This window comes from Manis pentadactyla, chromosome 5, assembly GCF_030020395.1.
Source record: "Manis pentadactyla isolate mManPen7 chromosome 5, mManPen7.hap1, whole genome shotgun sequence".
NCBI classification, from domain to species: domain Eukaryota; kingdom Metazoa; phylum Chordata; class Mammalia; order Pholidota; family Manidae; genus Manis; species Manis pentadactyla.
In genome coordinates, this window is record NC_080023.1 from 171,149,003 (window position 1) to 171,437,360 (window position 288,358).

General features: G+C 41.5%; 1 protein-coding gene across 2 annotated transcripts; it reads left to right on the forward strand.

Moving 5' to 3' along the window:
• Positions 1–80,306: 80,306 nt before the first annotated feature.
• DOK5 (docking protein 5) lies at positions 80,307–217,827 on the forward strand. Of its 2 annotated transcripts, none has more exons than XM_036901922.2 (8): positions 80,307–80,588; positions 144,376–144,483; positions 168,424–168,538; positions 168,624–168,743; positions 171,497–171,686; positions 184,558–184,693; positions 210,564–210,684; positions 217,089–217,562. In XM_036901922.2, the coding sequence occupies exons 1-8, from the start codon at positions 80,523–80,525 to the stop codon at positions 217,151–217,153; spliced, it is 921 nt and encodes a 306-aa protein (XP_036757817.1). In that variant the 5' UTR covers positions 80,307–80,522; the 3' UTR covers positions 217,154–217,562. The 2 variants fall into 2 exon arrangements, with proteins under 2 accessions (XP_036757817.1, XP_057359080.1); XM_057503097.1 differs by lacking the exon at positions 80,307–80,588 and adding an exon at positions 119,936–120,097 and having other exon boundaries at positions 217,089–217,827.
• The last annotated feature ends 70,531 nt before the right edge of the window (positions 217,828–288,358 follow it).

Below are 288,358 nucleotides of genomic sequence, written 5' to 3' on the forward strand. Positions count from 1 at the left end.
GTGTTTGAGGGTTGGATCACATAGACAGTACTTAGGAGTGTGAACTGGATGCAACCCTTCTTGCTAAGAAACTGAGAGGGTTGATGATGAATTCTTGGGGCCACCACCACATTTAGAGATCAGAGAAGTACTAGAGAGACAGCATGAAAATAAGTGAAGAAAGGAGGGTGTCTTGGCAAGGATGGAGTGGGTCCACTGTGTCACCGCTGAGGGACAGAGAAGGGAACGCGGCTTAAGCAATGTGGAAATCAGTGAACTCGACAAGACAGTTTCTGTGAGTTGTTGGGGCAGGAGCCCAGATGGGCACCGTTTGAGGAGAAATGAGAAGTGAGGAAATTTGTTTAGAAATTAATGCTCTCTTTGGTCATCCATCAGTGCCCAGACTTCCTTATATCAGTGAACTCTGACACTTACACCTTTGAGACACTAAGGATCAAATCATTAAATAAGAAAGCACAAAATCAACCTTATGACTTTCTTTAAATTAATTTAAATTTTTTGTTCAGCTGATTTCCTACATACAGGAAACACACCAGTAAAAATCTTCTCTGTGTTCATTTATCCTTTAATTTTTTCATCAGAAAAAACCAGGACAGTGGCTACATAGGTCTCACAGTAGGTGCTTAGAGTTACAGAGATGAAAGACACACAGTTTCCCTACTTGCATGGCACCTGCTTTCTATTGGACAAGACAAAAAAATAAGTAAACAAACAACTTTGTAAGTTGTGTCTGCTCCGTGGAGACCAACACGATGCATGGACAGTGAATGGTGGGTGGGTGGCTTTTAGATGGGTTGGTTAAAGAAGGGCTCTTTGAGGAGGTGATGTTTAAGCTGAGACCTGAGTGATGGAAAGATTCCCCCAGCCGGTTGCAAAAAAGTATAGCCCAGCAGTGTCAAGAGCAGGCAAACACCTGAGCAGGCAGGAGCTACCATATTTGAGAAGCATAGTGTGCAGGGAGGCAGGCATAAGATTGGGCCAGAGACATAGGCTGGAGCTAGCTTATGTGAAGACTTGGACACTCATTTTGAAGATCTTTCCAAAGTTGCCTTCACAACCATTTCTTAAAAAATATTTTTTGGCAACAAAGGAACCAGAAGGAAATATTTCCTAGTACAGCTTTTCTAGACAGCATTTTAGCAATTTATATAAAAGAATCTTAGACACACGTGCACTTTAACCCACTGACTCCATTTCTAGGAACTTATGCTAAGGAAATAATCTTCTATATGCACAAATGTGTATATATAAGAATAATTGCTTATATTTCTAAAACCCCCTAAATTCAACACTTAAAATGAGTGGATTTTATATGACATTTAAGTTATACATTAGAAGAGCTGATAATTTTTAAAGAACAGAATGCCTTATATAGAAAAAAATATTTTTAAAAAAAGCTAATGTTCATCAATATGGAATTGGTTAATACATTCTGCTCCATCCATTCACTCCAATTATACAACCATAATGATCACTTATGTAGTTATTTTATTGATATGAAAAATATCCTTTGATGTTTAGTGTAAGTAAAAGTAAGTCAAGAAGAATAAAGTAGTTGTACTTTTTATTTACATGAGAAAGATAAGCATAAAGGTATATCTATAAAATACAATGTTACTTTTCTGAGTGTTGGGTTTCACGGGTAGTTTTTACTCATTTTTTTATCATTTCTCTGTTATTTGTTTTTTTAAATTATGAGCATGAAGTATTTGTGATTAGAAAAGCAGTAAAGTTATTAACATGCTTAAATGAAACAAACATAGCAGCAACAGAAAAAGATGTTTTCATGAGTTAAGTGCTGGACGTAAGGACATCTTTGGAGACCACTGGGGACAGTCCCCTTCCCACCCTCATTTCAGGAAGAATGAATGTTAGAATTAATTTATGTTCATTGCAATGACCAACTGTTTTGGAAAAGAGGCCAGATGGCGTTCATCTTCTCTCCCTGGTGTGCCCTAAGAGGGTATTATTGGACCTCTTAGAGCAGCAATCACAAAACCTCTTTGCAGCTGGATCATTTCAGTTACCTTCTAGAAAGATGCATGGTATTTTTTAAATTTCTCACTAGCCCACACCATGTCTTTGTGATACAGAATACATGTGTCCAAAGGAGTTCATGGTTAAATCTTTAAAATTTTTCTTGATTAGGATGCTTTCGATTTTGCAACTACGCGTCCTTCCTCGTCTGAGTAGCTGATCATGCAGGGGACCGAGCACAAGCCACCTGCAGTTTGCACAGGTGAATCTTGTGATCATATATGTCCTCAGGCAATTTAGTTACCTGGTGGATGGCACAACAAGGAGAGATTAGGAGAGAAAATCGCCTCACGAGGCAAATAGCCTTTCCAAAGTTTCCTAAGAAACCAGAGCAACGAAGCCATGTCACACGTACAGACATTTAAGTGGCCAAAGCTGAGGAATCACTTTTACTTTTCCAGCAAAAAAAGAAAGTCCCTAGTAAAGACCCCAGCCTAACACCTATTCCCTTCCATTTTTATTACAAATTTAAAAACAAAACCCAAGCCCTTGTAGACGATCCTTTTGTTGTTCCATGCTTCATCTTCCCTGCCTGCGTTATACTCATGGAGGATTTTCCACATTACAGATTTTCTCAATATTAGAGTCTTAGGTGAAGTGGCTGAAAGTAGATGTGGTTTTTGATTGGTAACAATTCAACAAGTATGTTTCAAGCACCTGTTACAGTGGTCTTCCATCATTCCAGTTCGGGGCACGCTTTCCAAATCCTGGCATTTGGTGTGGCATATATGCAAGGATTTTTTTAAATTCTAGTTCATCTTCAAAGGAAGTTTTGGGAAATTTTTAAATGTGCAGGTATCATCACACAGCGGATTCACATCTTATCTAGGGATGCTGTCCTCAAGTCCATGCCTAAGATGAAAATCATGTTTCCCAAGGCCCACGTTCTCTCTTCTCTAGATTTACCTATGGAACAGGGTGTGGAGCTGTCTCTCAGGGACCCCTGAAGTCCCCAAAACCACTTGTTTCTGCCTTAATCCCCTCTATCCTCCAGCTTAAAGAAGTATTTTCTACTCTCAGGGGTGGGGAAGCAGTGCATTTATCCACTATTTAAATCCCCAAGTCTCTGGCTCATCCTCTGAGTCATTTCTGTTCCTGCAAGAACTTTATTTTTGAAATTCCAAAACCAAGAAGAGATCCTCATTTTCTCCGCTGTGTGCAATCATGTCCTGTTCCCAAGCAATGACATAAAACCAGCCTGGTGCAGTGGTCTCCCCAGTGGGGGACATACATCCTGATGGGGGCCCAGGAGAGCCAGACAGGTGGGGAAGGAAATTTGTACAGCCTTGATTTGTACTTGTATGTATACAAGATAGAAAGGAAGTTGATCTGACCTATAATTATGATATAAATCAACTCTGCCATCTTTGCACAGTTCTCATGCTTAGCAGTCATTCCTCAATCACTGTGCACAGGGAAAAAGGGAGAAAGAGGGAGAGAAGGGTGGAATTCCTCAAGGCAGGGCATCCATAGCAGTTCCTGGACTCCTTAATGGAATGCAATGAATTACAGATTCCACGTGTGCCATGAAGTGGATTTACAGACAATGCTCCCTAGGTTTCATTGAACTTACTCTCAGAAAATTGTGAAAAGACTTAATACGATTCCTGCCGAGAAAATGCAGGTTGAAAATAGCAATAGTGATGTAAGCAGAGCCCTTAGCAAGAAAATGCCAGGGCAACGCCACCCCGATTTCTAGCATCAGCTCTTCCCCTGTCATATTTCAAAGTTAAAAGAAATGTGTCAGAAAAAAAAGGCGAGAAATGGCTTGTCTCATATGCTATTGTACCTATAAAAACCAATTGGTCAAACAAATATGGAACAGATCTAGGGAAATCAAGTCTTCTGCTTTCTGATAATAAATACACCCGCATTTTTGGACTATATATATATATATATATAAATTTTGTGGAATGTTTCCTCATTTTTCTTTCATGATGTTGAATCTGTAAGGTGCTTCACACTATAAACATACCATTGCTTTTGTCTTTTGGCCAAATTTTAGAAAAAGAAAATGAATCTGTCAGAGTATTTTCTAAGCCAGTGGTAAGTGTTTTAGGTGTCAGGGAAGCTTAAACTGTCCATTCAAGATAGTGGTGACATTCTGGCAGCAAGAAGAGACCTTGCCTTTCAAAAGAAACTTGTGACAGGAGTCCTTTAAAAGTAGATATTTGGGTGGGTGGGACTTAAAGATAAATAAAAATAAAGACATGGAAATGGAATTTCTATCTTCTGAAAAACTATTTAGAGGAAGAGAGAACTTGAGGCAGTGCTCGGTCCCCCACTGGCCTGCCTGGGCCGGCAGAGGGGCGCTGGCATGCCCGGCCCCACCCTCCCCTGTGTGCCCGCCGCCGTCCTTGCCTTGGCTCAGATGCGTCCGCCCACCTGCACGGTCTCCTTCATTCTTCTCTGCGTTGCCGTATTTCTCAAGACCCTCCCTTGTTACAATCACCTGCAAAGACCTCCTTGACCATTTGCGACAGCATGAGATTCTGCCTTTTCTGGAATTCCCAAGCAGTGGCTCATGGACTGGATCAAGTCTGGCTGCCTCACGGTGATCTGGTAGCTCTTAAAAAATAAGGATTTTGGGGTCTTTCCTCCAGGAAGCCTGATTCAGTAGATTTAGGGAAGGAGCAAACTGGGCATTGCTTGGGTGTTCCTAGAAGCTCTCCAGTTGATTCCAATCATCAGTCATGCTCAGAGCAACATGGTCAAGATCTTGTTGATTGGATATTTAGCACATGCCCCTTTTTGATGTCCATTATCTTTGAAGAAATGATCTCATCTTCCTACTTAGTTCTAAATAACTCAGAGTCGGAACTTATTATTGCTGTTTTACCATAGTAGGTAATCTAGAAATCATTTGTTATAAAATAAGGAACGATGGATGGGTTGCAGTGCACTGAAGTCTTTTTAGGAGGACTATGAGACATTGTAAAATACTAAGGAAATTAACAGAGTCCTAAGGAGAAAGGTAGTAGCAATAATTGAATCTTTGAATGCCAATAGGTAGGTTTTCATTTTCATTTTTGAATTTGTATTTTAAAATAACAGGATGTTCTGGAATGCCTCCATGTGTTTCTTCCAATCAAAGTAAATGATCTTTTAAAAACTTTAAAAAGCATTTATCTTTTTTTTTTTTTTGCTTGTTTTTCATTTTATTGTATTTTTAATCACCAAGACATCCTCATCATAGACATCGTAACCCTCCCCTGTCCCTGCCCCTCAGTCTCCCCCTTCAGCCTGGCTGGTGCTCAGGGATGCAGTGGGTGGTCTGGGGCTTTCATGACTTGATCTTTTTCCCCTAGCTACTTGCTTTTTTCTTACTAGGATATGCAAACACACAGTCCAAAATTCCACAGGTATAAAGGATATATCATGAGTAATAAGGCTCTTTTACTACCCTGTTCCCAGCCACGCCACTCACTCCCTAAAGCAACCTTTCAGAGATAGTCAGTGCATGTGCATATCCACATATATGCCTGGTATTTTTTTTTTTGAAAGGGCATCTCTCATATTTATTGATCATATGGTTGTTAACAACAATAAAATTCTGTATAGGGGACTCAATGCACAATCATTAATCAACCCCAAGCCTAATTCTCAACAGTCTCCAATCTTCTGAAGCATAACGAACAAGTTCTTACATAGTGAATAAGTTCTTACATGGTGAGCAGTGCAAGGGCAGTCATCACAGAAACTTTCGGTTTTGATCACACTTCATGAGCTATAAATAATCAGATCAATTATGATTATTCGTTTGATTTTTATACTTGATTTATATGTGAATCCCACATTTCTCCCTTATTATTATTATTATTATTTTTTTTAATCAAATGCTGAAGTGGTAGGTAGATGCAAGACAAAGGTAGAAAACATAGTTTAGTGCTGCATTTATCTTTTAAAAAGTTTTTCTACAAATTTCTCTCAAGTTGTCTCTAGCCAAATAACATTCAAGGGATTTTATTTTTAATGAGTAGAGCTGTGAATCAGAAAACAAATACACAGAAACGTATTAACAGGCCAGTAAATTAGAATAAAAAGAAAGAAAATTTCTACTACTAAGAGAGTCTTAATTTACATGCAAATGTGTGGAGGAAAAAAATGTATCCTGGGATTTATTTTTAATGGATAGCAGATCTAGATAGGAGACAGGAGGTACAGATGGATGGCCTTTTCAAACCCACTGCTTGTTAGAACTACAGAGTAATGGGCTAGTGCCTTTAAGGATGAACTATTTTAATAATCTTGCCACATGAAAAAATTAATTCACCTATTCAAGAGTATGTAAATTATTCATTAGCACAACTATCAGAATAAAATTAGAATTTCTAGGTTCATAAATTGTCCATTCTTCTGTCTTCCATAGTGTGAGAGATTCTGTATTTTGGAAGAATAGCAACTACTTTAATGAAATATAGTTACAGATGACACAAGGAAATAAGGTCATCAAATGTTATTATAAATTTGCTCTTAGTGAACAAATATGTATGTTGAGTTATTTTTGAATTTGTAGAGGACTAGCATATTGACTATTCATTTGTGATTTTAAAAATGTTTCCTAGTGCAGTGGTAATAAGCTGGTGGTTCTGATGTTTGTTAATTAGGGATTTTTTAATCTTATGAATGGCATTCTACTTGCCCTCTTTCCCCAAAAGGTTACAACCTAGTATTCATTATGGTGACGAAATAGTGTCCCAGGAATGGAGGCAAAGGATTTCTCATCTTTGTTCTTCCTCAGTTTGATATCACCCCTTCCTCTTTATCCATTATGTCAGTTGAGTAACAAGTGCCTTGACCAGCAGCATTTATTGAGCAGCAGGTTCCAATCCCGCTTTCAATTGGTTAAAAGACCCAGTTCATTTTCCAACCCGATTATCTCAAACTAACAAATCATCTTTTCTTTCTTGGAAAACAAAATACTTGTTTGGACAAAGGAAGCTTAAGAATTTTGTGTGTGTTTACACACACACACACACACACGTATATACAAATGCTCAAAAGATGCATTATGCTTTCTGCATGCATTATATATACATACATATGCACATTATATGTGCATTTCATATGTATTATATGCATTAAGATCTTTGTCTAGTATTTTCAGCCCATGCTGTTCTCCTATTCAAAACCCTTGATGGCATCTTATCCCTTTGAGAATTAAATCCAATGATCTCACATGGCCTATAAAGCCAGAAAAGAAGTTTGCCTCCTTATCACTCAAATCCAACTTTTATTTGCCTTACTCCAGCCACAGTGGCCTTTTTTTCTTTTCCTTGAACTCAACCAACTTGTTCCTGTCAGAAATTTGCATTATTTGGTTCATCTGTCTGGAACAGATGCTCTCCCTCCTGATCTTTCTATGGCTGTGTAACTCTGGGAGGAAAATATGTTCCCCCACCCCCACCCTGGGACAAATAACCTTTGAAGCCAAAAATCAGTCAAAGGGAGAAATAAAGTGTAAACCTGTTTATTGCTTACAAGTAGTCATCTACTTCTGCTCAAACATGTCTCGCACCACCCAGCTGTGTGCTTGCTCTCCAGCCCCTTTGTAGTCATCTATTGATATGGAGATGCACTAAGGCCAGGCAAGAGATTCTGGAAATGTTGCGGTTCTACCCATAGCCTGGCTTTTTTCTTTAAACCTAGGACTCCCCTGAAACATCACCTCCTAGAGAGATCTTCACTGGTCTGTAAAGGAGCTACTCTGGAGCTCACTTTCTCAGTGGTCCAGAAGCCTGAGCCCATGTCACCATCACCTGAAGGACTTACTGGAGATTGTCCTGTGCCCAGAGTTATGAATCAGCTGGTCTGGGATGAAAAACATGAATTAATATTTTTAAGGAAGTTCTCAGTAGCTGCTCCTGCTCATGTGGAGATTACTCTTTGAGAACCACTACTTGACCATGTTACCTGATTTTAATTCTCTTCATAATGCCTATCACTAACATACTATTTTCTTGTTCATTGAAATATTTGTCTATTTGTCATCAACACTAAAATGTAGGATCTATGAGTTCGTTACTATATCCCTAGCACCTAGAACAATGCCGAACACATAAAGGGTGCTGAATACATATTTAGTGACCCATTTATTCAACAAACCATTCTGTATACCCATTTTATGCCAGATGCTGGGTAAGGAGCCAGAGCCATCAAGATTACTAAGCATGGTCTTTTCTCTGAAGGGCTCATGACCTGTTGAGGAATACCACCCCCGACACACACACACACACACACACACACACACACACACACACAATCTCTAATATAATGTGACCGTTGCTATAACAAACCAGTTGTTACCTGACAACACAGAAGATTCTGTTTAAAGGATGATTTTTCAGCATTTGGATGGAAATGAATGAGTTTCTGGAAGCATATCCTGGATTGGTTGTTCCTTAAGGTTTTAAAATTATATGTGCCTCTGGGTATAAACTTGGCCTTGATAACCAGGAAATGCTAAAGGGTTATTTATTTGATTGGCCATCTCTAAACAGAGCTCATTAAGAACTTGCTATTTTAAAATGACTTTGAATGGAAAAATTGGTGAATTATTTTTCATTTTCATTTATGAAGTCCAGCAGAAATGGACTTAAGTGTCTCAGTGCTGGCAATGGAGGTTTCCAAATGAATTATTAAGAAGAAAAAAATCTCTGAAGCCAGATAGAAAAAAAGATTTGGAGTTGTAACATGTGACCAAGGAAAACAGAGATTTTTTTTAGACACAGCAAAGTTAGAATATCCAGTTAAGTTTCATCAGTTTCAAGATAGAAATATAAATACTGAGTCGAGTCCATCTTGCCTTTTTCCTTAAACATCAATTACCAATGAAACTTGGCTACCTGTCCATTAGAGATTACCCTTCTTTCAGCCCATGAACAAGGATTTTATTTGCTCAGGAAAGGAAAACAGATCATTTTGTAAATAAGCCAGAAGTGTGATTCTCCAGTTCCCAAATGAAGACTGTGTACCATTAATTTTCATAAGAATAAACAAGTTGTAATGTTTTGAGTGCATCAGAGGTAAATAAAACCAAACCATATTACAAAATAAATTGGTGGAAAGATGCCTTCATATTTCACAGCAATTAGCTGCATGATCGATTATTGTTTTGCCTTGAGTTTTACATTGGAAAATCAAATTTGAAAATTAGGTTGGGAATAATGCAAGGCATTTGCCGCATTTATGACCAATTACTTTTTGAAGGCTATACTTATGCATAAAAAAACTATTTGAATTTCAATGCTGTGAGCAAAACTCCTGATGTGGAAAGTTTCATTTAAAATTCTAACCTGAGGAAGAAATTCATTAGTTGACTATTATTACCTTATGACTTTGGACTGTTGTAATGAGAAAGTGGCTTTAAAAATTATTTGTTGAGCAATTACTTTTCAAGGCCTCTGGTGTTTACAAAGTGTAAAAGATGCATATGTTTATGAAAGATGGTTCGTTGGAGATCAATTTAGGCACTCATATTCATAGCCTCTGTGTTTTGAAAATTCTAATTGCCAACACCAAATTAAAGTCATCGATGTCTCAAAAAACATTCCTACATTTTATTATTGCAGTGTTCTGCACATTGGGTTATAAATATTTATACACCTAAGTGGAATTATGTCTCTTAGTGGCTCTGTAAAGTAGATATATAGAAAAGAAGAATGTTTTTCAGAAAAAAAAGAATAACACCAACTGAAAACTCCTACCAAGAATCAGTCCTGTGGACTCTGTTTTTGTCTTGTTTCTCTCACAGCTCCCTGATGTGACCCCCAGAAAGGAAAAGTGGACAGGGCACGTTTTAAGAAAACAGCAATATGAAAGTTTTCAACCACCGTGGTTTTGCTCAGCAGTAAATTGTGGATAGTGTTACGGAGATCTGATTGGTGAACCAACTTTCAGAAACATCAAAAGGCCTGCTATGCTTTCTATGTAATTCCTAGGGGCTAATAGTTCCACTCCTGTGACGATTATTGTGAATGTTGTGTGTTAATCATCTGAGTTGACTGACTCCTCTAATACTGGAGAAAGGCTGCCCGATTTCCTCTGGAGTTAGAGCCAGATGGATCCATCTGGGACAAATCTCGGTGATGTGTTTCTAGGAGTGAGGGTATGGGACCATCCACTGAAAGGCTGCTGTTCCAGTTCATCTGCGGAAATTCACCCCTGGGACTTGGAATAGTATCAGTAACAACAGTAATGATGGCTGCTGCCATTTATATGATGTTGGCAATGGGCTAACGTATGTTAGCGCATTTAATCGTGCCCTTATCCTGACATAAGTATTATGATGATACCCCCATTTTAAGAATGAGGACATGGAAGCTCAGAGAAGTTGTAAAACTTGCTTAGGTCTCCATATTTAATAAGTGGTGGTGCCAGCATTTAGACACAGGTTTTCACTTCAGAGCTTGGACTACACAGCCTGTTATCATGTCCTGTATAATCAAACAGGGATTTCAGTATAACCAGGAGATTTTGGTTGGGTGATTTTGAGTGGTTTTGTAACCATTTACACGGTTTGTCTCCAACTTTTATAAAGTTCAGGTGAAGTATTCTTGAAGACCCCCTGCGTTGGCTTAAATTACTTGTATCATAATGTTATTTAATAAACAAGCAAAACTATGACAATCTTATTTTTATTTCTCATATGTAACTATACAACCACAATAAATTTACAATTTCAAATAAAACTTTAAAACCAATAAAGCTAAAGCTGAAAACATCAACATAATAGATGTTACGTTGCTGAATCCAAATTTGTGCTCACAACCTGAAAATGTGCCAACAGCTAGAACCACAGGTTTTTTGAGTTTCTCATGATTCTCGTAGTTCATACCAAGTAATGGCTCCATTCTCCCCCATTTTTCTGTTTGAATTGCTCATTTTCTCAGTGCACTGTGGCATTTTATACCGTTCATTGGTATGCATGAATCATTTGCATTTTCTACTCTTCTTTTTGTAAAGGGGAGAATAAATTATGGTAGACATAACTTGACCTCCACTCAGTCGTACCTCGTACTTTTGTACTGACTGGGAATGATAGTACTCAGATACACAGTAACTATTCATAGACATTACTACTGACTTTTCAGTTCCTGCCCCCTTTCTGAAACATACAGGAAGATTACATGTTCCCAGCTGCATGGAGCCAGGTGTAGCAATGGACATGCCTTGGCCAGTGAAATATCTTTCCCAGCGGTAGTCACTGGGGGACACATTTTGGCAACAAGTCTATATGACCAAAGCAACCCCCATCACTGAGCCAACCTGTGGCCCTGCAATAAGAAGTAAACCTTACTTGTGTTAATCACAGAGGTTTAGAAGTTGTTATTGTGGCATTACTTAGTCTAACCTGACTAATATTGAAATCATCCACATGTTCCAGAATATCTTTATGTTAATTTGGAGGGGGTGTTATTATTAAATGAAAACATGAAATTATAAAGGTTACCTGTGGACATTCTCAGTATATTTCACAGGCTTCCATGGAGTCCTCAGTCTGCATTAATTTTTATAGAGAATTGCTCCTTCTCTTGAAATGACATTTTCTGATGTCACCTGGATATACTTGCCTTTTTATTTAAAATTCTCCAAGCAGTTATGTTCAGTCCCAAGAAATTTCTGGCTGGTCCTAAATTGATTGGGTCAAAGAAAATCCAGTTTCCCAGCTGACTGTATCAGCATACCTCATCTAGAAATCCTGTGCCTAGAACGTAAGAACAGGAAGAAGCAGATAACCACCAGGCACTGGGTGCTTACTCTGTTCCAGGCTTATGTTAAGTATTGTTTGTTGGATGCAGAACCTCTTTCCACCCACTCCTCTTTAGAGGCCAGGAAAACCAAGCTTCTGGTTGACCCTCTCTGTGACCCTGAGATGCAGTCTGGCCCATAAAACCTAATCTGGAGTCATTTGGGGTGGATTCTAGAACAGCTGTTGCTTTACTAATAAAAGGGATAGCTTAGTTTGTCTGTTTCCCACATCCTCTTGCTGTGAACAAAGGTGTAAGAGCTGGAACCCCAGCAGCTGTATTTTGACTCCAGGAGAGTCTACTTCCAGACTTCCTGTTACATGAACCTTCAAACTAGGCTGTCTGTTACTGATAGCTGAATACAATCCCCGCTAACATTTAAGGAACTTTCCTTACTGAAACCTCACCAGGTGCAGAAGTGGCAATAGTAAGATTATACCCATTCTAGAGGTCTAAAAAGAAAATCCAGGTAGGTAAGTTAATTTTCCTGTACCCTGACTTCCTAGCAAATACCACATTCTTTAGCTGATAGTTTAAACCTCACAAAAAGAGGGATTGCTCATCATGGTCTTGTCACAGTTCATCGTAATTCCTCGCCATTATACCTGGAGATATATCTAGAATATTCTCAAAAGATTTGTCAGATGGGTTAATATGGTTGTACCTCGAGCTAAGGAAGAATCCCATTTCAGTCTGATTCCACACTTAATCCCATCTTGCCGATGTGAATACCTGGTTCCCTATCAGAGGCCCAGTCCTAATTCCCTTTTTGCAGAAATGAGAGTTGTTGTGCAGATGTATACCATGGGATCACCCCTTTGGGGAAAAAAGAAAATCCTCTTTGGAAAAATCTGCTCTACAAAGGCGCTCTCAAGATTACAAAAGCCATCACCGAACACGACGGTATTCTAATTAGCAAAGTCTTCCTGGCATCATACAAACACCCAAAGGAAAGAGAAGAGCTAGAGATGTTTGGAAAATTTCCCTAGGGGAAGAGGGTGGGAAGGAGGCGGAATCTCAGTCTGCTAATTAAAAGAATGAACTTGAGCTCAAGAGCCACGTGGGACTGTCATTGTAGTAACATGATCCGAGCGAAAAGGCATTGCTTGGAGCTGCTCTTCAGGAAAAACCGCTGGGTCTGGAAAGTGTTGCTTGCGATGCAAAATGCCAAATTACAGGCCTAAACTTGGAAGATGTTGAAGCCCTTATGCCACGTCACTCACACCGATCCCCAGACGCAGACAAGATTGCTTATCATGTTATGCCAATAGCCAGCAGGGAGAAAAATACAGGATAAATTCCAAGCATCATTTGTTAATGTTATTAAATATCATTGAAAAGAAGTAATTGGAATGATTCATTCTAGGAGTCCTAGCTTCTTTTGAGCAGTTCAGAACTTTAGATTTAAGTAAATGTCATATTAAAATCATTTCATTAGAGTGCATCAAATATTATCAGTTATATTGCATATTCAGAACAGACTCATGGAAGCCCTGTGCAGATATCTAGAATTTTTTTGCATAGCTGCCTCTTTTCTGGAACTCTACCCTAAATCTTCCAGAAGCCTCAACCTCCTTGAACTCCAGTCTCTGTCTCCTCAATTCTGCCAGACCACTGTGCCATTTTTTCCATTCTTCCTTCTTGAATTCAGTCTAGTGTGTGTCTGGAAGCATCGAGTTGAGACAATGATGAGGCTCACTTTCTTTCTTTGTCTCTTTCAAGCATCACAGAACTTTATTGACTGTCATCAGTGCCCAAAACAGTTGCCTCATATATTTTATCTGGTTTTCTAGTTTATGGCTGACAGGTAACTCCGGTGCCCGTTATTCCATTATGACCAGAGTTAGATGTCATTTTGAACCAGAGACATCTGACCTAATGAATTACCTATACTAAGTATCTTCTCCTGGAATGTTTTTAACCGGACTTCTCTTCAGTGCCTCTCCCAAGCAACTAGCCAGACTGTAGGAGGAAAAGCATGCTCACTATAATATTTTATTAAGTATATTAAATAGCTAAAACATTATTACAAAAAAGAAATCTGATGGAAGTCCAACCTCTACCCAAATCATTACATTCTATTATCTTTTGAATCAAGTTATCTGTAGTGCTCTGTTGGTAGAGATGATTGAGCTGTGATTCTTTTCAGTAAATATCCTGAATCAGAATCACATCATCACTTACTTCTGCATCATTCAGAAACCATTCAAAGGCACAGCATGTTTTAAAGTCCAAGTTCACAGTAGTAGAAACAAACATGTAACTTAATTTTATTATGTTATTGTTCTTATTTTTGAAAGGAAAAGGGGATGCGAACTCAACAGTCCAAGCAGGTTTATTGCTAAACCTGAGAGGGCCCCCGTCTGTTCTGGCGAGCAGAACAAAGAAGGTGCCTCTTACAGGCTAAGAGGCTTTCTATGGCCAGGTTTTTCGGCGGGCTTTTTGTGGGGAGGGGTCAGGGGAAAGGTGGGCTTGTGGCTTGCTGACGTGTCTTCTGGAGAATGCTCGCAGCCCAAGAAAGATGAAACCTACGTCTCTCTGAGATGGTGGGTGGGCTTATTCCAAAGGCGGTCCTCCTGTCCAGATTCTATCCATTTTTATTATACTTTTCCAATAAGGAAACGATTCATGGAGTTTTATCTTCATGAATTTTCCTGCCTTTGGATTAGAAATGTTGTAAGTTTGACATCTCTTCTGGGGCAAACACATCCTTGCCAATTTATCCCCTGTTCTAGTTTCTACCATGGGGATTGTGCCTCTGACACATTCAATAACAGTGTGGTGAATCACAGTCCTTATAACTCCTACAAGAACACCACACACATGTACATTTAAGGGAGGGTGAGGAAGCCGCATCTGCTTTTTTTTTTTTTTTTTTAAATAATTATTTTTTATTGAAGGGTAGTTGACACACAGTATTACATTACATGAGTTTCAAGTGTACAACACAGTGGTAGAACATTTATATACATAATTCTAGGTTCCAGCTATCCCCCTACCAAGCTGTTACAATATCTTGACTATATTCCTTATGCTATACATTACATCCCGGTTACTAATTTATTTTACCATTGGAAGTCTGTCTTTCTTTTTTTTTTTTTTTTTTTTTTTGTGAGGGCATCTCTCATATTTATTGATCAAATGGTTGTTAACGACAATAAAATTCTGTATAGGTGAGTCAATGCTCAATGCACAATCATTAATCCACCCCAAGCCTAATTTTTGTCAGTCTCCAATCTTCTGAGGCATAACAAACAAGTTTTTACATGTAGAACAAATTCTTCCATAATGAATAAGTTACATAGTGAACAGTACAAGGGCAGCCATCACAGAAACTTTCGGTTTTGCTCATGCATTATGAACTCTAAACAGTCAGTTCAAATATGAATACTCATTTGGTTTTTATACTTGATTTATATGTGGATACCACATTTCTCTCTTTATTATTTTTAATAAGATGCTGAAGTGGTAGGTAGATACAACATAAAGGTAGAAAACATAGTTTAGTGTTGTAAGAGAGCAAATGTAGATGATCAGGTGTGTGCCTGTAGACTATGTGTTAATCCAAGCTAGACCAGGGCAATAAAACATCCACGTATGCAGAAGATTTCTCTCAGAATGGGGGGGTGAGGTTCTAAGCCTCACCTCTGTTGATCCCCAATTTCTCACCTGATGGCCCCCCTGCGACTGTGCCTGTCTTAGGTTGTTCCTCCCTTGAGGAATCTTACCCGTCTCTGGCTAACCAGTCATCTTCCGGGGCCATACAGGGAAATGTGAAGTTGGTAAGTGAGAGAGAAGCCTTATTGTTTGAAAAAGTTAGCTTTTTACTTCTTTGCATATTTATGCCCTGTGGCTTCTATGCCCAGCATTTGTGTTGAGGTATCTTTACCACTTGGAAGAATTATGATACTCGGTAAATTTGATATGAGGCACGAATTCTATTTAAGGGTTGTAATTAGGAAGGAAGAAGAAAAGCTATAGAAGTAGCAGGCGGAAGAAAACATGGGAAGATTGATTATTTCTTTGATATATCTTCTTGAAGAGTAACTTCAGCATGTATAGGTTTTAAGCTACTACTTAAATTGCGCACACACATTAACATAACAGGAGTATAGTTACATAACCAAAGCATATCTGTAATTACCAGCCATCTCCAGTGAAACCAAGAAAACCAGTTAGGCACCTTAGGCATTTGTGAAAACTTATCTATGATATGTTGGATATTGTCCAACTAAACTTGAACAGTCTGAGAGAAATCAGACAAATTAAAGCAACCCATTCCTGGGGACTGTTCACATGCCATATGTTCTTTAAACAGTAAATAGTCTGTAGTTGTAAGACTTTGGAGCGCTACAATTTGCACTTCTCCAAATTCTTGGTTGAGTTCCAATAGTATAGATCCAGTCCAATTTTGTTGTTTTACTGTATGCACAGGCCAGCTTAGATATCTCCTTCCTCATTCCCATGGCAAGTCCAGGAACTGGTGGGATGAGTGCATCTACAGCTGTAGCAGTGCGTGGATCTTTGTTGGGGTTTTTTGATGATCATCTTCTGGCATGAGTCTTCCAGAGAGTGCAGATGTTGGAAGTTCTTTTTCATATCGTATCTTAGTTCATTTTCGGGGTAGCCCAATTAGGCTTTGATCCTCTGTATAAACACAAACAGACCCTTTGCCTACACTTTTATATGCCCTTTATACCCTTGTGTAGAACTCGTTGGAGGTTACCACACAGGAACTGCCTTTTTTTTTTTTTTTTTTTTTTTTTTTGCTATCACTAATCTACACTTACATGATGAATATTATGTTTACTAGGCTCTCCCCTATACCAGGTCTCCCCTATAAACCCCTTTACAGTCACTGTCCATCAGCATAGCAAAATGTTGTAGAATCACTACTTGCCTTCTCTGTGTTGTACAGCCCTCCCTTTTCTTCTACCCCCCCATGCATGTTAATCTTAATACCCCCCTACTTCTCCCCCCCTTATCCCTCCCTACCCACCCATCCTCCCCAGTCCCTTTCCCTTTGGTACCTGTTAGTCCATTCTTGAGTTCTGTGATTCTGCTGCTGTTTTGTTCCTTCAGTTTTTCCTTTGTTCTTATATTCCACAGATAAGTGAAATCATTTGGTATTTCTCTTTCTCCGCTTGGCTTGTTTCACTGAGCATAATACCCTCCAGCTCCATCCATGTTGCTGCAAATGATTGGATTTGCCCTTTTCTTATGGCTGAGTAGTATTCCATTGTGTATATGTACCACATCTTCTTTATCCATTCATCTATTGATGGACAATTAGGTTGCTTCCAATTCTTGGCTATTGTAAATAGTGCTGCAATAAACATAGGGGTGCATCTGTCTTTCTCAAACTTGATTGCTGCATTCTTAGGGTAAATTCCTAGGAGTGCAATTCCTGGGTCAAATGGTAAGTCTGTTTTGAGCATTTTGATGTACCTCCATACTGCTTTCCACAATGGTTGAACTAACTTACATTCCCACCAGCAGTGTAGGACGGTTCCCCTTTCTCCACAGCCTTGCCAACATTTGTTGTTGTTTGTCTTTCAGATGGCAGCCATCCTTACTGGTGTGAGGTGATACCTCATTGTAGTTTTAATTTGCATTTCTCTGATAATTAGCGATGTGGAGCATCTTTTCATGTGTCTGTTGGCCATCTGTATTTCTTTTTTGGAGAACTGTCTGTTCAGTTCCTCTGCCCATTTTTTAATTGGGTTATTTGTTTTTTGTTTGTTGAGGCGTGAGAGCTCCTTATATATTCTGGACGTCAAGCCTTTATCGGATGTGTCATTTTCAAATATATTCTCCCATACTGTAGGGATCCTTCTTGTTCTATTGATGGTGTCTTTTGCTGTACAGAAGCTTTTCAGCTTCATATAGTCCCACTTACTCATTTTTACTGTTGTTTTCCTTGCCCGGGGAGATATGTTCAAGAAGAGGTCACTCATGTTTATGTCTAAGAGGTTTTTGCCTATGTTTTCTTCCAAGAGTTTAATGGTTTCATGGCTTACATTCAGGTCTTTGATCCATTTTGAGTTTACTTTTGTATATGGGGTTAGACAATGGTCCAGTTTCATTCTCCTACATGTAGCTGTCCAGTTTTGCCAGCACCATCTGTTGAAGAGACTGTCATTTCGCCATTGTATGTCCATGGCTCCTTTATCAAATATTAATTGACCATATATGTCTGGGTTAATGTCTGGATTCTCTAGTCTGTTCCATTGGTCTGTGGCTCTGCTCTTGTGCCAGTACCAAATTGTCTTGATTACTATGGCTTTATAGTAGAGCTTGAAGTTGGGGAGTGAGATCCCCCCTACTTTATTCTTCTTTCTCAGGATTGCTTTGGCTATTCGGGGTCTTTGGTGTTTCCATATGAATTTTTGAATTATTTGTTCCAGTTCATTGAAGAATGTTGCTGGTAGTTTCATAGGGATTGCATCAAATCTGTATATTGCTTTGGGCAGGATGGCCATTTTGACGATATTAATTCTTCCTAGCCACGAGCATGGGATGCGTTTCCATCTGTTAGTGTCCCCTTTAATTTCTTTTAAGAGTGACTTGTAGTTTTCAGAGTATAAGTCTTTCACTTCTTTGGTTAGGTTTATTCCTAGGTATTTTATTTTTTTTGATGCAATTGTGAATGGAGTTGTTTTCCTGATTTCTCTTTCTGTTGGTTCATTGTTAGTATATAGGAAAGCCACAGATTTCTGTGTGTTGATTTTGTATCCTGCAACTTTCCTGTATTCCGATATCAGTTCTAGTAGTTTTGGGGTGGAGTCTTTAGGGTTTTTTATGTACAGTATCATGTCATCTGCAAATAGTGACAGTTTAACTTCTTCTTTACCAATCTGGATTCCTTGTATTTCTTTATTTTGTCTGATTGCCGTGGCTAGGACCTCCAGTACTATGTTAAATAACAGTGGAGAGAGTGGGCATCCCTGTCTAGTTCCTGATCTCAGAGGAAATGCTTTCAGCTTCTCGCTGTTCAATATAATGTTGGCTGTGGGTTTATCATAGATGGCCTTTATTATGTTGAGGTACTTGCCCTCTATTCCCATTTTGCTGAGAGTTTTTAACATGAATGGATGTTGAACTTTGTCAAATGCTTTTTCAGCATCTATTGAGATGATCATGTGGTTTTTGTCTTTCTTTTTGTTGATGTGGTGGATGACGTTGATGGACTTTCGAATGTTGTGCCATCCTTGCATCCCTGGGATGAATCCCACTTGGTCATGGTGTATGATCCTTTTGATGTATTTTTGAATTCGGTTTGCTAATATTTTGTTGAGTATTTTTGCATCTACGTTCATCAGGGATATTGGTCTGTAGTTTTCTTTTTTGGTGGGGTCTTTGCCTGGTTTTGGTATTAGGGTGATGTTAGCTTCATAGAATGAGTTTGGGAGTATCCCCTCCTCCTCTATTTTTTGGAAAACTTTAAAGAGAATGGGTATTATGTCTTCCCTGTATGTCTGATAAAATTCCGAGGTAAATCCATCTGGCCCGGGGGTTTTGTTCTTTGGTAGTTTTTTGATTACCTCTTCAATTTCGTTGCTGGTAATTGGTCTGTTTAGATTTTCTGTTTCTTCCTGGGTCAATCTTGGAAGGTTATATTTTTCTAGGAAGTTGTCCATTTCTCCTAGGTTTCCCAGCTTGTTAGCATATAGGTTTTCATAGTATTCTCCAATAATTCTTTGCATTTCCGTGGGGTCCGTCGTGATTTTTCCTTTCTCGTTTCTGATACTGTTGATTTGTGTTGACTCTCTTTTCTTCTTAATAAGTCTGGCTAGAGGCTTATCTATTTTGTTTATTTTCTCGAAGAACCAGCTCTTGGTTTCATTGATTTTTGCTATTGTTTTATTCTTCTCAATTTTATTTATTTCTTCTCTGATCTTTATTATGTCCCTCCTTCTGCTGACCTTAGGCCTCATCTGTTCTTCTTTTTCCAATTTCGATAATTGTGACATTAGACCATTCATTTGGGATTGTTCTTCCTTTTTTAAATATGCTTGGATTGCTATATACTTTCCTCTTAAGACTGCTTTTGCTGTGTCCCACAGAAGTTGGGGCTTAGTGTTGTTGTTGTCATTTGTTTCCATATATTGCTGGATCTCCATTTTGATTTGGTCATTGATCCATTGATTATTTAGGAGCGTGTTGTTAAGCCTCCATGTGTTTGTGAGCCTCTTTGCTTTCTTTGTACAGTTTATTTCTAGTTTTATGCCTTTGTGGTCTGAAAAGTTGGTTGGTAGGATTTCAATCTTTTGGAATTTTCTGAGGCTCTTTTTGTGGCCTAGTATGTGGTCTATTCTGGAGAATGTTCCATGTGCACTTGAGAAGAATGTATATCCCGCTGCTTTTGGATGTAGAGTTCTATAGATGTCTATTAGGTCCATCTGCTCTACTGTGTTGTTCAGTGCTTCCGTGTCCTTACTTATTTTCTGCCCAGTTGATCTATCCTTTGGGGTGAGTGGTGTGTTGAAGTCTCCTAGAATGAATGCATTGCAGTCTATATCCCCCTTTAGTTCTGTTAGTATTTGTTTCACATATGCTGGTCCTCCTGTGTTGGGTGCATATATATTTAGAATGATTATATCCTCTTGTTTGACTGAGCCCTTTATCATTATGTAGTGTCCTTCTTTATCTCTTGTTACTTTCTTTGTTTTGAAGTCTATTTTGTCTGATATTAGTACTGCAACCCCTGCTTTCTTCTCACTGCTGTTTGCTTGAAATATGTTTTTCCATCCCTTGACTTTTAGTCTGTACATGTCTTTGGGTTTGAGGTGAGTTTCTTGTAAGCAGCATATAGATGGGTCTTGCTTTTTTATCCATTCTGTTACTCTGTGTCTTTTGATTGGTGCATTCAACCCATTAACATTTAGGGTGACTATTGAAAGATATGTACTTATTGCCATTGCAGGCTTTAAATTCGTGGTTACCAAAGGTTCAAGGTTAGCCTCTTTAGTATCTTACTGCCTAACTTAGCTCGCTTATTGAGCTGTTATATACACTGTCTGGAGATTCTTTTCTTCTCTCCCTTCTTGTTCCTCCTCCTCGATTCTTCATATGTTGGGTGTTTTGTGCTGTGCTCCTTCTAGGAGTGCTCCCATCTAGAGCAGTCCCTGTAAGATGTTCTGTAGAGGTGGTTTGTGGAAAGAAAATTCCCTCAGCTTTTGTTTGTCTGGGAATTGTTTAATCCCACCGTCATATATGAATGATAGTCGTGCTGGATACAGTATCCTTGGTTCAAGGCCGTTCTGTTTCATTGTATTAAATATATCATGCCATTCTCTTCTGGCCTGTAGGGTTTCTGTTGAGAAATCTGACGTTAGCCTGATGGGTTTCCCTTTATAGGTGACCTTTTTCTCTCTAGCTGCCTTTAACACTCTTTCCTTGTCCTTGATCTTTGCCATTTTAATTATTATGTGTCTTGGTGTTGCCCTTCTTGGATCCTTTCTGTTGGGGGTTCTGTGTATTTCCGTGGTCTGTTTGATTACTTCCTCCCCCAGTGTGGGGAAGTTTTCAGCAATTATTTCTTCTAAGATACTTTCCATCTCTTTGCCTCTCTCTTCTTCTTCTGGGACCCCTATAATACGGATATTGCTCCTTTTAGATTGGTCACACAGTTCTCTTAATATTGTTTCATTCCTGGAGATCCTTTTGTCTCTCTCTATGTCAGCTTCTATGCGTTCCTGTTCTCTGATTTCAATTCCATCAATGACCTCTTGCATTCTATCCATTCTGCTTATAAACCCTTCCAGAGTTTGTTTCATTTCTGCGATCTCCTTTCTGGCATCTGTGATCTCCTTCCGGACTTCATCCCATTTCTCTTGCGTATTTCTCTGCATCTCTGTCAGCATGTTTATGATTCTTATTTTGAATTCTTTTTCAGGAAGACTGGTTAGGTCTGTCTCCTTCTCTGGTGTTGTCTCTGTGATCTTTGTCTGCCTGTAGCTTTGCCTTTTCATGGTGATAGGAATAGTCTGCAGAACTGGGACGAGTGACGGCTGGCAGGACTTCCTTTCTTGTTGGTTAGTGGCCCTCCTCTCCTGGGAGAACAGCGACCTCTGGTGGCTTGTGCTGGGCAGCTGTGCGCAGACAGGGCTTTTGCTTCCTGCCAGGCTGCTATGGAGTTAATCTCCGCTGCTGCTGTGGGCGTGGCCTGGCTCGGGCAGCTGCTCCAAAGTGGTGGAGTCGCGTTGGAGCAGGAGCTGCTGGGAGGCTATTTATCTCCGTAAGGGGCCTCCCTGCTCCCTGCAGCCCAGGGGTTAGGGTGCCCAGAGATCCCGGATTCCCTACCTCTGGATTAAGTGACCCGCCCTGCCCCTTTAAGACTTCCAAAAAGCACCCGCCAAAACAAAACAACGACCACAAAAAAAAACAAGAAAAAAAAATTTTTTTAATTAAAAAAAAAAAAAAAAAAAATTTTTAATTAAAAAAAAAAAGGTGGTCGTTCGTTTTTCTTTATTCTCCGGTGCCATCCTCAGGCCTCTGCTCACCGGTCTTTCTGCCCTGTTTCCCTAGTATTGGGGTCCCTGTCCCTTTAAGACTTCCAAAAAGCGCTCGCCAAAACAAAGCAGCAAAAAAGCAAAAAAAAAAAAATGGTCGCGCGCTTTTCTTATGTCCTCTGTCGCCCAGCCTCCAGTGCCCGCTCACTGTTCTTGCTGCCCTGTTTTCCTAGTATCGAGGGCCCTGCACTCTGGCCCGGATGGCTGGGGCTGGGTGTTCGGCAGCCCTGGGCTCCGTCTCCCTCCCGCTCTGCCTGCTCTTCTCCCTCCGGGAGCTGGGGGCAGGGGCGCTCGGCTCCCGCGGGGCCGGGGCTTGTATCTTACCCCCTTCGCGAGGCGCTGGGTTCTCTCAGGTGCGGATGTGGTCTGGATATTGTCCTGTGTCCTCTGGTCTTTATTCTAGGAAGGGTTGTCTTTGTTATATTTTCATAGATATATGTTGTTTTGGGAGGAGATTTCCGCTGCTCTACTCACGCCGCCATCTTACGCCCCTCTCTCCCGCATCTGCTTTTTTTAATTTCATATTTGGATTAAGTCTTTAGTATAAGTCCTTAGTAATAAAGCTTAATGGGATAAACATAAATGTTTAGATAAACTGTTTGATTTTTTTTAACTCACTGTAGATTTAAAAGTAACGTTCATGACCCAAGGCTCGATTTTTATGAGCATTTTTCAGTTCTCAGTCTAATAGAACAGGAATATAAATTATTTACCACACCAGTACACTAACAATATTTTACATCAGTGAATTGCCCAGAAACAGGTCCATGCTCACACACAGAATAGTGCACACACACAGATAGACAGACACATGCACACCCATAACCTGCACACTAAGGCAGAACTCTAAGCCCAAATCGTATTCTGGTCATATTTCCCCTTTTAGAAGAAGAAATCTCTGTCCCTTTGGACAAAAAAAGAGAGTGACACTTAGGGGTGGTGGCAATTTCATATTAGTGGCCTCACTGAATACGAAGACTAAAATAAACGATAGCCGGTTAGAGTATTAATCATTTCTTGACAGCCTGCCCTAATAGTGCCATTTTTATAGCTCTGTGGTAAGTTCTGTTTTCTGACTGAAATCTTCCAGTTCTATATCACCCATGTTTGTAACAGCTCTCCTAATTTTCAATACAAAATCCAGAATCAAGAAGGCTTGCTCCGGAGGGGGGAGGTGGCTGGGGTGATGCATTTTCAATGAATCAGGAGCTTTCATGCCAGCTTTGATTTTGAGTGAAATACAAACACGATGATATTAAAAACATGACCAAAGAGCATTGCTTCTGAAGTCAGCGATAAAAAGCACATGCAAGAGAAGAGATAAGCTCCCTTTCTCCATGATCATTCCTTCTCAAGGCTGTGAAATATACATGTAAATGGGATTTTGCCTGTAGCTCCTTTGAGCTGTTGATACGTCTCTTGATAGCATGAGTTTCTTTTAAACACTGACATAATAGGTTGAAATCACGAGGGCTCACTGTCCATTAGTGAAATTGCAAACATACATTGGGAATTACAAATGGTAATTCCAACCACAGCCACCTTAATTAAAAATATAGTTAAAATTTTTTTGTGCCAGGTCTCTTAGTAAGTATCCAGGCTTCAGTTTCTTCTTTCTGCCCTTGTCTCCTTGTCACCTACTCTCAATGGCAAAGACAGAGCCGTTCCGCTCCAATCCACTTCCGGTCAAGCGCTCTTCTGTTCAAGCCTCTGTTCTTTCCTGTTTCAGACTTAAAGCCAAAGGTTTCTTCAAATCCACGAAGCCTAGTGAGAGGGACTGGCAAACTACCACCCCAGAGCCAAATCTAGTCCATTGCCTATTTTTGTACAGCCAGTGAGCTAAAATATGTTCTTATGAAACATTTTTAAATGGTTGGGAAAAAATAGTATTTTCTGGCATGGGAAAATTATATGAAGTTCAAATTGCAGCATCCATAAATAACGATTTCTTTGAATACAGTCACAGCCATCTGTTTGCAAATTTTCTGGGGTTGCCTTTGTCCTGCAGTAGCGGAGATGAATCGTGGTAATAGGGGCCGAATAGCCCACAAATCCAAAAATATTTACTAAGTGGCCCTTTACAGAAAAAAAAAATGTGCCACCCTGGGTCCTGCGCCACTCAGATGTCACCCTACCATCCTCCGCGCTGTTCTTGGAAGGCGGTGTGCGCTCTGCTCAGGGCCTTGGCATTGCTCTCCCTCTGGCTCAGAATGGCGTTTTCTCCTGCAAACATCTTCATGGCATTCCTCTTCACTGGCTTCATGCCTTTATTCTAATACTGCCTTCTCACGAAGCGCCTTCCCTATCATCGATCTAAAAATGCAACCCTGCCCTCTCCTCTCTCTCCTTTTGTGGTTAATTTGTCGCCAAAACATGTCTTGATCTGACATTTTCAGAAATGTTTTGCTCCATTATTTTGTTGTACTGTTTGTCTCACTCTCTAGAATGCAAGTTCCATGCCGTCAGAACATGTTTACGGTTTCCCTTTTTATTTTTTTACTGCTGAATTCTCAGGACCAAATCAGTGCCTGGTCCACAGTAGAAGCGCAATAAATATTTGTTGTGTCCGTGCCTGAATATTGCATTAAACACACAGGCACATAGTGTGATTCGGGTGTCTGCCTACTACCTGGAGAGAAAAGACTGTTAGGAGATATTTTCTCTACCAAGGAGTTAAATGACGAGGATAAAGTCTTTGGTTTACATTTGCCTCTGATTCTTAGAGATTCTCCCTGCGGTTCCCCTGCCATTGCAAGTCAGGACTGCGTTTTACCTCTCTTGGCAGCGTCTTTTCTGTCTGAGGTTTTGCCAAGCCTGGTGCCACCGAATTGACTGACAAGCACTGGGAGTCCCCTGGACACCCTCCTTTCTCTGGCTTCATAATTCCAGGTGCCATTTCTTAGATTCTGTTCACCTCTATGACCATAATTGTACAAGCCCATCTTGATGGGAGGCTTCCTTGTACTGGGCTCTCAGCACGACCACAGACTGACTCCCGAGGAAGCCATTGAACGCAAGCAGTTCCTTTAGGATTGATCCCAGAAAACCCCCAGGGAAGCAGAGACCACATCCCCCGGTCAGAGGCCCACCAGGCGGGAAACCTCAGCCATGGGTGTGCACGGCACTAGCCTCAGTGCTAACTTAATCTTCCCAGCAACTCTGTGGGGCCGGGCATATTGCCCCCACTTTACAGACAAGCAAAACTGAGGCCCTGAGACATTAGGTCATTTGCACAAGAGAGGGCGGAGCCATGACTCAAATTTAAGGCTGTGATCCAAAGTGCTGCTTATAACCACTAGGCTATACCACCTCTCCTAAGGCCACGTTGCCAATGGTCAGCCATCTAACCCCTACATCTTGCTGTTGGCACAGGCATACAAATGCAAACTTTTGCTTTGGGCCTCCCCGAGATCTATCCGAGACTTCCAGAATTCATCCTTACGGGTACCAACTGAGGACTTCTCTTCCTCCATTTCCTCCTCAAAATGCGTTTTTTTCTCCCAATATCTGTGGGGTCTTCTCTTCATTTGCTTCAGGTCTTTATACAGACAGCCCTTGTCTCCCTGTTCCCTGCTGAGGCCTGTTGCTCTGAGAACAGAGACCACATGTCATGACGTGGCCTCAGGGCCCTGCGTGCCCTGCCTTCCAACCACGCCACCTCCTGGGTCAGGTTCCAGGTTCACAGACTGCTCTTTTGTTCATGACATTTCTCTCACTTTGATGCCAAACTCTGATGCCTGTGGGTAATGGTTATTGTATGTGTTCTTCCTAAACTGCCCTCTATCATCGTCATCCCTGCCATCATGTCTGTTCCCCCTTCCATGCTGGCAGGTGCCCAGCCTGATACCCACTTCTCAGCCATCAGCGTCCCAGTGATGCTAACACTCTCCCCACCACTAGCACACCTACACACGGATTTTTCACTGCAGTCGAGGTCACCCCAGGAATATTCATCTTCAGCCCACATAGGATTTCTGGGGAAGTTTCTGTTTTGTTTTTTCGGCGAGATATTTCCTCTGTCGGCGGAGCTGAGCCCATGTGTTGGATCACGGCCTCGGCTGCAGCCATCACTAAGTATCTCCCAGCCTTGCATCTCTGGTTGTTTTCTGAATTCTTAGAGGGAGAAGGCATTTAAGGAAACAGCCAAATAAAAGTCACTCATCCGTCAAAGCTGAATTTCAAAGGGACTTTGAGCGAGCATCTGTGAGACTGCAGAGACCACTCCTGTACTTGAGGAGGTGTCGTGATTGGATTCACCCTCCCCTCCTCCGAGATTGTACACAAGGCATTTAACGCCTTACAGAACAAAATGTAAGTTGAAAAATAAACTCAGCTTTCCTTGTGGGACATGAGATACTGTCACAGGTGAGTATTATTTTCCTCAAGATTTTATATGACTTTATTAAAATAATAGCTGTATTTGTCAAGACAAGCTGTTCTGTTATGGTAACAAATACTCCCCATCCCAAATCTCAGTGACTGAACACAAGCTTATGGGTTACTCGTGTCCTAGTCTAACACCAGTCGGGCCGCCTTCCTCCCCCTGGACCTTGAGGTCCCCCAGGTTGCAGAGGCCGAGATGGCGGGAGACAGAGGGACACGCTGGCTCTGAACTGCGTTGGCCTGGAAACTGGGTACGTCACTTCCAATTTTGCTCCAACCCAGTTCCAGGAATCGGGTCTTAGGTTTTAACTGGATTGTGCACACTGCAGAGGGGGTCAAGGTTGAAAGCAGGGGGACTGATGAGGAAACTAATGTAATCGCTACTGCAGATCTGATGGTACCAGATATTCTTCTGCCAAGAAGGCTTGATCTGCAATCAGTGCCCCAGGCTTTCCCAGGTGTGTCGATATCCCTCACCAGGGACACCAGTCTCATTTTTTCCTGAGATAATACTAGTTGCTCTTGTCCTTGGCCCCGTTCCCTGCCTTTCCCCCACCACCCCACTCCCAACCTGTAACGTGGGCTGTGTATTCGGCCCTTAGCAAGAGCCTCCCAGACAGTCTCCAGAACAGGTCTTATTTTGTATCTGCAGAATGGACTGTAAATACTTAACATTTAAATTCAATGTCATGGCTACTCTTTGTTATGAGTCTGCCTTATACATGTGCATAATGGGACACGTTACACTGAACACGTAAGCTGACTGTAATTTGCAGAGCGGTGTGTTTGCATATCATGTCTGAAGTCAAGCTGTTTCCGCCTTTATTATAGCTCAAAATGATCTGGCGTTAAATTGGTCTTCCCATATGTTTCTGGTAATAAAACTTTCTTGGAATCATATAGTATTTTGGTCTCAGTCATGAAGAACTCCTGCTGTGGCCTGCTGGGCTCTGAGAATGAGAGATGGCTCTTGTTTATCTATACATATTCTGCCCCCAAGGCAGAAAGCATTGCCTTTCAGCCGCACGCCCGTTGAATGTCCAGCTTTTGTCTGTGTGGAGAGCCAAATCGATAGTCACAACGAGTGATTAAATGCAGCATGAAGATGCCAGTCATGGGTCCGTTCATTAAAGAGGGAGCCCTGGAGAAGGCAGACAGCGTTAGAGTCCTGTAAGGAAAACAGCAGCCTGAGAATAGAGAGCAGGGTTCTAGTTCCTGCTGTGCACTACGAGGTGACCCTGTGACTTATTCCCTTTGCTCCTCCATGTTTTCATCTGTATTATATGGAGATTGATCTGAAATGGGAAGGGCCTGCTCATTACTCAAATCCTGTTATTATATTACTATTTCAAAACATACTGGGAGATGAGCCAGCTCTTCTGAATGCACACTGAAATAAATAGATGGAATTACTTTTGATGAAATATTATGTAGCCACCCAAAGGGGTTTTTTAAAACAATAAGTAATGACATAGATCATAAAGAATTCCCTAAACAACACAATCCCAACTTAGAGAAAATGAAAATACATGTAGGAGGAAATGAGGGACAAACACATTAACAGTGCTTATTTCTGGGTGTTTAACTTATAGATGACTCTTATTCCTAATATTTTTCTGTATTTCTCAGATTTTCTAAAATCTGTCAAAAATCTTTTGATTCCTTCACATTGTCTCCCAGATTCAAATATTTGTCAAATGTCCAAACCTTGATCTTGCCTAGTAGTTTGCCACCGTGCAGACCCATCTCTCCCCGTGTTTTAATAACAAGTATTTGTAAAATCCCCTTAATTATCATGAGATTAAATTCACAAATAATATAACCTAACTATACATATAAGATAGATACAATACTGCAACTTGCAGCTATACTAAAAAAAAAAAAAAGTAACAGCAAAATAAATTATAATAAAATAATCTACATTTTTAAATACAAATGCTTGAACTTAACTGCACTAGATGTCACAGTGAAATCTCTCAAGGTCTGAACCATAGATGGGAGAATCGTGGATTTGGCAGTTCTCAGTATAGGCTGTTCCAGGTGTGCGGACACCAATTCAAATACCAGGATCTATGTTGTTTTGGGGGATACAACTTTGCAAAAGAGGAAAAGCTGGTCAAGTTCCAACACACTTATGGGCTTCTCTCCATTAACACTGTAGTTTTGCATTAGCAAAAGTCATTGAGTGTTAAGATCCTACAAAAATCCATTATTACGATGTAAATGGAGCTGAGGTTCTAATCTCAGTTAATTGTAAACAGACAGGTTTTTTTTTTACTTGTGAATGGCACTTGGAAGTTAGGCAGAAGGTGAGACAATTGTTCCTTGCGCAGGACCATCTTATGCATTAGAAGATACTTGCATCTCAAGCCACCCCCTGTCTTCACTAAATGCATACAAAAACCCCATTTGCAGGGCAACCAAGAAATGCCCCATATATTTTCACAATTTCCTTTGGGAAAACTCCAATGCTTGGTTCCTATTCCCTGAGTATAGCATTCCAACTCATGCCTCAGTACTTTCACACCCACGGGTCTGTCTATCTAGGGTGTCCCGCCTCCTTAGCTTCTTGCCCAAGTGTTGTCACACTTCATCAAATCTGAGGGGCCTTTGACATCTATTATGCACCATGATTTATGTGTCACACCAGGAAGGAAAAATGCTGCCAAGAAATCTGTCGCATGCTACTAAATGCAAAATGCATTCCAATTTCTGAGATACAAAATGTGAAGAAAAATATGCATTTAGAATCAGGGAAATCTGGTCTTCACTGTTCAAAGCCAGGCTGCCTTAGTAAATACGGGCCCAGGATCAGAGCCAGCAACCAAGCTCAAACACTGGCTCTAATGCTCAGAGTAGTGGTTCCTCCCTTTTTTTAAGTCTTAAAATGGGGATAATGATTAGGTTTTCAGAGAATTAAACAAGATAATTCACCTAAAGCATCAAGCTCAATGTCCATCACATAGTAATAAGCCTTCAGTGATTGTTTGATTTATTAACAATGCGCAATTGTAATGTCACCTGCACAGTGAGTTTGTCCCGGATTCTGTCCACAAGTACCTCTTCCTTTTTGGTGAGCTGTTCCTACATTTGCAGCTTCTGTCTTTGTTTCCTCATTTGGGTGTGAACACTCTGAGAACAAGGCTAAGGGCCAGCCACCTAGAAATATGCCTGCCTGCTGCAGAAGCTGGCACACAGTAGGTCTGCAATCAGTGAGCAGCATGGGCAAGCTGGGAGAAAATACAGACTTTTGATTTTCAAACTTCTAGCCTCTCCCCCATTTTAAACAGCAGAGCATCCCAGACATCTTCAGCCAAAGCCTTGGGTGTGTGAACTTGTAAAGGGGAGCTGTTTTAGTTGAAGGTTTTGGGAGCCTCACATCCCATCTACCATCCCCCAACCCAACTGTCCATTCAGAGGTTCAACGGGGTCACCAGTAGTCTTGAAGGCTTATTTGGAAAATAACATTAACATCGGCATGCACACACACAATATGCATGTGCGCGCGCACACACACACACACACACACACACACACTGTAGCCCTGAAAGAGGAAATAATGCTCAGTTTCTGAAATAGCAGCTAACATTTACTCATTGTTGACTCTAGGCCAGACACTGTGCTGTGCAAGCACTTTCCAGACATAATCTCTTTTAATCCTTGTGAAAAGCCTAAGAGGTGAGCACAGCATATTCCTAATTCCCTGAGGAGGAACTGCAGATTAGCTCACACAGCTGATGTGACAGAGTGGGGCAATTATCCCAGATCTTTGAACAGAAGATATGATAGAGCTTTGATTGATTAAATCAGTGTCAGAATCATGTGTATCTGGTTTGCATTCTTCTCCACAATAATCCTAAAATTTGTTTAATGATCTCTCACATTCACGGATTTGAGATACAATGTTAGATCAATTTTCAGCATCTTCTTAGTGCTGCATAAAGCTGTGTCTGAATGAAAAGAAGATTTTTCTATCTGTAATTTCAGTCCCAAATAGTCAGGTCGAGACGAGAGAGGGACAGGAGGTGAGATTTTTATGAATGCATCAAGCCAGGCTCTGTATTGGGATGCATTTCTGAAAAGAACAGTGAAATGCACTCTGATAATGCAAGCATCATTACAGTAGACATGTGGCTTCTCCAGATAAACAGCCTAGCTCTGATTTCTCTCCAAGGAGCAATACAATTGTGTAGTTTTACATTTGATGACCTGAAGTCAGAAAACCAAATGCTAGCTTTTTGTTGGGGCTTTGTGGATTCAGCCCTTAATTCTCTCCTCTCCCCAGTGATTCACAGTCCTGAAAAGAGAGCAAAGATGATGATGAAAATTGTAACCAACAGCTTAGTAAATACGCAAGTCATTTTTCCTTCTTATTGCCTTGGAGAGGATGGCATTGCAAAACTGCCAACTCATTTTTTTTTCGCTCAAGGCAGTGAAAGCCGAACTATCTGGTAAGAAATGTGTGGAGCTGCCAAAACCCCACTGAGCAGTCCCCAACATCTGGAATTCAAACTGTTGCAAATGTGGGGAGAAAAATGCTCATTAAGGCTTAGAGTGATGTCCAGGGATTCTATCTGTGACTGTTAGAATTCCTACAGTCTTGTAGAAGTCTTGCCTCGTGTTACTGAAATCTCAAAAGAGCACCAGATGCTGTCTAAAATAGTAGGAATGGTTCCCTCTGCATATACCTTCTCGACGAAAGGTACTTTCATTTGAACACACAGCCATTTGCTACACGAAGTATGTTTACTTACCCGGAACTCAACCAAAAAATGTTTAGTTGGTCCAACCCAGGATGTTCGTAATGATGAACCTCTTGTCTTACAGTATCTTTAAGTTTCTTTTCAGTCATCAAAGAAATACCAGAATTTGTTGAGTGTCTTTGTAGTATTTTGCACCTGTATTTGAATTATTTCATAAGTTTTGACTATGAAAGTGCAGGGCAGCAAACACTACCTCCAAACATGCGTGTTGGCCCTGGCCCTGCCCAGGCAGCCGTCCTTAATGGAACGTGGAGCTCTTGCCTCCAGACCCCTGCCCTTGCCTTATTTAGCATCTGAGCCACTACTGGAAACTGGGCAGCACGAATGCTAAAATCTGGATTAAAATTTATTTGCTAAGATATGGAATAACATTAACTAATAAGATTTTGTAAAAAGAATATGATTCAGTTAAGAGCTAGATTGCAGGATTCTGTTGATCTTAAAGAGAACTGTATTGTGTGGATTGCATTTCAATTGCCATTGATATGTCTTTTCTATGATGTAAGGTATTTTTTTTAGTGATGTAAAGCTGCACAAACCTCTGTAGGTTGGTGAACTCAGGCAATGTCAGGAATATAAAATAACAGTCCATATACTTTAAAGGGTTAAAATGTGATTAAATTGATGTGATATGTATATAGAATATGTAACAACATATCATACATTGTATTATGTTACAGACATGTTACTTATTACATATAATAGATGCTCTTTGTATCTATTATATATTAAAAAGAGCCTGTACCATAATAAATAGCAGTAGCCAACACTTAGGAAGTATATTTATGCAACTTCACATGCTATTTTTTACATACAGTTTGTTATTTATGTATATGTATTATAAAATGCACAGATCTTAAGTGTAAACTTCAATATACACATTCATCTAATCCATAAATTTATATGGTCTTTTTCTCTCACCCCCAAAACTCCCCTGTGCCTACCCACTTCATTCTGCTGAGAATACCTGGTATCTCGAGTTTTACCTGTTTTAGAACTTTTAACAATGCATTAACACAATATGTATTCTTTGTGTCTGACTTCTTTCATTCAGCAAGCAAAAATTATTTTTAGATTAATACCTCTGGTTTTATGTAACAATAACATGTTCCTTTTTTCATTGCTGCTTAATATTCTATTACTTGAATGGCTTTATCCATTTTCCTACTGATATATATTTGGATTGATTTCAGTTCAGGCTTATTATAGATAAGGCTGCTCTGTGAGCATTGGTATGTCTTTTGTGGGTATATATTTTCATTTCTCTTGGGGAGACATGTGGGAGTAGAATTACTAGGTCATCTGGTAGATGTATATATATATATTTGCATGAAATTTGCAGGTTTTCTAAGATATTGAATACTTTCCTATCTCACTACAGAAGTACGAGACTTCTAGATGCTCCACATCCTTGCTAATATTTGATAATGTCAGTCTTTTTAAAGTTGTAGCCATTCTACTGGCTACGTGGCAGTATCCCCTTGTATTTGTAACTTGTGTTTCTCTTGATAATGAGCAGTTTTTCGTGTGCTTATTGGCCATTCATGTACCTTTCTTTGTAAAAGGCTGATGAGATTCTTTTTCATCTTTTAATTGAGTTGATTATCTTTTTGTTATTGACTTGTAAGAAAACAACTGCATACTGGATAAAAACCCGTTGTTAGATATAACCTTTGCAAATATTTTCTCCCAGTCTCTGCCTCTATTTGTATTCTTTATAGTGTTTTTTAAAGAATGGAAGTCTGTCATTTTGATGAAGTCTGACTTGTGATTTTTATATCCTATCATAGAAATTTTTCCATACCTCCATTTTGCAAAGATTTTTAAAAATTTATTTTCTTAAGCCTTTATAGTTTTTTTTTTCAGATGTAGGTGTAAGATCCATCATTATTGTTTGGTTTAATTTCTGTCTGTGGCATGAGGTGAAGATTGAGGTCATCTAGATGTTTCAACCACCATTTAAAACTGAAAAAACTTTTTTTCCTTAATGAATTGCCTTGGTACCTTTGCAAAAATTAGTTGGCCATACATGTGTGGAACTATTTTTGGAATTTCTATTCCATTTCAATAATTTACTTGACTTTTCTTACGCACACTCTGATCTTGCTTCATAGGAAGTCTTAAGATCAGACAGTGCCCATCTTCCAGCTTGATTCCTGTTTTTCACAATTACATTTCTAATGCTAGTAATGGAGAATTGGGAAATGCAATTTAGAATAATAATACCATTTACAATAACCTACAAAAAATAAAATACCTAAGGATAAATTAAATGACAGATGTGCAAGACTAGTACATAAAATAATGCTGAGAGAAATTAAACAGCAACTGAATAAGGGACAGGTATGCCATGTTCATGGATAGAAAGATTAAATATAGCTAAGATGAACTTTCTCCAAAGTTATCTGCAAATTAAATGCCATCCCAAAATTCCAGCAGACTTTGTTTTTGGTAGAAATTGACAATTGATTTGGAAGTTTATTTGGAAATACAGAGAACCTAGGAAAGTCCAAACAATTGACTCCTCAGTCTCTCCTGATGGGGTGGGTGGGGTTCCGACTGGGTGTCCTTCCCAACCGGACAGTGCCGCTGACTGCACGTTCTTTCAGGGCTGCGGGCGGGGTTGCACAAGCAGCCCCTGGTTGTGATCTGCAGCTGGGGAAGTCGGCCGTGGACTCCAGCCATATCCCACAGGTAGGTGGCGCTGTAGACGGGGCTCTGCAGCTTGGTGGTACCACAGGCTGCGCTCTGAGGCTGCCCTGGGTCACTGTTCAGGCTCCCCGGCTATGTCGGGGCAGAGGCTGTGCTCAGCAGTTAGACAGGACTGCTGTTTTACCTGAGCGAGGCTGCAGGGAGGGCTCCATGGCTGCTGGGTTCTCTGGCCAGGCTTCCTGGAGGGGCAGGACTGGAGGGCCATCTCAACAGTTGAACTGGGCTGCAAATTAGTTCCCTGCCCAGCAGGCTCGTAGAACAGGCTTCATAGCCCTTATGGGGACTCGGATCAGGCAGAACAACTCTGCTCCCCCACCCCACCCCTCAGCCTCCCTGGCCAGGCAGGGCCACCTGCTCTGCTCTGCAGATGGGCGGAGCCACTTGCTGGGGTCTCTGCTCAGGTGCCCCTGCACAAAGGACTGAGGAGGACAGCAACTGAGCCACAGCTGCTATAAGCCCCAGCCCTTTCTCTGTCTGGTCCCCAGAGGACACTGCGGAGTCCTCCAGTGATCACTGTGTGGTGAAACTCTAGTGGGACCCCCACGAAGTGTTCTGCAGCACTGGGGGAGCTAGATGTCCACCTTGGGCTCTCTTATTCCACAGGAGAGTCGGTGCAAGGGGCCTTCTAGGTGCGAGCGGTGCCAGCCTCGGGGCAGGCAAGGCAGCTGCTCTTCCTGCCTGCGCACCCTGGTTCTTGCAGTCCCTGTGGTCTGGGGGGCTGCTCAGCCTCATCCCAGGCCCAGGGATTTCTCACAATGGTGTCTTGTCCATGGATAGTTGCTAGTCGTTCTTGTAATGGGGACTGAAGTCAGGAATAACCTATGTCATCATCTTACCAACATCACTTCAATAGCAACTTAATATTCCACAAAGGTCCCCTCCTTCCCATAGAACTAGTGTTTTGTTAATTTTATTAAGTGGAACTATATGTATTATTTGTTTTACTCACAAATGAGGAAGCTGAGACACAAAAAAATGACTTTAGCAAAATGACTTTCAGAATTGGTTATTAATATATGGCTTAACTTTTTAAGAAAGAACATCGATCACTCCCAGTTCATAATTTAGGCTTCATCTAAGGAAGATCAATTTTAAATATATCCACACTTACAATAGGACAAGAAAAGAAGAAGTACAGTTTATAAATATTAGGAGGTAGGAGACAAAATTATAGTCATTTTCATATTCTTTCTCTTCCTAAAAATCCAAGTGAAGAAAATTAACCTACAATAAGTAAGCTCTAAAAGATGGCCGGAGAAATAAACCTGCAAAAAATCAATAGCTTTTCTATGGGCTACAAATTGTCAGTCAGAAAAATATGACACGATCCAAGATCCTATTCACAGTAGTAACAGAAAAAGCATTAGAGATTAATCTCTAGGGAGAAACTTTACGAAACACAGGGCCAACTTTTTTTAAAAAAGCACAACTTGTCAGAGGGATACAAAATAAAACAGGAATAAAGGAGAGTTGTGGTATCCAAGGAAGCAAATTAAATTGAGAGAATGCTTATCTGGAAGAGGTGGCCCAAATCCTCCAATTTGCTTAGGTAATCAGTGGTAACTCACTTGACCAAGTCCTAGGTAATGAGACGGAGCACTAGCAAGCCTGTTAATAGGCATGATGGTAGAGAAGATCAGAAGTAGGGAGTATCAGAAAAGATACTAACCTTTATTGGAACTCTCTCTTAAAGGAATCACTTTCTTAATAGATGAAGACCTTATGTGTTGAGCAATTTTTCCATAGAAGCGCAAGAGGAAACTGAAAATTCTGCTATGATGTTTAAGATGTATTCTTTGTGCTCACAAATAGGAAATATCAACATTGCACTGAGGAGCTGCATGCGCTGTTGCTCTAGAATGAGTCAGTCTCATTACTGTCCCAGTTCATTAATCTTCGTCCTCACTGCATTGCTGGACGAAGCTTCAACAGCCACGGTAGGAAGGTATCTATGCACACAGTGGCCCTTCGACAGGAAGCGGCAGAGCGGCAGCCTCGCTTGTTATCTTGGCTTTGAACAGATGCAAATGATATTTTGCATCTGCACTGTTGATATTTCCTGTTTGTGAGCACAAAGAATAGATCTTAAACATCATCTACTGCCCAGAGTAGCAGGATTTTCAGTTTCCTCTTGGGCTTCATGGGATGTGCTGCCGTGGAATCACAAAAGCATCCATAGACAATAAGTGAATGAATGAGCTTTGAACAGATGCAAATGATATTTTTAAGACTCAAGTGAGAAAATGGCAACTCTAACCATGACTCAAACAATAGGTACCTACGGTTGTTACAATTGTTAGTCTAATAAAGACAAAAGACCGTGTCTTTGTAATCACCCTTGACATTGTACTTCACAACGTTCTGACTGTTGTAAGTGGTCTCCTCCACAGTTCAGATCAGGGCAGGGATCACCACACTTTCTGTAAAGAGCCAGAGACTGAGTGTTTTATGCACTGCTGGACGGATGGTCGCTATTGCAGCCCCTTACATCTGCCATGGAATCACAAAAGCAGCCATAGACAATAAGTGGATGAATGAGCAGGACTGTGTTCCAATAAAACTTTATTTCTGGTCACTGAAATTTCAATTCCATATAACTACATGTGTCATGTTCTTCTTTTGATTTCCCCAACTATTTAAAATGTAAAAAACATGCTCAGCTCCTGAGCTGTGTTCGATGGTGACTTGGACTTGGCCCACAGGCCATAGTTTGCCACTCCCAGGATTATGACATTCATTGATGTCCCTTTTGACAAAACAAGTCATTAGGGAAGCTGGGTGTTGTCTAGCCTAGTGGTTGGGAGCCAGGCACTGAAGTTAAAGCAGGCTTGCTCTGCTCCTTACTAGTTGTATAACCTTGGGCCAGTTACTTACCTACCTACCCTCAGTCTCCTCACCTGCAAAATGGGGATGCTAATAGTCCTAACTAATCTGTAAGATTGTTGTAAGGATGCAGGAATCATAATACATGTAAGAAACAGCACAGTGCCTGGTACACAGGGAATGTTATTAAATAGAAGCCACTAGTTACATGTTGAAATTGAGCTTGGGTGAGAAGGAAGCATAAAAGGCCTCTTTGGACCAGACCTAGACTACGATGTCCACTAGGACACATGGTTATGGGGATAAATCAGCCAGTTGTGTTCAGATTGTTTCATTAGAGCTGAGTGTGCCCCCTGTATCTGTTACCTGCACACCTAGCCTGGCTAGCTTTAGCTGGAGGACTGTTGACCTGAGGGGCTTGAAAACAGGATTCCACACTGTGCATGGGTGTTCTCTGCCTTGTTATGTTGATAAGCATCGTCTGGGCCTTACACATGGAAAAGGGGTACACAGAGGAGTGTGAAGGTCCCATCTAATGATCATGGATTCAAGGGCTTTCATCTGGCTGCTCAGTCACCTCCCAGAGTTGCTGCTCCACAGCTCTGGACTCACAGCCTTGAAGTTAGTTAGGCTGGCCACTTACTTAGAGCTGCAGAGAATGGGGGTTTAGTCATTTGCAAACACTCCAACAGACATGTGCATGGCCATACAGCTCTCAGCTCAAAAGTAGGATAAAATTGTCACCTTTAGCCCAAGATGGATGGACTTACTGAAGGAGCGCTCTCCAGTGGGGTTCCCCAAGGCATGCATTTCAAGGAGGAAGGTAAGTGGGAGAGTTATAAGCAGAGCAGCTAGGTACAGTGTCCAAGCTTTAGAAATTCAAGTTCTCGAGTCAGTCACTCTAGCAGAATCACTGGAATTCCTACCCCCAGCTGCTCACCGGGTCCCAGAGCATCACCGAGCCTCCCACCACTCCTCATGAATGGCCTTGGCTACTCTTCTTTCACAGCAGATCTCAGCTGCCAAATTTGTTTTTATTAGCAAGTGAAGTTTATGGCAACTTGTGTCACAGATGATGGTTTTAGCGGCTTTTTCATTTTTTTTTCCCTTCAAGTTTTATGTTGCACTTGATGGGTGTGCTGCAGGTTCTTCGCCATTGTGGGCGTGGGGTGCCCGTGTTTCGGCTGTGGGTGCCTCCTGCCATCATGTGCCTGCTCCCAGTGGCACTTCACATCAGCGCCCGGGAACACGAGGAGGCAGGCTCCTGGACTTCCCTCCCAGTGTCGCTGTGGTGGTGCCCACAGATAAGCCAGGAGACCAACAGGACTCTGCCTGAGAACAAGGACCCCGACTGTGAGCACTGACACCCTCCCACCGGGGAGGCAGGAGGCAGGGTGCCCCCTCCCCCAGGCTCTGGGTCAAAATAGCTGCATGAGTGCTACTAAGATAATTTTGTGATTTTATCTCCTAGTTAGGCACAGGCTGGTGACTCAGCAAATTGAATGTTTGGTGAATGGATTTTCAGTGTATTGACCTACAGTCATCCCCTTTCTCACTTCTGACATATCCTGTGTCCCCTGTCATTGCAGATGCTGCTCCTTCTGCTGAAACTCCTCTCTCCATGGTAGCATCCCTGGAGGTCTTCCTTCCACTCCACTGGTGACCACAGGGTTGGAGGGAGGAGTCCCCTTGCCAACTGTGGTGCCCTTGCATTAGCATCCTCATAGTTCCTTCCAGCCAGTGCTCTGTGCTTGCAACTACTGTGAAGTAGCCATGGTCCCTGGAAGCACACCCAGCCTGAGGCCAGTTCCGAATTGGCTTTTCTGGTCCACCCAGTTCTTCTGAGATGGGGCTTTTACTATTCTGGGAGTTTCGCATTACATGTGAAGAGTGCCTTTGGCCAATATGTCTTATTAGAGAAGCTCTCCAAACCCACAAGCCTTCTCCACTTATTTCTGTTTGAAGGTGTGCTTATTATTTTCCAGCCATCACTGTAAGGTGCTTCAACAGGCACTGGAACTAAAACAATCGACGTATCAATATATATGTAGGTAAGAAGACAGATTAACTATTGGTGACTAAACATGTGTACATGCTGTGTTAAAGGCAGCTTGCGGATGCAGGAAAAAGACTATTGTTTTAAATCAGGCCCGGAAACATTTCACAGAAGTTGAGGTTTGCAGCTATTAAAATTTTATTAAGCCAATAAGGGGAGGGCAAATTATCTAGCTTGGCAAACTTTTTCAGTAAAGGGCCAGTGAGTGAATATTTTAGGGTTTGCAGGCTACACAGTCTCTGTCCCAATTATTCTATCCTGCTGTTGTTACAGGAAAACAGCCATAGACAAAATGCCCAGGAAGGAGTCAGTGATGTCCCAATAAAACTTTATTTACAAAAACAGGTGCTAGGTCAGATTATACAGTCATACTTTGCTGATGTCTGATCTATTTGATTTCCTGTAAAACAGAATATGCTTTGTGATATTCCCAAATCTGAAGAATATGTGCCTCTAGACCTGCCTAGTCTTAAATTTGATCAGCAGCCTGTGCCATCATGGTGCCATTAAAGATCACTCTACTCTTGGCTGGCCCCGGCCAAGTTTTATTGAGAAATAATCGACATACATCACTGTGTAAGTTTAAAGCATACAGAATGATGGTTTGATCTGCATGTATAGCGAAATGAATACCAGAATCAGTTCAGCTAACATCCATCTTCTCATACAGATACAACAAAGGGAAAAGAAAGAAGAAAAGCAAAAAGGGGGGAAAATGTTCTCCTGTGATGAAAACTCAGGATTTGCTCTCTTAACGACTTTCCTATATGTCATACAACCATGTGAACTATAGTCATCACATTGCACATTCTATCCCTAGTACTTATTTATCTTATAACTGGAAGTGTGTGCCTTTTGACCATCTTTTTCCACTCCCCCCTCCCCCTTCCCTCTGTCTCTGGTAACCACAAGTCTGATCTCTTTTTCTCTGAGTTTTTATCTTTTTTAGATACCGCATATAAGTGAGATCATACAGTATTTGTCTGTGTCTGACTTATTTCACTTTGTATAATGTCTTCAAGTTTCATCCATGTTGTTGCAAACGGTAGGACCTCCTCACTTTTATAGCTGAATAATATTCCATTGTGGTGTGTATGAGTGTATATACTCTCATACACACCACAATTTCTTTATCTATTCATCCATCATTGGACATTTAGGTTGTTGCCATGTCATGGCTATTGTAAATAAGGCTGCTATGAACATAGGGGTGCAGATAACTTTTCAAGTTAAATGATTATCTTTCAAAGTGAATTCAACCAGTTGTATTAATTTGTAATTGTCAAGTGTGCTTTGATTTCCCTGGGCATGCAAATTCTTCCATATGTCCAAGAACTGCCAACATCCCAAAGAAGAATTCTTTAATTAAGACATCAATAATAAAAAAGTAAATTGCCACTTGGAAAAATACAGCAGTGACATTAAGAAACTAGCTGAGGCAGCAAATACTTTTCCTTTTGTTGTATCTATATGAGAAGATGGAAAGATGGAAACCTTAACTGCAGCAATGATAATGGTACCATTTTTTTAACACTCAGTCTGTGATTGAATCTGCTAAATCTTTGTACCTTAAAAGAAATGGATATCATTATCCCCATTGTAAATTTGAGGGAACTGAGTCTCTAAGGTTTTCAGTGATGTGCATGGAGTCCAGAAAGGTCTAAATTCACAGTCCGTGCTCTTAAAAGATAATGTTGGCTGAGGAGTTGGCTTTGGGTGTCCCTGAATAAGCAAATCAACAGCTCCCCACCTCACTTTCTAAATGGGTAAGTCAAGGGTTGATCTCATTGACTGTTAAGATCCTTTCAAATACTCTTGATTGAAATAATATTCAGTTATCCCCCCAAAAATAGGTCTTGAGCATGTTGTGCCTAGCATTGCTAGATTCTGGTGACACAGATGTTTTTTCTTGGAGTTTGCTTTCTAGGAATAAGAAACTATTATTTTGAATAGAACACAGGGTATATTTTACTGCTCTGAAGGAAAGAACAGTTGCTCTAAGTACAAAGATATTCTTACTGAAACATACTCTGGGCCACAAGATTTGAATATAAAACTTAACTCTTAGTAACAATGTAGCTAATGAAAATAAATCACCTAAAACTTGGGTGGGGGATTTCATTTAAAAGGAAAAAGGTATTGAAGAATTGAAAGTATTTTACTTAAATGTAAGAGTTGGAAACAAAGTTCCAACTAAAGACTAAAATGACTAGAAGGATTCGTGTGCAGGGAACAATAAAAATACTTACCATGCTAGAGCCAGTCTGCACAGGAGTTTTATGGGTGCAAGCAACAGAATTCAAATATGACAAATGTAAACCAAAGAGAATTTATTAGGACAGTATGGGGCCATAGTGTTGCAGGACTCACAGAATTAAAGGGAAACGGATACAGCAGGCCTGGAAATGACCCTGTACTAAGAATGCAAAGAAGTTATCAATCATGGAATATTCAAGATGCCAGCATCCTTTTATTCTCTCTATCAGTTCTCAAAATTAAAACCTGAGAAGGAGTGCCTACTAGTGGGGGTTTATTCACAAGCAAATCCCTGTCCTATTTCAGGAAAGAAAGTATTTTCCCCTCACTAGCTTCTCTAGGAAGAGGCAACTCTTTGGATTATCCTACTATCAAGACTACGTACAAATAGGAAAAGGATCCCCAAAAGGAAATGGGCTTAGAATGGGTAGGCAAAGAACAGTGTCGCTACTAAGAATATTACCTGAAAATGATGAATTTACAAATGAGTTCACGCCCAACTCTTGGATTTATTCAGACAAATGCCAGAGTTGATTGTCAAGTGATACCCACTTCATTCCATTTGGCCACAGCTGATCTTAGATAATTGGCTTTCAGGTTTCCAAATTGTTTCTAAATGTGACTTGGATTCCTAATTTTTCTATCCCAAACAGTAGTGAAATTCAATTATGTATATTAAGCACCTGCTAACTTAAAATGAGGTGGGTGGGGGAAAAAGCAATATGGAGTTGTTGAATGCTGCTGCAGTGAAACTGGTTTTCATCGTATGCTGTAAAGTCAGGTATTTCTCTTCTATCTGCTTGCATGTGCATCTCTAACTGAGCTCAGGAAGTTCAATAAATCTAAAGGCATTTCAAGTGATGTACTATTTGATAATGAATCAAGAACTTCCTCTACTGCTCTTACCTCTAGGGAGAAATCGTGCATTCACTCAGCATTTTACTTGTGCCCACTGTATATCAAAGGCTAGGCTAAACTTGGGGTGTTACTGGAATGAAAACATCATGGTTTCAATACTAGAGAAGAGTTCAGTCTGGTCGGGGACACAGTTTGCTAAATGCTATGATGGAAACAGAAGCTAAGCCTGGAATGGGGGTTATGGGAGCATAGAAGAGGCTTCTAACCCAGCTTGAGATTCCAGCACAGGGTTCCTGGGAGATGAAGCCTCATCTTTTCTCACCAAAATTATAGTGTAGTGTTTTCAATGTATAATCCCCTGATCAGCAGCACAAGTCTCACCTAGCAACTTGTTATAAATGCAAGTGTAGGTCCCTCTTCAGACCTACTGCATCAGAAACCCCGGGGGTGGGGCTCAGCAGTCTGTGCTCTAATAAGACCTTAAGTGAGTAATTCTGATACGCCTCAAGTTTAAGAGCCACTGAGACATCAAAATGGCTGAGAATAAAGACTTTCCTATTAGACCAGTGGTTCTCAATTCTGGCTGCCCATTAGAATTGCCTGGGGAAATTTTTAAGGTCTTGTTGCTAAGTCTAAATCAAATCAACTCTCAAGCATTGGGGCATAGGCCTCTCTCTCTCTCTTTCTCTAATTTACATATTATGTAAATATGTATTTACACAAACACATATTAAAATTTTTTCCCAAGTGGTTTGAATGGTAGGCCAAAATTTGCTAATGCACCCTTCAATTATTGATTGCTTTCTGAGTGATAAAGCAGTAGGTAGACAGCAGGCAATGTGAGCAAGGAAAAGAAAGAGAAATAACGTTTTTTGAATACTGCCTGCCAGACACTGAATAAGGGCTAAAGATACAGAAAAAGAATAAATGGAAATAATTAAAGAAAGGAAAGCGAAGGGAAGCAAGAGACACGAGGACTTGGTTAACTGTGAGCTAGATGCTCCACAAACGTTACTGCATTCAGTTCTCATGACAGCCCTTCCAGGAGGCTCATATTAGACACATTTTAAGAATGAGAAAACAGATTCAGAATTTCTTAGGGCTCTGAGACTGGTAAGCAGCAGAGTCAATAGTTGAGCCCAAGGCTGTCCACCTTCTAGTTCCCAGGCCTCCTCTTTGTTCACTGAGGATGGGCTCAAGCCAGACTCGGTGCTGTCAAGTCCTGGTTCTTTTACTTTGGAACTATGCGACCATCAGCAAGTAACTTAGCCTTTCTCTACATGAGTTTTCTTCTCTACAAACAGGGGACACTAACAGCACATGGATTGTCATAAGGTCAGATGAGTTGGTAAGATAAGAAGATTTTCAACAGCATCTTTGCCATCATCAAGTGCCAGTGCACTTGCTGGCATAATAACCCTAATAAAATCATAGGACTAAATCACTCAGCACAAGAGCTAGAAGATGAGCAAGTTGACTACAATGTGACTGTGTTAAAGTGCAAAATAAAACTGTAAAAGCAATGAAGACTTCGGATGAAGTACCAATTGTATATATTGACATCAAAACGTAAAGTATGCCTTTTGTTCTGGAAATCCCACTTTCACGAATCTTTTCTACAGGAATGAGAAACCTTCCGTGGAAACAAAAGTATGAAAGTTGTGTCTTGCAGTTTGCTTTGGGTGAGGTGGGACAGGGTGACCAAAATCAAGCAGAAGAAACTGATGAGTTAGAAGAGGAGGAGAACAAGGAGGTGGGGAGGAAGGAGAAAGAGGCAGAAAAATCAATGAAGGAAAACAAAAAACAAAAAATAATCTAAATGTCCACCGATTATGGGGTAGTTGAATAAAGCATGCAATGTCCATAAACAGAATATTATACAGTTGTTTTAAAAGTTAGATTTCTCCACACATTCTTAATGGGATGTCATTGTAGTAACCCCCCAAGAAAGCATGTTTATGTGGTATGAGGCCATTTAGAAAATAAACAAAAAAGCCTACATAGGTTTGTGTAAGTTGACACAAGCACAGGAAATTGTGGGGAGGGTCCTATACCAGTTTGGTTCACAGTATTGCTTCAGAGTTTAGGATTAGGTAAGTAGATGGGAGTTGCTGGCTTTTTATTTATTTGTTTCATTTTCTTTTTTTTTTTTTAATAAAGGAAGAAGAAATAGTGTTGGAGATAGTACCAACACTTTGGTATGTTAAACTCTGTCTCTCCCATCCAATTAAGAGGTTCCAGAAGACAGAAGTCCTGATGTATTCATTTTTCAACCTCCAGGGTAGTGCAGATAGAGGCACATGGATAAATGAGAAATCCTATGAGCTGTGCTGAGCTTCGTTGTTGAGCAATCTGAGCAAAGCATTGATCTGTGGCATGAAAGGAGAGGGTTTGCATGGTAATCACCACTACAACCAATAGGTTTAGCTTCATTGTCTACGTCAGGGCCTTTGAGACACAACTGAAAGAGAAAATCTTTATAGTCTTGATAATTTAGATTTTGTGTACGAAGACTCTGGGGCAAATTAACACCCCCTTTTCTTGTGTGCTGTGAGGTCTTCATTTGCAAACTGTGATGATCTGGGTCAGGTTTGCCATCAATCTTGTCTTTTCTATACTCAGGGAAATTATGGAGATAAGCAAGATTAAAAGGTGAATGTTCTTGGAATCCTTAGAAATAAGTTACATGCAAATTATACAGGTTACAAATGATGTGCTTTGATTGAACAAATCAAGTGCTGTTGTTTGACAGAAATCAGAGTTCAGGAACTTCCAACTGGGTATTTCCTTGAATCTTCCTGCTACAAAAACATTTTGTAGTACATAGGCTTTGGCAAAAATGTGCTTGCAGTCTCAGTCATGGCCATCTGATGATTTGATCAGTAATCCACTAGAGTGAGGATGATGTGAGTAACTTATTACAGGGCAATGAAGCATGCTTAGAATTTATTGCCTTATGTCCCAGCAAATGTGAAATATAGGCAAGCTCATTCGTAACACCTTGAAATCATTTCAGAGGTAATAGATTAGTCAGCTTCACTTAGCAAGCAGGCAGTGTTGATAATTTGTCATTTGTAGGTGGATTTTTATTTCCCTTTTCTTCATTGTCTTAAGAATGCTGGTGCTTTAAGAAGAGATGAACTTCAGGGTTCATTTTTCACCCCTTCTCCCAGACTATGTACCTTGTCCACATTGGGACCCAGAAGACTTTGGGCAAAGCCATCAGATTTCATTTGCCACACATGGTGCTTTGGCCATGCTGGCAAGAACTTGCTTCTTCTGTGTGCTAAATCAATATTCCGATCGGGTCTTCTGGCAAAGTTGACTTGAACTTGCAGCAGAAATTCAGTGAAAAAGAAGTGCAAAGCTAAAAATAAAAAATGTTAGATAAACTCTTACATGTCTAGATCTTTCTGAAACGACTAAGTTCTTAATGGATCTTTCTGAAAAATCCCCGGGCTCTAGATGAACACCATGAAAATCCTTAGTTAGGGAACTTCATGTGAGAATTGCCCAGCCTATTTCTGAATTCCTAAGGTTGGGCCAGTGATAATCTGACAACCATGTTATGTATTTGCCAGTGTGTTGGCAGTTGTTCAAAAAAACAAAAATCTGACTCAAACTATCTTCAGTAAAAAGATAATTTACTGGCTGAGGTAAAGGAAAGTTCAGAGTAATCTTCAGGCATGACTGAATCCAGGGGCTCAGATTTTGTCATTATGGAATCTAACTCTATCTCTGTTTTCTTCTGTTTTGGCTTCAGGCAGGCTCCAGAGTCATTGCAGAAAAATGCCCACCAATAGTTCTAGACATACATCCTATTAGAATAGCAACTCTGTTCTATAAAGAGAATTTCTGTGGTACAATGATTTGATCAAAATTTTAAGGTTGGTCTTGTTGGTCTGACTTGTGAACTTCTAAACCAAACGTGGTATCCAAGTGGGACAAATGCTCTGATTGGTCATGCCTTAGTCATATGATTATTGCTGGAACAAGGTGAGCAGATTCACTCCTACATAAACTGTATGGACTAAATTAAGGAGGATCTCATTCCAAAAGAACAGAAGATGAGCTATTGCTAAAGCACAGGGAATGAATGATGGACAGGAAAACTAAACTCAGTGACCAACACAAATGTCGGTCTTTGGGGATGGAGCCGGACGACCACTGACTTCAAATGTTCCTCACCTCCCCACGGTTTCCTTTAGTGGGGTCTCTGGTAGAATAATCAGACTGTGACCACTGCATCAAGCCTTGGGAAAGGGCACTAGTAAGCCATTTTACCCTCCCTTATCATCGCCTATTTAACGCCTTCCATTAGAAGAAATTCACACAACTCAACTTAGTATGTATCTTACATTGGAAATCATCACAGGCTCCTTGCATTTGATTCTTGATGTCAAAATCAGAAGGTACTAATGACCTCAATCTTCTAAGGGAAAAAAGAAGTTCCAGGGTTCACATAAAGTGTTTCGAAACTGGAATGGATTGTTTAAAGAGAGCTTGAATATAAGAGCAATTACATTTTTAAACACCAAATTGGAAAGAGGAGAAAGGCTTCTATTGAATTTTAATGTTAGGGAAATGGGCTCTGTCAGGAGGTATAAGGCTGTACAGCCTGTGAAGTCATGTGAGTGCATTCAGACTTTAAGTTCCTCCTGAATAACATAGGAACCACCTTAGATGAGTCCCATCTAAACCGAAGAGGGAAGTTTCAGAGCTGAAGTTCTAGGAGGAAAACTGTTGCCGGAAGTCATGCCTTCCCAGCCCCGTATGGATTCTATATTATACGTGTGAATCATGGAAACCAACGGTTTTATTCTGAAGCTAAAAGATTTGCATCCATGCCGCTGAGCTGGAGTTCTCCTCTCTCTCTGAAGATGAATACAAAAACAGGAGAGGTTTGGGAAAGATGAAAAGACCAACTGAGTATCAAAGGGGAAAGTGACCCTAAAATGTAATACCGGGCTTCATCTTCCAGTTAAATAAGGATCCAGATAGACGCCTGTTGCCAGTGAGGACATTTCAAAGGGAGATGCTTCTCCTTCAAAGCAGGACAGATTAAAAAATATATAGTCCCTATAATCAGTGTGGTTCGGTTGCTTTGGTGGGCTTAAAGGGGACCTATATAAAAATGACCCCCTCTGTGCTCTTTTCATACTTTGTCCAAACTCCTACCATAGAAATGCATTCAGTCATTTGCTCACTTATTTGCTTAAGAAATATTTATTAAGTATCAGCTATATTCCTGGCACTGTGGATTCATCAGGGAACAAGACAGACCAAGCCAGTGCTCTGCAGGAGCTGACAGCTCAAGACTCAAATATCAAATTAATAAGCAAATACACAAAATAGTTATGAAACAACCGATCCAATTTCCTCATTATTTTTAAAGAGGGATGATCTGTGTGTGTGTGTGTGTGTGTGTGTGTGTGTGTGTGTGTGTGTGTGTGTGTGTGTGTGTGTGTGTGTGGAGGGGATTCTGTTCTAGATTTAAAGTGACATAATCAAATGCAAATTGTGGACCTTGATTTGATCAGAGATTTAACACATCAATTAAAAAAGATGACTTTGAAATAATTGTAGAAGTTTAAATACAGCCTGGGTATTATTATGTGTCTTAATGCATAATTTCACCTCCCTACTTCTGTTGCTATTTATTTGTTGGAGAAACTAGATTGTTCTGTAAAATTGTCACATGGGTTTTGTTGATTGAACCCTGCAGTATCATTTAAGAAGTCACTCTGTCATTTGCTGTTTTTGGAGGTCAAGTTCTGCCTCCATCTTCCTCCAAGAATACTTTCTAGGTTGGGGGGGTGCTGTGTGCTTCCCATCACATCCGGTCAGGAGGCATGGGCTGTGCGGTGCTGTTTTGGGACGTCATGGTGGGCCAGGGGGTTAAGTGCCGTCAACCTGACTCTATCACAGACGTCCCTGTCAGCTTCTCACCTAATGGCTTTAACAATGCTTGATCCGCTCTTTCAACAGGCAGATTTTCTCATTCTGTTAGTCCTTCTAATTGGGTTGCCTGGAACTCTGCTCCGCAGAAAACATTCCCTGATGTTGTACCATCATGCTGAGGTGCAGTTCCCGGAGGGCTGTCAGGAAAAATGCTTGATTTTCCCCCTTTTATTTCCCAGAGTTCCATCAAAGCGGCCAAGGAGGGTTTCTTTTCCTGTTTGTTTGTTTTTAGTATTATTGTAAATATATTTTTAACACATTTGTTTTTCTTTTTAAATTTTCTTTTGAGATTAATTCCAAAGGGTGCTCCTTCAAGTCCTTTTGACATAATTTGCAGTCTTTCACAGGTTTCCTGATGCTGGTGCCATAAAGTGCTCCAAACTCATCATCCTGCACTTTGCCTACCCCAGACTTAGACTCTGCCATTTCTCCAAAGCGCTGTGGTTCTTGTTAGAAGAAACGGCATCTGAACACAGTCTAGGTGCCGGGTTACTAGTCATACCACACTGGCCTTTGTCTTTTGGCGTTTTGAACAAGATTGGGTATTGTTTCTTAAGGAAAACTATGAGTTTATACTGCTATTACCAATTTAAGTGTGGTTATGAGATTTTTACTTAACATTTTGATTTTATATTTGAATCTCTTTTCTGATGGAAAACTTAGTTCCTAATGATAGTAACGTAATTACCAATTTGCCTTCATTTTAATCATGTTTATAAATGTGTGAGTTTGAATAATAATACCATTACTATCATTGGCATATATAGGATTACTTATGTGTACATTTACATGTGTGTCTGTGTGAGAAAAACAATATCACTAATTATTATTAAAACAGTTTTATCCTTATAATGTATCCCACTAAGTATATACAATCAAACTACTGTGTTTTAAAGCCACTTAAGATAAAGTCTATCTATTTGGTTAAACACTCATGTGATTGCTTCATTTTATTTTGCTTTCATTTTAGGGGTTGCTTTCTTTTTTAAGAATTTATTTTATTTTTGTTTTATAACTGTGTAAAACTTAAGTCAATAAATCAAGAAATATGCAGAGAACTTCAGCTTCTATCACTACCCCTGACCTCTTTTTTCCTTTGCCCTCTTTCCTAACATTTCTGATGTGTCCTTCTGCTGTTTATCTATAATATAATCAAATACCTATATACATTTGTTTAATGCTCCATTCTTAGATAAAACATAAATACTACAGGTAAGGTTTTATACCTTGCTTTTTTCACTTTACAATATATTCTGGAAACCCTCTAAAGCAGCATAGTAATATTATGATGTTATTTTGACAGCTGCATAGTACTCCATCGCTTGGACGCACTATTGCTTACTAAGTCAGTTCTCTACAAAGGGGCATTTGCACTGTTTCCAATCTTTCACTTCAAATTGGGGTATAATTAATAGCTTTGTACACATGTGGGTTTTGTTTGTTTTGTTTTTTGCTAGCCTGTCTTTAAGATGGATTCCTAGAAGAGGGGGTGCTAGACTGAAGAGTAGATGCATATGGAATTGTGCTCTATTGCTAACTTCCACATAATATTTTGGTTTCCCACCAATAGTGTACAAACATGCTTCTTTCCCCACAGCACACCAACAGGTTATTTTTGTCAGCCTAATAGGTGAATGATAATGACTGCTTCACTTAAGCACTGTGAGAGGTGACTAAGATCTTAGATCTTGCCTAACACCAGACTCTACTAATAATTCAAGCAATAAAGCAAGTAGAGGCAAAGACACAGCATGGTTCTCCAGAGGGACCCCAAACCATCCGATGCATCTTCAAAAACTATCCTTCTCCCCCACACTGGAACATGTTTCTGTGTCACAGGAAGATGAACACCAGCAGTGTGTGTGGCACCCATCAACCAAGGAAGCTGTTTGGGGCCTGTTAGTTTTTAGGCTCTGTTAGTCATGCAGAGACTGACTTCCATTCTATGAGACACAACTTCCACCTTCAAGCTCTCCCTACTCCATACATTAATAAATTCCAGAAGTTTCTTTATAACAAACAATCTAGACAAAACAGGTGTATCCTGGTAAACATGCAGGAATGTTTAAAAGGAGTCTGTTTGAGGAGAACCCCAGGAAGAGAGGGAGGGAGTCATAGTTCTGCTTGGGATGTTTCCTTCCTATTATCTTGGAGATTTTATCTAGCTTTCTTCTTCTGAGTCAAGGTTGGTCACCTTTCCTTAGGTTTAAGGTCTGTTTCCATTTTCTCCTGTGAACCATCTGTTCATATTCATTGCTTATTTTTCTAATAGGAGTATTGAACCTTTTTTTTTTCAGACTTTTTTAGTCTTATAGGAGTATTAATCCTTTGGTGTAAATTGAAAATGTCTTTTCCCTGTTTTGTAACTTATATTTTCATTTTGCATATAGGACCCAAGTTTACTTTTACATAATCTAATTCATTCGTCTTTTCCTTTATTGCATCTGGATTTTGAATTATAATTAGGAAATCTTTCTGCATATCAGGTTACAGAGGGATTCATCCAGGCTTATTTTCTTATATTTGTATTGTTTCATTTTTTCTTTACATCTACATCTTTGACCATTTGGAAATCAGCATGCATGGTAAGAGAATTATACCCAGATTTATCTTTTTCCATATTGCAATCCAGTTATTCAAACATGACTGATTAAAATACCTATCTTTACCCAATTGAGTTGCAATTCTGAACGTATTGCATACTAAATTCTCATATACAGTGGGGTCTATTTCCAAATTTCTTTTCTGATCCATTCATGCACCAATATCACACCATTTTAATTTTAGAGTTTTATTTGTGTGTGATTACCTGGGAAAGCTAGCTATTCTCCACTCTACCATCATTCTTTCTCTTGAGGTCTTCTGGATTTTTTTGGACTTTTTGTTTTGCCAAATCGTCTTCATGATACATTTGTCTAGCTCAATAAATATTTCTATATTTTTACTGGGATAATTTGAATTTATAAATTAAGTTACCGAGAACTGACATATTTATGATATCATATCTTCATTTAATACTGTATCTTTATTTTTGTTCATCAAAGGTATTTTATAGTTTTTGTCACAGATCTTCAACATTTCTTGTTATGTTTACAGCTAGGTATTTTATTCATTCATTCATTTTTATTTCCTTTCTTTACCATTACATCTTCTATAGCCCATCATCTTATATATATGTAAAGGCTATTGGTTTTAGAACACACTAAAATCAACACATCTTATACTTACTTTATTAGGTTATCTTACCATTTTTATATCTAATTATTATTGATCTATTATTAGAGCTATCTGTTATTACTATATCTATTATTAAGTCTAATTATTTGTTATCTACTTTATTAGATTATTTTACTATTTGTAGTAATTTTCCATGATTGATTTAGGTTTTCCAGGTATATAAATAAGTCATATGAAAACGGGAATAGATTTACATCTTTTTTTCCATTTCTTATCTCTAATTACTTTTTCTTATTGTGCCATAGTCCCTTAAACTATAAGATGAAACAGTAATTTTATCTACCTCTTAATTCTGTTGTATGCATTAAATGATCTAAAATATTTAAACTACTTAGAGCAGTGCCTGAAATGTAATAAAACCACAATCATTATTATTGTTATTGCACATTTGATTGTGTCTGTGTGTGTGTATATATATATATACACATAATGTATGTAGATACATAACTGTGTGTGTGTATAAAAATTCACGTGTTTGATGAGACATTCTAAAATTAAGCACTTATTTCTAATAGCAAGCATTTGCACACCTGTAGTTTGAAATTATGTGGTTTAAAATCACTTTCTGAAGAGATTAGTATTTGCAAAACCTGAGTCATGTGTCACCTTCACAATTTTTGCCATATCATGTATCATACCATTTCTATTCTTAGAATTTTTCCTTAAATAGAAAAAAACTTTTTCCTTTAAATATGTAAACATAGATAATATATATACACATGATGTGTATGTATATATACATATTTATATATATATATGAAATGTCTTCTTGTATCTCTTTACATATTACATACTATATATCTATATCTATCTATCTATCTATCTATCTATCTATCTATCTATCTATCTATCTGTATATATATAATACATCACTAGCTTAAATGGAGAAACAGTATTTTTCTGGTACATATTAAAAGAAAGGCATTACTATTTTAAAACAAGCTTAACACCTGAATTCATTTCCCAACATTTTGGGAAGCATTAATTTCGGCAGGAGTCCTCTTTTTACCATCTCAGATAGTTGACAAAATTATTTTTGAAAACCTCTTGAGGCCCTTTTAAAATCACTCTTAATTGCAACTTGAATGTAAACTCTGTAAAGGTGGGGTCTTTAGTCGTATTCACTGCTCCATAAATATTTGTGGAATCCGTCAGTTAACTCAGTTATTTGCTGTCTTCTTCATGCCAAGCTCTGGGGGTGAAGTGGGAATCACCACAATATGTTTCCCTACTATGGCTTATGGTTAGTGTGCATCCCATGGAAGAAATAGCAGAAATGGGAACTTGCGTCACTTCTAGAAAATGTATTAAAAAATAAAGAATCATGTTGGTTGGAGAACATGTTTTCAAGAGTTGTTGCTCAGAATAGTTGGTTCTGGTATGAGGCCATGTCCTTATTCACATTTTTCCCTTGTTTCTGGAAGTTTCCCTGCAGATGATTTTTGAGTCATGAGGTTTTAAACTTTGCAGACGGTAACGCTGATGCTATCACAATATAATTAGAAATTTAGAAATGTGGGGTAAAATCTAGCTAGGGTATGTTTGGCTTTAGTTAGATCTGCAGCTTACACAACCAGCAATAACTCAGTCCCCGTGCTAAATGTTGCCTATAATTAGAAAGGCCCGCTTTTGTCATTGATGGTTAAAATTATTGTAACTTGTACTTAATGGCCTTACTTTAGGTATTCTTATAACAGAAATGTGTGGGCATCCTGTTTATGCCTTTCAAAGTAAGATTCACACAAAAAATGTCCCATTAAGAAAATAAGGTCACTTTATAAAGCATGATTCTCTCACGTTCTATTTTATTAAATGGCGTAGTTTGTATGTTTTCAAAGTGCCATCTGCATTCTGTAATTAGAGCAATATATTTTTCTTCCAAACATTTGACAAATTAAGGATCCCAAGGTCTCAAACAACTTTTCACAGCATGTGCATAATAATGCTGGAAGCTTCAGTATATTTCAATTCAAGATGAGGATTGGCTATTAGTAGGAAAGCAAAATTAAAAGAAAAAAAATCTAGGCTTGCGGCAGAAATACGTGACTTAATTGTGGCTCAGGCATTCACTATGTTGGGGGGACTCTCAACTCCTCTGGGCCTCTGTTTCCCATCTGACAAATGGGGACAATAGGGAAGGTAAGAAAGGACTCTGGAAGGGAGGAAGATTCAGTTCAACAAACATTTTCCTGGGTCTCCATCACATGCCAGGTGAGACAGGGAAAAATAGGATGGAGCCCCGCCTTTAGGGCGTTTGTCACTCATTCTGTAGACAGGAAAATAAAGATAATTACATTATAATTATAATGTGAGTGTCACAATAGGCATGGGTGAGAGACCAAATGATAAGTAGACAATCATTTATTCATTTATTCATTCAACAAATACTGAATACTTCTTATGTGCCAGAGACTGAGGACACCAGAGACTCACCGTCGAACAAAATAATGTGTGCCATTTCCTGCCGTTTCATTTCACGGCACAGCAGGGATGGAACATAGAGAATGAGACTGGGTGGGAGAACCACCGCTATTTAAGCTGTGGCAGCTGGAGAAGCCTCTGTCATAGATGCTGAAGCCCAGACCTGCAGGAGGTGGGAGGGTGAACCACATGCAGCCGAAGGAAGGGCGCCAGGCAGACAGAAGGGTGACCTCTAAGCCCTGAGGTGTCCTGGGAGAGTCGCAAGCACTGAGAATAGGGCACAGGTATTTTAGGGCCTTATAGGCCATGGTAAGATTTTCAGGTTTTACTCTGTGTGAAATGGGGACCATGAGGTGGTTTTAAGCAAAGAGTGACATGATCTGACTCACATGTTTTTAAATGGTCGCTCTGGCTACTGCGTGAGGCAAGGAGATAAGCAGGCAGGGAAAGTGAAGACGCTGGAGAGACAGCAGCTTCTATGACTCCCACAGGAGAAAGTACCTTTACATCAGGATGTAGTAGGCACGAGGGGAGGTGATAAGAAGCTGCGAGAACGCTGAGCCATCCCTTGCCCTGTGGAAACTGGGGCGTGGGAGAAAGTGTAACTCTCCTTCAACAGTCTACAGAAAAGCAATGCCCTTAGAGGGGAGTAAGAGTCCAGTCACCCCAAGGGACAGAGAGTGTGGACAACGAGGAGGTAGGTTGAGGAACCAGAGGGGAGGGAGTCTGGTGACCATAAAACTGGTTTCCCAAAGGGCCCAAGGTTTTGGAAGGGAGGGAAATTGAAGGCGTAGAGACACAGAACAGCATGTGGATGAAATGCATTTACAGGAAGACAGCTGGCCAGAGGGGCTTCCACTGTTGACGATATAAAGCTGAGACAGAACAGCTAATGGATACCATGTGGGAGCTGAGTTCTAATGCAGCCACATCACATGGTCACATGATACTAAGGAAAAGAGTTGGCAAAGACAACCTTTTGGTGAATGCTGGTTAAAAACTACTTATTTGAAATTCTTCCTACTATATATAAACCCTTCAGGGGGACACTCCCACTTCTAGAAATTTATTATCTCAAATAATTAAAGGTATGCAAACATTTAACTATAAATATATATGATACAGCATTATTAATAATAATTTAATGTGCAGAATTGAAGTGTCCACTTGTGTATACTGGTAGATATAGTATGTCCTCACAACAGAATATTATATATACATTTATAATGCACAAGGATATTAATATGGGAATATTCAGGATATGTTGTTAACTGGAAAAAGCAAGTTAAAAACAATCGTTCCATATGATCCCATTTTCTTATGAGGGGCTTCATTTATCTGAGATTTCCTTATATGAACCCTGTGGTTCAGGAGACAGTAGAAGTTATTGTAATATAAAAAACTATTTCAAAAAGTAGTTCTTGCTTAAATATCCCTCCCTCAACACCAATATCTGTTAGTAGTATCCTAGTTGATAGAATGTTTACTTTTGGATGTTAGGAATGATCAGAAAAGGGACCAAATGTGGTTACTAGCTATTGTAAACATAAAAGAGGGTTTTCCTATTCACCACTTTCAGTCCCAGAATAAGATTCTCCACACATTCTGTCTTTCATGAGGGTCGTGGTTTTTGTTGGACACACTAAATAATAGTAAATAAATAAAATAATAAATAACAATAAAGCTTATTATGATCCCGGACCTGGCTCGCCTACAGGTTTCCCATTGTCCCAGTGTGAGAGACACACAAAGCAGGAGGGACGGGTCATTAGGGGACGGCAGGCAGAGGAGATGGATACACAGCCCGTGGTAGCCGCTTGGTCTGGTGATGGGAGCTCAGATCTGTGCAGTCATGCTGGACCTCATTTTCCTCATCCCTCCAGAGAAGTCGTATGATATGAAAATTAAGGGCCAAGCTCTGGAGTCAAGCTTCAAACTCTTATTATTCAAGTGACAGGTTGGACTGTTAGTTATTCTCTTCAATCATCTGTAAAATGGGGTTAAAATATTCAGCTATTTTAAAGGATGGATGAGAATCTTTAACGTGAAGGAATGTGCAAAGTGCTTAGAATAGGCTAAGGACATATTAGACTCTAATTTTATGTTAGCTCCCCTCTCCACCCCTACCCCCATCACCCCACCCCCACCCCATCCCACCCTCCACCCCCATTACCACCACCATCACCATTACCATTATCATTACCACCACCATTAGCAGCAGCATCTTATCAACGATGTTAAGTGATAATGCTGGTTTTCAAAATAGACTCTTCTAAATGATTTTCATTGTTTGATATGTTTTTTTTGTTTGTTTTGTTTGATATGTTTTTAAAAAATCATATTTAAGTCTATAAAGTGTATCACAATCTTTGATAATCTAGTGGCATCTGCTGAATCCTAAGAGATTTACTATTAACATTTAGCATTAAATCACCATCATTACTCAATAGTTAAAATGATAATATTTTATTTGACCTGGTGTATTATTCCATTTCCATCATTTTAGATAAAAGCCTTGAATTTAGGTGTTTAATTTTGCAGAGACCCTGAGAACAGAACCATCAGGATAGATGGATTGAAAGTTATAAACTGGTCCATATCAAAAATTTTATCTTCTATCTTTGAGCCTGTACAGTTTTGTATATCTGTCCCACCAAATTAAGAGAAATTAATGCTTATAATACATTATTAAGGCAGGAGTTACTTTCTTTCTTGCCAAGGCAAGCTATGATTTTGATGATGAAAACCATGTGCCCACCTAAAAGTCTACACTTCCTCTCATCCCCTGAAAACTGGGATGGTCATAGGAGAAGTTTAGGCCAGTGAGATATAAATGGGAGTTACTTTGTGGCACTATCTGGGAAGTTATATAAGAAACACTCAACTTCACGTATACTCTTTTGCCCTTTCTCCTTTTTCCTGGTGGACATGTGGACTTAATGGCTGGAACAGCAGCACCCAAAGGCAATCATGAAGCAAACTTAAGAATGAAGCCAGACACTAGGAAGAGCAAAACCAAAAATAGAGGGAAATTGGTTCATTAGAGTCACTGTATCAGTCCCAGCCTGTGATAGGTTATGCTAATGTATTTTCTTTTAACAACAAAAGTATTTTCCTTATTCGTATAACCAACAAATACATTTGCTTTAGGCACATACCACCTGCCAAGAACTGTGATAAACATTGTGAAATGCAATCTTTCCAATTGTTTATGAACTGGCAAGACATTTACAATCCAGTATGTAGTTTCATCATATTAATATATTAATAGTCAAAGCCTTAACATTGCAGAGAAGTTGTAAAAGACCTAACCAGGTTTCCCCCAGGATAGTATGGCTATGTATTATCTGCACTTAATATTTGATAAGAACCAAGCCCAAAATATGCTTTCAAAGGACATCATGACTTTAAAAAGTCCTTCCCCCACAAATAAATTTGTTTTCAAATGATAAGGAAAATGCATTTTAGATGATTGTCCCCAAACTACTTATTTCCTATGAAATAGATTGCTATACATGGAAAAATGTCACTCTGAACCATAAATGTCTAAGAAAAGCCCAACCTCTCAACAATAAAATTATATATCCAAAAGTCAACAATATAAAGTTTTTTTTCTACATTCTTTGTAGGCTTCTCTGAGCCCACAATGAAGCTTTCAGTCCCTATGATACTGCAACTTCTGCAAGGAGCCTGAGGCCTTGTGGACACAGTTGTCAGGAGGATGTTTGTCATGAAAAACAACCCATCTCCAGGAAATTCTCTGAAAAATTCACAAGGGTTCCCTTTAAAGATGAAAGAATCCCCTCAATACTGCATTTGTTTAGTTTCAACATGGCAAAAAGAGTTAAGATACAATATTCATCACAAACCACTGAATTTCCACAAATAGACATAAGTTTGGGAAAGGCCTGCGGATTGTTATATTTTGTGGCACTATTCTGCCTTGAGACATTCAGTGGCTATAGACTTGCTTCCTTAATATCCTCATGATAGAAGCATAACAGTCATTCATTCATTCAACATTATACTAGATTCCACACACTCTTCTTGGTGAAATTAACCGAGACAAATACAGAAGTAACCAAGATAGTTAACAGCAATTAACAAGATGGAACTCACATCCTAATTCAAGGAGGAAAAAAAACCCATAAAATTCTTAATTGAACAAAAAATAATAGTTTCAGGTAGTTCTATGAAAACAAAAGAAATAAAAGGATAGAGTAATTGGTAGGGACACAACTGAATGGAGTAGTAAGAGAAAGTATTCTTTTCAAAGACTTTTGAGTACAGATCTGAATGATGAGTGGTAGTGAGCTATGCAAAGATCCGCAGAGAAAGCATCTTGCCCAGTAATTTCCAAAGCAAAGGGGGATTTTGCCCAGTACTAACGGGCAAAAATGCCCAAGGGATGGAATGAACTGGAATTGTTCAAGAAGCACAGTGCAAAATGGAGAGGTTGATCAATTGGGCTAGGCCAGTATATAGGGACTGAAAGATGTAAGGTCTTACCAGCCGTTATTAAGAAAAGGTATGTGGTTCTCTTCTATTGGATCGGTTAGGGACAGGAAGACATGAACTGCTTGCTAAAATGTCATCCTGGCTGCTAGGTGGGAAATGAATCAAAATGGGGCAGAAGAGCAAGCAGGGAAACTGTACAGGGACTGGTGCCACCATCTAGGAAAGACACTGTGGTGGTTTGGACTGGAGGGAAGTCATGAAGCTTGTTGGCTCACAATGTGTTAGGCTTGGCGTTCATGCCTCAGGAATGTTAGAACTAACAACACTTTTTAAAGGTACTATTATTCTTATTTTTCATATGAGAAAGTTGGAGCTTAGGTTAAAAACGCTGCATTGTTATGCAGTTGGTAACTAGCAGACTCTACAGTCAATCAAATTTTCAGATTGCTCTTAAGTGCTCTATTAGCATGACTTCAAGAAAATAGTTGCTGCAGCTTTTCACGGGGAGGAGGGATGAGAGGGAAGGCCATCATCTCAGGAGGTGGGAATATCTGACTCATCAAGGGGGGCATTTTCTTCCACAGGCCCCTTGAGAACTGTGAAGGGTCTGAGGTGTTACCCTATTGCAAGTGCACATTTTCACACATGCTGGCAAAAGCCACAGGCTCTTGGGCCAGAGGTGGAGGACTTCATCATGTACAGCAAGCAGGGTGAGCTTCACATGTGGCTTGGCTCCCACAGCCCTCCAAGTCCAACAGCAGAGGATAAAAGGGAGGGATTGCCAGCACAGAGGGGCCCAAGTGCATTTGCATTGTAAGTGAGGAACAGCAAGCTTGGGGAATCCACTACTGTCGTAATAAATTGTAAGCAAGTCTGCGCACTGTCTAGAGGGAGATGTTACCATTTGCCTCAGAGGTGCCCACCGTGAACAGAACCCTAGGAAGCGACCTGAGTAACAAGTAGTGAGGGGCTTGCCTTCTTGGCATTCCCAGCAGGAATGTGTGGGCATGCTCACAGCCCATGGCAACTGCCTGTCCCCCCACCAGGCCTTCAGCTTATCCCGAAGGGAACAGAGCCACCTTTGTAAGAGCCACTCAGGCGTGATACAAGAAGTTGTCCAGCATTTAACCCTCACACTGTTTTAGAAAGGAGCAGAGAGATGCATAAGAAATCAGAGCACTGGGGTAAGAGTTTTGAGTGCTTTTGGCTGCAAGGAAGGGATCATCACATGCAGGAACTTAAAGAAGAATTTCATTTTCTCATGTACAATGAAGTTCTTGCAACAGGCGCTTTGCTGGTGGTGGTTCAGTGGCTCAGCAATGTCAGGGCTCCAGGTCACCATCCCTGTGATTCTCTGAGCTTTGCACTTAGAGGTAAAGATGGAGCTCACTCTTCTGAGCATGATGTCCTTGCCCAGTAATTTCCAAAGTAAAGGGGGAGTGGTGCAGAGCATTTCTTTTCCAATGTGATCTACTTGTCAGGGGTGGGTGAGAGCTCACTTTTTCAGGGGTCCCCAGGGGATTTCTGCTTACATCTTATTGGCTGTACATGGGCCACGTGATCACTTCTAGATTGAGATCTGTTCCTTTCTGTCCTGAGGGACCTCTGCCCAACAGTTAAGTAAAATAGAGCTTCTATGAGTGAGGAAAGGAGGCACTGTTGGCCTTTGGGTTGGCATGCTTTTTATCCCATTTACATTCTGATTTAGACATGGGCACAGGGTGAAAAGGATGAATTGGAATCCTGTAATCACTAAAGCAAGTGGTGGCTTTATAGGTGGTTTCCCAGGGGTAACAAAGAGGGATTCTGTCATTTACACCAGCCTGATTTGGCGATGGACCCAGAGCCTGCCAATTAATTTGGCAAAGAACTCCACTTCAGTGAACTTTAAGCAACGAGCATGAAAGAGGACAAATGGGAATTATTTTGTAATCTGACTCACGCCTGTGTGTTCCTGAGTCACTGAATAGAGAGAGGAGAAGGTCCTGTTGGCATATGCTGTCATTGGGCTGAAAGCAAAAGGCAACGGAGAGAAAGCTGTTGATGTGCCTGGAACCTGTCACAAAAATTCCAAACAAGCAAAATGAATGCCACATTTCTCAGTGGGTAACAGTCCAGATTCAGCACAGTCTGTTTGCTCGCAGGTTTAGTCAGCAATATTTTTCTCTTTTTAATAATATTCACCATATTGACAGTCATTTGCAGGGTTTTAAGCTCTGCATATGTTCCCACTGAAATAATCTTTCTTTTTTGCTTCCCTGAGACCTTGTTCAAGAAATACCCAAGCCAAGCAAAAAAAACAAAAACAAAAACAAATTAATTTTAAAAAATTGTGCATTAGTCAGAAAATGTCTTTGGAAATTTCATCAGCCTTTATGCACCTGAACTGCTGCACCTACTGAAATGATAACATCAACATTAGAGAACTTATTAGTGTGAACTAGAATCATAATCATGGAATATTTTTCATTGAGAATTATTTTAAACTATTAGGTATGTAATATAATTTTTTAAGCGTTTAAAAAAACAACTTCCTGGGTTTTTTTACTTGACAAACACAGAATGTTTATTAAGCAAAGAGTCTCTTATTGTAATGTATTAGAGGTCCTAAGTGTACTTAGAACTATGAATGTGTTTTTATATGGACAGCTCTGTGTGTGGGTGTGTCTGTGTATGTGTATGTAAATCTTAAAGGGACATTAAGAATGGATCTTATAGCAACTGGTTCAAATATTGGCACAAATAATAAGGTATTTTTCAGACAGATAATCGTCACTGTAAATCTGGTAGAGTGTGGTAGTGGTTCAGAATATGGCTCTGAATTCAGACTCTAGGGTTCCAATCCTTTCCCTGTCATATGACCGTGAAAGTTACTTAATTTCTCTGAACCTCAGTTTCCTCATCTATTGATTGAATTAGTTATAGCCAATAAAAGAGTAATATTAATAACAATAATAATAATTATAATGATGGTGATACTAGCTGATAGTGATTGAATGAGACACACTGTTCTGAGTACTTCTCATTTACTATTATTAATATTAATAATTGTAAGGTTTTGTGAGGATAAGATGCAATGTTATGTGCTTAACATAGTGCCTCATATGTTATAAATATTGTAAAACATGTTTTAGCAAAATATTGTAAAATATTATTGACTGAATGAATGAATCAGGCAAGTAAGTCAAAAGGAAACAGACCAATGATGCATCTAGACCCAGCCAAAGAGCTCCAGGCTGTATTAGCTATTTAATTTTAGAGGCAATGCCAAGGTGTTCTAGGTTGAACATTTTCACATTATAGCCTCCCCTGCTAGAATTCATAGCACACATTAACACTAACAGCAAAGGATCCCTTGTCTACATTCATTTAAACTAGAGCCTGAAAGATTGGCATGTAGATCTAGATATTTCTAGCTAGAAACTCAAGAGTTTAATTAAATATTTGCACAACAGACTTTGTCAAGAACGTCTGGGGAGCACAGTATACCACCTGCTGCAATTCCAGGTCGGCTCATCCCCCAGTTGGCATTTTCCTTTTCCAGGTCTGGCACACAGCACCACTGAGCAACATCCAAGCAGACCCAGACTCACCCCATGAAAGGCTCCGATGGGCCTCTGTGCCTCCTCATTTCAGCAGAGTTAGTAAGCTCTCCCCTGTTGCTTTTTTAATAATGAACACAAAAGACTGGCTACTGCTATTGATTCATTCATTCACTCACCCATTCTCCAAAGAGCACCCAGAGAGAGTTAGGAAGAAAGTGAATCAGATCACAAACATTCTTAAGTGTGTAAAAGCCTCAGCAGTTTCTCATGCATCGGAAGGAAACCTTGTCCCCTTAGGTTAGCCCACGGGACCCGGCATGACCCCACATCGCCAGGCGCTGGCCTCATTTTGGATCACCTTCCTTGTCACTGCTTCAGCCGCACCTGTTGTATTGCCTCTCACTGATCCAAACAAACTCACCCAGCGGCAAGTCCGTGGCTCCGCTCGGCGTGCTCTCCTCTCCCTTTTCCATGTCCAGCTCAAGTACTTCCACGCTGATGCCGGGCTCTTGTTTGCAGAGTCGAAGAATAAACTTAGCAAACACTCAGGGTAGGAGACCAGGGAGAGGCTTTTATTTAGAGATACAGTGAGAGGACAGAGCTCCTGGCTCATGCCAGCTGGGGACAGGAGAGCCCATGGTGGTGCGTTGTCTAGGGGATTTATAGGCAGTTGAGGATTTTTGGGAATGTGATAAAGGGCTTAGGGGTGTGGATTTGTTAAAAGTGGTCTTAGGATGCTTGTCCTTGATGAGACATTAAGTCCCTTTTAGCATGCTGACATGAATCTTACACATGATTACAAATGATTTGCATAATAAAAACATGGGCTATTTCCCTTTATCTGGGGAATATCAACTGATCTCACTGAATAATGACTCTAGAGCTTAATGTTTAACAGTTTTGGTAGGGGGTTTCCTTGCATGTAGTTACACTGCTCTGACTGTAAATATCTTGCCTTGCTTTTTCCAGAGGCCCTCACCTTACTTTGACTACACCCACTGTCCCTGTCTCAACCCCACAGAGGCTTTTCCTATGGACCCTTCTTAAAGTAACTCTTCCTTTCCCAGGAATAGAGTCAAACACATAACAGTGAGACAGGGACCGTGGGTATAGTCAGAGTAGAGTGAGGGCCTCTGGAAAAAGCAAGGCAGGATAGTTACAGCCAAAGCAATGTAGCAATGTAAAGTCCCTATCGAAACTCTGTGGTCAGCATTATGCAAAGTCACGGTCACACTAATTCTCTAGGGTAAAGATACTAAACTAGGAATATAGACATCTTTAATGAGATCAGTTAAAGGTCAAAAGGCCAGGAGCAACTTGGCCTGGAATGTTTGAGTGTGCTGCAAGGGTATCAGTATAACCCAGTGACTTCACTTTAAACAGCCCTAGCAGACAGACAACAACCCAGCCCACCTTGAGGGCAGGGCAGGTGGTACAAGTCCACACCCTAAGCCCTCAGTTCCCCCAAATCCTCAACTGCCTATAAATCCCCTAGACAACGCACCACCCCGGGGGCCCTCTTGTCCCCTCCTGGCATGAGCCAGGAGCTCTTTCCTCTCACTGTATCTCTAAATAAAAGCCTCTCCCTGGCTCTCCTACCTCAGGTGTTTGCAAAGTTCATTCTTCAACACCGCAAACAAAAACCCTGCCATCAACAGGGGCTAGTGGTTATTAATTTAAATCAGACAAATTATGCTTCTACCAGGTGCAAATATTATTCTCTTTTAAAGAAAATACTTTTGTATTTAATTAAACCCAAGAAGGACTTATGAGATTTGGGGTGAGCTCTTGGAAGAGAGTAATAGTAATGGTTAATATTTACACTGGTCTGCTCCAGTTTAAATGGCTATACGAGCCAGACAGGTAAACAACATTTGAAGACAGGTAAAGAAAAGAGAAAGGGTGGGAGCTATGGCCCAGCTCTAGAGCCATGCCCCACCTAAAATAACTCAAACGCAATTTGAAAAAGTAAAAATGAAAACTGTAGCCTTTGCCACAGATTCAGGCGGCTGGTTTCTAATCTTAGATGCAGTGTGTGCGTACCAAATGCTTTCCTACACATATGCTGTGTGTTCTTTCAATTAACATTCACAGTAGCCCCGTGAAGGAGGTACTTACCCCATTGACACCATTTGTATATACAGCACTTGAGGTTTCTAGACCAGGCAGACTTTTTCTGTAAAGGGCCAGATAGTAAATATTTAAGGCTTGGCAGGTTCTGTTGCAGTTCCTCACCTTTACCTTTGTCACTAGAAAGCAGTCATAGTTGTTATATAAACAAATAGTTGTGGTTGTGTGCTAATATACAACGTCTTTTACAAAAACAAGCAGCAGGCTGGATTTAGCCAGCCACAGTTTGCCAACCTCTCCTATAGAGGGCAGGGAGTTTGCCTGTATTTAAATAGCTATTAAGTGGCAACTACAGTTTAAGCTTGGGTTGTCCTCATTCCTGAATGCTGGCTTTTGACTCCATTTCAGTGCTGCGTCTCCTTCCTGCTGGTCCAGCCAGCAGGTCAGGCCCCCACAGATTTTAATAACTATAATGAACATTTGCTGACTGCCCACAACACACCAGGCACTGTCTAAGGGACCTGTTATATGGAATGGTTTAAGCTTTATGGTGTTTGAAGAAGCAGCTGCCACTCACTATCTGAAATAAAAAGCTGAATTTCTCACTGGCTGCGAAGGGCAAATTGTTCTGGTCAGGCCTCTGAACAAGCAGAGAGCTGCCCGGATTTCTATGGCTTGGGGAAGTGTGGCACTCAGGGAGTGGTGGCCTATCAGAAGGGACTGCAGGCCTGTTCCTGCCAGGGTCTGGTTAGTTCCCTGAGGCTGCTATGAAGTCCCTGCCCAGGAGTGGTACAGGCTGAGTTATCAGGGATGGTGTGGGATAATTTAAATCACTTCTGGTGACTACTTGTATGACTCCAGGGGGAAAATCCTGGGGCAAATATCTTTGAAACCAAAATCAGTCAAAGGGAGAAATAAAGTTTAAGAAACCCATTTGTTTCTTACAAGCAGTCATCCCATCTCTCAACCCCACTGCATCAGAAAAGAGAGCTCCACCCAACCTCTCTGGTCCAGATACACCCTCCCTCACCCTTGTAATTACCTATTGATATGATTCTCTCCACCCCTTGGAAACACCTATTGATATGGAGATGCACTAAAACCAGGCGAGAGATTCTGGAAATACTGCAATTTTACCCACAACTTGATATGACAGTCCTGATATGCACGTAGGTCAGAATACCATCAACATTTTTCTCTCCTGGATTTGGATACTAAGAACTTTGCAATCTGACAAAAACAGGAAGATACTCTCGTTGCCCCATTTGATGTATGAGGCAACAGAGGCACACACAACTCACGGAACATGCCTAGGATCTTAAGGCTGGTTAACAGTAGGGCCAGGATTTTAAAGCTGAAAATCTGGATCCATTCTCCGTGCTCTTCACAATGACCCTCTTCTGCCTGCCCATGGTGTCATGCATTTATTTGCTTGAGTGAGAATCACAGGTTGATCGCTTACAAACATTTCCATTAACTGCTAGTTTGAATCTGTTTACTTTTCTCACTTCAGCTTATCATTTGTTTTCATCTCCTTTCCCTCTTTTAGGGAACAAATGGTCACTTAAAAAGAAGAACATCCACAAGGCCAGATTCCTTGATGCTAAATGCAGTGCCATTTAAGATAATTGTTCCTAATATTTTATGCTCTAACCAAAAAGTCGGGCTTTCATTTGCTGAAAGGTTAATAAGCAGAAATCCTGACTTCACAGTCCATCAGGATAGATAAATGATGACATGAAAGATAATGCAAAATTATAGCCTAGTTTAACCCTTCTGGGTTTGTTCTTGACCCGGAGTCCAACCTTGCAAAAGGTTAAATAGAAAATTAAGGGAAAGACAAGTTTATCACCCTGCAAATTCATGTTCCACCTTCTACAACTTACAGGACTCAATAGTCAGGGCCAACATTTATGGCAGGACTGGGAAAATTACGACTAGAGAGTTACGGTTATCTCCTACTTGACCACCGACTGACTCAAGACAGAAGACTTGGATTTAGTCCTATTTTCACCAATAAGTTAGATGCAAATCCTGGGAAATAGGTTGCATCTATCCATATTTATTAATTTCCTAGGCTTGCTGTAACAAAGTACCACAAACGGGGTGGATTATCACAACAGAAATTTATTGTCTCATAGTTCTGGAGACCAGAAGTCTGAAATCAAGGTTCGGCAGGGCCATATTCTTTCTGAAGACTGTAGGGGAGAATACCATCTTGCCTCTTCTAGCTTCTGGTGTTTTCCAGAAGTCTTCCGTGTCCCTTGGCTTATAGATGCATCACTCCGATCTCTGCCTCTGTTGTCACAAAACTTAACCCACCACGTGTCTGAGTCGTCTTATGGAGCCATCAGTCATATTGGAGTGAAAGCTCAGTCCACTGTACTAATCACATCTCCCATGAACTTAATTCCAAATAAGGTCACATTCTGAGGTACTTAGGAGTTAGGACATCAACATATCTTTTTTGTGGGGAGACACAATTCACCCCATAATTCCAGAGCTCCATGTTCTCACTTGTTTTATGATGGTAAGATTTCCTTCCTCATAGGAATGCTAAACAGAGGATAATGACATTCAAGTCTCTTTGAGGAAAAAGTAATGTGTAATTATTAAACATTATCATTGCCAGATTAATCCAAACGACGAGGATGTACTCATGGGTCAGCCTTTGTGAAGCTGAGAATTCTTTTATTACACACCCAACCAACTTCCTTTTTATAGGTGCTGAGCTGCCTGGGTATACTTTTAACAGAATAATAGGTAATTTCAAACAAAGTAAGACATATACAAAAGGATGATGATTTCTGACCTAGAGTGACTCTGCAGCAGATTTCAGAAACTGCTTCCTTTATGTTTAGACTGGACACTTCTTAAAGAGAAAACCAGTTTCTCCCCATGGATGTGACTTATAAAGAAAATACAGAAGTGTTTCTTTTGTTTGTTATGGAAGAAAGGGAAGTTTTCATCAGCACAGACCATTTATATTTGACTTTTTCACTGAACCTATAGGAAAGAATGTCAATTCAGACAATAATTTTATGGAGGAGGGAAGAAGTTGTCTCAGGCCTCTTGAGGTGTAAAGTCGGCATGAAATGGAAAACAGGCTCCCGAAATCTTGTTTTGGGATTTGATACGGAGCCCCCTGGGTGTCAGGCAGAGACACTGCAAGTGCCAAGATGTGTAAGATGTGGTCCCTGCCCTCAGAGATCCCACAGGTGAGTGGGAAAACATGTAAAGGACCAGCCGTAATGTAAGTTCAATGGCAGAAATATTCCAAAACGCCGTGGACTCAACCGATGCCATTGAAAGACATCAGGAAAGGTTGTCTTGAGGCAGAAATAACAAAAGCAGGGAATGTGTAAAGGCTGTGCAGTATACATCCCATGTTATTTTCTCTGTGTGGCTGGGGTGTAGAGTGTGGGGTATGTGTAGAAAATGGGACAGTGGAGACAAACGGTGTAGAGGGAGGTTGGGGCCGTATTGTAAATATTTCATTGGTAAGTCATGGGGAGGAATTTGGTCTCTATCACTGTAGATTAATAATTTGTTTTCATTTCCTTAATACTATTTTTCTTAATTAAAATTAATCTCAGCTTGTTATATAACACTTGAATGCAGAAAAGTATAAATATGAGAATTAAAATCACCTTTCATTTCAACATCCAGAGATAGTTTTTTGTGTTTTATGTATATCCTTCAGTCTTTTTTTATAATTACATAGATTTAGTAAATGTATTTATTTGATTTTCGTTCATTATAATGTTAGGATATATATATATATAATGATTTTTATATATCTATATATTTTATAGATACATAAAATACATATAATTTTATCTCTCTCCTTCTCTTTTTCCACATAGCATTATATTGTGGACTTTGTCCTGAAGGAATTTTTTTCTAGAGTGTTGTGACATATCTACATTTTTAAAAGAGGTTTAACTCTGGTAGCAAGAAGAGGTTCTGTAATCTAGGATAGCATCAGGATAGCTTATGCCAAAGACCTGAACTCCTACCATTCCTGTCTTGACATATTTCAACTCATCCTGTGTTTCACAGAAATAAAATAAATGGCTCCTTTTATGAAGGGGAATTTTAAGTGATAAATGAGAAAGAAAAGGTCTTGAAAAAGAAAATGCAGGTGAGGAAAAATGGCAGGTTTTAAGCAGCACATTTATTTTCTAAAAATAAGCATTCCTCTTTATTTAAACTTAAAGTCTGAGCATGCTAAATATGTGCTATTTTAAGCCTAAGACTTCCATGACCTGCATCATTACAAGACACGTAAGTTTTGTTGACTGTATTACAACAGTCTCAAATTATCTGTCTAGAGAACAAATCTTATATCAAAATAACAGCATAGTACACATCAGATTTTAATTTATTCTCAAAATTTAAGATAATAATAACACCATTGAAATGGATCAAAATACAGAATGTGGGCTTGCACAATGTCTCTTAGGCTTTTTGTCTGACTCTAAAATGCTGTGATGCTTTTAAAAGGGAAAATCAGTAGTTGCAATTTCTACAATATTTAACAACACCCAGAAATTCCACTAAACCAGAGTCCCTGACAGTTAAGATCATCACAATGAGTTTTTATTTTGTCTGGTCTTAAATTAGAGATTGTCAACTATATTTTTAAATGCGCTATGTCACAACAAACTAATAATATTCATCAATGATGACATTTTATATCTTCAAGGATAAAGAAAAATATCTTAAGTATCTAAAGGGAAAAATCAAGTTATCTATAAGGAAACAAGTCAGGCTAGTTCCAACTTTCTGGGAGAGAAGGACTTAGACAGCCCTGATCATTATTGAAAGATAATTTTCAGGAAGAGGTAAAATCATGATGGACATACAGATATAAAAATGAACATGTGTAAAGATTCTATTTTACTCATATGAGGGATCCAACCTGATGTTATAACAGGTTCAAAGGGAAAGTCTGAACAGCACAAATGTATCTGGAGTAAAGAAATGTTGAGATGAATTTCAAGCATAGACAGAAACTGTCTTTTCCATAGGGTAGGAGTGAAGACAATTTGAGCCTCTAGCAGATAAAACATACTTTGCACACCTATCAGTTATCTACAATGTACAGAGTTGTAACATAGCTCAAAATCAAGGAACACAGCTAGATTCTTATAACTCAGAGGGTGTGCTATGGACATGGGCAGTGCTCCACTGAAGCACAGGTTTTTCACTCCATGATTCCACTCCACCTCTTAGTAGACCTGTTTGTCCACTATTTCCTATTATGCCAGTCTTCTGCAATACTAAAATCCAGAATTAAGTGAAATGATGTCTATAGATTTAAGAGGAAAACGAGGTTTCAAAAAACAAGAATCTAGCCTGAACAGCAGCTATCACTGTGCAAGGGCGGTGGACAGACACTTTCTCGGGGCAATGTAAGTTCCATTAGCCCACAGACTTTTGGCTTTTGGTCCCCTACTAGTGATACACCCTGGTTTGGGGGGCCTGAAGCATTTATATTTATTAGGGCCTTCTTTAAAAAGAAAATGTATATGAAATGATGGATATAATATTAGGTACAGAGTAAATATTTACTTAGAATGAGAAAACAAATCATGAAATGAATAAATCATTAAATATTATAAATCACAAATGATTTTTAAAGATAAAAAAACCTTTATATGTCACAAAGTCCAAAAAATAGCATAATCGTTATTTTTTGACTAACTGATTCACACTTATTCTATTCTTCAGGTTCCTTGTCCTGTGTCTATAGCCCCAGGATGTGATCAATTAGCCTATTTCCCCAAATTCAAGTCATACACACTTACTGATTCATATTCACAGATCCTGTAACTCTCACCCACTCGATTTGATTTCAATTTTGTTGCTGCCCCCTCATCTTAAAGTACATTATATTGACCCTTGCTAACTCAGACTTATGAATTTGATGGAATTTTAAAGACATGTAAGTATAATTTCAACCCAAGGATAAGGACTTGACAGTCTGATGAGCTCATTCTTAAATATATATTCTCAAATTCACGCAATGATGAAATATTACTGATGATAACCAGCTGAATTTTGCGCACCTCATATGGGCTGTCTCTGATTTGCATTTAAACTCATGAAATCATTCTACTGGTAATGAAACATGTTTGCTGTGAACAAAATCAAAGATACCTTCCTGCTATTCATAAGAATGTATCAAAGAATTTCAGAGAAGGAAAGTGACAGTATAAAACATTGGCAGCAATCAAGCGAGGTGTGATTTAATAGTAGGGTTTCATTAAATGGGATGGTAATAGTGAACACAAATTTCACTCAATATTATTTTTTCTCAGAAATAATTCTTGAATGAAAAGGTACAGAAAAAAATGAATGATAGATCAATGGATAGAAAATCTCGGATTATATAGGTACTAGATTATAGATATCAGAAGAGGTAGGATCAAGCCAATGTAAAACAAAGTGTGCTAAATTTGTTTTATGTAAGTTATTTATATAGATGTTTAGAAGTATATATAAAAGTTTATATACTTATAAAACCTAGTGCACATGTCAAAAGTAATTATTGTAAGAGAAAGTCTGATATAAAATTATAATCATCTTTATTATAGTTCCATATCATATAACATCAACAAAAGTTAGGAAAGGGGTAAGACCTAGGGGAAATAAAAGTTGCTTAATTTTTTTATCTTCTACAAAAAGTTAGACTTTAACATTTTCTAATGTAAACATGAAGTACGTTTAAGTATATTCATAAATTTGTAAAACTGTCAGGGGGAATAAAAAATAGGATAGTATTGACTGCTGATTCTCCAAAGAGACTATCAAAATAACCTGCCAGTCAAGCAGATCCATGTGTATTGTTTACTGCAGGAGGGAAGGGCAATTTCAATAGCATCACTAAAGGGGAAAGCCCAAAGTGGGACATCTGTGAGATTTTTGTGGTCTGATTTAGGGTGGGTCTTTCAATACAGGGATCTGACAGGGATTTGGCAAAGTTTGTGATATAATAATTGAGGACTGATGGATGTGGAGAAGAGAAGATTTTGAAGTGAGGCTTTAAAGAATAAATAATAATTTGATAAATCCCCTTGAGCAATCTATTGTTTAATAAGAGGAAGGGACTATTGCTCCTTGTGCTGGAGAGAACAAGGTGAATAGTTTATTGTTCAGATGCATGGCTATGCCTTGTTCCTGAAACAAACAACAAAGTTATTTGTAACTTCATTTTTATGGGCAAAAATTTCCTGGCATAATAGAGTCATGTATTTAATGTAGACAGTAAATTGTGTTGATGCAGATGGTTCAGTGATCAAGAACATTTTTTTAAACATTGGCATTATTAAAATTACATAGAAAATGTAGCCTGTATAGAAGAAAAAGGGGAAAGATGAATCATAAAATGAGAACAAAATCAGAAAACAAAAAGTAAGAGTCAGTTGTGGGGTGGGAATTCAAACCAAATCTGTTTACTCCAAAGACCATATCATTAGTTGTTTTTGCTTGTTTGTTTGGACTTCATTCTTTAACTAATGTACTATATCTTGATGAACAGGTCTGTCTGAGTACTATCCACTGATGTTTAAAGCAATACAATGAGGAGGTGTTTACCTGCAAATGGCTGGTGCTGGAGGAAGGTACACATGAGAGGGTGATACGTACATTAGTTTAGATTTCTTCTATTTGTTCAACATCTCAGGGCACCCATACTATCATAGAATAATGCAGATACTGTCTGTGTTGTTTTAATTTCATTTATTCATTCATTCATTCAGCAGTGTCATAGGCACTGAGGCTCTTAGAGGACACGTCAGAAAGGTCCCTACTCATGCTCAGTCTAATGTGGGGTGGGGAACAGACAGGATACGTGCAAACATATCATTACACAAGATAATTTCAACTTGTGAGAAGTGTTTTGGAAAAAAAACAACAGAACAGAGTTTTAGGAGGGCCAGTGACTTGGTTGGACAGTACTAATTTGGATTCAGAGGTTAAGGAAGGCTTCTCAGAAGAGGTGACACAAGCCGAGACCTAAATGACAAGGAGTCAGTCATGTAAAAATCTGAAGGAAGAGTTTGCAAAAGAGAGGATCAAACAAATGCTAAGATGCTGGAGTGGGAGCATGTTTGATGCATTTCAGAAACAGAAAGGTGACTTGTGTGGACAGTGGGGGTGTATTGAGCAAGGAGTAGAGGATGTCAGGGGGGACCTGAGGGCAAGTGTGACCTTGTAGGTCAAAGAAGGGGCATGGATTTTATTCTATGGGCAAATAGAGCATGATCTTGTTGAAGTCGCTTCAATAGGAAGAGCAAATCTTACCATTCTTTGAGCTAAAACACTAATGTAATGTCCAGCATGTTCTTGCTTCTATCATTCATAGTTATGTTTGCGTTTATTTAAACTGGCTGATGTGGGAGTTAAAGTCCAAAGCTTACAAGGGAAATCAAAGAAATATTTAAAATACATTAGTTTAGTTTTTATTCTCCCTGCAGAGTTTCTGCAAAACAGACTTTTTATTGCACTGGCTCCTTAGAAGGTTTATTGAGTATTTGATTTCATAGAAAAGTCCAGAAGCAGCTACATTCTTTAAGAATTTTGATATTAGGTGTCAATGACTGTCAGTGATTTTGAGATATTTTTTAGAAAGATATTATTACAGGGATGATCTTATTTCATAGTTTAGGCATAACAATTTAATGCCTATTGCTTGTAATGGGCTAAAAAGGAAATGATGTAAATGTCCATCGATGGAGAAGGGAAAAATAAAATGTGTTACTGTCATATGTTGGAATACGATTCGGCAGCTTAATGAATGAAATCTGTGTGTCTCATCCCATACTGGTCTCCATAAAATGAGAAGGGAGAAAAGGTAAGCTGCAGTAAAATAGATGTAGGAAAACAAGATTTGTTGAGATATAATTCACGCAGAATTGTGTAAGTGTAAGGTGTATACGAGATGATTTGATGTATTTGTATATTGCAAAATGATCATTACCCTAGCATGGTGGCATGAGATAAGCAGGGGCAAGAGGAAACTTTGGGGAATGATGGGTACATTCATTATCTTGATTATGGTGGTGATATCACAGTTTCATATATACATATATAAATGTCAGAACTTATGACATTTTACATTTTATATATGTACAATTTGATATATGTCAATCATACTCAATAAAGGTATTAAAAATTCTTGTGGTTGGTCATTGACATGAAAATTTAAACTGGTAGGAATTCTTTTCTTCCTTACGAGTGCACGAAGTGGTCGCGCACTTTAAAATTAATGACATATCTTAGATTTCATAAACCACAGCAATAAATGCCTGATTCAAGATTCTGGTGGCTGAGCTTTATGCTATTTTCAACTAAAAACATGTTAACTGATATAATAGGAAATGCTGGGCGGGGATAATGCTGGGAAAACTGAATCTGTTTTTAGCCAGGGTGCGATTAGGGTGTTAGGATTACATCCTGCCCCCATTCGCTTCTCAAGTGACCACTGTGTCCTCTCAGGTGCTCTGTGACCTGTTCTCCGGGGGCGCAGCCCTACCGCCTTGGCAGTAGACCTCCACGCTCCCCCTGGCTCATGATGGCCTTGAATAAAACCTACATTTTCCCACCTCCCCATCTCTTTGTGAAGCCAAGGTCATGTGACTAATTCTGACCAATGAGACAAAAGCGGAATTGTGGGTAGCTAATCAGAGTCATCCGTCTGGCAAGGAGTCCCTACCACGGCAAATGGATCTGTCTGTCATGTATTATTGTGAACTGACTGGTTTTTTTCCTACCTATTAATTCATCAACACAGAAGCTATGTTTTCAAAAATAAAAACCTTCCAGACACAATTTGCCTTGTATGTTAAGAGTGAAGTTAGCACGCTTCCCGTGGGGATCCAGGGCTGCTGGTTGCTAATCCCCACTCTGAAGCAGGCTCCCCCTGTGGCTCTGGACTTGTCATTTAGCCCTTCTGCGTCAGGTGCCTCAGCTGTGAGCTATGGATAATATTACAGGGCCTGGGGGTGCTGGGAGGATTCATTAACACTGGCAGAGCACACTGAACATAGGACTGTTCCCTCTTCCTACATTTTATCCAGGGACTTCAACAGGCTGTACCAATAAGACTGGTCCCATTTATCTCTGCTTTCCAGATCAGGTTATGCGGCAGGAGAAATTAATGGCTTGCCCAAAGTCACTCGCACAGCCCCTGAGGAGACCTCTGGAATATTGACTTCTAATCTTGCAGCAGCCCTTGGATGCATGCTTCATTTGGGAAAAGGACTCTATAAAGCCCATCTAGTTACTTCTCTCTGGTCTTCTGCTCGTGCATTGGCCTACATTTTCCTGGGTTGGCTTTTGTTGACCTATAGAGAGGAGGGCTCTTCTCATCACAGAAGGAACTTGAACATCTGGGAGGGCCTAAGGATCCCAAGACTCTTTTTTTTTTTTTTTTTTGTATTCCAATCAGGGTCACGAGAGGTTTATGCTTGCTTTTGTGTCCTTGGTTATGAAAATTAAGATGTGAGGTCCACCAGTACAGAAAGAATATTTATTCTGTTTTTTTAAAATTGCATTTGGAATCTTTTCTTTTTTTAAAAAAAAGCACACAGGAGAGAATTAACATCTCCAATACTCCGGACAACAAAAAGTAACAACTACAAAGTATTTTAATGTAGATACATGCACCTGGGATATATATATATATGTAAGAGCTCATTTTTTAAGAATCAGCCATACTACACAGATCACCTATAACATCACTGTATAAGATCACTGTATGGAAACCCTTTTATGCTCTCTGGCCTCATCACCCACTACCCTCTTCTCATTCTCCAAATGAGAAGTCACCCTGCCCGTCTCTCTGGTCTGAATGTGCCACGTACTCCTGTCTGGGACATGTGCACCTGTGTCCCTCTCTCTGCCATCCTCCCTCTACCTTCCTCAGGCAATAGCTTCTCCTCCCTGTCTCAGCTCCTTAATCTCTGCATTCCCTGTATTTCAAAGGCGTCAAGTCCTGTCGCCTTGGCCTTCCTCAACCAGCATCATGACCATTTCTTCTGTGCAGAATTTTACACTTATTTGAGAATTTTATTAGTGCCCTGCCTCTCCAAAGGGCTGTCAACCCCATGAGGGCACAGTCTGATCCCCCCAGTGGCTCCTCAGCACCTAGCAGGCCCCTTGTTGAATGAACGAATAGGAAGGGACATCTTTTACATCTGTTTTAATGGCTTTGAAGGGATTTTTAACAGAACAGCAAATGTGACTCTTCCTGTTGATGCAATTACAGCAGAAACTCAAAAACCCCATGGGAAAAACACTGAGAAAACATTCTCGAGCAAGGGGCTGGACCATCTGTGCAGAAACTGCCAAAGGATAGTTCACAATTGTTTTATCTGCATTAGTTGATCATGCACCTCCAGCCTCCATGAGACATTGAAGTTCAAGAGATTCAAAGAAGATGGTTCTGGGCAGAGTGTGTCTCTTACCCAGGAGGCAGGAACAGGGGAGCTGCTCCCTTCCCTTATCGCAGGGGAGTGATTTTCAAGAGAATCACTGAAGGCTAGAAATGAGTCTCCGCAAGTGGAAGACACAGGGCCTGGGTCTGACCCACTCCTTAATATTCTGCAGCTGGAGGCCTGGGGTCGACTAGCTGCCTTGTCCCGTGGCAGAGCAAAGAGCAGTGGCTCCCTGGGGTGAGCTGAGCGTTCTTGACGGGGGCGACACTGGGTTTGTCCTCAGGCCAGTTAGACACACAGGGAATAGGCAGGGTTTGGCTTGGTGTAGGTTCACCAACAGGACCACCAGGAGGGGCAAGGGGAAACCAACAGAGGGCTTGGAGCACTGTGATCGGGGCATGCATGGGGGTAAAGTGTAGCCATCTGCAGGGGAACGGAGGGTGCAGCTGTCAGCAGGGGCATCTCTAATGAACTCACAGAAGCTCGGAGGGAGAAAGAGCGAATGTTTAAACACCTGCTGCCCTGAGGCATCAGCTCCCAGGCAAACCTTGGAGCAAGCAACACTTTGCTGTGTCCTGGCCTCTCCTTTCCCCTGGGCTCCAATTAAGGGGCGGCCCAGAAGCCAAGCCTGTGCTTACTATGTGAAAGTCAAGGCAGAGCAGAAAATAAGAACAAAGCCATTTGTACTCCCACTGCCTTCCCAGGCCTGAACTGGGGCAGGGGATAAACCCTAAATTGGATGATGTTTGGGGTCATATGGCTGTTATGGTGAAGTGGGCTCTTCATTACCCAGCAGTAGCCCAAAGGCCAGGTACCTTATGGAGATTTCATTCAGGTTTAGAGAAAGAACTGTTCAATCAGCAAATTTTAATGGGGAATGATTGCACCCAGTTGATTCCTGTATGCTTAGAAATTTGGTTACGTGTATGTGCACACTTCCAAGTGAAAAAAATATGTTTAGATGTATATATATATATATATATTAAGATAAATACATTTAGGTATGTATATTGTATTAAGAGAAATATACATTTTATCATAAACAACACTGCATTGAATATTCTTTTAACTAGATATTTGTGCCTTTGGATACATTTCCAGAATTGGACCTGTTGAGGGTCAAGGATAGATGCTTATAACAGTTTAAAATTTTGTAATAGATTTTATCACTTCTTCTCCAAAGTTGTATCAATCCATACAAGTTTGTAGTATCATCCAAAACTTCACTTCTCTTTTCCAAATCATTGTTTAAAGGTCTTTAAGGGACGTTTAAAAAATGGTCTCATCATGTCCAATCCAGTCCCTTCTCATCAATTTTTTTCTTCATCAGACAGAATCATATTTTTCAGATATAACCCTTGGCAGCCGCCAGGCTTTCTCAAGCACTCTCCCCTCGAGCTGGAATACGCTTCCCCGCTCACAGAGCTTCTTCTCATCTTTTCTGTCTTAGCTGAAATGTCCCCTTTCCAAGATGTCTTCCCAGACTCTTTCCTCTCTGGAGTAGGGCCTCTTACTACCCTCCACAAAGCACACCTCTCATTTCCTCTTCTCCTCCATCTGCAGCTGCCTAAATTGTTTATGCACTTGTTTATTTTTTCTTTCGCGGAATATGAGCTCCACAGGCACGGGGACTGTGTGTGTGTGCGTGTGTGGGTGTATGTTTGCATGTGAGAAAGCTTACTGTGAATAACCTCTGTCCTTAGCAGGTGCTCAAGCAATATTTGTTGAATGTAGGAAGGAAGCTAGGAAACAGTGAGTGACCAAAGCAGGCCTGTTCCCAGGTTCCCTCCCACCTGATTTCCGTGTCCCCGTCCAAGTCATCCTTTCGGTGGGGAAGGACTGGCGTTGGGAGACCTGGCTGCAGAGCGAACAGCCTCTCTCCTTGGTGAGAGTCAAATCATTTTCATTAGCGCCGCCTCGCTTTGCCCCAGGAAAGGCTGCATATGTTTCTGTGATTCTCCCACTGAGAGCAGCAGGCGGTGGGGCCAAAGCTCAAGTTATTTTTGGTAAAGTTATTGGACAAGTGCCACATCAGCCCCTGCATTGGTATTTTGTGGTACTTGGTGAAAGTACAGCCTTCTGTGGCAAAGCTTGGGAGCTCATCACCTGCTCTAGACAAGTGCACAAGCCTCTAGATTTCTGCCCATGATTTTCTGTCCTGAAGAGCTAAATAACAACAACAATAATAGTAATTGGCTGAATGGAATGCAGAGGGAACAGCAGGAGCCATTCATGTTTCAAGTTAGAGTGAATTTCTGATTTGAATATATTGGACTGGGCAACCTTTGGATTAATTACTGGCTCTGCAATGCTATGGTTATAAAGTTCTGTTTCAAAGTATCACATATTTTGTTTCATATCAACAACATGTCCAAATAGAAGAGTACTACTATACATATTCCATTTTGAACTCATGCTCATTTAATTTTAATACAGCCAACTTGCAATCTACCAGTTTAGCTCATGTACCTGTGTCTGAACCAATCAGTGCATCTGAAGAAAGGCAATATACAAGTCTGCATATGTGTATAAAATGAAGATTCCTGTGGCCAGGATTCTCACCTGGTCCTGATTGGCTAGCTCACTACACATGGGTGGGCAATGCATTGTTACTGACTCTCTATAAAGAGCCCTGCCCAGCGCTCTGGGTGATACGGGGGCACAGTTGCAAGGCTGCAGGAGGGCAGAGCAGAGGCTGGAGTGGTGGCAGCCCTGAGGACAGAGAATGAGACAGCTGTGCAGGCAGAGAGGCCCAGAGGATGGCTGTGTGGGCAGAGGGGCCCAGAGGCAGAGACCGACTTGCTGCATGCAGACTCACTCTGAGTGAATGGGATTATAGTGATTGACCTGCCACCATGGAAATAAAGTTGGGTATAACACTTTCACCCCAAGAACATTCTACTGTCATTTCTTTGGTCACATTGAATCCATAGCGAACTTGCCCGGGGCTGAAACTCAGTGGCAAGACAGCATACCTTGTATGCAGAGGGTAAAGTTATACTCAGGAGATAAAGTATAATTGGAAGAAGGGAGTTTGGATTCTGAGGAAGCAAACAGAAATGGGTACTACAAATTAGAAGTTACAGGTGTTGAAAATTGAGTGAAAAACAGGGATTGACATAATGATTTTTTTTTGTGTTACATACATCTCCAGTGAAACTGAATTGTGTGTGGCTGTTTGGCAGTATACAGTAGCCTAAGTTGTGCACTGTGCAATTTTATAAGCACTCCTTACATTGTGTATCTCTATGAATTACTCCTTTTCCCTTCTGCATGGTTGTGTATTTGGGCTAAGTGTTAGTGGCTGTCCATCCTGATAACTATCATCACCTCGCCTATGTATTTTGTATGTATATCAGTTTGTCTTCACCAAAAGCAAACAAACAAAAGCACATACTGGATTCAGTCATGCAATTAAAAAAAAATTACCTATTTATTCACATCCAGTCTGGTATTTTCTAGTTTAATTCTAGTTTCCCGATTTCTAGCTTAATTATTTCTGGATGTTGATTATACTCAACATCAATTATCAAGGGATGGATATCTCAGTCTCAGGTTTTGTCAGTAATAATTTTCATCATCCTGAGCCATTCATTTCAAGGTCCCTGTGCCTAACTTCCTGCATTTTTTGTTTCTATGATACTGTGGACTTGGTCTACAAATGAGTGTTGGACAAACTCCTTCCATCAATGCATCTATTTCATGGCAACCATGAGTGTTTTTTGTTTTTTTAAGTTCTAACTCTTTAAAACTATGATTTCATAATTTCATCCTATTTTGGTGACAGATTTAAACTTAAAACTTCACTTACGTCTAATGGCAACATGATGACAGAGTTAATGATTTAGTATATAGCCAAAAGGGTTCTCCCTGCCAGAATATTTGCTTGTGATTGTCCCAATCCAGTGGCCGTCATCCTTGGACACATTCTTGGGTTGATGATCTTCTTTAATTGACACCCGTCAAACCAAAGTGACTACAAGCTACTGTTCCTGGTGAGAAAGGAGTCACAGAATCTTAGAGCTGAAAGGCCTTCAAATGCCATCAAGTCAAACACTTCACTAAATAAATGAATCCTCTTCTCAACAGCTCCGACCACAGGCCATCCAGTCCTGCTTCCGTCACACGTGAACAAGAATTGGCCAGTTTCTGATGCCGTCTTTTAGTGCAAATGCTTAGAAAGGTCTTCTCTGGAAGCCAGCTAATAAGCCGTCCCCCCCAGACCTCTGCTCTTCAGAAGGGACAGAGGATGGTGTTGACCAGCTGAGCTGGTGTCACCCACCCATCCCTTCTGTCCTTGCCCCTTGGGACTTGGGGAAAATCTCTTAATTTGCATGAGTACATGCAAAGGGCTTGGAGAGGTGCCTGGCACTAAGAACCTATCCAGCACCTGCTCTGGCCTAGGCTTTGGGGGTACACGTAGTAATGAGGCCAAGCCAAGGGTTAACCCCTGGGAATCTTACATGCGGACACAAAAGACAGGCTCAAACAAGGAAAATGGGCCGAATGATATTACCTAGGGCGGGGACCAGGATGTCAAGGAAACGTGAGGAAGCAGTCAGCATGCTTAAGCCATGGCAAAACCCCTCCCCTCATTTGCCAAGGTCAAGGCAAACCGCGGCAACACCACCTATCCAGACACGCACGGGAGGTAACAATCAGCCCTTTTAGGGAAGAGCTGGAGCTGACGGGAGAGGCGGGGTAGGCGGCGGCTGGAAAAAAGTGAAATTTCCTGGCCTGCAATAAGCCGCGGGGGGAGAGAGGAGCGCGTCGGCCCGCCGGGCGGCCGGGTGGCGCGGGCGGGAGGCGGCGGGGCAAGCCGCCCGGGGGAGCGCGCGGCCGGGGCATGTGCCTGCGGGGGGCCACGCACCCCGGGCCCCGCCGGCTCCTCCCCCTGCTCCCCCTGCTCCCCGGGAAGGGGCAGGCCTGGCTCCCCGAGCAGCCGCCGCTCCTCCTCCCGGCGGGCAGGCCGGTGAGTCAGCTGACGCCGCGCTCAGCCCCGCCGCGCCGCGCTCCCCGCGCTCCCCCGAGGTGGCTGCGCGCCGGCCGCGCGCTCGCAGGGTTCGGGGCGCAGCGCAAGCGATGTGCGCGCTCTGAAGCCACGCGGAGCTGCCGCCCGAGCGCCCGGCCCTTTGAACCCAACCCCCCGCGCCGTCTCCGGCCCCTGCCCCCAGCCCTCCCCAGAGCCGCTCGGGGTGCGTGCGCGCGGGTGCCGGGGGTCACCGGCTCTCCGGGATGGCTTCCAATTTCAATGACATAGTGAAGCAAGGATACGTGAGGATCCGGAGCAGACGCCTCGGGGTAAGGACCGATCCCTTTTCCCCCGTTCGCCGGGTCAGTTGTCTTCATCCTCAGCCGGCATCCCTGGAGGGTGGAGGGCGGCTCGGCGGCGGCGTCCACCGCCCCACTCCCACCCCCGGGGCGGCCGCCCCGAGCCCAGGTCTAGGTATGTAACGGGTCTATCTTTATCTCGCGGGTGACTTGACTTTCGGAGGGTGCCCGCGCGTCCGGCCGCAGTAGCCCATCTACTGGAAGTAAATATTTCCCGGTAGCCATGGGAGTCAGAGCCGAGAAACCCGGGCCGGGTGCTGCGCCCGCCGGATGCCCCCGGTGCCCCTCGGCCCACTCGCCGCCAACTTAACTTTTCCAGGGGATGCATCGGCTGGCTGAGAGAGAGGGCGGGCGCCCCCGGTGTGGACAAGGTCTGCGACCTTCTGTCCCCAGGGAGACAGTTCTGCCAAGAGAAAGGGCTCCTCTGACTCCGGGGCAGGACAGCGACCCGCGTCTGCCCCAGGTGTTGGCAAAGGCGGGGTGGGTTTTGGTCTCTGGCCAGGCCAACTTGGGGTGGATCCCCGAATCTGAATTTCCCCTCGTCCTTAGCCTGGGTGGTGGATTTGTGTGGCCGGAGGACACATTGGAAGCCACTGGAAGATTATTTAGGGTGGAACATAATACGTGGCACAGAGCAAGTGCTCCCTAAATGTGTACTGCAAGGAAGAACGAATGCATCTGCGGGTGTTGGTAGGGGACAGATGGTGGCATAGGGCTGGCCCCTCTCCTAAGACTCCTTCCCTTTTCCCCTTTTCCTTCCTCTTCATTGATGGGACTTCAGAGAGAACTCATTCGGCTTCTCTCGAGTGCGGTAAAGGAATTCTTGAGGGCGGGAGAGGAGCCTGAAATGATTTTTTGAATTTCAGGCCACCTCATTTCTCTTTGTCTTGTGTCAAGCCTTGTTGCGAGTTTTGTTTATTGTGTGCGTTTAGACGCCGGCCTTGCTGGGGAGGAAAGCTTACTTCCGTCATGTAAACTAAAACTAAAATAATAATAAAAAAATGGTAAACTAAAACTGAAAGAACAGTTATGTCAGCAGTGACGTGGAATGACCACACTGAGAGTAGGGTTCTAATGAGAAATTCAGCATCTTCCTCTACAAATATATGTCATTGGCACCTTTCTCTTATTTAGTCGTTGGACTTTTTTACGTGCCAGATAATTTTACTGAGAATTGAAACGAAATTTTCCAGTGGGTAAACAGCTAAGGAGGAAAGGCTGGTGATGGAGCATCTGTAATTGTTAAGCGCTCTTGCGTGATCTGTTTTGGTCCTTTCCTTGCTCTTTTCCCCTGCTGGTTACCAAATTTTAGCAATTACGCCCAGTGTTGTTGTGAATATGTAATTACAGTATTAGGGAGAAATGTAACAGGAACGAACCAATCTCTCTCGACCCTGTGGAAGAAGTTTCCCTGATTTTTCTTTTCTACTATGCAAACATTCTCACCAGCAGGGGCAGCTCTTGTTGGGGGGTACTTGCTTGAGTGACTCCCATGCAAAGGGCAAGAAATAATAGGAACTTTATATTTTTGATAACTGTATGGGCGAGCCAAGTGTTACAATGTTAAGGGACACATTAAAAAACTCCATTCTAATTTCCGATATTCTCCATCACATCTTTTGAGCAAATTGATAAGAGATTCATTCTGTGTTAGGGAGCATTCCAATAGGAAGAAGACATGCATTATTAATGCACAAAATGTGAATTATTCTTAAGGTTCGGGGTTATGCCAAATCGTGACACATGGTGATTTATTTGAAAGACTAGTTACCATAACTTTCTAGCTTATGGCAATTGAGATTATTTTCCTGTATTATTCAACTGACACAATATAGTCCTATGTGTGTGCCAATGTTTATAGACAGATAGTTAAAGCAGAAGGGAGGAAATAGACTTTCGTTTGCATTCATTTGATATTTTACAGTATTTTGGATGTCAAGCGGCAGGATACTGTCTCAGGATTTATTCATTTTGTGTTAACACTCAGGTTTTAGAGTATCTGGAGTGCTGGCTATGGCTCACGGAAGAAAAAGTTCAAAAATATAATCAATGAAATCTGGTCTTACTTGGTAACTTTGGTTTAGTCACCCTTTAATTTTTTAAAAAAGTGCTCCTATGATATAGTTTATTTATTTTAACTGAGGAGGCTGATTACATAGTTGGCAGGAAACAGTGCGAACTCAAGTTTTAATGCAGGCTACCAGTAATGGGGAAGAATGCTCCAGGGAAAGGGCATAGGGACCCTCCATCCACAGTAAGAAATGTTAGTGGTGTTAGTCTAGGCTGCAGACAGCCTAGAACAGCACGCCTCATGTGTTAGTCTCGAGGGGTGGTGGTGGTACGGAGTGGGCACTCAGGAAGTGCACGTTGAAATCCCGATCGGACCACAGCGTGACCGCATGACTTTGCAATTCATAAGCCTCTTGAGGAACTAATATGACAAAGGGGTTTTATTAATGGAATCCAGACAAGTGTCTGTGAGTTAGAACCACGTTTGGGAGGGTTTATAATTAAACAAGAAAACAACATTTTATGGTAAGCAGCTGTTGTGCCAAGGAATGCTCCTTCAGATTGGAGGAAAGAAAACAAATTCTGCCTCCATTACTCAGCTCTGTGACCCTTGACCTCTCTCAGGCTCAGTTTCCTAATCTGTACGGTGAAAACTATTGAGTGATGTTGTGAGCATTGTGGTAAAGTCTGTGAAAATGCAGTGAAAGCATCCACATCGATTCTGATTGTGTCATTTCTTTGACATAATTAAAGATAAGCTAGGATTGGTGGAAGGATACAGACATTACTGATTTCTTTCTTTTTCTGTCTAGAAGTGTCCAGAAGTATAAATGTTAGTGCAGCTCTAGATGTTTTCGCTAGATGAAGTTTTTACAAATCATATGCACTTACATACATTGAAGTGATTTTTCAGTGAGACAGGAAACATTCTAAGACAATCCCATTCAAATGGGCCACAGGTAGGTGGTCACCCTTAACTGAGATTCTAAGCAGTTTAAGTGATTAAGCAGTCAAATATGTATAGATTTAACTCTTTTTAGTAAATGTCAGAAAGCTAAATGAGATTCAGCTCATCTCACTCGGTATATTCATTCTCCAGCTTAGTCTCCATCATTCTTGCAGGTCTCCGGCAGTGCCCTGGGGGAAATGTTTGTTCAGGAATGTCCCTGTTACTATTTGAGGGGCTTTGAGGGAGAAGGGGAGCAGCTGTCTACAATTATCTGGCTAATCCATAAAAGGCACTAACACATCATTAATAGAGAAGTGGCGAGTCAGGCAATTTGCTTCTCATAACCTGTATGGCTTAGATGGTCTTGCTTAAATGTCCACACTTGGTTTCTTCCTTTACAACAGAGAGAACTTCCCAATCAGTAATTGCCGCGGCTTATCCACCATGCAAGCCTCAGCCCTATTCACTTTATTTATCACAATCCCTCTATTGCTGGCCTTTAAATAACATTCTGTGTTTTTGTCTACCAAGGACCTCTTCTCGTGTCTAGCCCACATTCCCACCTGATGTCTAACAAACTCAAGACTAACTCGTCGACACCCTTGATTGTGACATCCGAACCTTCTTCTCCTGCTTATCTTAGTCACTAGAGATCTCAATATTTTAGTTGCCCTGGGAAAAGTCAAGCAAGCTTTCCTTCCCTTATTTCTCACCCCCACAACTGGTCCATCAGGGGACCGTGTGGGTTCTACCTTGGAAATATATTTGGAATCCAAGCAGCCCTCATACCACCCACCACTGCCCTCCTGGTTCAGTGCCCCACCACCTTCTTCCCATCGTAGCGCAATCACCTAATTTGTCTTCCTGGCTGCTTAACCCACCAATGCCTTCCCGTTCAGTTTAGAGTAAAGGCCTTACAGTGGGTTCTGAAGCCCTATGCTGACCCAGAACCTTTTCCCATGCTGTTCCCTCTGCTTTGAATGCTGTTCCCCCAGGTATCTCCTCCTGGCTGGTTCCCTCACCTTCAGCCTTTCTTCAAATGCCACCTTCTCCTTGAGGCCTTCCAGAAATGTTGTTTTATTTCTTTCCTCCCCCTCCCTTCCTTTTTTTCTCTCTAGACTTACTACCCTTCATATAACAGTCTGTATATTGTGCTTGTTGATTGCCTGTATGCCCCCAAAGCATGTGAAGCTCCATGAGGCCTGGGACTTCTTGCTTTTTCAATTAGAGCTGAATCCCAGAGCCTGGAACAGTGCATTGCACTTCATCGGCTGTTGGCTTGATGAAGATTTATTGAATGAATGAATGAATGAATGCCTCCATCACTGTGGATTGGCTTAAGAGCAGAGGCTGACATGAAACTGCATTAAAGTCCCAGTTCAGTGACTGGTTATGTGACTTGTGGTGAGTTAGTTATTTAACATTTATAAGCCTCAGTCTTTATAAAAATAGGGAGACTCATAATACCCACCTAATAGGCAAGCCTCTTAAAGGGCTTAACGCAGGGCTTGACAAAATGGAAACCCAGTTCCTGTTTATTGCTGCTCCCACTCTGACTGCTGGTGCTCTGTGAGGGTGATGACACACAGGTGTCACTGTTTCTAGTGCAATCGCTGTCATCCTCAAAGACCTTGGAAATGAGGAACTAGGGAAACAAACTCATTATCTGTGAAATAAATAATGTACAAGCACAAATATTGTTTTGGCACTGATCCTGGGTATAGAAAGAATTCTTGCCTTGGTAAGATTTTTCATAATTCTAAGGTAATTGGCAAAGATACGAAGGATGGAGAAACTCATTTCCATGTAGCTTTGGCTTGAGCCAGCTCATCAGGCTAGGAGGAAATTTCCGTTACTTTACATGTCTCTCTCCTGGGTGGCAGCGAATGGGTTTGAAAAATTGGTTACTTAATGTCCAGGTATTAGGCAGAAATATTTTCCAAGTCCTTTGTTGACCTGCTGTACCTGACCCAGTATGCCAGAGGCTTTAATATTTCATGTAGAGTCTTGGGGTTTATAAATGATTGGGAATCTGTGCATTCAATGGTACCATGATTAAGTTATATTTGTGACATAATATTCTTAGAAATAGAGAATAAATTCATATATACTATCAGTACATAAGTATATGGGCACATGCATGCAGTAAGATAGCTGGAGCCCTGTTTTTCCTCTCAAGAGGATGAGGCCTTGGGGCTAACTTTGCAGTAGTGAAATTTATGTTCAGGAAGACTGAACACACATATTTTGGCCCCATTTGAATCAGCTTCAGCGTTTTCCATGTCAGAAGCGCTTTCCAGCTGGTATTTTTGTCGTTTTCATTTAATGGTCCAAGTGGATGACATATGACTAATTATGCATAAAGTCAGCCTTTAACCATCATCCCCAAAACTGACTTAAGCAAAGGATGGCCAATTTAGTGACTTTGTGTTTAGACATAAACCAAGTTACAGATGTGATGATTTTTCCCACATTTATCAATGCAGTTTTTGATTATATCCATTAGGTGACTAGAAATGAACCTAAGCAACTTTGTGATTTTTGTGGGGAATCATTATCTTCAATAGTTTAAGGATTAGTTTTCATTTGGGGTACATTTGCTTTCATTTATTTTATCATTCATCAAATACTGCTTAAGTGCCTAACGGGTATGAGAGCTGAGCCTGAACCCACCATGGATCAGACAGGTACAGTCAGCATCCTCAGGGAATTCAAAGTCTTTGTTTGGACTTGTATTGTTAACATGAGATTAACATATTCGCAATAGTTAAAGATGAATTAATCTGAGTAACATGTACCTCCAGGAATCTCCCTGTTCCATTTTTGTGAGATCAGAAAGGGTACATTTAATTTTCCTTTGACTAGAAATTTGATTCCAGTTGGGTGAAAATAAACTCTTTGGAGATTCTAAACCAGGGAGAGATTATGATCCCTCCCTCCTGCAATTCCCTGATACTGTGAAATTCAAAAGGAAATTGTGAGTTTAGAAATGCCACAGATAGATGTGAATGTTGAAGTAAAATTGCTTCTTTCTAGAATGCAGATGGCTAAATATTGGATAAGCACCTGGAAGCTGATTTTTGTGGAGCAGCTGGGGGGTGGGGCTGTTTTTACTCATGTTCTAAGCCTCTGTCTCATTCCCTGGGTCCCAGAGAACATCAGGGTTAGCGGTGTGTATTAGGTTTCTGAGTGGCATCCTTACAGAGGCTCCAGGGATAGGGTGCAGGTGGGTTTTCTTTCAGGTGAACCCTCATAGCTTTGATCAGATTTAGAGAGATCAGGACCCCCTACCCTGGGCTCCCTCTCCTCCCACTCTCCGCAACTTCCAAAAAGTTAAGAACAGCTGTCTCATTTTAAAAAATGAATTTGTTTCTTTTTAGATAATTGTAGGTTTACATGTAGTTGTAAGAAATAATACACAGAGACCTTCCACGTCCTTTACCAGGTTTTTCCCAATGGTAGCATCTTCCAAATCTGTATTCAGCATCATAACTGGGATATGACTTTGGTCCAGTCAGGATACAGAACATTCCCTCACCAATGGGCCTTCATTGTCCTTTTATAGGTACCCCTCTTTTCCTCCACAGCCCTAAAGCCATGACAACTACTAATCTGCTTTCCATTCCTATAATTCTACCAGTTGAAGAATATTATACAAATGGATCTCTATAGTATAAAACCTTCTGGAATTTTTTTTTTTTTTAACTCAGTATAATTCTCTGGAACTGCCCTGGTTGTGGTGGGTGTCAATGGTGCATTCCTTTCTCTTGCTAACTAGTATTCCATGTACCATCATTTGTTCAGCTGTTCATCTATTAAAGGACGTTTGGGGGTGGTTTCCAGTTTGGGCTGTTAAGAAAAAATCTGGTCTAAACAACTGTGTATAGGATTTTGTGTGAACATAAATTTTCATACTTCTAGATGAATGCCCAGCTGTGCAATTGCAGGATTGTATTGGAAGTTGTATGTTTAGTTTTTCAGAGGTTGTGCCATTTTACATTTGCACCAGTGGGATATCAGTGATCCCTTGTGTCTGCATCCTTGCCAGCATTTGATGTTGTCACCAGTGTTTGGTGTCACTGTTTTTCATGTTATATATTCTGACATGTGTATTGATACCTCATTGTGGTTTTGATTTGCATTTCCCTACTGGGCACTGATGTTTTCATGTGCATCTTTTCATGTTCTTATTTGCCATCTGTACATAATGTTTTGGTAAAATGCCTATTTATGTCTTTTGCCCATGTTCTAATTGGGTTGTTTGTTTTTAACAGTTGAGTTTCAAGAGTTCTTTATATATTCTAGGTACTACTCCTTCTCAGTCATGTGGTGGCAAACACTTTCTATCAGTGTGTAGCTTATCTTTTTTACCCTCTTAACAAGGTCTTTCACAGAGCAGAAGTTTTTAATTTTGATGAAGTCCAATTTATCAATTTTTTCCTTTTGGGGATCATGCTTTTGTTACTAAGGTTTGGTCCAACCCAGCTTCCTAAATTTTTTTTTCCTATTTTTAAAAATTGTTTTATAGTTTTACCTTTTACATTTAAGCCCATGATCCATTTTGAGTTAAATTTTGTGTAAGGTGTGCATTTTGGATCTAGGTTCATTTTCTGCCTGTGGATGTCCAATTGCTCCAGTACCGTTTGTTGAAAAGACTATCTTTTTCCCCACTGAGTAGGTTTATGTATATCTATTCCTGAGCCCTCTATTCTGTTCTGTTGTTTTATGTGCCTATATATATGTGTAGCAGTGGGTCTGTCCATGTATACCTATACGTGTTGCTCTACATTGAGTCTTGAAGTAGGGTATGCTGATTCCTCCCACTTTATTTTTCTTTTTCAGATTGTTTCAGTGATTCTAATTCCTTTGCCTTTTGATATGAATTTTAGAATCATTTTGTCTATAACTGCTTCAAATCTTGCTAGGATACTGCTTCTTCCTGTTTTGTTAAAAAAAATAATTGAAGTGATGCATTATTTTTCCATGGTGGAAATAGCATAAATTTTGGACTTGCCCTTTAGTTTGGTTATCAGCTTAGCTGCTTACTGACTTTATAGCCTGGGGGTACTTGCTTACATATTCTGAAATTTAGCTTCCTCATATACAGAAATGATGAAAATACACTTATAAAAGAATAAGTGTATTAGCCTCTTGATCCTGTGCCTGACTCATAGTAGGAACTTAATGGTTAAAACAATGATTTCTATTTTTTATTTTTAAGAGTTTGAGATGACATTTGTTGCTCATTGTAAAAACCATGAACAGGTAGAAATTAATTCACTTATATCTCAGTAGAAGAGCCATGGCTTTGATAAGGACACACGGGTAGCACACTCCCTTCCCTTTGCTGTTTACTTTAGTGATACATTTTTATAAATGTAGAAATCCTTGTTTTGGAAGCACAAATGAACCACCATCTTAGAAAATATAGAGTTGAATATATTAGCCTAACTGGTAGGTCTTTGATTAAAAGACTGACTACAGTATTTTTGTCTGTTAACCCTAGTCGTAGTCCCCAAAGGTGAGAATTATGTATCTCGAGAGAACATTGTAGAACAGGAAACAATACTTACTCATAAAATGGGAAAAAGTGCTATTCCTTATTCAGTGTATCTCAAAACACTGAAGGCTGGGAGGCCTTCTAATAGAAAACTACTTAGGTGCAGTCTTCAGATAATGTAATATTTTTATTGTATTCATTAACTTTGTATCATATTAAATTTCACATTTACCTTCAAGTGATAACTAGCTTGAAGCTAAGAAGGTGTAGCTGCCTCTTTAAATAAGATTATTTAATTTAAAAATTGGAGTTACTTAATGGATAATTAACTCATACTGCAGGTGTTACTAAGAAGTGGCAAAAACTATGTGGTTGGAAGTCGGATACAGCATAAATCCATATGGTGGCCTGTGTGTGACTGTGGTGTGGGAAACTCAGAATGATTGTACTTTTAAAGTAGGTTTTTAAAAAATTTCTTTACTTACGGCTGCCATCTGGTTTGATCTTATGTCAATATCTTAAAAATTGGGTCCTAAGAAAAAATATCCCATGTACTGAATACCATCCTCTTCAGAAACTTACATCTGATATCACCTTATGTGTATATGTCACTTCTCATCCCAAACCCCCCCAAACCTATCTCAGGTTTACCCAAGCCTGTATCTTAGGTTACCTTCATTCATATAGGCAGTGAGTACTCTAGTGGTTAATAGTGGTTAATAGAAAGAGAAATTAGCTTGTCTTATGAATGGACTAACTCAAAACACTAGCTTGACTTCAAAGCTTTTACTTAATCCAAGTTTCACTATTTACGAAAGCAATTCAAATCTCAAAATGCATTTTATTATCTTATGCCACACATTAACTCAATAAGATACATTTATTCACAAAACCTTTAAGAAATACCTCTTTGAATTCCCTAGCAAAATTGACTCTTCATATGAACTGTTTCTTCAGGTTTCTAGGTTTTCATCTAGCAATAGGCAGATACTTTGGCTAATTTGCAAAAGAATCATGTTTTGAGCCTGGGTTGGGTTCTACCTGCAGTGGCCCCAAATTTAGATGTTATAAAACTTGTCTAGTCTTCAGCATCCAGTAATTCAGATGTAAATGTGGTGTGGGTTGTCCCTGGGGGTCTTCCTCTTCTTCATTAATGGCTGATTGCTCTGATTTTCTCTGGCTGGCATCCAGATTTTAGCTCTGTAATTGCCTCAGAACTACTTGCGCTGCCCACCACATCTAGTCTTTCCTTCACACCTATCTAGAACATTGCCCTAATTTAAGAGTATGCATAGGATTAAGATATTTTTATGTGTGCAGATATTTTTCTTCTTAATTTTTTTTTTGGTAGGTTATGTCTTCTCCCTCTCAGATGTGAATCTATGAGACCTAAGACCTTGTCTCTCTTGTTCACTTTATATCCCCAACTCTTCGCCCATAGAAGATGCTCAGTATTTGCTGATTGCATAAATGAGTTTACTGCAGGTTGGAATACTCAGTGGGATAATCAAATATAAGAGGCCTGTGCCTATACCCCAACTAATTTTATTGTAGATTCTAGTCTTGAGTGGTAGAATGTTCTGGAATTCCTCATAATTCCTGTTGGTATGTAATTTGTAAATTCAATATCAGGGAATACAGAATTAATTTTGGAGGTTTAGATTGACACCCCCCCTTAAAATTACACTTTATTTAATCTTTTTTTAGAGTAGATAATATGTACATTTGGTACAAAATTTGAGAGTACAAAGTTTATACATTGAGCAGTAAGATTTCCTTTCATCCTCATGCCCAGGTATCATCTAATTCTAGAAGGATCCACTGTGAGTAGTTTCTTCCAGAATAAGTATAAGTAGTTTTGTGTGAGCATGTGTGCAGGTGTGTATGTACATGTGTGTAATATGTAATTACATAATTTCTGCTCTGTGGTTTCCTACTTTAGCAATATGTCATGGTTTTCAAAAATTGGATAGGATACTAGTGCATGGATATATGTGGTGTCTTTATTCATTCTTCTTTTCTTCTTTCACTATTAAATATGTGCATGAGGTAGGTGTTTTTATGCCCATTTTAGACGGAGTTACTGAGATGTTAAGTTTTGTGCACACCACACAGAGCCTGAATGTGAATCCAAGGTGGAGTCAAATGTGGAGCATTTGAGAATTCTTTGCTTTTTTCTTTTTTCTCTCTCTGTTACCAGCAGTGGTGCAGACCACTCCTCATCTCATCCAGTGGAGAGCATATTGGTGATTGGATTCCTAGAAGTGGAACTTACCATCCAAAGCACATTCACATGTAAAGCTTTATCAGAGTGGCCCCTGGAAGATGTTCCCCAGCAACTCATGAGAATATGTTTCCTCATATGTTGTGCAAGTGTGCTTTGAGATCCTTTTCAAAGTTTTGCTAATTTAATAGGTGAGAAATGGATCCATTTGTATTTAGGTTTTTCTTAAGCATGAGACTGAGTTCTTGGTAATTTTATAATTAGAATCTTTTGTTTGCAGAGTGATATTTACTCAACTTAAAGAGTAGTGATAAAGAATTTAGACCACGTGAAAGATGATTTACTTTCTTAGTGAAGCATTTTCCTGGGAAATGCTATGAAGAAGCCTTTCATATAGAAGTTAGCATAAATCATATGCGAACGGGGACTGTGTCTGTTACTTGTATTCTAAAAATAAAATTATAAAATTGAAAATTTGATCAACATCTGTTGGGTAAAAAGATATGTTTGTTGAATCATATTGACTTATGCAGTGCAACCCAATGTTTTTATATTTAAGTTGGTCACTCTGTAAGATGTTTCCCGTGGGTCTAGCTGGGACGAGGGATGAAATGAATGTTTTTACTGATAGCTAGATACAATTTCTGAACATTCCATTATTTTGTTCCTGGATATTAAGAACCTCGAGGTCTTGCTTACTTGGTGTCCTGAGCCTCATTTTTCATTTCTGTCTGAGCTCCAGCCACTTGCTCCCGCCATGCTAGCTCCTTTCTGTTCTTTATATGACAAGCCTTTTTGTTCACATCCTGGACGCTCCCCTTTAGTTGTAATGCTCTTCTCTGGCTGGCCTTGGCTTCAGCTATCAGCTCAAAAGTCACCCCCTCATTGACCAGTTGCCCACCCATTTACATGTGGCCCCACTTAGGGATCCTGTCTCATGATCTTTTCGTTCATTCGGGATCATTCCTCACACCCGTACTGATTTTTAAAAATCCTTTCTTTATTGCTTATCTCCTCTACTTGCCTCTTAGCTTCTGGAGGGTAAGATCGTTCTCTGTTTCATTAATGACTGAATTCTCAGGGGCTGGGATCACCTCTAGGCACATGGTAGGTATGCGGTTTAAGTAAATGAATGAAACACTGAAATAGCAAGTTGATTATTAAATTATGTAACAGACAATAACCTTAGCATGTAACATGTGTACATATTTATAACTCGTAAGAGGTTCATGCAATTCCACGGTGATTTTTGTAGCCCTTTTGCAATATCCGCACTGCAGTCCTTGATGTGGGCCATCCAGGCAGGAGGAGGAACCAGGGCTGGAGGAAGAAGGGTCTGATTTTTACCCCGTGTGCTGCTGCTGGCCATCTGCTGTGGCCAGAGCATGTCACTGAGTGGCTCACAGCTCAACTTCCACTGCGGCCGGCAGGATGGAGATGTCAATGTCTGACCTCCTCTTCCGCCACCTGCCCGCCTCTGAGCCAGAAACGGGATGGTGGATGCGAAGAGCATGCCCAAGCCCGTGGAATATCCAACTCAGTCTCAAGCTGGTCTCCCAGCCGCTGGCCTCCTGAATGGAAATAGCAGAGAAAACTTTGGATTCCACTAGGCTGCTCTGACTTGTGTCAGACCCAAAACAAGAACAGATTAACTTCTAAAATTTTTATTTACTTTGGATTTCAAAAGGCAGAGTTGAATTTCTGGCAACAAAGAAAGATAAGGAAGAAAGGAAGGCAGGGAGGGAGACAGAGGGAACAGAAGAAAAATAAAGAGAAAGAAAGAACACAGACCACTCTCCCTACAATGCAAGATGACTTTTAGGTATGTATTAATTCTTTTTAACTAGTGTTTTACATGGTAAAGAAAGAAAACAATGACAAAAACAGTGAAGGGAGGGGAAATTAGCCTCCCATCCCAGACTTGTCTTACTTGCGAGGCATGGCCATTTCTAGGAGATTCTGGTATATTTGTGTGGAGGTATTTGTGCATATGCATGCATAGTGTTTTTGCATAGTTTGTTTTGCACATATGGGTTCATATTATTTAATATTGTAATATACCCTATCCCTTTTCCTTTAATTTCTGTGGAGCACTTTTCCAAAATTTTTATGGACGTCCAGTGTTCATTTATTTGGTTGTTACACAATTTCTTTAGTTAGTTCACACTATTAGTGAACATTTGAAGGTGATTTCTAATTTTTGCTAATTAAGCAATGAAACAGTGAACATCCCTATTGCATTCCCTTATGCATATATGATACGGTATTTCGAAGATAAATCCTGAAAAGGAAGTTGCTCTTGCAAAGTTGTGTCCATTTACAATTTTGGTGAATAGAGCCAATTTTCTTTCAAAGAGGTTATACCAAGCATGCTCCTACTAAGAGTGGTCAGTACTTGTTTCTGCCAGTTCTGACCCCTGGGGTATGTTTAACTGTGTGTGTGTGTGTGTGTGTGTGTGTGTGTGTGTGTAACTTGAAGGATATTCTCCTGCCTTTGTACCTTGACTCAATCCCCCACTTCCCAATCTATTCTGCAAAGATCATCTAAAAGTTCAAGCCTAATCCTACCCTTTCTCTGCTTTAAAATCTTAATTGCTTTCCCCTACAAATACATTGCAGTACACTCAAGGCAATCCGTGATCTAGATCCTGCCATATCTCGGACCCCCCATTCAGCGTTCAGATCACTGCACCCCCAAATCAAGCCAAACATAGCCTGCTTTGTTACCTCCTTTGTACTGCCCTTACACATACTTTTTCATTGATTCACAGTTCTTTCTCTTACTTTCTCTACTTCTGTCCCATTCTGTAAATCCCAGCTGGGATGTCATTGATTTGCAGATGCTCTTCCCAATACCATCCCCCATACCAGTGGTGGGAGGAGCCACACCCCACGGGTGGACCTTTACATTTAAATTAACGAAAATAAAAAAAAGTCAACTCCTCAGTCCCATTAGCCACATTTGCAGGGTTCAAGAGCCACGTTTCGTTAGTGGCCACCATGTTGGGCGGCATAGACACAGACTATTTCCATCATTGTAGAGAATTCTGTTGGGCTGTGCTGCCCTGTTTTTCTTCACAACACTCAGAGCTGTTTTAAAATACATCTGGGGAGTGTTTGGTGATTTTGCCCTCACTAGCCTGTGAGCTCCAAGGGAAGCAGCCTGTCCTCCTCTTGCTTCTTGCCTTTTCCCATTTAGTAGGGCTTCAGCAACCTGTCATGGAGGGAATCAATGAGTGAGTGAATTAAGGAATTCCTCCAAGCTCTTAAGGTTCCTGCTATGCCTTGTTGATAGCAGACCTCTGGGAAGGGGCTTCATGCTTATACTCAGTGTGCTCCAAGCTTGTGCCAAGTCCCCTTGGACACTTTGCTGGATGGATATCATAAAGGACCTGATTTCTTTTACTGCCCTCACCTGCAAGTATTTAATGTGTCCTATTGGGCTCAACATTCCTGCATCCATTGCCTACCTGTGGGAAGGCTGGCTGGGATTGGGGTAGACCTATGTAGTAGGCCTGGTGGTGCGCCTCCCAGATCTCTACGCCACATTTCAGCAACTGAAGAAGTCCTTGCAATGGCTGGGAGTGCTGAATTTTGTAGACTGACAGTTGGCAACTGAGCCCCCTGCGGGGCATAGTCCACACTTGATGGCTGTTGCAGGTGGGGGCAACTCTGCAGGCCTCCAAGTTCCTGAGTGGGTAGGTGACCTTCAGAGGGCATCGCAGAGAGTGCAGTAAAGCCGACCTGCACCCTTGACTTCCAGGAATTGCTCCTGAGATACACCTCACTCATCTTCCTGAATGCATATCTCCTTGGCATCTGCTGCCTGGTAAATGCCACTTGCATCGACGTGATGTGTCGTTGAAAATCTGCAGATTTAGCTCAGACTTTCAGAGAGGGATCCAAGACCTTTCACGAGAATGCGTTTTTGTTTTGATTTGTTGGCCCTTGGTTTCTCCCTGTATTTCATCCAGTGGTCTCAAAACTAAAATGGTTCGTTAGGTTAATTTCATAAATTGAAAGTTTGGTGGCATATTTCATTTGTAATGTTGTCAAAACGCTCCAGTCTCTTCCATAGAATCATCTGACGAATGAATGAAGAAAATGCTTTAACTGGTTCATTACACTGACTCTGGTCTCCATAAAGTATTAGTATCAACCATGTTTTTCTCCAGGAAGCAGAAACTTCAAACAAATAGTAGGCAAGATTTATATGCATATTGTTTAGCATTTCTTGCTTGAGAGGCGTGATTTTAGTTATTTTTCCTGAGTCCCTGTTTACTCCACCATAAAAAGAGAATTCTGGTTATAGCTTATTGTAGCCAGAGGGAAGGGAAATGCTTTTGCCTGTGGATTAGAGTGTCCTTTAATCCTGGACAGGGCGTCTGGCCATCAAGTAGCCCAGTCTTGGAGAGGAGACAATTTGATTTTTTTCTTTTTCATAACTGTCAATTTCATTGGGTAACTGTAAATTTCTGGGGAACATTTGTAAAATAAGTGGAGTTACAGAAGATATGCTGACTGGCAGATGTTTCAAGATTGATTAAAGATGTAGCAAGAAGTGCATTGCCCAGAGCTGCTGGGCTACCTTTTAATGAGATTGACAGTTTTACCCATGGGGCTGAAAAAGTTCTTTATCACACAGAAATGAATTTCTAAAGTTAAATCCAGTTGAGAGAGATAGGTACAGGATAAAGTGTGTGTGAAGGAGACTGGCCTTTTTACTTGCACTTAACTTTGAAGCTTATTTTCCAGAGATAAATGAAGTTGAATATTTCAAAGATGAAAAAATCCTTTTGTTAGACTAATTGCTGTAATATTAATTCAAAGAATGGGCCAGCTTCCCCCAGTGAAGGTCATGCATTGCAGGGAATTTGTAATCGGGATTTTTTTTTTACATGGGCATTAGGCATATGGAGGTAGAAATTAGCAATTTTTCCTTTTCTCTTCTAAAGGTTCAAACTGAAAAACGCATTGGCTTATTAGTTGGAGAAATGACTAACAAGGAGAATATAAGGGATATTAAAAATATGTTTTACTATTCTCTAACCTTTAATGCAGGCGATTGGAGATCATTTTACATTTAAGGGATAACACAGAAAAAGAATAATGTCAGGTTTTGAAATCAGAGGAAAGAGAGAAAAGCCCAAATAAGTAGTCATTCACAGCGTAAAGAGATTTAATATGAACTCGTCTGATCCTTGTATTTTACTGATGGGGACACTGAGGCTGAGAGAGATTTCTGACTTCTCCGAGGCTCTGGCTCCTTAAAAGTCCTATTTTTAAGCTGTTAAGTCTATAGCCTAGTGGCTGAGAGCATAAACCCAGGTGCGAGGCGACAGACAGATTTTTCAGCCACTGATTTACCTGTGATTTTGGACATGTTACTTAACCTCTCCTGTGTTGTTTTCTCAGTTCGACGGTGTCAGTAATTATGGCCCCTGTCTCATAGGGATGTTGTGAAAATCAAATAAAATAATGAATATAGCGTATTTCGTAGTCTGTGGGTTACTCTGAAAGGCAGGTTCTGGAGTTTCAGGCCCCAGCAGGTTTCCTGCATCTGGATTCTTACTTAAGCCAGCACACCAAAGTAGGTCCTCAAAGAGTCATTGAGTGAAGATCTCAAGCCAAACAAGGAGAAACAGCTTCGTGTACTACCAAGGCTCAAACTATTGTCGACTGGAACAGTCTAGCATTTGAAGGACGTTCTGGTATCTCACTTTTTGAACATCTATTTCTGAACTCTTGGAATTAGGGTGTAAATTATGTAAAAAAGGTGCTGTTAAAGGACCTCCTCTAAAGGGAGGTGGGTGGTTGAAAAGTGGCATAATGTGTTGTAAGGTGAAAAATCACCAATAAATCCGAAGCCTTCATATTTTGCTCTGTTCTGCTTTTTACTCCATGGCTGTATCTTCAAGAAAAATTGTCCTGATAATGTCGTGAAGTCTGAAAAAAAGCAAGTGGCAGAAGAAAGGGGGAGTTTAGGTGCAACTGTGTGCGCATATATATTTTGGTATAGGCATAGAAAAATGAGGAAAACAATGGTTAGGGGTAGGAACTCTTGTGCAGTAACTGGTTTCCTTAAAGAGGTGGGATGGTGGGGGAAGGCAGGGTGGTTGGTCATTTGCTTTATTAGCTTTTTGCTTTTACATATATTTACCTATGTTGATTTATTTTTACAATGCACATTTATAACTTTTGTAGCACAATAAAAGCAAATATTTTGACATTAATTGGCCAAAGAACAAAGGAAAAGAGAACTGTGACAAAGAACAAAGGCAGTGAACTGTGGTTGGGAGACAAGGCTTTCTAGTGAACTCATTTTATTTAGAAGATATTGAAAATCCATTCTCTCTGTAAAGACCCACATGGCATTGTCCTGAAAGACATCATCCATTAATGTCACTAACCTTTTCAATTATGTATCTATTGGAACTTTGGGAGCAACAGATCATGTTCATTCATATGTAAAGTTATCCTTTGTCACTTCTCTGTATGTTTTTTTTTTTTTTTGCAGAAGAGGTAGCTAGGCGGCGTTACTTTCTGCACCTTAGCATAATTATGATGGCTTTGTCAAAAACGTTATAAGGTATCTTCACATTATAATGAAATATATTTTCCTTCAGTGATGATTGGTAAGGTTGTCTTAATTAAGAGCATCGACAGCTAGGGTTTCAGCAACATCCTACTGTCGTGGATTAGAGGATTAGATGGTTCTTTTTACATATTGCATTGTTTCTCCAGAGAACCGGGGCAGCCCCAGTTTGTCAAGAGAGAAGGGTGGGTATTCAATTCATATGTTCGAATATTTAAATATGGCAGCTTGGGCAGTGAGAGGCAATGGTCAGATTGAGAGAAAGGGAGAAGGATGGTGGGTCTCATTTTCAGAGCTTATTTAGAATTAGAATTTACCTTGATAATTTGCTCACTTCCAGTTTTCTGTGTTACTGTGCAAGTGTTGGTGTTTGCTCTTATAAAGCAAAATTGCATCCAATATTATAGAGACATGGTCCTAGTGAATTGTATAAATTGTATTATTAACAAATTATGCTTTGTTTAGGGCAATGATATAAAGTAAGGAAGGAGAGGCTCATGCCTCTCTGAGCTGGTGTTATAAAGGTTTGTTCCCCAAAGCTAGGGTTTTTTTCGGTTTTGGTTCTTCAGCCAAGTAAGAATTTTTCTGTGGAATAATAAACCAGCCATCTAATTACCATCTTAGTGTGGGTGGTTGTGAAGCAAATGTAGAAATGTAGAAATATTGACAGAAATTACTATGGGGTCTATGCATCAGTATACTGAATTTGGACTTAGTAATAGTTAGACACTTAATAATAGCTGGGGCCCCTAGGGAAAGCATTATGTACATGTAGAGGGGAATTAGTTAATACTAGTGACCCTATTATACGGATGAAGGAAGTGGGAGAGCAGACATCACTTGTCCAAGGTCACATGGCCAAGTGAGAGGAACCTGGAATTATTTATTTAGCTCTTAATTTAACTCTGGGACAGCATTAATCATTGGTGTTATCCGTTGGAGGGACAATGTAGATTCTTTCATGGCATGCAAGATTTTCTGTATTCATCATCATTTTGAGGTCTTTCTTCACTAATGCTCTAAGGATGTGTTATTAATTTCATTTAAAGTTTCAGGAAACCCAAGATCAAAGAAATTAGAAGTTGCCCAGAATCACAGAAATGGTTAGAAGGGTGAGCAGAATGTGAACTCATGTTTGTGTTACTGACGACCATTCTAGTTCTGTATGCAGACAAGCCCAGAAGTTTCATCAGGATGTTGTACGGATGAGAAAGCGAGTTGGATCACACATCCCCTGAGAAGACTACTCCTGGGAAGTTTGTTCCTACGGCAGTAACTGTGGGGCTGTGGAGTCCATGTTAGTGGGACGATTACTAAGTGGCAGTAACCACTTGTCTCTGGCCAATTTGAAAGGACCTCTGTGTATACTGGTAAAATTAAGGCACATAGAGAGAAAGCAATTCACCAAGATTACACAAGCAAGACACTACATCTGTGTCTATGGTTAAGCACATTACTTGACTAAGTGACAGTATAGCATAGTGGTGACATTGGGTTTGAATTCAGTCTCAACCCCGTATGGCATACTGCCATTGTCAGCATTTTAGAGAGGAAGGAGTTGGGTTTACAGGAAGTGCGTAATCCACTCAAGATTGCCTGGCTAGTAACCGGAGGAGAAAGGGGTTTCCAAGCCTTTCTCTGCTTAATCGCTGTTACACTAGTGCAGTCCCCATATCTAATTCTTGTGATTTTATATTAGCAACAGGAGTATCTGAACTGCCTTTTCTAGATATTTCCTTGAACTACTTTATTTACCTGATTCCCTGAGAAGCAGGGGAAGCTTCAAAGTTCTAGTGAGAAAAAGAACTAAACAATGGGTGTGCAGGACACCAAAGTGAGCGTCATCTAACTGACTTGAAGAGCAGGGGAAGGAGAGAGCAGCTGGTGTGCGTGAGCGCCCCGTGTGCTCGTCTGCTCCTTTCAGAAAACAGACTTCCAGGCTAAGGCTAGGTGCCATAAATAGAATCTTCAGAAGGACTTTAATAACCAAGATCATCTCATTCAATATGGTGAACTAAACTTGAACATGGGACACCAAGAGAATAGGGAAAACCATGTGGATGTCAAAAGTTTTTCCTCTTTTTCTCATTCCTGTTTTGCTGGGTTTGCCATTATTTTCCCTGTAATAAAGTGAAACAAACCTGATACCCCAGTTCATTATTGTTATTTTATCATCTCTCTTTCCATTTTTAGCTCCTCTCTTTCCATTTTTAGCCCCTCTGCGTTTAAAATTTCCCATGGTTGCAGTTAGGATGTGTTTACAATGCCATATCCTATGTGGGTTTTAAAATGTATTGTGTTACGTTGTGAACATTTCCCCCAAGTGGTAACCTAGTCTTTAAAAGCATAACTTTGAAGTCTCTGATACTCCAGTTGAGTAGGTACATAATTTACTTGATAGTTAAAAACAGTATAGTTGTTTCTGATTCAAATAACACTGAAGCTTGCAGTATTGACCATGTTGTTCCCTCACAATGAATAGGATTGTGAGGCTGGAGAGTTGGAATGTTTTTATGACCCTTGATACACATTGCAAATGAACTTCCTTAAGTGCCATGCAATTTACACCACTGTCAGCAGTGTTTGAGGGGACAAAGACCAGTTTCTACGATGAGAAATCTGGCAGCCTGCCTGCCGCAGGGGGAGCTGATGGTCTGTGGCCCTTGCTGTCACCCATCCGCTGGTGACAGGTCTGCATGGGCTCAGAAGCCCAAACTAAGTAATGACACAAATCATACCTGCCATCCTAAGGGTATGGTTTGGCCCTTGGCATGAAGATTTAGACAGTGTTTTGTGACTTCCATAATTTAGACCTTCTGTAAATTCTTTAAGTCATTTAAGCATTTCATTAGGACCAGAGAAAAATGTGAAATTAAATATGCTTTATTCATGGTGTGTGATGCTGTCACTCGTACATTCGTAACTGCTGCCAAATGATTTCAGTGAACATTTTGGTTTCATTTGTTCCAAAACTGGAAGGAGGGCACATGATACCTGTTTCTGGATTTTGAGCAAATTTTAGGTCCCCAGTTAATACTCTGAATGCAATTACCTGTTATACTTGCCAGCCATTGAGAGCATTGAATTGGGTTTTGTGGCCTATGCTCTTTATTAATTAAACTCCATCAATAAAGCATTTACATCTACTGTGAAGCTGGAGAAGTTAATAAAGTGAGAGGGTGCTTTTGTTTAGTAAATTCTGTCCTGAGTGGATGTGCATCTCTGGCCTTGAGTGGTGTGTGCGTGGAACTATCAGAAACCATGTGAGCAGCCGAGACCTATTTAATAATCATTATACCAGTGACCTAATCATTCTTGTGGTTTAAAGTATTTCATGCACTTAATTCATTTGTGGGACCATGCATTCCACACTTTGATTCACTTATTCAGCCCTTTTATTCTTGAGTACCTACTGTGTGCGAGACTCACTTCCTGGTATTAACAGATAACTGGTGAGTCAAAATAAACTAGAAAATACGTTAATGATAAACACTCATTTAATCAGTCATTTTAATATTACTATGACAGTTTTACAGTCATTGATTTAAACATTTTATAGGTATTCATCTGGCTCAACATTCAAGAACTGAAAGTTAAAAAGGCTATGTAAAAATCCCCTCATCTCTCCCCTGTCACCAGTCAGTATTATCCAAATAGACAATCAATGTTATAGTTTCTTATGTATTTTTTGTTCAGCTATTTTTCAGGCATATATCAACATATACATATGTACACATACAGATATTTGCATACTTGTAATGTGTGCTCAACCTTTTCCCACATATATTGTATATATACTATATACACTGTTCTGTACCTACCCTGTGCTACTGAATAAATTTTGAAAAAAATCTCTCATCATTACTTAACGATCAAGCTCGTTTCTTTTTTCTGCCTATAGAGTATTCCATTGTGTTAAATATTCTATTAATTTTGAATTCTTAGGCTTATTATCTCATTTTTTATTGTTGTTATAAGTAGTCCTGCAAAGCACATCTTTGTACATAGATTTCATTCTTTTAGATTTTTTTTTTTCTGAGCAAGTGGAGTTGTGAATTTAAAGTGGAATGACTTTTTATGGCTCTTGAAAAATGTTTTTCAAACTGCAACTGGGAACTCCTGATCCACAGGGTGTATGACTGTATGTTTTGTGTAAGAAGTGGTGGGTAAAGCTTATATTTATATTTGTGTGTGTGTGTGTGTGTATATATATATATGAATTTATATTTGTATGTATGCATGTATTTGTGTTTGCATAAGAAACTAGTAAATGTATTTGCAAACACATGATGGGGATTAAGAGATACTTCATCAGGGATTTATTTCCAGGATTAGTTCTTTCAGAATTGTGGGAGCTGGTTTTCAGAATCTAGGTGTGCCTGGTGCTGGAGCCTGACATGGATGAAGACAGATGGGAAGTGGGAGGAAACAAAGACAAACGGGAGCCTATGAGGATGGGAGGGAGTTTTACAAAGCCTCTAATCCACCAAGTTCAGCAACGGGGGTGTCCTGCAAGGAGGAGATGGAAGATGGTGCCCACCATGATCAAGGGGCTAAATAGTTGGCTCAGGTTTCTGGGGAGCTAAAGAAGGACCTGGCAGGAGCTGAAGAAGCTGCAGCCCTGTTGTTTCCCCGTGCCCACCAGGTGGACTGGCAGACCTCAGACAGTGTGCACAAGCACTAATAGGGTGCCCTGCTCTGAGCTTCCAAAGTGTGGAAACAGCATGGCCTCTGCTTCACTTCCTTCCCCCCCATCTTGGGGTCCACGCTGACTCTGACCTATGCAGGAGGGGCGATTCAAAAAGTATTTCTAGCTTAACTGAGTTGACATAAAGTGAGTCCACCATGAACGACAACTATCAAAGTAGATACTGTAACAAATAAACATCATTGAATTCCGACTAGACATAGCACTCAATGAAGGTCCTGACCCCAAGGCCTTCTCTTCGTTGGGAAGGAAGATGAGCAAGTTTTAGGGAGGTTTTAAAATTATTACTAACAACCGACTGGAACTTTCTCCCTGAATCATGTGGAAGGATTGAAATGACAAGAGTGTCTTTCTCACTGTGAGATTCCAAGTTCTGCAGTGCCTTTCCCAGTAGGATTTCTTCCAGTCCTCCCACGGGTTAAAGAACGTTTGGTGGTGAGTGGAGATGGTGTCATGCTCTGCATGCTTTTCTCGGCATTTCTACTTTTCCAAATGAAGGAAAAGGAAGCGGGAGGACATGACCGTGGGCAGGAAGGAACAGCACAAAAAACCCAGATGAGATTTTATCATCTGTAGCCCCAGCTCATTGAAGACCTGTCACGGCTGCGCATCAGGGACAAAGGTTATCCGCATCAAAGGCTTGTCGGTTTTTGCGGGTGAGAAACAAACATACGCTGGCGCAGGTCTCTGAGGGTTTGGTGGCCATCTGGGTACTCACTGGAGAAGTTGGGGGGCTGAAGGGACCTCATGACTTTGAGTCTCTGAGGGGCCTCCTTTGTAAGTATGAATGGAAGCAGCCAGGCAGGGTCTGGCTTCTCACTGAGATGCTTGTGTTTCATGTTTGCCCCATTGGTGATCCCCTTGGGTCTCTTGGTTGCCCAGCATCCTTGATTTTGTGCTCCATCCTGCACCTGTTGCATGGGTCCTGAATTTTTTCTGATTTACAGTCACTTCATGTCCCTTCTAAATAAGGATATTATACTTGACAAATCATTGGTTAGTTGAGAGATTTGAGTCAGGGGCTGGCAAGCGGCTGTTTTTGGGTCAGATACACCCCTTTCCCCTGCCTATTTTTGCAAATAAACTTTCATTGGAACACCACCACACCCACTCGTTTAGGTATTGGCTACGGCTGCTTTCACAGCACACAGCAGAATTGTCACTGTGGCCACAGGGCCCGAGACGTTTATTGAGGGAGTGCCTTGCCCCCTGGATTCAATAAGTTAATACATACAACTTCAATTCATGAATGTTTATTGGTTATTATGTTAGGTATTGGGCATACAAGAGCCAAGAAACAGACAAAAATCCCTTCCCTCATGGAACTTACCGTCTAGGGAAGGAGTCAGACAATAAAGCCAAGGAAAGGAGGTAAAATGTGTCAAGTGGTGATCAGTGCAATCAAAGGAAAAGTCAGGAAAGGCAGAGACGTGTGTGTGTGTGTGTGTACAGGGTGAGTTGCCATTGTAAGTGGGGTGATGAAGGAGCCCTCACTGAAAGAGTGACATTTACACAGTGACCCCAAGAAGGTGGGGAATGAAGCTATGTGGACATGTGAGGAGGAAGGAACAGCATAGGAGGTAGAAGGAACAGCAGAACAAAAGGAAGGAGCTCGAAGGTGGGAGTGCGTTGGGCGTGTTCAGGGACCAGCGGGGAAGCCAGTGTACTGACTGGAGGGAGCTGAGGGAGAACAGAAGGCACTGTCAGCGGGGGAGGACCTCTTGGGCCACTGCAAGGACATTGCATTTCGTTTTGAGCAAGAGGAGAGACCCTAGATGGTGGCGACCTGGAGAATGGCATGCTTTGTATTACATTTTAAGCGCACTCCTCTGGCTGCCTGCAGAGGGTGTGGGCAGGAGCTGGGGTTCCCCTGGGGGCTGTTGTAGAGCTCAGGGCCCCTGGACAGAGGTCATAGCTGTGGAGGCGGTGAGAGGCCATCAGGTTCTGGGTGTGTTGTAACAGTAACAGTGGGAGGGCTTCCCTGAAAGCTTAGAAATGCACCGGGAAAGCAGGCAAGCCAGAGATGACTTCGATACTTTGATTTGGGCAACTGGAAAAATGAAACTACCGTTAACGGAAATGTGGGCGAGTGGAAGATAGAGCAGGTTTTGGGACAAAGATTAAGAATTCAGAATCAAACATGCTAATTTTGAGATGCCTGTTAGGCATCCAGGTGGGAACATCAATGCTTAAAACAGTGCCTGAACATAGTAAATAGTCAATAAATGTTAACTGTTATTATTGCTGTGACTGATGATAATACTGAGGACTCACTTATATATATAATTTGTATTTATATTTACTTATTTATTCTTAATATTTACTATGTGTCAGCACTAGAGGAACACTGAATGAGTTCCCGTCCCTGTAATCATGGTGCTCAGAGACTTTATGTGAGATGATTAGTCTGGGGCAGTGCCAGAATCCCAGACTCTTTCTGGGTCCAAATCATGATTTCTGTGAAGTGAATCCCTTGCAGCTTAATCTTTCTATATCCCTCTCCTCATCTGTCAAATAGAGACATCGACTTTATTTTTATAATTCATCTAAGTGCCCAGTAAACATTAGCTTAGTATTAAAGGTGCTATAAAATCTTCACTCATTTCACAGATACTTGTTGAGTTTTTACTATGTGCTGGGAGCTTGGATGGCATTGATGGTACAGTGTGAACAAGACAGATGAAGACTCTGCCTTTAAGGTGATCCTAGGGGGCTGAGCTGGAGAACAGATGGCAGATAAATTAAAGTGGTTGGTTGAACTAAGACTTATGTAGAAATTTAAAAAAATATGTTCTAGAGCTACCCTGTCCAGTAGAAATATAATCTGAGCTATGCATGTCAGCCACATGTGGCATTTTAAGTTTTCTAGAAGGCACATTAAAAAAGAAAAATGAAACAAGTGAAATTAACTTTAATAAGATATGTTATTTCATCTAATATACCCAAAATGTTAGCCTCTTAATATATAATAGATATAAATGTTCCTAAAGAGACATTTTACATTCTTTGTTCTACTAAGTCTTCAAAATATGGCATTTTATTAATTACAGCACATTTCATTTTGCTCTAGCCAAATGTCAAGTCCTCAAAAGCTGCGGGTGGCGGATGGCTACCGCAATGGACAGCAGATGTCCAGAGTGACTGAGTGTCTGCTTTAGACTGAGTGGTCGGAGAAGGGTGAGCCCTTGGGACAAGAAGGACCCAGCCATGCAAAGATTTGGGGCGAACCCTACTATGTAGAAGGTCTAAACAGGCAAAGAGCCTCGGGCAAGAATGAGCTTCCTGAGGTTACTGAGGCCAGTAGGGCCAGAGTCTAGAGCACAGAGGGGACAGCAACGTGAAGTTGGAGGGCTGCACAGGGCAGATCTCGTGGGATTGTGGGGTCCCTGGTGAGCAGTGTGGATGAATTCTAAATGTGCTGAGAATCAGCGGAAGGCTTTCAATAGGAAGTGATATGGTTAAGCTATCACTAGCTGTTGTGATGAGAACCGAAGGCTAACAGACAAGAATGGAAGCAGAAAGTCACTGTGGATACATCCAGTCCAGCTTTGGAGGGTCAAGGATGGCTTAGCAAAGTGTGTCCTAAAGAGGGCTTATGCAGGGAATTTTGGGTTGAGTTGGGATTGTAAGACATGGAGGGTGTTTTAGACCCATAGGCTTCAATATTTTTGATCACATAGTTTGTTCAGTTAAAAAAAGCAATTCCTAATACTTTATATTTAATTATTCATGATACCTGTGCTCTACTATCCATCAGTATATACAGTATTATGTTGTAGTAAGCTTTATTTTCCTATTTGTTCCAGACATACACATAAGTAAATATAAGTTTTAATATTTGTTTACTTCACTTCCCTGCACACTGTTTTGGAAATGACCGAGAGAATCGTAGGGGTGAACGCCTGATGATATGTAACAGAGCATGACCCACATGGGGACAGGTAGCCCAGCACATCTGGAGGGAAGGGTGGGAGCGGGGAGGCGGGTGGGGCAGTGGGGAGGAAGTGCTCGGAGTTGTTTCTGGAGAGCTAGATCCTGAGGGGTTTATAGGCTCTGAGAACGACTTTGACATATTTCTGTATATGAGGGGAGGCCATCAGTGGGTTTTAATCTGGAGAGCTATCCACTGTTCTGGTAAGCACTTTACACTCATTTTCTCATCTTATTTGTCTTTCACACTTGCAAAGCATGAACAAATGAAAGGGTTTAAAGTAAGGCAGTGACAAGATCATTTGTTCTGACTAGCACAGTCCCCCTCCTTTCCATTCTCTTTAATTCACTTCTGTAAGCTACAAATTCATGCTGGCAAAGACCATAGCTTTGCTCAGAGAGACATTTCATTGCAGGACAGACTGCATGCCAGCTCACCCAGGCCCTTACCTCCCCCTCCCCAGAAGTAAAATGCTGCTTGGGGCTAATCCAGTAAAAACCGTCCAGGTGTGCTGAAATGTACAAATGCCCACTGGAAGCTTTCAGACAAGGGTACTGATGCTTTAAAATACCAATGTACATTTCCTTTTTTTTCAAATTAATTAATTAATTAGTTAATTTTGTTATCTTTAATCTACAATTACATGAAGAACATTATGTTTACTAGACTCCCCCCTTCACCAAGTCCCCCCCACACACCCTATTACAGTCACTGTCCATCTGCGTAGTAAGATGTGGTAGACTCACTACTTGTCTTCCCTGTGTTGCACAGCCCTCCCCGTGCCCCCCACCGACATTATACATGCTAATCATAAGGCCCCCTTTCTCCCCCGCCCTTATGCCTCCCTTCCCACCCATCCTCCCCAGTCCCTTTCCCTTTGGTACCTGTTAGTCCATTCTTGAGTTCTGTGATTCTGCTGCTGTTTTGTTCCTTCAGTTTTCCTTTGTTCTTATACTCCACATATGAGTGAAATCATTTGGTACTTGTCTTTCTCCTCCTGGCTTATTTCACTGAGCATAATACCCTCTAGCTCCATCCATGTTGTTGCGAATGGTAGGATTTGTTTTCTTCTTATGGCTGAATAATACTCCATTGTGTATATATATGTACCACATCTTCTTTATCCATTCGTCTACTGAAGGACACTTAGGTTGCTTCCATTTCTTGGCTATTGTAAATAGTGCTGCGGTAAACAAAGGGGTGCATTTGTCTTTTATTTGCATTCTTTGTGTGCTCACCAAACATGTCTTAGAAACAAAGCTATTTCTTCTTTGCTGTAGGTTCTTTCCTCCCTTCCTTGATTAGGCAGACCGTGGAAGGGGCTGTTGCCCTATCCACAAATGCTTAGCGATTAAGAGTCACACTGTGTCCTGAAGCCTAAAGTACACGTATGTGAAATAACATAACATGTTTAAAACACACTATTTTAAACTACTTTGTACCTGTACAATTTTTAGCTTCTTATTATAATTAAAGAGAGAACAAGCCCTTGCATGTTAAATTTCTTGTCATGGTGAAGAGAGGTGTTTTATTGCTAATCTCTTTAAAAACACAGCTAGAGATATATACTCAGAAAATCACTTTATTGTAATGATCCAGTTGGAAAAAATGGGCAATTCTCTTGGAATACTGAGAGAAATATTGTGTGGGTTTTCAAAATGGATTCAGCATAGGATCCCATTGTCAAGTCTGAGATGGAACATCCCTCCCTCTGGATATGCTGGAATCTAAGTTACCCCCCCCACCCACTGCATTGCTGGCGCTCGCTCACATTGCCCCGGGATGTGCTGGATTGGAAGGCTGCCTGGCTTTGTGAAATTGCTGGGCCAGAATTACTTCCCCTTGTTGGCCGTTGGGAGCACACCTGTCTACAGATTCAACCACTTGATTTCACTTCTGGGCTCCTGGAGTTGACAGAGCAGCCTGTTAGAATGGGAAGGAGCCGGAGGGCTCCGCAAGGCTGGCTTGATCAATACCGTCTGCCTCTTGTGCTCAATGTGACAATACAGAATAGCATTTGTATCTGAGGCTAATCACAGCCCTCAGATGCCACCAGTAACAGTATAGCTACCACTTATTGGGTATTCTCTGTGTGCCCAGTGCTAAGCTAAACATGTTCATGTACTTTGTCGTGAAGCCTTATATGACCTTTTGGCTATAAGTAGCATCCCTTGGGAGGGTGGGAGAGCCTGCTCTGGGTCTGAGCGCTGTGTAGACCTCTTCCTAGCTCTGTGACCTTGCATGAACGGTCTAACTTCTGGGGGCTCAGGTTTCCCCATCTTTAAAGTGAGATGACAACAGAGGTGACTCTCCACAACAGCTGTACTAATACTGATAAGTAGAATACTGTAGTGCCTGGAACATAGTAGGTGCTTAATAAAAAAAAACTTGTTGATTTTGCTTTGCTAACTGGGAGTTTTGGTATAGGGAGGTGAAGCAACCTAACTCGCTCACACTCACCAAACCAATGATTTCCTCTGGCTTTACTGGAAGATGAAGACAAAGCAGGTAGAGCAGAAAAAGTGGCAGGTAGCTGATAACACTAAAAACAATTTTTTATTACTTTTTTCCAATAGGCTAGTGGGTTATCCATTGTTCCCTGGTGAATTTCACAGCCTTTGTCTCGGGCTTATCGACTGCTAACCAACACTAGGTAAGCCTGTGTAGCTGGAGTTTTTATCCGTTATGATGCAAATGGCAGAAAATCTTCTGTAAAGAAGGGATTGGCACATAAAATTCAATGGCCAGGAATGCAGTAGCTAGAAGGACGGCTTGTCATAGGTCAGGTGACCTTGATGGTAACTGAGTCTCTCTTGACAGGCTCTTCTTTTTCTTGAGGTTGCAAGATGACTTCAAAGCTCATATCCTTTCATATTCTTATCCAGTGGGAGAGAGAGTGTCTTCTCTTAGCAGTTGAAGGAACATTTCTGAGACTGGCTCTCACTGGTCAGAATTCGATCCTATGTCTATCATTGAACCAATCACTTGGCTCCGATGGGGTCGGTGAGTTGGCTTAGGCTAATCCGGTTGCCCTCTTGAACCTGAGGGTGGGTCTGCCTTACTAAACATGCCAACAGAACAGAGATGGCCTCTCAGAGGGAACTGTGTGTGCTGCCTGCCAGGGGGAATGAATAGAGGCCAAGTGCCACAAACAGCCAAAATCCACTAGACTCCTGAATAGTGAGTGGACTCACCTAGGAACAGTCAGAGAAGCCTGTTTCCTTACTTTTCTTCTCTGTTCCCTTAAACTTTTCTTTCTGCAAATTGTACTTATTCTGAGAATGAAGGAAGAACAAGATTTTTCATCCCCAAGGGAAAACAGCCAACTGTCATGCAACATTTAATGGTTTCTGCTGGTCCCCTGAATACTGTAATGGGAGAGTTAGACTCAGACTGTCAGGAAGTTTAATGATGATTAGCAGAAATGCAAAAGGATCTCACTGACCTGGACAATCAGTTTGTAAAAAATATGAATTGTCTATATCATCGGTGTTTGGGTCAGTTTGGGAAGTTGATTCTGCCATTTATGCACTGTTTATTTAACACTGGTAACAACAGCCAGTGGTTTAACGTAGACCCACTGATTCGTCACCTTTGGGTCAGTGAGGGTATGAAAGTAGGTTTGGTAAGTGTGGCAATTTTAACCATATTCTTTCATATTGAAGTTTCACAATCTGCTTCACTGTTTCAAAAAATACATGCCTCCTTTTCTTTAAAATAAATTTGCTGTGAAGGATAAGCTCCATTTCAGTAATGTATAGATTTTGGCCTCAGTCGCTGTGTAGTTACTATAGTGTGGTCCTGGGGACGGTGATCCTAAGAGCGTCGGGCAGCTGGACGTGGAAGCAGAGGGACATAAAGGGACGTGGGAAGGAGAGAGAACAAGCACGAACATTTGCGGAGTGCTAGCATGTTTCAGAAGTTTCATCCATTTCTTCATGACAAGCCCATGCTGTACATTTGTTTTGTAGATTCTGCTGGACATTGAATTGGGGTCTCTTTTCTTTTTGGATTTACCGACAAATAGCTGGTTTGTTTGGGGTCATGACCTTTCCAACTAAAATAACTGCATTTCCCAGCTTTTCAGCGTGGGTGCGGTCCCCCGGTGGGTGCGGTCCCCCGATGGGGCCTTTGGTAAAACCCTTTAATGAGGAGACAGTCTGCTGGCAAGTTGTTATCCTTTTGCTCAGCGTAACAGGACATTGCTAAAGGCTGGGCAGACATCTTGGGTCTACGTAACCGGGCTTCTGTTCCATTCAGCTGAACGCAGCTCCTATTGAGTAAAATAATACTGAGAGTGGTTTATTGCGCTGTTACTGACTATATGCTGCCTACCAGGAACAGTGCCAAAGGCATTAAATTCATTATTTAATCCTTACCACAGCCACATAGTTAATGATACTTGCAACAATATCCCTATTTTGCACATGATGAAGCTTAGAGATTATAAGTAACTTGTCCTTGAGGGGTAAAGAGTGGACGTGGTCTGTTCCATAGCAAAACTTTTATTCTTAAGCAAGATGTAAGTTGACTTTTTATAATAGGCTGGTGGTTACATTGAGTAAAAATGAATGAATAATAAGCTAAACAAGCAAAGAATCTGCCTCCTAGGAAATGTTCATAAGTATATGTAATTTCTGGAGGAATACAGAAATCATATACTCCATTTGATAAAGTAAAGAGCAGAGAAGTTAGTTGAATTCCTTTGTCCCAAATCTCAAAACTGGTCATCAACTGTAGTCAAGAGTGATCTCCAGGTATTGGAAATCTAATAGCAGTTCTTACCACTGCTTAACTAGCTGTGTACTAGTAAACTAGCCATGGGGCTTAACTAAACCGCTCTTTTCATTGTTCATCATGACCTTTCTGTTACTGACTGACCTTATGAATCTGTCCTTTTCACATCCATATCATTGGCAAACACCATGCTCCTAGTTGGAGAAATGGCTCAGTGTAGAAGAAATACATGCTTTGGTTTCGGAAATGTACGTTCAGGTCCTATCTCTGCCACTTCACTTTCTAATCGAGTTACATAACCGTAGAACCTCAGTTCTGTAAAATGGGAACCCATGATACCTAGCCAATAGGGCTTCTCTAAGAATTATAGGAATTAATGTATAATTGACAGATGGTAGATGATTGGTAAATATTAATTCTAGATGACAGACACATAACAGGGGCTCAAAAATGAGCCATGGTTGTTGAAGACATTATTCCAAAGACTCAAAAACTTAAATGCCCTTGGAGCAAGCTGCCAACATAAATAATGAAGAAGGCTGAGTAAGGATGGTGGTAAAATAGCCCTGCCCTGTCTCAGTGAGGCAGCCACTCATGTCCAGCCTGGGGATCCACTTTGTCAGTTCTTCCATTTTTAATAGCAAAATAGAAATTCTATTTTGTGTGAAATTTGACTATAAGCTGTTGGTTCATTTATTTATTTTTTTAAATGCTCTGTGGAGAAAGAAAAAATCTCTTCGTCCAGTTGTAGGCTGCCATTTTGCCACCACTGATCATTCATTTCGTTTATTCATTCAACAAACTATGGAGAGGTTGAAAGTCATTCAAAAGGCCAAGAGAATAAGACTTTCAAAGGAAAATAAAAGACACTGAGATTATTAAAGTTGAAAAAGTGGGCTGTGAGTTGGCTAATTAAGAGCTTTCAAATATACAAAGGGAATTAAATAGTTGATGTTGACTAACTATCCTTAACTTCTAGAGAATAGTACAAGAAGAAATTGGACTCTTTTTAAGGAGAATAATCATGAATAAATATGAAAATTTTTTCTCGATACTGGGAGTTAATTACATTTTAGATACAATAGGAGAAAAGACTGTGAACTCTTCTTGGTAAAGGCTTTAAGTAGGTGAGACAGGTTCTCAGAGGGATTGTCTTGTATGGTGTGGGTGACATTGGAATGACCCCCCATCTGGAATTCTGAGGCTCTGATTCCTTATTCTGAAAGGCTTCAGTAGCTACCCCAACTTTTTTGCATTCAGTGTGCCTTTCAGGGCACAATTCAAGGGAAGAACTGAGAAGTCCTTTGTGATTTTGGATTCTGATTACTTGAGAGAGGCTTTGGCCCCTCCTACGCCATGACTGCTCCAGTTAACAGACACATGCCTTGAATACAGGGCTCCTCTTGGAGATACAGAAAAAACTTTTCCCCAAGGAAGTCACATCTTCCAGCTTGACAGATGCCAACTTGACATTCTCCTCCTCTTTCATTATTCTGAATAATTCTGCAAAGTCTTCCTCATTCAGTACCGTACTGAGCGTGAGGATTTGCCTTTTGCACCTGTCAAAAGATGTCAAGAGTTTCTAGGAGTCCATGGTTATATACTCTGGTTTTCAGACAGAAGAGGAATTCCAAGGATTCTAGAAATGGCAGTAGACCTCTTACTAACTTCAGTTCAGGTAAGTTTTAAAAATTCAAAACTTAACAAGGTATTAAATATTCTCCTTCCTTTTGCTGAAGAACTTCATTATCTTAAAATATATGAGGGTTGCCTAGTAACTCCTGCTTCACTCTAGCTGTGTAAGAGAAGTTTGCTTTTTTTTTTTTTTTTTATCTACAGAAAAGCAGTCAGGGAAGAGCAATAGGAGAAAGGCTTATCAAGAAATAAATGAAAATAGTGTCTCTTTGGGGCTTGAGGTCCCATAAAACTAATGTTAGAGGGAGCATGTAACACTAGGTTCCTGTCTGAGCCGATGGGCACAGTTCGAGGAAATCATGTCACACCTTATCTCTGCTGACGCCCAGTGGTTCGAGGGAAGTGTTCAAATATGGACTTGTAGGGAGTTGAACTATGAAATGTTCTCTCTTCTCCCTTCTTTCCTCCCTGGCTCCCTCTCTTTCTTTCGTTTCTTTCTGTTGTGTGTGTGGGTATGTGTGTGTATGTATTACTCTGCTCAGGTTTCCCTAACAGCTTACTAAAGACTGCGTGGCTTAAACAACAGAAATTCATTTTCTCACAGTTCTGGAGGCTGGGAGTCTGAGATCAGGGTGCCAGACGGCTGCTGTCTGGTGAGGCGTCTCTTCCCTTGCATGTAGACAGCTTCCTTCTCACCGTGTCCTTACGTGGCCTTTCCTCTGTGCTCCTGGGGAGAGAGATGCTGCTGCTGTCTCTCCCTCCTTTTATAAGGACATCAGTCCTTTTGGATTATGACCTCCTTTAGCTTCAGTCACCTCCTAAAGGCCTTGTCTCCAAATAAGTTACCTTGGGGGTGGAGGCTTTTAAAGGGGACACAATTAAGTACATAACAAACAGCGTATCTTATCTTCACGTTCTCTGGACCTGACGTCAGGCTCAGAGGAGATATGGGTCAGTTATGACTGATTTCATAAATGACTTTGCTCCTCTTAAGTCTGAATCTTTTAACCTTGTGGAAAATCACCACTGATCAAGTGAAAATCTAACTGGTACCATTACCTGTTTCTACTGAGTCCAGTTTTTAAGTAACCTGAGGAAGAGCTGAATTTCAAACCTCGAACAGAGTTCTGTGGGGATCATGGGAGTTTTATGAACTTATAATAACTCCGGACACCATTCCGTATTCAAGGTCAGATAGTGTTTCTTCTCTCTTCCTCTGTCACCTGTAAAGAAAAAAACTGACAGAAAATGCAGTTTGAGTTAATGGAACTGTTAGTACTATGTGATACAGGAAACCTAGACTTGAGTCATTTAAAAAATGCTTACTAGTTGCCATCTCTGAGCCAAGAACATGTTCCCAGGATACTATGATGAGCAGGCGTACAAGGACCAGGCCCCTAGAACATTCCTTCCCAGTTTGTTAAATCTCAGTGTTCCAGAAGTAGGAGGGTACTGAACCTTGAAAGAAGTGTTTTTTGTGGAAGGGAAAATGAATGGTTTAGCAGAGGGCTGGGTTGGTGCATGACAGTTTTAGGTATGCTGTAGGCATGTTTTAGGGAAAGCCAGCCACCATCTAACCTAAAGAGAGACAGTGACCTTGTTCTTTCTACTAAATGTTGTTTGGAGTCTTTGTTGGGCCTACAGTCCTGGACTGGATGAATCATTGGTCCGACCTTTTCTGTCTCTTCTGACTTTTTCTTCTCTTCCCTTGAAGTCCCATGCCTTGATCACCCATCCTGGCTAACTCTTCCTTAGTTTCTTGCCATCTGATGCCTCTCACTCTGATTTAGGAACATGTGTCGCTGTAATACTTTATTATTAACTTTGTGTGATTAATACACAGTGCATTCTCACTGCAGGAAGTTAAAACATTACAAATAAATGCAAAGCTAGGGTCCTTTGACAATATCATCCTGCTTTTAATTCCCTACCAGGCGGCGTAACCATTGTTATCAGTTTGCCTAATGTAATTACAGGTGGTTTCTAGGCATTTGCATACATATGCATATCCCTAGAAATACTGGTATGTGTTCTTTTATGTAAGCAATACCTATATACAGTGTTGTGCAAGATATTTCATTTACTTATCTAGATGGAAACATATGCGTAAACAAATAGAATGACTGCTGCATCATGGTTTGTAGCGGTATACATTAAACACAACATATATATCCATTAATAGAGGTCCAAATAACTATTAATTATGCATACTGTAGAATCCTACAGAGTTTTGAATGAAGGAGATAGAGAATGAAATATATATATTCACATGGAGAGATCTTCTTTATACTCTATAGCATATCTATATTTCCATTAAATTATTTATGCCACGATACTGAAATTGTTGACACATGTTTCTCCTATATTAGACTGGGAGCAATTGGAAAGTAGGAATTGAAATTTTCATTTTTACCTTTCTAACCTACCTGGGTTCAAAATTGGATTTCCATTAAAGGCTGTTGAACACTTGAAAAAAATATTAAATGATTGAATAAATGAGTGTGTTCTACTTGAACAAGTGAGAAATAAACATACATACATGTTTAAGAGTTGGGCAGAATTGTGTTAAGTTGCAATCATTTTGGTTCAGTGTTCAAAATCATGAGTTGCATAGCGATTCAGTTTTCAAAATTGGAAATGAATTCCAAAAATGTTCCTCTGAAATTGTACCTAAAAATTTAATGATACACATATTACTTTCCTATTGCTGGTTGCTGGTGTAACAGATTTTCACAAGCTTAAATTAACACTATTATCTACAGTTTGGGAAGTCAGGGGTCTGCTTTGAACTTTACGGAGCTGACATCAAGGTGTCGGCAGGGCTGAATTTCTTCTGGAGGCTTTAAGGAAAACTGCTGTCTTGCCTCTTCCCACCAGCGTCTGCTTGCACTCCCTGACCCACGGCGCCGTCCCTCAGCCTCCCAGCCCATCACTCCAGCGTGTGTCCATCCCCACATCGCCTTCTTCTAACTTGGCCTCTTGCCTGTCTCTTGCCAAGACATGTGTGATTACACAGTGTCCACCCCACCCACTTAATGCAGGATAATTTCCCCATACTTGGGCAAAATAGGTGAAGGGGATAAAGAGGTACAACCTTCCAACTATAAAGTAAATTAGTCCTGGGGATGAAAGTACAGTATAGGGAGTATCGTCAATAATATTGTAATACCTTTTCATGTTCACAGATGGTAACTGCACTTATCATGGTGAACATTTAGTAATATATGTAACTGTTGAATCCCTCTGTTGTGCACTGGAAACCCATATAATAGTGGATATCAGTTACATTTCGTGTCATCAAGCACAGCCAATCATATTGTACTCACGTACGTCATTCTGCGTTACAGTCACCACGTGTCCCTGTGTTTCCCCTCCTAATTACTGTATTGACAGCGGGCCGGAAGTGAATGGGTGAGATCAAACAGAATTCATATGAAGTTGCATCATTTTTATTTTGTCTAAACTGTGGTACAAATAAATGTCAGTGTTTTTTATTATTACATATGCTTATCTTCATTGAAAAAAATTCCCCATGTTAAAGTTTTATCACATCTGTGTGGAGTATCTTCTGCCATGTAAGGCAAGATCTTCACAGGTTCTGGACATTAGGATGTGGACACCTTTGGGGGCACTTTTTTTTGGTACCATAATAAATCTTATTGGTATTAAATACTAACTTACTTTGAGATCTTAAAATGGGGAGTGTCCTACTAATGTCACTTCAGATGCAAATTTGTAGAGTTTTGTGCTTATAGCCTCTTTCAGTTAATTGATCTCAGAAAGTAATTTATTTACCAAGTAGACAAATCATTTCTTATATTGGTTGCCAATAAAAAGAGGCATGGTTCTGTCAAGGAGAGCATGCCTTGATTGGTTCTGTACCTCCTGCGGAGATTCTAGTTACCCAGAAATGTGTGCTGGTAATACAGAGAAATCAGATTGCTGGCAACCATCCAGTTTTGTCAGGTGGTGGCATAAATGTCTCGGGTCTGCTTTTATGCAATTCCGGGATGCTGCAGTAATTGGGTAACGCATTAGCTGACAGCAATCCCTGACACGATCCATCTCTTCCTATAGCTCTAGTTGCTTCTGACTCTTAAAGTGGATGAGGAACAAAAAGAAAGGGGTGTATACTAATACAACGTTCCCTGGCAGTGTGTCATGCACCCTTAGGCTGGAGACGGACAGTGTCTCAGCGCCCAGCTCCGCATACCCGTCTCCTTCTATGTAATTCCTTAAGTGAGCAGAAGTGGTTATATGACCCTGTTAAAGTGAGAAGAGGAGCTATATTTAAATATGCATGTGAAGAGCTCATTGTCAGCTACAGATACATATTTAATTACTCTAAGAAAAAAAACCCAACATTTGAATATGATGTGGGGGTTGATTTTATTCAAATTAGGATTCTGATTCAGTATATAAAGAACTGAGCAGTGTTGTTTAGATGATTGCCTCGTGGGAGACAGGATGTGTATAGGCATCTGTAGCTTGGCTTTTTTTAAAGGGGCTTGTATAGCAGCCATGGAACCCTTAAGTGAAAGAGGAAAATAAATTTAACCCTTCAGAAACACTCTAACTTTAGGGACATTTGGTTGTCTTCTTTGGATCAGGCAGAGTATAACCGTGTCTGAGCTCTATCTTCCCCTTCTGACATTCTGTGCTAACCGCTTTATTCTCCCCAAAAAATTCAGGTCTCTCCTAGTGAGAGAGATGGGAAGCCAGCTCAGGTAAGTTGACCCAGACGTGTGCTTTACATGGACCCAAGACCTGGACTAGCAGTAAGTGGTGAAAAAATTAACAAAGGTGAGCGTTCACTTGCTCACTCGGTTACAGATCGGCGCTTACTACTGTGGTCAGTGTCCCCTCACAGGACGCTTCTGACACCGCATGTGTGTGGGGTTTTCATAACCACCAATTCTCCAACTCTGGACACCAACTGGTGTCCTACGGTGCAGTTCAATTCTGCGTTAGTGCTGAGCCCACAGGGTGAGGACTCACCCACAACACTGCCCCCCACTTCAGATGCCAGACACAAATAGTGGGTCCCTAGTATTACCCACACTTCTGTCCAACCTAGCTACAAACTGGGGGCTTCTCTGACCCTCAGGTTTGATAACTTGCTCAAACAGCTAGCAGAACTCAGGGGAAGTCCTCCTATTATTGGACTCAGAAGGGTCCTGAGTTCAGGAGCTTCTTTCCCCTGGAGTTGGGGTACACTGCCCTCCTGCACATGGATGCATTCACAAACTCGGAAGCTCTTTGGACCCCATTAGTGTTTCTGTGGAGGTGCCATTACTTGGGCGTGATTGACTGAATCATGGGTCTTTGGTGATTAACTTGCTCTCCAGCCCCTCTCCCTGGAGGTCAGGGGATGGGGCAGAAATCCCAGCCGTCTAATCACATGCTTGGTCGCTTTGTCAGGCAGCTCCCATCCTGAAGCTGTCTCGGGGCCCACCAGGAGTCACCCCACTAGCCAAAACTCAGGTGCCGTACGGTTGGAAGGGGCTTATTATGAGGAACAGAAGATGCTCCTCACTCTTCTACTCTCAGGAAACGGAGACAAAGCCCCAGTATATATTTCTTCTTATATCACTGCATTGCAATGCTAATGGTGGAGATTTTTGCTAGACTGGGAAATACAGAAGTTAGATTTAGTTCCTGCCCCCAAAGAATTTACAAAGGAAGAGGGAACCCACTTTGAAACAAGCAATTAAGTCTTTAACATTTTGCATTTATTCATTAACACTGAATTTAAAACAGTTTTTTTTTTTGCAGAAGCAATTCTGTTACAAACTGTCTGTTGGGCTCAAAAATTCCTCATAGCATCGCGTTTCTTCAAAGCCATGCCTTCCCTTTTAAATACAACATGTGTCAAGATTCATGGTTTTTGTTCTATAATAACCATTCAGTGTCTTTTATTAATTTAAGAATTTGAAAATATGTTACTGTGAGGCTGGCTGGGAGAGAGAAGAGGTCATGAAAGGGAAGTCCAGTGCTGTAGAGCTGGAAGAGGCATGGTCGCAAGCAGGAAGGGGTCAAGGGGCAGCTTGGATGCAGGAAAGATGCAGTTTAGGGCTTTTCTCCCTTTGTCCCTTAATTTTTAGAGATCCACCTGTCCACTTGCTAACCGAAATAAGCACATGTTTGCTGATAAATGTCCTCATTAGGATGCAGTGAAAATGAACAGAACTTGCCCTCTGAAACCTCTGAGGCTCCCAGAAACCCCAAACTTTACTTTTCTGACCACATCTTCTCCTCAAATGATCTCCTTTTAGGAACACCTGTTACGGTGACTGACACTGAACTGCACTGTCATAGGCCGTCTGGGCCTGTAGCTATGCTGTGCGGTAGCGCTGAAGGGGTCAGTTGTATTTTCTTCGTTATTCACTGGGCAGAACTGAGGCTCCGAGGAGGTAGGAGTTTGTTTGCACTAGGTCACAGTAGTAGAAGGAGGGCGGGGCTTCAGAGTCAGGTTTCTGCGACCTTTACAGCAAATTTACAACACATATCATTTCTTGGGGTTTTGCTATTTCCCCTGCGCTATCTCATTTGATCTTTCTTAATAACTAATTTTCATTAAGATAATTAGTGTGCTCTTGAGCTTGTAGCTCAAATTTATCTCTATCAGATTAAAAATTCAGACCTTTAAAAGAGAACGAAAGTGGTTGGGTTTTCTTCCCTCTAGAGCTTTCGATTTGTGACATTTGGCTATGATTTGTATTTAGCCAGAGGACAGCCCTTTGGAGAAGATCATTAGTCGAGGACGTTCCTGTGGGTAATGGTCACTGGCTGGTGGAGAGCAGGCAGAGTTCTTCTCTGCTCACGTGTTAGACACTGCAAGTCCCACTTCTCTAAACGCCTGGGTTATTTATAGGGGCCTGAAGATGAGTGTCCTTGCCCTGAAAGGAGGCATTTCCTCAAGGGTGGGAGAACTGGCTGACAAACTCAGGCAGGAGAAGGTAGAATCCAGCTGTCCTCGTTGGCTGGAGACCTTGGCGTTAGTCATCCGGGTCCCCAGGGGTGCAGAGGAATGAGACAGGGACTGCTGGCATTTCACCCAGTGGACCAAAATGAAGTCTCCTTTGGACTCAAGCATTAAAATTCTCACTTCATTTTCAAGTGTGCCTCCTTTGAACATATTTGTGCAAGGAATAAGAGAAAAACAGTCACAAAAATACCCCAAAGAGCAGGTAACACATTGTATTTTTGTGACTTTTATTTCTTTTATTCATTTATTATTTTTTTTCAGGGCTTATCATGATGGTGGGACATCTTTGTGTGAGGTGAGAGGGAATTTGGAAAAATCTAGAGGGACCTCTGGTTTCAAGATGTCAAAGCCTGTTGCTTAATCTTTTGGGAGTTTCTTCATTTATGAAGTGGGGACGGTGACCGTAATGCCCTAGTTGGAAGGGTTAAAGAGGCCACATTTAGGTGGAAGTCCAGAGTTGAGGTGCTCATGAAATACTGACTGTTACTGTGAGTTTGAAATTAAACCTGTTAAAAGTTGTGGTGCCTATTTTTACAACTGAAAAACTCTTATTATAGTTATTAGGCAATAATTAGATATAATAATTTATGCAAATCTTTTCATCTTTACCGAAATTACAGAGGGTTTGTCAGAAGTACACAGGACTGTACTCAAGTCCTTTTGGTGATTCAGTTTGTTTTGAAGATTTGCCTGCAGACTTGGGGCCAAACACTTAAGAAACAAGTCACTTTTTTATTTCAAGTGTTTGTGCATGAGTTTTTGATTTTTTTTACCTCAATTTCCAGCCACAGACGACACAGATTTCTTTCTGCCTTGCTGGCTCTCCCTCACTCAGTTTTGTTCTTTTAATTTGGCTGCTTCTCCCAGTTGAAGCCCACTCTTCTCTGATCTCGAGCCAAGAAGACTGCACGAAAGCAAACCAAGACTTTTTAACCATTTCCCACATTCCTCTCTTTTAGGTTCCGTGAGGTCAGATTTCAGAATTGCCAACCTGACAGTTTCTCCTTCTTCTGTTGATAATGTTGCATAGCGAGTGGCTGTCTAAAGAACACTTTCAGTCTGGGGGTGTCCTTTCTCTGCATTGTGAAGGATGAGGCCCCAAAGTTGGGCCACTGACAGTCTGGCACCAGGATTCATGGAGCTCTAACTGGTGGATATTCAGGAAAGACATGTATTTGTTCTCTTTGATCCAGAGCTGGCTGCCAGGCAGGGGTGGAAAGTGAAAGAAAACGTAGGGGCTAACAACTCGGGTATTAAGAAGTTTAGAAATAATGATCGCCTTCTTAGGAATGAACTGTCTTTGCTGGGGACTCGTGGTTTGATTATAAACCAAGTGAGTATTTGGCAGAAACCAAGTAGTCGTGGTTAAAAAAAAAAACCCTTGGAACACAAGAAAAGATGTCCAATTACTGGATGCCTCCTCGAGCCATGTAATTAAATTAGACTGTGTTTTTTCAGAAATACCTGGAGCAATTCCATCTTGCAATAATAGATATCTCTTCGAACACATGGCTATGTCTGAACTCCCAGAGAAAACAGTGCAACTGTCTGTTATTAGAAAGTAGCCTTTTTTCCTTTCTTTCTTCCTGAACACTGATGTGAAAGGCGAGTGCAGTTTCTTATCCAGAGGTAGAGGCGTTTTAAAATCAATTACTTATCACAAGTGGGTAATGTCTATGAAATAACACGATTTTGTTTATCACAGTTTACTAAGGGACAGTTTACCTAGTCTTTTATTTTACTGTGAAGTAGTTAAAAAATATAGTTGTGGTTCCTGTTTAGGTCTGATAAGGATGCTGAAATAAATTGTTGGACCGAATTTCTTTCGTTAATATTTCTCTCTAAAATTGAAAGCTTGAGCCACTTGCCTGAAAACAGATTTGGTCTTTGAATGCTATCTAAGACGTATTTAACTTACAAATTGCAATTCTAAGTTGAGCGGCAAGCTTTAGGAACTGAAGTTCAGAATTTGTCCTCTGTCTGGGAATGGTGGCTTTAAAATGTATTTTGTTTTATGTTTTTCTCCTACAGTGAATAGCTGTTTTGCGGCTTGACGAATGAAGATACATTTTAAGGGTGCCTCCCTGCGTTTAGAGTTTCATGAAGTCTCTTTACACTTGCAATTACCTGGTTGTTCCTAAGACACAGCCCTTAGTTCTCTTCCTTTCACAGAGCCGCATGTTGTCATGGCATCCGCAGCTGAATCCAAATCCAAGAGCCAGACCTCTCATGCTGGCACTGTTAGATGGTATGTGCCCCAGTGCCCTCTGGGAGCGATGCTAACCCCCAAGAGCTTTTCTGTTAGTTTCCCAAAATGGAAACTGGAAAACAAAGTTGCTTCCCTAAGAACAAGATAAAACTCAGTGCCATGGGAAGGTGGAAGTGAGTAGAAGTATATATGTATTTTTTTTCCAGAAAGAGCATTAAAGAAAAAAAGTGGCAAAGCGATGCAGGAAAACAATTTGAGGCTTTAAAATACATCAACCACGGTCCATCTTCAATGGAAAGCGTTTCCTCCATTAAAAAGGAAAAGTTAGGACTGTGCACATTGACATGGAAAGGTGCCTTTGATTTGTTTTCAAGTGGAAAATTATAGTTGGTGTCATCCTCTTTATTAAAAAAAGTACACACATGTTTACATCTAAATACAAAGGTAGAGTGGCGTCATTATTTGATTGTGGTTTGGCTGCATATACCTGAAAACTCAGAATCATAGCAGCTCACTAAGGCCGAAGTTTAGTTTCCTTTCATGAGAAAGAAGTCAAAGTTGGTGTGGCAGTTCCGTGGTCATCAGGAAACCGCGTTTCTTCTTTGGGTGTGCTTCACCATACTAGCATGTGGCTTCCCACCTATTGGTTACCCCCCTGGTTCAAGAGGGCTGCCAGAGCTCCAGTCATCACGTCTCCAACAGGCCAGAAAAAACAAGGAAAGGCAGAAGTACAAAATTATTTTGTCCCCTCCCATAAGAAGCCTTCTTGGAAAGCCCACACGAAACTTCTTCTATCTCCTTGCCCAGTATTCAGTCACCTGACTTCACCTAGAAACTTAGGAAATATAGCCTGTCCGGTGACACAGAGCCTGGATTTTGTTACCATCAAATAAAAAGAGAATGATGATTGGGAGGCAGCTTTCTGGAACTGTTCCCAGTGGCAGCCTCCAGCACCGGAAATGGAGAAGGAGGGGCAGGAAGTCTTCCATTTTCTATTTTATACACTTCCCTATTGTTGATTGTTTTAAGTGAGCATTATTTTACTTACATAGTAAAAACAATTAAGACATGCATATTTTAAAGAAGAAATAGAAATAGCAGGAGAGAGGTGATAATCTGCCAGCCCTGGGTTGACAGCATAATAGAAATGATAGCTCTCTGTCTTACTGAAGCATCTTTGCATCTTTGAACAGATCTTCCCTCATAATTCTGGACCCCAAAACAGGGTTCAACAAAAGAGTGCATACACAGTTTGAATTTCATGGTTTTCTTATCCACAGTAAAACTGTTTGCACAGATAGCATTCTAATGACAAGTCCTAATTTTTAGTTTTTTAGCCTCCTGAGAGCTACACGAAGAAGGCCTTTGGGCGTTCAAGTCTGGAGACATAGTTAAAATAAGACTAAAAGATTGAATGCTTTAGTGAGTAGCATCGTCTAGTAGACAAGAATAGGGTTCTTGTATCAGAATGGCTCTTTAATTCAACTTAAAAATTTTAAATCTCAATTTCTCACCTCTAAAATGGTAATAATAATATTACCTCTCTGTCATGGAACTGTTGTAAGAGTTTAGGAACATGGTGCCGGTCAGGGGGACTGACTGGCCATCAGTAAATGCCCAAGGTGATCTTTTTCTTGCTGGCACTCTATGTGCCAGGCATTCTATGTTTTATTTTTTTTTAATTTTGCCTCTCTCCAAGCCTATAAGGGTGGTACTTATTTTTTTAATAGCAGCTTTAGTAAGATATAATTCACATACTATAATCTTCAACCTTTTAAAAGTGTACAATTCAGTCATTTTTAGCATATTCACAGGGCTGTGTAACCATCACCACAATCCAAGTTCAGAACATTTTCATCATTTCATAAAGAAATCTCCTGCCCATTAACAGTCAGTCCCAATTTCCCCCTCCCCTTAATCCCTCACAACCACTAAATATACTTTCTGTTTCTATGGATTTTCCCATTTTGGACGTTTCATAGAAGTGGAGCCATGCACTGTGTGACCTTTTGTGCCTGGCTTCTTTTACTTAGTGTCATGTTTCCAAGGTTCATCCATATTGCAACATGTATTGAGACTTCATTCCTTTTTATGGCCGAATAATATTCCATTTTATGGATGTACCACCTTTGGTTATCTGTTCCTCAGTTGGTGGACATTCAGGGTGTTTCTACCTTTAGATCATTGTAAATGATGTTGCTACGAACATTGGTGTACAAGTTTTTGTGTGGATGTATGCTTTCATTTCTCCTGGGTATTCATTTGGCTTTCTCACTTAACATTCTTTCATGGACACTGGTTCACTTTGATAGATGCAGAATGAACTCAGTCTCCTTAATAATGCACAGTCTTCCATGGAGTTCTCATTCTGTTTCCCCAGTTTCCTAATAATGGACATTCTAGTCGTTTCCAGTCTTTTGCTATTATACCTATTTTGCTTGTACACCCATTATTTCACACATATAAGAGTATAGGGGTAAGCTGAATTCCTGAAATTGCTGGTTCAAAGGATATGTACATCTTGGAGAAACATCTTGCCAAATTGCCCTAAAGGAAGATGACTGAACTGCACCCCCTTCTGTTATGAAGATCCTGAGGATGCATTTCTCTCTGGACTTAGTTTAAAGGATAGTTGTGACTTGCCCCAGTAATTGGTTTGGTTTTATCTTATGGGGAATGTGACTCATGACTTACCAAGTTAGTACTGTGTTACTTGCTTAGAGCCAAATTTGTGGTTTACCATTATGAAGTCTATGAAATTGTATTATGGATTTCTATGTCAGGGACTCCATGCTTGCTCATGGCATGGGAAGATACTACATCGGATCTTAAAATTTGCATGCAGGGAGTCTGAGTCAACTTCAGTTCTCATTGGAGGTCTGCAAAGCTCCGGGAAGACTGCAACTACAGTAAACCCTGGCTTATAAACCAGGGAAGCTTTTAAGTTTTGGATGAGTTTGAGTAAAATCTACAAAAAATAGGACACCTGGGGATAAGGTGATACTGTAGGAGAAAGAAATTGCCAGCTTTGCTTCATTTTATAATGAACTGGAGGGAGAATGCCATTCCAGGCACTTGTAATATTCAACGTGCTCCCTATCCAGCTTCTTGGCCGAGAATGTAACGAAGAAGAAAGATGAGCCCCTGTCCCCATGTATCACTACTGGGGACGAGGTTCCAAGTGGTGTCTAGTGGAAAAACTCCCATTTCTTTGTGTTCTTGGTGAAAGAAAAGGCATTTCCAGTAAAACAACGTAGAGACAAATATCCTTGAAAGCAAAAAGAAGGAATTTATATGAATGGTACTGGCTCTCTTGGTAATCTTATTTGTTAAGCATACATTTATTCCTTTATTCCATGGGGAACTATTTTGTCACGTGCATACCATGATCCAATAATTTAATTACAACAGTGCCTAAACAGGTACGGCCCCTCACAAAACTTATGGTTTAGAGAGAAATAATTAAACAAACAATGACTATTAAGTATAGTTTGTGTAAGATGGTGGAAGGTCAAGGTGCTCTGGGTGGTTGTAAGAGGACTCTGACAGTCCATTTATTTAGCAATTAATTACCGAGTCCCTGTAATATAGCAAACATTTCTCTAGAAGTAAGAATGAAGCAATGAAGAACAGAGACAAATACCGTCCATTTATGGAGGCTGCATTCCAATAAGAGTGTCTATCATTTATCAAAGGCTTATTATGTGCCAGGCATTGTTCAAAACTGCTTTAAATGTAATACCTCATGGGGTCATTTTGAAAGTCCAAAGAGGTAGGTGCTGTTACACAGAGAGGTTACTGTGTTGCCCAAGGCCCCGCTGCTGATTGTAACAGGCAGGTTGACTCTTCTGGACGTGCCCCTGACTCCTGCTGGATGTGCGTCTTTGTATGGCCTGCACATATGTTGGCTGAGGGGTGACCGGAAGAACGCATTGAAGGTTTCCCAGAGGAAGTAACCAGATTGAGGAAGGTAAGGAGCCAGGTTAGGGGTGTGAAATGGGAAGATTGTTCCACACAGAGGCATTAAAACAGGTCCAAGAAAGAAGGTGGGGGTGGTTTCAGCCTAGGAGCCTGGTGGTGTGGAAGGCTGTAGGTGGCTGTGTATCTAGCGTGACAGGAAATGTGTAAGGCACATGCAGGCTTGAGAGTCTGTGTGTGGGGGTTGTTGTTTACAGCTTTTGCTGGGTTTCTTTCCTCCTGATTAATCCTTACCATGCCACTTTTTCTCGTTTCCCATATCTTGGTTGGCAATGACTTCGCTAGGCAGGCTCACATTTGGGCAAGATGTCAGGAGGCTCAGGGACCCGCCGTCTGAGTGGCATTTCCTCAGGCTTTGTCCAGATCTTTTGGCCCAGAACTAATTGCTGCCACCCAACTTAGAAAATTCTTTGAAGCTTTGAATGTCTTATCCTGGGGCCCTTAGGCATGTCTGGGCTTTCTAGGATCTGTGTCGACCTGACCCTAAAGTATTCCATCACATTAACAGACACATGCAGTCACTGTGATGCTTGGTTTCCGACCTGACACGTGCTTTGTTTTGCTGTGTTTTAGAACATTTTGGGTGTATGTTGTCTCATCAGACAGACCTGACTTTGTTCAGTTAATCCCTGTAAGTCTGAGATAAAGGCTATACTTTTGAGAAGACTTTTGTTTTCTAATGCCTTCTTTTTCTCAACTTTGATGCTATGGACATTTTTGGCCAGATGAGTCTTTGTAAGACGGGGCCTATCCTATGCATTTTATGATGTTTGGCAGCATTTCTGGCTTCCACCACCTAAATGCTGATAGCATCTCCCCAGTTTTAAGAAATAAATATGTCGCCAGACATGGTCACATCCCTCCTGGGGGAAAATTTGTCCCAGTTGAGAACCACTGACCTAATCATACGGGAGTATTGCTTATCATCCACCATCCTCTGTCAGGCAGATACATATTGTTTTTATAATTGAGATGATAATGTAACAAAAGGTCATTTCAAGCATTTTAATAGCCTGAGATTTAGACATTGTTTTCCAAGCGTTATAATTAAGGTAATATGAATAGTAATAATAAAAAAATAAGACATGCAATTAGGAAAAGAACATATAAAGAATAAAACAGTAACCAACCCTTATCGAGCACTTACTAAATGCTGAATGCTTTACACATAAACGTGTGCGATAAGCACTGTTATTGCCATTTAACAGATGGAAACACTGAAGCTCCAAAGGTTACATTTCTTGCTCAAAGTCAGACTGATGGTGTGTCTATTAACCTCAGTTTTATCCCAGGCTTCCCATTTTCAGAGTTTAGGTTGTATCTCTCAATATGATACAGCAAACAACATTTTTATTTTTTGATCATTGTTTATTATCTGACTCATTGCACAAGGTAAATTATTTTTTCTAAAGACATGTCCAAGTTAAAAGATGAAAATTATATTTTCAGTTGATTTTATGACTTTAAAGAAAATATGTCGCCAAGTGCCGTTTCAAGCAGTACCATCTGGAGAGCAGCTAGCTGTACGATAAGCTTTTCTCGGCTAATTGTCTCATTTTTTACTGTTCTGCTGTTAACTTGGCGTCCCTTTATGGTCAAGAGTAACTTCAGCCCCTGAAGGATGAATTCAGATAGAGGTGGCCAGTATGGTTGGGCTGCCGATTATAAAAACTAGGTAATTCTGAAATTTTGTTTTTGTTAAAACATTGGGGATTTGAGCTCAGAGTGTAGATCTTGGTCTGGGAGGCAGACAGAACTGATTTCACACGTTGACTTTAAAATATATTAGGTAATATATTTGCACGACACATAATATATTAGCGTGACTTCGGTCACACTGCTTACATGTTTGAGCCATAGTTTTTTTTCATCTACACAAAGGGGACATTGAGAGGTCCCAGCTCATGCTTGCATGACACTTCAATGAGAAAGGCTTGGGAGACACTTGGCCAAAAGTGCCTGCCATGCAACCAGCATTCAGTGAAAATGTTGGTAAGGATGAGGGTGACAGTGGTATGTTACAAATAGTTCATGTGTCCACAGTGTCTAGCACCCTTCTTCCTTAAACAAAACAAAACCCAAACCAAAAAGATAAAAAAATGAAACAACACCAACCTTGTAGATGCTGTCTGTATATTTCGTATCTCTTCACAAGAGTAATTTCTGGAAATATGTTTCTTTGTTGTAAATTGCCCCTGAAAATCTGTAACTGTTTTCCTGGTGGCCCCTCGGGTTTTCTTCTCTTGAATTCTTGGCTTAGAATTTTTTACAGCACGACTATATTCTACTTCACCCTTCTGCCTTTTTCTGGCAACATCTGTTCTATGTGTATGTGTGTATATGTTTTAAGAGTGCTTTCTTGGTCATGGAATTCACTTCTCTTCCTTTCTTTGAGCGTGACAGTCTGATTTCCTGTGCTGAGTCCTCTCACAGAGTGACTTTTCACTCAGTGTTGCCCCAATAATGGAGGAGTGAGGTTTGCCGAAATGTTTCCTTCTGAAGTCATGACAGTGATGTAACTTCAAAATAGGCATTTTTAATGCAAACTCCATAAGGTGGGATTTTTTTTTTTTTTTTTTCCTGCCATGGTAGATAGATGTCTTTCCAATTTGGTTAGAGCCTGTTTCTAATTATAGAACTGTATTTGCGTTAGTCATTCTGTATCTAAGAAATACACTCATCTTGAGGTTCTGTGGTTTTAGAACAAACCCCATTGATGTTTGAAAACACTGATGTGACAAATAGAACCTTTCTCTATAGTATAGAAAAGAGCATTTTGTGGAATGCACTTTTAAAGGGAAAAAGGTGGTTGTATAGTGGTTTCTTTTAAAGGAATGACTCTCAGTATACTTTGAATGTTTGTAAACTACGTATCTTGAGCTTTTTTCTTTTCTTTTTTTAATACCCTCCTGCATAAAGATGTTAAGGCCTGTTTGGAAATGTCACTGCCGTTCTGAGGCACTTTGATATCCAAGGACATCATTCATGTTATTTTAGAAATCTCATGAGTTCTCGGTATGGCCTTTTCCCATTCATTTATTTGCTCATATATTTATTCACTCAGTTATTCAAACATTTTTTTTGAATAAGAACATAATATTCTCCAAGGCCCCGAGGATTCAAGATGATTAAGGTAAAATATGTTTTTTTATGTTCTAGGGAGGAAAACAAAACATAAATATGCAGACTAATCAATAAGCAAGATGATTTCAGTTATTGATTTGAAGTTAGAGCAGGGGGTTTGGGGCATCCTTTGGATATGCTAGGTGGGAAGGCGTGTCTGAGGAGGTGATGTCGTGGCACGCCAGCACACTGATGCCTGAGTTACCTCTATGACCTTTACTCTGGAACTTATTTGTCCCTATTGGCCCTGACTCTGGACTGGACCGTGTGACATGAAATACTAGCAAACTTGACACAAGAAGAGGCTTCTAAAAGCATTTTATACAGAGGCTATGAGAAACATTGACCTTCTGCCCTGGGATGAGTGAGTAGACCTACTTTTCCCTATTCCTTCTGTTAAGCACAACTAAAAGTCCTGGACATGATATGTAAACCACACCTAAGAAGACTGCGAAAGGTAGGGAGAAGTTAGACAGGCAGGGGGCCTTTGGGCTGGAGAACACACAGTGGTGATTTCCCTGGGTTTTCTTTCTGCCGCAGACTTGGAGCTGAAGAAGCCAGTTACCCAGAAACGCCAGTGGGTACAGACATTCAAGACACCCCCAGAGAAACCCTTTTCTCTGGCCAGAGTACCAGGAAATGAGGCAGTGAGCAAATCAGGAAACTTGTAGAAAATAACTACTCTGCATCAGCCAAACATCACAGAACAGCCTGTGACCACTCCGTACCCATGCCATCAGAGGGACCTAGACCTTGTGAGACCGTGGAGGGGACTGCAAACATTTCCTTTTCCCTCTTACATATTGTGCCTGGACACCGTGAACTAAACTGATAAAAGAGTTACAGAAGAAAAGACTGAAATTTCACTGATATATTTACACATATGGGGACTTCACAGAAAATTGAAAATCCAAAGACTTGGTTAGGCTCAGGGTCTACATACCTTTTTAACAAAGGACAATGAATTGTGTAGAGCTCACTACACAAAAGAAAAAGGGGGTTTGAGCTGCGAGGGACAGTAAATGGTGGCAAGGTGACTAGGAAATGTGTAGTAGATAAGGGCTGTTAGTAAGGTTTGTTACGTAGAATCTTGGTGCCATCTCTGGGCTTCCCAGTATGAGATGGAAACACATTCAAAATATTTAAGTTTATGTCATCTTTAAAGGGAAGTGTATGCTTTTTAGGCAGAAAGGGGAAGAAAGGCAGAAAGGGGAAGGGCAGAGAGAACTCTTCCTGCATCTGCTGCTTCTCAGTAGCCTTCAGTTAAAAATAATCCATAGTAGCATATGTTGGGGTGGTATGTTCTGATTCCCTTCAGCTGTTGTAGGGTGCTCCACCTCACCAACGCCAAGGTGCTGTCTGTGCAGGTCAAGGAGGAAGCCGGGCCTGGCATCCCCACCAGTCAGTGAGGATTCTTCTCCACCAGGTCGTCAGTGGCGATCTTCTGGGGAACCTCGACTTCCACAGTGAGATGCTCGCGTCTTCCCTCACTGGGGTAGTGTCAGAGGAAGCCCGAGATAGAGCCAGGATTTCCCCCGTCACCCAGTCTCAACAAGACCACCGCCACTGCAGTGGAGGGCACACGAGGACACGGAACCACCCCAACACGAGCGGTGATGCGGGCCCCCTGGGGTATCAGGGATTCTGAGGGGGGGGTCCCTGGATTTCTACCAGTAGGAACAGGAAAGCTCTCCTCCAACAACTCGCACTTCCCCTGTCAGAGGGGGTTAGAGGAAGCTGCTAAACAGAAGGTTTAATTAAGATACAGAAACTTACAACATAACACCCAAACTTGTCCAGATTTCATTAAAAGATTTACTAAGAATCAGGAAGATCTCTGATGATGGTTATCAACACTGGGAGGTCAGGCCTGACAGAATTAGATGACAAAGACATTAAAGGGGCCACGGTAGAAATGCTCAGATGAGAAATTATGAACATGCTTGAAACATACTCCTCGCAAGTTTTCTAAATTAGATTTTAGGGTCGAAGCAAAAAATGTAATGCTGGTTGGCTTGCTGTCCTGGGTGCCTGCTTGCTCCAGGGGAAGACGCCCCTGCTCATCTGCCAGAGAGTCTGAGACCACACGGTGCAGAGCTGAGTCACCCCAGGCAAACTCCAGAAGACCCATGAGTTGATTGCTCCTGTGTGAATGGACGCAGCCGTGACTAACGAAGCCAGGTCATATCAGCCGTCATATTCATGAGAAGTGATCCATGGGTATCATGTAGCAGAGCTGCTAAGCTCTGGGTTATTTGTTATACAACAATAGCTAACTGATAGAGAAATTTCACCAAAGACCTGAAAGATGAAAGGACACAGCCGGGTGAACAGCAAGGGGAAGGGAGTTCCTGAAAATGTTCTCATCCCTTGTCAGAAAAGAATACAACATTTTGGAGGCTACTGTGTCCCGAGTGAAGTACGAAGTGGTGGGAGATGGAGTCTGACACGTAGGCAGAGGTCAGGTTATATAGGGCCTGGCTGTGAAAGTGGAACTTAGTCTTGGTGATTTGGGTTTAGTGAGCACGTAGAGGCTGTTGTGGAAAGTCCTTTGAAAGCCAGAGTGAGGTCATCTACTTCTTAACTCCAAATGCTTTTTGGGTGCGTACTACCAAATGACAGTGTTTTGCAAATGTGGTCTATAGTCTTTATCGCCACGTGCTAGGTAGGTCGGGACACTCAATGATCTGTCTCACACTCAAAAGTAAGCTTTGTGGACTTGGCTTTGTACACTGCCATTTTTTTCAGTGCTTGGAACGGGGGCTAGCACAGAGTAGATGCTCAGGAAATATTTGCAAAATTAATGAATAAATGAAGGAACCGAAATGTGTGTTGTCCCTGTTTGCATGCACATCACCACCTAGTTGAACGGGATGGGCTGTGAATTGCTGTGGGGAGCTTCTCAAGCAAAGAAGCACTTTAAAAAATGGACTAATTCACTCAGTTCCAACAATAGCCCTCCAGGGAAGACAGTATTATTAATTCATTTTAGAAGTAGGATACAATCTTATATACACAGGCTAATACATACAATATATACATAACTGCCTATTTGTTATATGTAGTCATATAGTGTTTATATAAGGTTGAAGCTTAAGGGCCAAGACAAACTCATGATATCCATCTTCAAGTTTCACAACCTCCCTACAAATCCTGTTTCTTTTCCAGGCTTATTTAGCAAATGGAAACTCCATATTTCCCTTGGTTTGAGCTAAACATCTTGGAATCATCCTTGACTCCTTATTCTCTTCCTCCCTCCAGCCCCATCAGTGCATCTGGTTGGTTCTACTTTGAACGTGCATGCAGATTCCGACCACTCCTCTCCTTCTCTGAGAGGGCTTCCGTGATTACCTTATTTAAATCAACATGCCCACTGCTAGCAGTTTCCTGTCCACTTCCCTCCGTTTATTTTCCTTTATGATACTTACTTAACACCATATGATATTATATACTATCTACTGTAAGTCACACACACATACACTCATGGCGAGCTTAGCACCTTAGTGACTGTTAACCCAATGAAGGCAGTGAATTTTCTCCATTTTGTTTATAGCTGTAGCCCTAGTACTAAAACTGTGCCTGGCACATAAATATTTGTTAAATGAATTAATGATTTACATCAGCTCCCCAATTTTTGTTTGAATAGAATGCTCACCTAGTAGTTAAAATTCTCTACCATTTCTTTAGTTTTTTATTTTAATATAAAGCTAGTTCAAAATAGAGGTTAAAAAATAAATCTAACTGCTTATAGCTTTAGCCAGGGCTGTTGTTCATTCATCATCTTCCTCCCTTTGTAAATCTGGAGAATAGAAGGGAATTGGAGAGAAGGCAAAGGATACATAACTTTCTCTTTTAGCATTGGCCATTTCTACACTGCGCAGGTTCGATTCTCATTGATTCCAGGGGAATTTATCAAAATGACATATTGCTTGTTTGAACATTACTAAGATATGCTTATTTGTATTTATAAATGAAGAATATGTAAATGAAGAGAGCAGCAAAATAAGGCTAAGATGGTAGAGAGGGGGGCCAGTTCTTGCAGGTTCTGGAATGTCTTGTTAAAACTTTGGCTTTTGCGCTAAAGGTAAAAGTCAGCCACAGAAAAGTGTTAAGCAGTCACTTGATGGGATCAGATTAGTATTTTAAAGATCACCCAGTTATGCTACAGAAAATTAATTGAACTGTGCCAAAAATGAAGGCAGAGAAACTCTCTGAAACTCAGAGGGTGGTGGCTTAGATTAGGGTGGCAGTCCCCAGCAGAGAAATATAAATGTTCCCAGTTTAGCTAGAAGATAAAGGACTCGTGACTGCTAGATTGTGTTAAAAGATGATTTTCAAAAACAGGTAAAACCATGACTATCGTATAGATAGAGAATGAACACATTAAAGATTCTACTGAACTCGTTAATTAAACAAGGGAACAAAGCAGAATATTATAATTAGTTTAGAGAAGTCCAAAAACCGTCACATTTATAATGTGGCATAGTGAGATGAATATCTGAAAGGAAGCAAAACTAGTTCATGCACAGTAAGGGAGGGAAGTCGGTTGACCCTCTGATGAACTGGACTGGACAGAATTTGCATCTTTATGGACTAGAATTATTTTGCATTTCTATGAGTTATGTACAATTTAGAGTTATTAGAGTAGCTCCCACAGAATCAGAAGGAGGTAACCCTGAAGTGTGTGCCCTAGAGAATGAATAGCTTTCCATTAGCACACACTTTTCCCTATAATTTTGTGTGTGTGTATGTGTGTGTGTATGTGTGTGTGTGTGTGTGTGAATGAGGACTGGTGAGGAAGGATCAAATATAGCTCGCAATCTTCTTATATGGACCCTACATAGAGTAGAAGCAGATAAAAAGCAGGGATACCTTTTATATTTAATAATTTACTAATAGCATTTTCTATGGTATAAATATTATCTTACAACATCATTTTTAAAAATTTTTTTATTTTATTTTGTTATCATTAATCTACAATTACATGAAGAACATTATGTTTACTAGGCTCTCCCCTACCCCAAGTCTCCCCCACAAACCCCATTACAGTCACTGTCCATCAACGTAGTAAGATGTTATAGAATCACTACTTGTCTTCTCTGTGTTGCACAGCCCTCCCCATACCCCCCCCCCACATTATACATGCTAATCATAATGCCCCCTTTCTCCCCCACCCTTATCCCTCCCTTCCCACCCATCCTCCCCAGTCCCTTTCCCTTTGGTAACTGTTAGTCCATTCTTGGGTTCTGTGATTCTGCTGCTGTTTTGTTCCTTCAGTTTTTCTTTTGTTCTTACACTCCACAGATGAGTGAAATCATTTGGTATTTGTCTTTCTCCGCCTGGCTTATTTCACTGAGCATAATACCCTCTAGCTCCATCCATGTTGTTGCAAATGGTAGGATTTGTTTTCTTCTTATGGCCGAATAATATTCCATTGTGTATATGTACCACCTCTTCTTTATCCATTCATCTACTGATGGACACGTAGGTTGCTTCCATTTCTTGGCTATTGTAAATAGTGCTGCGATAAACATAGGGGTGCATCTGTCTTTTTCAAACTGGAGTGCTGCATCCTTAGGGTAAATTCCTAGCAGTGGAATTCCTGGGTCAAATGGTAAGTCTATTTTGAGCATTTTGAGGAACCTTCGTATTGCTTTCCACAATGGTTGAACTAATTTACATTCCCACCAGCAGTGTAGGAGGGTTCCCCTTTCTCCACAACCTCGCCAACATTTGTTGTTGTTTGTCTTTTGGATGGTGGCGATCCTTATTGGTGTGAGGTGATATCTCATTGTGGTTTTAATTTGCATTTCTCTGATAACTAGCGATGTGGAGCATCTTTTCATGTGTCTGTTGGCCGTCTGAATTTCTTCTTTGGAGAACTGTCTATTCAGCTCCTCTGCCCATTTGTTAATTGGATTATTTGCTTTTTGTTTGTTGAGGTGCGTGAGCTCTTTATATATTTTGGATGTCAAGCCTTTATCGGATCTGTCATTTATGAGTATATTCTCCCATACTGTAGGGTACGAGTATATTCTCCCATACTGTAGGGTACCTTTTTGTTCTATTGATGGTGTCCTTTGCTGTACAGAAGCTTTTCAGCTTGATATAGTCCCACTTGTTCATTTTTGCTTTTGTTTTCCTTGCCCGGGGAGATATATTCATGAAGAAGTCACTCATGTTTATGTCCGAGAGATTTTTGCCTATGTTTTTTTGTGAGAGTTTATGGTTTCATGACTTACATTCAGGTCTTTGATCCATTTTGAATTTACTTTTGTATATGGGGTTAGACAGTGATCCAGTTTCATTCTCTTACATGTAGCTGTCCAGTTTTGCCAGCACCATCTGTTGAAGAGACTGTCATTTCCCCATTGTATGTCCATGGCTCCTTTATCGAATATTAATTGACCATATATGTTTGGGTTAATGTCTGGAGTCTCTAATCTGTTCCACTGGTCTGTGGCTCTGCTCTTGTGCCAGTACCAAATTGTCTTAATTACTATGGCTTTATAGTAGAGCTTAAAGTTGGGGAGTGAGATCCCCGCCACTTTATTCTTCTTTCTCAGGATTGCTTTGGCTATTCAGGGTCTTTGGTGTTTCCATATGAATTTTTGAACTATTTGTTCCAGTTCCTTGAAGAATGTTGCTGGTAATTTGATAGGGATTGCATCAAATCTGTATATTGCTTTGGGCAGGATGGCCATTTTGACAATATCAATTCTTCCTAGCCAAGAGCATGGGATGAGTTTCCACAACATCATTTTTAATGATAACAATTTCCAATTTACAGATATGCTGTAATTAATTGAACCAGTCCTCTGGAACATTTAGAGTATTCCCAGTTTTTAATGCCAGAAAACGATTCCCATATGTTTGCATACTTCCTTAATTATTTCCTCTAGGGGGAAGTTCCTAGAATATTTCCAGGTCAAAGGGTAGGCATAATTATCCCCATAGAAAGGTTGTGCTAATTTGCTTCACCATCAGCAGAGGATTGGCATAGCTAATTTATTGCTTGTGAATGCTTTTTAAATATTTTTAATCTTCTTTATACAAATTTTATTTTATGATTAAGTATCCCATTTTTGCTGGTATTTTTCTTTCCGGTGAATTTAAAATGTACCTTGCTACCCACTGTGCGACCTTCTCCAAATTAGCATTTCTTTCCTTACAAGCGAAAGGCTTGCATAAGCAATTGGCATGGACTTATGTTGTTTATTCATTAAAAAGATTTTTTTCCCTTCCTGAAATCCTTAATCCTGAACCAGCTCATTATTTTGGTAAGAGGAGTTGGTAGCAGCCTGTAAGTTCTGATTCAAAGAAGCTAAGGAACACCTTCTTTTATACTCTTCATCTGCTACCTTCTGAGATCTTATAAGGACAAAACCATTTGGCATCAGATATCATCCAGGTGAAAATTCTTCTATGGTAGGTGGAGAAATTTGCAGACAGATTGGAGAGGGAATTACCTGCCGGGCTCCTTTCCATCTCCTGTTCCTCCTTGGTTAAAGTCTCTTCCCCTCTGCTTACATACTGGACCATCCAGTGCCATTTTCTCTGCCTCCTGGGGCATCCTTGTATTGTGGCATTGCATCAGTCTCCAAGTAACAGAGGAGCCAGAGAAGTGACTGGTCAGCCCCGGTTAGCTGGCTGCACATGCCAGCAGGGAGCCAGTTAGCCAGGACATTAGTTTACTGTAACTAATTAAGAGCAAGAGGCTGAAGGGTAAGAGGCAAGCAAGACCAAGAATAACTGAGAAGTTCCATGAGATACTTCCAGCATAGTTAGACTTACGTAGCACATTTGGGTTTCTGGACTTCAGTCAAGGATACTGAATATTTTGTCACTTAAAGGGAAAGTGACAATGGAATTCTTTTAAAAGCAAACACTTCTTGCAAACTGCTAGTATTCCTTGGAATCTTGGACTAGGGTCTAAAGACTCCTGTTGCAGAAATATTCCATTAAAAACTCTCACTACAGGTGAACACTTGGTACCAGAGAACTTCAAGTCACAAGGCAGATGTCACACCCAACTAGCTAGGCATATAAAGTCGTGGTCCAGATGAAAGAGCATATGGTTACAACTGAATGTCTCTTTTTAGATTATGATAAGCGTGAAAATAAACCTCTTACAGATGGCTCGACCCTCAGCATAAATTTGTGCACTGCTAGGAGTCCAATTTTTCTGGGAAAATCTTGGAGTAATGGTTAAGAGCTTGTTCTTCAGCATCAGGCAAAATGAGCTTAGAATACTGGCTTGTCTCTACTAGCGTCTGGCCCTGGAATAATATTTAATGCGTAATGTCACTGAGGCTTTATTTCCTTCTTGTAAAATGGGGGTATTAATAGCAACAGCTTCCAAGGGCTGTGGGAAGGTTAATTGACGTAACGCACAAGAGGGCCTGAGCCTTCTTCAAGGCACTGAGAAAGCATCCTGCCGGATGTAACATCTGGGTGAGAAGAACATTTGATTTGTTTTGGAGAGTAGGTAAGAATAGGGTTCATGGGTGAAAAATAAGGCTAATTTAGCATTGTGGCTGAGCATCTACCGTTACAGTTGGGTAGAATGTTCTGAGAAGAGAAAGTGGTGACAGAAGGGAGATACTGGCCAAATGGCAAACAGTCCCAACCTACCTTTTTCCAAATCAAAGTGCACCTTGACTGCATAGAGTAAGATAATAAAACGCTAACTGTCTCCCAAGGCTGGAGATGGGAGGCTAATGTCTCTGCACATGAAAATGCTCCCCAGGACAGCGTCCACGTTCATTGTAGGACAGTGATTCCCCTGCAGTGGCCAGGGAGACCGGGAAGCAGTGGAGCACAATGAAAAAGCCTCAGGTCAGCGTGTTAATATAAGTCTATTGAAGTAACATTTGACTCATGGGAAGATATGGAATATGTAGGGATTATATACCTGGGATATATTCCCTCTGCTCTTTCCCAGGTCAAACAGATTTTTATGTTCACCTAAAGGTGACCTGAGCTTACACAGTTGAAAAGACTTTTACCATAGACCAGAAGTTGACAAATGGCTGTGTAGGAGCCACATCTGGCCCACTGCTTGATTTTTTAAATAAAGTTTTATTGGCAGATAACCACACCTTCATTTAAATTTATTCTGTGGCTACTTCTATGCTACAGATGTGGAGTCCAGTAGTTGCAACAAAGACCTGTGAGCCTCAAAGATGAAAATATTAATCTCTGGCCCTTATAGAAGAAAGTTTGCTGACTCGTCCATGAACACTTAAATGGTCACATCTTACTTAGGCTTTCCACTTTTCTTGAGCTTACATGGAGCCAGTATATCATTTCCTTCTAAGAGGAATTTTGTGACCAGAATTTGCTTTCTTTTATCTTCATAGCTATCCATGCATCCTCTAGAAGTTTAATTTGTGACTGTTGTTCAAGACTGGTAACAAAATTAGGAACTCTAGGCAAATTCTTAATTGTCTCACCTGCTTCTTGGCACTGGAAATCTTGGTGAATCTATCAGACTATTTCTTTGTTAGGAAAAGAAGCTAGTAGATGTCAGGGATTCGAAACGAGATCTAAGCAATTATTAAGAATATCAAATTTTAAAGAAAGGAAAGACAGTGGCAGAAATAGTACAGATCTTATAGGGTTGGTGACAATTTAAGGCTGGAAATTAGGTATAATAAAATCCCCATCACCATCAATAAAATAGATTCAGAAGAAGATTGTCGTGTAACTGCCCAATCGGGTGTATAGCCACCCAATTTGTCAAAACCGTGTGATAAACGGATCTGTTTGAGCTTTGGGCGTAGCCTGTGCAGACTGATTAGTCCCAGTCAGGGACTTCAGAGTCACTCACAAACCCTCATATTCTTCAAATCTCAGATCGACGTGCATTCATCTATAGCAATGGCTCTGACTTTGCTCCCAGGGGACATTTGGCAATATCTGGAGATAATTTTTATTGTCAGCTGGGTTGGGGGCAGGGGGAACATGCTACTAGCATTCAGTTGGTGGTGGTCAGAGATGCTATTTGACATGCACAGAATAACCCCACCCCACTATAAAAAGTGATCTTGCCTAAGATGTCAATAGTACAGAGGTTTCTAAGCCCTGATGCCTAAGAGGTGAGGTATTTCAGCATGAAAATTACTCTGTCATCAGATTCTCCAACAGTATACTTATCATTAGGATTATGGGCTTTTTATGTCCAGTGAAACTACATTTTGCTGCTATGGTTGGGATAAAGTCTCCTGTTTTAAATAAAAAACAATTTTAGTTAAAAAAAGTCAATTGAAAGAAAAATTTTAACTAAAAGATAGAATAGATGGTAAGTACATGTGTTAAATAGGCTATGAAGGTGATGGTTGAATGAATGAATTTTAAGAAAAACCTGCCCTAAATGATGGATTGGGACTCTTCTCAAACTGTTCCACTTTTAACTATGTCAGTGTTACTCCAGCTGGTCCCTGCATGTTACCATGTTACCATGTTGGGTGAGTCCTCCCGTTTCATGTGCTCTGAACACTACTGAAATATTTAGGCTGTTTTTAATCCTCTGATACTAGGTGGTTCTCCTAGCGTTCTGAGGACAGAGCATGTATGGCAGTTGAAATTGGGAGTTTACTGTGGTTCAGCAGGTACAAGTTTCACCTTCTGTGAGTCTCTCCAACTCAGGATGGCATGTCACATTGCTCTCTTCAAAGGCCACCATGCACCACTTGTTGGAAAGCACACATCTCAGAGCCCCTCTTCACCAAGCATTTGTAGGCGAGCTCCTGGTTGGCAGCCCCACGTGGGAAGCACCATGCTGCCTGAAAGTCCTTATGAATATTTAGGGCTTTCATTTGCAAAGTACAAACAAAATGCCTGGGGAATGTGCTAAAGAGCAAATTTGGACCCACTCCTAGAGTTTCTGATTCAGTAGACCTTGCCTAATTTCTAGGAATCTGCATAATTAACAATTATCCTGAGTGATGCTGGGCCAACTCTGAGAATCAGTGGTGGATGATGTGCGACCGAATAAAGGAATGCCCTTGATTGCACAGACTGCTCTCAGCTTTTGCACTTTTTGTGCCATATATTTGCATGTTACAAACATCTTGAATTCCCTTTCATAAACCAAATTTTGGTTTCTCTTATCTCCTGATGAACCAATGTTTTTAAATTTCTTCCCTAGTGATACCTCAGCCAAGAGTTGTAAGCAACATTGCATGTGAATTTATGATAGTATTTTTGCAGTTATTTGATTATAACACTACTTTTGCCTTTACAAGTTAATAAAACAAAAGAAAAACAAAAAAAGTGAGAAACAAAAGTCTCCTAAACTTAATACAGGTGAATCAAGGGTAGAAATCATTAGGCATGCTGAAAAAGAGGAATCTTTAGGAATTCGACAGCCTTTGGACTGGTTCGGTTGTGAAGAAAATAAACATATAAAAAATAGTTAGAAATACACTCATTAGAGATGGGATCTGAAAGTAGAAGGACAATTGGGAAATGTAAAATGTCTTTCTCAGGGAAAATAATGTTTCTCCCATAGTGAGCATATTTCTTACACACCTTTAATATGCTCAATTTCTAACATACTTTCAAGGGCTGGTACAAAAGAGAGGATTGTCAATAATACAATGACAGTGAGAGACCTACTTTCCACATGCTTTATTTGAACAGAGTGACAGTCATTCCCACTGTAATTACAGTCCTCCTGTGGCAGTCACATTTTAAGGGAACCAGTTGTCTCATCTGTTATTCAGATAAAAGCAAAATGTTGCCAAGACTTCTCTTGGCCAGCCATAGTACTGAAAATGTCAGTTTTCATGGCTGGCTCTCCATCCTGAAAAGGATTTTATGTCTGACCTCTTACCAATGGCTCTTGTAACTTGCTTCTGAAAGTTACGTCATCTAGCACTGGTTAGTTAGGTTGTGGTCTGACAGCAAAAGAAGCAGGACTGGAGAAGAACGTGTGTAACTATTGCTAGATCAGGCTGTAATTGTAAGAGATTTTGGTTAAATATTTCTACATTTTTCCATCTAAACATTTTAAGCATTTTATTTTGAGATCATTGTAGATTCATGTTCAATTGTAAGAAATATCTACACGAAGATCATCTACTCTTTACCCAGTTTCCCTGGTGGTAACATCTTTGAAACTGCAGTGCAATATCATAACCAAGGTACTGACATTGATAGAGTCAAGGCACAGGACAGTTCCATCACCACAAGGATTCCTCATGTTACCCTTATGGCCATACTCCCTTCTCTTTTGCTCCCTCATACACCTCTAGCTCCTGACAACTATTAATCTGTTTCCCATTTCTATAGTTTTGTCATTTCAAGAATGCAATAAGTGCACCCATACAGTATATAAACTTTTGGTTTGGCTTTTTTCCCCCGCTCAGTATCCTTCTCTGAAGACTCATTCAAACTGTTGCAGTCCTAATGGTTCATTTGTTTTTAAATTAAGTAGGATTTCATGCTTTGGGTGGGCCACAGTTTGTTTTACTATTCATCTACTCAAGAATACAAGGGTTGTTTCCAGTTTTGCATGATCTATGGCAAGCTGCTGTGAACATTCATGTCCAGAATTTTTTATGTGGGGGAAGTTTGCATATCTCCAGGCTAGAATCCTAAGTGTGCAATTGCTGGATGAATGTTGCTTCTTTAGTTTTTAAAGAAACTGTGTAACTGTGTTTCAGAATGGCTGGACCATTTTCCATTCCCAGCAACAATGTATCAGTGATCCATTTCCTTTGTGTCCTTGTCAGCATTTGTTGGTTGTATTATTATTTTTTAAATTTCAGTCAGTCCGTTATGTCTGTAGTGATAGTTCATTGTGGCCTTAATTTACATTTCCCTGATGGCTGATACGTTTGTTGAACATTGTTCCTGTACTTCCTGGTCATCTTTGTATCCTCTTTGGGGAAATGTTGGTTCCTATCGGTTAGACGGTTTGGTTTTTTGCTGTTGAGATTTGAGAATTCTTCATATATTCTAGATACTAATCCTTTGTCAGAGATGTGTTTTGCATATATTTTCTCCCAGCCCATAGCTTGTCTTTTCACAGAACAAAAGTTGTCAGTTTGGAGGAAGTACAATTTGCCAACTTTTTCTTGTATGGATAATGCTTTGGTGTGAAGTGTAAGAATTCTTTGTCCAGATCATGATATCAAACATTTCCTCCTTTTTTCCTCAGTTTTTTAGTTTTCTTTTATATTTAAATTCATTTTGAATTAATTTTTGTGTGTGTGTTTTAGAGTATCTGTTTATTTGTTTTTTCCCTGGGAATGTTCAGTTGTTCCAGTGGCCTTTGTGTAAAAGGTTACCCTTCCTCCATTGAATACTTTTCCAGCTGGTCTTCATGTTTGGTATCCCTTGGTAAGTTCAATGACTGTGCAAGATGAGAGCCAATACAACTGACATTAATTATACTATTTTACTGATACCTCTGGATATTTAATAATTAATATAATTCTCTTTCATTTAATGTATGCTGTGAATTTTTATTGAACAAGACAAACTAACAATAGACGAAACCTATTCTTATGACCCCAAAAAACCACTGTTAACATTTGAGTATATGTTCTTTGTCTTCTTCCATGTACTTTTAATATAGTGGGGATCATGACATAAAATTTGCCCCCTTTCTCCTTTTTCCCTTACATAACATTTTATGAACACTTTCTCATGTCATTAAAAATTCTTTCTGAAATCTGTTTCCTATAGATAGATAACATATTTTTACTGGTGAAGCATAATTTGTTATATATATTAAGTATACTGTTTATATTTCTGTATTTTTAATGTAATACCTATGTTGTTTTATAGATGTACATCTATATTAAAAATATGTACTGTAGATATATTATGGATTACATATTTACTATCATTATCTGTACATGTTTAGTATGTACAACTACCTATGTTAGCCTATTGATGACTTACATATATTACACTATATATTAAAGAAGTACTATACTTTGTCATTCCTCATTGTTGAAGATTTAGTACTAATTTACATTATTATAAATAATACTGCTAAGTGAGACTAGACACATATCTTACCCTCTGTATTCAAAACTAAACTTCAGAGTGGAGTGGATTTCATTTTCTTTTTACCACCCCAAACAAAACAATTAGTGCATGTTCAATATACTGAGTAAGGAGAGAAAAAGGGAATATATTCAGCATTCCTGGCAAGCAGTAGCAAACTGAATTTCTCATCCATCTGCCAGTTACTACTAAAGTTATAAGAGGCATTTAAAATCGAGTGTGGTTTAAATGACCAAATGTTTTATGTGGAGTTTTCTTTGTTTCTTTTTATTAGCTCAGAAGTTCTTAAACTTTATAGTGCATAAAGTGTATTTATGGGTTGAATATACAAAACCACATATATATGGTGCTCTGAGGGCGATTTAAGAATCAAAGAGACAATCGTGATTCAATAGTTTTTTTTTTATCATCTGCACTTGAGTACGGAATTCTTCTTTCATTATTGGCATTTGGGGTGTTTTCCTTAGATGGTTCTTTGTACCAGTTTCCACTGCTTAACTGTTATGCACATGATTCAGCATGGTGGACAGCCTCAGTTTATGACCTACAGTGTTGATCCGTCAACTCAAACTGCACCTCAGTCTGGCCATAATCTTTGACTTCCTGGGTTTAATTTTCTGAGAGAGAATCTGGTGTTCATCAGCCATTTATTAGCTTGTCTAGTGTCTGGCCCAACTCTTGACCATCAGTTATGATAACAAAGAGGGGCTTTCTCTTTCTAGGACTGCCAAGGTAGTATTTAGCATATATTGAGCCCATGATTTCCATATTTAAGTTTAAATTTCCATACCTAATTTGAAATTAGTGCCTGTGCTGTCAAGTCCTGTATCATTTGTGCTGATTTGGAATTTTTACCTCTGGGACTTTTTCTGAAATGTTCCTGCTGATATTGTTATTGAAACATGAAGAAATTTGCCTTCAAATACTCATTTTCTTTTGATTTCAGTAATTGTCTGAATGATATAATATGCCCGTTGTGGAAACAGTTTTGAGTTTCAAAATTTTATTTTCCCAAAGTAACATCACATTGATAGCTCATGAATATTTGACAGGTAGAAACGTCAAAAAGAAAACATTTAAATGCAAATGTCGGTAATATCTGAGTCAGTAGTGTTGCTGAGTTTTGTCTTTGTATTTCCTTCCAGATTTATCAACGATGCTGGTTAGTATTCAAGAAAGCTTCCAGCAAAGGTCCAAAAAGACTGGAGAAATTTTCTGATGAACGTGCTGCGTATTTTCGGTGTTATCATAAGGTGAGCCTTGATCGTTGTACCCATTCACAAGTGGGTAACACAAGTTCATTGAGTTCAAACTTGTCTAGGTTATCTAACAAAGGTACAAATAACACTTTTTCCAAGGGAAAAAAAATCACTAAAATTATATATATATATAATTTTAGTGATTTATATATACATACATATACATATATATATATATGCTTCAGTGTAGAACTTACCTTGTTGTTTGTTAAATTTCAATTTGCACAGTAGACCCTGCTCCCAGCATAGAAGCCCCTTGTAGGTAGGAGTGGATCTCAGTATGTCTGGCACAGTGCCTGATGCAGAACAGATCCTCATTCAAAGCTTGGAATGTGTGGTGAGGAAGGAGGGAAAGAAGCCAGAAAACAGATGATTGGAGGAGGAAGTCCCACCTACTCATTTATTTCTTGAAGTTTGATGACTAAATTTAATGTAGACTTCCAGTTATTTTTGTTAGTGGTACTGAGATTTCCGTAGTAAAAATAGTAATGACATGCTAAAATACATCTTTCAGGAGCAGAAAGTTAAGGTCAATGCAAGGTATGTTCACCATCTGGTTTCATAAATGAAGCACATCTTTCCCTCTGCATGGCAATATGTTTTTCATGGTCCTTGTTGATGGGCAGCCTGTGCCTTTTCTCTTTCTGTGAAAATGTGTAAAAACACATGGTTAATACGTCTTTTTCCCCAAGGCTCTGGTTATTTCCATATTGGGAAAATGTTGCTCCTTTGTCTGTGGAGAAACTATGCTTATTTTTGTGATAGATTATTTTAGCTTTGGTTTTCTTTCTTGAAGATTCTTGTGCTCACTTGGTGAGCTTTGCCAGGGTTGGGTTTACTTTCTGTTTAAAATCATTATGTGAAACCAGCAGATTCAGGAGTGTAGAAATTTGGCTAGGTGAGGGAAAGTGAATAATCTCTCCTTTTGTGCAAGTGGTGACATCACGACGTCTTGTTAAGGGCCTGTGTTGACACCTTGGTCTATACAGTTAATGAAAAGCAGTAGGGAAAGGTGTATTGCTTCTCAGCTTAGAGGAATAAAGAGTATGCTGTGTTTTGTAGGCACACATATGCATACGTAAGGGAAGAAAAAAGCACAAAGCAAGACTGAATGAAGTAAGTAGGGAAGGAAGTCAAGAGTAGAATCTTTTGTGTTTCCTTTCTCCACTGTCCCGCAATGAAGTTCCACTGCCCAAGGTCAGCCTTCTCCCAGACCTCCTGCTTTCCAAAGAGGAACCCAGGTATACCTCTGGGAGTCTAGATTTCTTCTACCACTTCTGAGACGCCAGCTATTTCCACTATTCAAGTAAGGGGTTTTGTTGTCGTCAGGAAGGAGCTGTTAAGTCTCAGATCTCCTAGTTAGGAACAGTGATACATGAAGGCTGTGATAGCATAGCTGTGAACACTTGCGAGTAATCTTGAGCCAGTCTGTCCATTTCGGTAACACCCCAAACTACTGGTGTTCAGTCATTTTGGACCAGATGTAGTATGTCCCTGTTGTCCCGTGCACACGCAGTGGCTTTCCTAATAACAAAGTGGCAAGCAATGATCTAGGAATGGCTTGCTTCATTTTGCTAGAGAAGCCTGGCCTTAAAGAGGGGCTGAAAATACCAAAGGGGGTGTTTGGATTATCTATAGGATGAAGTGTCTTCCATTTTTTTGGCTTCCTTACCTGGCACTGATTCCATCCCCCTCCACTTCTCAGATCCTGGTGACCAGATTTCCTACCATAGTTGATTATTTTCTTCCTCTCTCTTCATTGCCTTCACATTATAATTAACAAGGTGCTCCAGTGGTTTCATCTCCTAAGTGGCCAGAAGTGTGGCTGCACATCAGATATCGAGAAGCTCAGCTGCCCTATTCGATAACTTTCTATCACTAACTCTCCTTCTGCTATTAGGTTGTATGTCTTTGTCCCCTTACCCCCAAAATTCGTATGCTGAAACCTAACTCCTGATGTAATGACATTAGGAGATGAGGCCTTTGGGGTATAATTAGATCATGATGGTGGAGCCCTCATGAATAGAATTAATGCTATTATAAAAGAGACCCCAGAAAGCTCCCCTTTCCTTATCACCATTTAAGAAGACATCCATCTATGAATCAGGAAGCCAGTCCTCACCAGACACTGAATCTTCCAGTGTCTTTCTGCCTTGGACTTCCCAGACTCCAGAACAGTGAGGAATGAACGTCTGTTGTTTATAAGCCGCCCCATGTATGGTGATTTGTTAGAGCAGCCCAAATGGACGGAGGCACCGTCAGACTCGTGCTCTGTCTGGTTATTCTGTGTGGCCACTGATGATCAGTCCTTCCTTGTTTTGGTAGAGTTCGAGATGTATCCAGAAATATCTGATCCCTCACTATTCTCTATACCTCATGTAGGAAAATAAACAAATAGGCTATGCTTTGCTTACAGACCTATGCATACCTAAGAGAAGAAAGAAGTGGGGAGCACTTTCTAGGAGCTCTGCAAGTCCAGTGCCTCAGCAAATCCATATTCAGCGTGCCCAGAGACTCAAAACACTTCGCACACTTTTCTGTTGCTGCCACTGTGGTCCAAGCCACTGGGCTGCCTAAGTCTCAGCATTCTAGAGTCTGTTCGAAACATATCCTGATACTCCAGCTCAAACCATCAGCCAAGCCCTTCTACTCACTCTTGCCTCCCTGACCCCTGTTGAACCCCACGTGCTCAGTTTCCCTAGTACCACTTTTCTCTGCGACAGGTACCTCAGGCTTCTTGCTTCCCTACAACAAGCAAGCACGTTCCTACCTTCAGACTCGTTTTTTTCTCTTCTTTAAATGTTGTTCCCCTAATTAGCTACATAGGTCACTTCCTTTGCTCAGGTCATTGCCCAAATTCCTTCTCCGAGTGAGGCTGTTCCTGACCCCTTTATTTAAAATGGTCCCCTGACACTGCCCATCTCCCTTAATTTTTCTCTTTAGCATTGATCACTACATACATATCTGCTTGGTTGTTTCTTACTGTCTTCCCCACACCCCCATAAAATAAGGCCCACAAGGGCTGGGATACTCTTTTGTGGGGTCATGGTTCACTGTTCGTTGAAAGTGCCTAACACATAGTAGGTGTTTATTGAGGTTGAAGAGCACTGAATGTTATCAATAGATGAAATGTAATACATATAGATGTCTTTGCATCACCTTTATTTAGTTGTCCGGAAGAAACCTGTCCTTGAGAAATCTCAAACCAAGGGAAGGGATTTTGATTTGGAGGATATGAGGAGGTAGGGATGGGGGGCAAAAAGAAAAGCCAGGGCTGTGAAGTTTTCAGGAGGAGAGACTCAAATATGCAACTGGATTGGCTTGTAAAGATCCCCCCCTTGAATGTGAAACAAGTTAGGGGGGTATTGAGGGCACACTTGCCCATTTTCCACGTCTACCTGCTGGCTTTGAGTTTTCATATGTAAATCTTTAGGGGACATGGTGAGCTACAGTTCTCTTTCATCTATAATAATCATTAACCAAAGTTCAAAGCATTAGGAGGGAAGAATTATCTACATTAAATTTTCAAGCCCTTGATGAGTTCCCGTGGCCAATTCATCCTCATTCTTTTAGATCTGATACATTTAGTATTAATCTCTTGGGGGCATATAAAAAGTCAAGAGTAACTAAAATATGCATTTTTTTCTAAATGCTGTGTAATTTATGAATCTTGATAATAAAATTCTGGGGTTATAAGTAGCACACCATGACCTGACTGCAGAGTTTATTCAAATATAAGTGAAGCAATTTCCAAAAGAAATTAGGAACTGTACATTTTACTTTGATCAATACAGAGACGGTGTGGCGTATGTAGCCACACTCATCCTGGAAGATATCTGCAGCATTTATGAGAGCACAGTGCCTCTTTTATTGCATTTTTAAAGGTATTATTAAGAAACTATGCCTGTTTTGCACATCTAATTTTTATTAGAAGCTTTAAAACAAAAAAATTGTAGAATTTTAAAAGTTGGTGCCTTCTTCATTGAAAATGTAGCTAAAGATGCTTTCATTAAAAAACTGGAAAATAAACATGAACAATGCACAGATAGAAGAATTCGGTTTTCCTTTCTTTACCTCTTCCATGAAGCACTCCTCAAGCACCCACAGCTGTCAGAGATGACTGCGAAATTGATTATCTGTAATTGCAACAATATTAAGACTCCAGTGACTTCAAATATCATTCCGGACCTTCTTATTAAACACAAGTTCACTGTTTTCATTCAGGAAATCAAAGTTGCTCACACTAACATCCTGCCTCAGTGCCCAGGTCCTAATGATTAGGCCTCTCTTCTGTCTGCCAGACCCAACTCCAGACCTTGCTATTGGTTTCTGCAGAAATCGGAGATTCCAGGTTCCTCACAGTGAGCTAATGTCCTACAGATGATTTTTTTCTGGACTTTTTGCCAACTTACTGCTTGTGTGTATTGGTATATATCATAACTTTTTCTGTTGAGCATTTCTGTGAAGGTTTCACTTTTTCAAGATGAATAGCAATTGGGAGGCAATTTAAGTGGAAGGAAGACCATTTAGTGCTTTCTGAGACCAAGGCAGATGCTGTGGTGGGAAGGATACCTGGATTCGGAAACCTGCTTTCTAACCCTGGCTTTGTCACTGTATTTCTTCTGTGTAAAGGTGACTACCTCTGTTAAAAGATGAAGCGAGGCATATTAAACATGATAAAAGTTTATTTGAGTAGAAATCAATTTGAATTGAGCAGTGCTAAACTGGATGTGGTTGAAAGCCCTCCACGGACAAGAGCTGGGAGAGACTTGCATCGAGAAAAGGCCGAAGCGAAGTGAGGCGGTTATTGGTTGGCTATGGCTTAAAGCCTAGTTGGCCGTTTGTGATTGGCTGCTCGCGTTATTTTTATTTCATTCCCTTGAAGCATTTACAGGCTTAGATTTGGTTTGCTTCCATAGGCTGTTGGGGCATGAGAGGCCTGTCAACCCAGTGGCCTCCTTGTCTAATTAATTTTAACACCCCCAAGACAAGTCACAGCTTAGCTTCTCCGTCATTGCACATTTGCTGAGCCTGCAAAATGTAATTCACTTCGGGCCTGAAGGACAATTCCAGTAAATTTCGAATAACCGTGTTTCCGAAAATGTATGTGAGGGACTGTGGCACTGGTTCCAGGTTCTGTAGCCAAAGAAGTTTGGGAACTGCCACATTTCCATCTCAATTCCTGTGTAGTTTGTCACTGGCTCTGGGAGGGCAGGATCCTACAGTTAGGCAGCCTGAGAAGCTTGGCGTCGGCACTTCCAAAACCGATTGGGCCATGTCACTATCATTGTTTTTTGATGACGTGTTCCGTGGGACAATTACATAAACTTAACCGTAAAGAGCACGGTTTTGGATATGCCGCTTTCATGTGTAACATTGTTCATTAAACGCCCACTGGTGCACTGCAGTTTCCACGGAGGGCAACTGCAGATGGTCATTCCTACTTGGCGAAATCACAGGGTTAGCTTGCTTATCAAATGAATGAGTGTTTGGGAATGTGTTTGAGAATGGAAGACCCTCTAAGTGAAAAAAAAAGAATTGCCAGTGTTATTTTTGTCATTCTGCCCAAACCCTTTAGGCTTATTTATCCAGTCATTCCATCCTGCCTCAGTGCCCAGGTCCTAATGATTAGGCCTCTCTTCTGTCTGCCAGACCCAACGCCAGACCTTGCTATTGGTTTCTGCAGAAATCGGACATTCCAAGTTCCTCACAGTGAGCCAATGTCCTACAGATGATTTTTTTCTGGAATTTCTGCCAACTTACTGCTTGTATGTATTGGTATATATCATAACTTTTTCTGTAATGTTCGTTCTTTTTTATTCAGCTGCTTCCTGCATAAAACACTTCCTCTTCAAATGTGGCTGTCTGCAATACACCTGAAAAATCTTAAAATATGTCATGGCCTCTTCTTTTGATACTCAAATGCACACTTCAGAGTCATTCTCTCCTTGTGCGAGAAACTGCCCACCAGGCCCTGCTCTAGAAGTTGCCTTCGTTTGTGACAGGGAGGTTATGTGACTCTTCAGAGCTCCACAAATTAAGTTACAGCTTGTCACTCTGGTGCCTTTCCCACATGGTACCTGCTTTCTGGCCTGCTTTTCTAAGGCATAGGTAGAATGGATAGAAGGTCTCAACTCTAGTACTGAAATCACACTTTTCTGATTTAAGTATTTTTAGTAGTCAAGGAGATACAACTATGTACCAATGTGCCAGAAGCTCCTAAAACATGTTTAAAATTGAATAACTCTCTTTCTTACCCAAGCGTGCTTCCCCTCTGGGGTTCCCGGTCTCAGCACATGGCACCTGTATCCATTCTGTTGTCCAAGGGAGAAGCCAAGGACTCATCTTCCACTGCCCCTCGCCCTCCTCCCGCCCCTTGTCCCACCCATCCTCAGGTTTGCACATGCACTTCCCCCTGCATAGATATCCTTCCTTTCTGGGTCCACATGGCAGACGTGAGTTGAGTCCTCAGAGTTTCTGCTGTGTCTTCACCTCCCCTGTGACTTCCGACCCACCCCAAGCTAGTCCAGCTGCTGGGCCCCTTCTGCCTGGATGCAGTCATCACACTGATAGCAGTGAAATGTTTTCGTGTTAGTAGATTTTGTCCGGTTGGTGCTGACCCCGTAGTCAGACCCCTTCTTCCCTGGTGGTACTGGAACATGAGGCTGTTCAGAGAAGACTGCAGTGCAGTGAGGTGCGGCCTTATGGGAGTGTGAGTGGCGAAGGAGCCATCTCCTCCTTCTCTTATGCTTTCCTGCTGATTAGAAAATGGGCATCAGCCATCTTGTCCCACAGTCTGGGAAAGACCAGGGACGTGGAGGGCACAGCAAGGGGACACGTCCCATAAAAGCCCTGGGGGGAGGTGGTCAGAGCTGCTCTGAGCTCCCTGATACCTTATGTCTTAGTCTGTTCTGGCTGCTGTAACAAAATACCATAGCCTGGGTGGGTCTTAAACAACCGAAGCTTATTTCTTACAGCTCTGGAGGTTGTAAATCCAAGATCAGGCTGGAGCATGGTCAGGTTCTGGTGAAGGCTGCCTCCTGGGGTGCAGACTGCCAGCTTCTTGCTTGTGGCCTCATTTGGTGGAAGGTCCTAGGGAACTCTCTGGGGCGTCTTTGTAAAAGCACTTGAGGGCTTCCCCTTCATGACCTAATCTCCTTGCAAGACCTCAACCTCCGAATGCCATCGCATCGGGCATCAGTTCTCAGCATAGGAACTTTGGAGGAACACATTCAGTCTGTACACCACAGAATGCCAGGTCAGCCCTAGACTGTCTGTCTGTGCATTTCTTCTGTGTGAGAAGACTAAGCTGCTATCTTGTTTAAGCCTTTATAATTCTATATTTTCTCTTGCGTGTGGCAGAGCTGAATCCTAACTAATGGAGATATAATTAATTTTCCTCATTATCCAGTGCACTCTGGGTAGGGAATTCTGTTACTTGCAACCAGGAGGGTCCTAATGTGACCACTCTGTTGGATTGCAAGTCCCTTGAAGATAGGAACTGTGTTTTATTCAGCCTCATATCCTACAGGCCCAGCTTGGTGTCTAGTACAAACTAGCTGCTTCCTTGCATAACTTTTAGTGGGAATTCCTTTCACATTCAAAATATTCTGATTTATGAGATCTATGAAGTGGTCACATTAATTATACCAGCCTCCTTTCCCTCACATTATGAGTATAATTCCAAGTCAATAATTAGTGGCTACCCCTCATTAATTTAACATCTCTAGAGTACTCTTTAATATGGATACCCCATAATCTGCTTAAAAATATCCAAATGGATGGACAAAAAGGTTTCCAGTTTTTGCTAATACAAATTATATTACTGTGAAAAACATGTGCATCTGTCTTTATGTGCTCCTGCTAATCTTTCTGGAAGAAAAAGTCTTAGAAGTGAGATTGTCAGGTCATATCCTGTACCTTTAAAAATTTTGCAGCTACTGCGAAAGTGTCTCCAGATAGGTGATACAAAATCACACACCCACTGACAGCTTAGGAAGGTGCCCTTCTCCCCAGATGCCATTCTTTCCGTTTCAGATGTAAACGTTTCAGCTTTAAACACCTTTTTCTTAGTGTGTGGGGCTTTTTATTTTTAAGAAAGACACCATGAATGAATTATTTCAGTTATTTCACATGTACAAATAAAGATCCCCTCTTCAGGGAGCCAGTCCAAATTTACAACTCAGACAGGCGCTAGTCCAGTTTATTTTAAGTGACCAAGGGCATGTAGATATTTTTGGAAAGAATGAAACCACGTATATGGGGGCTGGGATATAACTGTCTAGACTAGTTATTTCTTAAGAGATCTTTTATAAAAGGTTTACTTAAATTACTTTGTTCTGGGTCCTGAGGGGAGACTTATGGTCAGAGATGTTTTGTGTGGACAACTTTGATTAGAACTGAGCATCTCTATCCTTATTTGCCTGTTCCTGGGTGTAGGCACTGTATTTTCAAACCATTGGTGCTTTTTTAGGAAAGATATGAAAAAATGTAAAGGTTTGCAACACATTATGAGAGGTTTTCTGGAAATTTTTTATAGATAGGTTTATTAGGATATTTTAGAATACTCTGAAAATTTTCAACACATAATGCAGTAATTATAACAATAATAATATTTGTTTTATTAATACTTGAGAAAACATTGTGGACCCACAAATGGATTGTTTTCATATTGTTTTTACTTTCAAAGACACCCTACAAAAATTAAAGGGGCGTATACCTCTTCATTTTCAGTAGGATAATGTTTTTAACTTTTTTGGTTTTTAAGAATGAAGTAGTTTGAAGCTTCTGCAGAGCTTTACAATTTGCATATACAAAGTGAATTGCTCACTTAATTCATTTAGCCCCTCAAAGGGAAAAATAATTAGGATATGACTTATGAAAGGAAGGCGGAAAATTGCCTTTTAGGTAGTGACCTCATTTTCACTCTGTAAATATAAACAAATCATCATCTTTAAATTACCATCATCAAAAGAAAGGGAAAATTTTGAAATCAAATCCTTGTTTTCCTAAATGGCTTTTGACTCTGCAGTACTCCAGAAACATGTTTAATATTCCCACACAATGCCAAAGAATTGCTTAATTCAGACAGGAATATACCAGTTCCTCAAGAGAATATACTTTTAAAAATCCGATTGTATTAATGTTCCCTTGAACATTAATACAGAAGAGATCTCAATAGTTTCTCCATCTAGTTACAAAATAATCCATTTGGAAAATTGGATTGTACACTTTGTAATTGTTTTCCAAGTTATTAATGCAAAACTATATCGGTAGCAAATTAAACTTTCAAACTATGGCCACGTTGTTAATTGCTGGCTGTTAAACATTTATTTCAATGAATACTGTCATTCATGATGAATAACATATCTGGAGTATGGCTTTAAACAGCCAAATTAATTTGGCTGTCTTTTTTTGGAAATTCCTAATTGGATGGCATACTTTAAGATTTATCAGAAACTTAGGAGTGTTGACTAGTTCTTCCCTTTGAGGGAGTCATAGTACTTTGTGGTTTTGATTTCCAGAAAACTAGAACCAGGAATTGCACAGTGGTCAAGTAGCTCTTAAATCTCTCTTTGTCTCTTCATTCCTCCTGTTCTGCAGTCTTAATCATGTATTGCCTGGGTGTCTACTGGCCTCACCAGACCTCATTTCCACCCTCACACCATTCTCCCTTCCTTCCCAGGTCCCCTTGGCTGGATGACCCCACTGTGCGTGGCTCGACACCATTCTCATCAATTCCATATGAAGGGCACTCTAGTTTCAGATGCATCCGCCTTATTCTTTGTCCACTTTTACTACAGCAGGGTTTTGGTTGTGGGGGACTATCGCGCATGTGGTAGGATGTTTAGGGCATCCCCGCCCTCTCCCCACAAGGTGCCAGTAGCATCCTCCCAATTTTGACAACTGAAAATATTTCCAGACATGGCTGAATGTTTCCCCATGGGGAGGAGAGGGGTGCAAAATCTCCCCCTGAATGAGAACCACTGGCCGACAGAATCATCTTTCTAATATGTAGATACAATCGTGTTTATCTGCTTGAAACCTGTTAATTTATGCTCTTGGGACTTGATGATCCACATTAAACTCCTGACGGCAGTACCCCAGGCCCTTTAGGATCTGGCTCTGGTCCAGGTGCCCCAGCTTCCCCTTGTTTCCCAGTGTCGCCCCCCTCGCCATCTCTCTGACCTATGTCTTCATCCCCAAACTAGAGTGTCATGACTGTGCATCTGTAGTTCCTTTTGCCTGGAAATTCTCTTTTCCTTTTCTCACCTCATAAACCCTTACTCATCCTTCATGGTGCCCCTTAGCAATAACAAGCCCTAACTCAGGAGTGATGGCCTCTCTGATGCAACTTTTCTGTATTTTCACTTGGTAACCTTTGGGGATTTAGTAAAGACTAGTTAGGTTGCTTGTGTTTGCATCCCAGTTGGGCTGTTTGCCAGCTGTGAACAAATTAACCTCTGTAGACCTCAACATGCTTATATATACAATGGGAATACAATAGGGCCAACTAGATAGAAAGGTTGTGAAAATTAAATAACCCAATCTGTATGCAGTGCTTAGAACCCAGTTCCTGGCACAGAAGAACCAAATAAGTATCAGTCAGTGCCATTTTTTTTCCCTACCTAATTAAAATATCTGTCTGAAAGGTCTAGCAAACAACCACCAGGTAAGGCAGGCACTCACTCCCTTGTGTAGGTCTGGGAGGCTTTGGGAGGCTTGTCATTCAGATTACTGGATCTCTCCTTTTATGTGGTTCTGCGTGCTTGTGTAGATGTGGTCTAAGTAAATAATCATTCTCTGGAATCTGCCTGCCTGGGGTCAAATCCTGCCTCTGTCACCAGTCATGAATTGCCCAACGCTGGTCACGTGAATGATATTGCTGTGCCTCAGTCTCCTTATCTTTGCAGTGGAGATGATGGTGATGTCCACCTTGGGAGGGAGAGCTTTCATTTAATACTGTCTGCAGTGTGAGGCACAGTTCTTAGCATGGGAATACAGTAGAGATGGAGCATGAGACTCCCTGCCCTGATACTAAGGGGAAGAGACAGGCATAACGGGAATATGTAAGTGAAATGTACAGTGTGTTGGTGTGATTGATAAATGCTGAGGAGGAAAATAAAGCAGGGAAGAGGGACAGGAAGCATGGAATGAGAGCGTTGCACTTTTACATAGAAGAATCCACAGTGGTGTCATTGTGGTGTTGTTAATGTGAGCAGCTGAAGGTGGGGTGTGCGGAGCCCTGGGCATTTGCAGAGGAAGTGTGTGTGCAGGCAAAGAAGAGTAAGTGTGACATGTTCTTGCTTGATGGGACTGGAAAGACCACATAAGTGAAATGGACTTCAGTTGGGCTTTTATGATAAGGAAAACTGTAAATTGTGCATTGCTTTTATTTTATTTCAGTAGAGAACTCAGTGACCTCTAGCCTCACAATAGGCTGTGTTTGCAGAGGCATGTGGGGACCACTGGGTAAGCAGGACCTGTGTAGAGCTTTGCTTTTTCCAGCTACGGAAAGACGTTCATTTCTCCTAGTGGAACCCAATGTGTGAGAAGGAAAACACGCAATGGGAATATATCTTGGGAAAAGTAAATCAAAGTTTGTTCAGACTGATTTTCAGGCAGCGCCAGCCAACGTAATCACACACTGAAGCCAAAAAGCACACCACCAACAAGGTAGCCTTCTGTCATCTCCTGCTTTGGTCCAGGAGAGGTGAGTTGGCCCCCCACCCCCGCCATCTGCCTTGAGTCTCTGCTGAAGGCAGGATGCCTGAATGCAGGGACAAGATTGGGAGGCCCTGATACGACGGAGTGCAGGTGCCCCCAAAAGGCTCAGGGAGCCAGGACTCTCCAGCATCCCTTCCCAATAGGCTCTAGGAGTGTAACTGAAGCAGACCCCTGTATTCACCTGTGCATGGTTTTCTTCAGATCCTAAATAGCTACAGTTAGAACTTGCAGTTGTGATTAACAGCTAGCCCGCTGCCCCTGCTGAAATGCCTGTGAAGAGACTGATGATGGTGTCAGGTCCCAAACGGCATGGTTCCGTTCTTGCAGAAGCCATCCAGTTGAGTTTGACAGCTCACCTCATGACAAATCTAAGGTCAAAACTGTGGATGAGGGTGCCCAGACATAGAGCATGCACTGAACACTTACATCAGCCAAACGTGCAGAGCGAATTCTGAGTAGTCGACCTTGCCCACCTGATGACACGTGGTATCATTTTTTTGAAATAATAAATGAATATCAGTAGTGCTTCTAGTGATATTCGTGATCTGTGTTTCCAGGTTACCTTTATAAAGCAGTGTGGGGTTAGGAAGAGTAAAAGCATCATCAGCTTGCATCTGGCAATCATAGATACATGGCACAGGGTTAGGTTGACAAACCAGTTGGATTAAAAAGAACAGTATTTTGATACAGGTAAGTGTCTTTAGTGGATGCTAGGAAAATTCCCTGAAAGGTGGCTAGGGAACAGCATATTCACAGGATGCCGAAGTATCACCCAGCTGTAAAAATTGCTCTTTTACTTTAGAGAGAAATGATGGCTACCCAAGGGATGAAACAGAACTTCACCAGTAGAGAGATGTTCTGACATTACGTGCCTTCTGATAGGAAACCCACAACATCAATTACAAAGAATTCCTGGCAGAAATTGTTATTTGACTCTTGTCAAGCCTTTAATTGTAGCCTCCATTTCAGGAAAAGTATAGGGGATAGAAAAAGAAAAGCTAAAGGCACGATAGAAAGACAAATGTCCAGAACATGGAACATTCTATGACAAAACTGACATGATCTGTTCAAAATGGTAGTATTATGTTTTAGAAAAAAAAAGAAAGAAAGAGAAAAGAACTCTTCTAAATTAAGCAGCACTTAAATTTAAGAACAAATGCCATACGTGCATCTTCATTGGATTATGGAGTGGCTGATGGTGGAGGGGTGTGGGCACAGCTCTAAAGATATTTTGGGGACTTTCAGGGATAAGGAACTTTGAATATAGAGTGGAAATTAGATGATACAAGGAATTCTTGCTTATTTTCTTAGTTGTGAATATGGCATTGTGGTGATGTGGGAGAGCCTTATTATTTATGAAAAAATATTTGCTGAAGTTGTAGGGATGGTGTGTGTTTATGTCTATAATTTACTTTCAACCAAAACCAAGTGTGAATGCAAGTGTGCATGGATGCACATGCACCCTCATATATTTATATGTAAAGAGAGATAATGCAAATAAAGGTGACAAAATCTTAATTGGTGATTCTAGGTGCTTTGTGTGCATTGTATTATTCATTCAGCTTTGCTGTGTTTGAAAAATCTTCAAAATAAAAATTTGGAAAGGAAAATGATGAACACAAAATGCCTGGAGCAAAACACAGAGGGGAAAAACATTTTTTGTTGTTGTTTAAAAACATAAAGCATAAAGGAATTAGAAAGAATAAAAGAGTACTGAATTCATTCTCCAAAATGTTAATCATAGAAGTTAATTTAATGTCATGCCTATGTCAAAAGTCAGTGGCTTAGATTGGATAAAAATATAATAATCCACATGTGTGTGTCTAAAAATCAGTTGCATTTTTCTGCAAGAGATAGATGTGTCTGAGATGAAAGCAACCTAAAGTTTAAAGATAAAATGGCCATTCACATAGTGGGCTACTTCACAGAAACCAAAACTTTTATATGTGACAGCATGCATGCATCTCACCGACATGATGCTGGGTGAAAGAATCCAGATTCAGAAAAATATGTATGATATGATTCCATGTATATTGCTTTTTTTTTTTTTTATAAGACAGAATTGACCAATGGTGACAAAACTACCAAAGCAGTGGTTTTATGTGTGGGCAGTACTGGCCCAGAACGTGGTGATATTGACTGAATTTTTTTTTTTTATGTTGGTATGGGTGGTGCCTACCCAGGTATGTAGGCAAGTAAAGGTTTATGGAAATGTAGTCTTGAGATTTCTGTCTTTTACTATATGTGCGTGATCCACAGGACCTGATATTTAAATTCCTTTGTTGCATGTCCCAAGCAGAATCTCACGAGAGCTGTAGCTCAGGATATAAACCGTTGTGCCATAGGTACCCACATAAAAGCAAGTGGATTTTGAAAAGCTTTCATCAACATTTTAGAATCCCAGTAAGAGACATGAATTTAGTTCATGTGTCTTCCTTTGAGTTGGCAAATGCTTTATTTTCCCTTAGGAATTAAGATTTTCATCCTATTTTTCCCCTTTCCCAAGTGATGCACTTTTAAAGATAAGGTTTATAATTTGCAGAACTATCTTAGTGTATTTGACTAAAACTCTGTGCATATTTAGTTTTATTCATTTGTTCATTCATTTATTTTTTTAGTATTTTTTAAGGAGTAATTGTTATGGACTATAGTTATTAGGAAAAGCACGTATATGTAGAAGCCAGAAGTTCTAGCGTTGACTCCACCCTCCCATTCTGTCTGTGAGATCACAGTTAGGTTACTCCTCTGAATCTCACTCTTTATCCATGTAATGATTTTAATAATAGTACTAACCGTGTTATATCATCCTGAGAGTTTAGTGTCACATTGTAACCATTTGACATTGTGTGGCTGACTGAAGTGAATGGGCTTCCTTCTGGAGAAGTGGGTTTACAACTACTCCTATTGAGAAAAGGAGTAGAATAGGATTCATTCCATCATTTAATTAGACTAGCTCCTCTATTTTTGTATAATAGGATACTGTATAAGATTTCCTTTATTAAAAAAAATGATTCAACTACTAAAATAAAACTGGTAAATAGCGGTCTCACGGATTATTATGTATTTGCAAGGAAATCTGGTCTCCTTTGTACAAGATGCAATATTTGCAGGATTTGAGAAAAAACTATGAAAATTCTTGGCCAATAGGGAATCAGACAGAGAGTGTATTTGCCAACTTCTGCTGTGGCAACAATTCCAAAATCTTATTATGGTGATGCCTCTTTATCTCCTGCCCTTGTTACATGAGGGGTCTGGGTGGGCTGCAGGTGTACTGATATAGCTGGATTAGTTTGACTCAGTTGAAATCCCTCTGTCCGTACATTTAGAGACCCAGGAAGATGGAGGGGAATGTTGTTCGCATAGCTAAAGCTCAAGGAGCAGGACCTGACCTGATTATACATACATTTAAAGCATCTTCTTGGACATGCACATCAGCTCATTTTCTGTTGACCAAAGCAGGTTGGATGGCCAAGTCCAAACCCATCAGTAGTCAGAAAAGCTGGGAGGGAGTAGGTGATTGTAAACAAATTCAGTAAGTGATAGAAAAGATTGCTGCGAGGTGCAGAATTTGCCTTTGGTCTGATTTTAAATACTTGCAAATCCTAGAGAGAGAATCATTCTGCCAAGTCTTATCTTTACTTAATCTTTTCCAACCTGCATGCTCAGAAGCATACATTATGCATCAGAGAACTTCCTATTTAGTGTCCATTATCTTTTACCAGCAGAATTTTCAAGGAGCCACCTGTCTTCTGTGAATGTACAAATCAGATTAAGCCTGAAGCTAACCTGGGCCTTTGAAAGTAAATATCTAATTTCTAGAGAAAATCAAGGCATCTGAAATGTCCTAATATTGATATTTTCAGTAATGCATACAGATGTTTTTGGTCTTCTTGAATAGCTATAGATTTTAGCTCCATTTCAAGAGAAAAATCTCTGGAGTCAGTAAACTTAAATATATCCTAGAGATGGAAAGCAAGGTCACAATTTGAGAGGTCAGAGATTAAGTTGAAAGAATAACCAGATAAGCTGCAGCCCCGAAAATAAACAGAAGTTACTTTGATTGTCTAACTTGGACTGCTGTTGTTTTAGCATGGAGATTATATAAAAGGGTAGGTGAAAACGTTTAAACTATGTTCATATACCATCTTTAATCACAAAATTTGACTTCTTTCTTTAATGCTATCAAAACCGTTTTGTTAGTTATGAGAAATTATAACTGGGCCGCACTGCAGACCTCTCCTTAGAACACTTCTTTTGTCCTTTAACTCGTAATTCTCAGATGTACTTCAGATTTTGATCATGAGGCTTAAAATGCTTTATCGTTTTTCTCACTTGGGAAATGCAATGGTGAAATGGGCAAAAGGGAAGGAAAACAAAAGCTCCTACGCGGCTGGGTGACCTCGGGATATCAAGTGGGAACCGGTCTTTACCAAGTTTCTATTGAATTCTGTTGTCCTGCCTCTACTAAGCAAGTAGGAGTTGTTGTGACTGTATGACCTTTAGGTCAATTGGTTGTCCCCTGGACTGTTAAATCAATAGAAAATGAAGTGAAATGAAAGTCAGTTTCCTAATAGTAGTATTAGATTAGTAGTAGTAGATTTATGGTATTTTTAAATGACGAATAATACATGACCAGTTAATAAATGACTAATTCTGAATCATTTAATGAACTAGTCATTTATTCATTGTTTATTGTCAAAGTATCACCTCTACTCTTATTTACTTAATATTTTAAGTCATCTGCCTTCTTTGTTTAAATAAATCCACCAGAAGAAGGTTTTATTGCTACCATTAATAGAAAACCAGTAGCATTTGCTATGAACAGGAATTAACATTAATAATGAAATACAATGAAAAGAAAATAATGTTTTAACATTCCAGCTACTTTTTGTTGCAGCAATCTTTTTTTTAATATGAGAAAAAAAAAACACATAACATGAAATCTACCCTCTTAACTTTCTGAGTACATAGTGCAGTGTTGTTGAATAGAGGCACAGTGTTGTACGGCGGGTCTCTGGAACTATTTCATCTTGCAGGACTGAAAATCTGTCCCTGTTGAACAGCAGCTTCCTGTTTTCCCCTCTTCCCAGCCCCTGGCAGCCACCATTCTAGTTTGTTCTTTCAAGTTTGACTAGTCTGGATGCCTCTTATAAGTGAAATTGTGCTGTATTTGCCCCTCTATGGCTGGCTTCTTTCACTTAGCATAATGTCCTCTAGGTTCAACCATGCTGTCAAAAATGGGAGGATTTTCTTATCTTTTTAAGGCTGAATAATACTCTATTGTATATGTATACCATCTTTTCTTTATCTATTCTTCTATCAATGGCTTATTCAGGTTATTTCCTTCTCTTGGCTGTTGTAAGTAATACTGCAGTGAATACGGATGGGAGTGCGAATCTCTCTTTGAGATCCCCTTTTAATTTCTCTGGACGTATACCCAGAAGTAGGATTGCAGGATCACATGGCAGTTCTAGTTCTAATATTTTGAGTCCTCCTGACCAAGCACAAAGCTCCCAATTTTTCTTCTGTTTCTGTTGTGTTTTGTTTTTTTAATAATGGCCATCCTAACAGGCGAGAGGTGATGTCTTTCATTGTGTTTTGATTTGCATTTCACTGATGATTAGGAACTTTTTATATTATATACCTGTGGGCCATTTTTATGTCTTCTTTAAAGAAATGTCTTTTCAAGTCCTTTGGTCAGTTTTTAATTGGGTTGCTTGTTTGTTATTGAATTATAGGGGTGCCTTACATATCTTGGATGTTAACCCCTTATCAGATATATGGTTTCCAAGTATTTTATCCCATTCTTTAGGTTGCCCTTTCACTCTGTTGATTGTTTTCTTTGCTGTGCAGATGTTTTTCTGTTTGATGTGGCCACACTTGTGTATTTTTGTTTGTGTTACCTGTGCTTTCTTATACAAGAAAATCATTGCCAAGACCCATGTTATGAAGCTTTATTCTTCTATGCTTTCTTCTAGAGGTTTATATTTTCAAGTCTTATATTTATGTCTTTAATCAATTTTGAGTTGATTTTTGTTTATGGTGTAAGATAAGGGTCCAGTTGCATACTTTTGCATGTGGATATCCAATTTTCCAGCTCCATTTGTTGAAGGAACTCTTCTTTCCTCTCTGTGGTTCTTGGCATCGTTTAGATCATTTATTAATATATGCAAGGGTTTATTTCTTAGCTCTTTATTTTATTTCATTGGTCTATATGTCTGTCTTTATGCCAGTACCATCCTGTTTTGATTACTATAGCTTTGTAATATGTTTTGTCACTAGGACATGTGAGGCCTCTACAAATCTTGTTCTTTCTCAAGATTACTTTGACAATTCAGGATCCTTTTTGGTTCCATATGAATTTTAGGGTTGCTTTTTCTATTTCCACAAAAAAATGCCATTGAGATTTCAGTAGAGACTGCACTGAATCTGCAGATCACTTTGAGTGGTATGGACATTATAACAATATCAAGCCTATCAATGCATGAATATTGAATGTCTTTCTACTTATTTGTGCCTACTTTAATTTTTTTTATAACATTCTGTACTTTTCAATGTGAAGATCTTTTCCCACTTTGGTTAAATTTATTCCTAAGTATTTTGTTTTTGTAGTGTTACTGTAAGTGGGATAGTTTTCTTAATTTCCTTTTTGGATCATTCACTGTCAGTGTTGAGGAGCATAACTGATTTTTGTGTTTTGGTTTTGTATCTTTGCAACTTTATTGACTTCATTTATTAGCTCTAACAGTTTCTTTGTGTGTTTGTGGAACATTTAAGGTTTTATGCATATGTCATCTGTGAGCAGAGGTAATTTTGCTTCCTTCTGATTTGGACGCCAATATTAGGAAAAATGCAGTAATACAAAGAGGCATTAAGTCCACCCAGACCCTCAGAACTCCTCACTACCTATGCATGCAAGAATATATTTGCAAACATGCATATATAAACATTGTTTTTCATAGAAATTGGAACAAACTATGCATGCCAAGGTGATTCAATGAAACTATTTCTGTTTTGAATATGGAGCTTTAGCATTTTATACTTCAAATTTTAATTTGACTTCAGTTGCTATCAAATGTGCTGTATGGGTTTAGCTTGTGATGCTCTGAACAAGAGGTATGGCTCTCATAGAGGAATGTGTAAGTCCCTGTGCACGGATTAAGCCCTTGCTTTGTTAAAATGTGTGGGGAGTAATTCCAGGTAACTGAATACTGGAATAACACTCTGATCCCAAACACACAATTCCCTTGTTCATGTATTGTTTCCCTCTGACTGGATAACTTCAAAAGGCTTGTCTTCAGGTGTGCTGGGGTTTTTCCTTCTGCCTCATCAAATCTGTCGGTGAACCCCTCTAGTGAATTTGCAATTCAGTTATTGTATCCTCAGCAACAAGATGTCTGTTTGGTTCTTTTTATGTATAAAGCCAGTCCATAAAGTCAGAGAGGTGGCTGTTTCTTCTAATGTGTGGATCCCAATACCTTTATATTGGGACAGGAAGAAACAGAATGTGTGGATCCCAATACCTTTGTACAAGGGACAGGAAGAAATAGAAAACACAGCTTAATCAAAGTAACAAAATAAATCCCTAGAGACTGAACCTAAGGAAATGGAACTATATGAATTATCTAGCAAAGAATTCAAAATAACTCAGGAAAAAGAGTTTTGTCCAGACTGAAGAAAAACCAAATGAAAAAGCTTGGCAGTATGGATCTCTTTAATTCCACTGGTTTTGCCTGATCTGCACTGCTTTATGGGGGTGGGGGTGGGGAGTGCTAGAGAGATGTGGGGGGTCGGGGGGCTGCAGGCATGGCTTGTCCTGGAGAGCAGATGTCAAGGGCAGAGAGTCCAATGGTAAAACCTGTAAGTCCTTGTGAAAAAAGTTAAATCCTACCTTGGGGCTTTTGCACTTACCCCTCTGTCTGGAATGGCCAGGCCTAGTCTTTCATATGACACTTTTTCAGTTCTGTTGAGCTTTCTTCTCAGACAGGGCTTCCTTGCCCCTGTATGTAAAACAGCAAAGTTCCTGAGCCCACACTAAATCCATTTCACAGCTTTATTTGTCCTCATAACTCCTCCTTATCCCAACTATAGGGATAAGGACATATCTAATTAATTAATTGATGAATCAAGCAGTCTACTTCTTGTCTCCCTTTATTGGGATATAAGCTCCACAGGGACACAGTCTTTGTCGTTGCAAATCTTATCCCCAGTGAATAGAATAGTGCTTGGCACAGAGTGAATGCTAAAATAAATAAGCGAATGAATGAGCAAATAAAAAGTAAATAAACAACGACATGAAAATGTTGATGACTGCATGGATGCAAAGAAGATTCTTGAAGAGGGAATGTCATTTCTACTACAGCTGTGTTCAAGTGGTTCCCTTCCTGAATGCTTTTCCACCTTGAAGAAACTTGTATATTTTATCTGTGAATGTGCCCACAAAGGACAGAGTAAATCATGAAGAGTCTAGGGTGTGTCTGCAAGGAAAAGACCTTATAGGGGAGCTGCAGTTACTGGATCCCTGTGGTCCAGATGCTCGTCCTCTGTGAAGAGGTACTGAGACTCCAGGTCACCTGTGATGGTCACAGACACTTACGTAGCCCCCGTTCAGGACAACATTCATGTTAAATGAGAATCCGAGACTTACAGAAATCTGTGTTTGCTTCAAAAGTGATGCTGTAGGGGCAAATTATTTCTTTGTGAAAATATTTTAAAGTCTTGTCTTGGTTTTCTCATTTGCAAAATGGAATGATGGTGGAATACATAAATAAATGTATTTGAGAAAGACTCTATTATGGATTAGTGTAGATTGCAATTCTTTTGAAAGTAAGGATTGTGTGGGGGGCCAGGGATAGGCAGGTCGTAGGGATGTGTGCCTGTGTGCTCACTGAGTCGTAGTTCTGAGCTGGGGACAGAAACTGTTGCTTCAGAACCTGATAGTCCTTTGACACATCAAACCTAGCAGTGCCTGTTCTGTGAGCACTTTCTCACCGCCCTTGAGGGGGGGTGTTGGGTTTATTATCTCAGTCAGTTTCCATCATGGTGATTGTGTTGTGACTCATGCAGCTCTCCCTGCATTTCCTCCTTCGGGTGACTTATCCTTCCTCTTTGCCCTTAATGGATGTATAATGAAGTGACATATTCCAAAGTCATTGCTGTGTTTTAGGCTAGGGTGAGCTCTTCATGTATAATGTCTCAGTAGAAGGTCACAGTAAAACCCAAGGCATTCATGCCCTACTTCTAGAAGGAGGTCCTTGTGAAAAGAAAGAGGTCCTCAGATAGGAGCTGACTTTCAGGACTTGAGTCTCTCGGCTGCAGGTCTTCAGCGCTGCTCATCCGTGTTTCAGGTGAAGAGCCCAGGCTTTGGAGTCAGGTTGCCTCACTCAAAATTGGCTCTTCCAGGTTTTACCTGTGACTCTGGGCATCTGACTTTGACCTTTCTCAGTCTCAGTTTATTCTATTGGAAAATACTGATGATAATAATTATAATATCTATCTCATAAGGTTTTTATGAAGATCAAATGAGACACACTGTAAGAATCTAATCACAGTATATGGCCTATAGTGAAGTCTCAATGAATGTTGACCCTCAAATGGTATCTTTCATTGATTCAGTCCATCAGCAAGTCATTGATAGGTGACTCATGTTGAGTCGAGAGCTAGAGAGATGAATGGGTTAATTACAAGAACAGATAATAGAACGTAGCTTCAGTCAGCTTATAGGGGAGTGAAGGGAATGGAACAATTAATTCACACTATGGTCAGGATAAGTTTTGCAGAGGAAGTGCACCTTGAAGGGAAAGTGTGGTATTTCCCTGGAGAAAGGAATTGGGAGAGAGAGACATTTCCCTTGGAGAAGCACCATGTGAGAAAATTCTTGGTTGAGTTTGGACTTTTGTTCACCAGCTCCACATATATTCATGGAATTCCCACTATATGACTGGCTCTGGGTTAGATTCAGGGGATTTGGTGGCAAGCAAAAAATACACTGTTCCTGTCCCATGGAACTTTTACTTATAGGCAAAATGGGCCCAGAGCCATAACCCATACAGCCATCAGAGGGCTATGAGGGCAAAGGTGTCAGTGGGTCATTGGTAGGGTCTTGAGGCTCAGATTAGATGGAGGGGGTGGGAGGTGTCTGGCAGGGCTCTGCAAGTAACTGAGGTTTGAACGGAGGTCTGTAGGAGATTGCGGGTGAAGTAAGGATTCAGTGGGGAAGGCTGTGTGCCAGGAGATTCATGTGCCTCCTGGGAACTGAGTCAAGGCCAGTGTGGCTGGGACAGAATGCATGGGGAAGGCATCAGAGAGGAGGCTGGTGAGATAGCTGTGGGGAAAACCCCAGAGGGCCAATGATGGTCATTCGAAGGATTTGAGTTTTTGTCCCAAGTGCAGTGGGAAGTCATTGAAGTGTTCTGTTTCATGCATAGAAATGCTGTAGTCAGACATGTGTTTTGAAAAGATTGTCTGGAATCTGTGTTTACATCGAATTAACAGAGAGTTAGTGGAGGGCAAATAAATAGATGTAGCAAATAATAGTGGCTTGTATTGGGGTAGTAGCACAAACATGAAGACACACACACACACAGAATGGTTGCATCTGGTAAACTCCAAGGGTCTTGCTTTACTTGGAGAGTAAGATAGGTAGGGTTGAGCCACTGAAGAGAGAGGTTTGGCCAGCTTTGGGGGAACACTGTTGTCTGAGACCGTTTGGGCTGCTATAACAAATATACCATAAGTTGAGTGGCTTATAAAGAACAGAAATTTATGTGTCACAGTTCTGAAGGTTGGGAAGTCCAAGGTCAAGGCACTGGCAGATTTAGTGAGAACTTTCTTTTTTTTTCATAGAAGGCATCTTCTTTCTGTGTCCTTACACAACAGAAAGGACGAGGGAGCTGGCTGGGGTCTCTTTTATAAGGGCACTAATCTCATTGACAGGGGCTCCACCCTCATGACCTAAGCACACCCCAAGGGCCTCACCTCTTAATACCATCACCTGGAGAGTAGGATTTCAACATATGAATGGGGAGGGAGGAGAGGACATAAACATTTCTTTTCTAGCAACTGTTATGATAATTCATGCTAAAAGATTTGCATTTGTGTTATGAAGAGAGCCAGCAGAGGTTAGGAAGCAAAGGAATGAAATGGTCTGATTAGTGTGTGCACAGAGGGTATTTATTTCTCTCCTCACCTACTTCTTGAGCCAGGCATTGACTGAGAGTAGTAGATGGGAGAAGTGGTATGTCATTCCTGAAGGCAAAGATTGATAGAAGGCACATTCTTTTGTGTAACACAAAAGAGATATACTAAGGGGAGGTTAAATTCGTCAATGTGAAAGAATTACTCATCTTGTAAATACTTTACCCTGGCACCACCTGAGCCTTCTCTCAGGCAGGACGCAATTGTCACACCCCTCGAAAGAAGCAGGGAATCTGGGTGTAACTGAATGAGGGAAAGCCCTGTTGGCAACACAGCAAGCCAATACCATTTGTGGGAGAATAGCAATTTATAATAGGGGTAGAGGGACCAAGAGATTGTGGGAAAGAGGAATATATTCTGGGGAGAGCTTTTCCCACTGATAGGAGGGAGGTGATAGCATACAGTGTTCTCAGACTAAAACAGAGGCCCCACTACCCCTGAGAATCCAGGAGTAAGAGAGAGGAGAATCCTTTCACAAATGAACTCTGTATGTTGGACAACAGGATTTAAACCCCAAATAGAGGAGCATTTTAAGACTCTTAGCACTCCATCTCTGATTATTGAAGAGCAAGATGATTTAGTTACCAACTGGACCACAGTTCCCCCTACTTCCTCAGGGTCAACATGCTAAGATGCTTACACTGGGAGTCCTCAGACATGACAGAGTATTTGGAAGGCTCTCCACAGTAATGCAGACATGCATGAGAACTACTGAGAAGGTAGGGTCTTTGGGGGATATAAAAAAACTAAAACAAGCTCTCAACCTCTATGCCTGTGCCAGTTAATATGTTTCAGCAAATGTAAAAAGGGAAGGTGATTTGTGAACCGTTTCCTTGCTGACTTTTAAGGATAAACTGTTATAATTCGTAGCTGTCAAATATGCACTTTTCTGTCAAGCTGTGATCATCTGTGAGAAGCCTACTTCCTGTCCCTCCACTTAGTTCCATGGTGTTGACTGCGAGCGTTCGTTCAAGGAGTGTGATCCACCTTGCACTTGTTCGTTTTTTTCAGGTTACAGAACTCAACAATGTGAAGAACGTAGCGCGACTGCCGAAGAGCACCAAGAAGCATGCCGTAGGGATTTACTTCAACGATGATACCGCCAAGACCTTTGCTTGCGAATCAGGTTTGTCCAAGGCAGGGAGGGCTTTTGCTTTTAGCTTTTAAGCAGGTGCTGGGCGTACATGTTAATCTTTCGGACATTTCCACAGATCTTGAGGCTGACGAATGGTGCAAAGTACTCCAGATGGAGTGTGTAGGGACGCGGATCAATGACATCAGCCTCGGAGAGCCTGACTTACTGGCTACTGGGGTTGAGAGAGAACAGAGTGGTATGTAAAGAAACTTCTCTCCTTCGCTTTCTTTTGAAATCGTTCTTGTCCCCATACAATAGAACATAAGACATCTTCATAACGTAAAACTTCTGAAGTTATGAAAATGTATAAAGAGAAGTAAAATAACCTTCTACTTCACCTAAAATCTGTGTTAGCATTTCATTGTCTTTTCTTAATGTGTTTAATGCACAATATGAGCACATCAGTGTTACTAATATCAGCTAGAAATTTGGGGGGATCTGCTGTGTGCTGCTTTCTGTGAAAGACCCATTAGATCATTTAATTTTCACACCAGCCTGCTGACAGAGGTACTATTATTCCCCATTTAACAGATGAGGAAACTGAAGTGTGAAAGAGCTAAAGGTCTTGTTCAACTTCAATAACTAGTGTTTGATTCCAGACTATACTCTTGGGTCTATATTTATAACATACAGATTTTACAGTGTAATGGGTTTCTGTCTTGCCATTTTCACTTAAAAATGTTATTGAAAGCTTTCCAATGTTTTTTAATAGGATCCAAATTTCACAAATGTTTCAAGTCTAAATCCACCTAAGTCTATGACTTTTTTTTTTTTTTTTTTTTACTAAAACACTTGAGCTAACTCTTTGAGCTCAACATTCAACCTGGGACAATACATCATTTTATCCAAAATATTCGTGAGCATTTCAGCAAAAATCAGTGTTGGTTTATAGTACGAGCCTAGAGGTTAGGAACCCTTTCTTTGTCTCCAAACAACTGAGCCTTGTGACACGGTACATTGGATCCAGGGTTCTGCTTTAGCTTATCGACTTGATCTGTGAGGATATATCACAGCTGAAAAAGCAATGGGTCACCTGGCTTGATTACAAACACGGCAGAGGTGGGATTGTTCTGACCCTTTCCATGGGCACACACTCCAGTTGTTTGTGAGAAATGAGCTCCTCCCATTGGAACTATGTCTTCATGACACCTTTACAGTCTGGGACTGTATTTCGGATGCACTGAATCTGCCCTAATCCATCTCCTTGGAAGTGTTATTGAGGGAGACCTAGGTGTGCTTGCTAATTCAGAGGAGCCTCTTCATAGACTGTGGAATTGAGTCATTAGCAGGGTCACACACCCAAGCCCCAGGCTCCACCTTCTATGGTGCACAACATCAGGATGCTCGCAGGCTGAGAGGATGACCTGTAGTGCCTCCAGGTGGATGCATGTGAAACCGAGCATGGAGAGGAAGACGTGACAGGTTCTGATTGTTTTTAATTTAGATTGCTCAGATCAGCACTTATTTTTTCACAAATATATGTTTGTGAAGTTCTGTCCTAATTGTGCTACCAAGTGAATTCAAGATTGGCTGTGCCTAGGAGTTACCTTTTCAGAATCAATCTTCTGTGCCTCAGTTTCCTCTTCTGACAAATAGAAATAAAAATACCTCTGGTATATAACTGTAGGGGATTATTATGAAATAAAATTATTTCCTTTAAGGCACTTAACAGTCTTCTTCTATATGACTTGAAGTAGTTGTAACTAAAGTAGTCACTCTATCACTATTGCTGCCATTATTCTTGAGGGAAGAAGAGCTGTAGAAGTTGCAGGCAAATAAATTGACAGTGGTCTCTACTATTTTACTTCATCATGACTGTCTTTCTTACTTATTCTAGTACTTTCCAGAAGGGTCTTTGCTCCATTAGAATCTACTTTAAAAATACTAGTTACTAGAAAGCTGCAAATATTTTGTTAATGTGGGTTTGAAATAACGTAGAAAATTTGAAGAATAGATGCATGAACATGATCATGACATTCCTATTTACTAAACTCAACTAAGGATGTACAAAATTCTAATGACTTCCTTATAAAACAATTAATTTAGAACATCACTGATATTAATAGTACCTCACTATTTTGTCAGAAGTAGGCCAACTACCATAATGGTGGATAGGTGAAAATGTATTTGGTATAGTAATAACATTTTTTGTTCATATTTCACTTAAAAATTTTGACTCTATAATTTCCTAACTTAATGAATTTTTCTAGAAATATGACAGAAATACCATGACTGTATCTGTGGGGATGAAAATTTGGTTGCAGTAATATGTCAAGTAGTTTATTTAGAGTAATGTTGGTTAAATTTCAACACTAATCCTAATAAGCAAATGAATATTTCTTTCTAGTATTTAGCTAAGGATAGAGCTCTTTGTTAAAACTAGTTAAATATACCCACTGGAATTTTCCCTCTTGGTCAGTTAAGTGCTTAGTGTTAGTGTGGAGTTTTATTTAAATAATTTGGGGTACAGTTTTATGCATTTGGTTATGGAAATTATAAGTTGATCAATATAGCTTTAATATCATTAAACCATGCAACAATTATTTCGCACTTGCATCTTTAGTGAACACAAAGGGGTAGGTGTAATTCATATGTACTTGGCTGGAAGAAAATTGTTCTTAATGGTTACATTGCTATAATCTTTTACTGGCATACAGAATTTTTTATTATGCAAATTTCAAAATTCTAAAATGGTCTTTGCTCATGAAAGTAGTGTTTAGCACATGTTGACAGCCAGACTGGATCATTATTATGTTGTCTAATATGGTGCTCATTTAAAAAACCATTTTCTGGTTTTTGAAATTTATGAAAAAGGTTTATCTTCCTGAATATTCAACCAAAACCTAGACTATGAGCTTGAATTATTTTGAAATGCCTCTTTTGTTCCTACAATGTCTTTGATGTTTTATTCCTGGGGAATTTTAGACTAACCTTTTGTTTTTCTCCCAGAGAGATTCAATGTGTATTTGATGCCATCTCCTAACTTAGATGTACATGGCGAATGTGCCTTGCAGATTACATACGAGCACATCTGTCTTTGGGACGTGCAGAATCCCAGAGTCAAACTCCTGTCTTGGCCGCTAAGCGCCCTGCGGCGGTACGGACGAGACGTTGCTTGGTTCACTTTTGAGGCAGGAAGGTGAGTGTCATGACTGTTCTTCCACTTTTTTTTTTTTTCCTTTGCCCAGATTCACATCATCTGAGGCCTGGGCTTACCTCTGGTGTCCAATCTTGAAGCACGCTTGGGGAAATGCAGGGCTGTGACTGTCGAGTGCCAGGCATCTTATAAAATATTCATATATTCAATATGGCTTTATTTCCCGTGGAGGAGTCTGATGTTTCCTGAATGTGATATGAATTTTAATTACACTGTTTGATTCCGTACCACAAAGTGAAGCTGGACTAGGTAAAAAAAATGCTAAAGATACACCCCTTCCTGAGTCAAGATGAACAGAGGACGGCTTCTCGGTTTTTGGAAAACTTACATATTAGGATTCTGTTTGCAAGCGAGCCAGTGGTGGTTGATGGTCAATACCAGGGGCCGTTGACATTTTTGATGTTGCAGTTTAATGAGTTCCAACTATTTTTCTTGCCGGGTAATGAATACACTAATACTGGAAGAGGCGAATTCTAAAATTTGTTTATTGCAGGCCCCAAGGAGCATTTCCAGAGTTTTCCCTTTTTTCCTTGAAGGTTAATTTTGGAGAGAGGAGATGGTGCTAATAACATTTGGGCTGTCCATTAGCTACAAAGAGATCAGTCTAATTGACATTTTCCTTCCCCTACAGCCTTCCTCCCTCAGAATTTAGGTGCTTTATTTGAAACATTGCAGATAAATGTTTACTTTTTAGAATTCTAACTGACTGTATTTTAAGAAATACAGGTCTTTCTGTATATGGCCTGATATTACATTAAAGTTGAATACGATCACCTTGTGTCTTAAAAAATTGTTTTCTGTGTGTTTATAAAAGTGGAGAATTCTTCCTGACAAGAAGATGGTACTTGATACAAGGAGAGTCAAAACAGAAGTTCTAATCATCTAAGACCTTAATTCATGTGAATATACCATAGCAGTGCTTCACTCAAAAGTAATGTATTCATTCCATTATAAACAAAGCCCAGATATTTAAACCTCACTTTTCAGAAATATGATCAATTTGATGCTCTTATAACCATCCTAGAAAGGTTGTAATTTCTTCCTTCCCATTAGCTCTTCTCTGGTCTATTTTATTTTTAAGTACCTGGAGATTGAAATGCTGTAAATGAGTCAGTGAATCTCCCAGAGATTGCAAATGTCCTCATATTAGAAAATAAAATTTGAATCTTTAGAGCCATGTTTGTCTTTTGCCAGAATTACTTGTTTATTATCCTAAGGAAAATCTCTACAGGAAATTAAGAATTTGGTTGGGAAGGCAGGTGTATTTCCCTGTTTGGATCTCAGAAATTATTATTATTATTATTTATTAAGGTATCATTGATATACAATCACATGAGCAACATTGTGGTTACTAGATTCCCCCCATTATCAAGTCCCCACCACATACCCTATTGCAGTCACTGTCCATCAGCACAGTAAGATGCTATAGAGTCATCACTTGTCTTCTCTGTGCTATACTGCCTTCCCCATGCCCCCCATACATTATGTGTGCTAATTGTAATGCCCCTTATTCTCCTTCTCCCTCCCTTCTCACCCACCCTCCCCAGTTCCTTTCCCTTTGGTAACTGTTAGTCCATTCTTGGGTTCTGTGAGTCTGCTGCTGTTGGGTCTCAGAAATGACTTATGTATTAATTGTAACCAGTGAGATCTAAGTATGAAAAATGTTGGTAATAGAAATATTGACTGTACTGCTCCACACCTATATTCTGTATTGATGCTCCAGAGAATTCTCCATTGATCAGGACATTTTGGTCCTATTTTAGGCAATACTTATTTAAACAATACCTTTCAATTGTTCGTTGATTCTCTATTTATAAGAAATAGTAAAAAGAAAAGAGTATGGCTTCTTTTCATTATTTCTGGAGGCTAAAACTTAGCAGACTTTTCTTAGTAAACCTTTGTAGTACCTCATGACTACTTGAAACTTTTTTTTGCAGTTTTCTCAATCTGCCAGGTTTTAATACTAGTCATGTGTCTTGCAAAAGTTTAATTTATTCTTAGAGAATCTAGAACTGCTAAGAGTCTAGGATATTATTTTAAGGACTGCTATTTCTCCTAAGTGTGGTAGAAAACCATTGAGATTTTTAAGCAGATTATGTGTGTGTGTGTGTGTTATGTAATCATGTTCATATTTTTTAAATAATGGGATCAAGGTGGTAGATAGGGATGTGGGGAGATACTAAAGTAACTCAGATGAAGGAAATGGGGTATGAAAAGACATGGACATATTGGAGACATACATTTCAGAAATATTCCAGTGGTTTTTGACCAAAAGCCATAAAGTACTGACTTGGAAAATGAAAGAGTTTTATTCCATTACTTCTGTCTCTTTTGGGTCTGACCTTTGGGTGTTTCATCCAAGAACTCCAGCAGTTAGTGATACCTACAGCTCGGACCACACTGTGTTGTGCCTGAAATATTGTAGGGACTTAGCATATTGATTTGAACAGCATTCTTACGCAGCGGTCATGCATTGGGGGGCTGGTGCAAGCTTGAGACTGAATCACCAGAAGGGCAAGTATGAAGCATGTGTTCTTTGGATCTTGTTTCTCGTTTTTTTATTGTTATTTTTTAAATTTTTTAAATTTTTAAATTTTTATATTGCTATCATTAATGTACAATTACATGAACAACATTATGGTTACTAGACTCCCCCTATTATCAAGTCCTCATCACATACCCCATGACAGTCACTGTCCATCAGCATAGTAAGATGCTATAGAATCACTACTTGTCTTCTCTGTATATACTGCCTTTCCCCGTGCCCGCCCCCGCTGCATTATACATGCTAATCTTAATGACCCTTTTCCCCCTTATCCCTCCTCTCCCACCCATCCTCCCCAGTCCCTTTCCCTTTGGTAACTGTCCATTCTTGGGTTCTGTGAGTCTGCTGATGTTTTGTTCCTTCAGTTTTTTTCTTTGTTGTTACACTCCACAGATGAGTGAAATCATCTGATACTTGTCTTTCCCTACCTGGCTTATTTCACTGAGCATAATACCCTCTAGCTCCACCCATGTTGCTGCAAATGGTAGGATTTGTTTTCTTCTTATGGCTGAATAATATTCCATTGTGTTTATGTACCATATCTTCTTTATCGGATCTTATTTCTTGAGCAGCATGTGTGTGAGGAGCACCCTGGTCCAGGAGTCAGAGAAGCCCCAGGTTCTAATCTTTATTCTTTATTAACTGACTTTGGACAAAGTGTTTAACTTCCCTTGTAAGTGTATCCAGATAATCACTTCCTTGCAAGGTTGTAGGTAAAAGCAACAATAGAGGTAGATGACCTAGAAGGATGCCAGACTCCTCCTAAATAGTCTCTCTGATATTTTATTATGATTATTTTTGGAGCAGGACTTGCGTCTGCAGGATACCAACAGTGTTAAACACAAGATGATATTACTATTTTATATTTTGCCTGAAACTCAAATAAAGATGAATTTCTATAGTTACCATCAAGATGCTCAGGATAATAAGATCATTTGTGTTCCCCCAAGCATGAAGGTTTCATATCTGCCTTCCTTTATTAGTGAAGATAATTTTTTCCTTGGCTATTTTTGGATGTGTTCAAAACGAGGCAATTTCATATTAACTGGTATAATTTTCTCCTTGTCTCACACTAAGTGAACAGGAGTTAAGTCTCTCTAGGCAGATTGTTTTCACATTTCCAACATGCACCTGCAAAGATTTCACAGAGTTCCCATCTAGAACACACGGAACCTTCCTGAAACCTTGGGCAAAGTTCTGCCCATGTTCAGCCTCTGTTAGAGTTGGAACTGAGTGTTACCCCTGCTCATTTGGCCCCATTTCACCCCACTAAGGCTCACAACATGGCATGTATAATAAGCTGGACAGGGAGTTGGAGAAAAATGAAATTGAATTACAGTTCTACCATTAACTGGCTGTGGGACCTTGCGTGAATGTCCTAATTCTAAGCTTCCATTGGCCTTCTGTAAAATGGGAATGCAGTATTATGTATCTCACAAGGTTGTCATGAAGATCAAATAAAAGTACATATGCAAATACCTGGCATAATGCTTGGCACATTGAAGGCAGTTGTATGAACCCAAACTAACACAAGCAGAAAAATAAGTTCATTGGTTTATATAACCTGACTTCCAGGGAGCAGGGATGGCTTCAGGCTTGGCTTGATTCAGAGTCTAAATTATGACCCTAGGTTTCACCTCTCAGTCCTGTTTTTTCTTGGATGGTTTCTTTCTGGCTCTATATGGTGGCTTCCAGGAGCTTTGGATGCTTCCCACAATATCAGCCAAGGAGAGAGAGAGAAATTCCTACCACACGGTGACCATTATATTCACTACGGGTCAGACACTATACTCAGGACTTTATGCAAAGCACACAGGTTGCAAAAAGAATGGAGGTGGTTCTCTCAAAGCAGAAAGGGCATACTGATGCTATCAGAAGAGGCCCAGATGTGAGGTTTAAAAAAACTAACAAAATGTGTCCAATACAGCATTTAAAAATTGCTCAAAGCAAATTTGGTGCAGCAGCTATTTGACTGTAATTAGTAACATCACTCATGATGGTGCTGAGATAACGGAACAATGGTTCTCATTAGGTGTGGTGTTCCCAGGGGACAATTTGGCAATGTCTGGAGACATTTTGGGTTGTCACACTGGGGCGGGGGATCCTACTGGCATCTAGAGAACAGAGAGTGGCCATAGATGTTGCTAAATGTACACTGCACAGAACAATTCCCCATAGCAAAGAATTATCAGGTCCGATTATCTGGTGGAAATACTGTTCTAGCAGACATATCAGCCATTGGAAACAATCCCTAATAGTTGTTGAACCCTTACTATATGAAAGTCACTGTAGTATTTTACATGCACTCATTCAAGCCATTCGATGATTATGTAAATTAGGGAATATTAGTATTTTCATCTTTAAAAGAAACTTGGGCATCTGTGTGACTGGTCCAAAGGCATGAGGCAAGTAGATGGTGGATTCAGGGGTCACACTCAGAGGTCTTCTTACTTCTGAACCCTATTGATGTCTAAGAAGGCTAAGTATCATCCTTCTACTAGGTTAGCCTAGTTCTTAATTAATTTCTCCAGAGCTAAGGAAGCAAAGACATATTTACCTAAATAGGCTCCCTAAAACCATTTTGTATGTGCACCATGTATAAATTTTCTTAGTTTAATTCTGCAACCTCCAATTTATGTGCAGGCACAGACAGCCGAGACTGTTGATCTCTCCTGGGCAAAAGTGTCAGGGTCATAGGTCATCAGAGTCTTCTAGATGCTTTTTATGCCCTCTCCCCACAACTTAAACAAATCTGACCTTATCTCTGTTTTTCCCTTGAAGAAATTCAGAGTTGAAATATAAGCTTTTTAAGAAAGTGTAACTGCGTAATTGTCACTGCCCGCAGAGTGGAGATAAAGAATAATTAGTTTATTGGGGGGGCTGTGGTGCTAAGAGACATTCTGCTTATTTTATTGGAGGTTTCTCTAATCTTCTGTGTGTTTCTTTCCACTTGGAAGCCCTGAAGCTTCAGTGGAGCACATCAGACTGGCAGGGGTTCTGATTTTTTATGGGAAGATCCAGTTGAAAAGAAGTTCTCACTGTGGCAACATTGTCCATGGAACCATTCTTGAAATGTTACTGTGTGAAGAAAGGTGGTAGGTGTCCAGTAAATTTCCCTGTGGATTTTATCGTGGGCTGCCTGAGTTAGCATGCTTCCGTGTCCGGCTCCACCTCACCTCCTGACGGATGTAAATTAATACTCTGGCTTTAGCACCTGCAGGAGTGAGAGAAGCTCAGGCGACATTTGGCAGAATGCACTGAGTAATTACCACACACGGGTGCCTCTTTTTGCCAGCCAGGGGGTCTCTACCATGCTTTTGAAATCATGTTAAGAGCACCTTTTAGGTATGCCAAGACAATGCAAAAATTAACATTTCACATGTATAAATTCTTTCCCTTAAATGGAGTGCACTCATTTGTGAAAAAAGTCTTTTTTTTATGTAAAGGTATCTGAACAACCTTGGAAAAGAAATTGTTTCTGTGTCTATCACTGTACAAACAAGTCTAATTGGTGAAATAACTTCACTGGAGAAAGAATTGTTTCCCCTTCTCACTGATAAGTTTATAGGTAGAAAGACCATTATTCTGATATCAATGTTAGTATGCTCTTTGTCTTCTTGATACTAAACTAGTTAATAATCTCTCATTTCTGAATATTTTATAGAACATATACTCACTAAAGGACTGACAGCAAATTAACAAATAAAACGTCCTCCATTCTCCCTCCTATGTTGAGTAGAAGCATTGGAAAACAAATGTGCTCGATCTCACGCATGGGCTTGCTCAAGCGAAGGGCACGTCTCTTCTTTTGCAAGGAAATATAAACTACAATTGTGCCATTTCTATGTCCAGTCATTCTTCACTGGCATTTATCTAAAAATGTAATTTTAATTACACAGGTGATGTACATTTATCCCAAGCATTCCATTAGGAGAGGCTTATATGAAATCAGAAGGGGGAGTCCTCTTCCCCCTAACCAGAATAACCTCTTTAATAATCACCTTTTAAAAGGTCTTCTGTTATCATGCGCCTGTGCTCTTCTGCCAGACACTGAGCTAGGTGAGAGGGTGTGAACACCGGCGAGGCAAGGCCGCCTTAGTGAGGTGCCTCTACCTCTGAGCATCTGATTTTAGCCTGTGAAAGCCCTAAAGAAAAGGATGGCTTTCTTATGACCAGTGAGACAAAAAATTAGACTCTCAATGTGTGCTGTCTTGTGCCTATCTTTTTGTGTGTATTTTTTGTTGTATTTATTCTTCTACTTTTATTGAGAATAGACTGACATATGACATTGTTTAAGCTTAAGGTACACGATGTGATGACCTGACACATATGTATATTACAAAAGGCCTAACATAGTGAGGACAGTTAACACCTACGTCACTCACCTAACTGCCTTTTTTGAGTGCATGTGTGTGGTGAGAACATTTAAGAGCTACTTTTTTAGCCACTTTCACTACATAGACTGTTTTTGGCTGTGGTCACCACGCTGTAGATGCCCAACACCTGCTCATCTTCTAACTGGATGTTTGTACCCTCTGACTAACATCTCTCCATTTCCCTCGCTCCCAACGCCCTGGTAACCACTCGTCTGCTCTCTGTTCCTATGAGTTCGACTCTTTTAGACTCTGCGCATCAATGAGACTGCACCCTATTTGTCTTTTTCTGTCTGACTTATGACTTATAATGCTCTCAGCTTCCATCCATGTTGTCACAGGTGTCAGGTTTTCCTTCCTTTTTATGGCTAAATGATATTCCATGGTTTGAATATGCCGTGTTTTCTTTATGCCTTCATCCATCGGTGGGCGCTTTGGTTTCTGAGTCATGGCTATTGTAAATAATGCTGCAGTGAACACGGGACTGTAGAGGTCTCTTTGAGGTGGTGCTTTCATTTCCTTTGGATATAAACCCAGAAGAGGAATTGCTGGATCATATGGTACCGCCATTTTTTGTTGTTTTAAAGAACCTCTGTGCCATTTTTCATAGTGGCTGCACCAACTTACGTTCTCACCAATAGTGTAGGAGGGCTCTCTTTTCTCCATGTCCTCACCAACACTGTTATCTCTTGTCTTTTTGATAACAGCCCTTCTAATAGGTGTGAGATGGTATCTTACTGTGGTTTTGATTTCTCTCGTGATTAATTATTGTGGACATGTTTTCACATACCTGTTGACCATCTGGATGGTGCAGCCATCTTAGAGTAGGTGGTGACTCACTACTGTACCTGACTACTCTGTATGTGATGATACCTCAGAATTCTAGAAAGGTCCAGGACAAATGAGTCATTCCTTGTTTCATTGCATATTTATGGAGCGCATGCTAAGAGCCTGATGTGTTTCCAAACACTGTGGGGGTAGCGGTGAACAGAGCATACGTGTGTTCTGTCATCATGAAACTTAGTCTCTGGGGGAGAGGGGATACAGACAATAGTGAACATTTAAGAAAAGAAAAGAGATGTCAGAGTGTGTAAGTCCTACACTGAAAAACAGTTGTTTGATAGAAAGTGCCAAAGGAGGGGTGATTTTATATAGGGTGAGCAGGACTGGCTCTGATTAGTCAGGGACATGGGAGGAAACTCCTAAAAGTGGGAGAGAGTGAGCCATGGAGGAATCTAGGGGAAGAGCATTCCACCCAAGAGAAGGCGGCTGGAAACGGTGCCAAGGGAGGAGCACCCAGAGGGTGCAGAGAAGAGCCAGAGGCTCGTGTGGCCGGAGCAGAGTGAGTGGGGGGGGCAGTGCGTGGGGAGGGGAGGGATGCGACAGGGTCAGGCCACATGGGGCTTGAGGACCATTGTAAGGAGTTTGGCTACTAATCTTAGTCATATGGTGCAGGTAAGACTTTGAAAAATAACAGAAGAGGAAAAAAATCCTTTCTAAAGAAACCTTAGAAAATAGAAAGAAAAAGGTGCTGGCATGTCTTAAACATCATCTAGCACTTTGTAATTTACTTATATTACTAAGAAGTGAGCAAACTTTCAGTCAGGTCTTTGACAAGAGGACTTCGAGCTCAGTGACACGATTTCATTCTCATTGCACTCATTTTCATGTCTGCTTTCAATTTACGGCAAAGCACCCTGGCTTGTGGTACTGACTAGATGGTTCCATTTACAATACATTTGTTGAAGGGGGGGGAAGGGAATCATTAAAAGGTATTAAACAGGTGGCACAAAGATTCGACAAATGGAATTGTGTGTGAATGACTGATGTGCGCAGTAGCTGTTCCATGCCCAGAAGCCCGAGTGGCACAGCGGTACATCGTGTGGCATCTTACACTGATTTCTGTTTCTCACCCTCCTGGTTACAGCAAAGGACAGGATGACCAGGCAGCCTTGATTGCCCTGAGCTCCAGCCAACACCACCCCCCACCCCACACACACATGGCACTAGCAGAGTCAACTCCCACTTCTCAAGCAAGATCAACCAGGCAGTGATGCCAATGACTGGAACAGGCAGCACGGATCCCCAAATGCAGGATGTACCCCTTATCCCATCCTAAATATGGCCTGTAGTGGAGCAACAGTTTCCCAAACTCAGAAGCTGCCTGTGTATCAACCGCTTTACCACTTAGGCGTTAGTCAGGTAGTCCCTCATCCCTCTTTGCCTTGTTCTTGGTCTACATTAGTGGTTCTCAATGGGGCGTTTTGCCACCCAGGGGACATTTATCGATGTCTAGAGACATTTTTGGTTGTCACGACTAGGGGCTGCTGCTGGCATCCAGTGGGGAGAAACCAGAGGTGCTGCTGAACACCCTGCAAGCCCAGGACAGCCCCCAACAAAGAATGATCTGGCAATATCAATATTGCTGATGTCAGTTGAGCTGATAATAGAGAGCCCCCCGTTTTCTGTTAGAAGCTCCTAGCAGATCCTTCCCCAGATTTTTCTTCAGGATGGAGCTAGTAGGTCCCACGTGGTCAAGCCTCTTGGTTACTGCACTCTATGGTTCTGTACGTGCATTTTCTTGTCATTGTGTGTTTGGCATCGCTGTAGCCACTGCTGAGGGCAGGGTCATACCCCACCGATCACCTCACTTTCACAGACAGAAAAAAAAATGAATATATTTGCAGGTTTTTACTCCTAATTTTGTGTCCCTCTCTGCCAAGTGCTTCTGATCTGTTTCTCTCAGGGCTTAGGCTTCCTAATTGTCGTTTTTGCTCCCTGCCACTGACACCCACTGCTCTTCCCAACTACACCTTTCTTTCTTAATCGTTCCTCCAGTATGGCTCATTTCACTATTATATTATTCCTGAACCTATTCACGTAGGTAGGTCTTGTTGAACCAAAACGTAAACGCCTCCAAGAAAATGCCTGTCTTCACCTTCGCTTACATCCACTGTAACAGGTATCGTGAGCTGCCTTATGTTAGTCTGACAAGTGCCATATTCTTTTATTTTTTTATTTTTTATTATTTATTTATTTATTTTTCTTTTCATATCATTAATCCACAGTTACAGAAAGAACATTATGTTTACTAGGTTCCCCCCTTCACCAAGTCCCCCCCACATACCCCTTCATAGTCACTGTCCATCTGCGTAGTAAGATGCTGTAAAATCACTACTTGTCTTCTCTGTGTTGCGCAGCCCCCCTGTGCTCCCCCCACATTATACATGCTAATCGTAATGCCCTCTTTCTTTTTCCCTGCCCTTATCCCTCCCTTCCCACCCATCCTCCCCAGTCCCTTTCCCTTTGGTAACTGTTAGTCCATTCTTGGGTTCTGTGATTCTGCTGCTGTTTTGTTCCTTCAGTTTTTCTTTTGTTCTTATGCTCCACAGATGAGTGAAATCATTTGGTATTTGTCTTTCTCCGCCTGGCTTATTTCACTGAGCATAATCCCCTCTAGCTCCATCCATGTTGTTGCAAATGGTAGGATCTGTTTTCTTCTTATGGCTGAATAGTATTCCATTGTGTATATGTACCACCTCTTCTTTATCCATTCATCTACTGATGGACACTTAGGTTGCTTCCATTTCTTGGCTATTGTAAACAGTGCAGTGATAAACATAGGGGTGCATCTGTCTTTTTCAAACTGGAGTGCTGCATCCTTAGGGTAAATTCCTAGCAGTGGAATTCCTGGGTCAAATGGTAAGTCTATTTTGAGCTTTTTGAGGAACCTTCGTATTGCTTTCCACAATGGTTGAACTAATTTACATTCCCACCAGCAGTGTAGGAGGGTTCCCCTTTCTCCACAACCTCGCCAACATTCGTTGTTATTTGTCTTTTCGATGATGGCAATCCTTACTGGTGTGAGGTGATATCTCATTGTGGTTTTAATTTGCATTTATCTGATGATTAGCGATGTGAAGCATCTTTTCATGTGCTTGTTGGCCATCTGTATTTCTTCTTTAGGGAACTGTCTATTCAGCTCCTCTGCCCATTTGTTAATTGGATTATTTGCTTTTTGTTTGTTGAGGCATGTGAGCTCTTTATATATTTTGGATGTCAATCCTTTATTGGATCTGTCATTTAAGTGCCATATTCTTTTAATCATAATATATACTTACAAATGTAAAATATAATATTGATTTGATAACTGCTTTTGCAGGGGTGGAGAGAAGAGTACCTTAAATAGACACGTTGAGTCTCAGATACATCCTGCTTTAGCAATGCTCAAATATTCTAAACACACACATGTACACACCCACACACATGCCCAAAATACACCTCGAAAGTGAGGAACTGTGGACCTAGCTGACTTTTTAAATCTCTTTAATTTACTAATTAATACTGCCCACCATGATTTCATTTATTTTGGTTTCATGATTTCAATCCCATCCGTATTTTTCTAATGAAATATATTGGAGTGAAACGTCATTGGCCAAGAGAGGGAACAGTTTCTCTGGGACTTTCAGTGCCTGGAAACTATTGCATTCACGTGACTTCTGAATGGTGAAGCCCATCATTGCAGAACACTCCATCTGGGCTCACACGCTCCAGGCATGTGGCTGCCCTCTTCCCACCCTCTCTCCCCACTGTGTTGGAGCCCCGTCTGTCCCTCCTCAAGGCATTCAGTGTGTGGTTCTTCCTGCTTTGTCTTCCTGAGCTCTTCCCCTCCCCAGTGAATCCTCAATTTCAATAAGACTTGCTCAAGGAAGCCTGACAAGTTCCCAGTGACACCTTTCCTAGCACAGCCTGCTCTTTCACTGTCCATCCTGCAGTAATTTATTGAGCACTAAATACAGGCCAGGTCCTTCTCTAGGCACTGGTGGAAAAGCTGTGAATGAGTCAGAAGGAAAAGATGTCTTGTCTGCATGGAGCTTACCTCCTAATGGAATCACGCAAGTGTTCATTAAGTGAAGATTTACTTTGTGCATGCCATGTAGCCTATCTAATTGAGGTGACAGTTACTGTCCTTCTAGTCATTGGAAATGCAGGCTTAGGTTAAATAACAGGGACCACGTTGTAAAGCTGGTAAGGAACAATCTCAGCCAGGCTATCAGGAGCCAGGTGTTCTTTCTTATTTCCAGTCTGCTCGATACGTATTTGTTGGGTGCATGAATTAAGGAATTTCCCAGTACTTCCTGAGCTCTTGATCTCTAGCCAGTCGTGTAATCCGTGACATGTCATTCAGGCAAAATGATTATTGGGAAATCCAGAACTATAACTACACCTGAATGGCCACAATGTTTCTATATCTGAATCTTTTTCTGACAAAGGACATCGGAGAGGCTCAACTAAAAGTCATTATTTTACCTCTCTAGGTTTTCATCTCTGGTTTCTGTCAGTGTTTAAGGCCATAAAGAAAGAGGACTGGGGCATTTGGGACCACTTTGGATGCTGGAAAAGCATCCAGGGTAAAAACCAGTGGGGAAAGAGAAAGAAAGGAATCTAGATCTGTGATTTTGCAACTGAAAGAATTCTTAAAGCCACTGTCTGTGAGGAAGGTTAGAACAGAACCTGAGACAGAGAATCCTTTCACCCGTGAGCGAGTGGCATAGTTTCTGATGACTTTCTGACTCATGGGTGGTCATGGGAATGCAGTTGCCCGGGAATCCTCTCTCAGAGTGGCGAGGAGAAGTACAAGGATTGTACTGAGAATCAAGAAACAGCTTTTTTTTTTTAAATTAACTTCCTACTTTGCTTCTTGACAATACAAATTCAGCACCATGTTAGCCTGGCGTGATTGGTGTTACCTGCCTGTAGTAATGATAATTATTGGGAAATTCTGGTTCTAGTAACTTCTTTTTGGCAAATGAGAACAAGAATCGTAATCTTATACAAAATGAATAGGTCCGGCTTCGTGGAGTATTCTAGGCCCTCAGCGCACTGAACTTCTAGGAGCTGGGTTTTCAGAAGCTCTTTGTTTTTGTTTCCGCAGGATGTGTGAGACTGGTGAAGGGCTGTTTATCTTCCAAACACGAGATGGGGAGGCCATCTACCAGAAAGTCCACTCTGCTGCCTTGGCCATAGCTGAGCAGCATGAGCGCTTACTACAGAGCGTGAAAAATTCAATGGTACGTGTGGAATTTTTTCCTTATGATTCAGTGTGCACCACTATGGAATGCAATTCTGGAATCCTTGTACTGAAAAATAAGGCCAGCATTATTTGAGCAGTTGGTTTACGCCTGCACTCAGCAATGTGTGGCTTGGATTGAATGCCATCCTTGGAAAGCCTGAAGCAGCCAATTGGTAGCACAGTAACCGTACATCCTTGTCTATCTACTTGGTGTCTTAATTATTATGAGTGTGTCTTAATCAGTTTGGGACCCTACAACAGTACCATAGATTGGGTGTCTTTTAAACAATAGAAATTTATTTATTTCTCACTGGGAGGCTTGGAAGTCCAACATCAAGGTGCTGCCAGATGCTGGGTCAGGTGGGGCCCACTTCCTGGGTTCAAGGATGGCCGTCTTTTCTCTGTTTCATATGATGGATGGGATAAGGGAGCTCTGTGGGGCCTCTTTTATAAGGGCACTAATTCCATTCATGAGGCTCCACCCTCATGACCTAAACGCCTCCCAGAGGCCTCACCTCCTAATGCCACCACCTTGGGGGTTAAGGTTTCAACTTAGGAATTTGGGGAGGGGGCATAATCCATTCAGTCTATTGAGTATGTACAAAATCAATTTGGATGTGTATGGACATCTTTGGGACCAACTATGTGGATTATCTACCTACAGACGTACATTTGTAGGTTTATGATATGAGAAGTTATAATTTCAAATGTCAGTAGGGGACAAAGAGAAAATGTGAGAGATAGGGTTGAGGGGAAAGAGGGTGCAAAATGTCAAAAGCCCAAGACCACATGCCTGTTGACATGAGACTGGGGGCTCCATGTAGGACATCTCTTGATATTTTTCCAGAGAGGCCACAGATTTGTGTCTGTATATAATATCTTCTTATTTGCAACTGTTGGAAATTAATTCCAACTAAAACTAACAACAAAACAGGAATACTTTGTGGGCCAAAGAAAACCTGTTCATAAACTCCATCCTGCCCATAGTCATGTATTTGTTATCTCTGGTTGATAAACCTTAATAGTCATGGATGTATAAAGACACCACAAATACAAATACACATGAGCATACATAAACGCTGTCTGGGAACACCTACTCTGTTCATTACATGGTGCTAGGGGCCATGAATTGTATAGAGAATTATGATTCATGAATTTCTTCTTTAAGGAGAATAAATTCATGAAGTCTTAATGAATGTGCAGCAGTGAAATAATGCAAATCATGCATTTTAGTCATGGCTGCAAACACATGCAGAACAGCTTCCCATCTGGAAGGAAATCTGCAAAACCAAAAAGAAGAGAAGAGTGTTGGGAGGGTTAGATTAGGGTAGTTTGAAAATTTATGGCTGAAACATGTGGGATGGTTAAATTTAAAGTGGTGGAAGAGCATGCCAGTAATATGAGCTGTCCCACAGCAGCCCTAGATTATTCCCAAATGACTTGTGTAGGCACTGCCCTGGGATCATACAGCAGTGATCAGCAAAATTTTCTTTAAAGGGACAGATGATAAATACTTTAGGCTTTGTGGACTGAGATGGTATGGGGAAAATGGAAGTTCCTATGGCCAGGATCCTCACCTGACCCCCTAACCTACTTGATGGTGTACTTGGACTACTGCTAGACTAATGCTTCCACACCCATAGGCAATAAGCTATTATTGACTGAATCTCTATATAAAGAGTCCTGCCCAGTGCTCTGGGCATAGGCAGAGATGGAGGTGGGTCACGACCTGCAGACTGCTGGATACAGACGTGATTCTAGCACTCAGTATACTACCAGGAGAACAAAGCTGTATAATGAACCCTTATACTCCAAGATCATTCCGTTGTCATTTCTCAGTGTCACCGAACCATGGTCAACTTGCCTGGGGCTGAAACCCTCAAGCAAGACTGATGGTCTCTGTTGCAAGAACTTAATTCTGTGTGTAGTACAAAAGTATCCAAAGATAAAATGTGATCAAATGGGTATGACTCTTTTCAAAAAAAAAATCTATTAATGGACTGTTCAAATTATTAAACTATTGAAATTCAAGTTTCATGTAATTTTCATGTATCAATAAATATTCTCCTTTTGTTTTTCCCCCCAGATGTTTTAAAATGAGCTTTTTGAACTAATGCAGTCTCAGTATATGTATTTCCCCGTGTTGAAATAGAGATAGAAAAATGGATTGGTGGTTGGATGGATAATTAGCTAGATAGGTAGATACCTAGATAATAGTTAGCTGTAAAGTGGAAGTCACTTTGAACTTAATGTCATTGCATTAAAGTTGTGCAGCTGTCCCATTAGATGTCTTTATAAACATCTGAACATCTTTTTCCAAGTTTACCTTATTGGTAAAGCCATCAATTAGCATCAGTTGTTTTGTGCTTGAAAGGCAGGTTCTGCACACACATATTTTTCCATTTACAACCTCATTACTTCCACTAAAAATTAATCAGGAGTATGAGTAATTCGTTCAGATCACCCCTTTGCAAACTTAACTAGAAAATAATGTTGTTTGCTCTTAATTTGCTGTATGCTTAACGAGTTCCATGAAATGAATGTGGTTTTTAAAGCAACAATATCCTGTTTCAGATGGAAATGAGTAGGCTTCAAAATGGGATCTGCCTCTCAAGGAAGTTAAACTAGGGATTGTGAAATGCTTAATCAGTGTGCTTGCATCAATTCCTGGTTAGAGGACACGAAAGATACTATGTGAAAATGAAACAAATGAAGACAACAGTGCTGGCCCACCCTCCCTGGGTCACAGTTTACAGTTTTCTGGTCATTGGGCATGGATCTATGCAGACTTGGCTGTATTCTCAACTAGAAATCATCTTTATGCCAATACTGGCTTCCTTCTTTGAGGTAGTCAAGGTCATAAATGGAGAAAGATGGTGAAGCTCATCTCTGGGCTTAGCTTCGTTATTAGGAAGCCCCACCTAACCCATCTCCTCAAAGAGGTCTACATGCTAATCCCTGGAACCTCTGGATGTTACCTTATTTGGCAAAAGGGACTTTGCAGATGGGATCAAGTTAAGGCCCTCAAGATATGGAGATGATCTTGGATTGTCCAGATGGGCCCAGTGTGATTCCAAGGGTCCTTAAAGAGGGAGCCAGGAGGCACCAGGGTCAGAAGGCAGTGTGACAGTAGAAACAGACACAGAGGGAGCTTGGAAGACTGTGCAGATGGCTTCAAAGGTGGAAGATATGACCCAAAGGAGCTTAAAATTTGTTACAACAGCCATAGGAAATTAATACAATAAAAATAATGTATCATGTCTGTACTCTGTAACCTGCAATATGTTAATGGATTTCTGGGTACTTCCTAATCCTCACATTGCCCTTGTATTGAGGTCCCAAGGCCACCAGCTTAGAAGTATTGGGGCTCAAATTTAGGGCAGACATGCTGGGATAACCTCCACCTCACTCTGCATCTCTTCGTCAAACCCCTGGACATGCTTTCTTTGCCATGCATGAGACAAGCTTACTGCTGTTCTAAAAATTACAAATCAGTGGCCAACATTTAGAAATCAAGAGGTTTCACATAAAACTTGGATTTCTGTTTATCTTGAAAAGTGGGAAGGTCTGAAAGCACCGATCTTACATCCCCACATGGCAACAATCAGCTATTCCTGGTAGAGGCTGCCTTTTTTAGATGGAATGAGGGTCTTTAGTTTTCCACAGTCTCTACCTCTCCCTATTGTCAACTCTCAGCAAACAGTCCTTTATCAGGACATTGGCTACCCATGCTGTGACCAGTGTTGTCTTGCTTATATTGCTGCATGTATTAGCAAAGTACCAGAAACTTTACACCATAAACAACACACATCTATTGTCTCCTTGTTGCTGTGGGGCAGGAGTTTGGCCACAGCTTAGCTGGACCCCCGGCTTCTGTTTCTCACAAGGCTGAGGGGCTCCATGCTCAACCCAAGGTTGGACATGGGAGGATCTACTCACAAGCTCATGTAGTTATGGGACGGATTTGGTTTCTGTGGCTGCAGCATGCAGGGCTACAGGTTTTTGCTGGCTGTTGCATGGAGACCATCTTTAACTCCCAGAGGCCACCCTCAGTTCCTTACCCATGAGTGTCCCCCACACGGCCACCTCCTTCATCAAAGCCAGCAGGAGCGAGTCTCCTTGGAGGGTGCCGGCCACAGTCCTATGTGTTGCAGTCATGGACGTGACATCCTATCACCCTGCTGCAAGCAAGCCACAAGTCGCTCCCACAGTCCGGGAAGGGGGCCACACAGAATGTGAGCATATAAAGGAGATCATGGGGCCACTGTTGTGGTGTCTGTCCCACACCGTGCAAACTCCTGGGATAATGTTTATTTAGTACTTTGATTTTACCTTTTTAATCTTTTTCCTACTTTAGGTGTTTTGCTAATAAAACCATGTAGTTACTGAACATCTGCTCTGTGCCAGGCTCTTCAGTAATAACAGCCACTACCATGGATCAGGCCTTTTACAGTATGTCAGACACATTACTTCCTTTTTCTCTTATCTCCACAATAACTTGGTGAGGTAGAGTCATGCGTTCACTCTCATTCATTCGTTCATTCAAAAGTGTTTATTGAGGACCTCATATTCTCTGTTATGTACTCTAGGACATATTGGCAAATAGGTGAGGAGGCCCGTGCTCCCAAAAGGTTTACAATTCAATTGAGAGAATTACTCATGACCCTAGACCTGAAAGGAATCACCATCCCTTATCATATAGACGGGACAACTGCCCCTCAGAGTGGCTGCATCACCTGCCTGCAGCCGCAGAGCTCATTGCCCCCAGAGCCAGCCACGCAAGATCTGGTTTTATCTGGTTCCTAAACTGCTACCTGTGGTCACATCGCCTTAATCCCTTGAAGACTTTAAAGCTTTTATGTCCCTATTATGTCCCCCCTAAGAACTGTCTCGGTGTTTTGAGATTACCTGGACTATCAAAGTACTCTAAGAAAATATCTATCGGCTTTAGAGTCTGTCCAAAAAGATGGCTGTTACGAGAAATCCCGTCTCTTTTGCTGGTTTTGGCAGCAGACAGCAGGAGTATCGCATGATTCCTCCTCCACCTGGGTTATTAAATTCAGTGTATTCTTCTTTTGCCCCGGAAGGAGCACTGGGCTGGGGGCTGGAGTCTCGGGGGAGGGCTGACTCGTGGATGAGATGGGCCAGCAAGAGCCTGTTGCTCCCCAGCTGCCTTGCTGGCAACGCTGCGGGGACACTTTGCAGGGACAGCTCCGAACTCCCTCGAGCGGCTGGCTATTTTTGCCACCTTGGAGGTCAGTGTCTATGACAAAGTCTAATTTTGGACCAAGGAGTGGTGGCATGCGGGATGTTCCTCATTCCATGCCCGGGCCTGTCCTTGTTAGAGTCTCCTTCAAGGGGAGGGCAACAAGGTGGAGCATGACTGCAGCTTCCCAGGCGCTCGGGGCTGGAGGGTGGGGCGCCACTGGGGGTGACGTTGAGGCCCGGGGTGACTCCCCCCGTACGTGGAGCTGACTGCACCAGGTTTGAGAGTTGAATCTGAACTGCTCTTTGTCACCTCTTTCTTTGTTTGCTTGGTTGATAGATTTACTTTTAAATGTGGTTTTCCAGATAGAATGTAATGAATTTCTAGAATTCAAGTGGCATTTTCCCACAATTCTAGAATCCAAATTAATTCATTTTCAACCTAATTTTAAAAGCAGTATGCTATTCTTTTTTTAAAAAATATGGAGAGCTTCTAAGAAATCATGGAATCAATTTTATTACTATTCAGACACTGGAATAGACTCCCCTGCTGGGGTTTTATATGTATAAACACCCTTCTCACAACTCAACACCCTCCCAACCTCCACCTCATACTCCCCAATCAAAAATAGCAGTTTTATCTCTTCTCTTTATGGGCTCTGGGTAATTAGGTTAACTTATCAATTTTTTAAAAAGTGTACTGTTTAAAGCAATTATCAGCTTTTTTCCCCTCCTGAGTTCAACTCTTTTTTATATCCTGGTATATTCATTATAATTCAAAAGCCTCTTACTGAATGCCTATCTAGTGCTTGCAAAGCAATGTAGTAAGTTTGGAGAACATAAAGTATAAAAAATCCTTTGCATCTTTAAAGGAGCTTAAAATTTAGATAAGGAATTCTGATTTATGTCCTTCAAAATATGCAACAATATAGTTATGTAAATTTAGTTTGTTCTGGTCTCTTTGGAGGGTAATTTGTCCTTATTTATCAAATTAAACTCACACATCTCTTTACTCAGCAGTAGCACTTCTAGGAATGTAAAGATATAGCAGAAGCAAAGATGAGGTGGATGCAGGTATTCCAAGGGAGCCATCCCTATTCCTTCCACTGTTAGCAAACATTTGCTGAGCTCTACTGTTCACAAGGTGCTGGGGAAAGGACTCTGATGAAGATGAGGTTCCCATTCTTGGGGGAGTTACTTGTAATCACAGAAATGCCTGGAAAACAGCTTATGTGCCCACCAAAAAGGGATAATGAAATGCATTTTGGCACATGATGGACCAGGAATTCATTTGAAGCAGTTAAAGAACATGAAGAGAGCCACCCTTAGCAATTTCAAGAATTCAGAATCAATATGAGTATCAAGGGTGATGTAAATGCATGAAGAAGATGCAGAACAATAGGCAGTGTTGGACCTGCTCAGCTCACACGTGCTCTGGGAGGCACAGAGAGTTAAGTTCCGGTGGAATACAAACGTACGTGGTGACATTCAGAGCAGGGCTGTGATTCGAAGGTCTGGGAAGGGACTTTCGTATTTCAGTCTATGTCTTTTTCCTTCCATTTAATTTTTTTTAAACCACGGCTACAGTATTATGTTTCTAGGGACAGGAACAGTAGCTGAGCTTTTGACATATGGAAAATTGAACTGATGCCTCTCGTGGCAGAAAGGCAGGATTCTCCCACTGTGAATGCATCAAAAAGAGAGATAACAATTATTTTTAAAATATGTCACGGAGCCTAAAATCTTGATGGGGAAATTTTCAGGTGCTGGAAATGGGGTCTTTGTCAAAGGGCAAGGACATCTTTTTGGAGAAGGTCATGCCCAACCTGAGTTTTAGGATGAACGAGAGCTAGCTACATGCTGCTGCTGCTGATTATGTCTATTGAGAACTTACTATGTGCCAGGCATTCTTCCAAGCACTGGGTGTGTATTAATATTTAATCTTCAACATGACCCCGTTGACGTGGGTATTATCATCCATTTTCGTAGCTGCGGTGTTGGATGTGTGAGCTCACAGCCAGAAGTGGTCGAGCCGAGGTTTGAACCCAGTGTCTCCATCCAGTATCCACACTTGAACCACCATGCTCTACGTAACTCAGCTAAAATTAAATTAACTGAATTAAGTCACAAAGCACCCCTCATGAATTCATTAGAAATTAATAAAGGCTAAATAGGGTTAACCTATGTTTAATCATAGATATTGAAGATAGACTAACCTGTTTATTCAGGCAGGATGGAAATGGATGAAACTCAGGCTTCTTTCTTAAAGGTGCCATGACTTTTGTTCCTGTATATTTGGGGAAAGTGTTATTTTCTGAGCACGTCCTCTTCAATCTCTTGTACTAACTGATAACGTGCCAGATCCTTTCAGCTGATGATCACGTGCCACCCCACCTTGTGCAATGCCTTCCCGGAGCTGTAGGTGCCTGGAACCTTGCCGTGGTCATTGTTTAGCTGGCAGCTGTGCCACCACCGGAAAAGAAAACGAACTGAATGTTGCTAACAGGTTGTAGCTTTGTTTGTAAAGTCTAAAACCAATATTAATGTCGAAGATGGTGGCACCACAAGTAGGCAGTACATCGAAAGCCTGATGGTGGCCAGACAGGAGGTCATAGCAGGAACAGAAGATGCTCCCATGGGAGCAGAGGTTACATCTCATCGGCCAGGTGGGCACTGGTGATAATACGGTTTCCCAGTGTCCGCCGTGGTGGGGAGGATAGAGACAGGAATGGTGAGGAGGACTGAGAGAAGAATGGAACCAGTTCAGTGCTGTTTTTCATCTGTTTTGAGAAATTGGGAAGTGATTGACTTAATCCTTCCTTATCAAGGGCTGGCGAACATCTTCTGCAAAGGGCCCCATGGCCAAGAATTGATGGTTTGTGGGTCATATGTGGAGCCCACTGCTGCTGCTTTTCTTACCCCTACTGGTTCTCTTCCTCCTCCTCCTCCTTCACTTCTTCACCTTTCTCTTCCTTTTTGCTTTAAAAATGTATGAACTGTACTTAGTTCTGAGCCATACAAACACAGGCTACCAGGATTTGGCCCGCAGGCTGTAGCCCACTGACGCCCACTCTACGTCCTGGTGTTTAGGTGTTAGATACAGTTGTACATACTTAACTAGTCCCTCTCCTCCAAACTACATGGATTCCCTTTTCCTTCTATGGAGGAATTTGCTGAAGGGAAAGCAATAATCCCCAAAACATTTCAGCAAAATCAGAGGCCCCTTGTGATTTTAGCAAGAATCGGCTGTTTTAAGAGATACCATAGGTATCATTCAGTAGGGGAACCAGTTTTCAGTTGCCCCAGTGGACATACTTTGCCTATAGCTCTTCTTTCATGATGTTGAAGGGTGGGGCATGACCAGGGTCTGATAACCAGAATGCAGCAGGGACAGGGCATTCAGAGGTGGTGCCAGGGTGGATGGTTGTCACCATCTATAATGGTTTCAACATTTTGCAGATATCCAGTCAATTTTTCTGCAGAACTGGAAATTGGCCACTTCATAGGTTCCTGCCCAAATAGTCTTTGACCTGTCTAAGCATGAAATACAAATCCTCTTCCATTGTGTAACTAGCAAGGGGTTGGGGTAAATTGATCTGTTAGGTAGGGTTATCTACTGGCCCCACTTCAGTCTGTAAGAAAACTCTGGTGAGCATCCCAGGTGGCCAAGACCAGGGAAAAGGCGTGAAGTTGCTGAACATTATAGGGCAGGTGTTGTGAGCTGACATATGTAGACCACTTTTTGTTTGGTTTACAGATGATATTTTTTAAAAACTATATTAGTTCCCAGTGTTTGAAATGGAGGTTTCACATGAAATACATAGGTCTTTAAAAAAATGAGAATGTCTGGTAACTCCACCGAGTTAAAATTTAGTACAAATTGAATAGAACTTCAATTCTTCATAGTTTTTTTTTTTTTTTATCATTTCTTATCTCCGTAATTAGAAGACTTTACTGATTTGTGCTTCCTGCATGACTCCTGTAGGCATTCAAGTTGCAATCCCTGATTTAGGGAAATGGCACATATTTCTAGTCCTTCGTATTTTTTCCAAGACATTTATTTCCCTGATGTCTCTTTTTATTAAGAGATTATGGTCATTTCTCTGGTAGCAAAGTCTGGCTCTTCCTGGAGGAATGGTGGATGTGTCTCTGAGAATTTATGATGGAAAACACAAAATGTGTGAAGCGTGAATGTACCTGGCTGCATAGTCTCTTACAGAAGAGCACACCAGGCTTTGATATTCATCAGTCAATAAGGCAAAAATTACATGGTGAGCTTTTAAAGGCTCTGTTACATATAGTCAGAAGGGTGACCGTAAGAATGTTTTTCCAAGCTGGGACACATTTGGGAGTCAACATTGACCCTATTAAGAGCAAGGTTGGCTATATAATTGGGAGGCCTGGTTCAAGATGAAAATGCAGGGTCCCATATTCAAAATTATTAAGATTTTTGAAATGATAATAGCAGAACATTAAATTAAACATGGGGCACTGTGTGACTGCACAGTTTGTATGCCCTGGAAGCTGGCCCTGATTAAGAGTTATGCCTGGATAACAGATATAACTGAAATATATGGTCACCCCAAACCAGGGATTCTCAGTTGGTAGCAATTTGGGGTGCATCCAGTGCATAGAGGCCAGGGATGCTCTAAATATCCTATAGTGCATAGCACAGCTCCACACAGCAGAACAGTCTGCCCCAAAGTATCAACAGTGGGAGGCTGAGAAACCGTCCTCTACAATGAGGGCAGGTTCTGCCCAAAGGCTGGACCAGAATTTGATGGGTCAGCGTGTCTGGGACTGAATGTCATTTCTGAGCTGTGCGGCTTGCCTCTTTTGTGTCCTTTATATGTCATGTGTGGGCGATAATAACATGTTTATGCCTTGTAATATTGCATGGGTCCCGTGAAATAGTACCTGTCAGGCATATAAGACTCAACAAATGTGAGCTCTTACAATGATTGCCTTTTTACTCGCATAAATTGGCCTGGGATGGGCCACGGGAAAGGGACTGGCTCTGAAGCAGTGTGGCTGTACGTGGGCAACACCAGGAATTCAGTTAAGGTAGCTGAGCGCGGTCATTTTTTGTGTCCTTAAGATACCAGTGGTGTTTGTGCAAGCCTGATAATGTCAGGCTACAAGGTAAGGCCTCCCCTTCCATGGGGGACTCCAGCCAGGAACACTCAGCAGGACCCTGTGAAGATGCAGAGCTCGCGGTACCCGCTCTGCCCAGTGCAGGGTAACAAAGCGAAGGACAGCACATCTGCGTGGCTCGGGCGACCCTGCCCACCAGGCTGCCACTGCACCCAGTACATGTATGCCTGCCTGGGGTAAACACAAGATCAGAATCATGATCACCCCTTCGCCTTGCGGGCTCAGTTGCAGCATGCACGTGGCACCTTGTCGCAGAAGCACCTGCTCCTGTGGAGTGTGAGCCTCTGAGTTGAAAGGTTCAGTTTGACCATTTGGGATTTTTGCCTCATGCTTCCAAAGCTGACCTCCGAGTAGCTGGCCACTCCAATTGAGCCTGCAATCCTCCAGCGGGCAGGAACTAGGCCCTATGTGTCTGTAATACACTCAGGGCCTGGCACAAGGCTTACTAAAGGTTTGTGGAGTCAACAAAATGGGCACCAAATAGGTAGTTTTAGGAGTGTAGAGAAAAAGAATATGAAGCCCAAGTATCAAATCCAGTTCCCTCCCTGAGCGGAAACAAAGCCCAGATTCCAAGCAGGTCTGCTTGCAGAGGCCGTGGGAGGCAATCCCTGAGGATATCAGTTTCGGGGTGCAGGTAGGGAGAGGATTTCCTCAGTAAGGAGGCATGCAAAGTCACCAGAAGCGAAGGGAGCAATAATTTTGTTTTATGCATGTGGCTGAGAATTCAGATGGCTCTGAATACATTGATGCAAATCCCTTCTCATTCCCCATGAGAATAACCATTTGCATGCATCTGGTGCTCAGCAAAATGCTCCACTCGGAAACTTGGCTCCAAGTGGTTGATTTCGCTAACAGTCTGCTTTATCAGAGCTCTGGGAGACAGTGGGGGCACTGTTTCAGCCCGAGTTCTGCTCCCCAAGTAGTGTCCCCGCGGCATTTTCCCTTAGCAGGAAAGTAGTCCTTCTCCCCGACTTGGTTTTTCTTTTCTTTCTTCTCTCTCTTGTTTTTTAACGTTTGCTAAGTAAGCTGCTGCTCACTGTTTCCTTGACAGTGCAGTAAGATTCTGTGAATTTCGGTAACATTTTGATGATAGGGTCACCTATCACTTTTCCTGCAGATGTCGGAACAAGGGAGAGGAGCTGGAAAAAGTAAAGGCAGCTCTTTGGGTGGTTCATGCCGAGCATGTGGCAGGGCCGGAGGGAGGCTCAGGCAGTCCGCGAGCGCGGGTTTCATTAGGAAGCCAGCGAAGACCACGTGTTGGCAGTTGGTTAGTTTCCACTTGAGAGAAAGCCCCTGGGACAGTGGGGTCCAAGGGCTTGGTAGAGTCACCGGTAGGTTCTGTTCCTCAAGATGCCGGGGGCATTCCTATCTCCGTGCAGCCTAGACTTTTGGCCAGTTGCCATTTCTCTAAGCTTTGGAAATAAAATTCAGGTGCCTTTTATCCTTATGCACAGGATCTGGGCCCATCTCTTAAGGTCTTCATAATATCTCCTTAGCGCTTTCCACGAGAATACACAGGATTGTCATATGAACTCTCTCTCTGGAGTTAGAAAGAAGCAGCTCTTACGTCCTGGCAGAGCATCTTTACAGCTCATAGTCCGTGAGCAAGTCACTTCATCACCCTTGGCATTTGTTGTCCCCTCTATAAAGCGGGGGGGGGGGGGTCTTATTAGAATGTATATTGCCAGGTGGGGTAAGGCAAGTGATTTCTTGCCATCGTGCCAGGCACCTGCTAAATACAAATCAACTTGAGCTGTTTGTATCGTTGACTCGTAGTCAGACAGGACAAGGCATCAAGGGGGTGGAGTACTATAGGGGTTTCCCATTCCCTTAATGATCTGATCATTCAGGCAGGTCAGTCCATCCATCAGTCATTCAGCCACATGTTACTGAGTGCCTACTGTGTGTCAGGAATCGTGCCAGGCACTGGGCATATGAGCGTGTGTAAGGAATCTTCTCACCCGCGGGGAGGAAGCCCTGCTTCCAGTCAGGGCTGCTCTCTGCTGTAGAGGGAGGAGCACCACTGTGGAGGCAGACGGCACGTGACGTGAGCAAGGCTGACCTTTAAACCAGCCTGCTGGCCATTCACATAAAGCCCTGGTGAACAGAGGAACTGAGTTTTGTTCACCTTGAAGTGTCCAGCCCCTAGCATAGTGCATGACTTATAGATGATGCCAGACTATAGAAAGGACAGGAGTGAATGAACCAAAGAACACTGAGTACAGAATCCATTGAAATGGGAAAGAGAAAAGGCAGGAAGTGCATAGGCAGAAACCCGAGTTCGGAGGCTTAGTCTAATGGATGGATAATTAAAGTTGAAATGAGCAGCTCCATCTGGCTCTGTGCTGAGAGTCTGCATGGTGTATTTCATTTAATTTTCACAACTGTTCTTGGAGATGGGGATTGGCTTTTGGATCTTATTTCATTTATTTTTATATAAACACATGTATGTAAAATTTCAGTGTAAAAATAGCATGTAGGTGATAATTCATACTGTCATTTTTCTCATTATTTGTGTGGTTCTCTTTCCCCTTGTTAGCAACTCCTTAATCTTGTTAGGAAATTCACACTTAATCTTTCCATGTTTTCCTCTGTACCCATATAATCCTATAGAGAAATCTCTATCAACACACACACGTAGATAGACACTCACACGTAGATACACACACAAGATGAGTATTTGGTTTTACAAAATTGTAATCGTATAAAATGTTTCAAAGGCTATGCCCTGTTCTTCTCATTCAACCGTAAATACCTAATGGAAATAATTAACAGATCTGATTCAGGGGTTGGCAAACTGCAGCCCACGAGTAAAATCTAGCCTGTGTCTGCTTTTTAAGTAAAGTTTTGTTGGAACACAGCTACACCCATCCATTTATATACTGTTATGGCCACTTTCAGAGTGAAATGAAAGAACTGATTGGTTGGCATGATAGAAGCTCTGCAAAGCTATTGGCTATCTGGCCCTTCACATAAAATTTTGCTAACCTTGGTTTTATTCATTCTTTTTAATGGAATGCATGACATTTTAGGTTCTCAGGGTAACATTTATTTAGTAAGTCTACCTATGGGAATATCAGATTTTTTTTTTCCCCACTAATAAACAACATCCTTGTCCACATGCTCTCATATACTGTTAACATTGTTTAACTGAATTATTTAGTGTAACCGAGTTTCTAAACTTTATTTTCTGAACTCAGGAGTGCACTTGCTGAATTACAGGTATTTTGAAGCTCAAATTGGCAGTGCTATATTGCCTTCCAAAATACTGGAGTACTTTGAATTTCATCCACAGTATTATTAGATCCATTTTGTAGCAGGAGAAACTGAGGCTCAGTGGCTCACAGTGAGTAAGTGAAGGTCAAGGTAGCCAGTGCAGCCCTGCACTTGTACTCAGTGGGGACCGACAAGAAGGGACAAACTTGGGAGTGTGTGGACATAGAACAGAGCGTGTCCATGGTGTGAGTGCAGGTGTGTTTGTGGTCTGGGCAGGGGTGATCGGGTGAGGGGATGCAATAGGGGGCTGTGGGGACAGTGGTTCACCACCTTCAGTGCATCAGAGTCACCTAGAGTGCTCGCTGAGCCACAGGTCACTGGGCTCCACTTCCAGCATATGAGCAGGTGTGGGGCAGGGAAAGCTGAATGTGTAAGTTCTCAGGCGATGCTGGCGTCGCTCATCCAGGGGCCACGCTTTGGAACTCTGCTCTTAAGTGACTCTTAGGATCTGGCTCCTTGGGTCCTGGAAGAAATAGAATGGGAGCTAGAGAGAGCACAGCACCGGGCTGCATGGGGCTGTGTGCTTTGATGTCTTTTGTACATACAAAGGTTCACAGGAATACTTACCTCGATCAAACAGTGACTTCGCCATTACTCTGAGAACACAGGGGCCGATGCAGGCATGGTCCCCTCATTGTCTAATTATACTGGACATTAGCCTGGCTTTCCACGTGCATCAGCAGTGCATGTTCCAGGCTTTAGGAAGGCAAGAACGTGTTAAACTCTTTCACTGGAGATTGCCAGATCTTTTAAGAAATCATTCCTCCTGCAATGCAAAGGGGATGCACCTGTCTGGCAGGTGGGAAAAGGCGGGCACCAGAGCCACTGTGCAGACCTCTGTGCACCTTGAGAATGACTTACCTCTTCTCATCTACCAGGGTTGCCCCCAGTGATTACAAAACTTGTTCAACAGCATTTGCGTCTCTGTTCCAGAGGAATTGGTTACTGCCACATAGCGTAGCAGCTAGCATTGTAAGCAGTTGGTATGGATTAACTGAGCCTGCTTCATCAAGCAGAAAGAACCCCAAGGAATTCATCAAATGTGGTCACCCCAATAAATGACCCCAGCATCAAACTATATGAGATAGATTTGCTAGACCTTTACAAGGGTGCTTGATAAACCTCAGAAATAGGGATTTGTCAGCCTTGGTAAAGGTACTGCATGCTCCACAAACACATACTTGATTTTTATTTCCTTATAAAAAAAAAAAAGCATTGTCTAAGACCACTGTTCACTTTAAGGGAGACACTTGGTCTAGATTTTTTAGGAGTAAACGTCACATTTTAAGATTCGGTTCAAAACCTATTTACTATTCATGAGATACTTGGGGTACATCTCTCTGGTTAGAGATTTGGAATTATGTTTGGGTTCCTTTGAGGACCCCAGTAGTCTCCTTTTAATGTCCCCCAGTTTTCATTTTCTAGGAAGTGTCATTTGGAGAAGGCCAAGGGGGTTAGGGCTGAGGACGGGGAGGACTTGGGAAACTGCAGTGTGTGGAGTGGAAAGAGGTTTCACCTCTACAAGCTGTCCTTGGAAAAGCGGTGTCCTGGCCCATAGTCCTCAGTGCCTTATTCACGGCTACAAAGTTCTCTAACCCTAGTGAATGGCTTATGTGCAGTTGAGGGGGAGAGTGTGATTTATTTTGAGATGCATTATTACCAAAAATGGCTCTTGGACTAAAAGACTTGATGTGTGCATGATGTGAAATGCACATCATGCCTAAGGATATACAGTATAAAATCAGTCTCTCTTCCCCACTGTATCATCTCGGGCCCCCAGTTTACCTTATGTGAAACAAAAACTTTACCAGATTCTTCTTTATCCTTCCAGAACGTATACCAACAGATATAAGACTGATCTATTTATCGGCACATTCCTTCATTTTACCAATATGAGTATCTATTTTTTGGTAGTCCCTCCTCTGGGAAGTGGGGGTGCAACAGTGAACAAGAAATAGGCCTTGTGTTCAGAGTTTACTACATTGTAGCGATGAGAGAGTAAGACAAGCAATCGACAGTAGATGACAAGTAAACCCGTTTTGAGGGTTGATGAACGCCATGGAGAAGAGTGCAGTGTAAAGGTGGGGAGTACAGTCAGACTCTTGCTCTGGGAAGGCGGTGCTCCATGAGAGAGCCGAGGGCGGGAGGAGAGAGTCCCAGGCGCGTCTCAGGGCGAACGGTTCCAGGCAGAGGGGACCTAAGAGCACAGGCCCTGAGGCAGCTCTGTGCTCTGCATGTCCCTGTAGGAGGAGGCCATGATTTCTAAGCAGACAAATGAGAAGAAGAGGTAGGTGCTGTGGTTGAGAAGTGACCAGGAGCCGGGTCCTCTATGACCTTGTGGCCATGGTAAGGACCCTGGATTTTTCTTAGGGTGGGTTAGGAAGTCATTGGAGGTTTTGGAGAAAAGGGGAGATATGCTGACTTTGATTTTGGAAGGATCCCCCGCCCTGGCAGCTGTTTGGAAAAGGCTGGGGGTGGGTGAGGCAAGGAGACCATCAGGAAGACGAGCTGGGACTGGTTCAGTCACTTGGCATTTAGGTGACTTGGACCAGGATGGCCGGATGGCGGTGGTGACAAGCGGTGGCTTCAGCGCCTTGTGACGATAGGAGCAATGAAGGGTTTGCTGATGGACGAGCTCTCCTGTGGGATAGAGAGTAAGCAAGGTGGTGTGAAAGTTGTTCTTCTTTTAACAGAGCCACAGGAGAATGGAAGAGCCATTCACCTGGAAGGGGCAGAGGTTGGGGGAGTGGGGCGTGAGCAATGGTAGTTCACGTCTGTCCAAGTTCAAGGAGAGCCGCCTGCAGGTGAGAACTGGCTGTTAATTCACAAGTCTGAGGTTTAGGGAAGAGATTGGAGCCACAGACAGATATGCATTTGAGAAACATCAGAGGGTGGACAGATGAATTCAGACCCATCCGGACGACAAGCTCCCCCCATGAGTGCGTGTTGATAAGTAACTCTGGACCCTTGATCTCAGAATTGTTTTTTATCACCTCGGCACAAAAGTCCTGCTGCCTTCTTTTTTCAGTGGCTACAGATTAGTTTGTTTCTCAGATGCACGATAAGGAGAAGGGAAGGCTGCTTGGTTTAAGAATGAACACAAAATGACACAGCTCATCTTCTTTTCTGGGGTTGTAACATTTAAAAGTCAATTTTCGAGTCAGTCTAAAATCCAATTTGATGTACAATTAAAATTAAACTTTAAAATTCTTTTTAACATTGGTTATTGGAACAGTTGTTGATAGAGTGGGTCCCAGAATAAAAATTGTGGTTAGCAGGAAAGAAAAATGTCCTAAAAGAGATTGGGTTGGAATTTAATTCGGTTATCTCGTCTGGTAAATTAAAAATGGTTAGGGAAATGAGCAAAGCACGGTGCAGCCAGAGGGCGGGCTGTGGCAGGGTAGAGGACGGCAATGGCTAGGAGTGTGAAGATATGTTTATAGACACGACATGTAAGAAAGCGGCTGGTGCCACAGTGTGTGCAATGGCATGCAGTTTGTGTTAGATTTACATTGCATATGCACGTTCTTTGAAAAGACTGGAAGAAAATGTATTAACGTCAAAATTTCTCTTTGTTTCTTTGCTTTGGCTTTCCTTAGGTGACGGGTGTAGGGCTTACTTCAAATCCACTGTATAGACTTTTCTGTATGACCTGAACATAATAAAAAAAAAGAATCAATACTAAGAAAGAAAGAGCACAATTTATTTCAAGTTTTTAAGAAATGGTTAATAAATATCACCAAGTGTGGAGCTCTCCCCCCCTACCCACAACCCCCTTTTAGGTACCAGGCAAAATACTGCCAGACCCCAAGACAGAGTCGCCTTGGAGAAGGTAAACTCCTCGGGTTGGAGGAGGGCGTCTTTGGTCGAAAAGGGGCCCTAAAGCTTCTTGGATGTTCTCTTGTGCCTGCGGTTGTTCCTTCCCTATAGTCAGAGCTTCCTGCTGAGATCCTGGTGTACCAGCCGGGACCAGGTGAGCAAATATATTCTGTAAGCATATTTATTTTGATGTGTGGCTGCTTCTTGTTGCCTGAAAATTTTTTAAAGCTTCCACCCTCAAGCCAGAAACACAATCCAATATAAAATACTTAGGTTTAAAAACAGAATGTGAATTCTCCTAGGACCTTGTTCAGACACTCTTGGTCAAGACAGTATTTTGACTGATATAGGGTTAATTATAAATATTGCTAAATTATAGAATCCCACAGTGAGTCTCCCAGTACAGTTGGTCCAAAGGTGATTGATAACATAGAGCAGTGGTTCTCAAAGTGTGGTCCCTGGACCAATAGGATTAGAATGATTCTTATGAATCATTCTTCTCACGCTTGCTAACAATGCAGAACTGCTGACTCAGGGTCCGGAAAGCATAGGTAGAATATATTTTCAAATATTATTTTCACAGAAGAGTAAGTGGGCAGAGCATGAAGGCACAGTTCAGGAAACCAAATGGAGACTGTCGATGAACATGGGAGTCGTGAGAACAAGACAGCTGAGTTTTGAGTGGAATTAAAGAGACATTGAGAGGCTGGTTTCCTTTGAACACAGTTTTTCTTTTTCTCTCGGGCTGAAATGTCCCTGGAACTCAACTTTGCCCACATTTTGTGCTTAAAATATCCAAAGAAAATAAGTGGGTTCATATATACTTTCTGAAATGAAGGATGCTATCAGAACTGGATGAGTCTGGAAGTCTGTGGGGCTGAGCAGACATTCAGGCATAGATGGCGCTCTGACCCACAGCTGAATCTGATTGTCAAAACCTTGTCCTTGTTCAGTACCTTCAGGGCCCAGGTGGAGTGAGTGGAAAATTACAATATGATTTGCATATGCAAAGTTGCTATTGGCAGAACCCACCTGAGTTCCTTTAAGGAGCCCTGGCAGGAGTTTGTGAGTCTAATGAGGATGGGAGTACTTCCTGATGTAGGAAGGTGCCATTGTGATGAGTTGTGCATGTTTCTGAATGGATCCAGAGCCATGTCACAAGCATGCCATCTGGTCCTCATGACTGACTATAGCAACAGGATGACTGGTTACATCCTGCTGTGCTGTTCAGTTTTGCAAAATACGATGCTCTGCCTTAAAAGCAGTTGGATTCCAGAGAAGGGCAGTGTGGTGTAGTTTTGCAGCTAAGATGCCACTGCTCTGCCCTTGTGGGCTCAGGCTCATAAGAGAAGTGCCCAAGCACCAAGTGTCAGCCAAACCAAATGAAGGATTCAGAGACAAAAAACATGATTGGTGGGATGGAGGATGGTGGATTTTTCTCACTGAGAAGCTATGCATAGTGGTCATTAGAATTTATTTCTTTCTCTCGAGACAGTGTGCCCATCATTACAAGGGAAGGGCCTTGCTATCAGCACTTCCCTCACTGTGAATATTGGGAGGTTTTTAGAGGGATCTGTCCGTGTTGTTGACAATGATAATAATGGGCACCCTGCTTTAGGCAGTTGTCATTCAAGTTTAAATGTTACTTCCCCTGGGACTGTCCCCCAAAAGTAGCCACCCACTAGCTCATCTTATCATGCTTATTTTTAGTAGTCTGAAGAGCACATGCTACTTACTGGTTTTGTTTTTTTGATGACAGCTTCATTGAGGTATAACTCACATACCATACAGTGCACCCTGTAAGTGGGACAATTCAGCGGTTTTAGTATATTCACAGAGTTGTGATACCATCACCGCAATCAAACTCCACACCCATTTCATCACCTCAAAAGGAAACCCACTTTTAATGCACCCACCCAGCCTGAGGCCACCACTGATTTACTCTCTTTTTTTTGGATTTGCCTATAAATGGAATCATATAATATATGTTCTCTTGAGACTGGCTCAAATCACTTGGCATGATGTTTTCAAGTCCCTCCATGTTGTAACGTGTCAGGACCTCATTCCTTTGTATGGCAGTGTTCCTCAGAGAGGAGGGGATTCCTAGCTCCGGGCAAGTTCAGTATGATTTTGGTGAGACTGAATAAAGAAAACATAAAGTTGGGGGTTAAAGTGGGCGCATACCACGTTTATACTCCTGGAAGTCAGCTGGCTGTGTATAAGTGGCAAAGGCAGTGCCTGGTCACCGGCCTCTGGTCTGGCTCCAGCTGCACGCAGCCCGGGGAACTGCCTCTAGCTCCCCAGCCCTGGGCTGCACTGGCAGCTCTGGCTGCACCTCTCCTTGCTCTTCCATAGCTTACCTCTCCTGCCCCTAAGCTCTCCCCTTCCCCACTCCTAGTATCAGGAGGAACTCTGTGGGCAGGTCTCCGTGGTGACTGGCAGATGCCTGACCAATTATGTCCGGGTGCTTGTGTGTTTCCTCTCCACCCCTCCCCTGGGCGAGTACTCCCATGACTAACGGGGGTCTCTGTTGGTGGGTAAACATCCTGCTGCCCATAGGTATGCAGGAAGCTAAATATGTATACAGTGGGCAATATTAAAATCATGCGAGGTGAGAATCCTGGCCATAAAATTTCCCTTTTTTCTAGAGGCAGTCTATTTTTTATTTATTTAGTTTTATTGTCTGCCTCATTAGAAGGGAAGTCCCATGAGAAAGGAGACTTTGAGGCTCAAACAAGGGGGAGGATGTGCCCCCTATCACATAGTTCGTAGGACCAGAACCTAGCCTGGAACAGGAGTCTCAGACTCTGGTCAGTTTCTCCCCAGTGGCACGATGCTTTTTTGTGCCTTGGAAACCCAATCAGTTATATCCACTGGTTGGTTGAGTATTTCAGAACTCATTTATGCAGGACTAGAAAGAGACCTGGCGCATCCCTGCTGTGTAGGGGGAAAGTTCCAGAGCTGATGTACAAGAAAGCATTCCTTTAACTTTCAGAAAGCCTTGCCTTCCTTCCCAGTGGGGTCTTGAGCTAACACTGCTAATGGAATGAATAAATGCACAGCGCTGAGCTCCCCTGCTGCGGGGCCATCCTAGCCCATTGTGCATGTGCACAAAAGCAGGTGATTCCCTGAGGCCCTGCAGAAGCCTCCTCACCTGAATGGCAAAGTAGAATGAAGGAGACTTATTACCACTTGCCCCACAGCCAGTGAAAGCCACGTTCATTTAACCTGGACCTCAAGCTTCAGCGGGAATTCAGCCTTCGAGCTAACAGTGCTGCTAATCTGCAGGTTAATTGGGATTCCTATCTGAATGCTACCTGGGAAAAGCGGGGTTCATTCATTGGCTCATTCAAGCCATCCTATATTGTGAAGTCTCTGGAGGCCCTAGTGAGGTGCTGGGGACACAGAGATAAAAGGATATAATCCCGTTTTCCAGGACTTCGTGGTCTGTGGTAGGAGGTGTAGTCTAGCAGCTATCACAAAACCATGAAATGATGACAGGCTGCACACAGCTCGGAGAAGTCTGGTAGGAGCACCTGGTTGTCATCAAGGGGGTGAGGTGTCAGGGAAAGGTTGAGGATTCCTGAGCTGCTCCTGGGAGCAGCAGCTGGGTGTTGACCAGGGCGAGGTGTGGAAGTCGGCAAGCACACTTATTTGTACACGACAGTGGGCTGGCAGGCTCTTTTACACTTACGGGCTGGCGTCACTCACGTGCTGGCAAATATTTAGTAAATGCCTCTCAAAAAAAGTGTACACATGTACACAGAGCTGGGAAAAGATACAGAAGCACACTGTTAACTCTGTTTTCTACCAAACAGATGTAACAGAAGTAAAAATCATAGGAGTATAGATCATAGTAAAGTAATCAAGAAGTGATGTGTTTGAGTAACATATGCTATTACTTGAATAACATATATACAATTATATATATTTGTATTATATATTTGCATATATTTATCATAATTTTTACAATTAATAATACATGTATACAACATACTTAACTGTAAGTTTATAGAATTTAATTTTTAATGATGGCTGTATTTAACAGCCAGTTCACAAAATTCCTGAAAATGTAACAATTGGCTTTGGCAAGCTGGTTTGAGCCAGCTCTGCTACACTATCGGTTGGATTCATTCTTCCATTCAATAAATATTTATTGAGCATCTCCTGTGCCTACCAGGCACTGTGTTCATTGCTGAGAATACATCAGTCAACAAAAACAATAACACAAGTGTCTTCTGGTTCTAAAATTCTGTGATAGTTAGTCACTACTGTTCTGACCATTCTTGTCCCTACACATCTACTTTGACTTCTCCTGTGCATGCACATCACTCCCTGCTACAGAGTTGAGCGCATCCACGGTTCCCAGCCCACGGGTCGCATCATCTCCCTGTCTGTTGGGGCAGCAGACATCTGGCCGTCTAAAGAGTCTAACATTTAGATGCAGCAACGAAGGACTGGCCAAACATCCTGCAGCCCTCCCGGGGACTGGAGGTAGTCTGGGAGATCTACTCAGGGTGCAGGGCTCCTACGTCCGGAGAACAGAGAGGAGAGTGTTTGGGGATCACACTGCATGGGTGGCAGCTCCTCCAAGGATTCCTCTCTGTTCGCTCCTCTCCTCTCTCCTGAGGCTCCTGGGTGTCTTCCCAGGGCATCCAGATTTCCTGTCTCAGCCCTAACATATGGTCTTGATTTACCCCTACTTACCTCTCTCAGGACAAAAGTTTCTTTAAGACTGTGCCTCAAAGTGAACGAAATCAGCAAGTATTTGGTGACAGGCTGAATAATGAACTTCCCAGTTATTGATCAGGTGGCCACCCTTTGTAAGTTCATCATCACCTCTGGAAAAATCAAACTATAAACGCTGTGCCCTTTTGGCAGCCGTGGTTTTAAAATGCAATTTGAATTTAAAGTTGAGCCTAACATGGAGAGCAAAATAGGTGCCTCTCAGTAGTGTCTGAGAAACAGGAAATTCAGATCCTGAGTGGCAGGAGATGTCAGCTGTCATCTTCTTGCTGCATGTACCTGGATCTTAGTGATTTGGCTTGTTAACTCGGGAAACTGGCCTGGAACCTCTCACAGTTCTTCCAACTCTACTGTTCATGGTTCTGTTCCATTTTACTGACACTTGTGGGATACAGAATGGAGAATTGGGGATAAGTTTTCTGTTCTCTATGTAGAATTCAAAGATACATATTTAATGGAAATAGGGGGACAAGAGTGTGAGTCAGATATGGTATACAGTTCTACTTTAACACCATTTCTATATTCATATTAAGTTCAGATGCATTTAATAAATTAGAGAATGATTCATTATAATATCGAAGTGTGTTGGTGCAAAACCACTTTTTTTTTCTAAGCAAGGGAAGCCCAGAATAGTAGGAGCAGAATCATAACCTTTAGCAAGAAAGGAAAATGCCCTCAGTAAATTACCACACAGACAAAACGTCTTCCAGCTAGAGTTGAAGAAGGTAAGAAATGAGCAGAGGCTTTGGGAGCTCCGCTCCGGAGAGGTGGTCCCAGCCTTGTACAGTCTTGCCCAGCGCCCACCTGTTCGGAAAAACCCATCCTCCATCTCTATAGCTTGAACTTCTCAAGCCAGCATTTCCAACCAAATGTTTTTCTGCATTTTCCTAACCCCTGTGCAACCTCCAACCTCCAGGCTGTCTCCCAAAGTAACAATGGCTTTGCATACAAAAGGGCATATGGTTTGACGGGTCTTCCCATGACATGGTTTTCCCAACAATTTTGTAGGTTGGGAGGTTTTTTCAAGAATATCTGTATCACCTGATAGCAGAAATACCTATACTTTAAATTTTTACGGTTTGGGGTAATTTTTGTTTTTTACTTCTTAATGTGAAAGTACTATGTTTTTTATAAAATGAAAAATTAAACTATATAATAGCATATTAGGTTAAAAAAAAGGGAGGAAACATATAATCCTTCTGCCCACATACTCCAGGTTACCCAATTTTAACTCCTCCAAAAAAGAGGTTAATTTCTGTTTCCAGCAATGGTGGGCAGGAGTGCCCACTCACCCCCCCACTGCACTGCCTGTTAGTATCAAGGATCAGAGCTTCTGGAAGCAATAAAGAAGAATGAGGGTGGAAACCTTATGGCTACACTTTTCATCAAATAACGGTTCACCCTTAGAGAACTGCATTGTTAAAGAAGAAGACTTTTCTCATCATTTTTCTCCAAAGACAATTAAAATGCCCCTTTCATAACATTTTATTATTTTTTTCAAAGGGTTGAGAAAGAACTAGAGAGCCAGGCTTTATAATATTCTCTGTGAAACTTGGCATTGATGTCATTTCATTCCTGTACCTAAATAAGCTTTCTTAAAATATAGTCAAATCATTCTGGCCTGCAGAAATATACGCACAGTAATGTAGTGAATAATTTGAAGTGACAGCTATTTCCCAAATGTTTTCTTTTTATGAAAATTTTTAATATATTAAATATAATCTCTTTATATTAAGAAAATCAAATAATCAGTACCTTCAAATGTTCGTTCTTTATCTCTATTTTCTTGCATCCCTTGGAAATGAGGTTGAGTATCACCAGAAGTCACTGGTAAATAGGTTTTGGTTTGGTTGATCGTTTTTGTTCTTGTTTTTTTTTTTTTTTCTCTCTTAAGCTTTTAAGATTTTTATGTCTACAGAAATAGAGAAATAACCACAGACCTTTTCTTTTATCTTTGTTCTCAGCTTTCTGCTCTTTTGATCTAACAGGATATGTTTAAGAAAAATTGTCCCTGTGAAACCTAGTGCTATATAATTCCTCTTGGGGACACATTTTGGTAATTCTGTTGTGACAGGAACCAAAAATTCCAACTACTACATATAAATGGAACACATATAAATTATATTTGGAATAAGTGGTTATAACATTTTCAAGTTCAGTCTCACTAACTACAGTGAGTTCTGGTCTCCAGGATATGAAGCCTCATATTATTTTGGCTTTGTGGAGTGAGCAGACAGATACTATGTCTGGAACTATCATGCTGATGAGGTATGTAGAGTGAGAGTTCTCTTTCAAAAAAAAAGAACTTTAAATTGACATTGCAATGTATAATAATAATAATAATAGCCTGCATTTTTTCTTGTACCTCTTGCATGCCGGGCCATACTAAGCAGGTACTCTCTTACCAAACTCTCATACAACCCAGGTAGGTATCTAGTACTACTATTTTTCATATGAGCAATGAAAATGGTACTCTGCTAGATACAATGGTTTGCAACTCACTGTTGCCATAATGATACAGTATGTGTTTCTTTTTTTATTGACATAAACATACCTTCCTCTGATCTGCAGTTGCCAAGTGTTCCACTGTGTCTAAGTGCAATTAACCAGGTCCTGAGTGATGGAGAATTAAGTTGCCTCCAGTTTTCTTGATTGCAAACTATATCCCAATGTACAGAGATTTCTGGGTGCATTTTTATAAGACTGGGACAGGTTGTTTGATAGTCAAGCAATTCAAGGAAATCAAATGTTGCATATAGGCAGACGTCATAGCATAATAAAACCACATCATGATTGTGTCTAGACCGGGTCTGAGAGAAGGCTGTCCCACGCATCCTTCCTTCTGTTCGCCTCCTGCCCACCCTCCCAGGCCAGCTTCTCTCTGACAGTTCCCTGTGAGGTCAAGTCCCCTGATGTGGTCAGACAGGCCACTGACTCTTCCCAAGGACCTGGGTTATACAGACTCTTTGGGGGTGGATTCCCTTAGCTGGTTGGGGCCAAAAGCCACAACTTCTCCTTTCCTCCCTCTATCTGGAACCAGAGTCAGGCGCTTGGAGGAGGAGACGGTGTTTTCCTCTGATGCTAGCTAGCAACGCAAATCAGCTTAAGCTGCAAAGAAATAGTTGGCTCACGCAACTGGACAGTCCGGGGCCTCTGGGCCCTGCTGGGATTCACAGTGTCAGGGAGCCTCAAGGCTAGTCTCCCCAAGGGGCTGCCTTCCTCTGAATCGGGTCCATTGGCTGGCACGTTCTCCCTTCCTTGTCCCAAGGTAGGTTCCTGTCCTATCTCCTGTCCTGCACAACCCACAAGAAAGCTGGCTCTGTCATTCTGCAAGTATTTACTGTGCACCTACCATGTGCCATCTAGACCCTGGGGAGAGAGCAGGGGACAAAACAACAAAACCCTTGGTTTCCCACCACTGATCCCCTGCATGCCCCTGGGGATCGCGTCATTCGCCTGGCAGTCACCTAACCTCCCCGAGACTCAGTGGCGACGTCAGCCCAGTCGGAGCTGCAGCGCTGAGCGGAGCTGCAGCGAGGCACTGCCAGGGCGTCCTCATTGACTCGCCCACCCGTTTGCTAGGTTCCCGGACCTCCTTCCCCGTGTCCCCTGACAGTTGTCTTTCCGTCCCAGTGTGGCTGACGCTCCCCTTCCTTCCTCTGGTGCAGCTGCAGCTGAAGATGAGCGAGCGAGCGGCCTCGCTGAGCACCGTGGCGCCCCTGCCCCGCAGCGCCTACTGGCAGCACATCACCCGGCAGCACAGCACTGGGCAGCTCTACGGCCTGCAGGGTGAGCGTGGGGGCGGGGCCTGGGTGGGTGTTGCGGGTGAGGGGCGGGGCCTGAGCCTGAAGGGGCGGTTGTACAAATGCCTCTTGCTGCATATTTTCAGAAATTTTTGCAATATTTGAATCATATTATCTCAGTTTTTGTCCTATACATACCCCTTCTACTGTTACTCAGTTGTGTTCAATCTCTTATATTTAAACAAGTTATTTTTTTTTAAGAAAAGTAGATTTCACTACCTTTATACTATTTAACAACTAGCTATATTTTTCTTTTTTTCAATATTCTCACTGGAATATAGTTGATATACAATATTATGTTGGTTTTACATTTTTCTAATATACAATGAGACAATTATCGAAAGTTTTTAAGCACGCATAACAAACACACAAAGTTGTTGAATGGCTTTGTAACCTGGCTTTGTACAAATACTACGATCATTTTTGTAAAAAAGTATGTCTTTTTAGATTCTCTGTGTCTGGAATGCAAAAGAAAAAAGTTGAGAACTAAAGTGGTGCAGGCTTTGAGATCCAGCATGTTATCTTGAGGTCCAGCATGATAATTTGAAAATAGTCAATGTGCATCGAAGCTGATGAATCACTGGATGTCCGTAGAATAATACCATGTTTGCAAAGAGGCGCTGAGAGTGAGGAAGTCCTGAGCTCTTGGGACATGTTGCGGTTTCAGAATTTACTAGTGAATATCCCAGAGCTTAAATATCCCCTGGACAGTCTAGATGTAGGAAATTTCAAATAAAAGGCATACACATCTTACTATCCTTAACTAATCTAAGTATTCTTAACCAGAATGAGCTAGATATTCCTCAGAAAAGATTTAAGGCTAAGGGTTTTATCAGGGCCCTGATTATATAATATTTTTTTAAATCTTAAATTTAAAGGGGATGTTTTAGATACTGTTATTGTACTGTGTGTACGCTCCTATAGTGAATATGATTACCCCTGACCATGTTTCCATCTGGTTCTATGAAGAAAACAACTGTTTGCAAAAATTGCAAATATACATGCATACAGAAAGCCCCTGCTTTGGTTAGAAGGCCATACATAGCTGACAGGTCTAGGATGACCTTCAAAGACAAGTAATCCACTAGTTCCGAATTAACAGTAATGATACTGTTATTCCCAGGAGCACAGCAGAGCAATACAAACTGTGGCTAAGAAAGAAATTCACGTTCTCTGAGAAGGTTTCTGTTGTTTATATCACAATATAGCAACCCACAAATCAAACAGTTCATCAACCTTAGATTTGGGTTTATTCTCTTTGTATTTAGGTTTATCCTCTTTGTATTTAGGTTTATCATTATTCCTGCAATCCATCACTCAAACATAATGAGATATTATTGTAAAATCAGGTTCAAGTTTATTGGTATAGATTTTTCAAATGAGCACAGAAGTAGTACTTACATCATGGTAATTTGAAGACAGTGATGATTTAGCTTCTAAGGAAATCAATGCCAGTGCTGAGAACAAGAGATGATGATGGATTATCAGTCTTTGCGAGTGATAATTTATTTAGGGTTTTGGACATGAGAATTAAAGCTTTTGCTTTATGTTTGGCTCTTTGTTACATAGTATATTCTTCATCAAACACAAATTTCCATTTGAATTCTTACATTTTGCCTGTTTTGGCTGCATACTAATAAAACTTGATGAAATATCCTAATATCTTAGAATATATGTATACATGAAAATGGCTTTGTAATTGCTTCCAAATTATTATTATTTTTTGCTTTATGGTTCATACCAGCTCTTTTATCAGATTATTTCTTTTCACGTACTTTTGCTATCTGCATAGGAATTCATGTAAACATTTTTTATTTTGATATTTAATTTGTACCAATGTTGACAGAGCTGTTTCCTCACCTGCATGTTCTGTGTAAGTTTGTCCACATTTATCTCATCTTGTAGATGGCTTTTTAGTCATCAGCACTCTAATTACAGTGACAATATCTGGTTTATGTGTAATATGGGAATCAATTTGCCAGTGACCTATCACCTTGAGACAAAATTTATTCACGACTATCTAAAAATCATCTTATCATGGGTGGTCACTGACGTAACAACTAAATGGGTAAATCCACTTGCTGTTTCACCTTTTTCACCTGCCTTCCTCCTTCCCTTTCCCCCAGCCCTGAAAAAAAACTGAAATTGGGAAAAATTAATGGCATCATGACCCTGTGTAAGCCACATAATGCGGTTACATGGCATATCACTTCTTGTTACACTGCAGTTGATGAGTTATAATTCTTCTGACCAGTTCACCTACCTTGACATACTTCAGGCTGACCTTTTCTGACCAATCTGGAAGTTAATTTTGGAAAGTTTACAGACCCTTACGGGGGAATTTATCCAACTAGTTTGAGAATAAGTTCATTTGTTCACCAAATTTGGTCCTACAGTGCCACCTCCTGGTTGATTATGGACTTAGCATTTTATTATTTCTGTGGAGGGGAGAGAGTGGTTCTGACACGTGCCACCTTCCCTAAAACATACCTGATGCATCTTCACTGCCTCTCTCACCCCATTTTCCAGTTTTCTCATGGAAATTCTCTTCTATGGTTAGGCATATACAGAATCAATATTCGAAAGAGGTTTATCATGAAAAATGTGAAAGAAATTTATGAATGAGAAGCATTCAACAAGTTGAGCACTGTATTCACAGGATCCTTTCAGGAATGCATTGCATACAGTGACCTCAGAGCAGCATTTTTCCAAATGTATTCTGTGGAGCACTAACCCCGATAGATATCACCCTCCCCCAAAATAGCATGGTCCCATAACTTTGGGGAAAATGCTGCACGGTAGATTCTCCTTTCAGAGGTTCAGAATGCAAATCAGTATTTTGAAGACTCTGCAATATCCTACAGTAGAGAATCTGCTTAATCTTGTTTAAACCAGAGCTCAGCAACTTTTTTTGAGTATGAAATCTCTTCTTCTCTTTTTTTATATAAACAAACATTAATATTCCACTCATGAAGTACCAGATTTCTTCCTCACATGGGAAACAAGATATATTCAGTGAATGTCGTATTTATAAAAGCTGTGCTTTTTGAAGACCTACTGTGTTGCAAGCCTTGGGCTTGGTAGTTAACATGCATGATCTCACGCAGTCCTTCCAACAGCTACCTGAAACTATGTGATTCTCATTTGCAGCTGACGAAGTGAGAATTTGAAGGGTTAGCTCTATGCTAAAGATCACCTATCTAGTAAAGAGTTGAGGTTTTCATCTCTCCATTCATTCATGCACTCACTCATTCATATAGCAGTTGAATGTTTCTTGAGCATCTGCTTTATGCCAAACACTGTACTGGTGATGGAGATACACTGGGGCTTCTAGAACAGCATGTTTCTGCCCTCCTAGAGCTTAGAGCCTACAGAATCAAAGCCAATAATTAAACAAATACACAAATACATTTATTTCATTTCAAATTTGGTCTGTGTTTCATTGAAAAGAAAGTGTTGGTAATAGAGAATGTTGAAGCAGAGACATTAGTTTTGGGAGGATAATGACAAAGGGACATCTGCAGATGAGGTGGTCACAGGAGGCTGTTGCATTTAGCCCCAGACTTGAAGTCTGAGAAGAGGCAGCCTTACTGAGTGAGATCCAGGGAAAAGCATTCTCCATAGAGAGATCAGCAAGTGCAAAGGCCTTAAAAGAGCTGAGATGTTCAAAGACCAGAAAGGAGGCACTGTAGCTGGTGCATTAGGGGCACTATGAGACAACTGGGTGAATCCAACTTCAGTGGGGTACCGTTCTTAAATCCCCTGACCTCCTTCTCAAAGTTACCTTCCTAGGACTCTTTACCCTCATTCTAAAGATGCCCCTTGCTCATTATTTTCTGAAACCTTCTATTGGAATTACCTCAAAAGATAGCATCGCTTGTTTCAAAACAAAAACAAGAAAAAATAGGCACTTACATCATTTACCAGATTTTACATTAGAAAATTTTAGGAAATGAATGATTAGCAACAAATATTTGTGCCCCCTTCTGCCAGGCATATTCCATGTTACCTTATTTGGTTGTCCTGGCAACAGTTTCAGTTGGCAAGACCAGGACCGTCTTCCCCAGTCCAGAGGAGGTAGAAACTGAGCCTCATGGAGGTCAAGTTCTTGCTCGAGATCATAGGACTAGTGGGCGGACTGGCCTTAGAACAGCCGTGTTCTGACTGTCCATGCAGAGCTAGTTTCTCCTTGGATTGCATGTTCTGAACTATGGGAAGAAATCCTGCCACCACGGGTGTTTCAAAGGCTTGTATTATATGATGGAAATAGCTCCTTCGTAGGGTTGGTACCAGCTCATAGAGTGTGCATACCGACTGTAAGGGCGATCAATTCTTGGACCAAGTCACTACTTTCGGAGAGCTAACATTGGTTTGTCAATATTAATTCTTACAGTCATATACATTGTATGAGCAGCAGTTAGAAGAGAAGTAATAGAATAGGATCTAAGCAAATTAAAAAAGATGCCAAATAAATGAGGGTCTCAAACTCATGTCTATAGGCACCAGTGAGGACATATGGAGAGTGAAATCGGATAGATGCGGTTGTGGTGGGGTCCCCCGTGAATCAAAGGGAGAGTGTAGGCGTTGAGAACAGGGAACTCGGCACCTTTAAATATTGACAAGCAATCCCAAATGTTTATGGCCTGTGTCTGGGCCCAGACACGGGCTTACAGGCCAGTCCCAGCTTGTGTCCTTTGTGTAGACTGCAAAAATGTGGAAGGGCGAAGAAAGTCTTTCAGGTCCATTTCCTGGCCTTTAGCTAAAAACGGCATTCAAAGCAAGCTGGGAAGATTCAGTTAGCCATCGTGGGAGAAGCCACGATGTTTTCATTTCGACTTGACCCCAAGTGAACGCTGTCAGCCGCTTTCCCCGCAAGCTCACAGAATCTAAAGGGCTACAGCTGAAGGTCGGGAAGGCCCTTTGCACTTGAGCAAAGATCTGGATTTTGCTCTGATTCTGTTTGTACGTCGCCTGCTTTCTGTGGGAACTTTTATCAAACTAATAAAGATATACCTGGATTTTTACTCAGAGTGTTCAAACCCATCAATACAATTTCTCTATGTCGTAGTGTATATTTCTGTGTGTGTGTGTGTGTGTGTGTTGGAAAGAAAATAGAATTTGTGTTCAAAATGGCCAAGAGGCTGGGAAAAATGATTCCTAATCGTTTGGGGTCTTTCAATACTCAAAGTTCTTTAATAATTGTCTCTGCTGTTGTATACCAGTGCCTAGATGACTAGATATAGAATTGTCTTATGGTTCAGATTTGAGGCTTGCAAATATCTGAATCCATGATTTCTGATGTCAGAAAGGGACCAGACTGGAGATCAAAGCTGCTCGTGATATAAATGTGAGAGCATCAACTTAAGGCAGAAGGGTGTGTGCCACCGGAAACCTTTTTGCTTGGTTCAGTGTTTAAAAACAGCACTGTTTTGACTGTGTTTCAGTGGAGCACGGATGCATACATGCTCCACTCAGCTGCAGTCCTACATCTCCATGTGTCCATCTGGCTTGATCCCCACGTTTGGTTACAGAAATGCTGTTCTTACACAGACAGGTTTGCTCTGCTCACTTCTCGCAGTGTAGATTTCTTTGCTTGCCGTAATCCTTAGCCAGCAGATGGCAGTAAAACCTCTTGTTTTTATGAAATCAAGTCATCTCTCCACAAAGGTTGGCAAACTATGGCTTTGGTGGCCACATCCAGCCTGCTGGCCGTTCCTGTTAACAAAATTTTATTGGAACATCCACACCCATGTGTTAAACACTAATTATGGCTGCTTTTGCACTACAGGCAGCAGAGTTGAGCTGCTGAAATGGGACAATATCTGCAAAATCTAAAATATCTAGTATTTGGCCCTTTTTGGAGAAAGTTTGCCAACCCTTGTCTGTGTCACAAAGGAGGCTGACGGTGACCAGGTGTGTTGTCTTCCTGACTTCTTTACTTCTCTTGGTTTGGAGCCTAAACCTGAAAAAAATAAAGGCTAAGTATATTTTCAAGAGTCCTCCCTTCGACACAATTTCCTAGGTATAAAATTGCTTTTCTTTCTAGTCAGGTTTCCCAAGAATGACCTCACCAAAACTGTCCATAGTCTAAGATTCCTTCCTTCTTGTTTCTCCTGAATATTCTGGAGATGGGGGTGGATGGCAATGAAAATTTGAGGAAAATAACTGCTAGAGGTCTGCTTACAGCTCAGCACCAATGCCATATGCAAATGACATGTTAATCACGCAATCTCTCATGACGTTTATTTGCATATCATTGAGTGGCCTCTGGGAAGAAAAGCCCATGTTGTATGTTAGCTTAGTTATGTTACATAGAGACTTGTCACTAGCTAATTTGATTTGGGGTTTTCTTGAAATTTAACTGCTGTTTTAAAATTATTTTTGGAAAAGATGTCTCCAGCCCTCTGAAGCTCCATCGAACAGAGACTTTTCCCGCCTACCGACCTGAGCACTGACAGTAACTTGCAAGAATTGTTGTGTGACTGGCTTGTGCTGCGTCAGCCACAGATGCGTCCAGGAGGTCACAGGATGACGGCGTGGGAAGCCACGGAGAAAAGAATCTTAACGTGCTGGCTATGTGTGGTCATTGGGAAATTCTGCAATACAATGTTTCTTTTCTTTTTTCTTCCTTTTTTTAAGAAATCTTCGCGTGATTGAAACATGCTCTGTAGATTCCAACTTTCTGTTCCCTCTTTTACAGTTGGGCAGAAAGGACTCAATGCCCCAAAATGATTTTCTATTGTAGATACCATGTCCCTTGCCCTTCTCCAAATCGACCCTTTTGTGGATTTTTGTGATTTTTGCCTTCTGAGTGTTTCAATGGTATGATGGTCAGTACTGACAATAAAACGACTCTTAATTATTTGTTACTTGTTTATACTGTATTCCTCAGTTACTAATAATAAGGTTCTGGTTAATTATCAAAATCGTATTTTATCATATTATCAATGAGTTAAATCAGTGCTTTGTCTCACTCTAGTTAAGAAATAACAACCGAAGGACCCTTTACTATTCTTTATGGGGTCACAGTTTCTCTCTCACCTGATCGCCCCTCCCTTTTTTTAATGCTTTTATTTTGTTTGGAGTACCTTCATAAAACATTTTAAAATAAAAGATCATTCTTCACGCATATGGTCTTTGGATTCTGGAAATATGGTTTTCTCTTTATCTGCAGTATTTCTGAGGGTGTGGGAGTATCTTCCTTATGGGCCAGGAGCATGGTTTGGCATTGCGTTTGGTACAAGAGCAGCCATGTACACATTTGCCCTTTGACCCATTAAGCTAGTCTGTACTGAGCATCTACTAGTTCCAGGCACTGTGCTGGGTAAGTCCAGGGATGTAGAGGTAAGAAGACACAAGACCTGTCACCAAGGTCCTTGGTGCAGAGGAGTATGACAAGGAAATAAAGCTGCAATTATAATACAGAGTGACATCTGTTAAATCGGCCCCAGTGGCGACGTCCCTCTAAACAGATGGTCACTCTCTTCCCCAGACTTTCCTGCTGGGGAACTACCAGGTGGGGATGAGGCCTGTAAGCTTCTGAGACTGAGCTGCTGGGAAGCGACATGAGATGCTCTCTGTCTTCTTCACTTCTCCGTTTCCAGTAGCGCTGCCAGGTAGACTATAGGACATCCAATCACATTTGAATTTCAAATGCACAATACTTATTTAGTATAGGTCTACCCAGTACTGCATGGGATGTAATTACACTAAAAATGATTCATTATATGTCTTCAATTCCAATTTGATGGAATAATCTGTATTTTTCTTTGCCAAACCTGGCAATCCTATTTTCCAGGCCCTGGAACTGTGCCTGACACACAGCAAATATGTGTTGAGTGAATGGCTAGATGAGTAAACTCCTATCCTTGAGCTAGAATCCTTTCTACAAGGAGGAGGCAAATCGCAGTGATTGTATACTTCCTCAGCACCAGGCACTGGACTAGGCCCTTTGGAAAATGATTATTTGCACTAGAAAATACTATCCTGCATTTTAGGGAAAAATTAATTTTGCTAAGCCCCAAGAAAGGGCCATAAAAAAGTTCATTTTCATTTGTGCTTCTTTCAAAAAAGTATATAATTTCCTAAAATGTGGATTGACCAATGAAACCCCAAAGGCCCTGCTAAAATTCAGGTTTGCTAAGCTAAAATTCCCTCTCGGATCTGAGCTAGTTAGGGTTTCCAAAGACACTGCTGGTTAGGATGTGTTTTTCTCAGGGTGGAGAAATAGTTAGGGAAGGAGGCTTATATTCAGCTAAGACTTAATTAGTGGCCGAGGGATCTACAACTGACTCAGTGCTAATGGCTTTGCTGGAGTGTATTTGTTTTCTGTGTTCTCTGTAGCTACTTTTCACATCATTTTAGCTCATCCTACTTCTCTCAAGTGTATTCATATTCATCTTCTAAAAATTTGGTTCACCACACACATTTTCCTAATTCCCTCACCGTTCATTTTCCTGACTCTATCTGGCTCTTGCTTTATTTTCTTTCTCTTCTAAAACTGTCTCATAGGAAGTTTGCCCCAATTCCCAGAGCCTTGGCAGCTAACATGGGGGCTTAGGTCGAAGAAGCAGATAAAAGAAATGGAATTAAAACAACAATTATAATTTTAATGAAGTCAGAACTGCTGGAGCAAGTCTAAAGCTAATGAATGTGTAATGAAATGTGGTTAACTACAAGTCAGAGCCTCTTTTAGGACTTTTTAAAAAACAGACGTATTACCCATAAAGAGCTGGAGTCCTCTTAGGTCACCCCAATGGCTTTTATGTATCGTCGGGCACTTACAAAAGTGCTTTATTTGTATTATTTTAGTTGATCCCCACAACAGTTCCAGGAGGTGAGTGTAGTTATTGCTCCCATTTTACAGATGGGGAAACTGAGCCTTAAGGGGTCTAAAGAATACCCAAGATCTTTGAGCTCTGTTAAAAGGTAAATGGAAGCACATTAACATTTTCAAGATTTATCTGAATATACATTGGTTGGGATGGGACAGCACCCAAACCAGAGATGGTTAGAAGTGCTCCACGACCAGGAGCTAAGGGAGAGGTTTCTTTTAGAGAAGGTGTGGAGGAACAGCCAGGCCGTTATTTGATTGACTGTAGCTTAGGTGGCTGTCTATTGGGGAGAGCCTCGTTGGCTGTTTCTGATTAATTGTTAACTTTCATTTTCTTGGATTTGAGTGCGCTGACCCTGGCTTACCTCTTGACCTAGATAGGCTTACCAACGCAATTAGCACCAACCGAGGCCATGGCCTTGTAGGGGAGGAAGAAATTTCCTCTACCCGCAAGGTTCTTCTGGCTGGTCTAAGAGTCCAATTAACATGAGACAGATTAACAGGAGAGAAAAAGCCAAAGCTTAATAACGTACGTACCCATGGGGCATAGACAAGGGCTCCAAAGACAGGAGAATGAGGTCTATATGGCATCCTGAGACTTCAAAGGAAAAGGGAAGCAATTCACAAGAATATGAAAAGATTAAATGTTTGATAAACAAAGCCACACACAAACAGTGGAGCACAGAGAGAAATGTTAATAGACTTGGCCACATCCCACCCAGTCTACCACACCTAGTTCCGTTATCACATAGCTATCTAAAGTGATAATCCTCATCAGGAGTGTATCCTCTATCTTAATTCTTTTTATGCAATTGGCAGCTGGGAGGCCAAAGTTTCTGAGCCTTTGGGCCTTGACTGTTGTCATGTCTGAAATGATCTGTTTCTCATAATGGCATATCTTGGGGCAGCCTGCCTTCAGTCCCTACCACCTCCTTGTTTAATACTTCAACAGCTACTAAAAGGTTGACTCACATTTGAATCCAGGCCATCTGATGCCTGAGCCTGCTGCGTCAATCCCTAACACATGCTGCCTTTGAGGGCAGCTTCTTTAAAGAGCCAGACATAGACATTTTCCTCTTACGGCTCTGTTCTTGCTTTATTGCAACAGCAGCCATAGACAATAACATAGATCAGCATGGCAGTGTGCCAATAAAACTTTATTTACAAAAGTAAGTGTTGGGCTGGATTCACCCACTGTAGTCACCAGCACAAGTGAGTAGGCTGTGATTAATCTCTTGAGCCAAAAAGCTTTTTTTTTTTTAAATTTTGCTTAATGGTAATAGTCTCCTGAGCTTGTGGTTATCAGATGTTGGCAAATGATGCCCATTCAGTAGATCTGGGGTGGAGCCCAGGAGTCAGCATTTTCAATCAGTGTCTCTAGATCATTCCAGTGCAGGTGGAATAAAATCCCATGTTAAGAAAGCTTGAGGAGACAGCAATGGAGAGAGTTCCTAGCAGGTGAGTTTTGGCACCTGGAGGCAATCAGCGAGGTGTTCTTAATCACAACGCCTTCGGGAAGTCGGCAGGAAGAGCTGGGACTGGGACTTCGGGAGCACAGGTACAGGTGCGAGTCTGTGGGTGGGTCACATCCAGGCAGGGGAGGTGGGGTGACTGCCGCTCGGGAAGTGGGCTCCCTCCTGGCGTTCTCATGCCTGTGCAATAGGCTCTTTGTTGCTATAACAACTAGTAAGAAGGCTCAGTGCAACCTGCTTTGTTTCTCCGAGATGCCTGGAGTGCTGAGGCTTCCCACATTGTTCTTTTTAATAGGAGAAACCCAGCCGGGACCTACGTGTGCAGGCAAAGCACAGACTGGAAAAGACGCGCAGGGTGAGGAAGGCAGGGTCCGGTCGCTGGTCACGAGTCAGTGCTGAGCAGCCAGCCAGCGTCCCCAGCGCTCCCTCCTTCCCCAGGGGCTTCCCGGCCTTACAGTGATAGCGACTCCATTCTTTGGCCTTTGGAAAAGCTGCAGTTCCCTCCTCTCCCAAAGCACAGGGGTTGCTTGGGTGGGCTTGAAGACCCTGGAGATGGGTAACGATTGGTGTTTCTGCTCTGAGTCCTAACAGACCATGACTGTCCCTCTTTGGGTCCCTCTGTTGTGTTTACATGTTGTATTTGCTTGTTTTCATTGGAAACCCTCAGAGGCCCAGGACCTGCTTCACTCGTTTTCCGTAGGTAGTTGCCCTATGGAGGGGCATGTGGTTGCGCTCTAGAAAGGGTATGCAAACTCTGGCCGAAACCGACTACTTCCTGCTTTTGTACATAAAGTTTTATTGGCACATAGCCATGCCCATGTGTTTTGGTGTCATCTATGGCTGCTTTTGTGTGACAACCCTAGACGAGGGGTTGTGACAGGGTTGATGGCCGGGTCCTGCCCCATAGGACCCCTGCCCTCAAGAAGCAGCTGGTCATCCAGGCTGCTTGCTGCTGCATGCCTGCCTCTTCATCAGCATCCCCTGTGAATTCAGGTTCTCCATGCAAGGGAGTTTTTAGCCCTCCCCGGGCAGGCCCTGCCTCCTCTCAGTGCAGGGCTCAATGTTTCTGCTATGACTTGGGCCTAGAGAAATCTTCTTTTCCTCCACTCTTCCAAAGCAGACATTCCCTTCAGACTTCACCTTAACTACCAGGCTGTCAGAGAGCCTCCCTCAGACCCCCGACCACACACAGGCTTTTAAAGTACCCAGAACGGTTCATGCATAGATGCATAGCACCCATTGCTGCTTCTCATGGCATCTTCGTGGGTTACGGGAGTGTCTGCCTCCTCTGGGCTTGTCAGGCTCTGCGAGGGCAAGTATTGTGTCTGTTTGGCTTAGCTTTGTACCCCCAGCACCAAACAAAATACCTGGCTGACTTAGTGGGTGCTCAATAAATATTCATTTCATAAATAAATGGAAAGTGAGACAACAAAGGATGCCACATTAAATCACAGCATGAGGCACTATGGGGTCTACCTCCCATGGGTAGTATCTTTCTGTAAGAGAGCTAAGTGCCAGGGAGCCCCCATTTCTGGAACTCTGCTGTGGTCCAGCATTACCCTTACAGCCTACCTGTCAGGTGGCGATATCCTCCCCTTTCCCATTTGATGATGGAGAACCTAAAGCTCTGAGACTTAAAGCAACTTACCCCCAAGACTTAGAGCCAGGACAGCCCAACTCCAGAGCCTACACACTTTACTTCTATACTTGGGGCTCCCAAGCTGTGTGCCAAGCTGCCCTGGGGTGCCACGGTGAACTCATAGAGGTGCTGTAGAATAGATCAGATTTTTGCAGGAAACAGTGATATTCAACATCTACCGGACACTTGGGAACTAGAGCTGGCGGGAGGCTCTTCTGTGACAACGTTAGAGCACACTCAGTTCACTTCTATGACGCCGTTGTTTGTGAAGCTGGGTTTTTTGGTAGTTGCTCTGATAAAATGCAAAAGTATCATGTGCGTACCCGGGAGGGAGGGTGGTGGTGGGTGTCCAGTTGGATTCCCAAGGTTTGAGGAGCTTCGGTGCCCAACACACACAAACCCTTAACAAGTAATTGGGGTTAGTGAAGAATAAAATAAAAAATGTATGTGTATTTTTAAATTTAGGTGTATTTTTTTTTAATAGCTACTAATTCATTAGGACATAAAAACTTAAGTTGTTTGGACTTAGCAACTTGATAAATGGAACTGCTGGCTATTTCTTTTGGCCTAAGGGTTGCTGAGATGGTTAAGAGCCGTGTGAACAGTGAAAATGGGAGAACGGCTGCCCTGCACGGTGTTCTCCTGCCTGCAACAGCCTCAGGTGAGGCTGGGGGGTCTAAACCCCTGCCCCCGTCTTTAGTACACACGGCAGGAGGGGTTTCATAGGGCAGCCCACGCAGTCACGCAGGGCCCATGCCTGAAGGACCCCATGCTCAGTTTAATGCTCTGTTGTCACTGTCTTGTAATTCTCCATACTTTTATCTTTGAACTTGTGTGTGTCAGTCATGTCCCGTGGACAGTGCAGCATGTGTGTGAGCAGAGAGGGCACCTGCAGGGGGAGTGTCCACTCGCTGTCCTCGATAACTCGTTGGCAGGTGGCTCCCAGGATGGCCCGTGAGCACAGAACTCCACAGGACCCAGGGTGTGTGGGAGTTCAGTGAGACCCAAAGCGGGTTCAAGAGAAGCGTGTCCCTGTCCCGTCCACTGCCAAGTAAGCAGGGACCTGGACAGGCTTTCCCTCTGAACAGGAACTTGTTTCAAAGGCAGAAAGAAGGCAGTGGTCCAGCCCTGGGCAGCCACCGTATCCCTTCTTGCATTAGTTCCACAGAAGCGAAAGGAAGGGGCAGCCCAGACGTCGTTCCTTCCAGGTCTTCCTGGTTCATCCGTCAACAGCCTCAGCTGGAGTGCGTTCGTAGAGTGCACGTGTATGAATAGAAGTGAAATTAAAAACAGCCGTGTTCATTTTGTGCCAGCGTTTGTCCTGTTCGGGCAAGAACAAAATAGATGTGCATGTACGAGCCCCGAGATGCGAGTGGGGTAATTGGGGTGATTCCGTGTGTGAATTAAATGTTCTTATATTAACATACAAAACGGCTATTGTGCAATATAAGGGGGGGCCAGTACGATTCATGCTAATAATTTAAAATTTTATTTTTCTTACGATGATGTTAACAGCAAGTTAGAAACAATGGCAAGTCGAGAGAGAGCATGAGGCAGAAAGGAAATCACTTCACATTTCAGTTCCTTTATCCTTTTTTTTTTTTTCTGCTTTTTGAACAAGGAGCTCTGTGTTTTCCTTTTTACACCAGGGCTCATAGGTTTCAGATTCTGTGGCCAGTCCTGTGCAGGTGTTTCTGAAAGAGAAGGCAGGCTGAGTGGAAGTGACAGTCACCCCTGAGCTGACGTCTCTCTTTGGCTTCCCACGTGTGGCTCCCACCCAGGACTGGTGCCGCCCTGTGAACCCTCCAGTCCAGGGGTTTAATAACTGACCTGTACCGATGACAAGCCGCACGGTTCCTATTTGAAGCAAATGCCCTAAGCCAGACACAGCTAAATAATGTAGAATTATTTTCCTCATCATTGAATTCCTTTTAAAGTTGTACCCTCTGAACAAAGAAAGAGAAGCATTTGGTTATCAAAGGAAGCCAGCCCCCAAATTTACTTTCCTTTAGCTGTCATGCTAATTTCCAGCCAGAGGCCTGGCCGGATGGCTTTGAAGATAAAGATCACAGCGCAAGTCCTAGAGAGGCTTCGTAGGTTTCTGATGATCCCGTGATTTACTTGCAGAAGGAAGAAAAGAGCAGAGAACAATAGGAAGAACTCTGCTCTGAAGGCATAAAAGCCCAGTGTCTAATTCCGGTCCTTTCACTGCCTGGAGGAAATGTCAGTGAAGAGTGAAGGGGTCTGACGGGGGAGGGAGTTTCCTCAAATGCATTTCATGAGTTCAGAGTCCTAGAGGGGGAAAAAAAAGTTTTGTTCTTAAACGAGTCTTTGGTAAGTGCTGAGTCAGCCCCATTTCTTTACTTCGTGGACTTATACTGAGTAAACGTAATGTCACAGCCAAGAGCCGGCTGTGGATGTAGTTTGTGTTGAAACCTGACTAACGCCGATTTGTCTCGTTGTCGTTATTGTTGAATCAGTGGCTTCCGATGGTTAAAGGCAGGGGAGGGCAGGTCTCCTCTCTCGCAAACACAGCTATCAGCTGGTTGTTCACAGTGCAGTTGCACAAAATTTCCAGACCTTGCTAACAATTATTAGCCAGAAGGTGCAAACAGCAGGGATGTGGCCCGAGCGCTGAGGTCCCAGTGCACGCAGGTGTACTGACCGCACTGTGCTGGTCATAAGTTCCTTGAGGCAGGTGGAACAACACTGCTGGGCTAAGGCTCCAGTGGGAGGAGGGGGTTCTCACCATTATGGACGGAGAAAGGGCCAGTGGGGATCCGAAGCCTGTGAGGGCAGCGTTTTGCTGCTTGAAGGTCCCTGGGTGGGCTGGCATCTCACTCCCTAACCCTGAAAGGTCTGGGGATGTTCAGTGTTTCTAGGTTTTCCATATAATACTGGGCACCCCCTCACTCACCGAGAAAAACCACTTCCAACAGCTGTGGTTATAATTGGCAACGCTTCTGGTACGGACCAGATATAACGGCGGCAGAAGCCGCTCTGGAGTGACGGAGTTTGGTGAGTGGTGTTGTTCCTTCATTATCCTTTTTCAGCTGCCAACTTGAAACTCCTGGAATGCAGATTTCCAGTCAGGGTGTTGCAAGTCTTAGGTGTGCAGCTTAAACTGAACACACTCACCCGTCCACCTCTTTGCTGCTTTACCTTTTCAAAGTTTATTATAGATATTACAGTAGTTTCTGAAATTTAGGACAACTCTTTTCCCTGGAGCATCTTTTGCACTAGGGTTCTCAGGACCCCACTTTAATGACTGAAGGGCAGGAGGGAAGAATTTTGGTCCCGGAGCCTTCTCAGTCACTGACCGGGGCGTGGTTCTGTACAAGCATTGAAGCACCCTATGTGCCCATCCGTCTCTCAATGAGGTAGGCATAATAATAGCAATAATTCTGAAAAATTCCTGGTAGATGCCTATGCAAGAGACAGTAAGAACAGGAAACCTAGAGAGAGCTGAAATGCAGGCTCTTGACCCAATATCTCCATCTATAAAATACTAGCAACGATTCTCTTACACACAGGCTTAAGAACAGTTGAAGTCACAGACATGAAAATTCCTTGAGCATTATAAAAGTGTTTCAACTGTGGGGTGCTCTGGACTTCTTCCCAAATCAAGAGCTTCTCTCCCACCATGGCATGAATTGAGAGAGTGTATTTAAAACCAAAGTGGCCTCTGGCTTTTCAATTGAGACAACCCCAATTTGCATGCTGTAGAAGAGAGACAAGGGAATGAATACGTAAGGAGAAATTAAAGTCTTTACTCATCTTGCTGGAGCCTCACCTGTACGTGACTGGGTACTGTTTTAGGAAGGGGAACTGAGATGCAGATGGGAAAATAATCACTCAAATTCAATAGCCAGTAATTAGTAATGTCACTGAATTGAGCCAGTCAGAACCCTAAAACAGGCTGTTTCTACAACCCTGAAATGTAACATGGCCCCACTTGGCCTGGGCACTCCTTGCTGTACGATGGGACAATGTTGGCTGCTTATCCAGGATGGGCCAATGAGAATAGTAAGTGGGCTTTCCACTATGTCAACTTTGACCCATCCTTTGTTAAGGCAAAAATTCTAAGAATTGAATAGTCTGTGGTGATAGCAAGAGGCAGTTTTATTATTATTATTATTATTTTTACTAAGGAAACTAGTAACATTTACTAGTTCATATTTAAACTGGAGGCCAAATTCAGATGCCCAGGGGGGCCAGGCAGATAACCTCAGTATGTGAGACTGGGCCAGGTGTGGGTACTAGTGGGGACCATCGAGCCTGGAGCCCCCATTCAAGGGGACAGCCAAGTGTTGTCATAGAGAAACGCAGGCCCAAGGGATGCTCAATTGTCAGGGTTTTTGCTTTTGTGTGTTCGGTTAACTAAAAGCTGCATCTCTTTGCGAATGGTTATTTCCCAATTTTTAAATATTAGAAACTAGTTTAATGTAAAAAGGGTCTGTGTTGGTACCTGCCTTGTAGATCAAAAGCATCGGAAAAAAATGGGCTAAAATCCACATTAGGCTTTCCATTTAAACTCCCAAATTAAATTGGGTTGCCACTGATATTATTAACTATTGTTATTGGTTAATTACAAGTGGGGAAAGAGACCAAGTGGTACGGTGTGCAGAGAGGCAGTTCGTCCTGGCTGCATGCGACCGGGTAGCACAAAGGGATCTTTCTGACATTAGTTGTATTCTTCTATTCATTCAGTAGTTTTGCTCCTTTTTTTATTAACCCCTGAGCCACTCTGAGACTGGAAAGCTCTGATACCTTAATTCATCTTCTTTGGCAATGGCAGTGTGGGAAATTTTATCACAGACAGGATGATGAAATAAATACTTTTGTCCAGTCGTTGCTAATGGCTAAGATGTGATAAGACAGTGACCACGGTTATCTGGGAAGACTGGAAATGCTGTGACCTTGGTCCATGCATGAAGGTCCCTTAAATGAGTAAGAAAAAAAATTTTGTGCGTGTTATTCATCAGTCTTCCTATTGAAAACTAAGCTGATATGCCATTGCTTTGGTGCTGTATACCGTTACTTGATAGGTAACATCTAACATCTGTCAAAACACATAAGATACATTTCACAAGTGGCAGCAGCAGTTTGGGTCCAACGTTTACGAATGACAAATAGTCATGGAAGCCAAATGACTCCGAGAGAGCTCCGAGGGAAGTAGGAAATAAAATAAAGACTTCCCTCAGTATGGGAGGTCATGCCCCTGAGACTTACAACTAGGGGCCACGGAGTCCGACAGTCCGCATTGTTTTTCCTCACAGCACTTCTGACACCAAATGTGTGGATTTTTCCTATGCCAACAGCCAGTTCCAGCACCAGCTGGGTGTCCTACAATCCAATTCTGGGGGGAAGTGCACCGAATTAGTGCAGACCCCACAGGGTAAGAGCTCGGCCCAAGATTTCCCCAATGTAGTCCGACTGGCTATGAACCAGGTTACCGTGACCCCCGCCTCAGGTTCAGTGATTTGCTAGAACAGCTCACAGAACTCAGGAAGGCACTTTACTCACCATTCACACTTTATCATAAAGGATGCAACTCAGGAGCCACCAAAAGGAAGAGGCTCACGCGGCAAGAATGCGGGAAAGGACATGAAGCTTCCCCGCCCCTTCGGGCACAGCACCCGCCCAGCCCCACGCTGCGTTCACCAATGCCTTTCCCAAACTATCATTTAGGGGTTTCTATGGTGATTTCATGGGATAGGTGTGATTGATTAAATCACTAGCCACTGGTGATTAAACTCGATCTCCAGCCTCTCTCCTCTCCCAGAGCTCAGGAGGTGGGGCTGAAAGTTCCATCTTCTAATCATGCCTCTGTCTTCCTGGCAGCCAACCCCATCCTGAGGCTATCTAGGTGTAAGAGAAGACACTCGATTCACTCCAGAGATTCCAAGGATTTTAGGAGCTGTGTGCCAGGAACCTGGACAAAGATCAAATATATACTGATTACCATAGTACAGACAACCCTAAGACTGAATCTCACGTTCTGCCATCAGCTGCATAAACTTGGACAGCTAGCATTACCTGTGCGTGTGCCTCGGTTCCCTCATCTCTAAAATCCCTACACGCATCTCTAACTCAGAGTGTGGTGGTGATCCTGGAGTGAGATAATAAGGCCTTAGTATCAGTCCTGATGGGGATGGTCAGCAGTTTTGATGGTGGACCAACAAAGGTGTGTGCCAGTCAAGATTTAGAACACGCCGTCCCCCCAAAATTCCCCTCCTGCCCCTTTGTAATCCAACCTCTGCTTTGGCCCCAGAAAACCACCTAACCTCCCTTTCTCACCATATTGTTTTGTCTTTTTTAGAATTTCATATAATGGAATCATACAATATATACTGTCTTTTGAACTGTGAGTGAAACAAACGTAATGTGTTGCAACCAGCATTTAAAAAAAAAAATGAAATAGAAAATATCAGAGCAAATCACATTTAGTGCCAGCATGTATGTTACCTAAAACTTCCCTTTGGTGGGGTTATGTGTATGTGATCTGAATCACAATAGAAGCTATATTTCTTATTGTGGGCCCCCCAAAATAATAAATGAGCCAAAAAAAAAAGAACCTACTCTAAAAATATCATTGATACATGAAAATAATTTCTATTTCTCCTATCAGGAGCCAGTTTTTCAGCCAGAGCACTAGAGATTGGAATGATTGAGAACAAATGTTACTGTGTGTATTCACCAGTGCACCAGGCTTGGAGCTCACACAGTATCTCATTTAATCCTCACCATAAGCCTGGAAAAGGCATATCTGCCTTTTACAGATGAGGATACAAGGCTTGAGAAGCTCAGCTCAAGTCCTCACAATGAGCAAGAGGAGAAGCTGAAATTCAAACCATGCAAACGAGCTGACCTGGACATGTGGTTAGACGGCTGCCAGGATCAGAGGAAGAAAAGAATGGGACGTTTTTAAAGTTATATTTTTATTCCTGTTCTGGTTATTCATGTATTATCAAAGTGCTAATGGGCACATACTAAATACTAGATGTCAAACCTGAGGCAGGACGCCGTGAGTCAGAGCAGGTGGAAACACAGGCAATCTTCACAGATGGGATATGAAGGCATCCAAATTTGGGCGGCTGAGAGCATGGCCTCTGGCCTCACACCCAGACTCCAGTCCCTGCTCTGCCCCCGACGGGTTTCCCCACCCCTCATAGGCCCCCGAGCGTCTCTGGGGTTCAGGCTCTTGCTGTGTAAAATGATGGTCATGATTCCTACTTCACAAGATTTTCTGAGGATTCAGAGCCGTGTTCCTCAACTTCGGCACTGTAGATATTCAGGCCTGAATCCTTCTTTGTTGGGGGGCTGTTCTAGGTGTGTGTTTAGCAGCATCCCTGGCTTCTACCTACTGGATGCCAGGAAGCACCCCCACTAAAATGTTTCCAGTCACTGCCAAATGTCTCCTGGGGGGCACAGTTGCTTCCAGATGAGCAACCCTAAAAGAAAGCATGGGTGAAAAGTACTTGCCCACAAATTCCCACCCCCCTCCCAGTTATAAAATGAAAGTTCTCACGCATAATAGTGGTGCAATAGATGGAGCGAGTGGGGGCCACGTGCCTGAGCCGCAGATGGTGAGCAGCTCACCGGGCTGACGTCCTCAGAGGAGCCCACGGCAGGCCGTAGAAGCTAGAGTTTGGGCACCAGATTGCCTGGCTGGAGCCCAGTTGGCTGCTGATTCCACTGCCTGTCCTTGGGTTGGTTGTTTGAACAGGTGGCATCTCTGTTTTCCCATCTGTAAAATGGGAATAAAAATAGTCCCTTCCCCTCGGAGTCCTTGTGAGGACAAAATAACCCATATTGCGCTAAAGAGAGGGCCTGGCACAGTTATCACTGAACCCACCATAGTTCCTGTTAATGATGATGGTATTTCAAATCAGTGCTGAGATAAATGCTTCCTGGGCAGTGTGCCCGCCATGGCCAACATGTTCCGGCTTGCCTGGCCTTCCCAGATGTTCGGTAACAAAGTTGCACATCCTGGGAAGCCCGTGAGTCCCCACATCTGGGCTGTTGGTCACCCTAATTGTACCCCAGCAGAACAGCTGAGAGTTGTCTTAAGTCTTGTTCACAGGGCAGTCCATAAATACTGACTGCTTTAATCACCAACCATTGTTCTCAGTAGCGAGGGTTTCAGGTCCCTCGAGACAGCGAGGGTTCACTGTCCCACAAGAGAGGCACCAACAAGCGGGGCGTGGCTCTCCAGGCCAGGAGGGCACTGAGAGGCAGCCGGGCCTGCTGCGGGGCACGCAGCAATGCTTTATGGAGAGAGCTGCACTTGGGCTGGGACTTCACCGGGCAGAAGGAGATACGATGGCACACTTACTTTTATTGGCCCAGGAAGACAGCTCCGGTGCCTGTTGCTAGGACATAAGTGATAGATGAATACGGCCTGGGGAAGTGGTTACTGCAGACCTGTTAGCAAATGGACAGCATGAATTAATGTCTGCTTCATTTTGCCCAGATGCTAACAGAGGGCAGAGTGGCCTGGATTATCTCATTCTGCTGAGAACCTAAGAACTCTCCCCCATTTCTGCTAGGCTGAGACTTGCCTGAATCGAGCGGTATTTTCAAAGTCTTGGTCATGCACTAGGACTAGGGAGTCATTTTGATTTATAGGAATTATGTCTGTTGAAGCAGACACTGCAGATTGCCTACTCAATATCCATTCTTTTCCTTACTAACAGCCCTGGTTTTGTTTAGGGGAAGCAATGATTCTATTCAGAAATACTGTTTCGTATTCCAATATGTCATGAAACCTAGTGCTGGCCTGCCAAAGGCTTCCTTTTCCCAGGAAAACAAAGCTTCTAGAGACAAAGCCTTTCATCCTTCATCCCTGGCACCTCCCTCTTCTGCCTGGAATGTAGGTGGGATTCCTGGAGGTGGGAAATCCTCTTGCTTCCATGAGGAACAAAGGCCTTGGAAAGGATGTCAGAGAGGGGACCAGAGGACCCTTATGACTCCCCATGGTTATCTGTGTCGGCATGGACTGCCCTCGTCTGGGCTGACTTCATGAAAACCTCCCATTTGGGTCAGGCACTATAAACTAGGGAAGTCTCTAAAAAGTGCAACTAAACATGATTCTAATCAAGCTGTTAGGTATTTATTTCCATGGTGTTCCACAAATGTTGTGAGCATCAAAACCTTGCAGACACATGGACTTAATGTAACATTTTTCTCTGTGCGCTGTTTCTAGCGGATGGAGTTTTTACATGGTTCTGTCGGGTCCGCCTTCTCCGTGAGGCATAGTAAGCATGGCACCTGGGACCCCTGAGACTTATAAAGGCCCATAAGGATCTTTCACTTTCTTTTCAAATCAGAAGAATCCAACTTGGATTGTTTTGGTCTTTACATAAACTCAGTTATATAATATAATTTTTAATTCCATTTTATGGAGGCAGGGACCCAGGAAGGCAAAAGTGTTTATGGCCCATGAAAGTGACTATGTTGCCTGGGACACCTTCTTATCTCAAAAAGGATTTGGTCTCATTTCGATTTGCTCCTTTTCCATTTCAAAGTCTTCCTTCTGTGGATCCTAGAACATGCCTCCATTCAGCAGCAGAGGCAAGGGGGCGCTGGAGAGACTCCCACACCCAACAGAACTTGGTTTGAGCCTCAGCTTGACTTTTCATGAGTTTGATTTCTCCCAGTGTCAGTTTTATACAACTGATTGATTGACGCATGTGTTTATTCAACAATGACTGGAAGGCTCGCGATGCAGTAGGCACTGGCCGCAGGGGAGTGAACTTACTTCTGAGGATTATAGGAATTGGTACATGGGAAACCCAACAGATGGCCCTCAGGATGGCCTTTAGTTCCCATCCGTGTGGCTGTGAGCCCCAAGCCTGCGGCACAGTCCACTGTCACCCCCTCTCATGCTGCACAGAGCATTGGGATTCTGGAAGCGGCTTCTTCTCAAGACAGGATCCTCCTACCTTCTGTAAAAGAGTGGTGTTTTCACTTGAGTTTAACTAAGGCCCAGCGCTCCTTCCTACAACCATCCCCCGTGCTGTCCCAGGCCCTCTTCCCTAATAATTTTATTCTGTAGATGTGCTTGGACAACTCATTGCCTAAGCACAATCAGACAACTAGGCAGAACTGGATAATTCAAAGACCCATTTAACCACCTTAAATCAGAAGAAGCTGTCAGAATTAATTCAGACCTGGTTTATTTTTTTGTTCTGGGTCTTTTTTTTTTTTCTTTTCTTTTCTTTCCCCCCTTCTTCTAATGCCCTTATAGATCCATCCATTAAAAAAGCAATGGGTTATAAGAAAAATGTATTTTCCAATTGTAATATCATACCGTGCCACATCAGAGTGCACTGAAGATTCTGTAGTATGTTATAAAAGTGCCAAATATAATTTGTATGCAAATATCTTACACAAAAGATTACTTTTATTATTATTTTTTGGATAGCATCCAGAAAAACACACAGACTGCTTCTGAGACACACACACGACAGACCCAGCTGGGACAAGAACATGTCCTAATGCAAAGTTGCCCGTAGAGAAGAAGAGGGGATTTCCCTTCTCTCATATTATTCCAATCCTCTATGAGAAAAAGCAGGACTTCCCTTCTCTAGGAGCCAGAAACTCAAATTTTCATTTCTTCTGCTATCAAACGTTCCTGTTTTCAACTTGTTTGTCCCCGTGCCCGGTTCAGGAATTCCAAAGAGGTACCAAGAGAACATGTGTTCCAATGTATTCCCCCCACTGGGGCAGGAATAATTCCATGGAAGCCTTGTTAATATGGAGCAAATTAAATGGATAATCGCCAAATCTCCTCTGCACTCAGGGGAGGCAGCAACCTGGGTAAGTCCTCCTGGGACCACCCTGGTCTGACCCATGGTCTGATGTTGCCTGTGTGTGCCCAGCAGTGCACAGAGCACTTGCTTTAAGAAATCTCATAGTTTAAAATCTCCAACATATTCAATGCATTATTAAGTAGGTATACAAATAGTTCAGGGTCTCTAAGAATGTATGAATCCCCTAAATATGCTCCCTTTTGTGTCTTCCATTTCATCTTTTCTCAAGACACTCTTTTGCTTAAAGCTGAACTTCCCCATGGGAGCAGGGAATCATAATTTATGGAGTGATCATATTTTCTCAGTCAAAAAAAAAATGGCAGAACAATGCATACACTTTCCTTCATGCATTCCTCAAATGTGACTAACAGCCTTGATATGTGCCTAGCATCATGTCAGGTTCTCGGGAATATGTAGAAACACATACTGAAGTGATTTTTGTTAAGTAGCTTCATAACGTGGAGGAGCCTTGAGCTCACAGAGATGCAAGTTCAATGTGGTGATAGGGCTGTGATGACTGGTGAGTCCTGGGTTTTAGGAAGCTCAGAGGAGAGGGGCTCTAATCTTAACTAGAATGGCCACAGAGGGCTTCCTGGAGGAAGTGACACCTGCAGAATGACTAAAGAACAGTGGTGGACCTAACAGGTGCTGCCCACTGAGCAGAGAGGCATGGTGGAGAGAGAAGGAGCAACCTGTAGAATGCTGGGGCCACCCCAGAACATTTTGGAGCCTCAGAGGATGGAGGAGAAGGAAGATGTTGTGAAAATGTTGGAAACAAAAGGAGGTAATGGAGATGATTTGACAGGTCCAGCTGTTTGCCACAGAGCCGGAGAGCACAGTGTGGCAGAGACAGTTGGTGTCTGGTTCCTGATCGTCCCCTCTCTGGAGCGGCATACTGGCAGCCTGCCCATCTCTGTGCCTAGAAGCCTCTTCTGCTTCCATTTTGGGGAATTTGAACAGGACTCTGATTTTTCTGTTAAAGAGCAGACACTGACCGGGCATAAGAGAGGATCCTTGCAGCCATTCATCCTTGCTTCCCGCAAATGCTTACTGAGTACCTATTAAGTGCTTTAGACATCGGAGATGCAGCAGTGAATAACAGACAAAATTCTTGGTCCTCCTCGTGCTAGTCTAGGGAAATAAAGAATGATATTCCAGTTAAGGGAAGTAAAGAACAGGTAATACTTGTGTCATGCCAGGTGTGAAGGTGTTGAGAAAACCAAGTAGGGATGGTGCGTGTGGGGGGAGTTCTGGGAAGTTCTGGTGGGTGGGGTTGTGGTCTTAAATAGGCTGGGCACGGAAGGCAGCAGTGAGAAGGTGACTGAGCAGAGACCCAAAGGGTCAAGCTTGTAGAATCTGGGAGAAGAGCCATAAAAGGAGGGGTGAGGGCCAGGGCCATGAGACAGGATGTGGAGGAGCAAGTTGGGGGTGCCATCTTCTGGAGGAGAGTGAGCTCCTGGGGAGCACAGGGCCGTCCAGGCTGGGGGAGCACATGGCAAAGACTTGGGGAAGAAAGTGCAGCTGGAATCTTGTTTGTCTGTGGCAGGTCCAGCTTGGCAGAGTAGGTGGCAGTTGGGGAAAATGTCAGTTTCTGGCCCCTACCTGCTGATGGATTTATACTTGCTGGGAAAAGCCTTTGGGTCACTCAGTTCCTTCCCTACACCTGTCCTGTACCCACAGGCTCCTCTTCCCCTTGTCCTTGTGTGTGTGATGTGTGTGTGCACATTCTTCGTCGCTGCATGAAACCATCTAAATCTGTTTCATTGGCACATTTGAACCAAGTGATGGGAATACTCATTGCTCCCATCACAAATTTGAAATATAAAGGGCATATTGCATAACTCATCCACCATATCTTCATTTCCACAGATTAGTGGATGGACAGGAATTGTCTGATTATGTACCAAAGGGTGCCGCATTCATCATTGGCAACGACTGATACACAGCAGTTGCGTTTGAGTTAGCGCAGAGAAACGGAACAAGAATCATGCCATTGCAAAATCTATTTAGCCTGCGAAAAAGGCCCAGTTTGTTCTTTAACTTAATCTATTCGCTGTTCTTCCTCTTCTTCCAGCCCCTTAATCAATTAAGTAACTGTAACCAGGGCAGGAGGTAGCCCTCCGCAGTGTAAATAAACCTATGTGGATAAAGCATGCCAAGATCCGGATCCACACAGTCACCTAAATAACCCTATTTAACACAAAACTTTAAAGGAATTATGACTCACCTGTGTACATCCTGCCTTATGCTGACCCCTACCCTACCCAAAAGACCCTATAAAACCCCAAACTCTAAACCTTTAAGTGCACCTCTCTGAAGTCATCCACACTCCCAGCTGAGTGTGTCTTATACCAAATAAACTTCCTTGGTGCATAGCCAATTGCACTTGTCTCTGGACTCTTCTGTGATAAAGACAAGAACTCTCCAACCTCCACTTATGATGGTCAATGTCTCTGTCACTTCGCTATTTCATTCAGCTTTCTAGTCTCAACACAGTCCTTTTCTCTCTGTTTTATTTCAGACCAGTAGGGAAGTGAAAGTTCTTAGAACATCATCTCACTCCATCGAGGGCTCCACAGCTCCCACAAATCCTGGAGTGGTAGGGTCTCCGTTCCCACGCTGTGCAGATTCAGGCAGACACTGGACACCAGGGGACCCTGGCTTTAGGGCCTTAGGAGTTGGTAAAGGATTCGCCCTATGCCGAGCAGGAGTTCAGTGAATTTCCCTTTCCTCCCTCTGTTCTTCCCTGTGCTCTACTCTAACATACCTGTTAACATGCACTTCTACTCTTGCTTGAATGAATTCCTTCCTTACCTACACTCGTCCAACCTGGTTGAGAATTCTTTCTTGATCAGAGTCAAGGAGCCCTCCCCGACCCAAGCTGAGGTTTCACCTACTGCACGGGGAGACCTCCCCAGACACAGCTGCCCCACACCGCCTTCACGTCTGTATCTGCGGCAGCTGCCACCAATTGATCACAATATTCTTTCCTGCCAAGCTTAGCAGAAAGGCTGAAGTCCTTACAGTGGCCTTCAGAAAGCCACATAATCTGCCACGCCAAGGTCTCGCCCCCATGGTCTTTCTACTTTCCTCTCCTCTCCCCCTTGGCCACACTGCCGCTCCCTTCTTGGTCCCTGCTCTTCCTGAACCTTCCAACCACACTCTTACCCAGGGCCTTTGCACTGTCATCCCCTCTGCTTGACCCCTCTCCCACCCAGTTTGCTCACTTCTGTCAAGATCTTTGCTCAAATGAATCTTCAACACAACCTGACTGACAGCTGTCATTAAAAAGGAATGCTTCCCGCCCTCTCACCATACTGCTCATCCCCCATCCCCTCTCTCTCTGGGTGTTCTGTTCCACTCGAGCCTTTATGACGTGTGTTAACATTTAATTCCTTTTTTTTGCTTTTGTTTATTATGTCCCTAGAATGTAAGTTCCATGAAGGAGAAGATTTTTCTTTTGCTCACTGATCTACCTTAAGGGCCCAGGAGAGCAGAGGCACACAATAGGTGCTCAGTCACTATTTGTTGAATGAATGATACATTCCTAAATGAGAAAGAAAACAGTGTATATAAATAACAGCATTTTTGTGATAAGTTGTGGATTTATATATATATACATACATTTCCATAGGTGTATGTGTATGTGCATTTATGTGTGGGAGTAGTGAAGTGTGTGTAGTACATATATGTGTACAGACAGACACACACAACTCAAAGAGGGTATAAGTATACCAGATGGCCTAAATATTAAATATTGATATCCGTGTTGAGGGATTTGGGGTACATTTAAATGTACTTTTTTATGGATGTCCATTTATATTGTCTGATTCATGCAAAGAATAGTGATTTTATAATCTGGGGGAAAAAACCCATCTGTAAAATACAGGTTCTTGGTTTTTCTGGAGTATTTACTCTGGCTTTGATTTTCTCAAAGAGGGTGGTGGAAACTGAAGTGTAAAGGGCTTTCTTGAGACGACTGACTGCCTGTCTGCTGCCTCTCTGTGATGAGGTCCTGTCGGCCGGATCAGCAGGGCTGAGCAGAGCCCCCAGGTCGGGGTAGTTTCACGCAATGATGATATGGCTGCTCTTTTTAAGCTGTAGGGGTATTGAATTCAGCAGCGGAAACCCCTGTGAACACCGAACTAGATAATTACGAATTTGCTCCTAACACCCTTTCAGCCGAAAACCCCACAAGTCCACTTCCCTGGAATTATTAAACTCTATTTTTGTATTGTTGTTTACACAGACTTCCTTTTTGTTTCCTCATTTAAAAAGTCAAACAAGTGCATCATCGAAAATACAGAGAGGATAAAGAAAATTAAATGAGTGACAGTCTTACCCACCGTACATGACCACTTAGCCTTCTGGTGTTCCCTTTGTTATTTCTATGCATATATGTAGAGTTCTTTTTATTTAAAAAATTATACCTCATGAGTAGCTGCATTTTCAAAGTTGCAAGAACATAACATTCTGATATTATAAAAATTGTTATAGACCATAATAGAAACAAACCTTTATATTGGTTTCATTATATTCCAAGATAGGAATTTTCCACGAATCAATTATTGCTGTATAATTGAACACTTAAGATTTTTCCAAAAACTTTCTTATTAGGAACGCTGTTTCAATGGGCATCATGAATATTCATCTTCAGCTGTGAATCCTAGAAGTGGTATCACTGGGTCAAGGGCTACCCTGTTCATCTTCAAAAGCGGTTGAACAAATTTACACTCTTTCAATAGTTTTTTTGCTGTGCCTATTTGACTCTCTCCTTGCTACAAATAAACATCACCATTAAGCAAAATGAAACAAAGGTTTTGGCTAAAGAGATAAATCATGGCACACCCACTTGGGGTCCTGGGATAGAGCAACAGACACTTTTCATCCTTCCTTATGGAACTTGCTCTCCTGCTGTCCTGGGGTAGGCAAGATTCTTTACATATTAAAGAATTGCTGTGTAGTGGTAAAGAGCATTTGTGGGCAAAATCCTTTTTTCTGTAAAGGACATGTCTGACCTTGGGTTTTCTACCTCTATTCTCCAGGAAACCTATAAAGATAGCACACCAGGAGTGTTACCGAGAAACATTAGCCAGGGTAAAAATGGCCGTCAGATAGACCACCACATGGGCGGGAAGCAGTCACAAGTGAACTATAATTGTATAATGGGAAGCCCCAACTTTGAGGTCTCCTGTGGGGGATGCCCCTTGTCATGAGGCAAGTCCCTTGGTGAAACCTCTACTCCCACTGAATAGAAACACCCCAAGCCACCTTCCTGGCTTGCTCTCTTTCCTGCCCTACATCTGCCTGAGAGCCAAGTGTGGTGACGGTCATCTTCTTCATCTGAATATTCAATCACACCAGAAATGATGACCCCTGCTGGCATTATAGCCCTGCGTCCTGGAGACAGGAATCTCAAACCTGTGTTACCTGCATCAACCTGCTCAACTGAACTCGACCCCTTGAAACTTAGTTTGCTTGTTTGTAAAGTAGGGAGTTTAATAGTGCCCATTCTTTAGGTATTATGAGAATGAAATGAGAGAGCAGACCCCAAACAGGGTCTGACCCCAAATTAAGAAGTCAATCAATAGTGGCAGTAGTAATTGTGGTCATTTTATATAAATTCACATTAATATTAATAACCTGCCCTCCAGTCAGGGCTGGCTTTGTGGATGTGTGACCTGTGCTGTCGCTCAGAGCCCCGTGCTTCGAAGGACCCTGTGCTGGATTTGATGCTCTGCTGTCGCCATCCTCAGGTTCTTAGAAATTCTAGAAGGAGGCGGGGTGGGCCACTGTTTGCTTTTGCACTGTCCCCACCAAGTCCATAGCTGGTTCTGATTCTAGTGGAAGATGTGCCTCATAGGTTAACATTTTGTAGAGAGCCCAGAAGCCAGTGCTTTAGAGCTGATTCAGAAGCTGACGAGCCCTGGGCTGGCGAGCCCTACCTGGGACTGTTCTGCAGGCTGGTCCTCCTGGGCAGATTCTAAGGGCCCATGGCTCTTGCAGGGCTCCAAGTAACTGCTCTTCTCCATGGGGTCCTCTCTGCTTGCACCCAGTGGGAGGGGGTCCTTTCCTGCAAAGCCTTACCTGGGGGCTGGAGAGTCCAGGAAGCAAATGGTAAGCTCTCCGCACCCAGGGCTCTGGAGACCTTATACAAATAAAACTGCACTCACGTAGAATGGTGAGACTGGGCTCAGCTCTGTTTCTGCGGAGCTCTGAACAGTGCATAATAACGTGGCTCTTCAGGCACCTGGAGCTCACGTCTCCCTGTGAGGGGTCCAGGTCCTCACTCACTTTCACAAGGACAGGTGATTTTCTGTGGCGCTGCACGCTAACGGCGTGTTTTCACAGGCCCTGTTCCTGCAGCCCTGTTTGGCGCCTTGACTGTTGTCAAACTTTGGCATATGGGAAAATGATCATTCCTCTCTCTCGGCCCTGGGAGAGTTTGCTCTTGAGCTTGTGGGCATTGGCTACCCAGCTGGGCCATTCAGAGCACACTCGTCTGTCTTTCTTGGAAGGAATCTTCTAGGTCACTGCTTCTTGAATGTTTTGGTCTCCAACTTTGCCTGACCCAGTCCAAATCATTCTTTGTGTTTTCACTCAGAAGTCACTTCCTTGACTCCCAGGACTGGTTTCAGGGCCCTTGTATGGTCCCCTGAACTCCTCAGTAAGTGACCCCAATCCCCGTTTGGACTCTTTACCACCCGTTTTCCCCATTAGACCTGAACCTGCGTAAGGGCAGGGACTGGGCCTGCCTTGTTCCTCCTGGATCCTCCGTATTTCCAACAATATCTGAGCGATGGTCAGAATTTCTAGAATTCTTTCTTTGGAAAAGCTCAGCCATGCACATGACACTTTAAGACAACCAATAAGCTCTCAGTTATTCATGCAGATGGCCATGGATCTCAGGGCACAGAACCTCCTCTCAGTGCTCTAGTATATCGAATGCCTTAATCTCCACTGCAAAACCGCCAGGAGTGTTCAGGTACCACTTGGATGTGTCCAGTGACAGTGAGCTCACTGCCTCCTTGAATATTCCACTGAGGAAACTTAAAGTATCAGAAGGTAGATGGGTGGGTGGGTGGCTGAATTCACTCATTGAATAGTTTTTTTGGGGGGACTTCTCTGTGTCAGGCCATTTTCTAGGGAAACAAAGCCAAACCCCTGCTCTCTAAGAGCTGCATTCTAAGGGAGAAAGCAGACAATATTCAAATAAACAGTTAGCAGGTAAGGTATGATTATGGCTATGGAAGGAGTAAAGCAGTGTAGACAGAGTGTGGCAGGGACGGGAAGAAAAGGCTATTTTAAGAAGACGAGGCAAGAAGAACCTTCCTGAGACTGGAATAAAAGGAGGAAGAGAGCCATGAGAAGTTCTGAGGGGCTAGGCTCTTCAGGTAGAAGAAACAGTGCGTGCAAAGGCCCGGAGGCTACAAGGCCAGGGCAGCTGCTGAGGGGGAGAGAGCCAGAGGCCAGCTCCCAGGGGCCCTGAAGGACTCCATATGGATGTAATTTTTTCCCAGGTTTGATGGGAAGCCACTGAAGGGCTTAAGAAGGAGAGTGAAGTGGTGCCATCCTAAAAGGACCCCTGTTTTATGGTAAAGAAACTCTAGAGTGAGAAGATGGTGGCCTGGAGATTGGTGAGGAGGCGGCACCGGCCTTCCAGGTGGGAGGTGGTGGCGGCTGGGTGCGTGTGTGGGTTCCGGTCAGCCCAGGACCACAGCTCTGTCCCTCTCGAAGGGAAAACCACGTTTTTCCCCAAGGGAGGTGCAGGGGTCCCTGGCCCTCATACTCGGCTTTCTGTTGGCAAGACAGAGGAGTGGGTCTGGTGCCAAGTTGAGAGTATGTTTCCACGACATCCTTCCAGGGCCAGACTTCAAAGTAAGCATGAGTCTAAGTCCCAAACTCAAGAAGGCCAGATATTGTATTTTAAATTTTCATTTCAATTCAATTAAATGCCTCTGTCAGCCTCCATCCAGCTTGACTGGCAGGCAAATCTATCTCAGTTACTATCAGGGCTCCCGCTTCACCTGGGTTGTTCAAAAGTCCTGGAGTCTTTTGCTGAAACACAAAGAAGGGGCCGCCGGTTACCTGTGAGATAACTTCTGCTTCCCTTCTCATTGTCCTCCCATGTCTAGCCGTTCTATTGATTCTAGACCACATTTCAGGAATAGAAGATTTTGGCAAGGCTGGAGGTCCCTGTTTGAGGCAGAGGACATGAAGGCAGCACCCCTGAAAAAGGACATATAGTTTAAGTCAAAGCAAGTAAACTCAGACTGTGGAATTTTGTCCACTTTTATTCAACCAACATTCTAATATTCTTTTGGGAAAGACAGCATATAAATAAACAAATACATCTGTTTCCATTAAACATGGAGATCATGGTTCTGTACTACCGAGTGTCGTGCTGAGGCATCGATCTCCACTCCAGCCGCGCACACGGCAGTGGAGGAGGCAGGCACAAGAAGTGGAGCTCTAGGTAGCGGTGGGCAACGGCATGTGGGCCCTGACTGTGATTGCAGCAAGAATATTTCTCTTACTGCCAGACTCAAAGCAGATCAAGACTTTCAATGTGACCTTGGGCTGGAGCTGTTAGCTTCTCTGTGTGAATTGTACAGAAATGAGAATTCTCTTTTTCATCTTTCTCATTGTGAAATAATGACACTAGGGATTCCATCACTGACCTGTATTTATTTTATTCCTACTAAGGAGCAGGCCTTTCCTGTCCTCTTAAGGCTTATACTCTAGTGAGACAGATGATAAGAAAAAAGAAAGCTGAATAGGAATATCAGGTAGAAATGAGTTCTATAGAAAAAAATCTCAGCGCATTGGTAGAGAACGGAGGAGAGGTGTTCTGCCTGTGTGTTGGGGGAAGGAGTCATGTGACATCTTGAAGAACATTCCAGGCAGCAACAATAACCAAGTGTGAAGTTGCGGCATGCTCAGATTTTCAACAAATAACTAATCTTTAGTGAGAATTAATTTCTTTAATACACAAATGAGTGACTAAAAAAAAGTGGTCATGGCAGATGTGATCTGTTCCAGATACTTCTGCTGACATTCACCTGAGTGTTGAGAGACAGGCTCTAGAATTGATGCTCTTTCCTGCACACACAGCGGTAGGAGCTGACACAGCCACCTGGACCTTGGGCTGGAGGGTGGTTTCTTAGGGGACAGAATGACAAGTTAGAAGGAGCTCGGGTCCCTGATGCAGCAAGCTTTCCAGAGCAGCTGTGAAGTGCCTCTGCTCAGATCTGTTCCTGGAGAGAAGCAGCCCATTTCAATCCCATTGCAGCCAGAGCACTCTTGCCTACTACCCTTCATGGTCTTCTTGAGCTACACTGTGTGCTGATGGCAGGAGAGATTCAGTTCTGTCCCTGGAGTTTGGAGATTTCAGCTTAGTAGGAAAGACAAAATTTGAAGTGACAAGTTACTTAATTGAGAAGGTACCACAGGCGAGGCCTGACTGAGGCCAGAAGATGTTATGTGAAATGGAGGCTCAAACAACAGCCAGATACTAGATTGCAGGGATTGGCAGCCTGCTGCCTGCTTCTGTAAATAAAGTTTTATTGGCACACAGCCATGCCCATTTGTTTCCACATTGTCTGTGGCTGCTTCTACAACAGCAGAGTTGAATAGCTGGGACAGACCGTATGGCCTGCAAAACCAAAAATATTTCATATCTGGACCTTTAAGGAAAAAGATTCCCCAGCCTCTGTTCTCTACGCAAAGGGGGAGAAAGATGTGGGCAGGAAGAGCATTATAGATGGAGCAAAAACCTTGTGGGAGGTCTAGAGCGTCTTACAGCAAACAGGGGGATTACAACTCAAATCTCACAAAGGCCAGACAAGTAACAGAAATAGATGAAGTGGACTGTATATTCGTGTTTGCAAGATCCCAGAGAAATATGCTTTGTGCCATTGTTTTTTCAATATATGCTCTGCTTAGGTTATTACATCTTTCCCCACTTTTAATAGCAACATGGGTATAAAAATATTTCTAAAAAAAAAATAAAAGCTCAGAGCAAGCTAATGATAAATGGCACCTGAAATTCAGAGCTGGTATTAATGGGATAATAGCGTGTGATGGGGACTGGAAAAACAAGAACATGATTGTCCCATGTGGACCCAGCTCTGGTAGATATCAAGGGACTTTTTTTTTTTAGAAATGCTGGAAATCCGAATTTTTATATGCAATCTCCCAAGGTTGAAACTGGCTTCTGTTTCGTTTTCATATGGTGCATGTCAAATCCCAACCTGTCTCCAGGCTGGGTTATCTCTGGGGCTTGGATGTGTGAAAAATCCAGGGCCCGGTAATTTAGTTGAGGAGAAAGTTCAAAGCAAGGAGCCCGGGAGCAATGAGCAGATTCTTTTATCAAGCCGCGTATCTCGTGGCGCCTAAGCTGAACGGGGAGGCCAGAGGAGGGAGGAATCCAAGGAGGTTGGTGGGGTCTCCGTGCACCCTTTGAGAAGGTGGGGGGGTGCACGAGGCATTCAATGATGGGTAAAATCTGAGTAACTAGCAGCAAGAGCTGCAGACCGGGAAAACCACATTCAGGCAAGACAAGAGTTGTAAAACAAAAGATTTGCCAGAGATTTGGTCTCTTGGGAGCAAATCAAATATGAGGGCTTTTAAAAGGTCAGCAAGTAATTTGAAATCTGTGCTCCTTCTATTACCTGCAGTTCCTTCGTTCTGCCAGCTGCTGACCTCTGTGATCAGGTTTGGGTTTAAATTCCCTCGCCGTTTTGTTTCCCAAATTGCTGGTGACAATTCAAGAACGTCCCACCAGGTGGCGATGTTCTCATTTGGAAAAAAGAAGAAGGGGCCAAAGAATGAGCAAGTTCCGTTTAATGATGTCTGCGGGGTCCTCTGATCCCTGCCTAAGCCTGGGTTTATAGCTAATAAAGTAAAAATAGCGTACACACTTCCCCTTTTTTATTTATCTTACGGCACATTCCATACATCCTGCCAGGCCAAGCCCATATTTATTTCTGCAGCAATTGCTATGCAAACTGTATCCAAGGGGAACATCTGTATTATTCTAGGGATCCTCTCCAGAAGCAAAGCTGAGAGAGAAAGAGCAGAAAGGAAGCCCGTGTGGTGGGTGGTCGGAGAACTGTCTGCAAAGGGAGTGGAGTTCAAATGAACTGTGTCTTCCTTTCCAGCTTTCCAAGACATGCGGATTTAGACAAAGAATTGCTGCCAAAAGATATTTTTGGAAATAACAATGTGGAACCACTTTTAAAAGATCTTTTCTCAGCCTGTCCATTTGGAGAAGCCCAGTCCCAGAGCACCCAAAAGGGGCAAACTGGGCAGCGTGGTGGAAGGCGGGAGGCGAGGGAGAGGATGCAACCAGCAGGCAGGGACCATTTATGTCTTTGGTGTAGATGGGTCCCTCATGTAGATTTCCTGCACCCCCAGGGGCAGTGTTGAATCAGGATAGTTTAGTAGTTGTTCATTATCGTTGTTCGTTATCGTTCCTCGATGCAAGAAATGTTGTGATGGTCCCTACGTTGAGGCGGCCCAGGGGAGCCTGTTCATGAACAAGTGAAGGTGGAAATACCGTGAAGGGCTTGTCTGAGGCGGGCACACACGACTGCCCAGCCAGGGCCAGCAACTCCTCCTTTGAGGCCAAACAGGTGTATTAACAGCTCAATCTATTTGTTCTACCCAGACTCCCTTCCTCTTCTGCACCAGGTGCCCGGTTACTGAGAGCTGCCCCCACCCCAGTTCAGGTGCCTTCTTCTCCTTCCACCGGTTGCATCTCATGCCTGTGCAGGCGGAATCTGCCTCTCACCCTCTAAGGGGAGTGGGCCCTCTCTTCCTCGTTCCTGGTTCATTTCTTTCCCTTCCCTGCCAGCCCCTTGCCGGCCACCTTCCCTCCTCTGGGAAGGTGACCCTGTACATCTGCTGCCTGTAAACCTCCTGAATCTCCCACCATGAAAAATGGGGGTAAAGCCTGTTCCTTCTCTACAAAAAAGAACATCTCTTTGAGGTGGCCTGGCTCCTGGCTGGGGGGAGATGGGGTAGGAGAATGGGGAGAGGGGGAGAGACAGTGACAAGGAGAACTGCTTTTAGCGTCAGGCTTGACAGAAGCAGCAAGTGTGTGTGGCCTGCCTGCTCTTCCCGTCCCAGAGATCCCGCTGAGAGGTCACAGTTGGGGCCCAGTGCCCAGACGTCCTCCTCTCGCCACATTCTGCCCTGCAGCTTCAGCCGGGGCCACTAGGCTGTGTCTCTTTGCAGTGGCCTTTGAAGGCGCCATCTGGCCTGCAGGTAGCTAGCTGAAGTTGATTCGAAGACTCTCAGTTTCTTTTATTTGGGTCCCAGGTTTTATATTAGTGGGTCTAGGTTCCGGAGGTTTCAGTCGACCTGCCCAGGGAGACACCACTCCTGAAAACCAGGGGTAACTTCCCATGAGAAAGGGGCACACCACCACCTGGCCCACCCTGCTTCCCCTCACTGCACACTGCAGCCTCAGCCCACAGCTCAGAAGCTGACCCACCTGCCTAGTAAGGATCTGGTATCTAGAACCTTCCCCATGGGCTGTGCTGAAAGAGCCCTTTGCCGGTGGCTCTGTGCCAGTTTCCTCTCTGAGCTGCCCATCCTGGACTGTGATGTTTCTCAGGACTTGAATGTCAGGACGATTCACCTGTGTGTGGTGTTGGGTGTGGTCTTGGCCTTTTGGCAGGGGGGATGGATGAGCTGCCATTTCCAAAGCCTTCCCAGCTCTAAGCTTTATGATTGACAGCAGTCTAGTCCAATGAAATCAGGCCAGCCCTTTCATTCAATCAACACTTGAGAGCTTTCTGATGCTGTTCTGGGCTCTGAATGAATATGACAAAGTACCTGCAGTCATGGAGAAGTCGTTAGAATGGGGTAGGCAGGAAATACATGGTACATGCACAATGCAGCAGGTGGTTTTAAGGTTAGGAGGGACAAATAAGGGAGTGCAAAGGGATGGTCAGGGAAACCTGTGTGATAGAAATTATATTTAGCAGGGAGAAGTTCTCTGTGGAAAGAACCATTCCAGGCAGAGTGAACAGTATATGCGAAATGAGAAGAGGAAGGGATGTGTTGGAGGAATAGCAAGAAATCCAGTATGACTGTAATGAAGTGATAAGAACATGGTAGAAAAGGACGTTGGGAGATAAGGCTGGGACCCACGAAGATTATAAAGGGCTTTGCAGACCCTGGCTTTTGAATTTCATACTGTGAAATGTGTGGTTTCTGGTGGGCTTCTGAGCAGAGGTGATACCTACTATGACTTCAGCATTTTAAAAGGCTTATTCATTTTCCTCATTTTTCTGAAAGTGCATTTGGAGTATATATATATATGTCATATAGAAGTCTGTGTACATATATGTGTGCATGCATATACATACACAAGCATATAAATGTACATAAAGTTATATAGATATGTGTGCATGTAATTTGAAAATAATTGGAGTCTGTGTCTACAAATCCTTTTCCATTAAATCTCTCCCGTACACAATTCATTTACCTCTGAAAGTAAGAAACTCATTACGGAAACCCCTTTGGGATTCTGACACACTCCATGTGCTCACTGGGGACATCTTTGCAGAGAGTAGTGACCCACACCCACCCTTTTCTTAAGCAGCCACTAGAAGCAGAGATGTTTGTGATGGTGGGCAAGGTTGGATGAGAAACATGAAACATGAGCAAGGGGAAATGTTTTACAAGGTGTCCTTGGTAACAGTGTGGCTCTGTAAGAAAGCTCTGGGGAAAGCTGGGGTTCACCATTGCACAGAATACTTGCTTCTCCCCAAATGTAAAATGACTCAAGAGAGAGCCTTCTGGTGTTAACGGAGCACTCTGTGTATTTTTGGAAGAATAAAGGAGAATAAAAGAAGTGATTCACAATGAGATTGCACGGTGTTTCAGATAGAATGCGTGTGTGTGTGTGTGTGTAATGTTTCTAAAATGGAGATTTCCTCAAAATTCGCTCTTATTGAAAGTAGATATTCAGAGTCTCCTACAACTAAAGCAATCTGGTTTTTCTCTGAGTAAGACTCTGTGGAGCAATTTTGTCTAAAACAAGATCAGCCCAGGTATGGCTGAAAGTTCTGAGGCTTGGCTGCAAGCCTAGGTACACTCCCATTGTTGTCCCCCCAGTGGACCATCTACTAAAAGTTGACTGTAACTTACTGGTGATACTGGATTTATCTGAGGGGTAGCAGGAAATTTCAGGAGGCTTTCTTTGAAATCTTTTCATTAGGGGATGAACCCAAGGGTTCTCCAGTCAAGTTCACCTGGATTCAAATGTTTTATGAATCGGATTCTCATAGCAGGATGCTTTCCTGATTTCTTCCTCATGTGATTTGAATCAGAAACACACAGACCACTGGACAAAGCCTCTATGGGGGATAATATGCAAAAACTTATCACTGTGGCCAACCAGGAGAGAAACCAAGTCAATGGGTGAGCTGAGGAGAGCTCCCCATCAGCGTTACAGCGCTGCTCATCCCAGCCCCATGCTGCCTCCATCGGCGGGTTCCTAAAAGGCTTAAACAAGTAAATTCCTGAAAAGCCCTTTGCAGCGGTCCCCCCAAGCCCTCTCAGCCTCACCTTGAGCTCCTCTCCTTAGGAGCACCTTCCCGACCAGCATCCCATGGCTTGGTTCTGATTCTCTGAGGCCTCACGTGTCTGACAATGGAGCTTGGGTGCCGAGAGGTTCCACCATCTATGGGATTCTCTCTTCCTTACATGCAAATTGTACTCTGGAAGCTTTTGGGGGTATTTTTTTTTAATTTTGGTATCATTAATCTACAATTACAGAAAGAACATTATGTTTACTAGGCTCCCCCCTTCACCAAGTCCCCCCCACATACCCCTTCACAGTCACTGTCCATCAGCGTAGTAAGATGCTGTAGACTCACTACTTGTCTTCTCTGTGTTGCACAGCCCTCCCCGTGCCCGCCACGCACTATACATGCTAATCGTGATGCCCCCTTTCTTTTTCCCCGCCCTTATCCCTCCCTTCCCACCCATTGTCTTTTGGGGGGTATTTTTAAGACTGGTTTTGTTGAAATACTTTTATATTTAGTGAAGCCCTTCCTTCTATCACAGGTTCTTGAATTCTCAGCGCACATTAAGCGTTCTTTCTCCATTTCCAATTTTTTAAGCTCAATGTTCCCCTCTATAATTATAATCCCTTGGAATCCCAGAAGGGGTTACTCAGCGAGTCTGTGGAAGCATGTTGCTTACTAGCCATCTGGAATCGACGTGTAGACTGAATCAGAGAAGCAGGCCTAATGTCGTCGGGGTGGCCTTGTTTTCACTGGGTTTTACATGGGCAGGTAGTAAAGATGGCAAAGAAGAAATATATAATATGTATGTATTTCTTCATGTCTTTATATATGGGTGGATCTATCTGTCTGTCTGTCTGTCTGTCTACTGAGAGATGGAGAAGACCGTAAGTTCTACGTGGAACTTATATCTCTGGCTTTTGAAATCTTGCTTCTGGATTCTTTTCCAACCATATTTATTAAAAGGGTAGCTATGCAGAGCAGCCCAGGCCGTGTTAAAGGGAAGAAGAAGGCTTTTTCAGGTTTTTAATGTAAAACATTGGCTGAAGTTTCAGGCCCTGATTCAGATGAACCCAACTTTGACTCCCAGATCTGCTATGAGTTCTACTGCCTTTGGTATGATACAGTTTTGAGCAAAAGATGGTGATTCATTACGAGGCAACACATGCTGAGTGAATAAAATAAAGTCCTTAACTTCAAGGGACTTCGGTGTCACTGGCAGAAAGAGATAATAGAGAAATAACAAGTCCTTGTGGAACATGCTGCCTGGTAGGGACAAGTGGGGACGGACAAGAGGGAGGGAAGTGCAGTGGGCCCTTTAGGGAGGGCGGTCAGAGGGGGTGGAAGTCAGAGGAGAACCGGCACTGTAAAGGTGTCAGCAGGATTGTTTGAGGACACAGTTCTTAGAATCAAACCCGGCTTATATGCTTGGATTGATCTCTTATTTTTGTTGTGTCCTTGCATAAGTAATGACACAAATCTGTCATATAATGACACAAATCAAATCAAAATTTCAAACACTTGAAATTTTGGAGCTGAGAAACGAATGCATGAGCCAAAATGCAGAGGTCGGGAAGGGAGGCTGGGTCTCTAGACCTGTGCCGGGTTATTCCAGATGAATCACAGCGTCTTCCCATCCTCTCTGAGACTAACGGAAAAGGATGTGGGTGTGCGCGCGAGCACTTGTGCACTCATGCCACACACGCGTATTTGTGCACCGGCAGAGCGGAAGGGTGCTGTCCCCCTTAAGTCTTTGCTTTTAAAAATACTCTTTCCTAGACAAGTACCATACGAATCCACTTTTGGGGGAATCTAAAAATACAAAACAAGTGAACAAATGAACAAAATAGAAATCAACTCAGAAACACAGAGAACAACCCAGTGGCTGCCCTAGGGTAGGTGTGATGGGGAGCCGGGCGAAATAGGTGAAGGGGATAAAGAGGTTCCACCTTCACCTACAAAATAAATAAGTCACGGGGAAGAAAAAGTACAGCATGGGGAGTATAGCCAATAATATTATAATAACCTTATAGGGTGACAGATGGTAACACCACTTACAGTGGTGACCATTTAATGATATATATAATTGTCAAGATGCTATGCTGTGCACCTGAAAATAATGTAACATTTTATATCAACTATATTTCAATTAAAAAGGAATAAAATAAAATGAAATGTTCTTTCCTTTACCATCAATGTCTCGAGACACTGAGATTCTGTTCTCAGGGGCAGCCACCTCAAGCCTTCCTTGGCTGGGGTGTTTTCCTCTGCTAGACTCTAGTCTTTATTTTTGGCAGTGATGTTAAGCAGCCGTATGGAGTGCAAATTTCATTTAGACAGGGGTTTAGGGTGGGGCAGACCTGTTACTTCGGCCATTTGCTTCTCAAATGGGTTATTTCATTTGCTTGTTTACACAGTGAAGCAAATTCAATCCAAAGTTGTCTTTTCCCCAGGACGCATGGCTACCCAATCCCAGAGGAAGAGGGTTTGAATCGTGTGGTCCGTTGCTTAAAGGGGGACAGTCTTTAATTACAGTTTAATTACCTCTGCAGGGGTGGAGTGCAGTGGGAACGGGGCGGGGTGGCCAGGCAGCTGCAGCGTCTGGGTGTCCTGCTGCCTGTTTTGAGAGCGAACTTGTTTGTAACACAGTCAGGTTCACCGGTTCTGGCTTCTCAGGTCCTATCAACGGAGAATTCCATTGCTTTTAAATTACAAGGCTTTTGTTATCGCTACAACTGTGAACCAGACAGCCAAATTCAAAGCAAAAAAGCAAGGCCACCGGCGGAGGAAGACTGAGGCGTAGCTTTGGTCTAGCACAAGTTACGGAGGAGGCAACTTTCGGAAGATTATTTGCAGCCTCAGCTCCTTATCCATGAAGGCATATGTTACTCTTTATTTACAACTCCCAGATGATATTATTCTCCTTGGCTGAGTTTAATTGTGGCCTCTGCATTTTTGCTGCAAAGGTGTCTGAAATTGTTAATATCATTTCTTTTCCTCACACAAAGAGAGGGAATGAACACTGTTTTCATAAAAAGAAGATACAAGAAAATATAATCACCGTGCAGATGACTCTTGCGTCTGTCTGCATCTGGCTAATAGGATAACAAAAACAGTTATCAGAGAGAAGAGTCAAAGAATCAACCGTTATTTCACAGAACCTGGGCTACATTTCTATTTGTGATTTCAGCTTGGTATGCATGAAAGCACAATGGAGCCATCAGGAGAGACTAAACTTCACATTAAGGAAGTTTTTGGCTGCTGTTTGTCAGCTGTCCCTGGATGTGAAGGTGCAGCAACTACAGCTGAGCTTGTCTCTTCAACTTCTGCTGCTGGGGACCACATCCTGGAGGCAGGGACAGAAAGCGAAGAAATATAGATGAATCTTCAACGGAGGAAGACAAGTACCAAATGATCTCTGTGGAGTCTAACATCCAAGCAAAACTGAAGGAACAAAACAACAGCAGACTCACAGACTCCAAGAAAGGACTAGCGGTTACCAAAGGGGAGGGGTTAGTGGTGGTGGGTGGGGAGGGAGGGAGGAGGGGATGAAGGGGCATTAACGATCAGCACACATAATGTAGGGGGGTCATGGGGAAGGCAGTACGGCACGGAGAAGACAAGTAGTGACTATAGCATCTTACTATGCTGATGGACAGTGACTGTAATGGGATATGTGGGGGGGACTTGATAATATGCATAAATGTAGTAACCACAGTGTTGCTCATGTGAAACCTTCATAAGATTGTATACCTATGATACCTTAATAAAAAAAAAAAGAATCTTCAAGATTCAGGACAGACTTTTGGGACCAGAGGGTCTAGGAAGATGGTTCAGCGCTCTCCAACAGGATAACAGCTGGCGAATGTTTTTTTTTTTTCTCTAGCCTCAGGTTTCACACTGGGCAACTGTGTTGCTAAGTAGGCTGCCTGGTGTCCACCTGCTGAGGTGTGTCCTGCCATTGTAGATATTTCATACTCAGATGGTAGTTTTTGTGTGGCATTCATGTGTAATAAAATGTTACTTTCCCATTATTTTATTGGCACACGCCTAACTCCAGCTAGTTCATATTGATACCTGACTTAGGGTTGCTCAAAAAATAATGAAAAAGTAGACTCCATTGCAGCTGTTTCAGGAAATGAGACAAAATTCGGAATCTCCTTTCTCTCCGCTCTTGTTCCTTACATTCCACTAAGAACCCAGTGGCAAAGAAAAAGGAAATGTTGCCTCGGTAGGCAGGAGATTGCATTTTAACTGAGTGCAGACGGGACAGTCAGAAAAAAGAATGAACTTTTGTTTCATACCTATGTTGTAATATTTCATCTTCATGATTATCCTGCGAGGGAAGAATATCTCCCTTATTTTGGCAGAGGAAAACACTGAGAATGACAGGGACTAAGGAGCTTGCGTAGCTAAAAATATGGCACCAGATGGATTCATTTTCTATTGCTGCTATTGCAAATTGCCACCACTTTAGTGACTTAGAACAACACGGAGTTATTTCGTTTTAAGTTCTGGAAATCAGAGATCTTAAAATCAGCGTGTCGGCAGGGCTATGCTCCTTCTGGAAGCTGTGGGGGCAGATCTGTTTCTTTGCCTTTTCCGGCTTCTGGAGGCCACCTGCACTGCCTGGCTTAAAGCCCCTTCCTCCCATCCTTAAAGCCAGCAGCCTGGAATCTTCAAATCTTTCTGTCTCCTCCCTGTGCTTCTATTGCACATTTGTGTCTCTGACCCTCCATTGGACCCACCTGGATAATCCAGGGTAACCTCCCCATCTCAAGATCATCACTTAGTCACATCTGCAGAGTCTCTTTTACCACATAAGGTAACAAACTCAGATTCTTGGGATTGGGTCACGGACATCTTTAGGGGGCCACTATTCAGCCTCTCATCCCATGGCCACAGCAATCCTATTTTTGTGGCTGTCTCTGGACAGAAGAGTCTATAGCCCACAAACACTGGAAATGTCTAGAGCCGTGCAGGATTATTCTAAAAGTAAGAATAAGTCTCTGACACAAGATTGATTCCTCTCTATCACGTAACCCATACATTTCAGTTTCCTGTTTCAAAACCTTTCAACTAAATCAACTTTTTAAAAGTTGACTTAAATTAGAAACAGGTGTCTGAAGATGTCAAATTCAAATGCCTCGCTCATCGGAACCCTTTGCCTACAGGCAGTAGCGCTGGCTCACTTTTTTTCTTAGGTCTTAAAACGCAGAAATAACTCCACTGCCTTTTTTGAGGTCTTTTGCTGCCATTTCCTGGCTATATCTGGCTCAAGAGGCCACCGCTGACCTCATTATTTCTGCAGCCTCTTGTTACTACAGTGTTTACATCTTCAGGGTGGCCCCCGCGCTGAATCTGGAGAAAGTTTTCCTGAAAAGAACAGAAATGTTTAAGAGCATGAGTTCTGGGGTTCGACTATTGGGGTTTTAATCTGAGCTTCAAGTTTTATTAGCAGTGTGGCTGTGGGCAATGTCTTACCTGGACCTAGGATTCATTTTCTTATCTGTAAATAATGATGATCAGTCATGGTGGCCCCATAGTGTTCTTGCTGTAAGGCTTGTGAATAGGTGAGAAGGTTCTCTGCCTGCCACACCAGGATACTTGGTAAGTGTGTCTTTCTTTTCTTTTTTTAACCCAATCTAAAAAGACAAAAAAGGTTAGATAGATAGATAGATAGATAGATAGATAGATAGATAGATAGATAGATAGATAGATAGATAGATAGACAGATTGACTGATAGAAAGATAGATAGATGGTAGATAGTTAAGTAGATAGATGAGAGGTATCTTCTGATTTCCTTAAAGCTATCTTTTAGAGTCATTAGGTGTTGGAAAATCCTTTTTACCTTATTATTTATCTCTTAGCAGTCTCCTCTCCTTGATGCAGCCGGACGATTTCAGTCCCTGCCAAGTCCATCCATCTCCCTCTTGGAAGAAGTGATCACTGCCCATGAGTTCCTCCTTTACCACAGTGCCTCTACATTTCTTCTCATAACAAGAATCAGATCCCTTAGGCATTTTTAAAACGCCATAATTCTAGAAGAGAAGTAGAAGTGACGCATTTGTTTGCAGTTTTCTAAGCATTTTAAAGTTGAACAGCAGCTCAGGGGGCTAGGAATTAGTACAACTGATGAAGATCTGAACTAATGGATGCTCATGTGATAGGTGGGGGTGGTAGGCACAATTTTAGCCTCTAGGATCTCTATCCCTTAGTTTCATGCCTGTGAAAATGTTATGTTACCTGGTAAAAGGGACTTTGCTGATGTAGCAAAGGTTGCTAATCAGTTGACCTTAAAATAGGGAGATTATCTTGGATTATGTGGTGGACCCAGTATAATCCTTTGAGTTTAGAGCAGAGCTGTCTCCTGCCTGAGCACAGAAAGAGAATCAGAGACTGGGAGCTGGGTGTACTCTTGTTGCTTGTGATGATGGACACGGCTGTGAGTCGAGGGATGGGGGCAGCCCCAGACACTGAGAATTATTCCTGGCCGACAGCCAGCAAGGGCGCAGGGACCCCAGTCATACAGCCACGCAGAGCTGAGCTCTCCCCGCGGCCTGAATGAGGCGGAGGTGGAATCTCCCCCAGAACCTCCAGGTGAAATCCCAGGCTGGCAGAACCTTGACTGCATCCTGGTGAGACCCCAGGCAGAGAACCCAGCTGAGACTGCGCAGACCTCTGAGCTGCGAGAGTATGGGGTGAGACGGGCGTGTTTCTTTCAGTCAGTGAGTTTGTGGTGTTTTGTTACAGTAGCAATGCAAAACTGACACAGGGCTTCCTGAGGTGGGTGCCTGAGATTACACTAGTCCCCAGTATGCTCTTGCTTTCACTTAGGGCTCTTGAGTAACTACAATATTTATGTGTTTTCCTCTTTTCTTTCCTGTTGAATGTCTCATTCTCACAGGGTATTGGTCACTTAACATCTTTAATGGAGCCAGGGGTGCCTAAAAATCATGACGTAAAATTGACAGTGCCAGTATTTGTCTTGGCTAGTCTGAGCGGTTAATTTTCTTATTTTCCCTTTAAAGGGGAACCTTTTTTTAAAATCTCTTTTCCAAAAAGAAGCCATAGGCAAGTTAATGCAGATCCCTGTAAACACAGAAGAGAAACAGGGAGATGATGAGAATGGGAAATAGAGAAGCTGGTGTGACAGCCACGTGGAGAGGAAGAGCTGGCGGAGTCCGGAATCTGATGGCCTCGTTTTAACCCCATTTCTTCCACTTGCGAGCAGCATGTCAGATCAAACAACCTTGTTGCCCTTGCCTTTGTTTATTTTCTGTAAAATGTGGAGTAAAATATTTTCCATGTTGTTTTAAGCCAGTTTGAGTAAAGTGCCTGTGAGGGACAGAATTGTGTCTCCCCCAAATTCACGGGGGGAAGTCCTGGCCCCAAGTGTGACTGTATTTGGAGACAGAGCCTTAAAGGGGATAATTACAGTTACATGAGGTCATAGGTGGGGCCCTCATTCTATGGGACTGGCGTCCAGGACAGAGCATCTGCCGACCAAGGGGGGAGGCCTCCTCTGAAACCAGCCCCGGTGCTGCCTTCATCTTCCCAAACTGGGAGAAAATAGACTTCTGTTGTTAGAGCCACCCAGCCTGTGCCATTTGGTTACGGCAGCCCTAGCTGCCTAACACGGCCCCTGATGAGCACGTTTTGATCCTTTAGCTCATTCACCCTTCTGCGCATCCTTGAAGAGGTTTCTATCATTACTACCACATTAGAGACAGTGTAGCTGAGGCTTAGAGAACTAACAGAACCCATAGTTAGTGCAGTGCAGAGCTGGGAAGCAAAGGGTTTCTATAAACCCCGAAGCCGTGTGTTTATTGTTGTCCATTCTGTCTCCTGTCTGGATGGACGTGAACTGAAAAACTCAGAGCAGCTAAGCTGCTAAACTGAGCGAAGTGAGCTGGTGGCTAATGGGAGGGACTCACACCCTCCCATGAACAGGGGAAGCCTCCACCCGGCCCCAGCTGATTATTGCCTTTTGGAAACGTGGGAGCAAATTTGCCCTTTCTTTTAATGTTTCAAGAGTAGCATTGGAATTTGGATTTGAATGTGGAATTTTCTAACATTAACAGCGTCCTATTATAATCAATGTAGGTATCTATTACTTACCACGGGGCTGGTCAAACCATTACGCCTTCAGGATGGACATAACCTGCAGGGAGCCTGTTCATAATCCCTGGAGCACTGCTGATCTTGTTCCAAGATGGACAGCGGGCAGCCTGGGTAGCAACTGAGTTCCTAACACACCCCAATAATGGATTTGGTCCCTTCAGCCAGCCCGTGACTTTGTGAAACTTCAGTCAATCTGTTTTTTTAAAAAGATTACCCTAGCAGATCCTTTTCAGAGCCTGGGTCATGGCGGATATCCAATAAATATTTATTCAATAAGTGAATGATAGAAATTTTAATTGAACAGGACTATAGGTGGAGAGGACAGAACACACAGTGATGAAAACATTTCAATAGCCCCACTGGAAGTTGTATTTTGAGTGAATCACCAAATCTAGCTTGATTTTTCTGTCAGTTATTCTTCTAAAGTAATTTATTAGAAGGAGCTCATTGACAGTTTAGCCCATCATGAACCCATCCTAGTGATGTGTGGGTACCTGCCCTCCCTCAGGCCGTGAGCCAGGTGCTGGCAATGTGGGCATGAAATGCGACATCCACTCCCATCTAGACGTCACTCACCGGCTGACAGTCTAGCAAGGGAAGGAAGTGCGCCTAGTTTCTCCAATCACAATGCACCTTACCTTACGCCCTGGATTCCACCTGTACTCTCGGGGTTACCTGAGGTTTTGTGGTTGAGTGCGATAGCACTGCCATCTTCATCATGATGTGCTGAGGGTTTCTGTGTATTTTAGACCAGGCTCCTCAGTCGGACAGGGGTGAGCTGGGGTTTGTGGCTGCATCTGTAAAGTGAGGACCATTTTCTATGACTAATCCACATAAGCTATGTTTGTTTTCCCATCATATCCTCTAAAGAACACAGTGTGGTAGAGATTTGTACCCTCTGTGTGCCTGAAAGTAATGAAAGCAGCATCTAATATACTGTTTGAAGTCACTTGCCTGGCAAATGGTTTTATTAATCAAGAAGCGTTGAAGCAAATGGTGAAAAATCAATCGGGATGGAGAAAAATAAAGGAATTTGTTCATTTGTGGAACGACAAGGTTCAGGAATGGACCCAGGGACCATGTGATTATATCTCTGTTGCTCTATACTTCTTGGTTCTTCTGGATGTTAGCCTGAGTCAGCATGCACACTTCATCAGAAGCTCCAATATCTCCTGGCGTCTCCGAGTCCAGACTAGAGAATGGCCATCTGTCCAGCAATGGTCTCATGGGAGGTCTTAGGATTCAGTCTTCCTGACTCCTGAGACAAAGCCTGACACATTCAATATGCTTCCGTAGACGATATTTGCCAAAAATGGCCACAACAACGATTAGGTCTGATAGGCTCTTGCAGAACCTTTTCTATTCCTCTTTTTACTAGAAATCAGATGAGCTTTGTGATCATTTCACTGAAGAAGATGTGGTGGGAGAGACGCTGTAGGGTTCCCAAGGCTAGGTCATAAAATGTGAGAATGCTCTCTCCTGGGTCTCTATCTCTGAAAACGCTCACCTTTGCAACCCCACTAAGCTGGAAGCCCAAGCCACCTGGAGGCACTACGTGCAGGTACTCTGGGCAACAAAGTGAAGGCCTCAGCTGACAGCACGCCTCCGTGACCAGACACATGAGTGAGTCAGACTTCAGATGATTCCAGCGGCTGCTCCCAGCCACCCAGCCGCCCCTGAGTGGAGCAGAGATGAGCTATCTGCCCAAAGGGCATATCTGTGAGTACAAAGGGATGCTGTTGTCTTAAGCCACTACATTTTGGGGAGATGTGTTATGCAACTGTGGCTGGGAAAGTATAAGAAGGGAATGGACGAGAACCATCTGCAAAGCAGAGAGTCCAGGAGGGGTGGTTAACACCACACAAATTGGGGGGATATAGCCAGAGGAAGGGTGATGAGGATCAAGACACAACTGGTGCCCTCTATAGTGTAAAGGAAATATTTAAATACTGTCTTCAGAATTCATGCTCTTTTTACTTCATGACGATTTCTTCTCTCACCCTGAGCTCTCCCACAGTCTAGTTGGGACAGAATGTAAAGAAATAAATAACAATATAACAGGAAAGGTGATTATCCTTTCCACTAGAGCAGATAATTAAAGATTGGCTGCATTTGATAGCATGCATTCTGTTTCCAGTACACAGCCTGTGATGGTACAGTCCAGGAGGCCTGGGGTGGCCCTTGAGATATAATTCCTTGCCCTAGTATCCATAGGGGGGCCGATAGCTCCAAGTTATATTTCATGTTTTCATTGCTCATATTTGTAAGTTTTCATATGAGAAAAGCAGCCTGGGTCCAGAAGGCAAATGGAAAATGTTAATTTAATTATTTCAAACTTATTTTCCGAATTGTTTTACATTTTCACGATGTATTTATTCCCTGGTTTTGGTCTCTCAGCATCAATGGTTCAATAAGCACATGTGACTCACATGAATTTTGCTGGAGCTTGGAGAAACAGTGGCTACCACGGCATGCTGACACAGAAATGATTTGTTAGGAGCCCCCAAAAGAGCATGTGCCTCAGAAATGCCCTCTGATGGCTGCACAATGGCAGAAAAATTTATAAATGTAAGCAATCATTAAATATTCCATTTACTGATGGCAAGCACATGAACACACTTCAGAGAAATTAAAATTCCTCCTAGGTTCTAAATTTCTCACTTGTCTTACCAGTGTTCAAGTGAGAAACATATCTGGGAAAATTTTTACGTAGTAAGTGGAATAATTGGCTGCAAATTATCTTTGCACAAAACCAACTGTATTATGTCATCTGCTAATAAAACCAAAACAGATAGACAAAAAACAAACAAAACTGTGGTTCTCTGTTACATAAAGCTTCTTTGAGGATCTGTGCAGACTTCTGTGTCTTAGGTTCGTCTTACCTACTAACCTTGTCTCCTTTCTCTCTGCTGTACAGCTTTTCAGACTCGTCACTTCTCCATGAACATAGGCTATCTCAGGTATCTGTCATTTTGCCCATTCTAATTCCTCTTTCAGAAGTACCTTCTCTCCATTATCCATATCCTGTACACCTATTCAGTTTCCTGACACACTTTAAGACATTTCAATTACTTCTTCTGTATTCCAACAATACAATGTCAATAAATTTATTTACATACATATAAACACACACACATATTTGTATTTTAATTATTTTTGCCCATGTTTAAAGCACGAATTACACTAAGAACCCTTTGACTATTAGATCATATCTAATTCTTCATTGTATATATAGTACTCCATTTTGTGCCTAGATTATAATAAATGATGAGTGGATGGATAGATAGATAACTCATTAACCACATGAATGATAATCAAATGAAAGTCTATTTATCTATCCTTCTGACAGTCCACCACTGTCTTGAGTATTCTAGCTTGATAGCAAGCCTTCAAGTCATGTAGTAAAAGTTCTCTAACTTTTTTCAAGATTTCTTTGGGTAGTCTAAGTTTTTGTTTTGAATTTCCATATACATTTTAGAAACATCTTTTTGGTTTCTACAAAAACACTAGGATTATGGTTGGGTTTGTTGTCATAGTTTGAATCATTCAACCCATTATAGTGTTATATCTATTCATTTTCTTAGATCTTCCTTGATTTCTCTCAGTAATCTTTTGTAGTTTTTCATGTAGAGATTTTACATTATATTAACCCCCTTTTATGTCTGTTTCTTTTAATGCTGCAATTCATTTAATTTTTTTCTTCTTCCCTTTCTTCCCTCCCCTTTCCTTTCTCAGTTCCTACCTCTAGCTTTCTCTCTTTCTCTCTGTCTTCCATCCAGCAAATACAATTACGTTGTGAAGCTCAGCAAGCAAGTGATGTGATATCAGGAAAGAAAGGGCTAGATTTCTGCTTCTCAGACTAGGAGACGAACCCAGGAGTGGTTCCAGACCCTGACTGGTCTCTTAATCTCCTATCAATTAGAGGTCCTTGATCACATTGGGGTGGGTGCTGGGTGAATAGTACACTCACCTTTTAGGAATGTCAGTGACGTATGGTGAATTACAGAATGGAAGTTTGTCACATAAGTTTGATCCCCACACTTGCCTTTACAAAATCATATTTTAAAGGAATAGAAATACTAAAATCACTTGAAAAGAGGTTCTACAACATACTGGCACTGAAGGAAGATGGTCCATTATTTAAGCATAATATATGACTATCTGCTTATGGGGGAAAGAAATATCTGAGGAAGAACATGTGTGCAGCATCTAGATTTTTGATGTGTTCACGAACATGAGCAGGGGAGGGATGTAGATAAACAGAACTAAAGCCAAAAACAAAAGAAAAATGGCACAGACCTTTAGGAATATGTTTGGGTAGGCTAAAGGTCATGATGCATTAAAGCTTGGGGAAATATTATCCAAAAGAAGAAATGCTTTATAGTGATATGTCAGACAAAAAGATGAACTGGAAACCGCACATCTGCTTGGAGCATTGTGAGAAGTTAATTGATGTACAGCCCTTCAGTCCTCATTTTACCTTCTTTCCCAAGAAACCTGGTCTTTGATCTGAAAGTGTCAAGTATGCATCATTAAAGGGACATCTAAAGACATATTACAACATTAAAATAAGTCAGGGGTTGGCAAAGTTTGTCTGAAAAGGCTTAGAACCTTTAAATATTTTTGGTTTTGCGTGCCTTTTGCTCTCTGTAGTAACTCCTCAACTCTGCTGTTGTAACCCAAAGACAGTCACCCACATTTGATATATAAATGAGTAAGTGTGTCTGTGTTCTAGCAGAACATAATTTATGGACACTGAAATTTGAATGTCATGTAATTTTCACATATCCTGCAATAATATTCTATTGTTGATCTTTTTAACCATTGAAAAATATTTTTAAAAATGTGTTTCATTTTTGAGACCACAGTTAGCTTGTAGGCAATAGTTTGCCAACCCTGAAATAAGAGACCACTTAGTCGCTTTAAATGTGAGATGACATTATTCTCTGCTATTAAGTCAAGTCTAGTAACATACTGAACAATTTGGACATGTGGCTAAGGTACCACTCTGTCGTCAATCCCTAACAGATGGTATGGGCTGAGTAAAGGATCAAACTTGGAGACAGACATATATAGTAATTTTTAAAAGGTAGTAAATTGTCACTTCTGGGAATCATAGACCAGAATGTTTGAGATCGGTCACTGGGATATGCAGGAACTCATTATTAAATAAGGAGGCACACTAAGAATTGACTACTCCCTAGTTTAATTTAATAAAAATAAATGTCAAACTTAAAAAAAAAGACAGATGGATGACATAGATAAAGGATATATTGAAATTGCAGAAAAACTTTTGTCAAAAATCTTTCAACATATACTACTGGACAAAAGGGAGAAATAGGCTAAATAATAGCACAGTGATACAGGGTGTGATTATCTTAACAATGGCCAATGTGTATTAATTGATGAGTCCATATTGGGTTGGCTCTATAAAATAAATCCTATTATTTTATGATTCTAAATTCTAACTTGGATGCTTCATTGCCAGATTAGCATTCCAAAGTGCCTTTTGCTTGAATGTCAACTGGAATACTAGAGACATGCTCCTCATATTTTCAAGTGACCCAAGTTTAGCAAGGGCATCCAATGGGATCACATTATGAAATGACTGTTTCAGATTATGAAATGATAGATCCAAACCTAGAAAAAAATTGTGGAACAGACATAAAAGCAGAAGTTGAATCAGATTAAAACAAACCCCTTTAGTAACAAGTATAGATGCTCAGCTTGTTAGCATAACTGCTTTTGATTTCTCTTTGGGGTGTGTGTGTGTGTGTGTGTGTGTGTGTGTGTGTATGATTTATTTTTCAAAAAACAGTGAGGTTTTGATGAATCACAAACTCACAGTTAGCCAACAGGTTGACATTTCTGCATAAAGATGTATGGTGTGTCTCCTTTTCTCTTTCCAACTCCTGTGTTGCAATTTAGGAAACTATAAAGTAAAGGAAGACTCAGGCTCATTTGTGGTCTGAGAATTTTTCTCATCAAGAAAATAACTTGGAAACATTTTTGGTTACCATTTCATCTAGTGAGATCATGTTTTGGATAGTTTGGTTGGGTTCAGTTTCCATACTTACTGGATTACTCATACTGGGCCACCTGCAGTCTTAAGTGTTCAGTCAATGTCATTTTCTATCCAGCTAAGTATTAAATGTACCAGACCATCAGTGTGAGAGGCAGCACAGCTTGGCAACAACAATTACACTGCTGATGGGAAGACTACCAGGAGACTTAGGATCTTAGGAGTTTCTCTTAACTCACTTTATAGTGTTGTGTGGATGACTTAACCTCTCTGAAGACAAGAGCTTCAGTTTCTTCATCTTTAACAGAAATATGGGTGTAATCAGGGATGAGCCGGAGATGTCACTTTCCCTATATTCATGTCTATATTCCTTCTTCCTAAGCCTCTGTGAAATAACGATGCATATATATCTGTCTCTGCCCCCAGTTCCTGACACAGGGTTCCTAAAATCCTTGTAATCTGAGTGATAGAGATGCTAGGATCATCTTTTATTCTAATACTTGATCTTTCTAATACTTGGTCAGGAACCCTGTTCCTGACACAGAGCTCCTACACCCTTGTAATTTCCTGGGTGATTGGAGTGTCTTTTGTTCTACTCAAGTGCATCTTGGATAACTTCAGGATGGAGCTATTCACCAAAAAAACCCAAGCATGATTAGAAGTGTGGAACTTTCAACCCTCTCCCCACCCTTCATTGTCCTGGGAGGGAAGAGAAGCTGCAGTTTGAGTTAATCATCATCATGCTTATGTGATGGAGCCTCCATCAAAGTCCCCGAAGTGCAGAGTTCAGAGAGTTTCCAGGTTGGTGAACACATTCATGTGCCAGAAGAGGGACACACCCCAACTCCACAGGGACAGAAGCTCCTGAGCTCAGGACCCTTCTGGACTTGGCCCTATGTACCTTTGTATTCGTCTGTTCATCTATATCCTTTCTGATGTCCTTTATTATACAGTAAACTGGTAAGTGTTTCTCTGAGTTTCGTGAGCCATAAAAGCAACCTCAGGAGGGGGTCCTGGGAAATTCCAATTTGTAGCCAATCATTTGGCAGTACAGGGAGCTCAGATTTGTGTTTACCAACTGAAATGGGAGCTGATCCTTTGGGCTTAAGCCCTTAGTTTATGGGATCTGATGCTAACTCCAGGTAGATAATGTCAGAATTGAACTGAACTGTAGGATGCCCAGCTGGTGTTGGAGAATTGGTTAGTGTGGGAAGAAAAACACACATTTGGTGTCAGAAGTGGTGTGATTAAAGGAAAATAAGCTAATTTTCCTCTTTAGCCTCTCAGTCCTTCTCTGCACAGACAATGACTCAGAATCAGATAGCTTTGACATGGAATTTGAAGAATATTTGTCATGCACAGTTGAGATGATTTATAGAGTTCCTTCCCACCTGAGTTTGTAGATTTCCACATTTGGGGGTTTTAATATTTTATCATTGTTCTTTTGGTTTTTAACATCTCCCAATATATGTCACTGTTTCACCAAATATTATATAGAAAATCCTTATAGTTTGTCCATGTTTTAATATTATTATTTAAAAATACTTTTGAACTTGCTAGAACAAACTTTGGGAGTTTTTCAAAAATTAGTCCCTCTGAATCTTCTCCTGTAACAGCCACTCTAAATCTAAGGCTGATATCCAGAAAGTTATAATCAATGTTATATGAAAATCTATAATGCAGAATTCCTCCTCCCAAAAGATGTTGAGGTCAGTCAATATATCTAGGGGATGAGGGTAATTCTGTTATCTTAGAGTGATAAATTGGAACATTAATTTTGCACTCTAAATTCAAACTAACCTTCTGTCCAATGTTCAATATCTCTGCAATTCAACATGGCAGTCATTCATTAATTTCAACTCAATGGAGTGTGGGTTTCTAATTTGGAGACATGCCAAACAACACTTAATAAAGCTTGCTGACAATCCTGCCATTTCCCATCCGTGTTTTTTTCTCTGTACTTCCATTATCCATGTGTTCCTTTCCACCCTGTTCCTTTCTGTTCCCTTCTCCCTGTGCCCACCTATTTTGTGTTCCTTTGTTTCTCATTCACCAAAGCCTCTCTGTGGCATATATCACCATGGCACACTCATGGAAATAAAGACATGTGCTGCACCTGTCTGCCCAGATACATGCAGATGTCTGTGTATATAATATACAAGAGACACTTAGCAAAATTTTGAAATTATAAAATCTCTTTGAGTTTTCATTCTTGGTCCTATTCCAAAGAGGGCCATTTAGTGGGTTACTGGAGGCCCTTCCTTGCTCCCCATGAGCCTTCCTCTACTTACCCACGCTAGTGGTTTAGGTGCATGCCCGGTCTCTGTGTGTGCCTATGAAATTGTGCTGGAGGGCAGGCCCATGTCATCCTTAATTTTAATCTGTTTAAGGCTTTCCCAAATAAAATACTATTAGCATCATTTACAGATACGAAAGCACTGTTCTGGGTCTAAACTGGTGGCTAAATGAAATGGAGAGATGGGGTAAATGCACAGTTCAGTTGGAGAGGGAATATACCAAGTGCATCCCTACTCTTCAAGTAACTGATGTGCTCAGTTGAGGTATTTATGTGGATCAAGTTATTCTGAATTCTCTACCTGTCCACTTTGCCTGGTGTGAATTCCAACACCTCCCTGGTCACTCCCCAGATATCATCTTCTTCCTCAAAATTCAGTCAGATTTCCATTTGGAGCAATAAACTGTATCACACAAAGGTCCTCTCCCCAACTTATCAGACCATCTAGGTATTATATTTACTGGCTGCTTGGAATTTCTTCCTAGAGAAGTTATTCACTGGAAGAAGTCTGCATGATGCTGAAAGTCATCTTTTACAATTTAGGCATGCAGTGGAAAGATTTACAGTGTATTTTCTTTTTGACTCCTTCCAGTTGCCTGGAGCAAACATTCATCTTCTGCTTCCTTTAATAGGATCTGACTTGTGACATCGTGCTCTGAAAGGCTGCAGTTTAATGGGTGTGTTTTCTCTCTAACACACGTACATTATGCAGAGACTCTAGGACTTCACTTTTATTGTAAGTCTGTAGAGGCCCACTGCTTTGGGGTCTCCTTCCCCTACAGACAATGCAAAGGTAGCATTCTGACTAGGTTGAAGTGCATCATAAATAAACACCTTCCCATAATGTATACTCAACACTTGGCTTGCATAAAAATGGCATGTCCTGCCAGTTGCATGTAACACTGAGATGCCAATGATATTCATCTTCATTAAGTTTCCAAAGCAACAGGCTTGAACTGTGGGCACCATTTTGCATATACATTTTCAAGGGAGGTATCTTTGATTTTGAGATTCCTGGAATGGTATCTTCAATGTGTTTTAAGTTCCTTGTCCAAATGTTGACCCTGGATCAGAGAATAACACAATGCTATGGTCTGTAAGAATTAGAGCCCAGGGAGAATTACAGAAGCACTGACCTCAGAATGTCTTAATATCATGAAGCTTGGATGTCTTAAAGTTTGGTGAGTGAGATGCTTGCTACTTACTAGAAAGATGGGGATCCTGATCTCACATGGCTTCAAAGTTGTCAAGGTGACTTTTGCAATGAACTTTTAGCGGAGCTTTTAATGCCCAAGCTTGTTGCGTGACATGAATATATGACTCTAGTTTCTAAAAAAGGAAATGTCAGTGTGACAATTCCTTTGAGATGAAAGTTCAACATCACCCTAATGTAGGGTATCCGTTAGATCAGTTAGGACCTTTTCAACTCCATGAGAAAGAAATCAGGCCAAAGTCACTTTAGAAGCCTCAATTTGAAAAGTCTGAGGGTCATACTGGTTTTAGGCATGTGGCTGGGCTTGGGATTCACTGATGTCAGTAGAACTGTCTCTCCAACCCTTGTTGATTCATTCAGTGGGGTTGGCATATGGTTAGAGGCCATGGTGTGCACCGTGCCTCTCATTATCCCTTCCACTCTCCCTTGGTTGAGGGCACGTTGGTGGCTGCACAACCTTATGGATTCAAGTCTAGCCAGAAACAGAAAGCCACTCATTCCACTCACTCCTACAGAATTACTGAGCTCTATTCTGTTTGGATTTGTGCCGGAACCCATTACCGTGGCTTTTAGCATGTGGTGTCTGAAACCGGTGTGTGCCTCTCCTCAATCTAGATGGGCCCAGAGTGGGGCAAAGTAGATTCCAAACAAGAATCCTTTCTTCTGCTGAAGAGCAGGAGGCCAACAATACATGTTTGGTGCTTATACTGTATGTGTTACGGGCTGAGTTGTGTCCCCCAAATTCATATATTGAAGCCCTAACCCCCATTCTCTTAGAATGGGGCTGTACTGGGGACGAGGATTAAGTTAAAATGAGATGATGAGGGTGGGCCCTTATCCATCTGACCAGGGCCCTTACAAGAAGAGGAAATTTGGACACACAAGGAAAGAAAGAACCATGTGTTTAAGCCACGGCCATTCTTCAGGAATTTAAATGAAATTCCAGACGGTGCAGTGACCACCAGCTCCTTAGGCACGGAGACTTCCATATTAAGATTCGTCATTCTCTTTAATTTCCCTCTCAAGAATATTATTAGCTTGACCCATTCAAGGCGCAGACAATTAACACAGAAAAGGGCTGAAGGTCAGGGCCACAAAACCAATGATGGAAAGTCAGTTTTTCCAATTCCTCATATTTGGTTTCTGTTCCCTTGAACTTGGCTTGTGCAAATGTCCCACCGAGTTCAGTCTCAGGCTGAGGATTTGGAAGCTGGACACCCTCATTAGCTCCTCTCTTCCTCATGTCTTTGCTGCTGTGAAGGATGGTTTCTGTAGCGGTGCTTGATTTATCAGCAGCAGGAAGAAAATGTTTTCAGATGACACCCTAAGAAATATACCATTTAAAAAATAAATATTGCATAGTGTTTTCAGTATTTCTTTCAAGATGCATAAAACTATCCCATTTCAATGATCTGAGCAGCTCTTTCAGCTGCTGAATACTTGCTTCTAGGACTGGTCTGTTCTCCCCACTCTCTGAAATTTGTCTGGTATGTGAAATACATTACTGGCGTACGCGAGCACCACTACTGTGTGCTGGTCAATGGAGGATCATTCTAGCATGTGTCAGCCATAAGAAAAAACTTAACTCCCAGGCTCAATATGTGTGTACACCAGCTCAATAAATTCTAGACAACAGATGTAGCTGCCAGTTCCTCCTGCCGCCACTTTCCCTGGCTCAATAAAGATACACAGATGGTTCTGCTCACCTTCGTGACTTGAGTCTTGGCATGAAGGCACTGGCTTTGCTGGTCTTTCTCTGGAACCTTCCTTTGACTCAAAGGATCATGGCAAGCTAAGTGGCAATTGAGACTGCCTTGCACACGTCTGGCCTTGTGGAGTCCCGGGGCCCTTAACAGTAGAAAACCAACTCAGAGTACCTCTCTGCATTCTGCATGGACAGACGGTTGAGTTGCATTTTCTCCTCTGCTTTTGACCTCCTACATGCTTGGGCCGTAGAAGCCCAGGGCTAGGAGAAAAGTCATCTGGTTCTTAGCTCTGCTTAGGAAGAGCCAGAGCAAATCTATCAGAAATCAAGAGAACCTAGCCATGGTTTGTAGTTTTCCAGCTCAACCAAGAGAAACTGAGGCAACCTATTTTTGGTGTTAAGAGAAAAGCTGCAGGGATTAAAGAAATAGAAGGTCCTAAATTATGTATTCTATGGGATAAATGCAGTTTTGTTTCTTCTGTATAGAAAGCCTTGTTGCTTGAGGGTTGACATTAGTGATTTGTACTATTCCCAGGTGTTACCGAGAGGCGTCTGATGTGCTGAGAGTCTATTCCCCACACGTGGCCCTTATTCATGACGCAGCCGTCAGGGTTCCTGGGTCTTGCCAGCCAGGATTTGAGCATGAGACCATGATTCCCAGCCATCTCCGTTTGGACTGGGAACTGATGTCTGATCCCAAAGTAAATATCTGCAAGATGGGCATAGATAGCTTAGAGTCCAAATGAGGACAGTATTGGGAGGGAAGGGGGCTTTATTGACACAGTGCTGGGGCAATGTGTGTGACCCGGGGCCAGCCTGCCCACCTGGCCCAGGCCCTGAACAACAGCAACACATGCCACCTGGACATTCTTCTAAATACCTCCCCACGTGTCATTTCCTGAAATGGAATGTGCTCTGATAACCTCTGTTTTACGTACAGAGAAAGTGAGGCACACAGAGGTTAAGCTGGGAAGGCTGCTCTGGGCTGGGCTGTTAGTTGACTGCTCGCACTGGGTCCCTTCCCCCAGGAGTTCTGGCATGGCAGGGAAGAGCAGAGAGTCGCAGAGCAGTGAAATGGAAGTTGAGGCCCAGACCCGGGAAACGGTATTGGGAGAAGGGTAGGCTGCCCATTGTCATTAGGAGGTGACCTAGCTACCCAGGACTAAGACAGGAGTGACCTATGGCCACCAGGGCATCTCAGGGACTTAGTGACAGTGGTGCTGGTGCACAGGAACTCTGCTCATCTGCTCAGAGGGGCTGCCTGCCCACCTTCCCTGGGGGCAGCCTGTTGGGTCCGGCCATGTGGAGTCCCGGCTGTGAAATCTGAAACCTGCTGCTTCCGGAGGGCAGCGAGGATGGGGGCGGAGGGGCAGATCAACCTGCTGGGGTGAGTGGGTGGCCGGTTTAACCAGCCAGGGAACTTACAAGACTTGTCTTGGGTGAGGCAAGATGAGATCTCGGCACTGTCCAGACCCGGAGAGTTTACAGAGAGGCCTCAATGGGCACAGCCACTGTACCCGTGTTCAAGCCGAGGGTTCTCGCTGCGCTGCCTTGTGGGGAGTGTTATATGCTAAGTGGCATCCCTGAGAGTGTAATGCATGATGGCCTCAGGGCTTACAGCTCCCAGACAACAAAGATTCCTGCAATGAGTTGTAATATTTTTTCTGTGGACCTGAGAGGTCTTCAGAGCTGCTTAAGAGGTATTGTGAAAACTTGCTCTATTTCATTTTTAAAACTTGTATGAGATGGTTTGAAAATACCAATGAAAGCAAGTATTCTCAAGTGTGTTTAGATAAAAATCTTCCCCATTAGAGATCAGGATATTAGCTTCTGCTGCCAATTTAACTCTTTAGGTCAAAAGGCAGCCTTTGGTTGCTGGAGGGCCTGGTTCAAATGCTGCTTTCAGCAGTTCCCGACTGTATGATCTGGCAAGGGGCTTACACTCTTCGTCATGCGCTTCCTCATCTGTGCAGTGGGTACAGTAATAAGACTTAACTCACATAGCTGTGCTCATATTTGTTAAAGCCGCAGCTGCCGTGCAGAGCTCAGCATCAACCTTCTCCTGTCATCTCTGTATGAACTTCCCATAAATGCATCACTAATTTGGAAAGTTTGAAGCTTGGCCCCAGCCATACATATATATTATATATATTTTCTTAGCTACCTTGTAAGGACAGGCAATAACCAATGTTTACTATCATGTCGGAATGCTATCATGTCATTTTGAGGGTGTCTCATTATTTCTCATCTGATTATAACATATGTACTATGTTCCATAATTTTCGATCTTTTTGAGTTATATGTATTTACAGAATACGCGTCATATATTCTATACACCTTTTAATGTAAAATGTCTTTCAGAAGTATCTCTGTATTTTTATATACACATATATCTTCTCTCTATATGAACATGTATAATCATAGTTTTGTAATATGTGTATTTGTAAATACTTTTAGAGATACATGTAATTTATGCATGTGGATATTATGCACAATATCATTCTTATATCATTCCGCATATAAAGTATCTCAAAACCAGAGAAAGGTACATGTAATAGTATGATTGACACCTGTTTATTTATTACCCAGACGGTATAGATACGAACTTTTACAGATTTACTTAATTTTTTAAAGAAATCAAACACTGCAGATACGATTGCCCTCCCTCCATTCCTTCCCTATCTGTCTCCTCTTCCCACCTCCAATTAATGCAATTCTAAAGCTGCTGTGTATCTTATACATCCATGATTTTAATATTTTAACACAAACGTATGTTCTACAGGCTAAAATGCAATATAGTATTTTTGTTCTTAAAAATCGATGTAATATTTTTTAAATGTATCTTTCTGCAGCTTCCTCTGTTCATTTCCTCTATTCACTCAACTTTTTCGAGATTCATTCAGGCTGAAAAATCATCTCTATTTCATGTATTTAATTGCTGTGCAGTAATACTATTGTAAGACCATATCACAGCGAATTTATCCATCTCTCAGGTGATGTGAACAAACGTTGTTTCCCATCTTTCATTCTTACAAATAATGGCCAGTGTATATGGTGGTGCATATCTCCTTATGCAAATGTCTGAGAGCTTCTCCAAGGCATGCTTGTGAGAATGCAATTCCCAGGCTATAATTTCTTATCACACTGTTATATTTGTTTCAAAACATCAAGCATTCATTAGATATTCTTAATTTTCAACTCTGAAACAAATATAACTATACCTCACATGCTTTTGAATGAGTCAGCTGAAGACTGGAGTATGCAAGGAAGATTTAGAAACACTTAGCATTTGGGGCTGCTTATTTGTGGAACCCTACTTGATACTGTAGGGCATACAATGTGAAAAGCAAAAATAAAATGGATCCTGGGAGACTGGCGCTACCATTTCTAGTCTCTAATGTGAATATGGTTTGCTCTTCAAAGCCATTGCACTCATCATAGAATACTTAGCCCTTTTACTTTGAATGTGTCTGTATTAGATTTGTACTTTGATAGTACATGATTGTATTTACAACGTCTATGAAGGAAGAAGGGAAAGACTCTTGAATCTCCTCCACTTAAGTTTAATTTTTAATCTACAGTAGCTACTACATATAACAGTTTGGCATATGTAATCTGCCAGATTATTTCCCAAGTATTTACAAACGTGTGCGCATGTGTACTTTCTAAGAAATAGCACATTAAGATATATTCAATTCTGTAATTTAGTCATTTGAATCTGCATTTCACTTTGAGTTTATATGTAAAATAATATAACTAAAGTAGAGTCATTATATTTACACTATTAAATACTACATCATTGTTTTGCATGTGGAAGCATTGATCAGCTTGTTAAGAGAGCACAGAAACTAAGCTCTTACTCAGCATCAATCTTTCCTAAATAATTCAAGGAAACAGGTAACCACCAGGTGCAGGCAAAGCATGGGGAAGCCAAGGACTGCCAATCTAGCCCTCCAGATCCTTTCTGGCTGTATTTGGGCATGCTCCAGTCGCATTTATGATGCTCAGTGTCTAAGAAATGTATGCAGGTGCACGACTTATACAAATATGTCCATTTCATACTCTGATATTTGCATAGCTTTTGCCGCATTTTCTAGGGAGCCACGTCCCATCGATCCATACAGTTCAAATTTGTTTCCCACTAAAAACCCAAATAGACAAGGTGCATCCTCCCGAGAGCATTTCAGAGGTAAGGTTTCTTCTGCTAGTGATCGCCATTCATGAGTTTACTAGTTTGTCATTGGCATATTTTTGAGGAGATTTGACCAGGTCCCTTTTTTCCTTTCCTGAGATACCCATCGTAAAGGGGAGAAAGATTGCACGCAGGCAATTCTGCAATACTTTCCTTGCCATATGTCATGAGAGGATTTATTAAGATTAAAGATAACCAAGAACTAATCAGGGGTCCATGGCTAAACCCACTTAAAAAATCTTGGCCTTTTTGATAGCAGTAACAGCAAAACTAACGTGATCATCTCTGATACATATGTTCTTCATGTTTGAGACAAAATCTAAATTCCTCTTTAACATTTCCAGGCAAGATTTAGTCCTAGCTTCCAGCTCCCATTCTTCTTGGAGGCTGTCACCAACCCCAAATTCTGACCTCCAGTGAGCCCTCTGTGAGTGCCACCTTGGATTCACTCTCTTTAATCAGATGAGACACCAAACCTACTATTGTTTTGTAAAGATGTACCTTAGCAATGGTTACAGCATCGTCTGTTCTGGGACCTGGATCTAACTCTGCCGTTTGTTCATTTTTCTACATAAACATAAACTACACCTGAATGGAAGTACAGCCAGCTGTTTCCTTTTCATGTCCAAATGGGAATGGAGGTGAGGGGTAAGTTGAGACATTGAGTCATTGTTTTTTCAGAAATGGACTTGTTCCCCTGAAGTTCTACTCTCATTGGTCCAGTCCTTCCCCTGCATAATTTCCCATCTTTTGGAAAACACCTATGATTAAACAATTACCATCAAGTGAATGCTGAATAGTGGGAATGGGGATGGTATTAATATCTACTGAGCTTATAACTGGTGAAGCCTTACATCGAGGACATACCTTCAATTATGCCAAACCCAAGAGCTGAAGTTTGTTTTGCCACAATATGGGAAGAAAAAGCAAATAGTTACTTCGAAAGAGAGAAAGCAAATGAGCTTCAAAGTAAACCGCTGAAATGATTATCTCCGGTTCGGTGTGGAAGCTGTCCTCCTAGGTACCAAACACTTCCTATCAATCAGGGAATATGCTGGTGATTACAGCCACAAAATGTCATCGTGTAGCTGCCGCATGACCTCACACCCGGTGTTTCCAGAGTAACTGCAAGTATGCAGGTACTGACTGTAGGACATGCATGAGCCCCACAGAGAAATGCAGGATTGCTATTTTGCAATGTAAAGTTTGAACATGGTCAACACTACCTGGAGGATGCAGTCTCTAAAATTAATGCATTTTCGCTTCCCTGGGGAGCTCATGCCGGGAGGTCAGCTCCCATATCAACCTCTCCTGAGTGTCCATATTGGTCTTTTATGCAGCTAAATGGCCTCCTGCTTCCTGCTTCCGGGGCTTGACCTGTTCACTCCATGAAGTCAGTGTGTTTACCTCATCAGGCATTTGCTCGGGGGAGGGAGCTGTGCCCATCCGCTCCTTTCCTGGTGGGAGGGTTCTCAAGAGGACACAAAACCAGAAAGCCTGGTTAGTTCCCCATCCAGCCTCTGGGATTGCTTGATCTTTCAAGACTCAAATAGCTAGAAATCTAGGATTTGAGGCGGTAGATCAGAGGATCTCTATGCAAAGGGAACTCAGAAAACAGAGGCTTCGGTCTTAAATGTTTAGATTGTAAAGACATGATTAAAACTGTTAAGTAACCCATAAACAATATAGATGCATGGATACAATGGGCTAATAGCAGCAGGGGGTGCTTTTTATTTCCTCATATCACATGCTGCAGTGAGAAGTGGGGGACTTCCTAACGGGGCAGAAGGTAATGATGACTCAGCTATGGGTTTACCCCACGTTCAAGGCTTTTCCAGGAACTTTCAAAGCATCACCTCATTTAATCTTTACAACAACTTTATGAAAGAGGCTCTGTCGTATTCATGTTACAGCCATGAGACTGAGGCTCAGAGGAGTTAAGCAACTTGCTGAAGTTTACACAGCTCCGAAGGGGCAGCATTATCAGTATGTCATCCATCTGGTTCCAGAGAACTACATTCCTACCCACAAAACAGTCGTACTTACCTTACATTTTATTAACACATCTGAGATGGAAGTAAACGCTCAGTGAAGGATCAGGGCTTTTCATGACTGAAGGAATGCCACAAGGCTCCCAAGAGAAGTTTCTAGTTTTAATGAGGGAAACCATGTGTCTCTCCTGAGATTCCCTTGGTGACCTGTGAGTGGGCAGCTCAGGAACCAGACACAGGTTCTCACTGGGCGTTGGGCCGGAGGCCTCCTGAGGCTCACTCGGACCCCTGACTGTGGAGTTCTGACTCACTGAATCTTGGCTCTGTATGACTCTCACATGGTCTGCTAGACCCAGTGCCATCTCCTAATTCTAATCTGTGACTCTGAAGCCACCCCAAAGACCCCATGGACCAGAGCAAGTGAAACATAAACATTGTCTGTTGTATGAAAGAAGGCTCAATAGGATGTGTGGCCAATTTAAGTACCAAAGAAATGATAGGGTGTCTGATTCTTTTATGTTACCTTGGTTGATTGAATTGATTATATAGGAATGTAAGCATTTTATTTGTGAAAAGTAGACAACTCAGCAATTAGCTCCATTGTTATTTTTGTTATAATAGTTTGACTCTTGTTTTCAGTAATTTTTGGTCCCAAATAATAGTGCAACTTAATTAATTTTTAGGAAAGTTGTGTGTGTGTGTGTGTGTGTGTGTGTGTAACTTAAAAGGATCAGCGTGTCTTAAGAATTCAGACGCAGGAAATGTATACAGGTTGGAACAACTGCAACTTGAAGATCTAAAGTTAAAAACTATAGTTATTCCCTTTATCTCTCAAGGGTCATATGGAATCACATTTTCTTTTGTCTGTGCAGATGTAGTTTGTTCTCCTCTGGCTCTGTAGTGAGGCCGTCCCAGTGTGTCTATGCCTCTTCTCAAGTGTAGAGCCCATGTGGGGACTCATAGACCCAATTCCCAAATCTCTGGGGTAGAGAATCTGTTGGGCCTAAAGCCTTAGTGATCCTGGGACAGTGAGGTCAGACGGGCTTCTGTGCACCCAGCAGAGCCTGTTGAAAATAAACCTCTGTGGGGATAGGAAAGGTTCTCTATATGGAGGAGCAGGGGGTGGGAGTGGTGGTTAGGGCAGGAGATCATGGCCTCTAGTCCACCTGTCCAGACCTTATCTTGCCTGAATTTGGTTTTTAGGTGATCTAATACACTACCAGGGGTCCCTCCCACATGATTCCCTGTTGTTTAATGAACAATGCTGTTTAGAATATTCCTTTGTATTAAAGCTGGGAAATGAAGATAGGGAATGTAAGCATTATGACTACGGGTGTAGGTTTTTCTCTTAAAATGCTTGCATTTGCATCCCAACTCTAAAGCTTACTAGCTGTGAGACCTCAAGAGAGTGACTTAACATCTCTCTGTCCTATTCCCTGAAACAAGAATAATATTAGTAACTACCCACTGGCGTGTGTGAGATATGATTGTTTGAAATTGTTAAGAAGCATTTGTCATATAGAGCTCTCAATAGACTTGTTTGGCAAGAGATTTGATAATTTATGAGATTTGTGACTGTGAGATTAAATGTGCTTAGGGATTTTTACATATTCATTGATTGCAATAAAAATCAGGGAATTAAAGGAAACATGTGAATTAAATACTGAAAGAAAAATGAGCAAGAGGAAGAAGAGCAGAGTGCAGAGTCATTACAGTGTCAGGAGGACAAGAGGGGTCCAGCCAGTAGAACAAAGGTGCAGTTAAGCTTAGATTGTGCAGCCCACCCCCTCGGTTATGGGATGCCCCCACCCCCAATCCCTTCACGTTGCAATGGCCAGGAGAAAAGCCACATGCAAGTTAAATACATTGTAATTTGGGAGAGTGGTGGGTGTTCTGGTGAATTTTGCCTTGGAAGTAGGTTGGGAGAAGTTTGAAGGAAGTTAGGGTGGAGGACACAGGATGGATCAGAAGGAACCATTTCTTTGTAAATATAAGGGCTTGGGGACTTTACCACGTGGGGGAAATCCTAGCGTGGGAGATGGTGTGCCTCTGTTCCTTTTGTGTCTTTTTATGTCGACCTGAGCCCCTTGCACTAAGGCCACTCCTACCTCAATTTATTCTCTTTTTTAGCTCCTGACTACCTCCCAAGGAGGCTCAAACTTTGCTAAGGAATATAGAAAATGCAACTATAGCAACAGTAAATACAGTCAATCATTTAAAATAAAAATGTAGGCCAAACACGGTGGATGTTTTACATACACAGAGGTGGCGAACATTTTTTTTCAGCAGTTGCATTGATGAGGTGAGATATTATCTGTTGAGTCTGTTCCAGGGCAGATGTTGCTCAAGTGCAGGTTCTCCCATTCTTCCTCTCAAGAGTGCTCACCCCACTTACAGCACAGGTGATCTGGGGAGCAAGGTGAAGTATTTGGAATACGGGTATCCTCCGCTCTGATTCTGGGCAGAACTTACAGTGTTTCTCCCTGTTATGATTCCTCCAACTTGGTAAGAAAATTATTCAGGGTAAACTGAATTGTGATCCTCTCTAGAAGATCACAGTTTAACTTAAATGTATTTAATTGTATGCTTTTTACCATCCTCAGATATTTTATTCTTTAAACATTGTGAGTTGGTCCCATGGTATTGAAACCCTCAGTCAGCTCAAAAGACTCACTGAAAAATATCTGTGCAGGTTTTGTTTTTAAAGAAGTAATTAACATTTTTTTCAACTAGTAACAGAAATAATCTCTGAATTATTTCTGTGAAATCAAATAATGGCAAAATCATCTAGAGATGTCCGCTTTCTTAGTAGATGTAATTTAAATATCAAGTTTTTTTTTATCTGATAAAAGCAAACACCTGAATACCTAAAAAATGTGTGTGTTCATTTGGCTTTAATGATTTTGAAAATAGAAACTTTGGTAATAGAATATGATTACTTTTGTGCTTGGTAAAGCTTTGCTTAAAATGCAACTAAGCAATTGTTTACCTTTTGAATTAATCAATTTTATTATACTGTGATTATATTGTTAAAATGTTATAGTGTATTTACTACAAGTCTTTTTGAAGAGGAGAAACTGGATATAGCAGGTACCATCACCTGTTGTACCAGAAGTTTTTAAAGAATACAGTGCTGAAAATATTCTTTAAGAAGTCAGGCATTGTGTCTTCTTCATGTTTGTATCCCTAACATCTAGCTATTGCCTTGCACATACTAGGTCCTCAGTAGTTGTTTATGGTATTGAATTGATGCAATTGGAACCTAGATCTTCAAATATGCTGAAGCTGCAACATTAAACTTAGACATGCAGGTACTATGATAAATTAAAGGAGTTGTGTTTTAGTCAGGAAAGACTACTATTTGACATGTTTGCCTTGTTATGGATTTGGAGACATTTTGTGGAGTCATTGATGAAGAACTTAGAACATTCTTTAGGTTTTCTCATTGTTTTCACTGGGCATGATTTGCAAGAGACAATGATCTCACACTGAGCATGCAGAAGAGAAATGACACGGGCTCATGTTAAAATGCATCCAAGAATCAGACGAAACATTCCCTCCTTTTACAACCTTAATGAAGCAAACTTTTCTTGAGGGCTTACTGTGTGCTAGGCACTTTACTTTTAATGCTAAACACCCTTTAGCCATCTTCTCATGTGTGCATCCCCACAGCCTCAGTAGGTTGTGCCCTCTGTGCATGTGTTCTCGGATGCACGCCCGTATCTCTTGGGCCTTTTGGTGTATTTCAGCAGTCCTTGGGCCTGACGGCTCTCCAGCTGCCTCCAAACCCCACAGCCACTGTAGAAAGTCTTGCTACCTGCATGAGCACACAGCAATCCAGCTGTGGCTGGGATTTAACAGCCCTGAAGAGCAGCTATCAACTATCCACTCTCATGAGTCGGGATACAAACAACCCAGCTCCCTTGCCTGCTTAGTGGGGTCATTCTGATGATGCATGGGTTTTGCACTGGAAATGCTTCTCGTTTGGGGGGTTAAGCTCCCATTTCTCTCAGTGGTAGCAGATTTAACAGCACACCTGCTGCTGGCCACCTTCCCTTCTCTGCCCCATCTTTCCGCTACCTATTCAGTGTTCCTCACTTTTCTCTATAAACTCCATTCAAAGCTGGGTCTCAGGGTGCACTTCTGGGAGAACATAAAGGAAGACATTAGTATTATCCAAATGCTGCTGCTAAGGACCTTGAAGCTCAGAGAATTTCATGATGTTGTGCATGTGCACATCTCAAGAGACCTGTGGAACCAGGAACCAAATCCAGGTTTATCTGACCACAAAGGCAAAATTAAGAAGCATGGGAATTCTACAATGTCCAGATATTTCAGATACATAATATGTGGAGAAAAACAGCTGATCCCCTGAATGAGCATCACTAATTTGTTACATGAAACGTATTCTCTAGATAATCACTTTTTTTGTGTGTGTGTTGGGCATACCAGAGCAGACACAGCTGGTATTACAAAAGGCTTAATCTCGTTGATATTATTACTCTTAGAAAGCATTCAATTAATACTGTACTACTTTAGATGAGTCAGAGTTGAGGGAAAGGGTTAATAATGATAATCATAAATATAGCAGTAATTACAGTAGCAAATACTCTTTGGATCTTTCTTCATGTCAGCTACTAAGCTTATAACTTTACCGGGATTCCCTCATTTTGTCCTTATTACAAGGTACTGGTAGTGCCTTTTACAGATGAGACATCCGAGACAAGGTGAGCTTAAATACTTTGCCTAAGATCTCACTTGTGGCAAATGTCAGAATTGGAATTTAAATCCTGACAGTTTAATCTTAGAAAATGCCTTCTTCACGACTGCTGATTTTCTTTCATTTCTGAAATATGTTGGCCTCTGCTAAGCATCAGGTTAAAATTTATTAAGTAAGATCTGACAGATTCTAGAATAGTGGCTTTTGATGACATAGAAACATAAAACTAATTGGAAATAGGAATCAGATTCTTAAAGGATTTTCAAGCACAAGACTTTGCTCTTTCATTTATAATTCATTTTTTTAGTTCCCCCACACCTCACCTAAGAAGGACGTGTTTCCTGGACTTACATGTACATGTCCCAAGGGAAATAAATATTTACTGGTGTGTGTGTGTGTATGTGTGTGTGTGTGTGTGTGAATGTGAAGGTGGGGGTAGATATAGAGGACATATGTGTGTGTATGTGTATGTTTATGTACATATACTATCTTTGAGGAAACACAGCTTGCAAACATTTGGATGCATTTAGAAATGTGAGCTTTGAATTATTGATCTTGCTGTGGTTTTGTGATATTGAAAGGTCCTTGCAGACAATTAGAATGTATGCTTTTTTCTGTAGGAAAATTAGTTGGTTGTGAATCCCAAGCTCATTCTATCATTTTGGGTAACAAATGACATAAAATACAAGCTTATAACTTTACCTGGATTCCCTCATTTTGTCCTTATAACAAGGTACTGGTAATTCCTTTTACAGATGAGAGATCTGAGATACCAATGGTGATTTTTTTAAGTGTGGTGATGACCTAGAGAAAAAAATTGCTAATTAAGAAATTGAGGCTATTAAGGCTTATTGAAAGACTAATGTATTGATTTTCAAGTATTTTAATCACTATTCATAATGAAAAATACATTTTTCACTGCAACTTACTATACCTATGCTTGTGTGTACAGATGTGCATGTATGTATGTGCATATATATGTGTATGTATATATGCACACATATGTATATTCTATATAAAACACGAGGGCATGAAATAATATCCACTTAGTACACACAGTACATTGAGATGCTTTCAATTATATTCTATTTATATTTTCTTTCACAACATGGTATTGTTACAACATACAGTTGAACATTAATATAATCAAAAAGTTGGAAAGAAATTACAGTATATATACCTACCCATGATTTCCATATGTATTTTTTGACATCTTATTACCATTAAAAAGAAGTGCTAAAGAGTTATTGGAATCTATGGTCAGAAGTATGGAAAGGTCTAAAATTATTTTAGTCCTAAGGGCAAGATATTTCACTTCCCCAGACATTTCCCCATTTACTTTACTAACTCTTTGAAAAATTTTGTTGAATACCTACTATATGTCAGTACCATTAGTTTGTTATAAAACAAACACATCCCCTGACCTCATAGCTTAAAGACTAGAAAACAAACACTTAAAGAAAATACAGACATTAACTATATAAGTAAAGATTGTAGGAAATGTTATAAAGAATATATAGACTGTTCATTTTAAATTAACATTTAAATGAGAGGTTTTAGTTATTTTAGTAATGCCAAAGAACATTTCTAAGTAAATTAAATGTAAGCAGAGATTGGGGCAGGATCTGGAATTGCCCAGGTCAAAAGTGACAAAAGAGAATTAAAGACAAAGAAAGTTAACAGGAAGTAAACAGGCCTGAGTTTGAAAGGAACTTGATAAGTTAGACGAGAAAAACCACAGAGTAAGGCAATAGTGGTAACCTAGGCAGATGAAGAGAGCAGGGAGGCATGAATCAGAATATATGTGATCTAACAGACCAGGTGAAGGATTTTTTATTTTATCCTCAGCATAGTGGGTAAGTGTTGGATATTTTTCAGTAGGGGCATCTTAAGATTTCTATGTTTTATTTTATTTGACTTAAGGTATCTCTGCTGAGTAATGGAAAATGGAGTGTAGAGAGTAAAAGAAGAATGGAGCCATTGAACCAGATGGTCCTTGGGGCGATCAGGCTTAGACAGTCCATGACTGTAATTTTTATATGACCGAATGTCTGTATGATCACCTCAGACAGCAGGTGTCTTCTTTTTTTTTGTCCCAATGATCATTTGGCTTTCAATTGTTTGCTTGGTTGTCTAGAGGAAACCAATTACAGATCTTTTCCTAGCAGGTGACTGGCTGGGGTTGTGTCTTCTTCCAAGTTCTTTTTCACCAAACTAGATGTGATATGTAATATATGTGGCAGTTGTTACATATATATATTATATTACATACATATATTATAATTATAAACACATACACACACACACTCTTAGATTCTTACAGAAGAAGGAAAATGATAAATGGATGTCAACTATTTATTTCAAAATCCCTTACTTCTAGGGTGGCTTCAGAGCCAAAACATATTAGAGCCAATCTCTTCTTCCTCCTTTGTCTATGAGATTGAGAATTAATATCCTGCATCAGATCTTAACTTGGCAAGGAAAGCTTATGATACCTGTATTTATTTTGGCAGGGAAGTAGAACTCTTCATTTTAGAAGTATTTTTTTAAAAGGATAAAGTTAAAATTATTCTTGGATCTATTAATCAGGGCTTGGAGTCATAAATCAGCAGGATTAATTCTCTGCTTCTAAGTGAACAGAATCCCTCCTTACCCAGCCCATAAAGAAAAAGAGAAAAACAAAAGGAAAATACATTTTCTCCTCTAACTGTAAGAGGCCCACAGGTGGATTAAACCTCAGCTGAATGGGATTTCTGTGTTGGTGTTTCAAGGTCGTTGCTTAAATTTTTGTTATCTATGGGATCACATAGCATCACAGGAATTTTCTGCTTGACTCTGCCCTGTGTGTGTGTGTGTGTGTGTGTGTGTGTGTGTGTGTGTGTGTGTGTGTGTGAGTGTGTGTGGTGTGTTGCAATCATCTTTCTCAGGCAGTTTCCATGTGGCAGCAAGATGACTACCAGCTGCTGCTCCATTACATTCTACCATCCTATTAAGCAGCCACTTTTCTGAAATTCCAGAAGAGGTCCTAAAACTGAGTCTCATTTGCTTCCCTTGTGTCATATGCCCCAAGGTGGAACCCATCAATGTGACTAATGGAAGGGACGATGCTAATCAGCCAGGACTGGGCCATGTGAAATCTGCCAAATCTGGTAAATCGGCCAGATTTACCAGACCACATGGACTTAGGCAGAACACTGGTTCCTCAAAAGACATTCACTTTTCAGCAACCAAAGGAAGGAGTGAAGGAGACTGGGAATACTCCACAAGAGATGCCTGCTGGGATGTAATTTCCATGTGAGCAGAAACCTATCACTTTGGTTTATTGTTCTATAGTCCCTGGCCCATACTCTGCTACTCTTTTAAAGTGAATTTAATACATGAGATGCCTCTTAAATAAAATACAATTTCCTGCTTTCCCAATGCATTTTATTTAATGGAAGCTTAATTAGAGCAGACATTGAATAGGAAGTGGTATTGAATCTTTGAGTCCTTCAGCCTGACATGAAGAACTTTGTCTGATGAACCACAAAATTGAATAAATAGTGGGAGTGATTAGCAAAAGCAAAGAGCAGAGTGCAAAAACCAGTCTCAGCTCCTGTGTGATCAGAGACTTTGACTCACTGCTATTAACCTCCTCAGGCTTTAGTCAATCCAGGTGGAAATTTTGATGAAAATCAGTATGTCCCCACCAAGAAGACATTGAGTTTGAAATGAGCTTTTTGAGTAAATACATTAGAAAAGACAACAAAATTAAGCAGTAACCTGGAAGACAGCCAGCACGGAAATCAACATGGAGAACTACGTGACCTTCAGGCTTCTGGCCTTTATCTCATTGTCCTCCAGCCCCGGATAATTTCCAGCTTCTGTTTCTCTGCTTTGTGAGGACTCCAAGCTTGAATCACATTTGAGCATGTGGACTTCGCAGTCTGACTGTTGTTGATCTAAGTGAATGCTTCCGGCTTGTGATAGCTGAGCGTTACCATGTCCACGGGATGGATCTGGCCGTGGGGAAGGACGTAGAAGAGCAAAGGGACTAGGCACCTGGGCCCTGGAGTCAGGCACACCAGCATCAGGTCATACCTCGGCTGTGTTCTCCGTCTGTCTTCGGACAAGGGACGTAACGTTATTGAATTTGTTTCCTCAAATGTAAAACAAGGATGTCTGTAGTCCCTCTCTTCAAGTGTTGTTACTGTGTAACACAATTCATTCTACCAATGCTTAGCAGAGGGTCTGGCACATAGTAAATACTCAGACAATACTCAGAATGTGAAAGCTGCTACAGTCAGAATACAGTACGTGCTCTTCCAGTTCAGGGCATCATCAGCTTGTCTTCAATTCGAGTCGCGAGATGGACAAGCCAACTGCTGGTTAATCTGTGAGCCAGAAATTCATTATCATCACAATGGGATGCCTCCTCGCTTGGTTCTATTTCCCCTGAGCAAGAGGTGATGGAGAGTGCGAGTCAGGATTGGTATGATTTCCCTCATTAGGGGACAAGGATGGCAGGTCAGGTTTATCAACATCATGGACAGAAACATTTCCTCTGGATAGAAGATGCTTTCTTAAGTATCTTTTTTTACATGAGTACATAGGGTCGGACAGGCAGATGTGAGAATGAAGTGCTTTATTCATCCATTTCCACATAGACCCAAGTAAAAAGTGAAGATGAAGTGTTGTTTTTATTTATCTATGCTGATGGACGGCAGCCCAGGGGCTTTTATCATCTACTATAATTGACGCTTGGTCTTGGAATGCATCATTTAGTTCGACTGTGTTTTGTTTCAGCAGACTCACCTAATTATGGTTTGCTGAGGCTCATGCTGAAACAACTGTGAATTTCTGAACTACATCCCAATCAGCGCTGAGGAAAATTGGCCTAGAAAACTTGCTTGGCAGAAGGATAATGGCAGACTGGGATAACGAACACACTGAAAATTATTTGCATATGGGTAATTGAGTCTTGACTGTAAGCAACAGTCATTTATGTTCTTTTGCTGGAATACCCCAATTGTTAGTCATTTTACCAGACAAAAAAGAAACCAATAAGAGATCAGGAAAGTCTCTTGAAGAACAGACATCCTTTCCCCAAAAGAGGACAACATCATTGCTTGGCAGGAATATAGATGTCAGCTGGCTATCTGGATTAATATTTTACTACCTGAAAAATATTAGAACATTCCTTAAGGGTTTTGATAATATGACTATCTTTTTCAAATTCTGCTGAAATTAAAATAAGTTTGTGTATGTATATATAGGCATGTCCATTGAATAGCACTTAGATTTGAATCTTCGTAAGTTTGGAAATCAGTTGACATTTTGTCTGTTTTTGGAACTAACCAAGATCACTTTTGTTGTCTTGTATTTCTGACACTATATTAGTATTCTGGTGTATCTTGTTTTCCTCAGAAATATGTGCTTTTAGTGATGTCTGGTCTGAAGTTCCATGATTTGGTCCCAAACTTTTACCTAGCTTCATTTTTATGATTCCAGTTCTTTATTTCATACCTAGTATATACCAGTCTCTTTCTCTCTGTGTAGACAAATGAATAGACAGCTGTACATTTAGATGTCTGTCTGTCTCTCTCTATATCTTTCTCCTTATATATATATTTATCTATATATCTATGTATAGTTGTATAGATGTGTATATTGACTTAGATAAAATGATAGGCTTAGATATAAATGTAATTTACATGTCTCTGTCACTATATATATGTCTCTGTATAAATATTATATATTCAAATATATAATATATATATGACAGAGGGGAGAGAGAGAAAGCTTTTCAGGAAATGTTAGCACATGGAATTATTAGTTATTTTGTTGCAGAGCTGTAATTTGAATCCAAGCCTCCCTGCCCCTGTAGGCTGATTTTTCCAAAGCATGTCACTTGCAACTGTGGCAAATATGAGGTGCACTTGTTGTGGAACTCAAGCATCCCATTAAACAACATCCAATGATGAGACATTGGTTTTTTTTCTTCCAATTCCTTCTCCTGTTCTGGCTTTGATTGTAGTAGGTTTCAGCCCCTCCCTAAACCTCACTGATCTCTATGTTTAACACTGACAGCTGACCTCAAGCAACCAACAAGTCGTAGGGAGAATTTAACAACACTTTTAGTTTCAGTTATATTTTATATCTGCTTTCCATTTGTATCAAATGATACTGATTTTTTTTATGCCTATTTAATATTTTTAAGTAAAATGTAAAGAATTATTAAGGAAAAAATGGTTTAACAGAAAATTATTAAGTCAGTGAGAGTTGATATACAAACTTGATACAGCAGTGCAGGTATGACTGGGTAATGAGAAAGAGAACCAGATGACGTGAGTCCACTTTTTGACTTTTGATGAATGGTGCTTTCCAGACATAGGCTTACCTTTCGCAATAGGAACACCACTTTGCAACTGTAATGCCTTAGCCTACTCTTTCTTCTCTCTTGCCTCTATGTCATCATAACTAAATTCTAAACAATCTATATATAAAGGTCAAATTCATACACTATGTCCACAAAGTCTTCCTTTATCTCCTAGCTGAAAATGTTCCGGTATTGTTTTCTCAGATAATTTTCTATCGTTGAAGTCATCACCTACTTTTTATATTTCCTAACTACATGTTTATTTCTCTTTCATTTTACACATCTTGAGGGCAGAATCTGTGTCTAGTGCTCTTGTCTGTATAGATTAGCATCCAGAACAGTGCTTTGGGTACACTGTTAGGCATAAGATAGCCGTTTGTGGAATCAGTAAATTCATATGTGAATGAATAAAGGCAACTGAATAGCTCCTTGATTCATCAGACCCTTGACTGTTTTGCAATGAAGCAGCCTCACCTTAGGAACATTCAAATTTTGCTTTTTGCAACCCCAGATAAACCAGATACTCCATGTTAATCCCCAAGGTATTAGAAATAATCTGGGACCTGAGACATGAGTTAAAAACACACAAAAACTCCCAACACATCATTTTTTTGTTATCATTTGGTAGAGTGATACAAAATTTATAAAAAGAGAAGAGAAACTAACTCAACTGACTTGAGTTTTCTGGTACTAACTTTTCTGTACTATTCACTAGAAGCATTTCTTTAAAATGAATATGAATCAAACCTTCCAGAGTGTGATGGTCTCACTGTGATCTCTGCAAGGGGAATGCAACTAGCAGAAAAGTATAAAAGAGAATGCAGCACAACTTTGTGGACTTGTACCTGTTTGCCTGGTTGATTAGCATTCCAGATGCTAAGGGCCATAGAGTGGAATTTAAGTGAAGCCTGTTTCTTAATAAGCCCTGGGTGGGTATGACTGCTGATTGAGAGTGGAGTTCAGTTCCTTACCAGTGAATTTCTCTCTCTTGAAACCTCTTTCCCTGTGCCATGACTGCTAGAATTTCTTCTCTGCTGCTTTATCTCCTTTCTTCTCTGTCAGTAAGATGATTCCCCAAATACCTTGGGGTGTAGCATACTTCTGGATGTTCATTATCTCTAGATGCCCTCAGCTGCAGATATTTATTTTCGGCAGACCTCAGTCTGCAAACAAAATAATAAACTCTGTTGCTTGTTATGGCAGCAGAGCAATCTAAACTGTTTTCCTCTTTCTAAAGCAGTTCAGGGACCTTAGTGTCTGTATTTTTTTCCCTCTAGGTTTTCTGTTTCTCAAAAGTGAGATTATATGCCAGTGACCATTTTTCATGCCTCTTCTCCTGAGTAATCTGGACCATCAGATTTTCTGATCTGTTTTCGATCATTGTTGCAAGACCACTTACAAATGAAGATTGCATTTCTGCAAATGGCTGGTTTTGAGCCAAAGATGCTTGAAAATTACTGTGTGGGCTTTCAGAAAACTGAGAATATACTTGAGTGTGTTAGCTTGTGAAAACCTCATACTCCTTTTCATAAAGAATGAATTAAGCACCAGTTCAAGTTCTTTGAATTCAGATAAGATTATATCTGAGATTTAGGTTGCACAACTTGCATTTCATTTCATGGATATTTCAGATTACTAATCTCAGCCACTTCCATTTTCATTTCCAGGTCACCATTGTTCCAAATAACTGATCAATAGCTAGAGTGATTAAATTCAAAACACAACTTTCATTTTTCTAGCAGCCATCTGATAAAATAACCAGAAGAAGAAAGAGTACTAGAAACAACAGGAAAGCAATTTCTGAGTAATCTTTCCCCCCCGTTATTGCTTAAAATATGTACTCATGCTTTATTCAATAAAATTTTGTCAGTGATAATATTTACTATAAATACTTACTAGTTAAAGTGAGGTGGTCATTGAGAATGAGGAAATAGCATCAATAATTTCCCTTTGAAAGTTAGTTTGCTTATTACCTATGATAGTTTTCAGGTACATGAGACATAAACTCCTGTAGTGGATTAACCAAATGAGCATTTATTTTTCTCATACAGTAAGTGGGCTAAAAAAGAAATCCAAGAGCAAAATAGTAGCTCCATTAAGTAGATCCAGGTTGTCTACAGTTCTGTTTCACTTTCCTCAGCCATGTGGCTTCTCCCCACGGTCTCAGCGTGGCTGTTGAAGGTACTGCCATCACATGTATATTCCAGGCAGGGAGAAAGGGAAGGGCAAAGGCTACAAGGCAGGTGCCTGCTAGGTCTATTTCCCTTTTCAGGTGATAGCTGATAGCTCTTCATGTAGTAGAGTCCCATTTATGTTTTAAATGAGAACTGTCACATGTTCACCCCTACTGAAAGGAAGTTTGGGGAGGTGAACCTTTTATCTAATATGTTGCTACTTAGAACACGTTATACACAACTGATAGTCACTTATTAACATGTAAAGTCAACATGTTGTTGGTCAGGGAAGAAAACATGCCAGCACATTTCAGGTTTGGGTCCTTGATTTATCTTTTTAATACAGAAATCATCAACAAGCAGAAGCAGCATAGTAAAACCATGTTTATGAGAAATATTGGCAGTTCCAGGCCCAAGTACTGCCTGGGAGAGGGAATCTGAGTTAAAGGGCTTTATATTTATATGAAGTTGATACAGTGTGTGTGTGTGTGTTGGGGGTGAGGGCGGGCTTGGGGGCTGGGGACGGAACCAAGAGAATACACAGGTCCCTTCTCCAGGCAGCATAAATGGTGATTCCCTGGCTCCATTATTTACTGGTTTTATGATGTTAAGCTCGTTCCTTAACCACATTTCACCTGGTTTCTCCATCTGTAAAATAAGGACTATAGTAATGCCTACAATCAGAGATGATTTCCTTGACCAAATTTTAGTCCTGCTACTCTGGGCTCTCTGCTCAGTTAGGCCCAAACTTGAGCTTCAGTTTTAATTCTTGTAGAGTTCAGTGTGAGTAAAAATGCTGCTCTATCAGTTTAGCCAGAATCTCCCACCCTTGATATCTGACCAAATTCTCATCCCCCAGGAAACATCTTCATACCACTCTGGCCTGCCTTCACCTGTTAGGCTACTTAGTGAAAATTATCCTAACCCCTTAGTAATTTTCCATCCCCCAAAGCCACCCTCCCCAACTCTGGTCCTTGACTATTGGCCCACATTTTTCCTTGTTGTATTCAAAATGGAGCCCAGTCAATCTCCCCTACTGCAAAACCCCACTGTAGTAGCCCCCTTCAGGTTTTTCTGCCTTACCATTCTAAAAAGTATCATGAATAATGTTTTCTTTCACACTATCTCATGGGATGGTTGTGATAAGAACGTTAATATTTGCAAGGCATTTAGGACAGTGTCTTTTACATATGTGGTTATTAAATAAGTAAAATAATCTGTATTGTGGGAGGAATTCATCAAGTTAGGTCTTTGTCAGATACCAGCTTAAATAACAGATTTAGCGTGTCCTCTTCACTACCATAGCCGTAATCGCTGGTGTATTGTTAGAGTTCAATCAATGCTTATTGTTTAATTAAGGAATCTTAGCTGATGCTAAAGATTTTTGGTTCAGCTGTCTCTACTGGTTTGCTGTACAGCTTTCAAAAATATTGCAATTTTTATGTAATCTGTTGAAGGACTGAACAAATGGACTTTGAGTTATTCTGGTCTATACGAGATGGGTTTTTTGTGGCACGTCCATCAAATGTCTTCTGTTTATGACTTGATTTTTGCATGGCG

Coding starts and splice junctions, on each gene's coding strand:
- DOK5 (XM_057503097.1), top strand. CDS start 119,978: ATGAAGTCTCCTTTGGACTCAAGCATTAAAATTCTCACTTCATTTTCA. Junction 171,687..184,557: donor TTCACTTTTGAGGCAGGAAG/GTGAGTGTCATG, acceptor TTGTTTCCGCAG/GATGTGTGAGACTGGTGAAG. Junction 184,694..210,563: donor AGAGCGTGAAAAATTCAATG/GTACGTGTGGAA, acceptor CCTCTGGTGCAG/CTGCAGCTGAAGATGAGCGA.